General features: G+C 41.5%; 4 protein-coding genes and 2 pseudogenes across 18 annotated transcripts in view; 2 read left to right on the top strand and 4 right to left on the bottom strand.

Annotated features, from left to right (window-relative positions):
* Positions 1–4616: 4616 nt before the first annotated feature.
* LOC139908624 (flotillin-2a pseudogene) lies at positions 4617–7376 on the bottom strand (annotated as a pseudogene).
* Positions 7377–42527: 35151 nt separating this feature from the next.
* LOC139908625 (uncharacterized) lies at positions 42528–45080 on the bottom strand (annotated as a pseudogene).
* An 8845-nt stretch (positions 45081–53925) lies between these two features.
* cadpsa (Ca2+-dependent activator protein for secretion a) lies at positions 53926–211717 on the top strand. 15 transcript variants are annotated; one of them, XM_078283463.1, is made up of 32 exons: positions 53926–54294; positions 88316–88429; positions 92237–92569; positions 108289–108369; positions 109668–109901; positions 111705–111826; positions 120776–120887; positions 122046–122185; positions 125542–125608; positions 134702–134810; positions 135969–136147; positions 139658–139679; positions 144041–144177; positions 145755–145942; positions 153859–153960; positions 154064–154127; positions 154963–155090; positions 155154–155157; positions 155359–155386; positions 163310–163398; positions 165644–165652; positions 167315–167471; positions 170798–170939; positions 172324–172473; positions 174761–174916; positions 178726–178873; positions 182928–183002; positions 183217–183300; positions 184230–184262; positions 186050–186157; positions 207927–208031; positions 211541–211717. In XM_078283463.1, the coding sequence occupies exons 1-32, from the start codon at positions 53926–53928 to the stop codon at positions 211715–211717; spliced, it is 3966 nt and encodes a 1321-aa protein (XP_078139589.1). The 15 variants fall into 15 exon arrangements, with proteins under 15 accessions (XP_078139589.1, XP_078139585.1, XP_078139588.1 ...); XM_078283459.1 differs by lacking the exons at positions 139658–139679; positions 155154–155157; positions 155359–155386 and adding exons at positions 137993–138004; positions 159001–159069; positions 163542–163571 and having other exon boundaries at positions 135969–136181; positions 154963–155086; positions 163292–163398; XM_078283462.1 differs by lacking the exon at positions 139658–139679 and having other exon boundaries at positions 135969–136181.
* Positions 211718–226888: 15171 nt separating this feature from the next.
* Positions 226889–230987, top strand: fezf2 (FEZ family zinc finger 2). Its single transcript, XM_071914578.1, has 4 exons — positions 226889–227662; positions 228104–228238; positions 228415–228547; positions 230737–230987. The coding sequence occupies exons 1-4, from the start codon at positions 226889–226891 to the stop codon at positions 230985–230987; spliced, it is 1293 nt and encodes a 430-aa protein (XP_071770679.1).
* Positions 230988–240956: 9969 nt separating this feature from the next.
* Positions 240957–244569, bottom strand: cep15 (centrosomal protein 15). The gene is made up of 4 exons (XM_071914575.2): positions 244474–244569; positions 243639–243762; positions 242462–242530; positions 240957–242114 (listed from the first exon to the last, which is right to left on the bottom strand). Exons 1-4 carry the CDS (start codon positions 244560–244562, stop codon positions 241938–241940), a joined length of 459 nt encoding a protein of 152 aa, XP_071770676.1. The 5' UTR covers positions 244563–244569; the 3' UTR covers positions 240957–241937.
* A 7042-nt stretch (positions 244570–251611) lies between these two features.
* The window catches only part of LOC139923744 (receptor-type tyrosine-protein phosphatase gamma), a 316355-nt gene continuing 289423 nt past the window's right edge, over positions 251612–278543 (bottom strand). Inside the window, exons 18-31 of the mRNA XM_071914574.2 lie at positions 274981–275077; positions 274502–274584; positions 274195–274329; positions 273908–274042; positions 273067–273242; positions 269919–270054; positions 268575–268721; positions 261990–262083; positions 261023–261099; positions 260117–260245; positions 259780–259926; positions 258679–258821; positions 255273–255408; positions 251612–254623 (exon numbers count right to left, since the gene is read on the bottom strand). Of these exons, the coding sequence (XP_071770675.2) occupies positions 254474–254623; positions 255273–255408; positions 258679–258821; positions 259780–259926; positions 260117–260245; positions 261023–261099; positions 261990–262083; positions 268575–268721; positions 269919–270054; positions 273067–273242; positions 273908–274042; positions 274195–274329; positions 274502–274584; positions 274981–275077 (1785 nt within the window). The 3' untranslated portion in view covers positions 251612–254473. The remainder of the gene's footprint in view (positions 254624–255272; positions 255409–258678; positions 258822–259779; positions 259927–260116; positions 260246–261022; positions 261100–261989; positions 262084–268574; positions 268722–269918; positions 270055–273066; positions 273243–273907; positions 274043–274194; positions 274330–274501; positions 274585–274980; positions 275078–278543) is intronic.

Here is a 278543-nt window from a genome sequence, read left to right as displayed (position 1 = left end):
AACATTGCTCATTTGTGACAATCACATAGCGATAGTAATCGTAGTCAGCTAGCGAACAACGTTTCACTTCTCAAACGTGCAAGAACTTTCCTCTTCCACATGTGCAGGCAATAATAGTCCGCCGGCAATAATAGTCAGCCGGAAACACCGGCAATAATAGTCGGCCCGTTTCATTGTCAACATCCGTTGTTGCTCACTTCCGTTGTGGTTTTTGCATTTGTGTTGTGGCTTTTGCATTTGTGTTGTGATTTTTGCATTTGTGTTTTCTGTTAATGCACTTGTGTTTTTCGAATTTGCAAAGCGTTTTGGATATGCAGTTTGTTCGACACGTCTCGGCCACCGTACAAAAGGGCGGACACATTAAATACTGAAAAAAATTATTTAGTTGTGGATGCTTTTGTGTAATTTTGGGTTAAATATGTTTCCTGCATTTTTTTCTGACACTGAAAAATAAAAAAAACCTTTGCCATTTTGACTGGAAATTAAATAAATGAAAGGGTGGTCTCTGACTTTTGCACAGTACTATATAAATATAAAAACTATATGGTCTAAAGGTGGAGATAACCACACATACAAAAAGGGGCACAGAGGCCATCCATATACTATCAGTAATAAACACAGTAATCAATACAGACAGTACCAATACAAAATATAGGCTACCTAAAAGTGACAATTGAGGTGTCCACACACAGTTTGCAAAAGAAAAAATAAAGTCACGGAATACATGTGGACAAGAGCAGGTGAACACCAGGTATGGGTCACAAAGCAAGGCTGGGAAGATCAACTGACTTGACAAATGACTAGATCGAAATGGATATTTGGAAGGGTTCCAGCCCAAATTGGCAAATTCTCAAAAGTTTCAGTAGTGACTGAATGTTCTTATCATTTATATGTCAACTTTGGGATTACATTACAGTGAATGGTAAACACATGCAGGGGCCAGGAGGCCGGGACCTCCTTCTAGGGAGGCGACACTGTAAACCACTGAGGCACAAATACAAAGTGCCAATAGCATGTGTAGCAAATTCCAGAGATCTGATTTGGCACAAAATGCCTTTTTGTGTAAATCCTAGCCCCAATACAAGAGGATGCACAGGTGTTTTCTACCCAGGAAGTCTGACCTCACTGTGAGCATGCCCACAATATGACATGACTGACAAAACTTGGAAAAAGAATATGGCAGTTGAATAACCAGCTCATAAATGTGAGAACAACAGTTAGCATAGCTTACAGTTAACATTGCAGTCAGTGCTATTCTCTAACTTGCAACGTCACTAGTTAACGTCAGCACCTTCAGGTTAATGGTTGTATATTTTGTCTGGAGGTGCAGACAAACTTGAACCTTGAGGATACGGGGAATGCCCTCTGGGTTGACAACAACCGGCTGACTGGCCAATAGGAATGCATTCAGGCCTCAAAACATTGCAGCACATGTTGGTTTTATTTGGGGTTTTATTTTTAAAGTTCTGACCAGAAATCATATTTTTCAACCTATATCCTCATTTATTTTAGAATTATTTTATTTTATGTAGGATTATTATAAATGTCGGAGGCTGGAGTCCCAGAATCGGCGGATGACTGTAGTTTATTACCAATCTATAATCATGAGGCAACATACAAGTGCAACGGTCAGTCTCTCTCTCTCTGTCTGGATAAATCAGCTCTCCCACAGCAAGCAGTCAAAGCACCTGCCATACAGTGGCTAACTGGATCCTACAGTGGTTTGTATTACTTCAATAAGATAAAATAACTAAATAAAATACATGTTTTGTAAAAATATACATCTCTTTGAATATGAAAACAAAATCCAAACAATCTTTGAAATAAGAAAAAGCTACAGCATTAGAATAAATTACCATCATCCCTTTTTATACATATTGTATGAAACATAAAAAGATATAGTACTAACAAATTTCTTTTAGTAGGCTTCCCTCTAGTGGCTGAAAACAAAATGACATTGCCATGTGTTTACTTTGGCTACAAGCCCACAAAGTGCAATCACAACAGAAATAATAAACTGAAACAGAACAATAATTACCTGTAATCATGAGGCAACATACAAGTGCAATAGTCAGTCTCCCTCTCTCTGTCTGGATAAATCAGCTCTCCTGATCCAGGACCATTCAATACACACAACTTCACCACAGCAGGCATTCAAAGCGCAGCTGCGGATGAGTCAAATGTCCTCACGATATCAGTAGCACTGCGATTACATTTATTACATTTATTTAATTACACTACATATTAACACTATTAGACTTGTATGGGCCAATCTACTTAAATCCTCATATCAGTTGTGAAATAATGGTATTGGTGCACCTCTAGCACCTCTGCTAGGAGTTTTACTTTCTAGGTGAATACTAGTGGTTGTTGGGTGATGCAAGGTGGTCGCTAGGTGATATGAGTCCTTGTCAACCACTGCTCCCTCCAACAGCTTAATGCAAAAAGCAATGTCCTTTCAACACAATAACACTCTTGCTTAAGTTTCACATACCTTTAAATGACTGCGATTGAACAATTATCACACATTTCAGTCATAATAATCGATTTGATACGTTTTTACTGGCGTTGCTCACACACTTCCTTGTTTACTTGCTGCCGGCGGTCTTCTGCAATATCGTCCAACTGCAACGCCACACAACTGGGTTTTGACAAGGAACTCAGCAATAAAAAACTTTCTTAACGATGAAGCTGAAAATAGATGGACTGATGGTATTTACAGGAACACACACAGTCGTTTCACAATCTGACCGCTGACGGTAAATCTAAATTACACTGTAAACATGTTATGGCACTTCTTGGCCTAGAGTCTTTATATAGGGGCTGTCTGTCAGAGCTACGTGGAAAACAGATGCGGACAAGCGAGTGAGCAGAGGTTAAAAGAGGCACACTAAGTGATGAAGAATCAGCAGCATACAACCCACGACCAACTGGGGTCCCAGTGCATCAACATGAAAGTCCCAGGGATTAATCCAGAGAAGCTCTGCCCACTGGTTACAGCATTCCTGGACAAACTGACTCCAGAGCAGTGGAGGATGATGGCAGCTGGCAGAGTTGACTCTGCAATGGGGACTGCGCTGGCCAACATGTGCATGGAGATCATTCAGTTGGTCTCCACGTCTGCAAGTTCCTGCAAGTTGCAATGGCTTTGGCTTACAGCTACCTCAGGATCTACGACAACATTGTCCGGCTGACAGGGCAGACTATACCTTTACGAAGACTCAAGGATTTCCTCAGCATACCTGAGGAGTGGATCCATGTCCACCTTGGAAATTTTCTTCAGCAGTGTTTTGCTGATGCTCTAGAGGTCCAGGTAGGAGATCTGTGAACTCAGAGAAACCTGTTGTGTTTGTGAGTGGCAGCATCTCTTGCACCAGTGCTCTCCGTGAAATGGTGGTTCATGTTGCTGCCATATTGAAGAGATGCGTGGTTATAATAGAGAGCTGGTGCACACATCGGAAGGTTTGGCAGCCCGTAAGAAACATGGAGGAATTGGGATCAGATTGGGATCAGCTTTTTTACCACAGCCACCAAAGCTGTGAGTCACATTCTTGTCAAGCAGGCCAGTGGAAGTAGTGTGACTCTTTCAGAGGCCACATCTGCTGTGCTGCCATTCAGCACTTATTTGTGTGCTGATGCTGCAGCGTCTGACATTGTGAAAACAATTGTTCAAGACCTGCAGGCTGTTGCCCAGATTGATGCTTCGGGATCTGATGAGACAAAGACCGGAGACGAGAAAACGGGTAATAGAATTTTCCCATGTGCTACCCATTCATTAAGGTCGGTGGAGACTAAGTTGAAGGCTTTTTATGCCTCACAGTCCTCACCTTCTCAAGAAATTGCTCTTACTGGCCGCCAAAGATGTAAAAGCATTTTGCAAGTGATTACATCTGTCACATGGTGGAGGAACTAAAGAGCAAGTATCACATGCCACACTTGGGCCATAGAAATGCCTTTGTGATAGTTTTTTTTTTGTTTTTGAGGTGGTACAACATTTATTATAGGGCAGCACACAACACAGGATTATTTGAATGTCACATGAACACATGCCGAAAATGCCATGCTGCTGTATCAGTTTTCCAGTGACCAGCGTAACATGAGAAGCCGAGAGATAAATTCACAATATCATATTTATTGAGATTATAGATTATTTCCATGATGGAGGATAGATGTACATGTTTCAGATGCAGATATGAGTTAAAGCGTAGGTATACAATGTTTGGTCTTAAACCACATTCTACTCTCAAATGCCAATTGTAACAGAAAGCTGCCTCTACTCTGACAGGACAATCCAATCATTAAATCAGATTTGTTTTGGCAGAAGATATAGTGGCCAAAATAATGAATGAAATACTCAGAAGTCTTTGAAATGTTGCTACCACATTTATAACATCCAAATATTGAATTCTGTGCTCCCTTGTACATTTACAGTACAGCATGACACCGTTAGAATACCAAAAATGTAAAACAAAGGTAGAAAAAGGGAAAACACACACAAAGTGATGTACTAAGTTCACTAACTAAAAAGAACTAAAAGCAAAGGAACATACACACAGACTGGTCCTTTAGAGGTAAGGCACCAGGTTTTTTTTTTTTTAGAAAATGAAAAACCTCTTAAAAATATAAAAAACCTCTTGGTTGGTGTCAAGTGTTTCTGGTCGAAGGCAGTTGATATAAAGAGTGCATAATACAGAAGCATAAGGGGTTAGAGGCTGAAACTATTTCCATGCTTGAGGCAGACATATCAGAGGGGTCCAGAGTGCCGAGTCTCTGGCCTGATTCATCACATGGCCGTTTGGCACTGGGGGCCGGCCATCTTCTGGAGCAGAGGAATCTTAGTGAGATCCACCCCAGTCAGGGCGTTGACAGACACGGGGAGCTCCGCTAATAGATGGTTCACTTCTCCAGTCACAAGGCTGCCTTCTCCACTCAGGATGACGATCTCATTGGTCCTGGCCAGGGGTGCAGCTACCTTGCCTGCGATCTTGGGCAGAGCCTCGAGGACCAGGGCCGTCTGGGCTGCCTCCCCATACTGCTGGTAGGCTTTGGCTTTCACCCTCATCTTCTCAGCTTCTGCCTTCCCCACCGCTTCGATGGATCTGGCCTCTGCCTCACCAATGCAGCGGATCTTCTTGGCCTCTGCCTGTGCCGTCAACACTTTCTTGATCCTCTGTCCCTCAGCCAGCTGCTGCATCTGGTAGGCCTCGGCGGGCCTCTTGACGATGGCGATGAGCTCCTTCTCCATGCGGTCAGTCTCCTTCTCCTCAATGGCGATCTGCTTCTTCCTCTGCACCACCTCCATCTCGATCTCCTCCAGACAGATCTTCTGGTGCTCCTTGGCTGCCTGTAGCTAGCTGAGCCTCTGCTTTCCTTGTATTGACTTCCTGGTTGAAAGAAACTTTCTGCATCTCTAGCTCTCGTTTGGAGTCGGCCATCTTTGTGTCAACTCCTGAGCGTGGAGTACCTGAGCTCCCCAGTGAGCTCAGGTACTCCACTTAATCATACACGTCCTTGATGGTGAAGCTGAGGATCTCGATGCCCATGCGGCCGACATCAGGCGCTGCCACCTCCCGCACCAGGCTGGCAAACTTGTCTCTGTCCTGGTAGATCTGCTCCACGGTCAGCGTGCCGAGGATAGAGCGAAGGTGACCCTCGAGGGTCTGCAGGATGACACTCTTTATCTCCATGACAGACTTCCCTAGGAACTGTTCGCAGGCGTAACCCAGCAGCTCATTGTCTGTCATCACCTTCACCTGAGCCACCCCAGTGACATTAATAGCTACACGTTTGGTCCGACGGTGTGGCAGTGTCCCATTTTATCTACAGAAAAATCACGTATCCAAACCACCTGTGCGACACATACAAAACAACATTGGATTGGATACTTACAGTGGATTAGCTACCCGCGAAAAACTGAAGTCAGTGAGTGAGTAAGTGAAGAATGACAATGAGCGATTTACTGAGTTGTTAGACAAACAGCGAGGGGTAGTTAGGAGAAATGGCGACACTTAGTGAAGAAGACCGTGTGGCTGATTTATTAGAAATGCCTTTTTCAAGATTGCCTTTTCAGGGAAAGCTTGAAATTATTCAAAAAGGACAACCATCACCCGCATTGCCAGGATTGGTGCAAGCTAGCAAGAGCTGTCAGAGGCATTTTCAAATCAGCAGCTATGGTCGCTATCCGTGGCTAACTGGCAGCCCGTGCACCAACAGGCTGGGACTTTGCAGGGACTGTTTGCTTTTCAATCTGGATAAGGGGTCCTGGTCCAGCACGGGATTCAATAATTTGAGTTGCTTAACTAAAGCAGCTCTAAAACATCAGTCTACTCTGGGACACCTGTGTGCCACGGTGACTATGAAAACATTTGGAGAGACACGCGTTGACCTGCAGTTGAGTGAGCAACAGCGGAGAGAGACGGTCGCACACAACGAGAAGGTGAAACAGAACAGGGAGACTCTGAAACGGCTCATCCACACCGTTGTGTTTTTGGGGAAGCAAGAACTCAGGCATGCAAACTGGTTAGGGGTGAAAAAGGTGAGAAGGATGCGTGAGCAGAGAAAACCACAGACCCGGTAGGGGGGTCCGGGGGTATGCTCCCCCGTAGATTTTTTTTTGAAAAATAAGCTACTAAATGCTAATTTCTGATGACTTTTAGGATTACTCTGGTGCTGGTCACAAGCTAACAGAATTACAAGATTGAGCAAAATAAAGTACAAAGTATTAATTTATTAAGTGCAAATGTACCTTTACATATGATATGCTCACATTTACAAAGAAGAAAGAAGGGCAGCCCCACCAGGTACACAACTAATTACAATTATTTTCAAAATTATTACTCTCCATATCCGCTCTGTGCCAAAAACCATGTTAAAATGTGAAAAGAAAAATTACAAATATGAATATGAAAGAGTATCCTATGCTTTAGGACTGGTGGAGGGGACAGGGCTAGAGGGGTCTGTCCTTATTTTTTCTTCTTGGCCTGGACCAGTGTCTCAAGGGCCCGCTTTCGCTGTTTTGCCGTATGCCTCAGCCATGCCCTCTTCTCTTCTTCAGCCGTCTGCCTTTTGCTCTCCTGAGCGCTGCCAGATGGTTGGCAGCCATACTTGCTCTGCTGCCGTTGGCATTTGTCAGTGGTTCCTGCTGACCGGATGTTCTTACAGAGTGTGCGGTCCACCTCCCCGTACCTGACATCCTCCCTTTTGAAGAGCTCGACAGCTGTCTTCTCCCTGGACTGGAGGGTGTATTTGACTGTTTGGATGGCATTGAATGTTGAGATGTGCATGTTTCCGCTTCTGGGGTCGATGATCTCATTCATCAGGCTGAAAGATGACTCGACGCTGGGTCCATGAAAGATGGAGAGGGCACATTTGACCATTGCACTGAGGGCTGGGTACTTATCTCTCTTGTCAAAGACATGACCCCATCACTCCACCATGCTCTCTCCCTCCTTGAACCTGGCCAGGCACAGATCAACGTTGTACCGTATGATCTCTTGGTGGATGTCATTGCCAGCTGGTAAGAGGTGGCCCAGCATTCTACTCAACCTCTTCAGCTGGATGGTTGCCTGTGAGTGGCCTCTCAGAAGTGGGTCCAGAGCAGACAGGGCCCTCAGTGTCTGGCTGGCCAAGGGGAGCTTCTTCTGCATATAGCCAGCAGTAGTGGTGTAGGCTTTTCTCACCTTTTCCATGAATGGCTTCAGCAGCTGAAATATAGTACACCACAAAACTGACAATTACTACATGTTTTCTCAAAACAATGAGAAAAAAAGGTCAAGTATCAAATGTTATTAAATTGCAGGGTACTAACACCATGATTGGGATTCCTGGTCCTGAATGTGTCTGCTTCCTGTCCCACATACATCTCCCTGGCAGGCAGCAGCATGTCATCCTCCAGCACCATCTCTCCCAGAGCCCTGGGTGACACTTGAGTGATGTGTTCCCCTTTTAGGAAGCAAGCCAGGAAAGCCAGGAACAGCTCAAGCTGCTTGTCATGGAGTTTGTGCACCAATGTCTGGCTACCCTGTGTATGTAAAACAAACTGTTGTGAAATGGAAGAAACACCATTGGATACACAAGAGAAGTAAACAGTTGCAGTTAATGTCTAACACAAGAAAACACCCACCTGGAAAACCATGACGTATTCCTTCAGGATAGCCAATACACCCATGTAAACGCTGAGCTGTAGTAGCGTTGTAGTCCCCTCATGCCACATCTTTCGACAGAGCCTTTTCTTCCTGTCTTTGCCTTGCTGTGTCATGCCTGTGAAAAGAGAATCAGTAATATAAGTGTCAATAAGGTAAATATTGCTCATCATTGGTAACCATGATGCACATGACTCAATTCTATATAACTAGTGATCATCTTCACCTTTTCGGTTGAGGTCCTCATGTAGGGACCTGATTCTGGCTCTTGCCGTCTGATTGACATTGTACTGTGTATACATGATTCCCAGAGGCTCTCTATAAAGCTCCTGGTCTTCTGTGCTTAGATAGCCAAAATAGAGGATCTTGTACGCAGGCAGCATCGTGTATGTTGCCATGCTGGCATCATATGCTGACAGCCACCGATGGGGCACAAACCCCCTCTGAGGGCTGGAGGCAGGGATATTCAGAACCTGGCATACCTCCTTGAGGTACATCAGCTGACAAAAAAAAGAGAGACTATGAAATTATGTATTTCCTTACACTGCCCCTAAATGTTCTCTAATTTAAATGCCCAATCCTTGTTTTAGCACCCTCCTCTTTGGTACTGGTCCAGGTCCTCCCCACTAAAATTTGTTTAGGTTATGAGGACTATGTGACAGCGCAACTGTTTTTGAATGCCCTTGGACTGCTCTAAATGACAAACATTGGAGCAAAATTTAACATATTATTGCCAAAGAGGGTGCCATTTTCAGATTATGGATTGGGCTTTTAAGGTAGAACTGCACAGAAACAAAATAGATTTGTAATAAATTCAGTTTTCTGATGAATGAATGAAAATTATTCAAACTCATTCAAATTCATGCCATTTCTTTTTACCTGATCTGGACACCACTGATGGTCCGTCTGCAGATCGTTGAACAGCTGCTCAAGATAGTGGTCAAAGGGCTCTGCGAACTTCTTCGCCGCGTTGTGTATGTGGTGACACGAGTCTCCATCGATGTCGAGCAGGGTTGGACAGTGCTGTTTGTTCCTTATCTCGAGGCCAGTCTTGCTACCCCTCATGACAGAACAAGAATCCATCAGCATGCTTACCAGATGTTTCCATGGTATTTTATTTTGGTCGAAGAACTCGCAGAGCACCCTCTCCAAGGTGGCGGCGTTCACTTTCATGACCTCCAGGGACCCCAAATGCTCCACCATCACCTTCCTCAAGTCATCATGGTAGTAGCTGATGAACAGATCAGCGGGAGGATCTTCAAATCAAACCAAATGTAAAAATCAGGGTTTATTTGCCACATGCACAATAAACATTTTGACTGGACAAGAAAATGATTGCTTCTCTGCAATGTAATGTAAAATTATTAAAAGATTAAAACTAGAAGTTAGTGCAAATAGAACAGAGACAATAGAATAGATTACATGTATCTTGTAATTAAATATGAGACCAACCTTTTTGTTGTTGTTCGATGTACTCTCGTCCAAGTTTAAGGAAAAGGGAAATCTCCTCAGGTTGGAGAAGGTCCTTTCAGAGAAGGTCCGCCCCAGGCCATGGACCATCTTGCATGATGCCGCTGTTCTAGAAAGCTTTATTCCATGCAAAGCCACTTTGTCCAGAGCAAGATTTTGAGCAAGCTCCACGATTACTGGAGCAATGGCAAAGGGGAGGGAATGCTCTGCTAGCACTCCAAGAACCATGGCCTAGAACACAAATTATGAAATTAGTTAAAAGCAGGTAGTGTATTTTATGCCCAAGTAGTGATGCTGCTAGTGCTGAACTAATAGGCCTACACCTACACAGCAGGTCATAGACCGATGGTCTGGGCTCCCGCTGTACTGTGACTAGCAAATTGATTGGCTCCATTTCTATAGGCGCTTGCTGCCTTTTGTTGACAGTCGATGCACGCGCATCCAAACGCGCATCCACAGCATCAGATGTTCGTGCTCCATTGTCTTTCTATGGAAGTCGCTTTGAGTAGGCAGGCTCTCAACCCCCCCCCCCCCCCCAAAAAAAAATAAAAAATTTATTTCCCATCGGATCTGCATGAATCACGTAAGTGGCCTATTTTGGATTCAAAACGGCGAAGAAGCCTGAAGAACTATCATTTAGAGGACATGACGAGAGCAGAGAATTGGCAAACAGAGGAATTATTTGGAATTGTTGGACTACTTGGCTGAATATGACAGTGAGCTGAGATGCCACCTGGCAACATCAAAGGTGTTTACTGGTACATCTAGTAAAATACAAAACGACCTAATCAGTGCTGCTGCAGATGTGTTAAGGGATGCAATGAAGGAAGAGGTGAGGGACACACCATTTGTAGCTGTCACGGTTGATGAGACAACCGACGTTCATAACACAGCACAGATGTCATTCGTGTAACACCGGCAGCGGCACAAAGGAGAGATTCTTCAACTTTGAGGATGTCACTGTGGACAAGCGGGCAGAGGCTGTTGCAGCTCGCATTCTCGCCTTTTTTGCCAAGGTCGGATGCACTGCAAAAGTAGTTGCACAGTGTTACGATGGAGCTGCAGTGATGGCCTCAGGTTTACATGGAGTTCAAGCCAGGGTGAAGGAAGCAATCCCACAGGCATTATTCATTCATTGTTATGCGCACACACTGACTTTGGTCATGTCTCAAGGTGCTGCAAAGATTAGGGAATGCAAAATCTTTTTTTCCCATCTCAGTGGCCTGGCAGCGTTTTTCTCAAGATCACCGAAATGCACGCAACTATTGGATGAGATATGCCAGCGCCGACTACCCAGAGTTGCCCCAACGCGGTGGTTATATTTGTCTCGCTTGGTCAACACTGTGTATGAGAGGAGGGAAGAGCTACGAGAGGTCTTTGAGCACATTGTGGATCATCACAAGGACTTTGATGCAGACAGCATTCATTGCGCAGATGGATGTCACTCTTATCTCCAGCTTCGAGTTCCGTTTCCTTCTGGCCACCTTCAACTCCATCTTTGCACACTCTGACATGCTGTTTGACATTCTGCAGACGAAAGAATTGGACATGCAGTTCTGTCTGAAGAGGATTAGCAACTTCTGTGAAACCATTGAGAGGGAGAAGGGCAGTTTTCATGCCATCTACCAGGAAACAGTTGGCAAGGCCGGGGTACCCAGAGGGAGGCGGGCTGGGCGCAGAATGATGTGCGCACCCATTACCAGCAGCTACACAGTGGGATAATGGACAACCTGCACACACAGCCTGGAAGGAAGTTATGGGTGCCACTTCGACGTATCGCGTCTGAAGACGGAGCTTGGCGTAATACATGCCATGTCTGACTTTGAGGGACAGAGCACTGCTGACCTCCTCCACTTTCTCCAGCAGAAGGGACTGACAGAGTATGCCCCAGCTCCACCTTCTCACCTGCCTGGTCTTAACCATCCCTATGTCCACAGCCTCCATAGAGAGAACATTGTCAGCACTCAAGAGGATAAAAACATACACCAGGAACAGCACCAGACAGGCTTGTCTGTCAGCATTGGCCTTAATCTCAATTGAGAAAGGACTTCTCATGGAGTTGAAGTCAAAGGACAAACTGTATGACCCAGCAATTGAGCACTTTATTAAAAAGGACTGTAGGATGGACTTTATTTTCAAGTGATTTTCATTTGGTGAGTACCTGACATTTTTAAACAATCAGCTGATTGTCTCTATTCCGTGATCCCATCCTGAAATTATAGGGCCCCACCAAGGCTACTTTTGCTGTAGTCTAGTGTTCTAATGAGGCGAGTGTAAATCATTGCAATGTGTTTTTGAAAATTATTGACCTGGGGGGTACACTAAGAAGCTAGATTGTGGGGTTAGCGGGGTAACCTCAGGTTTAACCTGCTATTTCCAATATCACGAAGATGGCTCACTTTATAGCGGCGTGCATCACCATGGTAACTTAGGCTGCACAGCTAACCTGCTCCGGAGCAGGTTATGTTCAGGCTATCGGGTCCAAACATTGGAAAAGCCCATCTCCTCACCAATCAGATCTCTCGAAAATCCAGCACTTATTGCAAAAATGTAATTACAATGTAATACAAAACCAGATATGAACAGAAACATTGAACTCAAATGAATAAGACAAGTAGCCTAATAAAAAGAACTGTACTGGGGTAGGCTACTATTTAGGTTAAGAATGGGCAGGGCAACAGTGTTTAGAGACCAGCAGAACCATTTTGTTTTCCATGATGAATTACTGAGATATATAATTAATCTGTTAGCGTTTCCAGGCCATTTGCCCACTCTGGCTATAAAAGAGGGCTTCTATCAAATAGCTGGTAGGTTACTTAGTTGACTGTAGTTATCAATAATTCATTAAATTTACTGTTGCATATTTCTTCTAACAGCATATTTCTAACAGTGATTGAAGCAATAGATGTTATCATTCCATCCCCTCGGCCCTGGGGAATATGAGGCGTCTTTGTTAATAGAAAATCTTTTCACAGACTCAACATGACAACACAACATTGTATCAATGAAACATATAACCACTTTGTCTTAATGACGGAGCAGTAAATAAGCCTGTATGCATTTACACTATCTGCAGTCCTTTATAGCCTTGGCAGCAGCGTTACTTTTCGCTCTTGTAATGTTTTTGTATTGCTCATATTTCTTCATTTTAATAGTTTTGGAGAGAGGAATATCAATGATAGCACCCAGTCTTTCCCCACACCTCACACTTTTACCGCCTAAACCGTTGAAATTGTACTGTATATATATATAGGGTCTGTTTATAATCCCACGATTATTATAGTCTACTGCTTTTATTGTTTTTCTTAGTTTTGTGCTTATATTTTATGTCCTTTTGCCTGCTGAATCATATTGGCCTACTTTTGCTACCTCATTTCCTCGCTCAATAGTATGCCTACTGTGTTATCTTAAATCAGCTGATCTGGATCTGTCCATATGTGATTGGCTATTTGTTACAAACCCCTGTCGCTGTCATGTGAACGTGCTCATAGCTGAGTAGCAGAGTGAGTTGATAACCACATTGACGAGACCAGTTGTCTGGAATCGCCGTTGTTAGGTTTTGTGAAGCCAGCGCAAAGAAACCCTGACTATACTGAACCTTTGAGATATAGGGCTCTGGCTATTACTTTTATTGCTTCGTTTGATTGTCTTGTGCCATATGTGGTCCTACTGAAGGCCCAGGGTCCATGGTCACGGTTGGCTACTGCGACCAGGTGTCAGCTGCAATGGCTGAAATTGAGTATTTGTTCTCAAAAACTCTGACCGACTTGTCAGAAAGTTCAAAGGATAGCATTGACAGTTTGACACTGGTTTCCGAACCAGACAGTTGTGGATCTGGAAGTCTTGCAGAGTCCGTTCCTAATTTGGCTACACTATCTGCCACAACGACTTCTGAGTCGACAGTGACGTCAGAGATTAGCTCTATGGACAGATTCTTGGTTACTGCCCTGTTTTTGAGGCTGCTAACGTGCATCGCTAGCACTGGCCAGATATCATTGAGCCAAGTGGATAAAATGACCAAATGTCTGTCAGAGAAGTCACTGGCAGAAATAAATGGCACAATTAGTGTTACCAGCCCCAAGACTAGTGTTAACTACAGCTACATAACGTCATTCACATGACGTTATGTAGCTGGGCTTGGAGGTACACACACACACACACACACACACACACACACACACACACACACACACACACACACACACACATTATGAGCACAGATACACAGACAGACCTGGATGAAGTAAACTCCTAGACTAAGACAACTGTCGCACTGAAGAGTTTGACAGAAAGGGATATTGTAGTCTAAGGGTGTTTCAGTTTTGTCCTAAGTAAAAAACTCTTATGCAAATTTTGATACACATTATTGTGGGCTATATGCATCTTTGCATATATACATATGCAAAGATGCATCAGAACATTGGGTTTGTTCCATTTTAAAATAAAATGGTCATCAAAAACATCAGATCTGGCCCAGATCTGGCCCAAGTACAGCTATACCTCCGGCTCACATCCGGCAGTCCGATTCGGCTCAGTTTTGGCCTTGAATTACGGCGCGAGTCTGGGATGAGTGATGTGGCCCGAGTCCGGCCAGCCGGGGCAGGATATAGACCCTGGCTACAGTGAAGGCCTAGGCAGGGGTGCAGGAGGTCAGAGGGCGAGACAGAGTCTGAAGAGATGGGTTTTCAACCTTTGTCCGAAAATGGGAGTGACTCTGCAGTTCTGAGGTGGGAAGATTATTCCACCACTGGGGAACAGGAGCAAGAGGTGGGACAACTAGGAGCTAGTCAGAAGAGTCGGACCAGGCAGAGCGATGGAAGGGAGGGACAGACGACCAGTAGTGGCTGAGTGCAGGGCGCGGGCTGGAGTGTAGGGTTGAATGTTGACAGGAGACAGGATTTCCCAGGAAGAAGAGCAGCTCAGTCTTGTCTAGATTGAGCTTGAGATGGTGGGAGGACATCCATCTGGAGATATCAGCCAGGCATGCAGAGTTGCGTTCTTGATCCGATATATCACCAGTTTCAGTTCCAGAAAAGATGAATATAAAGAGATCATTATTAACAATGTAATACTATATATACATAGACTATATATATACATATACATACATATATATACACATACATACACACACACACACACACACGCGTACAGAAACTGCCACATTCTGAATTTATATAGAGAATACTTACCTCATTTGTGCTGGTCCAGTTTAGAAGAGGCTTCTCCTTAGAACCTGGTCTTCTCATGGCTGCCCAAGAAAAAAAGCATATGCGTGAGGATATTTATTAAGTCAAAGAACAGTTTGACTGAGAAATGCAGTATTCAAGCAGAGAATGAATAATCTCATTTACATCATGGAAAGACAAAATGTTTAGATAAAAATAGAGCAAAATACATCAGATGTTACATTACTTATCCATGATACAAGGCTATGCGATTGCTTTGAGAAAACATCATGAGTACATTTGTTTTTACTTTGAGATTACAGTTTTAAGGTCCAACCTGTAATTCTACTAGGCATGGGCCGGTATGAGATTTTGACGGTATGATAACCTTAGGCAAAAATACCACGTTTTCACGGTATTGCGGTATTGCGCACCTCTCAAATGTGTTATTGTAAAATCTCTGGGTAAAAAAAAAAAATCACACATTTTTTGCCATTGAACAATATGTAATTTATTTTTAAATAACATATAAAACATTTGGAACAATAGTAAATGTTGTATGTTAAGTTAACATAGTATAACATATAGAACAAAAATAATTGAATTATTTTCTGGAAAAAAAATACACTTCTAAATAAAATTAAAATAAATGCAGTCTCTTAAGTGAGCCTAAACCTGCAGCTCAACAAGGACATGCTCACTTTCTACACATTTGCTCACTTTCAGTCCAGGTTATGATGCAGAAATGTGAGCATGTTCACCTTTCCTGGATTAAGTTTGGAGCGGTGAGGTGAGAGGATGTGTCCACTGGAACTGAACACCCTCTCCGAGGGCACACTTGTGGCTGGGATGCAGAGAAATTTTCTTCCCACGTTGCCAAGGAGAGGCAACTCTTGAACATGAGCCTTCCACCATGCCAGTGGGTCAGCATCTATGGGAGGGAGAGACAAGTACAGTTTTACCTCCATTGTCACTCTTTCTTCTGGGGTATCTTCTCCTTCGAACCTTTGCTGTTTTGCTGATGTAATTTTTTTCAGCAAGCCAGACAGAGATTTGTCTTTCTTCTTTGTGGCAGCGGAAGGGGCGGTGGTGGTGGAAGTGCTGCTTCCTTGCTCTTGATCAGCAGCGGTGGCAGGTAATTCTCGAGGTGGCAGTGATGTGGTTTCTGCCAGGTTCACTGCTTCCTCTACAGTGGACCTGATGGTGTCATCCTTGTTTTGAGAAAAGTTGCCCTTGAAACGGGGATCAATGAAGCAGGCGATGTCAATCACCCTCTTGGCTTTCTCAGAGTAACGGTGTTGCAGCAGATCATCCCTCATTACCTTTTTCATTTGTTTTGTTAGGGCATCATCTTCCTCCTTCTCGTCCAGTAGGTCAGTGATGTGTTCCATAACAGGCTTCAAAGATGACAGTGTGGCCTTCAGAACCCAGTAGATCTGTGAAGTCGTTTAGAGGCCCCAGAAGTTGGCAGACCGTCTCTAAAGTGTGCACGTCACTGTCTTTTGGCATTAGATGCCATGAGCTTCTGTCTGCTGCGAGAACTGCACAACAAGCCTGCTGCTGTTCCAGAAATCTCTAAATCATTTTGAAAGTGGACCCCCATCTCGTCACTACGTCATGAATGAATGATTTTTCAGGAATGTTCAGGATTCCCTGCTTCTTCTTCAATTCTCTTTTTTTTCCAGCTGCGAGAGAATCCCTGTACAAGGTGCCTGCATGCTCGTACAGCTGAGTCAACTCTTTGAATTTTGAGAACTTTGGCTATAGCTAGATTAAGGTTGTGGCCAAAACAGCCAAGCCAAACACAGGGTAAGCCTTCAAAGGCTTTTTTCATGTTGGTTGCATTGTCTGTTGTGATGCTAGACAAACTTTCCTTTTTGATGCTCCACTCCTGGAGCATGTTCTCAAAGAATTCTATGATGTTGTCAGCTGTGTGGTCCTCTGGGAAAAAAACGTAAAAAACGAAAGAAAAAGGTTTCGAGGCAGAAGGATTTCAGTTCCCAATCTGGAGAGAGGAAATGCACTGTGAAGCTGATGTATGGTTCTCCACTACCACCACTGCTGGTCCACAGATCAGTAGTTGCAGAAAACCACACCCCTTCTGCCACTTGTTTCTGCACATGAGCCCTGACCTCTGTGTACATCTTCGGGATTGCATTCTTTGAAAATAATTTTCTTGATGGCACTCTGTAAAGAGGCACTGCCATCCTCATCAGTTTCAGAAACCCAGGTTTCTCTACAGCTTGAAAGGGCATCATGTCTTTGGCAATGAAATACGCCACATCATTGTTTAGGTCTTTAGTATGTTTTGATGTGGGTGCATAGGCCATTTGTTTCTCAAACGCCTGATACCCGCAGCCATAGCAGCCCTAAACAGGGTGACTCACTGAGGGAACTATGAGTCTTGTCTTTTTATGTTGTTTTTGCCCACCACTACTATGTGCTGCTGTGTTATACCCTGCGTATTGTGACTGCCTGGTATTGTTGTGTGATGATGTGTGGAAGGTGTATTGTTGGTTCTCCTTGTGATGCACAGTTACTGTCTGCTATTGTTGTGTGATGATGTGTGTAAAGTGTATTGGTTCTCCTTATGATGTACAGTTTTGTGGAAAAGAATTTCTCCCCGGGGACAACAAAACTAACTAACTAATTGTGGGCTGAGTCGGCTGACCTGCAGGTTTTGAAATGGATGCCCCTCTGCTGCTAGTGCTACTGCTACCCTAAAAAGAAGAAAAATAAAGACATGTTAATGCAGCCTACATCTGTAATGACAGTTAACTGTTGCAAAAATGTGTGTGCTTTGGTAATATATAGTACTATTCTTACTGGATTAAACATCAATTTAAACAATTTATTTCATCTAATTGATTTTATGTAAAAACACATAATAATAATAATAATGATAATAATATCAAATAAATGCTTATCTTTTGTAAAATGGGATGGACACAATATTGATTGTTTCAATGTTGATGTGCACGCACATACACACGTAAACACACACACTCGCTTTCTCTCTCTCTCTCTCACGCACACACACACACCTCATTTTCCACCGGCAGGTTCAAGGAGTCTTTCATGGTCATTATGTACATGTCTTCAGCGCAATACGTTTTGTTAAACGACCTGCTGGCTCTGTGGCATTTTGCTTTGAATTAATTCTGACAAAATTCAATGGTTTGCCCTGCGCAAGACGTTCGCTCAGTGAAGTAACGTTAGGGGGAAAAAAAACTGGCTGATGTTAGCTAGCTAATTAGCCATGTTATCTGCCTCGGTAGAGTATTTATTTCACTAATGTCAGCTAGCTAGCTAGGCACGGTAACTCCCTAGTCCCATGACCATGAAAGACTCGGTGATAAATGGTTTCTGTCCGATCCATGCTCAAGTTAATTTCAAGACAACGTTACCTTGAATTTGGCGAAGAGCGATGGGTGGTGCTCCCGTAGATGTGCAATCATGTTGGATGTATTGCCTCATCTGGCAGCCACTCTTCGCCAGCATGTTTTGCATGTTTGGTGACCTTCCTCCTCTAAGCCGTGGCCGTCTGTGTTTTTTCGATAACCGAAATATTCCCATACAGCCGATTTAGTCTTTTTCGACGGGGGGAAAAGTTCGGGGGGTTCACCTCCTTCGGCCATTATACGTTACACACGGGTTGTAAACACAGCTGACTGACTGCTGAGTGCTGACTGCTCGGTACCAACCGAGGGGAGGGCCGTGTTCCTCTGCAGTCTGCACGCGACCTGGGGGATTCCCTGCACTTTCTCTCTTTGAGAATAGTCATTTTAACTTGGGGGGAAAAAAACAGCTCATACCGTCAGAACGGTATGACGGGAAATATTAGTGGTTTTGGAACTGTGACTTTTTCAAACCGCGGTATACCTTGAAACCGGAAACCGGCCCATGCCTAAATTCTACTGCAAATGGGCAACCCCACCACCAAAATAAAATGGCAATGTAGACATATTTTCATTCTCTAACTTTAACTGTTAGTTGATTTCCTGAGCTTTTGATACAAGTTCTAACACTAGATAAAAGGGTAAATACAGGTATTTGTATTTACTGTACAACAAAAGGCTTCTTCACTGACAAATGAACAGCAGTATTGGCAGCCAGCTAACGTAGACTCACGGTGTTCCGGACATCACGGTATTCCGGACACTTGACCTTTTTACGCAAATTCTATAAATAAATACTTCCAGGTCATGGGCAATATATCTGTGTCATCCTTGTTTCCGCCTCTTTCGACTCTGACCAATCTCCACCTTCTAGGGGCAGTCATTTAGGAGAAATCAACGTGAGTTTCCAATGTGCATCTATGAAAGTTCAGAAAAGTGCGGGGGGAAGGGATTTACGGCAGGACGCTACAGGGTGGGGAGAGGCATACGTCCGCAAAGTACCAATTTTAAAACATGATCACCCACCAGCAAAATGACAGAAACGTTCTTAAGGTCTCATAGAATATTAGTTAGTTAGTAGAATATTAGTTAATATTAGTTACTTTTTGCAAATATTGACTTTTTGAAGGGATACACACATTTACAGAGGCACTTTGTCCGACGTGAATGTGAGCGTCAATGGCGTCACCACACCAACACTGAAACAACACCTCACTCTTAAAATGGCTTTTTTAAAGTTATTTCAACACATCTGTGTATCTGGTTAGGGACAGCACACATTTCTATTAACTTTTCAAGCCATAACGTTAACTTACTGTGTTACTAACAACACATATTGTGCCAATATTTGCCATGAAGTCAACATACTGTAATAAAAAAGGAGTCTAGAGTTAAAGGAACTCATTTTATTAACAAATAAACATACAGTAATGAACATATGAACATATAATGTAATATAATATAACATATATATATAACTTATATAACATATAATATAATATAATATGAACATATAACATGAACATAATGAACATGAACATAAACATTAATAATAAACATGAACAAAAATAAATAATAAATAAAATAATGATAACTGTGCTGGTCATTTCTCCTCTCTGCCCTGGTGTGTCCTGGCCTCTCTCTCCCCTGCTGTCAAAGGCAAAATAACAATGCTTAAAATCTGTATTGAAAAACACTTCACACAACATGTATAATGTTACATAAAATCCATAAATATCAGATTTAACAACAGTAAGTTACAGAAATGCTAACAAATTCAAAATTTGGATTCATGTCTTCTTTTGGTAGGGAAGAATGTCAGGGAAAAGGGAGAAATACAGCAGGGAGACTTTAGAAATGGCAGTAGCAGAAATCAAAGCAGGGGAAAGTATAAGGAAAGTCTCTAAAAAATACAGCATCCCCAAGTCTACACTTGCTGACCACAAACTGGGGAAGTTTGAGTGTGTTCCCCATCCAAATAGGGCTATCACCCAGGAGGAGGAAGAAGCCCTAGTCAATTATATCGTGTGGATGGCAGACCACGGATTTCCATTGACGAGAACCATCATTAAGTGCCTTGCCTTGGAAGTCATAAAGGACAGCAGCCAGAAGACTCAATCTGGAGAGGGGCCTCAGTGATAACTGATGGGCCCACTTTAAAGCCCACCACCCAGAGCTGACCACCCGGACACCGGACTCCCTTGATCGGGCCAGGGTCCTTGCTGCCACACCTGAGGCAATAGAGAGGTTTTTCAGCTTGTATGAGAACATCATTGAGAGTCACAGTCTCCATGACAAGCCTCACCTTATCTGGAACTGCGACGAGACTGGGTTTGGAGATAAGCCCAAGTCAAAGGAGGAGGTGATGTGCCAGAGAGGGAAGAGACATGTGTACCGTCAGCAGACAACCACCAGAGAGCACATTACTGTGCACTGTGCTGTCAGCTGGTACAAATGTCCCTCCCTTCATAATTTATCCCCGCTGCCTTCCCAGTGTAGCATATGCCTTGGATGGTCCAAGCAGCAGCCTGTATGGATATTCAGAGAAGGGTTACATGACAACCGAGCTCTTCACAAAATGGCTGGACCATTTTATTAAATATGCCCCTAAAGAACGCCCCTTGGTCCTAATAATGGACCAGCATGAAACGCACTGTGGCCGCCATGTCATTGACATTTGCAGAGCTAACCAAATTGAGATTCTGCTGCTCCCCCCACACACGACTCACATGCTTCAGCCGCTGGACATCAGCATAGTCAACCCCCCTGAAAGCTGTGTTCAGCACCCTGGCCAGTCGCATGGGCCTGGTGAGAGGAGACGTGGTTATTGGCAAGAAGCATTTCTCCTCAGTGCTGAAGCACGCCCACGAGAAGGCCGTCACAGCCGGAAACATAATGGTCGGCTTCAGGAAGGCAGGCATCTATCCTCTGTCAAGAGAGGCAGTGGACATGACACAGGTTAGGCTCTTTATTTTATTCCCTATAATTATTCCTATTAATTGTGTTATGCAACTTAAATCTAACTTAATGTGAAGAATACTAGTTTTTAACCTGAGCAATCTCTATCTAGATTGTAAAGCTCGTGCCCAGTGCAGCTGCTGTGCCCACCTCCTCTTCCTGCACTGATGCTCCCACCACCTCCGCTGCTCCAGAGGCCGTTTTCTCCTCCGCTGTGCCCACCTCCTCCACTGCACCAGCTGCTCCAGCTTCACTAACCTCCACCAGCTCCACTAACCACCTGCTCCACTCCGCTCCACCATCCCCAAACACACCCATCAGCTCCTTGTCACCTGCCAGTCCAGAGGAAACAAATACATCATGTTGTCCAACATGCAATAGGAGCAACAAAAACTATCTTGTTGAAACTGGCCTCATTCCACACTCACTCGCTAACATCCTAGTTACACCCACATTTGGTAATAAAGCGGGAGGGGTACGCTGGGGTTAGGGTACCGCTACAAGCCAGGGTCATCACTACAGATGAGTATGTTGCACATCTGGACAGGCATGAAGCAGAGGAGAAGGAAAAAGATGAACAGAAGAAAAAAAGGAAGGAGGAACAAGAGAAAAAGAGAGGAGAGAAGAAGGCCAGGCAAGAAAAGGCACAGAAAAAAGGCACCACTACAATGGACAATGGCAGTCACTGTGCCATCTGTAGAAGCATCACACCACCAGGGTCAGATGCAATAATTGATGAGTGGGTACAGTGTGAGCTCTGTGAGCTTTGGTTTCACCTGGTTTGTGTTGACCTTGATGATGTCCCTGATGGAGAGTGGCTACGTCACAAATGTAGTATCACTGTGTGAGAAAAAGAAAGAGGGCAACAGTTAAAAAGTTGTCTAGTTACACACACACACACACTAAATAGTTTACACACAAATATAAAATTACAGTATGATTAATTAACGTTATTTGATGAATTATTAGGTTTTCATGTTAAATGTAAATAGTTTACACACATATAAAATTACAGTACGATTAATTAACGTTATTCGATTAATTATTAGGTTTACATGTTAAATGATGTTCATTTGTTGTTTAAGTTATGCAGGGAAATGTTTACAATGTTTTACGATGTTTTAAATTGAATTAAATGTATCATTCTTCAAATTTACCAGAGTTGTATTTATTAATCCTCCACGTGGTTTTACATTTCAGTTACGCACAGCCATTTTGGACTCTGCCACGTCACTTCATATAAGCATTTATCGATTAAAAAAAATGTAGAAATGCTTAGAAATAATAAAAATACAATATCTGATAGTTATTCATCTAAAATGTGTGTTTTTATACTATTAGAAATGACTCCTTACCTGTCCGGAATACCGTGAGCAGAAAATTGCAGCCGTCCGGATCACCGTGAGACAAGTTTTTCAAAATTTCTCCCAAATGATTGGCCCAAAATGTGTCAATCAAACTTTGTAAATGACATTGTATATGTGTGCAACTTAATCATAAATTTGATCTGAAAGCTTGTCAGTTTCAAGTTGCCTGGCAGTGGGTGTTAGCGTATTTGTCTAACAGCTAGCTAGCTACATAGCTTTGAGCTTACCATCTTTCCTAACATGTTAAATGCTTAATGCAGTTGTAAATCAAGCCTCTTAGCTGCAATACATTCCCCCAAATGCTCACAAACAAGTTTGGATAGGGGTGGTGGTGTTTACTGAAGCCCGAATCAAACTGTTTAAGTATTAGCTAGCGGCGATCTCACGCCACAGTCGGGCCTAGTGCGGCGGCGAAGTCTCCCGCCACTGTCTGTCTTGTTTGGGCATGGATTTCTCCCCATGTTGTGGGATATTAAGCGACTAGTTTGGGTCTCTGTGTCTGTGTTTTTTGCTTAGTAGCGTATAGAGACAGTGCATAAAAAAGGCCACGCCCATCGTGGGGGAAACCGCTGCACCGCTCTCCATTGACCGTGTGTGTCTGAATGTACATCGTTGTCATTATTCCCCAAATTAAACATGCCTAAAAGCTGTTGTGTGGTGGGGTGCACAGCCGACAAACTTAAAAACCGTGAATTACAGTTTTTTGTGCTCCCGAGCAAAACAAGGGAGTCGTTAACAAGAAAAATGTGGATCCAGGCCACAAGGAGAGAGGAGCTGACAGTGGTACATGGTAGAAGAGGGGGGAAACTTTGGGACCTGAGACTAAGTACACTTATAATGTGGCCAGTATTTTGTCACTGGTCAGTAACTTATCTAGTTATATTCTTGTAAGATAACCTGTATGTTAAATGTGTTTAAAAGCTACCATGCTGTTCTAACATTAGGTTGCTACTAAGCTAACATTACTGAGCCAATTCCTCTCTATAGAACAGATGAGTTGTGTTGTTGTTCATGTGTGGGTTTCAGGATATTTTGCTCTGTATTGACTGCCATTCCAGCGTGTAAAAGTAATGAGAAATCTCACTGACTTGTTAGCTAACATAAGATAGTTAATTTAGCAACAATCCACTTTAATAACCAATGTCACATCAGCGTCGCTCAAACTTACAGTCTGAAAAGCATAGCTGTATTTAACATTTTTAAATATGAAGTGAAATTATTCAAGGTCAACTTACTATCTTACCTGGTGATTAAATTAAGTAGTGGTAAATGTGGAAGTATTTCACTTTGGCCACTGTGTGGGATCATTTATCCAACTTCATTGGAGTAATGAAAAAGGACATTGATGGAGGCCAATTAAGTTCATTTTTTCAATGTACATTTCCCTCTCTGTTGGAGGCAGCGTGCTGAAATAATTGTTTGACATACTTGCCTACTCGAAAACAGGAAAAACCTTGTCAGGCTGTCCGTATCTGAAAAGATTTCCTCCCGACCGCCGCTTTTGCCGGTTTGTTAACGATATTGTTTTCCCCCACGGTGGGCGTGGCTTTCGAAGTATGACACGCTCTGCAGTGTGTCTACAGTTGGAGGAGGCAATACGATGTTTAACACGCTTGCACAGTATATACACACTCCCCTCAATAAAACAGAGCAAATAATAAATCATGATGGCGATTGACAAAAATTTGTTTTATCATTGTAATCTGCGTTCAAACTCTTATCAAATATGGCCAAAATATGTGCTTGGGCCACATGGACATCTACTAGAAACATCAGGCAAGTGGAGTACTGGGTTGGAATATACATATTTTGCCTTTCCCAAGCCAGTTAAGTCATTGAGAAAATGTCAGCTGTGGATTCAGCTTTGTAGAAGACACTCACAGCTCAATAAGATCAACATGAGAAGAATCACATTTTTGATGACAGTTTTTTTTTTCTTTGTCATTTTCTGTTCTCACTATTAGTTGGTAGTAATAGTAATGTTTGTTCATCTTAGTTTACTGATATGGAGGACCAGATTAGTCATAATTATAAATAATAAATATGTCAGTGAAATAATTACATAAATAAATACAGAAATAGTTGTTGTTTAACACACGCAGTTATATTGTGTGCTTCTCAGGGTTAAGGAGACACGGTCCCTTTAAGAAAGTCTGGTTTTCTGAGTGACGTCAGCTCGACGTAGGGTTGTTGTGTTTTGGGCAGCGCGATGTAAATTGTCTTGCTCTGTGGATTTCAAATAAATGACACACGAGTTGGTGTAGTCAACGAGAGAAGTTGTCCGTCTCCACATTCCTGCCACTTCTACAACATCATATTATTTAATAATTTCATATTTTTCAAATGGCTTTTATTTTTAATTACACACTATTATTCAGAATTAAATTTTTCAAAGTGGTTCATTGCTCCTCTTTTTATTTCATGATGACACTTTTCATTTCATAATGTCACTTTTCATAATGTCTCAGCCATCTGTCAAAGTGAATAGGGCGGGAGCTATTTGCTGATGGGGTAATCCTTTGCAATCGATTATTTCTCCTGGCTCTGAGGATGGTCTTGCCCCATGGGCCAAATGACGTTAAAAAAGTCATAATATTACGTGAATAAAGCACTATGGACCTGCGACCGCGGGAGAGAAGAGGAGCCGTTCACTTCCCGACAGAATCCCAACAGCTGCCAACAGCTTCCAGCACTTAAGCTACTATCAGCTAACAGCTAATATGCTCTGGTAACTTTTAATCATTTTATCAGCGTTTAGACATTTGGTAAATGCAATTTTGAATCCCTGTAGTATTACGAAGGTGTAGTTAGCTACTAGGCCAACACAGGCTGTGTAACTTTTTTAATAGACCTTAGCATTAGCCTACTTGATATCGTAGGGAAATTGTTTGCTAACTCTAGCTATGTTTAGCATGCATTCCTACCTATTATTCCTACTATGGGTGTCAATTTTGGGTAATTTTTCTTGGCCCAACACCTGTCATCGACCCTCATTATTGACAGTTAACTAGGGAAATCATTAGGCTACTTCCTGGCTAGTATAATCCTACTGTTGTCAAAATCAGCTGTTTCTCAAGCAGCAGTCTCAGCTCCTCTCATCTACATGTATCGTGGACGCTTACACCGGCTTAGAGCGTAGTGTGTCTTTGAGAAAAAAAAATTCCTATCCAAATAGAACACAACTATTGTCAGAAAGCTCAGTTTTTCACTATCCCCTTTTTAACTATCCCTTTAAGTTAGGCCAGGTCGATAGAGAAACAGAGCAGGGACCCACTAGATTTAAAAAAAATAAAATTGGGTTGCATTTTAAGCCTGGCCTATAATAACATATTTATAATCCCTTATTAACCTATTTATATACTCAGTTATTATGCTTACGGTTGCTAAAACGTTTATACATCGTTATTATTGATGATTATTATTATTATGATTATTATTGATGAGGCTTATACTTTTTTTTTTTTTTTTTTTTACAATGAAACATTTAGCTTAACTTTAGCTTCAGGATGACACATAGGCCTACCTCAGTGAGATGACTGACCCTGGTGAGTGGCACACAGCTTGTCTATTCTGGGGGAGATGGAGGTTGTCAGGCAGAGCATCACATCATCCTCAGGCTGCAGTCTTGAACGGTATTTACTCTTCAGGTAGGTGAGGGAGGAGAATCCACTTTCACAAAGATAAGTTGTTGCAAAAGGCAAAAGGCTCACCATTGCCTTTGCTGTCAGCTGGTGGAAGGCTTTCTGGCAGTAGATCCAGAACTGGATGAGAGGCCTTGACTCATACACATTCCTGTGCGTACTGTCTGTGGATAGGTCGATCAGCTGATCTTCCTCAGAGGCTGTCAAGTTTGAGCCGTCCGATGCATTGTGTTTGAATGGAAACTGTATCCATGTCTTGTCCCTTCTCCAGGACTCAGCCTCAGAAAAGTATTTTTCAAATTGACTTTCGAGTGCCTCCAAGTGTCCAACAATTGCGCGTTTCACGTCAGGCGAGAGCACCGCAGAATCAGCCAACTCCTCCATTGACGGAAACATGGAAATGTTATCTCCCCTGATTCGCTCTCTCCATCTTTTTGTTTTCTTTAGAAAGCCTTCCATGTTGTCATATAGCTGAATGGCATGTGTATTGCGGCCTTGCATAGAACCGTTCAGTCTGTTCAACTCTGAGAAAACGTCCGCCAGATATGCCAGTTTAGTGACCCAGACATTGTCATTGAAATCCGCAGCCAGCTCCGCGCGGTTTTGACCAACTAAAAACTCGTGGATAGCTGTGCGTAACTCGAACACGCGTGCCAATACTGATCCGCGAGAAAGCCATCTGACCTCAGAATGGTTCACAACAGTGTCCATAACGTCAGCAAATTCAGCACTCATTTCTTTGGCAGCGAGAGATTCTCTGTGTAACATGCAATGAGTCCACAGAACTTGTGGGGCAACTTTTTTGACAAGTGCAATCAGTCCACTTTTTTGACCAGTCATAGCTCGCGCACCGTCAGTACAAATCGCAACACATTTTGCCCAGATTATGTCATTTTCTCTGAAAAAGTAATCAATCACTTTGCAAATTTCAGAACTTGTTGTGCGTTCAGGAAGCTTCTTACAAAACAAAAATTCCTCACACATTTCGTTTTGGTCAACAAACAATGCCAACAAATGCCAAGAGCTGTGTGTCTTTGGAAATGTCCACAGATTCATCCAACTGTAATGCAAACGCCTCCGCCAATTTTAGTTTCTTGATTAATTACACCCTCACATCAGATGCCATTTCACCAATTCGCCGAGCAATCATTGTGTCTGACAACGGGATAGTCTTCAGTTTATTTACATATTCATCATTCCCAAACATTGTCTTGCACATATCACTGGCCGCGTGCAATATCAAATCTTCTGCAATTGTGTATGTTTTTTTACATTGAGCAATGCGAAGAGCAACTTGATATGAGGCTTTCAGAACAAGCTCTCCAACTTTCGCTGATTTTCTCATCATTGTCTGTTGGCATTGGAGAGAGTTCAGACGAGCCTGAAAGTATTCCAGTGTTTTATCTTGCAAGTGGCCGTGATTCTTCTCCAAGTGTCGCTGCAGCTTTGATGGCTTCATGCTTTCGTTTGAGAGCGTCGCCGAACAAACAACACACACCGGCAATTCAATCCTTTCGGTTTCTTTGAAGGTAAATCCAAACTTTAGGTAGGTTTCTGAATATTTTCAGGACTTCTCTCTTTTGCGTTTACCCTCTGTCGCTGGGGCAGGTTCACCTGTGGTCTTGGACGAGGTGGAAGGAGTAACGGTAGGATCCCGAGCTCGAGGCCTAGTTACTGTTACAAAGTGATCCATTCTACTTCACATATTAACCTAGTAGTAGGCTAGTTATTAATTATTTTAGCACCGAACTGCGTTTTAGCCAACACTTAGCTTGCTAGCAAGCCAGCTATTTTTTTTCAATGGCGGTTGGTCACGTGTTAGGCTCTGCATCACGCACTGTGGTTGCATGGGAATCATTCATTTTGTAAATCGTTTTTGTCAAAAGTAGCTTATTATTGCCTATTAATGCTTGGAGTTTACTCAATATTATTATTTTTGTCTAAAATACATTTTTAAATTTTTCACATAAATTATTTTGACGAAAATTGGCAGGCCCCCTGCAGTACCTCCGCGGACTCCCTAGGGGTCGCGGACCCCCGGTTGAAGACCACTGAGTTAGGCTATTCATTTTGAGTTTATGTTGAATATAGCTATATGTTCTGATAATTTCAAGATTCACGAGAAGTGAGTGGGAGAGAGAGACTCTTTGTTTGGCACGTTTGGCGTGCTATAATTGCTTACTATTTTAATGTTATGTTGAATATGTCCTCTGATATTTTCAAGATTCACAATAGAATTACATAAGTTTGTGTGTGTGTGTGTGTGTGTGTGAGGAGAGAGAGACAGTGTGTGTGAGAGAGAAGATGGAAAGAACAGTCGTTATCGGATTGCACAAAAATGTAAAACAAAGGTAGAAAAAGGGAAAACACCCACAAAGTGATGTACTACGTTCACTAACTAAAAAGAACTAAAAGCAAAGGAACATACACACAGACTGGTCCTTTAGAGGTAAGGCACCAGGATTTTTTTTTTTTTAGAAAATGAAAAACCTCTTAAAAATATAAAAAACCTCTTGGTTGGTGTCAAGTGTTTCTGGTCGAAGGCAGTTGATATAAAGAGTGCATAATACAGAAGCATAAGGGGTTAGAGGCTGAAACTATTTCCATGCTTGAGGCAGACATATCAGAGGGGTCCAGAGTGCCGAGTCTCTGGCCTGATTCATCACATGGCCGTTTGGCACTGGGGGCCGGCCATCTTCTGGAGCAGAGGAATCTTAGTGAGATCCACCCCAGTCAGGGCGTTGACAGACACGGGGAGCTCCGCTAATAGATGGTTCACTTCTCCAGTCACAAGGCTGCCTTCTCCACTCAGGATGACGATCTCATTGGTCCTGGCCAGGGGTGCAGCTACCTTGCCTGCGATCTTGGGCAGAGCCTCGAGGACCAGGGCCGTCTGGGCTGCCTCCCCATACTGCTGGTAGGCTTTGGCTTTCAGCCTCATCTTCTCAGCTTCTGCCTTCCCCACCGCTCCAATGGATCTGGCCTCTGCCTCACCTATGCAGCGGCTCTTCTCGGCCTCTGCCTGTGCCGTCAACACTTTCTTGATCTTCTGTCCCTCAGCCAGCTGCTGCATCTGGTAGGCCTCGGCGGGCCTCTTGATGATGGCGATGAGCTCCTTCTCCGTGCGGTCGATCTTCTCAATGGCGATCTGCTTCTTCCTCTGCACCACCTCCATCTCGATCTCCTCCACACGGATCTCCTGGTACTCCTTGGCTGTCTGCAGCTAGCTGAGCCTCTGCTTTCCTTGTATTGACTTCCTGGTTGAAAGAAGTTTTCTGCATCTCTAGCTCTCGTTTGAAGTCGGCCATCTTTGTGTCGGCTTGGAACTTGACATCCATAATCTCTTTCTTACGCTCTGCTTCCCTGATGCCTGCGTCTCTCTCTGCCTCTGCCACTCCGATGGCACTCCGCCACAGCCGTCTGAGTTTTCCCCAGTGAGCGCAGGTACTCCACTTTATCATACACGTCCTTGATGGTGAAGCTGAGGATCTCGATGCCCATGCGGCCGACATCAGGCGCTGCCACCTCCCGCACCAGGCTGGCAAACTTGTCTCTGTCCTGGTAGATCTGCTCCACGGTCAGCATGCGGAGGATGGAGCGAAGGTGACCCTCGAGGGTCTGCAGGATGACACTCTTTATCTCCATGACAGACTTCCCTAGGAACTGTTCGCAGGCGTAACCCAGCAGTTCATTGTCTGTCATCACCTTCACCTGAGCCACCCCAGTGACCGTAATAGCTACATGTTTGGTCCGACGGTGTGGCAGTGTCCCATTTTATCTACAGAAAAAACACGTATCCAAACCACCTGTGCGACGCATACAAAACTACATTGATTCAAACATTGATTCTTGGTTACTGCCCTGCTTTTGAGGCTGCTAACGTGCATCGCTAGCACTGGCCAGATATCATTGAGCCAAGTGGATGAAATGACCAAACGTTTGTCAGAGAAGTCACTGGCAGAAATAAATGGCACAATTAGTGTTACCAGCCCCAAGACTAGTGTTAGAGCTAGGAGAACTAGGAGAGCTAAAAAAAAAAAAATTCATGTTGCAAAGAAAATGTACCCCTTGAAAACAGCGTGATCCCTGGAAGGTATTTAAAATGGCCGCTAAGTGTCTTTGTTGGTGTCAGTTCAGGAAGAGGATGTGTGCAGGCGTGTGCACAGTTATTTCTAGAACTCCAGTTTGCTTCTGATTGTTTTGGGTGAAAACAGTCTTAACATCCAACCCCACAATGCCACAACCAACTCCACTCTCCCCTTCAAGCTGGGTGTAAGTTAACTCACTATTGAACCCCAGATACACTATAAAATCCCTATAGGAATATTATAGGAATACCATTGGACATAAAAACCAGAAAGTACAATAAGGTGACCATAGACTCACCAGTGAGCACAAGATAGGCAGAGATTATGTTATACAGGGATATTTACAAGCAAGTTATTAAATGATCTTCATATAGCATTCAATATAAACATCAAATTAATGGCGATACCTTGGTATAATTACTGTAAACAAATGAGACCATGGTTGAGACAACTGGTAGCCTCTATCTCACACCAGTGGTATTGTTAGTGCTAGTTTTTCTCCAAATTAAGACTACATTTCCCATAAGCCCTGTTGCTTCCTGTCCCCCATCCCCCTCCCTGAAGAGGTTAAAGATGTTGGAAGTGATTTTTCCATCGGCCTTTCACTCCTTCCACCATCTGCCATTTTCAGAAACTGTGAAAGCTTTAGCTCTGTTTGCTCTGGGAGAACAGCGCCCTCTTCCTCGCACCTTTTTAAAGGTTGATATAAACACAGCCTATCCTGAATAAGAACGTAAGCGGCATATGAGCCAGTATCTGGAGTACTGTTAGCATTTAAATGGAACAGTGAAGATAACGTTGTTTTCTCTGTCTCCCTGTGTTCAGGATAAAGCATATTGTCTTTATATCATTTTTCTATTGTCTTTTATCTTTTTATCTTAATTTCAGCTTACTTTTATTTTATTTTAACCTTACTGTTTATTTTGGTTTTCATCTTACAATTTTCCCACTATTTACTTGTTGAATGTTGCTCTTTTCCACCTCTGTCCTCCTATCTGAATTTAATCCCTGTTTATTGTTTCATTGCTTTTTAAATTCAAATTTTGAGTATTCTCCTTTTATTTTGTCTGTTAAAGCACTTTGTAAACTCTGTTTTTAAAGGTGCTATATAAATAAAGTTATTATTATTGTTATTATTATTATTATTATTATTATTAATAAATGCAGCGGGTTGTGTCATTTGATCTGAGGTCTTCAGCATGCGTGCAAGTTCCAAGGGTGGGCCTTCACTGGATCCCCCAGGAGAGCCTATGTGTTTCAACATGAAGTCGGTGAGACTCACGACGAGAAGGAAGAAATCTGGGTGAGCCGGATAGTTACAGAGAGGGAAAGTGTCAGGAAGAAAACAGAGAAAGTACAGTTTGTTTTGGGACGGGTTGTCTTGCATTATGAAATACAAAACATGGGAATATTGCTAGATTTATATTGAAGTCTTACCAACATTATTCCATCGATTTTTGAAATAGAGCCGCCCCCGGGCCAGGAGTTTATCAGGCTTGAATATGCTTAAATTCAGTTGTTTCGTCTGTTCTGAGGTCTTCAGCATGCGTGCGAGTTCCGAGTTCACCGGATCCCCCAGGAGAGTTTATGTGTTTCAAGTACACGAGACTCATGACGAGAAGGGCTGGGCTCTTCCCTCTTCGCTACTGATGGAATCCTGGTTAGATTCTTTTCCTCTGCTTATTAATATATGGAGGTATATTTCCACCGAAACAAATCGTACGTAAACCCAAGATTGTGAAATGGTTAGATCGTAAAAAACAAATCTGAAAACCCAAAGTCAGTTCTGTAAATCTATAAACAGGATTGCAACTCCTGTTTTGAAAGTACGATCCTCAGTTTACGGTTACGAATCACCGTTTACGTCTGTATAGACAGACACGGATTGTGTTTCTCAACTCTGGAAACACAAGATTACGATTATTAGTTTTGGCAGGTATATTTCAGCCAAAAGAGAAACGTAACTCGTGAGGCGCTTTTAGCCCCCACCTTCGAGAAAAACTACAACAGGAAGTAGTTATTAAAAGTCTCATTTTTTCCATTGGTGAAGATGGCAGAACAACATGCAGAAAAAGCGCATTCCAAGAATTCCATGCAGTAAATTCCTGATATTTGAAGAATCCTGTCATGTTTTTTAAATAACTTATAGTTTGTTACGGTTTTTTTTTTTTTTTTTTTTTTTTACTGTTTTCATTTAATTGGACAGTTGTTTTTGTAGTTTTGCTCACTCAAGGGCTTTTGGTGATGTGCCTTATATTTATATATTAAATATTATTAAAAAAAAAAAAGTAATATGTCTCTGTTAACCTCTGTATCTATTGTATTTAACAAATAAATACACAGACACTAATTTGATTGTGTTGTTTATATTCAAAAGATAAAGTTTTGTAGTAGGCTATGGTGTTTTTTCCCTATGTAGACTACATTAGATTTGCTGTCAATGCAGACTGCTGATGCGGTCTGTTGGCGTCTTTGCTTGCTTGGCTGGCAAAGCCTATAGTTCACACATTAGCTGTGGGTGATCCCATCTCTCCATGGTCACCTTATGAATAATGATATTTTTCAATTTTAACTTTTATTTAGGCTACAAGAGCTAACTAGGCTTTAAAAACTGTTCCTGTTTCAATCAATAGTTTGGCAAATCCCCAATAAGGCCTATCAAGAAATGTGTGGAATAGCAGCATGCTTTGTCCTGCAATGAGTCAGTTTTTCATATGCCCCAGCTTACATCAATCTTCAGCCCCTTATGTTGATGCGTAGACTTGGTAGCCCTACATTTGACTATCATATGCCAAGGCCTATTCGCTGCATGGACACAGAAGCGCTGATTGACCTTAATATTAAATTATCAAAATGACAGATGGAGCTCACTATCTTATTCTAAGTGCCTCACTTAAACCAGAACTTTTATTTTGAAACTGTCACGGTGGAAACCACATTAAAAATGCATCACTTCCGGGTCAGAATTATGAAAACGCTTTCTACGTATAAATACTGTTTTATGAGTGAGGGCACAAACAGCCAAAAGTTGAACGTAAAAAAAGATTCTGTAAACGTATAAACAGAGATGCAAAATGAGAACTGAAGGCAGAAATAGTCATTCGTAGGTGTACTTAAAGGATAAGGCTGGTGTTTTTTAATGCATTGCTTACCGTCAACAAATCCTATGAAAATAACAAAATCTGCAATGATTTTGTTTTGCCAACAAGTCTCGTCCATGTAGCCGGTGCCCAATAAAGTCATGTCCCAGCAGCCATAGAACTTCATTGTTTTAAAAAAATGATTAAAAACACGTCAAAGAGCAGGGGTGGGTAGTAATGCATTACAAGTAACACACATGAGTAAAAAAGTCGTTTTTTTTTAAGGAAAGAGTACTTTTAGATCTTTTTTTTAAACTGTACTTCTACTCTTTACTGGAGTATATTTTTGAGCCAGTAATCTACTTTTTACTTCACTACATTTGCCATTTATACCTTCGTTCCAACTAGTCTGCTCTAAATGTGGGGATTGAGTGTAGGGGGGAGAGCGCGCGAGGAGCACCTCTACTGCAGATGCCAAGCTGCCAGCTGCCTGGAAGAAAAATAAGCACCACCTGTCTTTTGACCACGATGCGATGATGACCGAGCAAAACCCAGAACAAGAGGCAGCTTCCAACAAATGGGTATCCCCAAATGAAAAATGTGAATGGAAAGAAGTTTTCATTCTCTAGTTGATTGACTGAGGTCTTGGTACAGGGAGTAATACTACAGAACAGAAAATCTGAGTTTTAATTAATTGTATTCGGTATCTACTGCATTTTGGGGCTGTAATAGGTTTGGTTACTTTGATAATGTCTGTAAATACTAGAGTTAAACAGACTTATATTCTGTTTTATAAAGGACTAAGAAAGTTTCATCAACAAGTGCTGTTTTTTCATTATTTTGCACTGGCCCACACACCCTAAAAAATATTAAAATTTTAAGTAACTTGTACTTTTTTACTTTTACTTGAGTAGGTTTCTCAAATGGTAATTTTGACTTTTACTTGAGTCATTTTTTATGGGAGTAATTGTACTTTTACTTGAGTATAGATTTTCAGTACTCTATCCACCACTGTCAAAGAGCCATGCCGTTGCTCTGGACAGTATATTTCATCATTGCGATGCACCGGGCCAGCCGATTTTTTCGTCAAACAACTTAAAGGATAAGGCTGGTGTTTTTTACAGTAATGCATTGCTTACCGTCAACAAATCCTATGAAAATAACAAAATCAACAATGCGTTTGCTCTACTCAAGTTACTTTCTGTCTTCCCACGTACCATTTTAAGCCGTCAACCCGGAAGTCATTGGTTCCAGTTGTAAGCTAAAAACCTTGAAACACAGCTCACAAAGACATAGTTTCAATTTTAAAAATCGCTAACTGTTACCACGAAAAGTCAGGCTGTTGTAGTTATTACCAAATCAAATGGGAACAAATTCTTCATTACGCCGGGGACTATTTTCGGTGCTACGGAATAGGGGTGTCACGATTTCGATTCTAAATCGAAAATCAATCGAAATGAGCGTTTGATTTCGACCTTCGAAATCACAAGCAGGTTCGCGATTCTCCCAGTATTTTTTTTCTCTGCGTTAGCATTCGGCGTTTTTCTTCCACCATGTCATTGGCCCGGAATCTACCTTGGTTTTGTCATTCAGGTAATCCTGAATTTCATTGTTGGTATGAAAGTGATGACGTCTTGATGGAGCGCCGAGCGCCAAGCGAATGCAGATACATATGATCTTTTTTTTTTGTAACGACTTAAGTAATTTACTATAATAGTATAATACTATAATATTAGTGTAGCCTAATCTTTATCTGCAACTGTGCAGAAATACAGTATACATCATTGGTTTACGTAAACAGAATGAATAGACGTGCAAAAAAAAAAGCTGCGCAGTGCGCAGCATTCGAATGTTGATTTAAAATTCGAATGTCAACGTTATGAATGAAGCTTCGAAGCTTCAAACTATTTGGTACAGCCCTACAATCAGAAGAAGTCAGAGTGAACACACGCACATCTCTTTTCCAGGTGCTGAGTCGAAATAGTTCCTTCATGCAAATTCAAAAAGACTCGCAACAAGATTCGCTGCTTCAGTGCATTAAACAAATCACTGATTGAATGTGCCTGAATTTCCTCCAGCTAAACAAAGATAAAACTGAGATAATTGTCTTTGGTGCCTGTAAGGACAGGCTGAAAGTTAGTGCTCACTTTGAATCTCTCTCCTTGCACACAAAAAAACAGGCCAGAAACCAGTAGCGTAACGAGTCAGTGCCGGGCCCCAATGCAAGATGGTCAAAGCGGGCCCTGCCCTGCCCGTCACAATAACATAACGTAATGTCAGTAGCGAATGAAACAAGTGAAAGCACGCAGCTTTAAAACGACCAGCAACAGCGAAATGCACTGCACAGTTGATGCCTAAATGAGATGATTACTAGGAAAACAGACCCCCGTGCTATACTTGACAAAATCTGGTGTCAGAGCACCATAACGGATGAAAACATAATCGGTGACAGCGCACCTTGACACAGATGAAAACATAATCGGTGACAGCACACCTTGACACAGATGAAAACATAATTGGTGACAGCGCACCCGCACATTGACAATGTGTCAATGTGTCAAATGTGACATTTATTAGTCAAATAAATAATAAATAAGTTCTACTTACATCATAGGCGCACTCTCTGGGCTTTTCGCTGCGCGAAGTCGTCTATTAAACCCTTTAGATCCAGCTGGCAGGTACGGGCATTCTCGATTGATAGCGTGGCAAGTCCAGATACGGGTCTGTCCCATTGAGCTCCTCAGGTAAGATTTAATAAGCTTCAGTTTGGAAAAGGATCGTTCGGCAGATGCTACAGTCACTGGAATTGTTAAGAAAAGCAGTAAAATAGTACAGACTTCCCCAAAGCTTGCAGCGATGCAGTTGTTGTCTACGATCAACATCTTGGTTAGTTCTTGGATTGTTTTCACTAGATACTTTCTCTTAAACACCCACGGAATGACAGGAGTTGCGTCGGAAATGCCGAGGTTATGTCATCTTTGTAAATATGACATAACTTGCTTGCTTGCTCAAAAAGTTCATCATCTGTTGCAGTGCACAGTGTTTCAGGCTGTAGAAGTTTGAATGTGTCCACTGTTGTCCTCAAACCTGTGAATCTCTGTCAGCTGGGAGATCACTATGTCAAGACAGGCATTGAACACAGTCACGCGAAAATAGGACTCTGCGTCTGCTAAACGTTCATCTTGACAAAGTTCATCAAAATGCCCTTTCACCTTCCTCCGCCGAATATCCTTGAAGGTTTTGCTTACCCCCCATTTCTCTGAGAGGGCCTGCGCGGTCTGTTTGGCATCCTCGAACCGGTCTCGGAAGGCTTGCAGGTCTGCGATGGTGCTGTCCAGTAGCCTAACAGCTGTGGCCAGGTCTGCGTCTTTGGCTTGGAGAAGTTTGGACACAATGTTTGTGCGCTCCAAAATCTTGTTTTGGAGGACAACAAGGCAGATGAAGCTGAATTTTTCGATTGCACGTTTCAATGAAATAGCCCCGTCCACCTCATCTTTCTTTTTGCTTGTTAGTGAGATGTTTGTCAATGCCTTCAGCACGTCGGTGTAGCGGTATCTCAAAGCGGTCACTGCTTCATAACGCGATGACCATCGCGTAGGGCATAGTCTTTTTAAAGTGACATTGGGATTGACGTCGGAGTCAGACTGGGTTGTAGGCCTATTTGAGAGCATTGCCCATCTCTTTATGCTGTGCCCAAAGAACACATATATGCGCTCGACTGTGTCATAAAACTTCCTTGCCTCTTGCATCTTCACAGAATCATTAAGGATGAGGTTTAGGTTGTGAGAGGCACAGTGTACATATACAGCCGTCGGCTCCTTGGCAGCAATTCTTGCTTGTACTCCTGTGTATATGCCGCTCATGTTAGCGGCACCGTCGTACCCTTGACCTCTGCACTTTGATAGATCTAATCCGTTATCCTCTATAGATGCAATTAAATCCTTGGCAAGTTCACTGGCAGACGAATCCGACACCTCATGGAATCCAACGAATGACTCCTGGATTTTCACGTCACTGGCTACACCACGAGCGTCTCTCTCTATGGTGACATATCTGAAGATCTGACTCATTTGATCTACTTTAGTTATATCCTGGGTAGTGTCCATAATAACAGAAAAAAATGGGGCTGCTTATATTTCATCCAGAATTTCTTTTTGGACACGTTTTGCAAGGATGCTGATAAGCTCATTTTGTACTGATGGGCTTAGGTATTTCAATGAGCGAGCTGGGCGACTAATTAGATCTTTTAGGACTGGGTCGTATTTTGCCATCAGCTCAGTGATAGAGAGGAAATTACCACTGTTCGTTCGCCTAATATTTCCCGGTGTCCTCTGAATGGCATGTTGTTCGTAGCTAAAGTAAGTGTGACATTAATCAGACGGTCCAGTACCTGCCTCCAAAAGTTCGCTTCCTGAAGAATGTCCTCCTCCATTTCCTTGTCGATAGTTCTGTGCAAATGCCACTGGTCATATACCACACATGCAGTGGTATGTACAGAATACGTCTCATGCTGCTGAATTTTCATGGATAAATTACGCCAGTTTGTTTTCCACGTAGACTTCCCATCTAGCACTGAGCGATCTGCAAAAAGCCAACAGGTCTCGCAATCGGTCTTTGTCAGTTACGTGTGTGTATTATCTGTGACGTCACAGAGGCGCCATTTTGAAGGTATAGCTACAGTGAGCAGTACAGTCCAGGCCAGGCCAACGGGTCGGTCCAAGTCCACGTGAGCTGGTTTGAGGTGGTCCACCAAAACGTGCTCCGGCTTGCCGCCGACGTCCACCACGAAGTGCTTGTCCCCGGCCTCCAGGACGCGGAACGGGCCGTCGTAGGGAGGTTGCAGGGGCCCACGGTGGGCGTTGTGGCGGATGAAAACGTACCCTGCCGACTGCAGACTTGTGGGGATGTGAGACCGTGGGAGGCCGTGGTGCGAAGTGGGGAACGGTGCGAAAACACTGGCGTTGTCCTGGAGCGTGGCCCGTTGCTTTTAACACAATTCAACCCCATATTTTAACCAGCAGGCTTTTAGAACAATTTGACTTGAGTAACAATCTTGTGGGCTGGATCCTTGACTTTTTAATTAATAGGACACAAAGAGTGAGGGTAAATGGAATTCTGTCTGACCAAGTTTGCTCCTCAACTGGCTCCCCACAAGGATGTGTGCTTTCGCCCCTATTATTTATTCTCTACACAAATATGTGTCAGAGCAGGTGTGAAAATAGGACCATCTTAAAGTATGCAGATGACTCTGTTATTGTTAGTCGGCTCCAGGACAACGAGACCTGCCACGGCCCGGTCATCGACGACTTTGTCAAGTGGTGTGAGGAGTCCTATCTTCAATTAGACATATCTAAAACAAAAGACATGATAATTGATTTTAGAAGACATGCCCACACACATGAAGTCACCTCCATTAAGGGTCAGACAGTGGAATGTGTGCAATTTTACAAATATCTTGGGACAATTATTGACTCAAAACTGAACTTTGAAGAAAATTGTGAAGCCGTGTGCAAAAAGGGGCACCAGCGTTGGTTTTGTTTGAGGAAACTGTCCTTTTTCTACATCGATAAAACCATGATGACCTTATTCTACCGTGCTTTTATTGAATCGATTTTATCTTTTTCTTTGGTGTCATGGTTTGGAAACCTATCTTTAAAGAACAGAAACTCTCTGAATCAGATTGTTAAATGGTCTAGTAGGCTGATTGGTGAGTCACAGCTTAACCCAGCGTCCCTGTACACCTGACAGTTACAGCAGATAACTGACTCGATCTTAAATGACGACTCCCACCCTCTGCACAGTGAATTTCAGCTTCTTCCTTCTGGACGAAGGTTTACAGTCCCAAAGTGCAGAACAAAGCGGTATAAAAATAGCTTTGTTCCAGCAGCCATCACTCAGATTAACAAGTCGTAGCAACATTGCACAGATGATATAGAGGCAATGTTTATTTATTTATTTATTTTATCTTTTAGTTTTAGTGGTTTAGTGATGATTGGAATTTTGAGCCTACTTTTATTATGTTTGTCTACTGTTTGTGTTGTTTCTAAAATGTGTGTCAAGATGGATGACTCTACTGCAAACCAAATCTACCTACGGGTACAAATAAAGTAACCTGAACCTGAACCTGAACCTATGGATGAAGCAAAATTTAGCAAAGGATTTAACACTGTTGTAATGTTTTGTCCTCTGTCTACCTCTGTCTTGTCTACAGGTCTTGCACTCGCAATGCCCGAGTGACACGCCACGCAAGCCCTGGGCCATCATCAACTCATCAGGGGCTATATCCTCAGGCCACTGCACATGTATGGCTGGCATAGCGGAGACATGCACACATGTTGCAGCTATGCTGTTCAAGTTGGAGGCGGTAGTCAGATGCAGGGAGACAATAACAGTGACTGGTCAACCTGCATACTGGATGATACCAAGCAACATCACAAAGGTGGGAGCAGAGGCAGGACACAGAATAGACTTCACCTCTGCGAAAGCAAAAAGAAAGTCTCTTAATAGACTCCTGGATGGTGAGGTAGCAAGCATGCCTGCTCTAAGGACTTCATCAAACACCCGTAAGTTCGGCATTGCTACACAGGAGCAGTGGGCTTCATATTTTGCACAACTGCAGAAAGTATTGCCAAAAGCTGCAATTCTGTCAAATTTGCCAGGTTATTGTGATGCATTTGCAGACCCAGTGCAGCCGTTCTCAGCACCAGATTCGCTGCGCTGTCTACGTGATGACAAAATGGATGGCAGTGAACTGTCTGTCTTGCGCCTGCACTGCAAAACTTTGGCAAGTAAGGTAGACGTTTCACCTGAGCAGGCACACTTCATTGAAAGACAGACCAGAAAGCAGCACAAATCCTCGTCTTGGCATCACTTTCGCACTAGAAGGATAACTGCGTCGAATATGCATTCAGTCTTTGTGTCTGACATGGACAAGCAGTTTGTTACCCCAACAGCAGTGCTACAAACCAATGTACTGCTACTGCATGGGGAAGACAAAATGAGGAGAATGGGAGAACACAGTATAGAGTGCAGACTGAGAAACATCACTGTGACAGAGATGAGTTAGTGAGGCTTCATCATAAACCCAAAGTTTCCTCAGGTTGGGGCATCGCCAGACAGGATAGTGCAGTGCACCTGCTGTGGAAGAGGCTGCATCGAGATAAAGTGCCCATACAAGTACCGTGAGAGTACTGTTGAGGAGGCATGCAGCAGCTGTGACAGAAACTTCTGTTTGGAAGTAGTGGATGGAGAGCTGCAGCTAAAGAAGGGTAATCCGTACTACAAGCAAGTCCAGACGCAAATTTTTGTGGCTGATGCAGAGTACTGCGATTTTATTTTGTGGACTGTGAAAGACTGCGCTGTGTTGCGTGTTGCGCCTGACCCACTGCTCTGGAATGCTGTCTTGAAAAAGGCACAGAAATTTTTTGAGTGTGTGTGTCTCCCTGAACTCGTAAGCGGTTACTTCACTCAGGGTGCAAGACAGATGCCACTTCAAGAGATTTCTGTTCCAGCAGGGAATCAGAAAAGAACACACCAAACCTCTAACACAGTACCAAAGAAGTGCGGGAAGAGGAAAACAGCTGAGAAGTTGTGGTGCCTTGTCATGGACCAGAGAGCAAGGACGACATGGTAGCCTGTGACAACCAAAACTGTTGTGTGGTTCCATCTAAGTTGTGTGGGGCTACAGCATGCACCTGCCAAAGAAGACAGTTGGATCTGTTCTCGTTGTTCCACCCACTCCCAAGCAACTGCCTGATCAGTTCAGCCCCAGTTTGAATGGAAATACTATAAGAGCAGCAGATTCTGCATGCAGTTTAAGTTTATATTGTTACATAAGAAAACAAAGATTTCTGTCTAGTTTTTGCTTGAAACCGTATGTTAGAGCTTTATCCCATCCAAATTCATCAGATATGGCATTTGCAATCCCTTCAGCTCTGGATGACAGAGTGTGATCTTTATGGAAAACCATTTCTGTAAAATGCATTTTAAAATTGCCTTTAATTTTGCTTCGCTCATCTAAAGTAAGGGCTGTATTTGAACAGGCTCCTCATCCATTACTGAAATGCTTCAACTTTTATTGCAGCTCATTCTGCCACTCCAGTTGATGTCATCATTGTCAGATTTTAGTGTATCTGCTCACTGAAAATGAATGTGATTCACTCTAATATTTTGCAACTTCACTATTGAAATTGTCAATTTAAAGCCCAATTAGTTAGACACACCATGGTAAAACCTGAGTGTTCTGTCACTGTCCTGGAATTGTGGTGTGATGCATTAAACACAGTGAGGCCTACACCCACACACATGCACACACACAAAGCCAGCTGCAAAAAATAATCACATATTACTCAATCACACATATCAAAGTCACTTTTCTCAATAACACAATTTTATAACTGTACTTTTGTTCTTATCGTAAGCGACTTCAGCTAACATCACAACTAATTCTCATACACCGCCTACATTACCAGATAAGATGTGTGTATGCAGCCTCAGAGTGCACTGTATGTACTTTATGCATGTGTGTATCAGTGGATGTTGTTGTTGCAGTTGCAGATCAGGCTGAATTGCACATTACTGTTCTACTTTTGTCCAAGTTGCATTTTTTAAAAAGTTGTTTGTTCTAAAACATGGGATGTTAGAAAGGTGAATGACCTGAAAGGTTTTATTGTTTGTACTTAGTTCTTTGTCAGTATTTACTTGCATGTGCAGATAAAGTACAGATACTTGATAAATTGTACTTAATTACAGTACTTGATTACATGCACTTTGTTACTGTCCACCACTGATTTGCACACATAGTTTGCACTATTGTAAGTAGTTGTCAACATCTGACTTACACCACTACCATTAAACCTTACCCTGTGTGCACGACATTTGGTTTCCATACTTCATTTGGCTATCAAAGTGTTGATGACAAGGAAACAGTCAAGAACAACACATTTATGAAAAATGTCATTGTACATACTTTATTGTTCATGACAAGACTCTCTGAAAAATAAAAATGATACATTTTACTGGCAGTAGAGAGAGTTTAAGCTGTTTAAAACCATGTTTGTGTTCTGTGAAGTTAGATTTGCAATATACAGCAGCCACTGTTAATAAAAAAATATATACAATTTCATGTAGAAACAAGACCGGGTCAAATGCAGTTCTAAAATGCATAACAGAAGGAGAAGTGGCAAGCAGGATAAAGCATCAGCACACAATGTATTCTTAAACTGTAGTTGGACATTGGTTTGTTGCCGCACAACAGTGACAATCATATCCAAAAAAGTGGCTTCCTCACCACCACATGGAAGTATCATGTTGATGGGTATGGTTCCTGTTAAGATTTTATACTTCTGACAAACATTTCCGATGACCCTTTCAACGTGGATTCTTAGATGTGCTATTTTTCTAGTCTCCTCGACATCTCTTGCAGCTAGCTGACAGCGGCCTTTTGTAAAGGCTGGGAGTTTGACCTCTGCACACAACATGCCAACACTTTCCTGTATGTCAAAACCTCTATCAGCCAAGACAATGTCCCCTGGCAACAAATTGTCAAGAAAACCACTGTTCTGTGTTATATGTTTGTCACTTGTATGGCCACCCCACCCTTTTGATAGGAAACAAATAGATCCCTTGGGTGTAATACCTATCAAATACTTCATAGTGTGATTGTGCTTGTAGCTGGAAAACATTTGGGCACATGCTTTCAGATTGGATGGTTTCTCTGTGAAAATCTCAAAACAGTCAATAATCACTGCTACTCTGTGTCCAAAGGCCTCCACAAACTGGTGAGGCATAATTTTGTGCAAAGTGTCTCTATCTGGCCATACAATTGAACGCCTCAGGTTTGCATATAAAAATGACACAATTTCATTGAATGTTCTGTACACTGTCTTTGGGGAAACACCAAAGAGATGGGCTAGGTGTTGTGCAGGCAGATCCAATCTGAGGCGCATAATGGTTAACAGGAGCATTTGAAATGGAGTGAGAATTTTCCTTTGTTCTGACATGAGAGGCAGCAAAAAATGGAATAAGGCCATAAAGGTTCCCAGGTTTGGCAGACCTGTATAGTACTTTACTTTATCATCATCGTCTCCAAAAAAAATGTCAGACATCCTGCACTCATCGAGTTCATGAGAGAGTTCTGTTTTCTTCCAACAGGCGGTTTACTTCTGCACGCCTGAGCATGCACAAGTTACATTCAGTCTGTGCCACCTCCTGACTGGTGTCGTGTCCCCGCCCCCCCCCCCCCTCCTCAGTCAGTAGCTGACCACTTTCTCCACCCTCGTGTGCCCCCCCCCCCCCGCAGCTGACCACTTTCTCCAGCCTCGTGTGCCCCCCCCCCCCTCAGTCTGTAGCTGACCACTTTCTCCAGCCATTCACTTATGGCTCAGAAGCAGCATCTAAATATTGCACAATCTGTAATCAATAGAACATTATTTACTGATATCCAGCATTTAGCTTATAAATTGACAAACCACAGAATAATTATCAAAAAAGCGATCACTAAATAGAATAATAGAAATAGGAATATAAATGTTACATAAAATATCTAAATATTGCACATTCAACTAAAACATTTATTTGCTGATAACCAGCATTTAACTTTTGAACATTTTTTTTTTCACAAAGGCTGCCACTATAGGATAAAGTGCAGAACAAATAAAATCTTAAAATTACTCCAAACAACAGAAGCCTTACATAATACTTGCTTCCGACATCTCTACTTCTTCTCAACACTCATTGCGGTCTTTACAGATTTTTTGTCAAGAAAACCAGCATGTCAACCTTTGCTGGTTTCAGACATGAACGCTGACACGTGACTACATTGCCCCCAGCACTAAACACTCTCTCTGATGGCGAACTCGTGGCTGGTATGCACAGGAATTTGCGAGCCAGTTTGCTCAGCATCGGAAAGTTAACGTTGTGTACCTTCCACCAGGCCAGGGGATCTTCCTCTCCATCGATGGTAGGAGTCATCAGGTAGCTGTTCAGCTCAGCTTCCATGGCGTCCTCCAACTGCACAGCGGATGAAGCAGGGGGCACAGCGCTGCTCTTAAAGAAGCTGCCCAATGACTGCTTTCCCTTCTTCACAGTGGACGGCTCTGCCTCTGCTGCACTTTGAAGCACGGCGTCTGTGGTGCTGACACGAGCCCTCTTCTCCTGCAAAACACAGAGATGAGAGCTGTTAAGTTTTGCAATGTGATGTAATTTTGAGCAATTGGGCATTTTATGTAAACGTTTAAAAAATTGCCAATCAATGTAATCAAAATACAATAACTTATATTGCATGTGGCATCTTGTATTCACTAAACTGCACATAAAAACAAGGCAAGTTACCTTTCGTGCCACCTGTTCCATTTCAATCTTCACTCTTGCTCTGATGTCTGGGACATTCTCTGTACTTATGTAGTTAATCTTGAATCTTGGATCAAGGAATGAAGTGATGTCCAGAAGCTCCTGTGTGACTGGGTCGCTGTATTTATCCTCCATGTAGCCAAGGGCTCTTGACTTTATTGCCTTGGTAAGGTCTGTGTCCTCGTCATTTTCAGCCAGAGTTGATGTTCTCAGGAGATGCAGGACTGGCTTCAGGTATGACACGCTTACATACGCTTCACCAGAGAGGGCATCTGTAAACTCCTGGAGAGGACGCAGGGCGTTGTTGATTGATTCGAGGACCTCCGTGTCCTGCCAAGTGGGGACCAGGTGATGCGTCTTCCTGTCTTCAGACAGAACCTGAGACAAGGCCTTGCTCTGCTCCAACACCCTCCCAATCATCCTGCCTTGAGCCCCATCTTGTTGGACACTGTAATCAACAAGTGCTCCGGCAGATTTAACTCTTGCTGTGCCTCACTCAGCGCGGTCTTCTTTTTCCAACTGTGCGAGAAATGGACAACCAACTGTTTACAAAGTCCTGTTGCCCGATTTACTCTTGCGTCACCTTTCACAGCATTTTCTGAAAAAGAAAAAAAAAATCATGAACCAAAACATTAATTGTGTAGATACAGTATTGCATTTTTCAGACTGAAAATGTAATAACAATAACAATAATAATGATAAACTTTACTTGTATAGCACTTTTCTAGCAAGAGCACAAAGTGCTTCACAGAAAGGAATACAATCAACAACAATAAGTAAAACAAATAAATCGTAAAGCAGGTTATTATTAATAATAATTGTAATAATAATACATTAAATAATAATAATACTTAATATTTATAAAGAACTTATCATACAAACAATGCATCTCAAAGTGCTTTCAAACAATAATATCTAAAAGACAAAAACAACACTGAAGACAACAAGCAAACATAACTAAACACAGAGAGAGAGAGAGAGAGAGAGAGAGAGAGCTACGTTACACCTACACTTACCAATCGCAAGATGCAGCCTGTGGCCAAAACACTGAAGCCTGGTCCATTGATTTAGTTCCACAGCTTTGATAACGTTTGATCCATTATCAGTGGTGATGCACGTCTGGCCCTCTTCTTTCAGACACCAGCTGGACAAACACTCTCTTAGTCCATGGGCAATATTCTCTCCCGTGTGGTCAACAGGAAAGTATGCCGTTTGCACCCAGCGACTCTCCAACTGAAAGTCATCATTTATGAAGTGTACGGTGAGACTTAGGTACGGCTCGGTCGTCCTGCTTGACCACAAATCGGTTGTTGTGGCGTAATACTCCACATTTTTCAGCTCCGTCTCAACTTTTTTCCTACATTCCGCGTACAGTTCTGGGAGGGCAACTTGACTGAAGTATGTGCGGGATATCTTTTATCCAGCGTTCGGAGGAGTTTTTGAAACCCATCTTTGGTCACAGTGTTAACAGACACCATGTCTTTAGCGAGGTAGTGCGTTATGGCGTTCGTTACCTCACGGTGCCTTCATGAGCCCTTTTCATAAGGAGTAACAGTCGCAAACGACTCTGAAATACTAGTTTGTTTACTAGACTGGGCTAGAGCAGCACTACTTTCACTTGACTTTTTGGCTGTACACTCGTCATATAGCTGCCTGTGGTGCTTTTTCAAGTGCTGGTATAGGTTTGTGGTGTTGCCTCGTGATGTGGCGACTGTTCCACGGCAGGCCTTGCACAATACCTTCTTTTGTTGCACATCTGTCGTCTCAAACCCGAAATACTCCCATACCACAGAAGTGCTGCTTTTCTTCGGGACTAAATTGTCCAACGCTGCTTCTGGCTCAGCGGAGGCCATTTTTCCGCACCACGAATGTAACGTTTTCCTTGGGTTTCACGTGTTTGTTGTTGGTGGGCGTATACGCAGTTGCCTTGGGCCACTTCTGATTGGTGAGCATGACTGTCACACAAGGAGGATGGCATGAATGTAATGAGGATGGCAAGAAATTGTAAAACCATTGACACAACAGTTTAAACCCTGGGTCAGACGCGCTGCATAACGTATATCCTAAATCGCAGCCTTTGCGATTTGCTAATCGCATTGTTTCAAATCGCGATTTCGATTTGAAATCAATTAATCGTTCAGCCCTAGCCTGGTGGGCCCTCGTCTCAGCTGCTTGCAGTGTGTTTTTCCTTGGCTGCTCCCGCTTACTTCGTCTTGCAGAGCATGCAGTGTCTGTGTGTAATGTCTGTGTTGCCCAGATGTAGGGATGGTGCCCAGTCAGGGTCAGTCTCCATCATCTCGTATGCAGGTTGACCTGCAATGACATGAAAAGGTTTTTTTTGTAGCTAGCTACATAACATCGGACGATTCCATGACATTTTACAGTCTTAACAAGACCAGATTAACCAGTTTCTGCTGCCCTCCCTGGGTGTCTGTCGTTTACTAGCGTGGCTAATCCAAAACAATGCATGGATATAACGTTAACGCTAGCTACTTTAGAAGACAGAAAACCAGCACATTTAGTAACATTACTTAAACAACAAAAACTCTCTTACTTACCTTTATGAAAATGCCAAGAGCAAACAAACATGAACAGAGATATCTTGGCGAAAGTGACGTTTTTGCGTCTCACTGCTGCAACCCAGGCCATCCGACGCCTCTTTGTTATCTCCTCTACCTGCGGTCCATAGCCCTTTTTCCAGGTGGGAAACAAAAAATCTTGTCTTGTGGTCAACTTTTCTACCTTTTCCATCGTGGGACTTATTATTGCAGCTTTTCACACAACACGAGCGTACCATTTCACCAATAAAAGGAAGCGAACGCAAAGAAAATGTTCCGGGTTGACTGCATCAGAGCCTTGACCACAGAATACCTCAAAAATGGCGGTTAAACCCAAAATGCACTTCGGTTATCGCGAGTTTTACGTCATCTGTCAAAAACCGACCTACATCTAGCTTGGGTGAGTAGTAGGGGTGTCACGATTCTCCAAATCCACGATTCAATTTGACTTTCGATTTTAAGGTCACGATTCGATTCGATTTTCGATTTAAACTTTTTTTTTTTCCAGCACTGAGGCTATGCCTTTGTTAGACTATTGAGTCTTGATTTGTAAAGATCAACAGATCATTGGTTTTATGCCCTGACAACTGTCATTTACATTTTCAAATTCTTCTTTAACAAGATGGTATCAAGTGTGATATAACTGCCATATATTTTTTTGGGAATGTACCACACTAAAGCCATATGGTCAAATTTTTTCAAAGTTTTTCCATTTAAAAAAACACAACTTTCCCTTTAATTTGGTACCAAATACATGGCAAGGCGATTCAGGGCGTCTCCTTACTTCAGTGTCATTCACAGTATGACAACAAAACAGATCCTTCCTATCTTGGCTAACGATAAGCTTTCAAAATACATACAAAACCTCCAGCGCTTCAGCCCACACAGTAATAAGATCAGACAATAATAGTCGCCAAACAAATATGGAAAAAGTCGCCAAACTTATATGGATAAAAGTCGCTGCAACCCGGTCAGTCCTCCTACCGACTCTTTGGCGCACCGCCTCCCAGAAAACAGCGTCCGTCTCCGGCGGTGAGAGCAGGTAGGTCCCGCTGTTTAGTGAAGGTGATCTTGTGTCTTGTTTTATGGAGCAAGAACAAGCGATTTCGATCAAAAGACTTCAACTCACAATGTCTTCATAACTTTCCACTACACACGGCAAGGTTCTGTCTCACAGCACAATCTGACAGCTTCCAGAAGGTTTTAAAAGCGTGACGCTTAGCCGGCGAAGCAGGTGGAGGATGACTAAACCCGGGGAAAATCAAACGTCTCAGTGTCACCAGATATACAGTATTTTCCGGTTCCGGTTCATCGATGACAACTTTAAGTATATATGAAACAAAGCTGATAACTTGATTTTCAGTTTTTGGTACATTTTAAACGATACAGAAAATACTGTATATCTGGTGACACTGAGACGTTTGATTTTCCCCGGGTTTAGTCGTCCTCCACCGGTAACGTTAGATCTAAAAATGGCTTCACCGTCTAAGCGTCACGCTTTTAAAACCTTCTGGAAGCTGTCAGATTGTGCTGTGAGACAGAACCTGACCCGCCGTATGTAGTGGAAAGTTACGAAGACATTGTGAGTTGAAGTCTTTTGATTGAAATCGCTTGTTCTTGCTCCATAAAACAAGACACAAGATCACCTTCACTAAACAGCGGGACCTACCTGCTCTCACCGCCGGAGACAGGCGCTGTTTTCCGGGAGGCGGTGCGCCGAAGACTCGGTAGGAGGACTGACCGGGTTGCAGCGACTTTTATCCATATAAGTTTGGCGACTTTTTCCATATTTGTTTGGTGACTATTATTATCTGATTTTATTACTGTGTGGGCTGAAGCGCTGGAGGTTTTGTGTGTATTTTGAAAGCTTATCGTTAGCCAAGATAGGAAGGATCTGTTGTGTTGTCATACTGTGAATGACACTTAAGTAAGGAGACACCCTGAATCGCCTTGCCATGTATTTGGTACCAAATTAAAGGGAAAGTTGCGTTTTTTTAAATGGAAAAACTTTGAAAAAATTTGACCATATGGCCGTAGTGTGGTATATTCAAAAAAAATATGGCAGTTATATCACACTTGATACCATCTTTTTAAAGAAGAATTTGAAAATGTAAATGACAGTTGTCAGGGCATAAAACCAATGATCTGTTGATCTTTACAAATCAAGACTCGATAGTCTAACAATGGCATAGCCGTCAGTGCCGGAAAAAAAAAAGTTTAAATCGAAAATCGAATCGAATCGTGACCTTAAAATCGAAAGTCAAATCGAATCGTGGATTTGGAGAATCGTGACACCCCTAGTAATATAGAAATTTGCCATTGGGAACCTAGCATAGGGCTGCCTCCTGGTTACACTGTGTCTAATCACTTTCTATCTGATGTCTGTACGAGCGTGTCTGTGCCCAAATATGTCTGGGTTTTGTGCTGCTTCTGCACAGCTCTGTGTGTGTGTGTGCGGCTGGTTTTCTCCACCCTTTCTCAGATTCCTGTGCAGTCTTCTAGCTGTCAGCAGACTGGTACTGCCCCGGCTCTGATGGTCGTCGGTGCTGGCCTTAGTCCCATCCCTGATGCTGCTCCCACCTGGATGTTTCTCTCTCCATGTGTTCGTTGTCTTTGTCTGCACCTGTCTCTCCCCCCTTTCTCAGACTCCGGTGCAGTGCAATGGTCACCAGTGCTTGCCTTAGTCCCATCCCTGCTGCTGCTCCCACCCGACGTGCTCTGACTCCGTGTTCTGTGTGCAGCTGTCTTCTCTCCCCTTCCTCAGACTCCGGTCCAGTGTTCCACCTGCCAGTGGACAGGTGTTGCTCCGGCCTGGCGGTCGTCGGCGCCGGCCTTGGTCCTGCTCCCACCTAACGTGTCTCCCGTGTGTTCTGTTGCTGCTGTTTTCTCCCCTTCCTCTCTCCCCTTTTCAGACTCCGGTGCAGTGCAGTGGTCGTCGGTGCCGGCCTTGGTCCCATCCCTGATGCTGCTCCCACCTATCGTGTCTCTGACCCGGTGTGTTCCGTGTGCTGCTGTTTTCTCCCCTTCCTCTGTACGTGTGTGTGTGTCTGGATGTGTGTGTGTACGTGGCTTCCTCTCTCTCCTCTTCTCTGACTCCAGTGCAGTGTTCTACCTGGCAGTGACGGTTGCTGCCCTGGCTCTTCGTCGTCAGTGCTGGCCTTGCTCTTCCCTGCCGCTGTTCCCACCTGGACGCTGAATTACGACTGCTGCCCTCGTTTCACTGAATTTTTAGCGCTGACCTCAGCCCCCTCTCATCGCCGCATGCTGCCTCTCTTTCTTTTGGTCTCTCTCTGTTTTCTCCTGTCATTATTGTTGCCCATGACTCTGTCAATGTTTTGCCCGGCATCTATTGCACACTAAGCCGTCCCAGGGGGGGGATCCCTATTTGCCTCAGCCCGCCCAAGGTATCTTCCAAGTTTTCCTACTAAGGTTCTCTTGGGAGTTTTTCCTTGTGTGCATTAGGGTCTAAGGCTGGGGGTGTCGGTAGGTTAGGCTATGTAGAATAGGTAGATTGTTTGTCTTGCTAAAATCTGCTCTTGCCTACCTTGTGTTTTTCGCTATGTTTGTCCTACATAATTTTGTTCACCATTGATTGTGTTTAGTTAGATCTAGCTAGACACATTCTCTGTAAAGTCCTCTGAGACATGCTTGTGATAAAGGGCTATATAAATAAACAAACTTGAACTTACATCCTGGATACAAGCAGTATTTTGAGGGAAATCTCTGTGATACTTTATCACATATTAACGGTCCTCTCCAAGTATTCATATAGCACACACAGACCTCCCCTGTAAAACAAATCCAGTTTGAATAGTGCTTATTACACTGATCTGTGCTACTCTATAGCGCCTGAGGTTCTGGCCCAGAAACCCTACAGCAAAGCAGTGGACTGCTGGTCCATAGGGGTTAATCTTCCTACCTCATTACCTGCGGATTTACACCAACCCCTAGGAGGGCTCTTGTATTCAGAGGAACTACTCCATCTATGACTTTTCATGTCAATATCTCAGGATAAGTCGCCTTTGTTCTTTTGGAGTTTATACTATTTGAAATATATTTCTTATCTACCAAAAGGTTGGAATTTTTGAGTCAGTTGAAAACCCAGTCTGACATGGATTATGGATGATATTTGCACTTTTACAGTTGTAGTGGTGGTATTGATGGTGTCTGATATCAATATAATTTAGAGTTAGCTTCAATGAGAATTAAGAACAGGGCACCAGATGACAGACAGCATCAACAGGTCTCATCTGAAGGACTGAATTCTCGGCATGTTTGAATTTAAACCCACACAGTGAGCACAGGAGGTGACTTTATGCAAAATAATAATTAAAAAAAAATATATATAATTTATTACTAAACTAAAGCACGCTCAATAATCAGGTACATATAAGTGAATATGGTACAGTATATACAAGGGGTATACCTATGAATTGTGATGAATCTGGTAATAGGAATAGATGACCATGTGAATATACAATACTGATAATTAAACCAATATTTCAGCAGACACAATCATGGAAGATGAGCAACGGAAGACATGAATCAGCAACGATGGCAAGTATAACTATTTGGAAAACTTAGATGACTCTTTAAGTAACGGAATAGTTACTATATACCTACAAGGAGCCGTAATAAAGTGTGTGATGTGTGTGTGAAGTGTGAATGTAAGTGGAATAACTATGTGTGATGTATGATATGATGCCCAGCAGACAGTGATCAATACATACGACACCAGCAGAGGTCCGGAGGGAGATGAAGCATCTCAGACTTTCTGGCTTTTTGGGGATTAACAGAGACAGGGCTGAGTGTTGGAGTTTTATGGTTATTTACCAGGTCTATTCCTTGATACCAGCTCTTAGGGGTGGAAATGAGGTAATTTATGTTGAGGTCAGTGCCCTTTCCTTTCGATCTCACAGTCTTCCCCAACCATACTGATCTGTGATCAGGGAGGAGGCTCACACAAGATGCACAGGGCCTTTCCAGGTGTTAGATGACAGTGATGATGTGGGTGCAGTTACTACACAATGTTTTCAGCTTTTTAAGCTTTTAGGCTTGATAAATAATTGTGGCTTTATAATTTTTGAATGCAATGCCCATATTCTACCGTTCCACCGTTGATTTTGTCATTGAAAGAACATGGAGAAATCAAAATATTAATGTTGTGAAAAAATACATCATCGCCACAAATGTGCTGGAGGACTTTACCGAAATCTGTACTTGCTTTCTAGCAAGAGACTATAAAAAGTCTTCATACCCCTTGACTTTTTGCACATTTTCTTGTGCTACAAAATTAATTCACAATATGGAATTTTTGGTTGAGAATCTATGCAACGTAGGCTACTCCTTTCTGTCAAAGCAGAGTGGGAAAATTCCAATAACAGAAAAACTCTAGCTATATTGTCTCACTGGAAAAAATAACATAAATTATGCTGATGTTGGTTTGGCCCTGCTGTGGGTTGTGTTTACTCTTCATATTCTTGCAAGATTGTCCCTGTATGTTTATTCTTCATGTTTATTTTCCTATACATGGGTACCCATTTTTTTTATTTAACTATCATTTCTCTTGTTCTTATCTTGTGGAATTCAAATCACTGTGTGCCTTGACCACATCATGATGATGGCTGATTTGAGCTGAAACGTGACAGCCAGTAATAACCATCCAGGTTGCCAATGTAAAATAAAGATTTTTAACTTTTGCTATCACTACAGAGTGCCTAGGACCCTCTTTCTTTTTATTATTCATTCTTATTTTTAGTAGTAAGACATTTTGAATGCATTTTCTTTTCAAAATTGCTCTAATTTTAGTATTATTCCAGTATTATCCCTTCCATCCATCCTATTGTGGCTTTTAGTGTTTTTGCTACATACTAGAGCACAGCGTAGAATAGCTGTGTCACTTATAGATGCCATTTGATTCCATTTCCTGTGGTTTCAAAGAAAAAACAAACAATGGACCTCCAAGATGGCGCCAGCCGTAGTTGCTAAGAGATTTGGGATGCTACTGCAAGCATAAGGTGCAACATTTTATTTTTTCGGACCAACAGCGACGCTTTTATTTTGAAGGCAAAAACGTGATTCCGGTCTTCTGCTCTCTTAACTCTGCCTGCCTTTGCTTGACTCAGCTGGATATCATCAGGTGGCTGCACATCTATTGTCGCTGCAGCCGCATCAAACTGATCCCGGAGCAGCCAGTATCGCGTTTCAGCACCGCGGCCAGCTCCCGGCCCTGCCTCTTCCTCTTCCAGGGACACACGGCAACATTTCCTCCCGGCAGAGCTGCTGCTGGAGAGGCGACGGGGTTGCTGAACAATTCCACCCCATCTCCTCTTTCTCTCTCTCTCTCTCTCTGTGCGACCCCTCCCCCTTTAGATCTATTCTCCTGGTAAATCCCCCCTATGGTGACTGACTGGGAGAGTTGAAAGGCTTGCAAACCACGTAACCAACTAGACTCTACAACACTTTCTTTTCTCTTGCTGAGATTGACTCTTGCTGTCTGTGTGCAAACTGTTTTTTTTTTTGACAAGCATCTGTCGGAGCCCTCAGTCAGATTTTCGGTCTCCACCTCGAGTTTCCCTGGATCTTTTTTTTTTTTTGTGGGGGGGCTACTACATGGGTGGCTGGCACTGAATTTGATCGGCATCTTTTTTCTCTCTCCACTTTTCAGTTTTGTATCATTGCTTCCATAGTCTCCGTCCAAGCCCAGCATGTTGGACCCGTCTTCCAGCGAGGAGGAAGGGGATGAGATAGTGGAGGTGGAGCGCAGAGAGGTGGCGGCCCCGAAGAGCGGAGGAGCCCGGCTCTCACCCGGCCGAGCGGCCGACGGCCCCGGCGGCGGCGGCGGCGGCGGCGGCGGCGGCGGAGGGCTGCAGCCCCCGGGCCGAGGGAGCGGCGGCCGCCCCTCCAGCCCCAGCCCGTCGGTGGCCAGCGACAAGGAGAAAGAGGATCTGGAGAAGATGCAGAGAGAGGAGGAGGAGAGGAAAAAGAGACTCCAGCTGTATGTGTTTGTGATGCGCTGCATCGCGTATCCGTTCAATGCAAAGCAACCGACTGACATGGCCAGAAGGCAGCAGAAGGTAAGATCAGTGTGGAAAAGGGAGAAAACCCCCGAACAAACTCCAAAAGCTGTGAGATGTAAACGCATCTTTCACTCCCATAAGGCGCCGTCTAGATTCATCAACTGTTGCATCCACCAAGGGACTAGCAACGTCGACTTGAGCTCCCTTTTGGTTGAATATAGCATACAGGGAGGTAGCTAGTGGAGGGGAAAACCAGCTAAACTCAGCTGACCCACCTTAGTGGAGGGGAAAACCTGAGATAAACCTTTATAAAACACATCATAGTAACTAGATATAAGTTGAAGATAGGGTTTTTACACATAGGCCTACATTTCTGTTTTTCTGAAAAATATAATTGATTTTTGTTTACTTTGGTGGTTATGAGCCTTATGATGACCAGGTGAAATGGTGGAGGTGGTAGTTTACCCCCCTTTTCATTCACCACTACACAAAGCACCTCCTAGATGCATGGCAGCAACTGTTGCATCCATCAAGGGGCTGCACAAAAGCACAATGTCGACTTGAGATCCCCTTTTGGTTGAAAAAAATAAAAATTATATATATATATATATATATATATTTTTTTTTTTTTCTCACGCATGGCAACAGCTGATAGCAGTTGTTCTATTGCATACCTACCACACGAAAACTCAGCTGTTCCTGCAATAATGTCAAAAGCTCAACTGTGTTAGAAAAGGCTGCAAGGTCTCAGAAACAAAGAGGAGATGCTTTAACCTAAACCAAAGAGAGACAGGGTAGATGACAAAAAGAGAGGTTAAAGGACGACATGAAAGAGAGAAACTGTGTGTGTGTGTGTGTGAGAGAGAGAGAGAGAGAGAGTGCATGCGTATTCATGTTGTGGCCCACCCATTGTAGTAGCTCTTGCATAAGTGCATTGCCCCTGGGCATACAGGCATCAGTACTGTCCCCTCCTCCTACAAGACTCAAGCCAAGCTCCTACTAGAACATCCTATAGCACACAATAAAGAGCAGCTCTGTCTGGCCTCTATGCTGCTCAGTAGAGCCACTGAATGTCATCCTCTATCCTAGAGTGTTGTTTCATGATGGATCCGTGTTCAACGCTGGCCAAATCATCCATAGGCAAGGGCTATTTGAGTGGGGATTCATAGGTTGTGTTCTGATTATCAGATTTGTGCCTCATGAAGAAATGGGAATATCACTATTTAAAAACAGGTTATTCCTGTGGCCTATAGGGTTAGGCCAATAAATCGGTTTGCCAATATTATATCTGTAAAACCTGCCTCACCCTGCCTAACGGAGCTGCTAACCCACCTAAAATAATTTCATTAGTCTGGCTTTCAGTGGAGAGTTTTAGTGTCCCATGATGACCTAAATCAGGGCTATTTAATTACTTTAGGATGGGGGCCAGATTATTCAATTTTCAATTTCCAATTTCCATTCTTTAGCATACATATAAAAAAGCACCTTGAATTCTCTTTAGAGTACCAGTTTAGCAAAAAACAAAAACAAAATTATGCATTTAAGCAAGTAATGATGCATCCTGGATAGGCTATTAGTCATATTATTATGAATATAGAGATATACTCTGAGTGCATAATGTTTAAACAAATGCAATGAAGTTCAACCATAACAATAACATACATAACAATTTTAGTGAGTTTTAAGGGCGTTTTCATACTGTAATAGTCCTTTGAAGTCCAAACCAGAGTTCACTAGTTGTTGCATTGTATTGGTCTGGTTTGTTTCACACTGACTAATATTAAGCGGACCTATTGGACAGATATTTTGGTGGGAGTACAAAAAAATCAAACTAGAATAGCACTCAGAGGTATTTTCACATTATACGACTTGGAATTTGACAAGGTAATCCTCTGTGATGTGTCACACGTACTTCCGCTCTGGGGCAGCCACTAGGTTTTTGTCCAGCTAGTGAGATTTCAAGGCTTAAAATCTATATAATGATGGGTCAAATGACTGGGGAAAAGTATCGACAAAACAGAAGGACCCCCGTCAACAGTATGTCTGCATTAGGTGAGTGTATAGATGTTTGTTTTCGTAAAATATTGACTGACTGACCATTTTGCACTTGGAGAAAAAAACAGAAAAGAATAATGTTAATGACTCCACGACCAACTTAATGACTCCAAACAAGTTTTTGGTTCACACCCGTGTCCAAATGGAGTATTCGCACCTGTCAAAATGATTTGAATTTAGCCAAAAGTTTGTAAAGTCCGGACCAAACGATGTAGGTGTGAAAGCCACCTAAAACACATTCGAAACATACTTGCACTGAAATGGGCAAAAATAGATACATGAGGTTAGGCTCCGAAAAGTGGTGTCAAAGTGTGTTGTCTTGAAATGCCTCAAATTATACCCATTTTTCACAGAGATGCTGTCACTGCACAGTAAACACACAGTCTTTGTACCAACAGGCGCAAACAAATGTTTCTCTGTCCACTCACTGTTAAATTTTTCTATTTTTTTAGAGTAAAATGAATTTGAAATGACCAAAGGCCTGCATTTGGTCCGCCAATTGAATAGCCCTGGTCTCAGTGCTGCTTCACAAGATTTTCCACCTTGACAAGAATACAATTCTGAGGGAAACACTGAATACTTTTTTGGGGCATGAAAATTGTCAAATTTAAAGGTGCTACATGTAGCATTTTAACATCAATAAATCATTACCATATGAATTTTGAGACATTAGTATAATTACAAACAAACAAGACCATCAGTGAGAAGACTGACAGCCTCTCAGCCTCTATACTGCATTTTACATTGTGTGCCACTGGGTCAGATTTTTGCAGGTTTATGGGAATTACTGTCTTTATTTTGAGAAAAATTAGCACTAACATAACCGCTGGCGTGACATAGAGGCTTTCGGTTGTCTCCATCATGGTCTCATTTATTTACAATAATTATACCAAGGTATCACAATTAATTTGACAATGTTATATTGATGTTTAAAATGCTACACGTAGCACCTGTTACGATATTGAACATTGGCTATTATCAGCTTCAACCCAAAAAATGGGTATCGACCCAACCAATATGTGCACACATTCAACCAGAATCCAGAGAGTCATGCCCAATATGTCAATAGGAGATTGCCTTTGTGACTCATTGTGTTTGTTTGTGCTTTTACAACCAATTTTAGCTTAATTTGACTTTAGAGCCCTTGGATCTCAGCCAGAATATCTACTCTTTTCTGCAGAAAATCATGCTGGCAGACTGTCATAGTTACCTTCTGTGTGTTAAGTGATTATCAGTATATCCAGACATGGTGTGACATCCAGGAATAGGGGGCTGTAAAAATCTGTTTTAGGGCATAGGGCATTTTATATGAAGGCAGTATCCAATGATTACAGCCTCCTCATCTCCCACGGAAACCTCAATCAGACTTAACAAGAGCCCTCATTTCCATATTAATTCATGATTTTTATCAGCATAACGGAGATTCTGCTTTCTAAAGCATGAATTGCACTGAATAGAAAGCTGATGGAATATTGTTCCTGCATCTGCTAAAGTCCACACCGCTGAAGAAACCGCAGGCGGTGAAAATGTGTGCTGAAAATGACATGTCACCCTGACTTGTGATGCTACCATCAATGGAGAGAACAGGCAACCGCCATAAAGATAGATAGATCAGGTTGAGCTGTGACTGGCTGTGAACGGACTGCTGATCCTCTGTTAGAGGTCAGCAGTTTGTTCTGGCTAGTTATGTTGTTCTCTCATGGACCTTCACACATGGATAGGAAAGAGCCATGGCAAATAGGAGGGAATGGGAGGCTTCTTTAAACTGAAACACCCACATATCTAATGCTGCATTCATGTCATATGAAAGTAACCGTAGGACTGACTTGATGGTTAAAGGAAAAATCCACCCTCAGATAGAGCTCATCAATCTGTGATGTTCAGCACATTCCAGGAATAATTTTGTGATGAATTTACTTCTTCAGTGTACCCACTTTTCCTCAACCTGCCTCGTCTACTTCTACTCCACTTGATTTCCTACGTTTCCCAGAAAGCCCCCAGAGAAGAGGCGTGAAGTTGTTGCTTTCAATCAAGTGTATGACCATATGAATACAGCTAACAAAGACAACATCATTGCTGGTACCAACAGAACAGTTCGTTATTGCGATGTATCTTAGTTTGGAACAAAAAATGAGACACCTAAAAGTTTCAGTTTCTCTGAAACCAATTTCTCCATCTCCATCTCCCGCTCACGTCACGCTGTAAGCTTATTGGTTGTGCTTTGAAAGGTCAGCGGCAAATAGCTGTTTTTACCAGTGTTTTCGGGTGATATTTTCCTTTAAAAGCGGGTGTTTTTTTTCCTTTAAAAGCAACGACTTGAAAGTGTTCACAAGTTCCAACTCGCTTGAAGCCGTCAAACACCATGATTGTTTTCTGTAGACTCTGGTTGCTCCTTATTGACAGCAAGGTGTGTGGCGTTTCAAGAGTTATCACAAAATGAATTTTGTGAACAAAATCATCTAGTTGGTTTGATTTAGCTGAAATGAATCATTCCCTACACTTGACCACAGGTATTTCCTTGTTGGTGTTCAGGAAGTTGAGTGGAGTTTCCAAGTCATATTCATGACCTTAAAGCTGAGGTAAAAGGTATTTTCAAGTAGGAAGCGTCTATCTACCATTTTTCCTATAGGACATGAATGCAGCAATAGCACTATGCCAATGGAAGAATATATGAACGTCATGCTTAGATGGTTTAGGAAAGCCTTTGTGAAGCGGAGCAAAGGTTGCTTCAGTTGTTCGTCCTAGGGCAAAGTCATCCTCACATTTACTCCACATTTCACATAAAGGGCATCGGTGAAGGCAGAGATCACTCCGCCAATGTTCAGAAAAGGTGTTGTTTTCTTTGGTGTCAACATGTTATTTTGGTGTCGTCATGTTATGTTCACCGTCTTGTCCTCATGAGATTCTCCTCTTCCCTGGGGAGTGCATGATGAAAACCACCAGACAATTGGGTTTCATCTTTCAATTCCCTATCCTCATCAGGTGTGGAATGGTGCATGAACTGACATGAGGTAAAGGCTCTTGAATACGCATGTACATTATTATACATATACATAATATACCCCCTTATAATGTATGTAATTGAAACTGAATTCAAGCTATACATCTCAACATCATGCATATCCTCTTAGCTCAGTTTGTTAGTGTTGTGTTGTTTCTCTTGTCAAGTAGCTGCAATGTGAGCACATATATTTTTATTACATTTAATTTTATGACTAGCAACAGGAAGGGTTATTTTCTAGAATCTCCTATTTGGCAGAGGAGGAAGTGGACCAGCTCGACTCCTCAAGGGTTTGTTTATAAAAGCGCAGTGTTTGTCATGGCAAATCATATTGTCACTATTGACATCAGATTAAACAGTGGCAACGGTGTGTGTGGCCACATGTTTGTTCAGCGCCTATAACTGCACTTTAAAGTGGACATTGACCTTCAAAGCTCCAATCTGCTGCCACCCCACTGCTCATATACAGCATGTCAGTCATGACCAGTGTTGGGTGGTAATGTGCTACATTACTTTTCCCTGTAACGAGTAGTGCAATGAATTACGATTTTCAATTTCAAGTTCCCAATCAAAAAAAAGCTTTTCAGACAGGAGCTGAATTATCTAAACACAATGTCCCAGCCCCATCCTCTGATTTGTTTTCATCATAATTAGTTTTCCTTTCACACTGAGCTAGCTTAGATGAGGAATGGTAGAAAAGTTGTCTTTCTCTGGGTGGAGGTATTCCCACTTCTTCTGGTAAAAGGATGACAAGAACATTGGACTCATCATTCACTGGAGAGGAAACTGACTGATCCTAATTTTAGAAGGGAAGAGAGTAAAAAACGAGCAATATAACACATTACTGCTTCTAGGGAGTAATAAGCAACGGCATCACCACTTTTGAACAAAGTGATGAGAAGCAACTTTTTTGAGTAATAAGCCCAACATCTGTCTGTGTATGTGTGTGTGTGTGTATGTGTGTGTGTGAGAAAGACACATACACACAGAGGTAGACAGAGAATGAAAGTTTGATGTGACATTCTGTGTTTAGATCACACTCTCGAGCTCATACGCCTTCTTAAACACATTTGCCAGTCAGCTGGGAAGTGGGTGGCATTGCACTGGGCTAGAGATGCTGTGGGCTGAAATGAGAGAGAGCGATGGCTGTTCCTTCTTTGAAAGGTTTCTTTAATGTTCAGCCCTGTCTCGAGAAATCGTAGCAGATTGGAATTTTAGTTACAGAAGCGTTTCAGGCAGAGCTGCTCTGGAGGCAGAAATAATCTCATTGGTTGAGTTGAAAATAAGGCCCAGGTTGAAAATAACTGGAATGATCCTTTAAACTTCAATGGGCAGAGCCAAAGAACCACAAGTTAGCGACAAAACAATTTTAAACCATTGTTTAGAGAATTGATATGCTTGCTTAAATAACACTTATGAGAAACTGGCTATTCATACTGAGATTTGGCATTTATTGAGAATGTTCCAGTGTCATGACCAAGGGGATTGAATCAAAGAAACTACATCAGTATCTCAACTATCAGAAGCCAGCTCAGTCTTGGCCTTGCAGATGAGTGCTCATTTAATCATAATAGCTGTGCACTTAAAAGGCTCCTCTTGTTGAAATCCTCCTCTCATCCACTGAATTCACATGCAATATTTCTGCAGCATACATGTTCACACTGATGGCCACTGATTGAAGCTGGATTTAAGCTGCTGATATGACGCTTTCCACCTATGAGGAACAGGTCTGATCTTTTCATCTCTGTCTTAACAGGGAAAAAATCAGATTCTATGGGCTGCAGAAGAGATTCAAGTTTGCGGTGAATCCAGTCTTACACATTAAACCTGCAATAAGCGATATCAGACCTTATAACCAATCCTGAAACTAACGTGTGCTATGTGGAGATTTCATTGAGACATAATGATATAAACCAATATCCACACAGCAGTCAGCTGTGTTGCTGTTTTCACCTCTTTTCTAAAGCTTGTTGTCAAATTCCACTCTGGAACAGAGCTTCTCCCGCTCCATTCAGTAGCTTTTAATTTTTTTAAAACTAGCTTGTGTGCTCCCTCGCTGTTTGAAAGCAGCGCTCTCCCCCTCACATTCCTGCAAAACAACTTTGTAATGGCGGAATCGATGAAGCGAGAGAGTAAACTTGTTAAACTGGTAAACTTGCTACCTACCTCTTCACTTGTCATTGTGGGACATGTAACCTTCAGCGAGAGAAAGTTCTGGCAAAGCGAGACTTCTCCATAGGTATGTTTAGTTTAGCTATTAGCCTTTAATACTTTAGTACTTTGCTAGGTTTGTCCTTAGGGGCCTCCGTAGTCCAGTAGCTTTGCTGTGCTTTACTTACAAATGTGTTGCGGTTTCTGTCACCCTCTAGTGGTCAGAAAATCGCTTATTGCAGCTTTAACTCTACAAATCATGTTTGTAACAGCAGTCCAGTGGTGACGGATGAAAAGGATAGTAGGACATCTCTCATGTTTTGTGCCGTAAAGAGAAGTCCATCCTAAAACAGGATTCACTAGTGTTACTCCTAGGATTGTGAACAGTTCAGCTGAGAGTTTCTACCACTGGTAGATGCAGTACAAGGGAGGCAAGATGAGTTTTATCTCTAGATGACATTACAAATTTGACTCTTTGTTCTGAGGTTTCTAGCTTTTGGACAGACTGGTTGTTGTTATTAGGAATAAATGTGAATTCTGTTTTGGGATTACTTTTTCTGAAACATACGTCACATACCCTAATGAGGGATCATACGTTTAAAACACAAGGCAGTTTAAAGTCAGGTAATTTCTCATCCACTGCTTGGACAAAACAGCGATAGCGGCCTTCCAATATTTCATCATTAGCTCCAGCAGAGTTGTGTTGATCGGATACTCATATTTCACATTCTGTCTAACATCTCTTCTAATTATACATGAGCCCCGTGAGGTTTTTAGTTCAATATTAAATTTGTAAACTACCTTCAGTGGTGCTGATTGTCTGTATTGAGTGCTTTACAATACCAATTATGTAAGACACAGGCACATGACGGCGAAATGCTTTCTCTTTCTCTTTTGTGTTTTATTTACGTTTCTATTCTTTCCTAATCAGGCCTGGGGGGATTAGTGTGCCCAGGTGAGGCGCTCAACACACTAACACAATCAGGCCATCTGTCTGCTTGTTTTCTCCACCACAATAGGGGCTCTGATGAATCCAATCCAAAAGCCTCTCCTCCTCTTCCCTCTCCTCTGCTGCTCAACACCTCTTTTACTTCAATTCTCAGCAGTTTTCATTCTGCCTTTCTTCCAAATTAATATCGCCTTAAGCGCCAACAGCAATACATGTACAGGGATTCGCCTTGGTGGCATTGGTGCAGAGACATTTTGGTTACATTCACACTGCAGGCCTTTATGCTCAATTCCGAATTACTGCTCATATCTGATTTTTTTTTGGTACCAACATGAACTGACGGCGATGTTGAAAAGAGACACGTGCGCAGAGTAACAATACAAAGCAAAGCAAGACATCAGATCTGGTTATTGTTTTGAACACGTATCGTTTCGGATATGTACCTTCAAGTTTTGACTGAATCGAGGCATCTCCCTTCATACCAATCAAGTCGCTTTGTCTTTCTGTCCATTGTTCTATCTTGTTGTCCTCCGTGCTGGCTCAGCCAAACTGACAAAATCATGACCATTGTCTCAGGTGAATGACGTAAGATTCACTTATTGTCCTGGCAACGCTGACAAACTCCGATTTGTGTGTTCAAATATAAGTCACATGTATGTTGCATGCCTCGGGCCAAAATGGCCAAAATGACTTTTTGCTGTTCACACTGATAAGAAAACATCAGATCTGAGCCAGTGAGACACAACGAGACACAGCAATGGAAAAAAGCGAAATAGCCGACTCGATTGGTATTTGGTCCTCAATACAGTCAAAACTCAAAGGCGCACACGCGTGTTTTCTAGATCGCTGTCAGTTCATATTGGTATCAGGTATGGGCTGCATCTTAGAATAGATATGAAAGACATGAGCATCAATTCAGAATTGAGCATGGAGGCCTGCGGTGTGAACGTAGTGTTAAATCATACTGACACACATGGTACAGGACAACAGGACCCTATATTCAATATAGTATCCTATCCACAGTGCATTTCACTTTGCACATCTACATTCAACATGAAATGATCTACAGCTATGTCTGGCATACATTATGGTTGCAGCTGTAGAGGGAAGAGTAGCAAGTGACTAGAAGTGCATTGATTCAGTGTACTATGTGGAAGTTATACTGAACATAAGGTTAGTAGGAAACTTCATCTAATCTATATATCCATATATCAGCTAAAGACTTTATTGGTCCAACTCTAAATTCTTCTTCTCTACTCCCCCTCTGCCCTTCATCTCATGTCTTCCTCCTCTCCTCCGTCATCTCCATCGAATCCATTTTTCCCTCAATCTGCCCTTATCTCTTCCTCTTCATTCCTTTCCTCTGACCCTGTCTTACAATAACACTACATTTTCATATAGTGTTAAAAAACAATTTGGTAGGTAGGAGCATGAAATCAGTTAAATTACACTGCCTGTTTCTGCGATATGTGGCAAGCTGTAGTGTCAACTAGGTTTTCAACATTTTTTTTTTAATGATTCGAAGATGTGTTACTCAAGTCTCCAACTTCCTCCATGGTAAAACTAAAGCCATGCAGGGATAAGTATAAACTGAGATACCTTAGAGTACATTTACCTCCTTGTCACAGTTACTTTTGACAAGTGTGAAAGTGAAATCATGACCTGTTCTGAAACAAACAAGCGGGACCGGGTTTCCCATCAGTCTCGAAGCAATCATGCCGAGAATAACTGCAATAATAATAAACTGCAGTTTAATTACCTAATCTAAGAATCAAGACCAAAACATTGAAATCAATTTACCTCGCAGGGGAATAAAGTTTTAACGTTAACGCTTAACAGTGTTAGCTGAACGCTTTGCCTTCTCGTAAACCTCCTGCGATTAGCTCTTCATTTTGGGTGATTTGTGAAATGGTGAACATATTCATCTGCTGTTTGAACACCGTATTGCTCAGACTGAAAACACAGCCATATTTTGTTGTCTGTTACTTCCCTTGTGTGCCTTTGTCTATTCACAGGAACCCTAAAAGAATGTTGCATCATGAATCAAAACGGGACAGATATCGCTTGACAGCTGTCAGTGGCAAATCAAACGTGACAGCTATACAAACGGGACAGGGTTCGTTTGTACCCGCGGTTTCGGAACAGATTCTCAAAAGGACCCAGCCAGAAAGCGCCCTTGGTAATATAAGCCTGCGCTGGCGGGATGTGGATCGCTGCTCACATGGGGACTAAGGCAAAATTCATACTTCCCAGCGAAAATGGATGTCACAAAATAAAATAAAATTACAGTTGCGCTCTCCTCACTTCTCCAACCTTTGTTCTTGTGTTGGGCTGTCACCTTGTCCTTGCCCAATCACTAATAAATGGGTGAAGACAGTGGACATGTCACAAAAAAAGACATCAAACAAAAAAATATTAACCCCAAAAAGAATGTGAATGGACTTTCCCCCCAAACTATTTATTACATCTCTCAATATCAGTGTACCAGGCAGTTAAAGACAGGAAGCCTATTTCAATTAGGCCATCAAAGGGATATAGGAATACAGCACGTGTGTATTTGACTCTGTGTGTGTGTGTGTGAGTGTGCACGTGCGTGTATATGTTTGTGAGTGAGTGCTGAGTGTTGTAGAAGCAGTTCAATAGTGTCTGCATAATTCATGAGGACATCGTGTAGGGTGCTAATGATGAGGAAAGCCTAGTCAGTTGCCCTGCTGTGTTCCTGTATGAACACACACACACACACACACACACACACACACACACACACACACACACACACATGCTCCTATGTATGGTGGTCCTCTGCCACATCCACTTATAGAAACCAATGAGTACGGTATAATTAGGCTGGGTGGTGACTCATCATGCCAATCTAATCTGCTGAAGCTCTAATACAATTCCTAGGGCCACTGCAATAGTCCAAATCAGAATGTTTGTAAACAAACAGATTGGCTATACTTCCGGGTGGATAACTCGCACCTGTTGGCAGCGGAAATCGTTCGTTTTAAGCAGCGATAAATACGAGTCAACTAAACAAAACATTAGCAATTATGCCGAAATCGGGTTGTGTTTGGGGCTGTAATACCAAATATAGCTTGGTACATAATGGATTAGGTTTAGGCTTTTTCCGTTTTAAAGTAACCTAACGGAATCGGTGGATACAGATAATAGTTTACAGGCCGTCTGCATCTACAGAACTGGGGACATCACAAGCATGACAAGCCCATGGCCTTTTAGACAGTTGACCAGAACTTTGTCCAGAACCCCTCTTGGTGACTCGGACCAATACTAACATACAGTATTGAGAACATTGTGTCATGGCAGGGCTGGAAAGAGTACCACAACATCCTCCTCAAGTACAAGTGATGTTACTTTGCTGAAATCTTAATTAAGCAAAAGTATAATTACTGGTCTAAAACAGTTGGAGTCAAAATAAAACTAGCTAATTTCTAGTAAAAGTTAGTTACTTGACAAAAAACATAGAAAATAAGGTGAATCAACAAAGTAAAACATGAATCAACACAACTATTTACACATTTCTTCGCAGCTTCTTTCTTAGCTAACTAGCTGTAGCAAGGCTAACAAACTAGCTAGACAACAACCAGGCTAACACAGACCAGCAACTGGATGGATGACTTTTTGGTTAATGTTAACTAAACTTGAACATTTAATTCGTTAATTAGTTACCTTAGTGTCATCTCTATAAGCTTGAACAGGTTTGATGCAGATAAAATTTAGAATTGGCCAGTTTCTGAGGGCCAACAAAGTATAGGAATGTGCGATATTTCTGTCAAAACATAAGTAAAAGTAAAATTACTGACTTTAAAAAAAGTTGTACAATTGCTTCCAATCTTGGATGGTTAATAAGCCATGCATCCATTGAGTTCTGTATCTAGATGTGTATCTATGTAGTCTAGCATGTTATCATATTGAATCTCTCTGGGGTTTTATGTATAAATTGAATAAAAGTTTAAAGGGTTCCTTGCTATTCATTAGAGCCATAGCTCTGTTCTCCCTACTGTGCCAAATTGAGCCGAATTGAACTGAACTCTACTATTCCTTTATTGTCATGTGAAAACCTTGCAACTTTTGGTGATTTTCATGTTTTAACTTGAATGATTTCATGGTTCTCTATGGGTTGAGAAAATTATATGACCCTTGGTCTAATGAAACCCTTTTAAATTCCATTGGATCAACTCAAAAATGCATAGCCATCAAGCTGAAAACAAGTCTGTTTTTCTTTGTCCATTTTGGTGACACAAGGTTTTTACCTGACAGGAGTGATATACACAGGCCATTTGGATACTTAGAGGTGGGTATAGCTCACTTCCTAGCAATGCCACCCAGTATGCTCATAAATTCGCAGCCACATGTGTAGTCAACATGGCTAACCTTATGACCAGCTAATAAAATTTAAAATAGATCTTTAGATATGGCTCACTGATGATCCAAAAATATGTCATGTTGTTCAATAAAGAGACGATTCTATCAAGTAAAACATACATCATTTCAAATCTGTACTAATGTTGAGGCCACCCAAGTCAGTGTTTTAATTTAGACATTCACCATGGAGATGGCTATATTATTCAGGGTGACAGGGTGGCCTAGTGGTTTGATCCCCCCCAACAGTCATATCTCCTGTGGAAGTGTCTTTGAACAAGACACTGAATGCCTACCTGCTCATTCGCTCTGGATAAGCGTGTCAGCCAAAAGTAAAATATATTCAGTTTAAGTCTCATAAAATGAGTAATGCTATTGTCTCCATGTTTTGGCTTGCAACTTGGAGTTTTAGTCATACAAACATTTCTTGGAGGCAGAGCTGCTGTGGAGGCAGAAATAAATTCATTTTTTGAGCTAAATCTCAATGGGCAGAGCCAAAGAACCACAGATTTTTGGAGTGGAAGTTAGCTAACTGGCAAACTTGAATGGTAAAGAAGGAACTCTGGTCAAAATATAAGTGAAATATATAAATGGCAGTGGCTTTCATTCATTCATGACCATGGTATTTATAATGTAGGAATTTCAGCAGGCTACAGGCTATGACTACTTTGAACTTGGAAGGTCAACAAGGCTAACTAGCTAACCTAGATAGCTTAGTATGGCTATTTAACAATTAGTGGCAAGAGCACTAGGTTCCACACTGCTTATTTTTGCCTCAATCAGTGCCTAATACAAACTGGCTAAGTGTTCACGGTGGCTGTGGTCTCTTTCCTTGTCAGATTCACATTACTAATTGCTAGTAGTAAGGTTTGATGCTGACCCCTAATTGAGTGATAGCTGACTGCTAGCTTGGGAAGCCAACAATAGTGTTTAGAATGGGCTGGACCAGGCCAGCTATGTGTGAAAATGAACATTACACACAGCAAAAAATATCCATCTTAAAGGATAAGTTTGGCGATTTTGGGCCTATATATAATTTGTCTCACCTGTAATACTTGGACTCACAGACAATATTGGCTCCCGAGTCAGCTGTCAGTTGAAACAGCAACTCCTGTTGCTAGGCCTCTTGCTGCTAACAATGAGCCCACACAGGGTTTGTCAAAATAGCTCAAACAAGTGGAAAAAAAATCTGGTATTATATCAATACTAGTGGAGGGATCTGCATTATCTCAATATGTTGAAAATTCTTAAAACAGGGGAAACACTTAAAACATGCAAAATTATCTCACCCTAGTGGCAGATAATTTTTCCCACCTTTTTAACGAAAACAATTTTTGAACTCAATACTAGACTAAACGGTACGGGTACAGTGGCTCTTAAAAGCAACCCTATTTGTTGCTTTCAGTGACGGCACAGACCTCACCTGCAGCCATTTGGAGGTGGCCATTTTGCATCCTTCCTAGAAATCATTCCGCTTAATACCTTTGCAGATACAAAATGACACAACAGAAAGCAACCCAGCCTGCTCAGACATGACTCTGAAATCAGATGCTACCATCTCACATCATTTAGAAAGAAACAGAACAACTCAAAGGTGTCCAGATACTATTATAGACAAGATACACTCCTCCTATAGAAATAGATCTCAAACCCCTTGGGTTAATAGAATCTTAGACTGATGGTGGCGAGTCTAGAAAGCATAAGACTGACTGACACAGAGGCAGATTTTCGTGCTGTCTGTGCCTCTGTTTACTGATGGTTCCTTGGAGTAATCCCTGATCCGACAGTGGTAGATTAGTGAAATCTACTATCTAAATCTAAAGCTTCACAGACTGTCTACAACATTAGCAACTCAAAAAAAAAAAACTAATCACAAGAAGTTAATTTATTTCCAGAAGTACTGTATGAGTGAAGTAACCCAGACAGTATTTTGCAGAGGTCGCCTCTTGGCCAGCAAGGAAAAGGGAAAGTTTAACTTTTGGCAACATTGCTTGGCAGTAGCTGATCTTGTGCCGGTTATGAGTGGGTGATGTGTTCTGATGCTATCTGAATGCAGGGTCCTTCCACTTCCCAATCCTCACTTTACGAAGAGGTTTTTGACAAGTGTTTGAACGCTTTGGATGTTTAGTTTCACAGTAAAGACCTAAAACATATCCTGGTCACGTTTTGTCGTTTTACCATTTCTGTCTTTTGGAAGCATGTTTACAGACCAGTGTAGGTTAGCACAGGGGAGGAGACTCAGTTGTGTGTGTGTATTCATGTGTGTGTACGAGCCTTTGACACTGCCCTGTATTCATGAGAATACGTGAGAGTGTGTGTATATGTCGGCGTCTATATCTTTCTGTGTGTGCATGTGTGTGTGCATGTGTGTGAATACAAGCTCTTGCCCTGATGAGCATTTTCTCAATCCTTTGTTGGTTTGCTATGTGTAATCTGGGATTACCCATCCATTTGATGTTATGTCACTGCCAGAGAGCCTGCGCTCATTTCCCGCTATAGGAAGACAGGCAGGAGAGAGAGTTAATGTTAATGCTAATGTGCGTGAGCGCGTGCATGTGTGTGTGCACAAACACTTCACTGTATTCCCGATATGTAGGTCATTGTGTATGGCTGTGCTTTTATGTTGATGTAGTGAGTGCATTCACAAATTGTATCTATGAATCATTTAAGGTGAAATGAAGCTCACATACAAGCAAAGATACAGTAGTCTTTCTGTTGGTGACACTTCAGGTTTACACTGTAGTGGCTTACAATGAATTGACAAGGTTGACAACAGTTTTCAAGGATTTTTTTAAATATTATACACCACTGTAATGACTTGAATGTCTTTTAGTGACTATTATGCAGTGTTGGTGAAGCTTAGAAAATGTTGTTCACACTACTTTGTAAAAAAAAGTACAATTTCTACATCTGCAATGTAATACAAAATCACATGACTGCAAAACTATCACTAATTTGGATAGTAACAATAATTGTATTTTATTTGAAATAAAGTGCAGGAGTTTCGACTGTGTTTCTAATGGCCACTCTCTGACAGCTGCCTGCCAGAAACTAGAGTCCAAACCATATTAACCTGTCTGGCTTCCTCACAGTCTGTTGGATGTAATGTCCATCACTCCTACATTTACACTCAAATCTGGAACAAAACCCAAACAAACAACACAGAGGAAAGAGGAAGGAATGGTAACTTTCTTTTGTATGTAAGCTTAACGTTAATAAATATAAAGGTCTTTGTAGCATCTGACACGTTCTGTTTTTCATAGCCGAAACAGTTGGCAGTTGCAGTAGTTATTACATGTAGTGAAACTACTCCCCAACACTGCAATTATACCTCTGTAAATCTTGTACATCTTGGCTGCCAATTTGCCGGCTTTATAAAGTAGCTGTGAAAAAGAGGAAACCTTGGAAATGATGGCTCCAGGCAGCAAAAGCTAGATGTGATGGCCAAAGACACAGTTTGTCTTCCAGACTAATGTTGTCCTGTGGTGGTGGATAGGGAAGTTTGTGCAGGAACATCGTACTCATGTAGGAAGCTCATAGCATGGGTCTGCACCTCATGAACCTAAAGGTGCATTTTAAGGTAGCATTTTATATCTATAAATATGGGTACGTGAGGATGTCTGCGCTCTTTTAGTCAAGTCCAAACAAACAAATCATGGTCATGGTGATACAATTGTGATTTCTTTGTAAATGTACCGAAATCTGTGTATAGAGACTTGTACAGGCTTCCAATCTTCTCAGCGAGGGTCTTGTTTGTTTACGGCACTGTCTCAAAATTAATGATTAATTGATGTTAAAATGCTACATGTAGCCCCTTTAAGGATATACTCGCTGCCTTTGACGGGACCCACCCAGAAGTTCTGGTCATCAAAGTTGGGTAGAAGGTGAATCGGGGATGGCTTCAGTAATTTAGAATGGCTAAACACCTTGCAACACAGCAAGGAGTTTCTGTTCATTGGCAAGAGCTAAAACAAACAAGTTGACATCTGACTCATAAATGCATGTACAGTATATTGGGGCTGTGAATGCAAATGCAAAGATATCCCTTATTCAGGTCACACAGGAGAAAGAAGCACTGATGGGATAGAGAGGACAGCAAAAAGATGAGAATGGGGGAGATTTTCATCATGATCCTTATTAATCCCAGTTTTCATAAGCAATAAATTCCTCCACATTCATAAGCAATAAACTGACATCAAGCAAATTACACTGGACCATTCATTTGGATTTACTTTCGAGGGAAAATCCACCCTAAAACGGAATCCTGAAACAAGACATTCATATTCCCACGAGCCTGTGCAGTTCAGTCTAGATTTGTCATGAACAAGCGTCTACCAAAGACAACAGAGCCAGAACTTTATGGTTTCGTGAGAGGACAAATCATAGAGCTGCTTCACTAACAGTAAACAGGAGACCAAATCTGTGGCAGAGACAGTGAAATATAAGTGAGATGGAAGGAGATTATATGGGCACATGGGCACTTTTGGTTTATAACTGTTAACACTTCAGTCAAATAAAGCTAATGTAGATATTTTCAATTAATCCACAAAACCTTTTATTCATTGTCAATTGAGAAGCTTCGGGTTTTCTCTCTCAATGATCACAGATTGCAATCTTCTCTGGTTTCAAGCTTTGCACAGACCAATAAGAATGCCCCTTCAATGATTCATCATTCAACTCCAGTGGAGATTTGTCTACCTGATACTCTGATAACTGATATATTTTACACACTGTCTGACGAAAATGTATTTTCTTGAGAAGCTCATGTTTAATTAGAATCTAATTAAACATGAGCTTGGATCAATTTGAAATATGTAAATTAGTCACAATTAGTTCTTCTGTATTGACTTCACAGTTTACTACTGAGGCAGTATCTGATAATGGCAGGAACCTAGTTCCAAAGTGGGGGGGGGGGGGGGCAATAGGAACAGGCTCTGACCCCAACTGTCATTTCAAATGGGAGAATAACAAGGACTCCTGCATCCTGTGAGTGAAGAGTAAATGTTGGCTTATAGGGAGCCTAAATGAGTCATATTGTGGCATTAGACCATGTAATGCTTTGTAAGGTAGAGGTAGAACTTTATAATCAATGCATGTATTTACAGGGAGCCAGTGAAAACTGGGCTAATTTTTCTGGATTGCATGAGTATTTTGGCTGTGGAAGTTGTATACTTCTGAGTTTGGAGTTGGGAATAAGTGGAGAGTAGCGCATTACAGTAGTCCTTCTGGAGGAAATAAAGGCATGTATCATTTTTCTAGGTCAGTGAAGGAGGTGATTGTCAGAGTTGAGGTCTGGATGTTAGGTCATTTTCACACTTGGTACGTTTGCTTGAGTCCGAACCCGAGTTCGATTGTTCCCAAGCCCCCGGCATCGCTGGCCTGGTTTCACAGTGTTATAATTCTGCCAAATGGCGTTACGTTTGTGTAAAACATTCCTCATCAATGTGAGTCCGTCTGATGCACTTTATTGGTGAAAATGCCACAAATGAAGAACAATGTGCTCCTCGCGCACTTTGCATTGATTATGTTTATTTGGTGTCACTACCAAAATGTGCACAACAGCGAGCAACACTTGCGCCTGTTTGCCTCACATGCAGTCATGCTGCAGACGCGCAGAAGGCGAGCTGCGCGCACAAGGTTTTTAGCCCCACGACAGCAGGGTGGTATTGTCGGTTGCTCTCTTCACCACTTTATTGGTCGCATGTCCCACGGGGAGTTAGACTGCAGACTCTCAAGCGGGAGACCTGAGTATGTACCCTTTCAAGGGAGAAAATGCAATATTCTTGCATTTCTGTTTCACTGAGAGTAATCCACTCTAAAATGTACAGGTATAAATTGAAATGCAATATGAAATTGAACAACTGAAATATCAAATTGTACCAACGTATTCAGTTTGCTTGGCAAGATAGTTTTAATTTCCATTTTCCGGAAACTAAGAAAAAATATGTTTCTATACAAGATAAGAAAGCACTCAACCAGTGTGAATATTTGTAGATGATGTCACTTGGTTTATATAAAGTAGGTAGTGTTGGTATTCAGTAATTGAAATTTACACTTTCATCCACAAGTTGCACTCTTCTATCAATCAGAGTCAATGTACTGTTTTTGGGGCTTGGAGGCTCTTAGGGAATTCCAGGTGAAACTACACAAGGTTGCTGAAAGTGAAGAGGCATTTTGAGAAACACTTTATTGATAATTTGGCATTCTATTTTAAACATATGGCCATTGTTCAGTCCAAAAGTAATCATGCAGTTAATGTGTCAAAAAATAGATGAGTCAACAAGATCTAGGCCTATGTTTAAAATTGTGTTTACAGGCCCTATTGCTTCTCAATACAGTTTGACATCTCTCACAATGTTTTTTCATCTTGTGATTTTATAGAGAGGATAAAAACATGCATGTGGCCTTGAATGCTCACTGCTGACCAATGTAAGCTGTTGAAAAGAGGTAAGGCATGTGTGCCAGGTTTGAATAGCTTACATATAGTGGAAATACTGCAGTATAAATGCCCTTCAGACTGGTTATGAGCCCCTTTTATAACTCAGTGTTAGTAATGCCCGTTTAGAAACTCTACCAGGAATATTCCATGATCATCAATAGTATAAGAATGAGAACTGATGTAGAGCAATCACAGATCATTTGTGCCTCAGTGCTGTGCCGTGGTCTGAAGTCACAATGGAGGATGTCAAAGTGTTTGATTATAAAAACAACCATTCACATGAGCATTTCCATGCCTTTAGTTGACAGTGGAGAGGTAGAGAGGAAGAAAGAAAGGGCGAAAGAGAGGCAGAGAAACAGAGATATTGTGGCAAGAGATATTCGGCGGATAGCTGGTAAATAAAGCTCTGTGAAAATATAATCATTAAGCCTGAGGCACCGAGAGAAAGGGAAAAGACATTCTAAAGAGTCGGAGTGTTTAGGGAGAAATAAAGTGAGAGAGTGAGGGATGAAGGCATTAGGTGGTGAAAAAGTCTTGCATGATGGAAGTGGCCTGGCTGTACTGGTCCAGCAGGAGCTATAGTCTCTGGATGGCAGGAAAACCAGGGAAGAGCTATCCATCCCCAGCCTCATCGACTGCCGCAACCCTCCTGGGGGGGACAAACCAATTTAGCACATCTGGTTATACTTGGTGATTATAGATGCAAAGGAGGAAAAAAAGGCTTGAATCAAACATGGGAATTCACTGTTTGAACGCATTCACATGGAAAAGCAAAAAGAGACCTTATTAGACCTTAGTGTCCATGAAGTCCATTTTAAACCAGATAACTATAGGAAAATGTTGGATGAAATTCCTTATTATTATTTTTTTTTTTTGGTTTTTGCTTTGGAAAATTTAACAAATGAATAATCTGTCTGGATAATGGGATCTGTTCATGCGTGCAATGCTTGATGAAGATGAAAATAGCACAGTTTTGTGTTGTGCACCGCTGACCTGGTCTGAGCAGGCGGGTGGTGCAAGTGCAAATCCCTGTAATCCTTGACACCATAATTGCACGGCGCTGCTTGTTCACTACTGACACTCCTCCTACTGTGCCTCTCCTCCCACTTAGGCACAGTCAAGTTCATGCAGCAAGTCACCAAAAAACCAAACAGGCGCAGGTGAGAAAAAACAGACAAAAATGCCACTTCGCCGGCATAAAGCCCCGCCATCCACCGTCTGCATCACGAAAAAAAGCCAGAGATGTGTTGTCCATGAATAGACATGGATGTGTTGAAAATATATCATCCTTTTTTCAGAAGGCATACATACAATGGTTATATGGATATGGGTTTTTGAAGGCTGATTCCCATATCAGTTTTTTTGGATTGAAGCTGCCAGTGCTGATATTCAATATCTTCCCAAAATATGAATATATAAGTATTCAGTGTTTCCTCCAGAATTGTATTCTTGTCGGGGTGGAAAAGCCTCTGAAACAGCATTTAGACCATCATGGGACACTAAAACTCTCCACTGAAAGACAGATTAATGAAATAGTTTTAGATGGGTTAACCGCTCCTTAAGGCAGAGTGATGCAGGGTTCACTGCAGGTTTTACAGTTTTACTGTTTAAAATCCTCCCACACCACCACATTTCTCAATGCCATCTAATATAAAAATATGATAATAAAAACTAGCTGAGGTCAGGGAGGAACCTTTATCATATCAGAGGTGGCTGATCTGATTTTTAATAATATGCCAATATCGGACAGATATATTGGCAAAGTCAGAGTTATCTGATAAATGTAAATTTTCTCCTAAAATACTCACTGCCTCAGGCTCTGATCTCTCCAGCTAGTAAGCTAGATCCAGCTAGACCCCACCAGCTATATTGGCTGTAGCAGCAGGTTACTAGTAGATAGCATGCACTGGGAGAGGCATGGGACCATGGTAGAAAACACACACATGAATATGCACTGAGGCAAGCATCTGCTCCCACATTAACACACACACACACACACACACACACACACACACACACACACACACACACACACACACATGCGCGCGCGCACGCACACAGCAGTGCTATCTCAGTTTGCTAGCTCCCAGATGGCAGCCATAGCGACTGGTTGGCCCCCACTCACAGCAGACATTATCAGCTGACACACTTCACTGCTTTCTGTTTCTCTCTCTACCTCTCTCTGTCTCTCTCTCTGTCTGTTCGTCTAGCAGTTTGTAGTTGCAGTTGTACACACATTTCATGGAGGCAGAGCTGCTGTGGAGGCAGAAATCATTTTTTCAGAGGTTTTTCAGAGTGCAAATTAGCTAACTGGCTAACTTGAATGGCAAAGAAGAAACTCTGGTCAAAACAAATTAAAATACAAATGGAAATTACTTCTCATTTTTCACTCATTCATTATGTTTGAAGGTCAGCAGGCTAGCTAACTAGCTTACCTAGATAGCTATAGGCTAGTATGGCTGGTTGAACTTGGATGGTCAGGCTAGGCCAATGGGGGTTTAAGAGAAAGGCTATGGGGTAAATATAATTATAACCACTATTGCCACCATTGTGATTTTGAAAATCTTATAACTCGATTGTACAGAAATTGGGTCTAGGAAAAAGTCATGGAGGGTCTTTTTGAAATTTGTTTTTCAATTCTAAAATTCAAATCAGCCGTCAATTGTCCATGGCTTGGCCTTTCAAGCGTTAAAATCAACCATCAACAAACTGCAGCAGATATTGCTCGCTTTTCATAAGTAGACTTAATTGTAGTAGTATCAATAAAATTGCTCATTTGGATTTTTTTTTTTTACATTGGACTGCATCCATGGTGGAATCACTGCCAGCTTTGCTGCCTGTGTGGACACACTTCTGCAGTTCATGATGCAGAGTCGGATATATCGGAGCCTACAAAAAAATCCCATGTCCTACTTGTAATCACTACTATGAGGCTGACGTGAACTGTTCTTCCAGTCAGCAGCTCATATTTAAGGTAAATCCGGAATGACGTGAACGCGGAATTACTAGTAATTAGTTAGTAACCATAATTTAGTATGGTTAAATAGCATTTTTTCAGTTAGTAGCAGAGTGCTAGGCTTCATAATATTAGCTTCCTCCTCTCTTACCCCTTGTCTTTTCCACTAGGCTTCAGTCTAACGTAAAATTTCCAGAAAAACTTTGTTTCTTTAGCTCGACCCATTGAGATTTAACTCAGTCAATAAGATTATTTCTGCCTCCAGAGCAGCTCTGCCTCAGAGAAATGTTTCTCGAACTAAAACTACAATTTGTGTCTGTCTCTTTCTCTCTCTCTCCATCTTTCAAGCTGCCTGTCTGCCTCTCTACTTTTCTCTCTATCTGTATTTCTCTGTCTCTCTCTTGTCCTATTTCTCCCCATCTCTTCTTCACCTTGTGGGGCTACATGTTTTCTTCTTTTCCTTCCCTCCTCTCCTTTTTGTTTCTCTCTCTTCCCCGCTCATTTATCCAGGGATTGCTCCTGTCTTTCCTCTTCCTCTCTTCCTTTCTGCTGTCCCACCTTTTCTCTGTCATCTTCTCTCCAGAGGTACACAGCCAACAGAGCGCTACATTACAACAGATGCCTCTTAACACTCAAACCACGTTGCACAACTGAAGTGGAACGGCAGTGGAGATCCCAGGAGTGTCCGCCCTGTGGGGAACAAATGCATTTTGTTATAACAAAGTATCAACTTGTGCGCACAACATGCTATTGTGTGTGCGTACATAATTGCCTGCAAAGCGTTCCACGTGTGGACCTAATAAGTTATTATATAGCCTACAGCCAGTTCAACTGCACCAGACTCTTCTCTTGAGTCGTAATGTTGGAGAGCTTCAAGTGTTGACGATATACTTTAGTATAGATATACTTTATAACGTCTTCAATATCCCTCCAGTCTGCATACTGAAGACAGTGAGCCCATTAGCTCTCAATATCTTTGTCAATTTCTACTTACTGACAATAACAATAACGCCTTGCATCGCAGTGTTGTCAACAGGCAGTACCTTGATAACTAAAACTTGATTGATGAATCTCTATCTATTACACCTTATTAAAAACTTGATTCAACTGAATGCAATCAACTCAATTCAGCTAATTACTCTGCTAGCAGCTAGCTTGAAAGGTTGGCTAACGGTTAAGTTTAGGCAAGTAAAATTACTTTGGTTAAGTTTAGGCAAGTAAAACAACATTGGTTCATTTAGGCAAGTAAAACAAGTTTGGTTAAGGTTTGGGTTAAGGTTATGGTTAAGTTTAGGTAACTAAAACAACTTGGTTAAGGTTTGGGTTATGGTTATGGTTAGGGTTAGGCAACTAAAACAACTTGGTTAAAGTTAGGCAAAGGGCTTGGTAATGGTTAAATAAGAAAAACGTTCAGTGGATGCAACCATTCTCCAAGCATTGTTTTTTAGATGTTTATTCCTGTAGTCTGTCAAGTAAAAGTTGTAAAGAAGCTTTACAGCTGTAAGCAACTTCTCATCCGTTTTGCACTTGCTAGTCAGAAATGATATTACACGGGTAGGGAAACAAGGAAGCCGATGACATGAAGGTAAGCTGTGGCTGACAACCTAGTTGACCGTCCACACATTGACCGTGTTTCCCAGGCCGCTCAGCTCTATAAGAAATGAATGGATTTAATCTGTTGATTGTGTTGGTCACAGGGTGAAAACGGGGTTATGTCAAGTGGGAAATTATATTTTACAACTGCCTGAATAAGGTTCAGAATTCTTCAAAAATGTTTGGGCTTTCTATTCATTCCAATGGAAGACATTTTTTCACTCTCAAATTGATTGGCTCAGCTATTTATCAATTAACTAACAGTATATTACAGCCAAGTGTAATGTTAAATGTATTTTGATGTTGCGTCGTTTACATTTGCATCTTTTGTGAGCACAGGAACAAAATTGACTTGTTCTTAGAGTTATGGTGTGATCAGAATTATACATTATTTTCCATCAACAAGTCTTACTATCTGTCTACCATCCAAAAATCTGTGTCATCTTGTGCTTGGGACATGGCATTTTGATTGACATCTTTTACCAACATGTATAACATCTCCCGAGTTCTGTCAGTTCATTCTTTCAGTAGATAAGCAATTTAAGAATTATATATAATACATGTTCTCAGCAAATTACAGCAAGAATCCGCTTGACTGCTATCATATTTCATCACGGCTTCTATTTTTTTATTTTTTATTGCCGCCTTCCTTAACACTGTGTAATAGGACACCATTGTTAAGCATTCAGCTAACACAGTCACGAACACAGTGAGAACCCCCACTCACCTCGCAACACGCCTGTCCATATTTTCTTATTTATCAGAGCCGATGGTTGTGAATTGAGCTCTGATTTCTTTTTTTGTCGGGTCTGTAAGTGTGAAAACATGGACCAGAGAAAGAGTCAGGAAGAGAAAGACGCAGACAAAGACACGCATGTGAAAAGATCTAGTCCCAGAGACCCATATGGGAAGATTTTACGTGTTGATATAGTATTGAACTGTCTACACTGTATGTGGGACGATAATAGTGGTGAGAGTGAAACCCAGGATTACAATAGTCACTGTTGCACATGCTGTAATTGGGATAATTTGTTGTGAATTAAGTTACACACACTCACCAATACTCATAATTCACTACAGGTAACTTCTGCCTACGTGACTGGACCCATGTACAAATACACACACTGTATCAGCTAATATTGGCTTGTGGAAAGAGAAATATTGGTGTCAGTGCTGGGCTCTGGCCAGCTGGCAAAGAGAAACACTTCTTCCAGGGAATCTTCTGTTCAGTGCCAGAGATGATTAGATTGATGCCTGTGTAGTGTGAGCGAGATAGAATTTCAGAATGAGCTGTCTCATTGATTCTTCTCATTTTAGCTGGGATGTGATTGTTTGAGGTGGGTGAAACCTTATATCTTAAAGCTGCACTATAGGGAACTGAGCACTTTAGTGGCCCCAAGTGGTAGATAGCGATAATTGTTTGAATTTTTGAAAGTTTGGTAAGACAGGTGTATTTTTTTAAATTTTTGAATCTTGCCAAGTGCCGCTTTAAAGTGATAATTTGGAAAAATCCTCATTGTTTTTCTTTTGTCTCCGTCTTTGTTGCTCAGCCTCATTGCTGTGGTGTTTCTGCACTGCACTTCCTGGAGATCACCTGTCAATCAAACAGTGTGTCCAGTACTGTGACGTCTTTTTCCTTGGATTTTCTGTTGATGCAGTTTTCTGTAGGTGGCGCTCTTTTCTTTGTATGTTCAGCCATGTTGGCTATCTCTGCTCATGCTAGCTACCCAGTTCTTCTATTTATTCCAAGCAAACCAGAAACTTGAAGTCACTTTCTCTCTTTCTGCAGAGAAAGTGACTTCAAGCTACCAGACTCCGGGTGTTTAGAACAGACAATGTAGATAGAGAGTAGAGTATCAAAATAGAGAGTATCAAAGTTGATATGAAATTGTTACAAAGTTTTACTTTAAAAGATTAGTAAACATAAATAAATGTATTCATGCCTTAATTAAGTGTTAGTTCAATGTTAGTTCATGCATTAACTAACAGTTAAAACAACCTTAATATAAAGAAATCTGAATTAAGATTTGGATTTGGAGTGTATCAGTAATGTAGATGCACATAGATTCTCTCAGATCCAGTTGGTGCCGATATTCCTATACAATACCAACATAGCATCATTTACATCTTGGTAGTCATTGTGTGATGAGCTCAGTCAGTCAATTTGAGACAGAAAAAATGTCTCGACTCCACTAAAGTATAGTACATATAAATAAGGGCAGTAGACACACACATGCACGAACACACACACACACACACACACACACACACACACACACACACACACACACACACACACACACACACACACACATGATTTGCTCAGCTTTGGTCATGTGGCTGAAAAGAGGAGATTTCAGGATGTGCACTGGGGTAAACTATGACATACTGTACCCTGCATCTGATTGGTACGTCATCTGTTAAATGCATCCCCCTCCGGTGCCATCCTCCTTTCATCCCTTCATCCTCCCTCCATCCCTCCCCCTGTCCTCCCCTTCTCCGTCCTCCTCCCTCCCATCCTCTCGTCCTGGCTCTTCATATCCTCTGTTTCCTCTCAAGTGCAGCAACTACGTGAACATAATCAGCAAAATATCCATTATTGCTGCAATTTCCAAACATTTAGCAGATATGTGTTAAGAAACATATTTCATCTGCAAAGTAGATCACAATGAGTGACTTTTGAAGAGCTGCTAAGAGATTTGTACAATTCTGCTTCAACTGAGAAAATAAAAAAAATCACTTGTTTTTATCCTTCACAGGAGAGAAGATCATCTTGTTTGGACTGCTGCAACTCTTTCTGTTCCTGCCTCAGGCAAAATCACTCTCAAAGACTTCAGCTCATTCAAAACACAACATCTAGGATTTTAACTGATGCCAAATAATATATTATTATATTATAATATATTACCAGTTAAATTTCGAGTTTATTTTAAGGTTTTACTTCTTAAAGCATACTTTATTTTGCCACTGAATGTTTCCCTGCTTGTGATCTTTATTTTACTATTCCTCGTTTTTCTGACTGTGTGTCATTTTTTACTTAAATTCTACTACTACTTAAAGTAGTAGTGGCAGCATGGGCGTAGGAAGCAGTTGGCCATTGCGGGGGACAGATTTGACTACTGGGGTCCAGGGGCATGCTCTGCAGGAGGAACATTTTTCAAAAAACAGCTCTGCAATACTCATTTCTAGTAACTTTTAAAAAGGCTATCTGAAAATAAAGAAAGAATGACTCAGGTGCTAAGTGACAGATCAGGCTTTATGTGTTGGTTACAGCAGGCTTTCAGCCAATCTATCTAGTTTCGCCTGTTTCTAATTAATAATAATACAATAACAATAATAATAATTTCCGTCTTCGAATTACAGTGTTTTATGTAGTTGTATTTTCCTTCCAACTAACTGCACGGATATTATCTGGTTTCTAGTCATTTAGTTTTTGCGGTGCACTGGTCCTTTTTAAGAGCCAAGTGTGTTTTTTCTCCAAGCCCTGCTACAACATTGACTGGCTTTAGCTTGAAAAGATGTTAATTATAAAGTACATACAAAAAGCCAACACAGTACCTGTTCCATTACGGTAGGATAATGAGCCATGCAAAGAAACATTTCAGACAAGATGCAAGCCATCCAATATGGTGAAGAATTAAGTTTAAGTTTAGCTGCAAAACAACTAGGCCTAACCTACCTTGCCATTTTAAAAATCAGCACAGATGAAAATATAGTGCTGTAATAATATCAGAGAAAGATTACATACTTAGGCTACAAACATACAGGACACTGAGGCAAATAGACAAAGTATTGTCTTTACATAACTGACGGACAGATGTCTGTGCTTTTTGGAAGCAGTGGCAACAAAGCTATTGACCTTTTGTTGTTGACAGTCATGAAAACTAGCTTTATATAACTTTTTACACATTTATTCCTCCTTGGCGCAATTACATACGTTTCATTTGCTGCACATCCTCTTTTTTTCTTTTCTCTCTCTATCGGCACCTGACCAGTGGTGTTGATTGGACATCTTGCCGTTTGATTACCATTAATTTCTTCATTATTATTGACACTTTAACGGCCCTGTGCTCCACTGACTGCTCTGCTCCATCAGATCAAGTGAAGAGGCATCAATCTGCTCACAATATAAATGTATTTATTTTTTATACACAGTTAATATCATTCCATTGTCGTTTTGCCCACAAAGGCCTGCATCAGAATGTAAGCCATTATATTCTCTACAATCTGCTTTTGCATCAGTGGAATGATTTTAATATTGCAGAAAGGAATACGTAATTACAAGATATTTAATTTAGGGCCAGAGTGACACCTCTTCACATGATCTATGCAGCTTTGTTTTTGGCTGCAGTTTGGAGCGCTGTCTTGGCTGCTGTCTGCTCCTCACCGATATAAAGCCCCATCAAGTCTATTTCTTGTGGCGCACTTTTTTCATATGGAGATACTTCATTCAACTTCATTCCACATTGCACGAAGTCAAAGGCTTTTCAAAATAAAAGTCCTGCAGTTGATTTTTCAATGTGGAGGCAAAATAACACAATGTCGTGGTATTTTTTGAGGGGGACATTTTAAACATCTTTTAATATTGGAGGGGACATGTCCCCCTGTCCCCCGTGCTTCCTACGCCCATGAGTGGCAGCACTAGTATTGTGCACTAGTGTTTTATATTTTGCTTTAGTCTCAGACACTGAGACTTTCCTACATTGTTTCTCTTTGTTTGAGCAAGGAAAAGGTGATCTTTCTTCTCATCTCTCTGTCTCCTGCCTGCATGAACAACCACTTGACACCCAACACACCGGAGGCTCTTTCGTGTGTATGTGTGTGTGTGTGTGTGTGTGTGTGTGTGTGTGTGTGTGTGTGTGTGCAGGACTTTATTGGACAGCGTGCTGTGATGCATCCAGTTTAGTAGAGGGCAGACAGGTGTATGCAGATGCCTTGTCTCTATTAGCTGTGTGCTCTCTTGGTATGGCTGCTTCTGCCCTCCAGTGATTATCCCAAAAACTATCAACGTTTCGAAATAACGGGCACATCCCAAACACCTAAAATCAAGCATTTATTCTTAGAAGCCAAAATTCTATTCTTAAAAGACAACAATGGCTTTTCTTGTGAATTAGAATGAACTTGATACTGATAACCTTTGAAACAGACTGCTGCAGACAAAAACCTTTTGTCAGTAGCCTACTAGTTTTTTTTATTTTTTTTATAGAAATCTTGTTTAAATCTCACAACTCCTGCACTATTTTTGAAGCTTAGTTGTTTTTTTGTGAAGTTCTGTAGCGTCAGGTGAATTTAGAGACTTCACAGCCATAACCAAGTTCATCTTTTGGCTGGTGGTTAGTGTTAATTTGAGTCTGAAACCCAATAAATGGGGGAAATAATTAAACGAAAGGATAAGATATGAGACCTTTTTTTTTGGTCTTATCTGGTTTTAATTATCTTTTTTTTTTTTTTTTTTATAATTCAAATGAAATTCAGTTATGTGCATTCATTTTAACAGTGCATTAATTTAATCCTAACAAGATAAATAATGCTTTGAAGCGCATTTACTACCTGTGTAGTTATGCAGTATATGGCTTGTAAACATGCTTTCCTATTTAAAATCCATAGTCTGTTGAAGTTCAACATACTGGATCAAAGAGCTTGATCATTACTGACCCACTATCTACTCACCAACTGTACATATTTCCATCTGACCTCTTGTTTAATGATATTAAGATTAATGGTGGATAAAAGTACAGTACACAACTAGCCCGTGTGTAGTTCTGAACTGTGAACTTTGACCCCCATTAAGGAAGCTGTAATCTCATAGTGTTTCCTCTGCTGCAGTGGCCATGGTAACAGTAACCAGGGCAGCGGAGGGGTGCTGACCAATGGGTCTGGAGACTTCTAGCAGGGAGGGAGGGTCTTACTGGCCTGCAGAGCAGGAAGGTCATTTCGGCATACTGGTACTGTGTCTTTCCCTGCAGGTGTACAATACAAGTAGAAGGACTAGCTTGAAGTGTTTCTGCTGCCACTTGACCATGATTCAAAATGAGTTATACATTATTGAGTGACTTATTAATGTGGAAAACATAAACAATACAAAGCATACAGGCATCTGAATCTCATGTTAGTATGTTGTTTTCCACTGTATATACTGTATGTACATTTTGACAGAAGCGGTGTGGGTCTCTATTGGCTTACACATGCATTGCTGATGCACTGGTGTGAAACAACATGTTGGATACCCTGAAAGTAATCAATGCAACCAGCTTCTAGAAATGATTGCTCAACATCTACTCAACAGTCTATTATCACTGACCACAACAGGTTTCATTTCAACTTTTTGGGGGTTAGGAGGCACATTCTTGCTCTTACTAAACATCACATTTACAAAGGTATTCACTACAGTCAATTCAATCATCTAGAAATGTTGAACAGGCATCAAAGAACTCATTTAACATAGTCCATGAAGGATGCTGTGTGGCTCTAATATTAATTAATATGAAAGGCCCATGTCACTAGATGGAACATGGATTATAGGATTGCAGCAGGAGGACCTTTCTATCTGCCATCAGTTTCAGCCCACTATCATTACAATTTTTCAAGCTTTTCTTTGCAAATTTCCCACATGAAGTAAACACAAAGAAGGAACAGAACATCACAAAAATCAATGAAGCCATCAAATCACCATAAAACTATATCATTTTACCAAAATGTTTTGATAAATAGGAAATGAAAAATTACCTGTTTTGGATTATCCAAATGAAACTTACTTAGATGACTAGAATGAATATTTAGTGTGAATGAAAGAATTTCCTACAAGATATTCCAGATATATTAAGTTGAGCATATGTATTGCTAACGGTTAATAATACTAAACTAATAAATTCCAACCTTCCAACACACTAACCAGTAACAGATAGTGTAGATATAGTTTAGCTAGTTAGTCCAGTTTTACTCAATAGCAATAGAAATATGCCATCTCCATTATTTTGGGTATATATGCTGGACAAACTTATCTATCATTTTGCCATAAGTTACAACTGTTCTACATGCATTCTGATTGATATTTACACATTATCAGTATGTTTTGAAATCTTTTTTTTGCAATGTTAGCTAGCTAGAACAATACATCTAGCTAACACTCATTTGTTATTGACTAAAAGCAGTGATTTTGTGCTAAGTTCTGCTTAAAAAATTATAATGTGGGCAGTGGTGGCCTAAAGTAGTGATATAGTGAAAAAAAATATATATATATATTTGTGGCTTGCAACAGTAAGATAAAGGCCAAGGCTTGTAATTTGTATAAACCCTTGGTGCCTTACAGTGCAAATCAACAAGTCCTTTCTCAACAGGTTATATACTCTTTATCTTTGGTGTCTGTTGGAAATGTATATGGATTTTTATATTTACTTATATGATTTCTGGTATGGACATTATTGATATGAATTGATGTGAACTCACTTGATATGAATGTTGTTGTTGTCGGGTGAAAACCTTGTAACTCCAGTTTTGATTTTAACTTCACTTGAAGGATTGCATGCTCCTCTATGGGCTGAGAAAGATCTACGACCCTTGGGTTTATGAAACAATTTCAAAACCTATTGGATAATGTGAAAAATGCATGGTCAAACTAGGCTGTTTTTCTTAGTTCCTGAAGAGTTGATATTTTGGATTACATTAAATGCCTGAATTTCTGACCAGGCATGCATGGCACATGCCATCGGGGGCCCGAAAGATTCGGAGTCCTGCGTCTGTGTTCAATGCATTTTGCAACATCTCACTAATTTCAATTTAAATGTGCATCCAGGCAGGACCCTGACACACACTTATCTGCCTGAGGCCCCTAGCCGTAGGCCACAATTTAGAATGATTATGGGGCCCATGTCACAGCCTGTATTGACATGGGGGTCCTAAACACGATCTCTACTGGTACAGAGGCCCTAGCCACAATTATTAAACTGCGACCTATTGATTGTATGTTTATGAGCAATGCATTTATCCAACTAAAATACAGAGCACTAATTATATACTGGTGAGGCAGGGTCTATGTAGAGACATAATCAAACCTTTTCAGTAAATTTCAACGTTTAACAAAGGTAAACAAAGGGTTAGTATTAGTAACAAACCGGCTAGTATCTTGAGTTAGGCTGTGTGGGTGTGTACTGCGGGGAGGGGGGCCCAATAGGACGTGTGTGCCCAGTGGCCCTGTGGTTGGTTAATCCGGCCCTACCCAGATACAAACTTAATATAAACTCCAGATTTTTCTCACTCCTCTCTCCTACATGCTTTGGCAAGATTTTGTTATCCTGAATCAGTGCAATCCTCACCGAGAATTTCTCTTTCAAGTGGTCCAAAATAGACACTTTGTTTCACCGTTCCCCTTACTACCATCTCTGTATCTGTACATTCATTTGTGTGTAGCAGCAACAGATACCAATCACATTTGTCCACACAAGATGTGTCAAACTTGCCTGAACAACTAAAACAAAATCTTGTTAAGGCAAAACAACTTAGACAGGAACAATTCAACCACTGCCTAATACTGGAGTTGTTTCACTTGATGTGAAAAGGCAAAAGATCTCAAGGTTTCTAGATCAGCCCTTGGCCAGTACTCTGCCATCCTTGATAAATGTTGGCTTATAGTGTCATCGATTTCTGACACCAGTAGCTTGTGCTAAAAATGTCAACTCCCTCACACCAACTGTACACTGATGAGATTCAGACTACTACTAATCTACTTTGATCCCGCAATTCTCAATATTAAGTGTGGATCCATGGATGATCTAGTTAAATTGATTGTCTATCTTGATTCTTAGTTACTATGAGGATGATTTTAGTTTTTTTTTGCACTCATGATATGCTGCTCTAGACAACAGCAGTGGTTAAATGCCAAATTTGAATGTTCATTTTCATTTAGACCATCCTCCTACAGCAGTGTTGCACATTCTGCTATAGAGCATTTGGACACACACACACCAAGCAAATAAACAATAGAAACAGGTTTAAGAGATGACTAGAAACATCAGTGAAGTTGGTATATCAGATGGGGATTTTCCTTTGTCCCTGTTTGCTTATTTAAGGTTTGCAAACAGAAAGCGGCTGAATAAAAAGGGCGGAAAGAATCACAACATCACATCGAAGCTGGTAATTACATTAAGGGACTGACTTATTGGAGGGCTATGACTGGGGTCCGCAATGACTAACTTAATTATGTGTGTGCAGTGGATGTTGGTGGAAAATAGTAGGTTTAGAGCAAAGGTCCTGCTGGAATAATTTGGCCCATAAGGAGAATGGGTAAACCACTCTCCAGCATTTTATTTGTTTGCCATGTAATTGTCCGTGAAAATCCAATATACAGGGAATAGAGCAGAGTGTAACAGCATAAGATGAACTGGGATCAGAACCAGAGTTGATTTCAGTCCTCTAACAAGAGAACTGCGCTGCGGTTCGTTAGGAGTGAGAACATACTAACCAACTACAGGAAACCACCCCAAATGCAAGGGATTATGGGTAGAAGGAGACGGATGCAGTTCCTCATGCTCGGAAAGCCTAGCATAACAAAATGAAGTCTGGACTGATGCTCATATATAGCTATTTCTTCATGTGTTCTTTTACATGTTAACCATTTAGCTGGCACTCTTATCGAGAGCAAATTACAATGCAACAGTAGAATAAGAATCAATTCCTAGATTCATGTTGCAAGCAACCAAACATAAGGAGTGCAAAGGTCAGGGTCTTAGTGTCTTGCAGCAACTGATAATGTAATAACTTGTTAAAATTTAATAAATTGTCCCTCTGAATGGGTTGAAAATAAAACCTGTTATTAATTGTGTACAAAAATTACTACATTAACTGCCGTTTATTACTTCATAAGGGGTGTAACATCTTTTTAACTGATGTAATATTAATACTGACTACTAATGTAATGCTAAGAGTAATAACAATGTAATAACATGAGTTGTTACATTAATAGTCAATATTATTATCACATCATCATTTAAAAAGATGTTCCACCCCCTTTGTTGATTAATGTGATAACGAGATGTGATTTATGTGGGTGTTGTGACATTTTTGAGCCATTTTTGTTATGTTAAGTTATTGCATTATCCGACTGTTATCACATTATCAGTTGCTACATGCCCCCACGTTTCTGTGATTGTAGAATGATCATGTAAGAGAGAAGAAGAAGTAGGAAAAGAGGTAGAATAAGAACTAGTGGGGATTTTTTGTTTTCATATAGAAAAGTCCTTTCATATATTGCTCTTGTTCCCCTCCTCCAATGGCCTTCCTGTCTGCCAACTATTGCATCCTCTCCTACCATACATCTGATAGAATAGACATGACATTTTGCAATCAGTCGTGGCTTGGAACATTTCTGCATGTGGCAGAAAATGTCAGCTGTTACTTGGTCGTTTAAACTCAATGCCAACGTAATGGAATTGGTGCGGTTTAAGCAGTAAACTCAAGATGTAATACACCATCCCATCCCATCAGCTGTGGAGAAAGAGAAGAAAAAGCACTGTGTTTGAGATGTGAGCGCTGACACCTGTCTCTTCCTCTCTCCCTCAGATCAGTAAGCAGCAGCTCCAGACAGTGAAGGAGCGTTTCCAGGCTTTCCTCAATGGAGAAACTCAGATCGTAGCTGATGAGGCCTTCATCAACGCAGTCCAGAGCTACTATGAGGTGAGAGCTCGGGGTGTACATTAGGGGTACACCAATATTTTGGTTGTACAATGCCAGTATGGGCCTTTAATTAAAAATGAGATCTGGTTCAGTCAGTGTTTGATTAGTTCAATATTTATTGTAGAATTGATCAGTACTACACTGATTGTCCATGGGAAGCCCTTAACCTGAACTGATTCTATTGCAACATTTGGATCAGATTCCACACACATATGCATGAATTAGTATTAGTATCTTCGGTTTCAATGTCTCCCATGGTATAAATGCAGATAAATGCAGTGGTTAAAGAAACTATCCTTCAATGAAATAACCTAGCTTCAAGCCATAGACTATAAAAGCCCTATGTGTTGCTGACACTGACCTCTGACCTCCCTGTGGAGGGGGGTGGGTGGGGTGGGGGGTGGGGCAGTCAAGAGAAAAGACTATTTCTCTAAGGGATCTATAAAGTACCACATGATTATTCTGTAAGTGAAGTTGTAAGAAAGGTCTGCAACATTCATGTAATTTCAGATGCCAGATGTTTCCGTTTTTTGCATGCCGTTAACTTCTCCACGCTGAGTCTAACATGAATCCGTCCTGGCAGGAAAACGAGTAATGGGACAAAAAAGTATCTCGACCTCAGCGGAGATGACTTGTCTTCGGCCTGATAAATGATGTGGAACGTGCGCTGTCTCCTCGGGGCAGTGTTAATAATGTGCTCCCACATGGCCACGATTCAGCTGGTTTGATCCACCCCAGAATAGAACTGGGAAATAAATGTGATGCGCAGGCAGAAGCCATGCATAGGGAGCAGGCTAACCTGTATAGCCAGAGTCCTCTCTCTGTCACTCTCAACACTTTAGAGAATGGAAAAATGTCTTGGAGAACTGACTTGTGTCTCTTTTTCCCTCAAGCTCCTCATATACAATTTTACATTTACATTTTACGCATTTAGCTGATGTTCATGTCGTTCATGGCACTGGATATACAGTATACACTCAACTCAGTAGCACCATATGGACTGAATGAGGAGCTCAATCTCTCCTGTTTTCTGTGAACAATATCCTAATATAACTATCAATGATTACAGTTTTAACTTTTATGGTTATGTTTTTGCTGTAAATATTTTTCTGTTTTACTATTAAGATGTAAGATATATATTCCTTGGCAGATTTGATGATGATGTGTGACTATGTTATTGACCAATGAGAGGTCCCCTCCCATCCTCTAGAGCCTATGACAGGCTCACTTCTTTGGATAGGGCTATTTAAACCTCCTGTGCTAGTACCATTACTGTTTAACTCTGAGGAAGACTGGATGATTATAAGGGGTGGGAGGGGTTCCAACTATAGGGGAGGAGTTTTTAGATGGCCTGTAAAAAAAACATTGAGTTGACTACAGGGGACAACAACACATCAAATGGGCAATGAAAAGATTAGTTCATAGTTCATAAATATGTTGACCTACTGAGATTAAAGTGAAAATCCTACATCAGATTCGAAAAGTTGTGTATTGCAGCTTTAAGTCAAAATAAATGGATGAGACTGGCACTGCCTTGTCAGTCAATGTGGCAGCACAGCCAACCCAAATGAGAATGGTGTGATATGTAACACCCAGATGAAGCTGGTCGCACGGGTTATCCAATTCAATTAAAACCTACCGCTCTCAGCACGGCTGTAGCTGCTGGCGAAATGGAGCGAGGCAGAGAGAAAGATAGAGAGACAGACAAAGAGAGAGAGAAGAGAACAACAGACGACGGGTCAGAGAGAGCTCGGCAACAGACAATGTTAGCAGAGTTTGGGTGATGTGAATTTACAACTCATCAATCACACACTTGTATACACTCTGCCCTCCATCACTCAGCTTCACTCCACCCCGATAATGTTTGTAATTGGAATTCAGCCTTGTTTCTCTGGAAAAACAACAGAAGTTAATGTAGAGGAGAGCTGTCAGGAAAGCCCAGTGTTTCATTAATAGTAATAGAGAACATACAGTACAGATTGTTTCTCCCTCCTAAAGGCTTCTATTAACAATTGAATGAGTGAACAAAATATGTTAAGTCAGGGTTGCATGTATGCATCATTTGAAGAGGGGTTTATTTGGGATTTGGGCCAGAGACTTATGTAGGAGGGGACAACTTCTGCCAATGCTGTTGCAATTCCCTCGGGTCCAATAGAGGTCATAGATTACTTAACAGCCCTTTAATGGAAAAGTTAATGGAAAAGTTAATTGGGTTACTTTCTCCAAAGTGGTTAGGGTTGTGAGTGATGGTCCAGACAAGCTGAGAGCATGAACTCACGCTTGGATGCTGGAAGGTACCATATTATTTCATGTGAGCGGAAAGGTTTCACTGTTTTCCTATTATTTCAAATATTATGAGGAGGTGTTACATACAATACTTTAGTTTGATAATGCCCAAATTCGCCCTGTCATCACCTTGTGATTCCAATGATAAGTGAATTAAATGGGTAATACATTAATCTAGGCCTTATTTTGAGCAATGGTGTTATATAACCCGGGATGTTTATCCACATTTATATTTGGGGGAATAGAGTTGACCCACTGTCTCCACAATCTTTAGGATGTAAATTCATAGTATAGCCTTCAAAAGTAGGGCAGAGCAGGGCATGTTGTCACACTTTTTACTCATTGGTGTATTTCTCAGTAGTGCCTTACTGCTGAGATACAATATATATATTTTCTAGCTAGATTAAGGTCTTCACTAAAAAATGGCATTTTTACATTTTGAATCATTTACTGGAAGAAAAGGTTATTACTGATGACAACTTGTGACAACTGTGTGACAACCATGTCAGGGCATACTGTCACATAGACAAGTGTGCTGTGTTTGTGCACACAATTCAATTTCCTCTGAAGTACTGTAATAATAACATGAAAAACATACTCTTGTATTGACATATGTCAACACAAGAGCATGTCAACATGTATTGACAACATACTTTACTTCACTCACAATGTATCATTATTTTGATTCCTTTATAAGAAAAAAATGAGAAGAAAAACACTAAGATTTTCATTAGTTACTTTCAGGTATACATATTGCTTTTATGTCAGAGTATTTTGACTTAGACTGTTGTATTCATTCGACATAGGTAACCTCTTATTAAGAAAGTAAACATTTTTGTAATTGGACTTTTGGATCTAAAATATTTAGTTTCAGAAATAAAGTCACTGAGACAAGTTACCCACGTGACAACTTGGCCTGTATACATTTTAGTATACATTTTCATATACATTATAAAATACTCACTGTATTATTAAATACTTTTCCTGTTTCCAGGTACATTGTAGGTCATGGCTGGAAATTTGATGATTAAGATGATTAAGATGATTAAGTTAAAATTTAGATAAATAAGAAAACAGCCAAAGATTTTCCGAAAATCAACAAGGGTACACATTCCCCACATTCAACAACTTGGGTACACAGATCTGAAAATAAAATTCCATACCTTTTCCAGAATGCATACTGATAGTTTCCAGCTAACAACATCGCACACCATGGTACAGATGACAGATCGAGGTCTGGCCCCCAGCTACATAGCAGACCTTTCAACCTTATGCACTGCAGCACAGCCTGAGGTCCTCTGGCAGGGTGATCAGCTGGTAACTAAAGGTGACCGAGCCTTTGCCGTCAGAGCTCCGAAGCTTTGGAACGCCCTGCCAGATAAGCTCAGGCTAGCCAGTTCAGTATCATCTTTTAAATCACTTCCCAAAGCACACTTGTACAGGAAAGCGTTTTTATGATGTTCTTTAATCCTGTCTGTCTCCTTCTATTTTGACACAAATATTTGAATCCATTGACCTCAGGTGTTCCTGAAAAGCGACCGCGTGTGCCGGATGGTGCAGAGCGGCGGCTGCTCGGCCAGCGATTCGCGGGAGGTCTTCAAGAAGCACATAGAGAAGCGAGTGCGCAGCCTGCCGGAGATAGACGGCCTGAGCAAAGAGACGGTGCTGAGCTCCTGGATGGCCAAGTTCGACACCATCTACCGAGGCGAAGAGGATCCCAGGAAGCACCAGCAGAGAATGACGGCCAGCGCCGCCTCGGAACTCATCCTCAGCAAGGACCAGCTCTATGAGATGTTCCAGCAGATCCTGGGCATCAAGAAGTTCGAGCACCAACTCCTCTATAACGCCTGCCAGGTCAGTTCCTCACTATAGTATATGCAACGTATGTCCCTTTGCAGTTTGGGCATGTGTGTGTGATGCGTGTTGGTATAACTTTCTACTGTCCTTAGGTTAGTCAAAAATGCTTTCGGGCAGTTTACCTTAACGAGACCCACTGGAGGGCAAGCAGCAGCTGTGGTTGTAGTTGGACCTGTAGTTGGACTGAGCTGAAGGTCAGAGGCGAGGTACACACAGAAAAATAAAGGTGCGCAGTGGAACCAAAAATGGTTCTTCGGAGTGATGCCATAGAAGAACCAAGGTTATTTAAAGAACCATTTCTCCACTCCTTTGTCCATCTGCTCTTGTATAGCCTCATTTGCAATTGCACAATATATACTATGGAGGGGTTTGGTTATTTTACACATTTATGCCATCACCTACCATCCAATAACTAAGGATTAAGAACCTAGTAGTAGTAGTAAAGAACCATATATGGTTTTAGGGATATCTTAGGGATATTTAAAAGGTTCTTGAAAGGTTCTTTGTGGAACCAGAAATGGTTCTTCTATGGCATTCAAGAACCAAAGACCCATTTTCAGTTCCAGTTCACACCTTTATTTTTCTGTGCGCTGTCTGTCCCAGCTCCTACCTCTCGGGACCCCCTCAAGGCTCTTAGGCGAATGTCCCACGCTGTATGAAGTTTTCACTTAAAAAATGCTCAACAAATTAGAGTATTCAAAGCAAGTCCACTTAGGCTGTTGCAGGGTTACAAAGGGCAGGCAGAAAAATGACTACGTCCCGACTAGCCTCTTGTTACAATTTGTCAATGGGGAATGAAACTATCTCCCTCAAGTGTGAGTGAGCGAGGGTGTGATGGAATATCGCGTCAGTGGGCGGGAGCGGGGTTAAAAAAACAGTCCTGTGCAAACCTCTACCACAGAGTTTATATAGTACAATATGTACTACTGTTGAAGCAAAAGAAGCCCAGTTCATCTCCAAGTCAACTCAGCAAGTCCAATTTCTTCACGTGCAGAATAGAACATTAGGAGGAGAAGGATTAGATGTCTGTAGAAGATCGCTTCAGGTTCTATGGAATGTTGGATCACAGGAAAGGTGACGCTTTTCAGTGTGTGACTGTGCCTTCCATGACAAAAGAGAGAGTAGCAATCTGTGGGGGAGGAACAATAAGACAAGTTTCTATACATAGATGATTCGCTGTGAAAGCCAGGTATTACATCGGCTGCAAAATGTGGTGCTGGATGGAAAATTAGTTATTACAATATATACAGTGTGATGATAATAATAGGGCATGGGATGGATAGCTTGGATGACTGGTTAAAGTGAAAGGAGGAGGTGGGTGAGGGAAGAGAGAGGTTGATGGAGTAATAATGGTGTCCAGCTAAAGGCCAGTTGAATGGGAAGTGGTGAGCGGAGCTTGGAGATGGGCCTAGGTAATCAGCCAGCCCTTTGTCAGTGCTCCATCCACCATTGTTAACCTTGTGGGTGGGTTGATGCCTCCTTTTTTCCTTTCTTTTCTCTTTTTTCCCTGCAGCAATGGCTAAGGCTTTGCATTGCTTCAAAAATCCCAACATTTTTGGTCACCAAGTTTCTTAGCATCTGCAAAAATTGGATCATGAACAATATTGTGTGCTAGTATTTGTCATATATGTTGAACTGATTTTGATAACGTCCCTTTTTGGCCTCTCTTAAAGATTTTTATGTAAAAACACGTGTGTTATGAACACCTGTCTAAATCACAACATGTGGCTGCAACAGAGAAGAGCGTCTCATCCCTACTAATTGAGATGCCATTGCCCTATTTACCCAAATTAAATTCTGGTGTCTGGTATGATCAGCGGGAAATATTCTCGGCACACTGGAAGTGATGATTCAAAATGTAGTGAAATCCAAAAGTGTCTCCTAATGTCTCCTAAAGAAGAAATTGTGCAGTTTAATGACATCATTCTACATGATTTCTGGGTAATGAAGTCCTTCAAACTTTCAAAAAAGTCAAACTGTTGTCTCTGGCTGCCACCAGGGGGCGCCAAAATGCGAAGTTGCCAAGTGCAGCGTTAATTTAAAAAATCTGTAATTGATGACTGCCTATACATGTGAACATACCATGGATTAAGGTTGTAGGGATACCTGTATTATTTTAGAATGAGGGATTGTCTGTACAAAGTCAATGTTGTCTTTTATGCATTCTGGCCAAATTATATTAACAATGGCACTCCTATATTGCTTAAGTCATTGCCACAGCTCTGTCTTTTCCTGAGAAAGCATGGGGGCATCCCTTTCCCTGTAACAGCAGGTCCATGCAACCGCAGACTCCCAGATGCTTTGTCAAAAGATGCTCTACTCCACCAAAACTTGCTTGTCAAACTGCTTCCCTGACAGAACTGTAGAAAAAAGAGAGTGGAGGCTTCTCCTCTTTGCTCCCCTTGTCATGTGCAATTGCCATTTCCGGAGTAACCACTCTGAATTAATGAGCTGTAAGCTGAGAAATCTGCTACTGTCTGTTGTAATAGAGGAGTGGAAGGAGAAGTGGGGGAAGGGATAATGTGAGGTCTTGTTTGCTATGGCTTGGCTGTTGCTCTCCATTTGTGATGCTGCTTTGCAATTAATGAGTTCCTGTTTTGATGTCTGCCGTTTTCATTTGATATGTCTGCTATGTCTGCTACTGTCGAGATCCATCCAACAGCTGCACAGTGTCCCTGCTGGGCAGCCACCAATGCAAAGTCTTATTTCCATTACTGTAAGGGAGCAGTAGTATTCCTTCTTCTATTAATCCTGCAAAGTCTTTGTGTGTATCTGCTTTGTCACTGAATTAATTGGCAACAACTGTACACCTTGTCTAAATTGGCTTGTTGGACCACCATACCCCACACATACTCTGTGGAAAAGCTTTGCATAACATATTGCTTTAAAGGAGAAATCCACACAGCTATTGGTGATGTGCCTTGCATTCCTCGGGCAATTTTGTTGTTTGGTGGTGTATTTTTCTTATTCCCTTGGATAACAAATGTGGACAACGTAACGTCAAGTTGAGATATTTCCAGCGCAGCTACAGTGGAGTTTGGTAGCAGAAAATGTTTAAGCTATCTAACATCTACGGTAAACGTCACGTTTTGGTGTCAGTCCCTCAGAAAATGAGCGAGGGCTTCTTTCTAGACTCACCATTTTGCACCAAGAGACGTTCAACAATCATACAGGGAGAAATCCATCGTAGAAGAGGAGAGAGACCGATTTCTCAACCTACACTAGTCTCAATAGACTAGAATGCAATGCAGCTACAAGACATGTTGTTGATGTTTTTAGTAAGGGGCGTGTCCGCCATCATAGACACACCCAGTGTTCACAAACTAGTTGTCTAGCTAGCTATAATTAAATGCCCATACACCCACCTTCCACTGAAAGCAACAGTAGAGGTAGACATGAAAAAAATAACTCCTGGAATCCACTGAACATCACAAATTCACCGTAACTAACAGCGTAAGAGTATCCAAAGATGGATTTTTAAAAAAAATTAATATCTGTGTAACAACATATGTTCCTGTGAGTTCAGGCAGGATGTACAGTCATGATAATAAGTTGGTCTATTTTGGCTGAATTGTATTCAACATGCTCGCTTAGATTTGTGCCTTTAATACCAAATAGAAGTATATTAATATGTATTGCAATAAATGGTCTTAATGACAGGAGTGTTTCCTAACTGAATGAGTCATTTGTTTTCCTGTTCTCACTGCTGAAACTAAATATTGACTAGGTGCAAGAGATGCGCTCTGTTGTTTTCGAGACCTAATACTCCTTGGCTAATTAGGGGCGATCATAATCCAACAATACCAACTAATGAAGAATGAAGGCATATGGTTACTCTAAAATGCCCTCATTTGGACTAGAGATGGCCATGATTTTTGAGCTTAGCAAGGGCTGCTGTCCACCAGAGACACGCAAAAAATTAAACTGAGCTGAATTCTATGTAAAGCCCTTACAAATGCATGAATAACTACTCACAGATGGCTCGCTGAGTTGTACCAACAATGACACGACGCTAAATAACTACACATATTTTTACATGCGTCTAACACATGCACGCCATTTGAAAAGGCTTACATTCCAAATACGCAGCATATGAGGTAATCCTTTAATCCACATTGCCAGCATGGAAATCCCTCCCCTAAATGAGATGTTGAAACATCCTTTTGCCACCCAAGCTTAAGTCTTGGCTTTGATGCCAATAGACTAATGCAGTGTGTGTAACCTGCAGATGACCCCAGTTTAAACCAGTTAGTCATAGAGCAGGTTAAGGCAATGTTCAGCTGGAATAGGTCTTGTCTGTTGCCGTCATCTTCTCCCACCTATATGGCTCTGGTCAGATGCTTTTGAAGCAGAGCCAAGCAGAGAGCTCCCCCTCCCATCGCATTTCATAGCAAGATGTTGCTGCCCTCATTAGGCGAGCGACTGTTGTCTGGCCCACGCAGTGAAAGAACGAGCCAGAGAATTAATGCTGAACATCTCTATTGCTAAACCCAAGTGACATGCAAACACAGCCTATCAAAGTTTACGTGTGCTTGCCTATCGATATTTGAATTTATATGTGCACATGCATGCATGTGCGTGGTGTTTATGTGGGTGTGCACATGCATGCATGTTGAAGCTGTGTCGGACGTGCCATTAGCTGCACAGTAAGCGCCTCAGAGGAGCAAATGAGATGATTGTGTTTTAACAGACTACACACATAATAAAAACACCGCTGGGGTCAGAAAGCGAAGCCCATCTCTTTTGATGAATGTGCCTTAGGCAGTAATGATGGCTTGAGCCAGGAGACAAATTGAATTGCAGGCCATAGCAGCGGATATGTGCGCTTAGTGAGGGAAGAACAGAGTGGGTGTTCTTCCTTTTTATCAGATGGGTTTTAGCCATTACTGCTGTGGTGGAGTCAGCAGCCAAGTGTTCCTCCACTGAAAGCCTCTAATTGGTCCGAATAGACTGGAGACAACACAAAGCATGGCTACCGCGACCATGTTGTTCTCCATTACTCCACTAAGCAGCTGTTTTTTACACACACTAGTTAGTCAGCTAGATCCACACTGAAGTTGGAGACAGGAATACGTGTGAACTTTTACACATTTAATTTAGGCCAAGATGCAGTTGCGAAGGCTTGAAACTTTTGCCTTCCATTTTCCACAATATTTTCCACTATCTGAGTTGCAGTTGCAAAGGTCTGAACCCCGCCATTGTCCACAGCATTCTCCACTATCTGGGCCAATCCTTAGCTTCTCTCATTGGCTGACTTGCTGTGCAAATTCTCTCCCGCCTGATTGGATATTCATGAAAGGTAAACAACAAAGGGCAGGACATGTACTACATTTAATAATCACAAACAAGGACAAGCACAGTCTGCTGTGAAACCCTTCAATTCTTTGTGCATACATTTGCACTGATTACACAAATGGCAGAGATGGGGCCAAATAACGTGCAATTGTGCATCATCAAAGACACCGTTGCTATCGTGGTCAAAACAGAGACCTTGAACGCTTTGAAGTACATCTCCACGGTTAAGCTCTGTGTTTGGCCTTGTGTGTGTGTGTGTGCGTGCACATGCATGTGTGTTTTGTTGGTTGTTTCAGGTATCCACATTGTAGCGCCGTGTTTCGTTGATCATGTACTTGTACGTGCGTGTGCATTTGAGTCTGTTCCTATGTACCTTCAACTCTTTTGTGAAACCTTTCTATGGGTGGGCACATATGCACACACACACACATACACACACACACACACACAGTCCCCAGTGCCCTTTATCCTCTCGTATGTGGTCGTCATGGTGACTGTACACACAGGCAGCCCTCCTCCTCCCTCCTCCTTCCCTGCCATGCCAACAATGTCCCCTTGTCAGAATTAAGGGCAAGTGATTGCTTTTCTTTTAATCACATATTAGGGGTTTGGCCTGTTAATCCATCCAGAGGAGATAGCAACTTGTTTAAACCAATGGAGAGAGAAGAGGAGAGGAAGGGGAGGGGAGGATAGGAAGCATGACAGGGTTAGGAAACAGTGGGCACCATGGAAGGAAAGATAAGGACACTGAAGAGGAGAGAGGATGAGGAGGTGACAGGAGAGCAATAAGGCAGTTATTAATCTAACAAAATGTGACCATATCAGTATAATTGGGATGTAGTGGAGGATAAACACAGTTCACCCACATTTTATATTTGTTACATACTATAAATCTTTATGAGATACATTCATAGTATACATCATTGTAAGGAGAATCAATCTGATGTAGTCTTTTCAGGATCTGAAGTGTCTTGAAACTCCAGTGGGTGGGGAGTTTTTGTTCCAAAATGGGCGAGAAAGTGAATTTTGAAAGCCAGAAATCTTAGCAGCTGCCCAAGTAATCGTTGAGTCATTGATATCAACCTATCAACCCCCACAGATATATTATGCTCATTTTGTGCTATGGGACAGTAAAAATCATACTTATCGCACCTTTAACAAGTGTTTATCACAGATGCTAGCATAAGGTGACCAGATTTTTTGGAGCAAATCCAGGGACATTTGTGGTTCAGCTGGAATTTTATCATTAGTATTACTAGAGGAGGTCTGGTAAGTGGTAACATGATTTTTACTGGAGTGATTCATTGATTTCAGTCCTGTTCCCGATCAACTTTATATAAAGCTTTAGCAGCGTTGTCATCAAGTTGATCGAGTTAGTATAAGCAAATAACCTATACTGTTTTTCAGTGAACTCCCACATCCTTTGCCAATTCTAGTACTGTCCGGATCGATGTATATACATATTTGTATTATGGATCGTTCGTTAAAATCAATCAATGTCAATGTAACGGTACTAAATTACATTGCCAACGTTGTCATGCGATACTAATCCTGTCCGGACAGGGCTATGTTCATTCTGGATGGGCTAAAATTCATGAGGTAAAAATGACCAATCACCAGACATCCTCTGGTAATACTAATGCTGTCCAGAGAGGGGGAAACCCAGGGACAGCACCAAATCCAGGGACTCTTGCCTAAACTAGCATGATACATTAAAAGTTAATTTACTAGTATAGTAAGAATAGTCACTTATTGTTGCTGTTGCACCCCACCACTCTCTCCAACACAATGGTTAGAAAACAAGCACGGAATGGGGTGACGCAATGTCGATGGGGGCCGCAATTCCATCAAGCAACCCATTCATTCTCGCTCTGCTCTTGTTTGCCACAATCCATACCTGTAGATTAAAGAGTGAACAAACTGGTGGCACTGCACTGAAATATTTAGGTTGGCAAAGATGTGTGTGTGTGTGTGTATGTGTGTGTGTGTGTGTGCTTCAAAAAAGACTGTCGAGGAGCCAATCGGGAGACCTGTAGTCATGACAACGGGCTCAGACAGTCTTGTGTTTACCTAAGCAGAAACTCCTCCAAGCCAGAGTTCCTCAGCAGAGGAACCTTGCTCAGCTCATTGACCCAAACACTCCGCCTGTCCCCATGCATGTCACTCCAGGCACAATGTCCTCACACGTCTCTCAACCTTCACTAAACCCTGGGTCGCCTAAATAAGTCTTCACTAAATCCTGCCTCAACACTAAACCAACCTCCACTCAACCCAACCCCAACTACTACCCTAACCCTAAACCCTGCAACCTCCACTTAGCCCTACGTTAACCAACCAAACCTCCACTTAACCCTAGCTCAACCAAAACATCCTTCACTAAACCCTTCCTCAGCTAAAGAAACCTCACTAAACCCTTCTTTAATTAATGAAACCCTTGCTAAACCCGTCCTAACTAAAGAAATCCTTCACTAAACCCCTCCTCAACTAAAGAAACCCTCACTAAACTCCATCTCAACTAATAAAACCCTCATTAAACCCCACCTTAACTAGTAAAACCCTCACTAGACCCTATCTTAATTAAATAAACTTTCACTTAACCTGACCTTAACTAATGAAACCCTCACTAAACCCCATCTTAACTAATAAAACCCTAATTAAAAAGTTCCTTAACTAATGAAACTCTCACTGAACCCCACCTGAACTAATTAAACCCATACTAAACCTTCTCCAAACTTCATTCCAAACTTTCACTTAACCCTACCTCATACCATTGAAGATATTTTCTTCCACTTCCTACCTACTAACATGATTCTACCAGCCTGCCCTCGTTACATGAATCACCAAAAGATGTCTTCTGATGCATTTTAATAGCTTTAACACATACTTGATTGCGGTGATAAAAGCCAGTTTCCATTTGATATGATTGGGTTTATCATGGCCAACACTGCAATTGCAGCAGTGGAAGTGCATGAAGAGGAAGAGATTTTCTCAGCTGTTCTGACACATCTGACACACACACACACACACACTACACACAGGCGTGGACAAGGTGTTGAATATGTAAAGCTTAATTAACATGTTGGTTTTGATTGGCTGTCATCCGAATAAACGTTGCGTACGCACAAAAAAGTTGCGTACGCTGGTTTTTGCGCACATGTCCGGATATATAAAAGTAAACTTGTAGTAGTGAAACTCTCCAAATGTTTCAAAATCACATTCTCACTCAATTCACCGTGCTCTGTCTATGAAGTGGTCTATGAAAATCCAGAATTATTTCCGCCGATACACCATAATAGTTTGGTTATTTATGTGGATAATGTTTAACACTAGAAAGGCCAATGCCCATCTGACGATGTTATTTTCAATTTTAAGTTCCTCCAACACTGAAATGCAATTTTTTCCTCCTTCCAGAACTTGTCCAAAATATGAGAGCTTTAAATAACTGTGTTTTTGTAATTCTAAAAAAAGCCACTTAGGAAATAGATACAGGCACTTTGCATAAAAACCCTCTATACCGCCGCATTGGTATGTGTGAATGCGCGTCTCTCTCCTCCGACTGACCCATTGAGACAGACAGCACAATGGAAGACCTAGTGAAACTAATTTCCCACAGATGATGACAGCAGATCCTACTCACTATGCCCAAACCAAGATCGCCAGTAAACTGGACAGTTGTCTTTGTTTATGCGACATGGACACGTTAACGCACATCAGGGACTGTGCAGTTGCCGAGGCGCGCAGAGATCCATCTCTCCAGGGAAGAAAAGGTTTTCTGGTGCATTTAAACCTGGATTTGATGCATTTTGTGCTCCATCCGGTTACAATCTGATCACCCAGGAAGCATTTTAATGCCAGGTGGAAAGGGGGGTCACAGAGAAGTAGACAGGCAATGCTGAATACTTCCACATCATCTCCTTGAGGTTATCTCAGGCAAAGCAGAGCCTGCAGCTTTGAGGATAAAAGTCCAGGCTCAAGTTGTTTGATGGAGACTTTGATGGCAATGAAATTCATTATGTTTCAATCCTTTAATTTCCGTGGGGAAAAAAAACAAGGAAAAAAAACATACTGTGTGCCTTTAATCCGAGACACTAAGCATACTGACGTGTGTGTGTGTGTGTTTTTCTATGCTCCTTTCTATATGGATATCAGCGGGAGAACATAAGCTACAGTGCAGCATGGGAGTGCATGCACAGTATGGTTGGCACGCTTTTTGATGTGTACATTCTCTAGTGAATATCACAGTTTGTGTGTGTGTGTGTGTGTGTGTGTGCGCGCCCCCTGTCAGAGCCAGTCTGCCTGGGAGACGACAGTAATTCAAACGTGCTCCTTGGTCGGTGGTAGCAGCAGGGGTGGGTGTTCAGGCAAGATGTTAATGCAGCCAGTGGGAGAAAATCAATGGTGAGGACAGAGAGGGGTAAGAGGGTGAGAGAGGGAGAGGGAGAAAAAATTACATTAGTCTGTCTGTATCGACTTTCTGTACCTACCTGTTCACTTTTCTACTCATCTATCTGCTTCTCTACATGCATATGTCTTGGTTACCTACCTACTTACCTGCCTAATTAGTAACTACCTGCCTGGACACCTCATGCACATACAGTATATGGAATTCCAATAAAGCAGATAATTTCCTGTATAAAATGCAGTTTGATCCAAGGCAAAATAAGGAAAGAGATTTAAAGGAAAAATCAGCCCAACATGTCTTGTGGCTGCATTGCATTCTGGTCTATTGAGGCTACTGTGGGTGGAGACCGAGACATTGGCCTCTCTCCTCTTCTACGATGGATTTCTCCCTGTATGATTGTTGAACGTCTCTTGGTGCAAAATGGCAGCTCTAGAAAGAAGCCCTCGCTCTTTGATTCAGAGGGACTGACACCAAAAGAGAGAAACAAGTTACACAAAACAAAAATGATGACAATGGGACAGTTGGCACATTTCAACCCTAACCCACAAAAATAGAAATGTCTGTTTACATGTTCTGTATCCTAATCTTCTCATCACATTTTTTGCATTCAGTCCATGTCTTGAGCTCTAAATGATATTTAAGTGCTTAGTTTTCTTTCTCAGATTAATCTCTGTATAACACAGGCACATCAGCTTCTATTCCAAATGCAGATTATGAAAATAGACCATTGCAATAGGGATCATGCTAACATTAACCTAAGGTAAGTAAATGAGAAACATTAGCAACATAGGCTAACATTATTTCCCAAGGTAAGTAAATGGAAACATTAGCAACATAGGCTAATCTGCAGTAGCAAATGCAATTTTAAATGTAACCTTCTGAAACATATTATAAACTTACTTCTTTCAAGTATTATTACATGTGAATATTCTTAAGAAACAGGAGAAACATTTATAAATGTAAGTCAACTGATACTAAGAATGACTAGTCACCATTTTAACAACACTCTTCTGTCTGGAAATATCTGACGTCTAAGTTTGGCCACTTATCCATGAGAATAAGAAAAATACAGCAAACAACAAAATGGACCCAGGAATGTAATCCAATAGCTGGTTTTAACAGAATTTTAATGTTTTAATGTGGATTTCTCCTTTAATCTGGCATTTTCTTTGTGCAGCACATGGTTACACAAATGCATAGGCACAGGTGTATATGTTGATACGGACACACGTGCACACACACGGATTCTCTCGCACCATGGTGATTACTGCCCTCATTCCCCATCAGCAGCAGCTAAAATTGCTTTATCGACTGCAGTGAAAGCGAGTCTCTGCTGGTTTGGATATGAGCTTGGCTTCAGTGGCTGGACTTGTGCTCCGTCTCTGCTGTGCGCTATAGTCACACATCACATCAGCATGGGCTAAATGGGACTGATGGGTATTGCTTACTCCAGTCAGTGCACATCCAATGCACTGTTCAGTTATACATTTGCACTATCCATGTTATGGGGATGATTGGTGGTGGTCATACCTGTTTTGTGTGGCTGTTGCTTCTGCACAAACTTTCAGTGTGTGTGGTGTTGCCGAGTAAAATATAAACTTTACTGTTATTTAGAACAGTGATTCTCAACCATTTTCATATCAAGGACCCCTAATTTAGTACATATTTGGGCCACGGACCCCGATTTGATGAGATTTTGTCTCTCGAACCCAAATCTGAGAATATTTGTATTGTTAGATATGATTTTGTCCAGAATTCAATGACTATCTGTATTGTAGGTAGAGAGATAACAGTGAAACTATGATCAACACAGTCATTCTTCTACATTCTTTAATTGTGTTAACTTCTAGTGAATTAAATAATGGGGACCCCCTGGAACCCCCTCAAGGTCCCCGGAACCCACGTTGAGAACCACTGATTTAGAACTTGCTTATTACCCTGTAAAGTATCGTGTGCACTCCTTCTCTCTCACAGGTTTTGGTATATTGCCAAAGGCCTTTTATTCTGAAGGGCTACGTGAACTGTGCATGCAGCAACATAGAATCAACGCCATCAATCATATTAAGTAATTATTCAGTAATGATTGCCCCACATACTATATTAATGTAGTACTGGTATGCAAATTATTACTTGTTGTCACCAGAAATTACATGCCATTTATCTGAGAAATGACACATTGTAATTACAAATAGTTACTCATTATTACCAGAAATTACCATTTACTTTCTGATAATTTTGTGGCAATTACACAGTTATTATCCTCTAATTTCTGTACCGAAATTAACATCCAGATTGGACAAGCTTTCCAGGTGGTATTAAAAAGTATTAAATTGGCTTTTTGAAACCTGCAGATACCCTGAATTACCTTTTCTGTCAGACATTTTCTTAATCTGACGTATGTTGCCTTGTGCCTTATGTAATGGCGGTATTTTGTGCGACATAGTTCTATTTTGATCATTTTAAAATGTGAAGCACTTTTGTATTGTAATACTTGCTGCTGCCTGCCCCCTCCTTCCGATGTAAGCTGTTGGATGGCTGTTCCAAGGAATGCCTCATTGTCCCATAGGGGGGCAGATGGGAGAGGAAGCGTGGGCAGAGAGGGCCGTTTGGACCAGGGCAAAGAAACAGCCTGCTGCAGGAGGAAGCCAGGAACAGGTTTAGCTAAGGGACAACCTATGGTGAACAATATGCAAGAACACAAACTCCTATTACCTTATGTAACCTGGATAAAAGTATTCTATCTGTTCTTACAAGGTCTGTTATATTGTACTTCATTGTATTGTATTGTATTCTGTGTGTGTGTGCGCACTACTTTTAGACTAGCTTGATAAACGTAAACTAGACAGCTTGATGAGCTGCCAATAAGTGCTAATTAAAGCTCTTTGTGATGACTTTTTATGGTAAAACATTCACTTTTAATTGCTATTAGTGTTTGAGTTGGCCTTTCCAAGCTTCTATGAAACCATCATCCTAACATGAGACTCTGGAACAGCCAATTCTGAGCGCCTTTGTACTGGATATATAAGAATGGTGTGATGTTTCAAATGGGCCACGCCCACAAAGTGCGATACAAGTGATATGCCCCACTCTAACTCTATGGGCAAAACAAAAAATCAACATTATCTGTGGTTACTTTTTCTGTGTTCTGATAATTTATGTGAAATGTATATGGTGTAAATAATTTATCATTATATTTTCACAGTTATCAAAGAACTGCATTATCATTAAACTTAAAAAAATATATAAAGTTTAGCCTATTTTCTGGAAGTCACAAAATGCTAACAAGCTAGCAAGCTTCCGTTCAAGAGAGGAGTCATGTTAGCATTTTGAGACTTCAAGAAAAAACATTTTAATGATCATGCTGTTGTTTGACAGCCGTGAAAAAGTAACATAAATTATTATAACACAGATTAAACCACCGCAGAAAATGTCGTTTTACTGTTTTGCTCATAGAAACTGAATAGGGTTTCACACTTGTACCGCACTTAAGCCCTGTCCACATGTATATGGATATTTATGAAAACGCATTGTTTCCTTCCAATCAAATGCCATTATTTCCTATGGAAGGGCACGGAAAGAGTCGAAAATAGTTCAACTTGAGTAGATAAGATCCGTGCTCACTTCTCACAAGAGGACAACTCTGTGCTACTTTGGTTGCCTGGCAACAAACTGAGCGCTTCTGCCACTTTTTTCAAAAGCGAGGCGGATGGTAAGCAAGTAAGCAAGGTTGACTTGTAAACATGTTGACTTGTAAACACGTAATCAAACCTAACAGTACTGACTACACGTACGACAGTGGTTTATCCCAAGCATTTTACGGTATTGAGTGTTTTTGAATACAAACAGTTTGATCCCAAGCAGCCTACAATGTCACAAGTGTTCAGTAAGCACACCCTTGTTTGTCTGACGTCTGACAAGTCTGACGAGTCTGACGAGTGCAGATTCGAATTCTGACCAAAGTAGCCGCTGATGTGCCAAGGCATCACATAGAGCTTTAACAAAAATCCCAAAATGCCTTGTAATATATGACTGCAAATAATTCTGAAGTCAAGAATATCACCTTGAGTCAAAACTGCATTTCTTACCTTTATACTTTTGCACTTTTTTAACTTTTGTGGTTCGAGAAACCTCTGCCGAAAAACTGCCGTTGACGCTCCCACAATCGAGTTCGAAAAAAAGTTTGGAGCGGAGTTTGGAGCACTGGGCTTCTTGAGTGACGTTCGGGCCGTTGAAAGCAATTGGTGCGTTTGAAAATACGCACATCTGTTGCTCCGTGCCTTTCTAGCTTTACAGTTTTGTCAGTCCTCACTTCTTCTCGGGTTTAGGATTTAGATTAGAATCAGGATTGTCTTTAGGTTAGGTTAAGGGTTAAAGTTAAGATTACAGGTTAGGAAATGAAAGTGCTCGGTGAAGTACAGTAACGTAAACTTACGCGTGCGTGTGTGTGTGCGTGCGTGCGTGTGTGTATGTGTGTCCAGGCCAGTGCTGGGGACCGGAAGGGACACATTCCTTCCTGCTCGTCTCCAGATGGCAAAGCACCGCACCCCACCACACGCACACACACACACACACACACACACACACACACACACACACACACAGAGTTGAGTGACAACACAACATTAGTCTGCTCCAGCCCCTTGTTAATCAGCAGGCCAGGCTGCAGAGGGAGTATTGATCCTGCAGCCCGGGGGAGAGCGGCTGATGAATTCCACATGGTTATCAGATTGATTCCTGCTCCCGGTATCACTGTCCTGTGGCAGCAGCAAGGTCTCTCTTGGCCAACTGGAAACGGAACGTATTGACAGATGGTCGCAATAATACCCCCGAGGGCATTCGTTACTGTGATTATGGGTACAGCGGGCCTGTAGTGGAGGGTAAAACCTGCCCAAACTCAGCCAAACCCACCTTTTTAGGCTCATAGAAATCTTTATGATGTAATTCATAGTAAAAAAAGCAAGTCACTTACACTCAGAACTGCTGCGTAGACCACAACAGAAGACAGATACTACTCAAAAAACAGGTTGCATATTCCCTCTTTACATTCTTTTATTCATTCAGGAGAGAAGAAGATAAGACAGACGGCCTTCATGAGAGTTTTTGAGTGCGGATCATAGTGTCGGTCCTGGTTGTACATTCATAGTATAAATCATTGTATCAAGTAGCTACTTAGTTATAGTTATATGACGATTGGGTCTTGTAAGGGGAAAATGCTGCACTATGCATGATTTTTATATGAAAATACACCTGTCTTATCAGCCTAAATCACAAAGTGATGCATCCCAAAAAATAAGGCAAATCAACGGCATCCACTAATTGCTGCAGAATTGCCTATTAATGCATTCGTTGTCTCTACTTGCTTATTCCTATTCAGGGTCATTGGGGTCTGGAGTCTATGAAGGCAGGGAAACAGTCCATCACAGGGCTAACACATATAGGCAGACATTCACATTCATTCCTATGGGCAATTTGGAGTCTTTACTTTTCTGTACTGGTTTGTACAAAACGTGGGTCTAGAAAAAGTCAAGGAGGGACAGTTTGAAAGCTGAGATCATTCTAAATTCAGTTGTAAAATTCAAAACAGTAGTCAATCGACGGTGGCTTGGCCTTTCTAGTGTTATTTTACAAATAACTGGCTGGCTCCAACTGTGATGCAGCGAGGTACGAGATGCAGCTGGAGACTATTATAGAGGGAATTGTACAGTGTAACGTGTGTTAGTGCAAGTCTATGGAGTGTGTATGTGGATCACAAGCTAATTAATTTCAAGGTAATGTGCAGTATGTAAGTTTGAATGTATATCAAATTAAACTGTGTCATCCTGGTAATTTGTGTCATTTTTAGGTTTTCTGCATTGTTAGAATGTCTTTCTTATGGTTAAAAATACATAATACATATTGTGGCAGTTCTGTTTGAGAAGTGCAATGCAATAGGAGTGTAATAGGAGTGTCTTGGTCTGCGTTGTGTGAGTACAATGTGTGTATGTGTGTATGTACTGACCTGGAGTGTGTGTTTCCCCAGCTTGACAACCCTGATGAGCAGGCTGCCCAGATCAGAAGAGAGCTGGATGGACGACTGCAGATGGCTGATCAGATCGCTAGGGTAAAGGACGATGGATGGATGGATGGATGGATGGATGGATGGATGGATGAATGGATGGATGGATGGATGGCAGGGTTCCCACAGTGGCCCTGATGCAAAATTCCATGACTTTTTCTTGACTTTCCATATCGATTCAAAGATGTTCTATGACCTGAAAATGTTCTTCTTTCCTGGTTTGTGAATGTTTTTCAGTCTGGTTTCCACTCCAGTTTGGCTGAATCCATCTAATGCAATAAATGTATGAAACAAGTCGGAAAATACATTCTGCTGTACTCCTGTAAAGTGACTCATTCCCTGATATTCCCTGATTCCCCCAAAGAATTGATGAAGTTGCCTGACTTTCCCTCTCTAAATTCCATGATATTCCAGACATTCCATGACCACTGGGAACCCCGGATAGATAGATGGATGGATGGATGGATGATGAGCAGTTTTAATCTCATCATGAAATGAATGACTAAAATCTGCGTTCGTAAAGGCCAAAGACTACGAGGAGTAAAAATTCGGTCCCATGACAATACTGACGGAAATATGATGGAAATAAAAACAAAAAACAGTTTTCCAGTTTTTCAAAGTTGTTCTGCCCATTGTACCACATCATAGTGATCCAGCTCTTTCCCTCCAGCGTTTGGAGAAATTTAATTTCAGTGTTTGAAGGTATTTTGATACAGTACAGCACGGTCACATGATGTTTTTATTACCTGGACTTAAAACCTAATGTTTCTGACATTGTCACAAAAAAAATGACTGTTTCAGTCGAGTGTACAGTTCAGAAACAGAAAAACAGGAAAATGCTTAGATTTTGTAAATGTACTAAAAGAGTGGTGATATTCTTTCTATTCTGAGGTTGAACTGTTGAAGTGGCCGTATTTTTGTTGACTATAATGTAATTATTATAGCTGACTAAATCATTGGCCAGTTTAATCAGTAAATAGTCAGTAAATATACCATGACTAAAATCTGACTACATGTAAAGGCTATTTTCATCAAAAGATCAAGACTATGACTAAATTTAAAAATGAATATAAACACTTATGATAGGGAATGGACAAACTGTGGATGGGTTGACCATGGGTTGATTGACAAGCTTATTTGTTATTCCATTTTTATATACAGTATATTTCTCAGATACTAAATTGACTAAAAAGACAATAAAGTCCTTTTTTTTTTAACCCTTTTAAACCATATTGGTTTAAAATATATATACCTTTCCCAGATCACCATCACTGGACTTCTGGTTAAGGTAACGTTTGACTTTCAGTGGATCACATTGATTGACTTCCCATTTCCGTCAACAGGGCGGGAAGTTCCCCAGGTTTGTGTCCAAAGAGATGGAGGCCATGTACATCGAGGAGCTGCGATCTTCTGTCAACCTGCTGATGGCCAACCTGGAGAGCATGCCGGTCTCCAAGGGAGGAGAGTTCAAGCTGCAGAAGCTGAAACGAGGCCACAACACCTCCATCATGGACATGGGCCAGGAGGACGAGAACACGCTGTCCAAGTCCGACGTGGTGCTGTCCTTCACCCTGGAGGTTGGTGACTTTTTGGATGTTTTAGCTTCAGTTTAACTCCCAGCAAAGCCTGAGAGGAATGATGGGAAAGAGAGAGGTGGGGGGGACAACCATCATGAGGCAGCTTCAAACCTATATGGCAGTATGACCCCTTTCCTACCTATCAGTACACTGCATCCTGGGTGATTGGCTTGTAATTGGATAGAGCGATAATGCATCAAAAGTCCTGGTTCAAACGCAGCCAAGATGGATTTAAGATTCACCCAAATCATCTCCACCTCCAAGTAATAATCTACAACATTTTCATATTCATTAATATCATTTTGTCATTGTCTATCTGATTGATATAACACTACAGTGATTGAACCTATATGCAGTTCGTGAAAGCTTTTCGATTGTCTGTTCTAAACACCCGGTGTCTGGTAGCTCTTTCCTGGGAAACATCCTCTGCCGCACAGGAAGTGATGCGTTTTATGTTTCCGGTTTGTTTGGAATAAAGAAGAAACTTTAAAGAAGAACTGGGTAGTTAGCATGAGCAGTGATAGCCACCATGGCTGAACAGACAAAGAAAAGAGCGCCACCTACAGAAACTCAATCTGCATCAACAGAAAATCCAAGGGAAAAGACGTCTCAGTACTGGACACACTGTTTGATTGACAGGTGATCTCTGGGAAGAGCAGTGCAGAAACACCACAGCAGTGAGGCTGAGCAACAAAGATGGAGCCTCCACCGCAGCCATATTAACATATTTCACACTGTTTTTCCTCCCGAACCACGGAGGGCTCCTGCGGCCAGCATCTGGAGCTGGTAATGAGATGAGGTGTCTACCAGGCTCTCTACTGACTGACAGAGTTTTTGAAGCTTAACCTTAATTGGGCACGGGCAGGTCCGTCTCTTTACCCATAAGGATAAGGAAAGAGAGTGCCAACCCCACCGCATTGTATTCCTACCGCTCAAATGATAAATTACCTGTCCGACTCCGCTGTCTCCCGCTTCTGCAGGTCTTTTTCCTCCACAAGGATCTGTGAAGGACAATACCGCTTATTTCTCTGCCTCCCTGCTGTAGGTTTCTAAGTAGCTTCCAGGAAAGATGTGCCACTCCTCACCAAAGTGGAACAGAATAGAAATACCACCACAAATACCAAAATAGAATGTTTTACCACAAATAATCTAGGACACAACTGTTGATTAAAAAGAAGAGATGTAGATTCATGTGGATGTGTTGGTTTGCATTACCGTGACTTAAAGATGTGTTGCATTTTAGCATCAATAAATCATAACCACTCTCATTTTGAGACATTAGTATAATAACCGTAAACAAACAAGACCATCACCGAGAAGCCTGTCAGCCTCTATCAGCCTCTACTCTGCATCCTCCATTGTTTCTCCACCTGGTGGCTCTGGAGGGAAATCTGCTGGATCGCTTTACGGCACAAAACAGGAAGAGGTTCTGTTCTTCCAGAGCAAATGGTGCTAAAGCTTTCAGAGTTTCTGGCAGCAGATGGTAGAAGGAGGGAAAGGAAGATGGAACAATCACTTCCAACATGTTGATCCTCTTCAGGGAGGGGGGAGGGGAACCAGGAAGCAATGGGGCTTATGGGAAATGTAGTCTTAATTTTGACAAACACTAGCACTAACAATACCACTGGTGTGAGATAGAGGCGGCTAATTGTACCATGGTCTCATTTGTTTACTGTAATTATATTATTATATATAAGGCAGCACAATGAATTTATATGAATATGAATATTTTTCTTTCCCCCCTCTCTTGCTCTGTCTGTGTGTGTGTGTGTGTGTGTGTGTGTGTGTGTGTGTGTGTGTCAGGTGGTGATAGTGGAGGTTCAGGGGCTGAAGTCATTGGCTCCTAACAGGATTGTTTACTGCACCATGGAGGTGGAGGGCGGACACAAGCTCCAGACAGACCAAGCCGAGGCCTCGAAGCCCACGTACGCTAGCGCACACACACACACACACACACTTATGTGCACACACTGGAAAACAAAGCCTCCGTCAGCATGAACACACAGGGACTCGCTTATGAGTCAGTGATGCAAGAGATCACACTTTCTTTTGTGGACCTATGACACACCGCCTTGGCACACACACACACACACACACACACACACACACACACACACACACACACACACACACACACACACACACACGCACACACTCACAATATATGCATTATATGCATTCTGCGTATCCCTAATGGTGTTCCAGGCAACACTCACATCCCACTTCCAGGTTAGCCACTCATTCCCATCTGAATTGCCTCACTTCCCCCCCCCCCCCTCGCCCTCAAGCTATTTTGTGGTAGAAGTATGTGACGGGAAAATGGCCGACCTGGGAGACTAGGAGCGGTCACGGTGATAGCCTCATGAATCTAGTAGTGAAATACTGGTTTTCTCAGTCAACTTGCCTGGTTAAATACTGTAGAAACTAAAAATTCTAGCCTGGCATTGTCTTTTTGCAGAGATGAGGGTTGGCTGATTGTGCCACCAAATGGACACTCCTAAAAACACAACAGCCTCTTGAGAATTTGGCGTCTTCGGAGGAAAGCGAGAGAGCTCATTCACCATCGAAAACGTGCATTTGCAGGCCTTGTGCAATGTTCCATACAGTCTAATCTTTGGCTGTGATGGTTTTAGTAGCACACTTAAGGGAAATTCTAGCATTCACACAACTGATAGATAGGGATAGGATGTAATAAAGAAAAGTTCAGTGACAACAAAGTCAGACTGTGCAGAATCATGTTTATTTCTGAGCCACAAATTTTTCTAACAATGGCATTGGCTTGCTAGAATGTATTTGTATGAATGTATTTTCTCTATGATGGAGAGCTTGTGAAATTGTGATGGTCAAGCCGTCTCATTTGTGATTACTACAGCAGAATAAAATGGCCCACGATACGTATTTTGTATTGCGATATATTGAATTTCGATATATATCGTCCCATCCCCACTGATAAAATAAGTTTGAACATATTTATGGATCTCTGCAGGAAGGTCAGACGGCAGGGTCAGCTGCAGAACAGCGTCCCTGGAGCTGGTAGGGATTTAGTACCTTGGTCGAGGAGTATATTTTGTTGTGAGTCTGTTCTGAAGTAGGAGGCTTGAATGAACATGAACCACACTTAACCTTGAAGAATTGTTTGTTAGGCAGACAGGAAAGAGGTGCGAAGGGATGGGTGACAAAGTAGCATAAGCCGGATTCCAACCCCTGAAGAAAACACACAGTGGATATCAAAAGTCTATACACCCTTTCAAACATTCTAGTTTTTATTGCCTTGAGGTCTAAAATGAAAACCCATCACTTTCATTTGGATATCGTAACAAGCATAATCAAGGTGAAAACAAAAGGCTACTCATCTATTAAAAATGGAAAACCTTGGTTGCAAAAGCGTGCATGCACACCCTTCAATTAATATTTAGTAGGAGCAGCTTTTGCTTTGTTAATAACAGTTAAGTCTGTAAATTCTCTACAAATGATTTCTAGGTTAGAATTCCTGGCTGATCTGGTCTATCCTGACCAGAGAACCAGATAAAAAAAACCAGCTCTGATTTAATGGGTTTTAATTTCAGGCCTCAAGGCAATAAAAAGTCAAACATTTGAAAGGGCGTGTTGACTTTTGATATCCACTGTAGATCATGCATATGCAATAGTTTGCTCTACCACAGGGCCAGCTTTGGTAACAGTTTTACTTGTTTCATTTCTTCATCTTCTTCACCCTGTACATTGCTAGCTAGTAGTTGCATGTTAAGATTAATATTAGGTGCTTTAATTGCTAAATGAGCCTGCTGGCTAGTTAGCTAGCTAACAGTTTGTTCAGGTTAACTCAGCGGTTTCTTCTCAAGCTACAACTCACAAGTGTTTTGCTAGTAGTTGAATATTAAAGGATAAGGCTGGTGTTTTTTAATGCATTTCTTACCGTCAACAAATCCTATGAAAAATTACAAAATCAACAATGCATTTGCTCTCCTCCTGTTACTTTCTGACTTCCCACGTACAGTTTTTAGCCGTCATTGGCTCCAATTGTAAGGTAAAAACCTTGAAATACAGCTCACAAAGACAGAGTTTAAATTTTAAAAATCGCTAACTGTTACCATGAAAAGTCAGACTGTTGTAGTTCTTACCAAATCAAATTCAAATGGGAACAAATTCTTCATTACGCCGGGGACTATTTTCGGTGCTATGGAACTACTTTCCTGAGATCGCAAACGTGTTTACAGCCGGCTTATTAAGTTGTTTGAGGAAAAAGTCGGCTAGCCCGGTGCATCGTGATGATGAAATATGTTGCCCAGAGCAACGGCATGGCTCTTTGACGTGTTTATAATCCTTTTTTAAAACAATGGAGTTCTATGGCTGCTGGGACATGGCTTCATTGGGCACCGGCTACATGGACGAGACTTGTTGGCAAAACAAAATCATTGCTGATAAAGCTAAACCTACATTTGGAAACAAATCCACCTTATCACACTATTCACTTTTACTGAGAATGTTACTGAATGGATCTACAGCCACACCACAACAAGCTTTTTCAGATCTATCTCTTTTTCGAGCTTGTTTGTTAGAAATGTAGACATTATCTGTGCACAGCTAATTCTCCAAAGGACCTCCATGTGACACAACCGTAAAGCCTCCTTACTCCTCTCCTCCCAGCTTGACGTCGTCGTTTTTTTTTTTTTTGCTGCCCGCTCTCTGTCTCTGTTGGTCGTCCATTTTTCTTTACTTTCTGTTTCCCCTCATTAGTGGAGGATGTGAGTAATTTCTGAGGTGCACGGGATATTAAATTGTAGATTGTGCAGAAGCACACGCCTCCCATTATCAACACAGCAAACAAGGAAACATGTGGGAGTACTGTACATGAAAAGACACCGCGGCTGCCTATCTAACATAACAGATGTTTGTTCATAAGCTTATTGCTCACATACACACACAGACACACACACATGCAACCACGCACACACCTATTCCTAACCTTAAACTAGAGCTAACCGTAATATAGTTCAAAATGTAAAAGCTTGTCAAGGCAGGAGAGAGAGAGAGAGAGAGAGGGAGAGAGAGAGAGAGAGAAAGAGGAGGTATTGGAGCACAGACACACAGTCATACAAATGGAGCAGATTTTTTTTATTATATAGTAGTCATTTATTTTCATTATTATTTTATTCAGTTGTATACTTTGAACTGAAAATGAATTGAGAAGGAGAGAGAGAATGGAATGTGTGTGTGTGTGTGTGTGTGTGTTCATGCCTAGGTTACATATACTGTTGTGGAGTGCAGCCCATCCTCCGATCCCAATATCAGCTTATTACTTTCTGATTTCTATCCTTTTCTCCTCCCTCCACACACACACACACACACACACCCTGAGAGAGCGAGCATGTGTTTTTATGTACATTTATATTCATTGCTCACATTTTTTTTCTTGATCTTGTAAACCCCTTATTCACTGTTTTAGGGAAGTTCTCTTTCCAGGGAGGTCAAAGGTCAGGCACTGGACCTGGTAGTGGAGCTGATTCAGTGTCTTTAACCACTAGTCCGCCCTGTTAACCTCATTTAACCCTTCACACACACACACACACACACACACACACACCTACACACACACACACACACACACACACACACACACACACACACACACACACACACACACACAATCCGATAAGAATGCACACATGCTGCCATCTGCAGGACAAACATAGAACATTAGATAGAACTTTAGCATTCATATTATTGGACTCTTAAAGTCACAAAGTTTATGCCTTCCCCTATCCTCATAAAACGTTGATCAGTTTGATGCTACTTTGATGCTGCTCTGCAAATAAAAAGACGGGCTAACTGAGTTCAGGTGGGTTTACCCTCCACTGCAGCCCGGGATAAATGTCAATTCTTCACACTATGAAACCAAACCCCTTAATTTTATCCCTGAAATGCCCTTAAAAAAGTAAGGTTAGTATCATGGGTTTATAAGGGATTTATTCATGGGTTGGTTCTAGGGCTGGGTATCGGTACTCGATACCTTTAAGGTATCGACCGAAATAACCCAGTACCAAGTAGTATCGAAACTTCTCCAGTCAAACGATACCTGCATTCGATACTTTTTGTACACAGATCTAGAAAAAAATTACTATTTGTATGGTTTTGCTCGCAGCCAATCACCAGAAGCGTTCTTCGATTTAATGCGATGTGTGATTGGCCCACTACCGCAGCAGCTACAACCCATACAGTCTGTGGTGGTGAAGTCGAGCGCGGTGTGTGTGACGGAGTTAGCAGTTCAGCGTGCCGAGATGCCGCCAAAACGTAAAAAAAAGGTATCGAATGAAGTACTCTATTGGTATCGGTATCACTTTAAGGGTACTGGTATTGGTACTGGTATCGTAATTTTTGAAACGATACCCAGCCCTAGTTGGTTCACAGAGACTCTAGTAATCTAGTAATTAACTCAAAAATTAAGGGGCGTTTAAGGAGGTTTTGATGGGATCTCTTCCATTAATAACTCCCTTAATTAATTTTAAGGGGATTTTGCATGAATTAAGGGGTGAATTAACGTAAATGAATGAAAATGTAAAGTTATTTGCACTGCTGGCAGACAAAGTTTGACTGAAAACCTGTACACAGCCACACTGTGATGATGAAAAAATGTCAACAATTTTCTCACTGAATCATAATTGTGTGTGTGTGTGTGTGTGTGTGTGTTTGGTACACATGCTTGCATTTGTTTGACTGGGTCTGAGTCAACAAATGAGCCAGCATCGCACTGACTCTGGCATCACGCATGTTCATTTGAAAGCAAGCCTCGACTCTTACTGGAGCAAAAATAGAACACCAGGAATATAAAAGCAGATTTCTTCTACCATTCAAATGGCTGTAAAATATTTGCAGCTTTTGCCGACTCGGCCTTTAAACACTACCACTCCACACTGGGAGAGCTACAATGGAGATGATGAGTGATTCATAAAATGACTCACGGCTACACTGAGCCTGGAAGCAAAAAAAAACAACGTTTAACACTTCTTCTATTCCTGTAATCTTGGATAGTTTCGTCTGGTCTTGCCAAGACTCTGTTTTTATAGAGAACATCCTACACAGGTTACTGTTAAACTGCCAGATTGACGGTACAGAGTATCGTGTTTTCTATCAACTGTAGTCTGGGATTGCAGTGCATCGCAATTTTTTTCCAAATGTGTGATTCTCCAAAATGAGCTCTACTCCTGAGGGCTGCATGAGTAATAACTACTGTGTGTGTGTGTGTGCCTTTGGGCACACACACACTAAATAATAAATACTTAGTATTTATTGGAGAGATCAAGATTATATTCAATAAATGTAATGTCCATGTTAACATGTTTGGTCTGGTATTCAGTCTTAAAAGGTCATTTTTCTTAAAACAAGTGAATAAATCAGCCAAAGGGGTGAGATTGTTGTTTCTTATTTACAATGCAAATCAATTTGCATTATAGCCTTTGTTCAACCAAGGGAAACTGCGTTGGAAGAATTTTTCACTAGCAAAGCAAGAGTTTGAGACTCTAGACTAAAGCACTAGACTAAATGACTTGTCAAAGATAGACATTTTTTTCCCCCGGTGCAATATATTATCCTCTGGTGCTCTTCCTTGACTTCTTGGCATGACAGTGTATCTCTGAGGCTTCAGATGGCTGAATACGTAGACAAATCTTTGAATCATATTCCTGCTACAGAGCTTCAAGATAAGACATGGGTGACTAGTGCTTGTTTCTTCCTACTAATTTCCCCATTGAGTTCAGTCGAAAAATTCGAAGTTTCTGTCTTTCTTGAAGCTCTTTAGTATCCTGCATCCTGACTAATAGCCAGTGCCACCAAACTTGGTAAACTGTTTGCATGCTGGGTGGCGTGCCAAGTCCAAAAAGCCAAAAAGCCTAAATATTCCATAATATTTTTATCAATTTCATCTTATCAAACTTGTCTTCATTGTCTTGACAACTGTCATGTCTGTCTGACTTATAATTATGTTAGAAGCCCAAATAACAAAAGGCTAAATTAGAAAAAGTTTAAGAATGACAGGGGTCGCACATCATGTCTCTACCCTGACTGACTTCACCCTAATAAAAATAGATATTTGTATGAATGCAACGAAACATGATTTTTAAGATAAACATGATTGACTTGTTTATGTTTGTAATGAGATGCCCCGTATTGTTGCGGGTCAAATTGACCTGTTGCAATTTTTTAACAAACTGGAAAAGTAGATATTTCTTTCAGTTGAATACCCTCTCTGCTTACCTCAGTTACTGTAATGGACGTAAAAAGGAAAAAAAAACCCCAGAGATAATCTTTGTATCAGTTTGACCCAATTATGTTCAGTATTTCTTTAACTAAATCTGTCACCACACACACACACACACACACACACAACCATTACCATTAGTTATCCATTACAAATGAATGGACAAAACATTTCTGGAACCTTTATGATGTCGGGATTACCTTGTGACTAGCAGCTCTACAGCAGAACATTCTTGCTTGTAGTCCATTCTGGGATTTGTAGTTCCTCTGAGGTGGAGATATTGTCAGGTCCAGCAGAGAGCACAGTGACTTTTGTTCCCTCACAACATTCAGGTTGATGCAGGACGGGGACAGATCCTTCAGCAGCGGCCTCAATCTGTGCACAAGAGCTGACCGTTTCCCTCTTGATGATAACAGGACACTGTTCTTCCTCCTTCTCCAAGTCCTGGAGGAACAGCATCAGTTGAGAATCAGCTCTGACGATTGGCTCCCATTCATCAAGATGATCTTGAGTAGGGGCATGGTGTGGAGCAGGCAGCCATAAATGTAGAACTTGCTGATGAGGAATCATAGCTGTGCTTTTCACCAAGTTCCTCCTCCTCCAGGAGGACAGAGAGGAACTGCATCAGGTGAGAATCAGTGCTGCTGACAACAGGTTCCCATTGTCAAGCTGGTCCAGAGTCTACAAATCTAGAGAGATGTGATGAAGCGTAAAGGAGCTCCTCACCAAATCCCTCCTTCTCCAAGTCAAAGTGGGATTTGACCAGTGGCTCCCACTCATCCAGGCAGCCCAGAGTGGATCCACAGGGTGAGCAGCAGTCAGCCACAAATCCAGATGTGTCACCTGGGGGAGCATAGAGGTATCTGTTTCCAACTGCCTCCAGGTGGAAGTCATCGTCAAAACCAATGGGGGAGTGCTGAAGCAGCCTCAATCTCTCAATGATTTTGAAGTCATCAGTCATTTGAGCCTCGTGGGATGGCGCCTCAACAAGGCGGAGCAGGTTGGATTGAGCCTCAACCTGCTGGAGGAAGAAGGAGCAGGTATTGCTCCTTCTTCAAGACTTTTGCAAACATGCAGTTGATGTTTTCATGGTGATCGTCATTAAGGGCATTGAGTCGAGCGACCATTTGCACTGATGCTGAAAGAAATGCAATGGCAATATTTTAATGAAATGCTTCATCATAGCTTCATCTTATGCCTTTCATCATAGTTTTGTTTCAACAGCCAATCTAACTGTGAATTTACAATGTAAATACAACTAAGGAAGTACTAGACACAAATGTAAATTCTTCAACACAACTAGTCTATCCTGACTGTCTGTCTCTTGTTTGTCTGTTCAGCAAATTTTTTTAATCTGTACTAATCTTTTTATGTTAAATAATAAAATTAAAAATACATATGGCTTACCAGGATGGAAATCGCTCTCTATGCACCATTCTCTATATTTTATATTATTATTGTACCTTTACATACAAATGCTAAGTGATTTGAATTCATTGCCTGCTGGTTTTATTTACCAAGCCTACAACTGATGTCTAACTGTGTCTTATGTTAGAGTTCACTATTAACCTATTATGTGAAAATATTACATTGTAGACGGTCCAGACTGAGGCACTGCCACATAGCCACAAGTAGAGCCAGGAAGTATGTAGACTTTTGGGCCCATTTTCATCTTTCATTAAATTCCCAAATACAGATGGAAGGTGCATCAATGTTCTCTCTACAAGGAAACAAGGAAACAGTGTTCACCATTAAAGCTGCACAAGGCAACTTCACACTTTGGCGGCCCCAAGTGGCAGCAAGTGATATGTGTTTGAAATTTGGAAAGTTTGAAGGACTTCATTACCCAGAAATCAGACTTTAATCTGATTTTTACATAAAATAAAAACTTGCCTAGTTTCATTTTACTTCTAAATGGAAGTTTTATCAGTTATCTAGACCATCTCATGTTGCTTATGGGAACAAATGAATTCCTACCAGCACAATCATTTGAAAGTGCGTGACTTTTGCCTTTTTCTGCTGTCTTCATAAAAAGTAAGAAAAGAGGATAAAATGTGTCTCTACTAGGGATGAACTTTCATGATCAGAAAGAGGGAAATCCTAAATGGCAAATCACACCTTGACACACTCAAGCACACAAACAAGGACACACAATAATTCTAACTCCTTGACTAGAAATTTCAAGATCAGGAAGACCTTGGCTCGCACACACACACACACACACACCGAAGTATTTACACACTTACAATAAAGGACACACACTCATCAAGCTCATTGCTCTCTTCCCCGTAATGTACATGTGTGTATGTCTGTGTAAGTGTGTGGGGATAGACTCCAGTGCACACACACACACACACACACACACACTAGCAAACATACAGCATGAATGTATGATGTGTGTACATACCTGAAACAACCAACTATAAATTGAATACACACACACACACACACACACACACACACACACACACACACACACGTAGACAACCACCATGACTTACCTAAGACATTGCTCTCTTTCTTGGCTGTATGGTTGTTCTTGTCTGTTGGGGTGTGTTTCCGTGTGTGTGTGCGTGTGTGTGTGTTTGCGTGTGCGTGTGTGTGTGTGTGTGTGTGTGTGTAGTTGGGGTACCCAGGGTGACTTCACCACCACCCAGCCGTTACCTGCCGTCAAGGTGAAGCTGTTCACTGAGAGCACTGGAGTGTTGGCTTTGGAAGACAAGGAGTTGGGACGGGTAAGAAATACTCAGTTTGAGTTTCTTTTCTTTGTCTGTTCAGCCATGGTGGCTATCGCTGCTCATGCTATCTACCCAGTTCTTCTTCTATGTATTCCAAACAAATTGGAAACGTAAAACGCATCACTTCTTGTGCAGCAGACAATTTTTCCCAGGAAAGAGCTACCAGACTCCGGCTGTTTAGAACAGACAATTTAAAAGCTTTCATGAACTGGATAAAGGTTGAATCATTATTGTGTTATATCAGTCAGTGATGGAGTAGCAAAACAGACATTTATTTATATGCAGATTATTACTTTAAGCAGTAGTTAATTAAGTAATTTACTACTGCTTAAAGTAATAATCTGCAATAATTGTAAAAATCTACTTAAGTAAGAATAAAAAGTAGCTCAATTAAAATCTACTCAGAATAAAAGTTATCGTGTTTACAAAACTAAATATTATTTCACATGAGTTTTCCCATGCAATGCAAAAAGGATGAGGAATTAATTCATTTTTAATTGAAATATACTGTATATAATGTATAATGAAGTGCATAGTCAGTAAAGCCAGATTACTCTTCTCTTCTCTGTTGAGTGAAAGTAAAAGTAAAATGACTGACTTCAAAAAAATACTCAAAAGATTACAAGCAGACAAAAAAGCTGCAGTAACGAGAATAAATGTCATTTGTTACTTCCACCCTTGCATGCTTATGCAAAAGGATTAATGCATTTTATTCATAATGATTGATCAGATTTCAAAGAGCAGTAATCATAATCATTATATCCCCGAAATGAGTTTCGGGGATATTATGGATTCACCCCACCCGCCGCCGCGTCCACCGAATCTTTTAAAATTTGGTATGGACATTGATGACTCCTAGAGGAAGAACTCTATTGATTTTGATGTTTTTAGTATCGGCACGAAATATCAGTTATTCGCAATTTCAATCCAAAAATCCTAAATCCCCCGCAAAAATAAAAAAAATGTAAGTATCCACCTTCAAAAAAACATGTTGGTCGAACCTTAAATTCTATTTCACATTGATGTTAGATGAACACATACTTAGAACATATGTATATAACTTATACATATACTTATAACAATATCATTTATGTATCAATACAGCGTTTGTGCAATTCTGCATCTGCTTCCATATGTTTGTGTGGCTGCTCCCAGGTGGTGTTACACCCGACCCCCAACAGTCCCAAGCAGTCTGAGCTGCACAAGATGACAGTGTCTAAAGGCTGCCCAGACAGCGACCTCAGGATGAAACTGGCCATCCGCATGGACAAACCACAGAACATGAAGCATTGTGGGTAAGTGACAACACCTCTGTCTGTCAGCCAAAGGGGAATCCCTCTGGAGGTGGTACCTTGGGTTGTGTCTCTTCCTCCATGATAAAACCCCCAAATCAGTGATTCTCTGTGATCTGTTGCTCCGGTAGAGGAGACTGGAGAATTTTTTTTTTTTCTTTCTCCATTCACTGCCATTGTATGGAGGAACAGTCTGGAAATCACTTCTAGCACATAAAGGAATGCCGACAAAGCAGATTCTGACGATATATATATATATATATATATATATATATAAAAAGTCATGCTGCTGAATTGTTTTTAAGTAAATCTCTTTCTTTATGTTTATTAAACCTTTCAGAAAAGTGTAACATCAAAAACCGGTCAGAGGAAACCTCTGCTGATGGAACAAAGGAAATAATCTGTTTACCAATAACTGTAAATAGGCGAAAAAAGGTGGGAGACAGGACTTTGACAAAGCAGATTCTGCCGATATATATAAAAACCGAGTCTCTGTTTTTTTCGATGATGGATAAACCCCCGCTCTCATCAAGAACGTCAACCGTTGATATGAACATCAACTCCACTAACTAACTGTGACTGAACCAGCCCCGCACCCCCCCGCTACCCCTCCATCCAGGATCACACAACACATAATGATCCCCATTAGTCTAATTGTCAGTGATACAAAATAAATAAACAAATGCAACATGCTCGGTTGTCCGGCAATGTTTTACACACACACACATATACACACACACACACACACACTGCTTTCTGTCTGTAGCTGTGAGGAGCTGCTTCTTCCTTCCTTGCTCCCCTCCATATGCTTTCTGTTGGGGGGGGGGGGGGGGGGGGGGGGGCCTTGGAGGAGGCTGCTGGGTTCCCCTTTAAGATGCCCGCGCTGGCTCCGTATGCTGCGTTGCCGGTACCAACCCCTGCCTAATGAGCTGGCAGGGCCCTTATCTGTCGGCCCCGTTGGCGCCGGGTTATTCGGAGCGACAGGCGGGGAGCAGGACCAGGGGCAAAGGCAGACCGAGGCAGGCAGAGGCAGGCAGAGCGGGGTCACCCACAGCTAGAGCCCGGGAGCAGGGGAGGCGGATCGAACCGGGGTCCTCACCCTCAGATGTTCTTTTACAACAAAAGCCCTCTCCTTCTCTGTTGAAGAATTAGTATAAACTGATTAATAAAGCAAGTAATCAATAATTCAAGGACAGGAGAGGAGAGAAGAAAGATTTTTTCAGTGCAAAGGCAAGGAGTGGATAGGGGCTTGAAAGTGTAACAGTTGGGGTACTATGTGTGAGTTTCACATGTCCTTGACTTCCTGATAAGATTCAAGATTCAAGGTTCCAGATTTGATTTATCGGTCTCCGTAGAGAAATTTGTCTTGGACCATAGTGTGCATTTCATTGCACACTACATTAAGCGACATGTTAGACTCACACATAGGCGCCTGTATCACATACATTAGGCTTCAGCAGTTACACTGCATATCACTCAAACAAAAAAAAAACAAAAAATCCTATAAAGCCTCATCTAAGTGCATCATATGCAGTTCCCAACATACATAAAGACAGGGACAGAACACAAAGATCTGCTAAACAAGTTGCTTTTCCACTCTGCAAATAGATACACACGAAAGAAAGAATGATATACTTAATGCATCTGAATGATTAAAGCTTCATTTCTTCCACATTCTCCTTCATGTTTTCACACCAAATACAACAGAAAACTCAAGACAAAGGAGCCATACCTCAAGAGCACAAGACAAAAAAAAGGACAAAAAAAAACCCCTCAAGGACCACCAGGGGTCCTTGAGGGGGTTCCAGGGGGTCCCCAGCAAATTAGAGAATGTAGAAGAATGAATGTTTTGATCATAGTTTCACTGTTATCTCTCTACCTACAATACAGATTGTCATGGAATTCTGGACAAAATTGTAATAATAATGTGGACTAAATTAGGGTCCTTGATATGAAAAAGGTTGAGAATCACTGACTTAGTGTATCTGAACAAGGGGTCTTCTTTTTTGAATATGCATTTCATACCTCTGCATATATTTCATGTTTTGGTACAGCATATTTTCATATTGCTCATATTAGTTTGTTCATTGTTTTCTCTTTGACTGCAAGATCTGTGATTCCCAAACTTAGTTTACTGTCACTATAATTAAATTCACTAGAAATGATCCCAGTTATAGAGTGTATAAGAATGACGGTCTCACGCTCACCACTATTGTCTCCTCACTTGCAGTGTAGACAGCTCTACAATTCAATAGTAAACCAACAACAACTAAAACCTTCCCATATGGAGGTCCATGGGACAAAATCTGATCAAATGGAGGTCTGTCGGGTCTAATTACTGTGGATTTGAGATTCAGAACCATCAAAATGTCTGAGAAACCCTCTTCTAGACCAGTGGTTCTCAACCCTTTTCATTTCAAGGACCCCTAATTTAGTCCACATTAGAGCCACGGACCCCCATTTGATGAGAATTTGTCCCTTATACCCAAATCTGAGAATATTTTTTATTGTTAGATATGATTTAGTTCAGAATTCCATGACTATTTGTATTGTAGGTAGAGAGATAACAGAGAAACTATGACTATCATAGTCATTCTTGATTGTGTTAACTTCTTGTAAATTAAATAATGAGGTTTAACGATTCATCATTTTGCTCACATTGGAACCCACTCAAGGACCCCTGGTGGTCCTCGGACCCCACGTTGAGAACCACTGTTCTAGACGACACAGACTACTGTGAACTACAAGAAGTAGAAACAGAATTGCACTTTCTATTAGAATGCCCAAAATACGAAAATATACAAAAAATGTACTTCCCAAAATGTTTTCCTAATTTCCTAATTTCTGTTCCCTCCCAAACTCAAACTCCCAGTGGTTCTTGGGGAGGAGGAGAAAACAATGACAGATATGTTTCATTGTGTTATAACCTCAGGGATGATAATTTGACTCAACTCATCCACCACCGATGTGTAGCACCCACCTGGGTGATGCACGGCAGCCAGTTTGCGCCAGATATATATAAATAGGTATACGTATATTTTGTATATAATTGTTTTAATCTGTAATTCATATATTTCCTATAATCCCTATATTCATCTTGTACCTTATTTTATCCTGTACTATAGCAATATGCTTTGGCAACACTCAATACTACTTGATTCCTGCCGGTAAAGCTTTTTCTGAATCTGAATGTGAATCTGAAAGGCTGCAGTAACCTCATGTCAACAGCAGAGGTCAGGAGATGCCTTGCTCTACTCTGTCTGACCCTCTATCAAACTTCAGTCATATCACTCATGGCAGTGTAGAAAGGAAAAACAAATGCTCAGTGTTTGCCTGAATCCATGTTTCTTGTCACGCAGGTACCTGTGGGCTATTGGCAAAAATGTGTGGAAAAGATGGAAGAAGCGATTTTTTGTGCTCGTCCAGGTAAGCACAGAGACAAGGCGGCCATGTTGAATAGCATGTATAGTATTGTGAGTAGAACACAAGCATCATGTTAGTGCTAGACTCAAGCCTAGTGTGTGTGGGTGACCTGAAGTGCATTGCAAATACATGCACTGTTATGACATTATACTCAGACATTTACCTGCGTTGTAACACATTACACCCTGCATTGCATTGTGTGCATTATAGCATATTATATATAATGCTATGAGTATAATGATTATAATGCACTGTCCTTAGTTTACTGTTTGCCTGTAGATCTTCTTTCAGCAGAGGATGAGCAGCGGCATCACTGAAGGATTTACGTTGCTACTTTGCCTGGCATGAGGGGGAATTTGGTTGAAAATAACTGGCGGTCACAGTGACTTTGACAGCTGCAAGCCTTAGTGTGCTATGTAGTTCATCTAAAGAGTAGCTATATGATGCCAGCACACTCAGGGGCGTCACTTCACTAAACCCTAAGGTATGGCAAAGTCCAGCTTATATAGAAAAAACACTAAAACACAAAAAAAACACTCTGATTTTATAAATGCTACTTAAAAGAAAAAATTAAAAAAAAAAAAAAAAAAAAATAATTAAAAAAAAAAATTAAAATTAAAAGGCTTAGCTGATGAAGACTGTGATATACAGTTGGTTTCACTACTGTTGACAAAATGCACTTATTGCAAGTCGCTTCGGACAAAAGTGTCTGCTAAATGACGTAATGTAATGTAATGTAACTGACAAGATATTATTATTTATTCAAAAGATAAATTATTAGATGTTGGAACTGACTAGATCTTATTATTTGGTCAATATGATAAATTATTAGACGTAGAGACTGACAAGATCTTATTATTTGGCCAACATGATAAATGATCAAACGTAGAGACTGACAAGATATTATTATTTGGCCAATATGATAAATTATCAGTTGGTCAGGGTGATAACTATTTTAGGTTTGGCTTCCAAATACATTTCTGGCGCTCTTCACTTGACCTCTGCTCTCCATTAGAGCTGCAAAAACCAACCAAAGACCAAATCTGGACCCCGCTCAAGACGAAGAGCACGGCGAAGCGCCGAAAACCTCACTGCAGCCAACAGGCGGGAAAGAGAGATACAGACCAAGCTGTCTTCCCTCGGCTGTCAGAGGAAATGATGGAGAGGCCAAGCAGGCTTTTGTCAGGAGTTGGGGGGTGGGGGTGGGGGGGGGGGGTAGCAGCCATTTTCTGGTGGCTCGGCATTGGGAGGCGGGTAGGCGGGCGCCTGTCTCTTGTGCGTCGGGGAGGATATGTCTCAGAGCTACAAGTTGACAGGGGATTGACAAAGCCGAGTGAACACTAGCTGGCCTAACACTCGCAGCTAGAAAAGCCCGAGCGCCGCCAACTTGAAGCCTCTCACTCGCTCCCAGCTATACATATAGCAAGTGACAAATACCGGTCAATAGACTGCACTCGTGCGTGTGTGTGTGTGTTTGTTTGTCTCGAGGAGGAAAGACACAATGTGATTATTGCTGTGTGTGTGTGTGTGTTTTTGTAGAGAGAACACAGTGGTGCATGGTAGGGCGAACTGTGCATGTCTCTGTGTGTAATTTCTCTGTGTCTTTTTGTCTTTTTTTCTTTTCTTTGCACTCTGTTTGTTTTGCTTATGTCAAGTCTCGTGTAAGTATCCACTGTTGGCATTTGCTGGCCACGTCCGTCTTTATCACCACACACTCTCGCTTACATCTATTTGCCTTTTCTTTTTCTTTTTAAAAAAAAACAAAAAACACGTCAAACTCATCGCTTTAGATTGGCTCCTTTTTTTTGGAATGATATGGGTAAAAGCGAGGGCAAATAGATGTAAGACCTTCACACTCACAAACCTCCAGATGCTGGATTTGCCAGTGCTTGAATTGAAAAAAAAAAAAAAAAAAAATCGTAGTAGTTATTACATCGTGGATCATCAGTTTTCAAATTTGAAAATGTCACATCAATTTAAATGGCTTTCCATGACATTGGGTGCATTTTGTGCTTTTACAGCCCACATCTAGCCCTCAATATTATTGTTTCCTAATTGTTTCCCATATAATAGTTTCCTAAATTTCACAGAGGGAGGTATTATGGGCTATTTCTCTGATTGAGGAAACGCATCAGAAGGGCAGCAGTTGTATGTAATAGGACCTTTAAGGCTGCTACAGTGTATCATACAGCATACCTGCTCACTTCCAACACTGGCATTTCTATAAACATCTAAAATCATTTTCTGCATTTTTTAAATCCCCTTTCTGTTGGCCACATTATACCACCATTTTGTATTTCGCTAGTTTAAACCCATATTTACCACCAAGCATTGCCACTTTTTGAATTAATCACTTAATTCACCCCATCATCTTTTGATTTTGTTCAGTTCTTTACATTCAACATCTCCTGCCATGCAATTCACACACACATGTGCGTACCCTGTGTAATGTGTGTCAAAGTGTGACTGAAGCAGTTCATATCTGTGGTTTCAAGGTTTTCAATTTGGTCTGTTGACTGAATTGAAAGAGATGCCAACGCTTTTTTTTTCTTCTGTGATTTCAGTCTACTTTCAAATCTAGTAGAGCTGCTGCTAGTGTGATTGGCTCTTCATTTGAAACAATGATGATCTTATTGCATTTTTGAAATCCCAATACTGGACACAACTGCGAGTTTCATGCATTAATATTGAGGGCGAGCTATGAAATTCGCTTAAATGTACATGATATCGTAAGTGAAGGTGCATGAGTTTTCCAGATTTAGAGCCAGCATTGAAAGAAATATGAGCTGTTAATAAAGTGAAGTGCTAATAAGGAGCATCGGTTGTAAGCTGCACACTTTGGTAAAAGGAGGAGGTGATTATTTATGATTGAAGGGAATAAAGGGAGATGAGATGGATATTGAAGTGTTCACGTGAGACATACCAACAGCTCAAATGAACCATTCTTCATTCAAACGGATGGTGCGGTTTGTAATGAAGAGGAAACATGTTTGACTTAAAAACCTGTGAATCTTTAGAAAGTATGCTTTCACAAAAGTAGCCTGTGTCGAAGGATTATGCCGACTTTTTGGGAGCTCATTGGTCAGCTCACCATATATGTGATGAGAGGATTGGTACCAAACTCATCTCTGTGTCTCTTCACTAATCTTCATCATGAGTGAAGTTCATTACAAATCAACAGCATAAAAACTGCCAAACTTCTCGCGTGAAGAGAGATCTTCCACCATTGAAAGTTCATTCTTTTTGTCATATTTTATGGCTTGTTTAAGGGATTTTACCAAATCCCTTAAACAAGCCTGACAGGTTTAGATGCCTGTCATTGAAATGAACTAACCATCCAGCCTTCTCTACGAACCAGTAATCCCTTAAAATACCCTTACATTTACATTAATTCACCCCTTTTTTCAAGCAAAATCCCCTTAAAATGATTTAACCACCTTAAACAGCCCTGCTTACTTTCTTAATTAATAACCTGTAAACCTGCATAAAAGGCATGAAAAATCCCTTAATTTCTAGTGTCTCCATGAACCAACCCATGAATAAATCCCTTAAAAACCCATGATACTAACCTTACTTTTTTAAAGCTATGTTATTTTTAATGGATAATTAATGTTTATGTAATGAGAAATTGACCAATGAGCCAAACTCCCAAAAAAGTCAGACTAGTCCTTTAAACTCATATAGAGTTGTTATTACATGTTTTAATCATGTGACCACAAAGCACACGTAGAACTGTTGGATGCTAAAGGAACCTTTGATGGAAGTTCAAACTTTTACAACCCGATCATATATTAAGAACAAGTGATTTTTTTTTTGTAAGGGTCAAGAGAGAAGACAGTAGTCCAGTCTAGCAGGATTTCATACCATTTCTGATACCGCAATTTTTTGGATTGAAATGGCCAATAGCTGATATTTTATGCCGATATTCAATATCTTAAAATTAGATTTTCATGCCAAAAAAAAAAAAAAACAATCCAGGGTTTCAGTGTTTCTGCCAGAATCGTATTCTTGTCAGGGTGGAAAAGCCTCTGAAACAGCATTTAGATCATCATGGGACACCATTGAATAACAATAATAACCCTAACCCTTATTATCAATTCAGGTTAAGGGCTTCCCATAGACAACCAGTGACCAACTGCATCATATCCACTGCCCAGTTCTCCTCCTTTTCCTCCATCGTCCATCTTCTACCTCCATTCCCCTCCTTCTCTCATCTCCTCTCTCCTCCTCTCTACCTTTTCTCTTTCTTATCAACTCCATTTCTCCCTCTCGTCCTCCGCCTCCTCCCCTTCCTTTCCCTTGCGTCCCTTCCTGTCGATTTTCTCTTGTCCCGTCCTCCCTCCTTCCTCGTCCTCTCTTCTTCCCCTCCTCTCTGTCCTCGTCTCCCCTCCTCACCCCTTCCTCCTCCTCCTCCTCTTCTCCTCCGTTCATCCTCAGTTCTTTCAGAGTACAGTCGGTTGCGGCCTTGCTCGCCCCTCCCTCTGCAGCATTAGGACAGATTGGAGATCTGCTAAAGCTCTGCATGTTTATGGTGCACAGTAAAGCCGAATCCCTCATCTGACAACATCTGTCTTTCAATTCAGTTCAGTTCAGTTCAGTTCAGTTCAGTTCAGTAGGTCAGTTCAATTCAATTCAATTCAATTCAGTTCAGTTCAGTTGTTCAGTTCAGTTCAGTAGTTCAATTCAATTCAATTCAATTCATTTCAGTTCAGTTGTTCAGTTCAGTTCAGTAGTTCAATTCAATTCAATTCATTTCATTTCAGTTCAGTTGTTCAGTTCAGTTCAGTAGTTCAATTCAATTAATTTCAATTCAGTTCAGTAGTTCAGTTCAATTCAGTTCAGTAATTCAATTCAATTCAATTCAGTTCAGTTCAGTTCAGTTCAGTAGTTTAGTTCAGTTCAGTTCAATTCAGTTCAGTTCAGTTCAGTTCAGTTCAGTAGTTTAGTTCAATTCAGTTCAGTTCAATTCAGTTCAGTTCAGTTCAGTAGTTTAGTTCAATTCAGTTCAGTTCAGTTCAGTTCAGTTCAGTTCAGTAGGTCAGTTCAATTCAATTAAATTCAATTCATTTCAGTTCAGTTGTTCAGTTCAGTTCAGTAGTTCAGTTCAATTCAGTTCACTTCAGTTCACTTCACGTCAGTAGTTCAGTTCACTTCAGTTCAATAATTCAGTTCAATTCAATTCAATTCAATTCAGTTCAGTAGTTCAGTTCAATTCAATTCAGTTCAAGTCAAGTCAATTCAATTCAGTTCAAGTCAAGTCAATTCAATTCAGTTCAGTAGTTCAGTTCAATTCAATTCAATTCACTAGTGCAGAAAATGTAGATTTTCAAAAACCAACAAGCACCAGTTACTACATTCAAACCCCATTGAGATCATAAATCATTTGGTTTGATAACGAATATCCATAATTACTATAAATTATTTAGTTCGAAAATATGTTCTATACAATAGCAACTAATCACCAATATATATAATAACTAACTACTCATAACAGTTACTTAAGAACAGTTTGAAAACATGTACTATTCAATATTACATAATGACCAATATCTATAATAACTATCAATTGTTTCGCTCGAAAACTTACTATACAATTGTACATAATCATCAATATCTTGAAGAATGATTAATTAGTAGTTTGAAAACATGTATTATACAATAGTACTGTGCATTATCACCATAATCTATAATAACAATATAGATATAATAAATCTGCCTATCTGTGTTTCTCCCTTCTTCTATATCAGTATTGTTTTCTATCTGTCTCTAGTTGTGAGAAGCGGCTTGTCTGTCTCTCTCTCTCATCTTTAAATGCAATAATTCAATAAAATCTGGTGTGCACAGCTTTTTAGATATTACTATCAATAGACACAGTAATCAACTATTCAGAACGGTCAACTAAAGAAACTCAAACACAATATCTGTGAAATACAAAACCAGATGTGTGTGAATGTGATCAGGGCGTTCCTGAAAAAGAGAGCATTGCTCTCAGTGAAACTCCCCCTGAATAAATAAAGGTGAAAAAAAAAAAGAAAAAAGATACATGAATTATATTTAGATTTTCCTCATTTTCCTTTATTCCACATTAAAATATGAAAATCTGCAGTGTTTTCATCTTAAATAGAATTACTACTTTTCTGTGTCTAGCAGTATGGGAATGTAGGAATCTTGTTAGAAATCTAAATTCTAGTAAATTATAGTCTATTAAGTACAACAGACCAGAGCTGTTTCCGTTATTGCAGACTGATAGTGATACTGATATACTTGATACTTGATATACTTGATAGTGATAGATACTTGATATGTACTTTGTCCCATTCCGTCTGATTGTTTGTTTGTCTGTTAGCAGGATATCTCAAAAAGTTATCACTGGATTTGGACAAAACTTTGTGGAAAGATTAGTCATGGGGACCAAGTGATAAACACACACCGATGTTTGTTTCAGACTGCACACGCCACATCCAGCAAATCATCTGCTGTATTTCTGTCCATGTGTTTCCTGTAATGATGTGGACATTAACAACCGCAGCCTCCTTATCTCTCTCTCTCTCTCTCTCTCTCTCTCTCTCTCTCTCTCCTGTGCTGATTGACAGCTGCAAACTTCAGCAGAGAGATGGTGGAGGAAAGAGAGAGAGAGAGAGATTGGTAGACAGTGGGAGAGAGGAAACTGTGTGTGTGTGTGTGTGTGTGTGTGTGTGTGTGTGTGTGTGTGGGCGGGCGGCGGGGGGAGTCGGGAGATAGTCGGTAGTTTCGACTCTGATTTGACTGTATAGCGTCCTGGAGGCCAGGGAGCTGCTGGAGAGTCGGTCAGGTTCCCTCCGTCCCTCGAGTCAGCCTCAGGTCTCATCAGTGCTGTGGTTGGGAATCTCATATGTCACACACACACACACACACACCAAGAAATATACACACACACGCACGCACACACTGCAGCTGCAGCTAGAGTGAGAGCTGCCACTTGCAGCAGCGGAGGTGGCGACAGCGGTGGATTGGCCGGGGCTGGTGATGCGTGACGACAGCGTGGCATGACTGGCAGCTAGCAGCAGGCCGGCTGCAGCTAGCAACACAGTGTCACTACAGCTCCTGTTACCAACACAGGGAGCGGAGACAAGACCACAGCCTCCACCCCTCAACTAGGGTTACACTGATATATATTGGCCTTTTATTAAAGAGTAACTAAACCCCAAACCCAAACCTGTGGTGAAGCCTGACATCTAATGCTGAAAAGTAGGGTACTGAACTGGCCTTCTGCTATTGGCCAGGTGATGTCACCACCTGTTGTACTAGAAGGAGACATCACCTGGCACCAAAGACCAGCCAATAGCAGAAGGCCAGTGCAGTACCCTACTTTTCACCATTAGGTGTCAGGCTTCATCACAGATTTGGGTTGGGGTTTTGTTACTCTTCAACAATTGGAGGTCAGCCAGTCAGAATCGTCCACCTCTGATATGACGGATATGATGCAGTTTGATTGATTACACATTTATTGTAGACAATCGGGTCGGATTTGGAGGGAAATCTGCTGGATTGCTTTACGGCACAAAACAGGAAGAGGTTCTGTTCTTCCAGAGCAAACAGAGCTAAAGCTTTCAGAGTTTCTAGCAGCAGATGGTGGAAGGAGGGAAAGGAAGATGGAAAAATCACTTCCAACATGTAGATCCTCTTCAGTAAAGGAGCGATGGGGTTTATGGGAAATGCGGTATTCATTTTGAGAAGCGCAAAATGCTACGTGTAATATTCAATATAACATATATAAATATAAAACTCATATCAGTCGAACCCAGAGACATACACACACACACGCACACGCACACACACACACACACACACACACACACACACACACACACACACACGCATACATACAAGCACACATTTCTCATCTGCCATGTGTTCATCCACTCTTCCCCTTTGTTGACTGGTTCTTTCATTCCCATTAGCATTGACATTAGAGTTTGCATAAATAGAGGTGGCCGTCAATTCAAACACATACACACACACACACACACACACACACACATAGCCTCTCTACTCATTATTGCTGGTCATGAACACACATTTTCACTGCTATTATCATTGCTATATTCAGCAATGGCTCTTAAGTGGCTCTCAAGTTAACCCCCCAATTCAGTCACTTCTTTCAGTTCATTATAATGTGATTATCATACTACACACACACACACACACACAAACACACAATCAGAGATTCACTAAGAGTAACACAGCTGTCACTTACATACACTCTCCTTACTCACTCACACACACATACACACACACACACACACACACACACACACACGCACATACACCCTCAGATTTGTGTTCCCATATGTCTTGCAAGTGTCTGGTTACGCTCATCTAGTGTTTGGCCCGTTGGCTTGTCTGTGTGTGTGTGTATGTGTGTGTGTGTGTGTATAATAGTTCCTGCTCTATCCTAAACGGTGCTTTTAGCATGTTTTTATATAATTAGCATACCCAAACAGCACTTAATTCAAATAATGATAATCAAATAATTTGTACAATTAGAAAAACGAATAAAACCAAACAGTCAAACAAGTCAATGGATGTTTGAGTTGGGTTGAATTAAATCAAGCGTGACATAATTTTTTGGTCCAAATAAGGGCTTCTGGATCCCGCTCCCTTTCAGTCTAACGTGAAACAGGGGCCTTTGATTCACAAATGCACATTCAACACTTTGCAAGCCAATTTTAGATATAAGAATGTGTATTACAAAAAATATATATATTAAACATATTTGTAAAAGATGTTATTTATCTACAAACTATGAGGTGTTTTTGCAAAGGTGAAAACATTTATTGACAAATATTTATGCATTTGTGAATATCATTTTGCATTTATTTAAATGACAGGTTACAAACTACAAATTGAGAGGTGTTTTTTGTGGATAGTAAGACATTTGTGTTCTGTTTTTTACTTACGGATCATGGTACACACATTTGTGGATTATACTTTTTTATTGGTTTTGACTGACTTGAGATCATGACAAACATTTCATTTTGGGGTGAACTATTCCTTTAAATCATTGTCTGAAATGCCTGCATAATGAACGATGCCCTCTCTCTGTGATTGGTGCAGGTGAGCCAATACACCTTTGCCATGTGCAGCTACAGAGAGAAGAAGGCCGAGCCTGTGGAGCTCCTCCAATTGGACGGCTACACTGTGGACTACACTGACCCCCAGCCAGGTAACAATAGCCAATCACAGCATACCTTTCTGGTGGATTACAACAACAACAAAAAAAAATCAAAACATTGAAAAATTCAAGATGATTACCTTTAAGCTGCTATTTATTGCAACAAAAATGATCATTTGCCACCAGGATTTTGAGTTTTTTTTCCGGATTACTGTGGCTTGAAATGCTTGATTTTGCAGTGGCTTTTCTCAAAAAAGATTTTGAAGATTTTTTATGTGTGTTTTTTGCAATAAAATTGCCTGGAATGGGTGAAAATTGCAAAAAAGAATTGCGATTTAAAAACAAAACAAAACGCTTTTCTCTACCTCTCCTCTCACTCACACACACGCTTGTATCTCTCTCTCTCTCTCTCTCTCTCTATCTCACCATCTTACCCAACTTCTTACCATCGGACTATTTTCTTTCTCTCTCTCTCACTCACTCACGCAGTCTGTCACACACAGACACTTGCCCGTATCTCTCTCTCTCTCTGATTTTCATGACACTACCAAGAACCTGATAAATTTAATCTAACACCCACATTTGTTCTTTCACCGCTTGCTATGGACTTGCAAGGCCTCTGTCACGGTGATTTGCCTCCTCTGTTCAGATGTTTCAGCCATTCTCCGGTGCGCTTCGTGGCTGTCAATTGCCGACTTTAGTTTGTGTTCCACCACAATGGGGTCCAAAACGGTTTAGTAGAAATTTTTGTTGGTAAATGAGAAATGTTTGTGTTTGGCATCTCCACATACTCAGACCCAGACACAAGGAAATAAGTTTGGTGATGTGTAGTTCGACGTGACTTTTGCGGGGATTGGTTGAATTTGCGTTAATTACGGCGAGGGAGTGATTTGTCAATGAAAACAGGTTCTGCTGCTATAGTGCATCAATTTTAGAGATTCACACCCATAAATAATTAATGTAATAATAAATTAGTAAATGGAACATACACTGTGGAATAGGAATAGGTAAGTGGAACAATTGTAATTGTTAATGTATATCCCTGTATGTTATTGAGTGTTTGACTGAATTGTGTTTGCTTTCCTGTCATTTTTATGAATGTTTTTTTTTGTTCTCAGGCCTCTCTTTAAAAAACGGATCTTGATCTTAATGAGACTACCTTCTTCTTCTTCTTCTTCTTCTTCTCCTCTCCCTCCTCCAACCCCTCAGGTCTGGACGGCGGTCGGACATTCTTCAACGCTGTGAAGGAAGGCGACACTGTGATCTTCGCCAGCGACGATGAGCAGGACCGGATCCTGTGGGTGCAGGCCATGTACCGGGCTACGGGCCAGTCGCATAAGCCGGTGCCTCCCACCCAGGTCCAGAAGCTCAACTCCAGGGGGGGGACAGCGCCGCAGCTCGACGCACCAATATCCCAGTTCTGTATGTTTTCAACTCTCAAAAGTCTCACTTGTCCTTTAGGTTTCATGCTACAGAGAAACTTCTCCCCAAACAGGCTGCTGCCCATTTCATTGCCTTCAATTGTTTTCTTGCTAACTTGACGATCCGACACAAGTTCATGCATTTTAGTTGGTCTCATCGTCTCTTTTGTGAGAGAGATATTGGTGCCTGCCTTTGTAAAGTAGCCAGTTTAAAACAGTTCAATTAAAGCTGCACTGGGCAACTTCACACATTGGTGGCTCCAAGTGGCAGAGAGAGTCTTTGAAAACTGTTTTAACTTAGTATTCAGGTTTTCCTTCCAAAGACTACACCAGGTGATTTCACTGATTAATTCCTTCTCTCTTCTCTACAGAAATAGTGCACTATATAGTGTGTCACCATTTTGTACTAGTGTCCAAATTCTCAACGGTTAATTTGATTCACTATATAGTCCACTAAAAAATACCCACAATGTACTGTAAATTGTAGTGAACAGACGATGTACCCTACAATTTCTCGTGTATACCACAATGCAATGTGATCGTGTCTTACAGAAGAAGAGTTGCTAGCTAGTCGCTAGCTAGTGAGCTAGCTAACGTTCGCTCACGAGCTTATTGTTTGCCAAAACAAAACAGCTTGCTACCATTAAGAGACAACACCTTAGTGAACAAAACCACGCTTGCACATGATTAGAATTTCAACAATTTATTTGTAATGTAATGTTCAAAACTTCCTAAAATCGATACCTGAGTACATTCCAACCCGCTGTCATGATGCCTGGTTTGTTTATGAGATGCTGGACGCGTCACATGAATATCCGGCGCATTTTTTGAAGCAATGATGTAGTGTCCGAAACTTTGTGCGGTCGTTGCCCATATAGCTCACTAGGCTATATGACAAACACTGCATAGGGAACAGTGAGTGAGTGAACGAGTCAACCATTCCGAACGCAGCTCCGGTGTAGCCTTTGCTTTATACTAAATGGACGAGAGAGGCAAAAGATCCAACATCGGGGGGTGCAGCTGCTCACTGCTGTTTAGGAGACACTTTTGGGTTTCACTTTTGAGTTTTGATTTGTCACGTCCTGTGAGGCGGAAAAGAGTTCTGGGCCATATGACCGTACCCGACAGCAGACTTGAATTTAGGCAAATAGGGCGAATCTACAGCGTCTCAATTAGGGGATATGGGACGCTCTTCTCTGTTGCAGCCCCACTTCATGATTTAGGCTGATAGGATAGTGCATTTTTACATACAAAATCTTGCCTAGTGCAGCTTTAAATTGAAATAGTTTTCATTTGTATATTTAATCTCTCATGATCGGTCTACAGACCTTGGCTTGAGTTTAGGACTGCTGTCTGTCATCACATTCTGTATTAAGCAAGCAATTGACAAGTTCAAATCAGTTTTCTTTCTTCTAAGATTAGCTATTTTACCACTTCCTGTTTCTCACATGATTTATTTCTTTGGTCAAAGCCTCTCGCTCTCCCTTTTCTTGCTTTTTGTCTCTTACTGTACAGTGTTTCCTATAATAGCTTTCACATATCACTTTTCAGGATGTTTTTCTTCTTCTTCCACGTCTCTTTCCTGGTCACGTCCATGTTTTACGCTGTCGCTGTTTTCCGTTCTCCACCTCTTCCACTGTGCTGCTTTGCTCTTTGTCTCTGTTGTAGACCTGCTGTAGCGTTAAAGTGTTTGGTGGCTCTGCTGTGTGTCTTTATGTTTCTCTGTTTGTTCCTTCTTCCTCTCTTCTTCCTCTTCTTCTTCTTCTTCTTCTTCTTCTTCTTCTTCTAACCCCCGACCCTGCTATCTTGTAGCTGGACTGAAGGGTAAGTGCTCTCCTCCCCTTTCTTTCTCTTTCCTCCTTTTTTTGTCCATCGCTCTTCCTCTTTTTAAAATCTTTCTGTCTGCCTAGTTGTTTTTTTTCTGTTTTTTTTCCATTAGGACTGGGATACTCACCTATGTCTTTATGATTTAGGATGCATGCAATTGTGTTTCTGTCTGCATATTTGCCATCTGTCCAGCAGGGATTTGGTAGGTTCACATACCAGTGATGGATCAGCCCTCTTTTAAGGTTTCACACTACTTTGATTTACCTGCGCTGGCCTATTCGCAGGGGATAAGAAGGATGATTCGTCCATACATCCCACAGTAGCATTCTGTCTTGCGTTTGCAGTTTGCTGCCTGTCCCGTGAGTCTGATAATTTTGCCACCAATTCACCAGAACTTATCTGTAGCTTATGAAATGCACAAGCTTCATGCCACAGCAAAACTGACTCAACAATATATGCAAGCACACGCACACCCGCGCACCTAAAAGAAATTACTTTGTAAAAACGCTTCCTACAGACAGTGTGTAACCTGCATGTCTGTAAGTGAATTTATCGAGTGAGCTGTTTTTGACACAACCACTGGAGTCCCACTGTGTCCCAGCAGCTGGTAATTACCAAGTTAAAAGTGCCAGGCCATGAATAATACAGTGTGGTTGCCGCACAATTATTTCGGGAAGCAATCAGTCAAAATGTTACCAAATAACTACTTGCCAGTTCACACCTGGATCGGTGCAATGAATAATGTAACATGACAAACAAGCCCCCGTCCTCCCCGTCCCCCATCAAAATAAACGAAATTAAAATGAAGGTGAAATTGTTTCTGCGGTATCTCTCATCATCACAGTTTACCAGTATGTTTTTTTTCGGTTACTTGGGTGGCATTTCCGAATGAGATTGATTTGATTTCCTGCTGTCCCAATTCCTTTTTTTTGTGAGAAAATATGTTGGCAAATATGCACCTTGAGTAATGTGAATGCTAATGACAAAGGACGTGATGTCATGGCACTTCCTGGCCTCCCCATGTTTATCATGTTGTGTAGAAAAGCTGGAATTAATACTAATTTACTAAACACTGTAACCGACGGTAACACCTATCCCTACTAGTCACCTCTCTTTCCCGCTCTTTCTCCGGATGCCTCTCTAGAATTTTAAGCAGGTTGATTTTGTCATGATGATGAAATCACTGTCATATATCACTTTAGTACAGGGGAACACATTGGGCACTTGCTGTTTGCTTTTGCGATAAACATGCATATTTTTTTTAATAATCAGTGCAGAGATGATGGAGGACGATGAATAGCCCTGACACAAAAGTAGTTTATCTTGTCTTTAAAGGACCCAATAAACTACTAATGTCTATGTGTTAGGTAAAGATTAATGCATAATATACTGTATCTGTGTTACCTATACTGAAGTGGGAGCATTTTACTTTTCTTGCGTCATTAAGTGAGAACAATCCTGCTCTTATTGGCTCCACTGTATAAAAAGCTCCCCACTTACATTGTGAATGCATTACTCGCCTCTGCCTTAATCCACTAATGGTTCAGCTGCTGCAGTGGATCCATCTGGTACACATGTTATGCTACACTACAAACTGTAACTGTTATAACCTGCAGATGACATACTTGAGTGTGGGGTGGTCACTTCTAGATTTATCCTGCAGCTAAATTGTGTGTGTGTGTGTGTGTGTGTGTGTATGTGGCATGGGACGATATATCGAAATTCAATATATCGCAATACAAAAATGTGACGATTCGTATCGTAGGGCAAAAAAAAAATGAATCGCGATATTAGCTCCATTTTATTCTGCTGCAGTAATCACAAATGAGACAGTTTGACCATCACAATTTCACAAGCTCTCCATCCAAATTATATATACATATATATATATATGTATATATAATTTTAAAATTGTTGTTTACATTCTAGCAAGCCACAAGATTTGTGGCTCAGAAGTAAACATAATTCTGCACAATCAGACTCATTGAAATTTTATTTATCACATCATATTGTGGTTGTATTGAATCCTGAACCCCATATCACGTAGCAAATTGTATTATGAGATAAGCATATCGTCCCATCCCTAGTGTGTGTGTGTGTGTGTGTGTGTTTTGTAGCTCTATCCTGAAAGATGAGGAAAACCCTCCAAAGTGAAGACATTTTAGCTGGTCCTCACTTCTCCAAAGGGGTTAGTTTGGGATTTGGGTTTAGGATTGAACTGAAATTAGGATTAGGTTTAGGTTAAGGTAAAGGTTAGGCATGTAGTGGTGAGGGTTAAGTCAGGGTTAGGGGTTAGGAAAATAATCTAGTCATTGGAGGTCCTCACAAGTATAGTAATACAAAGATGTATGTGGTGTGATGTTTGTGTGTTTGATGGTCAGTCCATCCCCAAAAAAACAACAACAAAAAAACGCAGAAAAAAAAAAAAGCAAGCCACGTGCTAAATAGCCTCAAATGCTTTGTGACCACCATCACCACCAGCACCACCAGCACCGCCGCTGCCTCGGCTGGATCTATAAATGAGTAGCAGCCGTCAATCATTGTCAGGGCCGTCCTTCCCCAGCCCAGACGGACGGGGGTGACTAGTGTCACTGCATGTTACTGTCCAGCCCTCCCGCCTTCACTCCCACTCACTCACGTCAAACAGACCTGACAGGCCACCAGCTACAGACCAAAGGGGCACCGCAATGTCACCTTTTTAGATTTGGGGGGACTTGTTGGGGGGACACCATCGGCATCCGGCATCCCGCTCTTTGTTCCTTTGTTGATTGACAGCTGGGATGCCTTCGTTCGGCGGCGAAGAGCAACGTTGGCTGACAAATCTCATGATTGCCGCGTAGCTCGGTGTAACCTTCATTCACATTTGTCGCAGGTTTGTTCTGTCGGACGGGACAGACTCTGTCCACAACCCACCACCCTCACCCCAGATCAGATATCTTGGTCTCTATAGACATCTTTTAATCACTAAAATGATGTTTTAGACAAAGATACGGCCCATTTTTGTGGACTTTGGCAAGACACAGTCACTTCCATGATTTTGGACAGTAGAGGCTTTGCAGTTACGTCACCAATCTCTTAGCAAAACCGATGGAGGTCCAGTGGAGAACTGGCTGTGGGGGAATAATGGCTAAATATAAAAGAACTGCAAGAAACAGAGAGATAGGCCTAGTAGAAAATGATTGTTGCGGGGTGGGTAGGTCAGTTCATTAATGTTATAAATGCAAGTGAATAGTCTAGGAAGATTTACTGTGACACAGTAAACTGTCTTGTCTTTAGCCCTAGTAGGCTGCTCCAAAACTAGTTGTAGCTTGAGAAGAGTCCGCTCGCCTGAACAAACTTGGTTTTTAGTTTTGTTAGTTAGCTAACTAGCCAATGTTGATGTTAACGTGTGACTACTAGCCACTGCTAACGCTAGTTTCTACAAGATACATTAGCTAGTGTGCAAATCGTGTGTTTACAACAAGACAGTGATGGTTAGCTGACCAGATACTATGGTTAGCTAGCTAACGGCTGACATTAAACACAAAATTAATCAGGTGTATCAGTGTTGAAATGAAGTTAACCATGTATTTTCAATTCTGAGACGGGCAAGTTGTGAGTTTAGAAACACAACCAGCTGTTCTCAGCCACTGAGCCTTACGGGGGAATGTCCACTAGGAGGGAAATTCACAGGCAAAGTGATGCTACCCATTCATTTGAAGGAGAGAAATTTTGGAGGATTGTGGGTAGGTGCTCATGATGCAAGGTGCTCATGATGGAAGGTAACTCCAGTGACATACCTGCTCTCACCCACACCCAGCTCTCTGACATATTTCTATGTGGGCACTCACCCTAAATAAGGCATAGCTATATTAGATATTGTGTATTGGTAAATGGACAATAAAGAATCACAATACACAATGACAATTTAGATCTATAAGCATTAGTTATAGGGTTTGACCAACGTGGGTTTTTCGATGTTGATTCTAATATTAATATATTCTAATAGTAAATATACATTCAATATTTAACCAAACAAACTGCATCACATCCACCATATCAGAGGTGGGTGATTTTTTTAATATGTTTTTTTATGTTATATAGGTCTAAGCTTAGGTGGTTATTAAGGTATTGACATGTAAATCCATGGAAGTGCAGACAGAACAGAGCAGGTGTACCCCCTATGTACCCCAGCAGTGGCTGGTTGAGAGTAGCACCAGCCCCCCCTCCGCACCCCCTCAGTAAGAATGACGGTCTGGGGATTAGCAACAAGCCAACTTGCTCAGCCATTCCCTCCTAGCACCCTGATGTCAGGATTACTGCCTAAGCGTAGCCCACTAACTGGGAAAGCAAGTGAAAATTTGTTGTCAAATTTTATTCAAAGCCCCCTATTTTGGGGACAATGGAGATTAGCGGGGGGCTCCCACGGCAGGGCCACGGCCCAGGCTTGTTCTGAGATGGTCGGGGCAGCGATTAATTAGGGGCCACCCCGGGGGGTCGTGGCCACAGGCTCTATAGTGAAGTGCTGTGGGGTTGGGCAGGGGAGGGTAGGGTTATTGGGGGGTACCGGGGGATTGGGGGTGGTGCTGGGGGTAATGGAGTGTGGGCTCTTTGGTTACTCTTGAGTTGCAGGTTTGCCTTAAACTAGTAGGTGGCATGAGACAGTCCCACTGGCTATCATGGCGGTGTGAAATACAATTTTATAAGGCAGAATTTGGGATAAAATATGTAATTTTAGTCTTCTCTCTGACCTCTCGTTGCTGGGCTCAATCAGCCATCAGTGTTTTCACACCAACTTCATGATGTTATATAAATTAAAGGCGCAGAATGTAAAATTTTTGCTTCCCAATAGCAGATTTCTGGCTTTCAAAACTCATTTTCTGGCCCGTAGTTTGTTTTTGAACAAGCTTCCCCAACTATTTTCAACAGCTTCAACACAATCCCAAAGTGTTGTTAATAAGTCTTGTTAATAAGTTGCCTTATTAAGGAGGAGAAATAGATAGATTTGTGTATTATCCCTGACGTCATGGTGGTAATGGTATGGTGTCAGCCCAGTGAATTTCCCTATAGGAAAGGCTCTGCATGAACATAATGTAGCACTAATCATAATATAGCACTAACCTTTAACCTCTAGAGCAGTAGTCACCTCCTGAAAGCTGCCTGTCTAACTCACACTGCCCCATCCACCTTTGCTTTGACCCTGGCCAGAGGGATCCTATTGAGTCAAAACTGGAAACTTAAGTAAATTGTCTCTTTTGTGATACAAAAATAAGCAGAATAATTACAGTCCCTATAGCAACTCGCGTAATAACTATACATATCTAATAAAACATATCTAAAAAAAAAACAGTAATAAAGTGTCCATAATGTAGTAAAGTGCTGGACACGTAATGTAATAACGTACTGGCAGACAACGTAATAAGTAATTGCGTGTAATGTTGGGTTATTACATTATGAAATGAGCTGCAATTTCTTGGTAACACGTAATTGAACAAGACAAAAATCATACTATCAGTGGGTACAATTTTCGATTTTTTCCATCAGCTGTTCAGATGATAGAGTGATGTTTCATTAACACTGAAACCTATGAACAGTTGATAAAAGTTTTCCAAGACAGGTACAGCACCCATTAAAAATCATGATTCAGCGTGCAAACGTGCAGCTCTCCTCATAATGTAATAGCCAGCATACCACACTTCATATAATCATATAACATAATTATATTATCTGTCAAAAATGTCTGTAGCACTTTACTACATTATGTGCACTTTATTAAGTCATTATTTTTTATATATTTCTTTAATTACCTTATGCACAGTTATTACATCGTGAATTGGTTTGGTCCCATTCAGTTCGCAAGACTGACTAGTCATAAATGCAAAATTAATTTATGCAGATGATAAGGAGTTTTGATTGAATAGTTATACCTGCCAGGGTGAGTAATACTTTTTCCTTTGCCACCCCTGACTCTGTTCTGTTCTCTCTCTCTCTCTCTCTCTCTCTCTCTCTCTCTCTCTCTCTCTCTGTTGGACGCATCTATGTCTCTCTATCCAGACGCTGACCGAGCCCAGAAGCATGGCATGGACGAGTTTATTTCAGCCAACCCCTGTAACTTTGACCACGCCTCGCTGTTTGAGCTGGTACAGCGCCTCACCTTGGACCACAGGCTAAATGACTCCTACTCCTGTCTGGTGAGGAAAGGCCTAAAGCAATAACGCCCAGATGACCCTGATGAAGGTCCCATGTATATGTATACCAACCATCTCCAAGGACCAGGTTTAAAAGTAATCTAGTGTTAGATCATGCTTTAAGTCCTTTGATACAGTTCAATGGGAAGTTATGTTATGTTGTTATGCTGTCCTTGTAAAAATCAACTGTAGATACACATGTACATATAGATATGCATTTACACATATATATACACAGTATATATACGCAGTACATATCCATTTGAGTTCATGGACAGTAAATATTGGCTGCCCTGGATATCTGTAGTTGTCATTTTATTGTAATGTAATCATTTCCAAATCAACTCATTTGTGAGGTTCTACTGTATGCTGGATACAGTGTATTGAATGACGAAAAAGGAGAGAGAGAGAGAGAGAGAGAGAGAGAGGGATATGAGTGGAAACAGAGGGATGGAAGCGATTGAAATATAGAGAAATATAGAGAGAATGTATGCACACACGCATACACACATTAACACATACACACTCAAACGCACACACACACACATATATGCATACATATACATACTATAATACATACTATAAGAATGACAAGCACAGTCAGGGGTGGCAGGGGAAAAATAATATTACTCACCCTGGCAGGTATTCAATCAAAACTTCTTATCATCTGCATGAATTAATTTTGACTCCATGTAAAAAACAGAAAACATGCAAAATACTATAATATATAAATATAAATTGTGCAAAACATTAGCAGGTCTACAGAAGGCCATACATACTATATATGTACAGAAAGTGTCTAAGTGTGCAGACATGTAAAAAACACTATTCCCCTTATCAAATATGTTCAATTTACAGCTACAAATGACTTTTGTACAAAACATGCAGATTTGTATATGTGCATTACTAGCTGTTCACTTACAGAACTTGGATGGATAAAACGGCCCTTCCACTGTTTGCCATGGTAATTTGGCTGGTAAACCATAAAATGGTGACTATGACATTTTAAGGGTTAGTTGCTATGGTGACAAAGCAAGTCTGGGCATTCAGGCCGTAAAGTGTCACACTTACATGGGAACTGTGCAGATGAGTCTGTTGCACAAGTGCTTAGCAAATTGTCAAAACTCAATAGAAAGCTGACATTAGCGACAAGGCTAACATAGCATTGTCAAAGATTGTGCTTCCCTCTCTTGCTCTCAAAATCAGTATATTAGCAAACCTAGCTGGTAAGCATCATCAACTTTAGCCCCTTAAATGATATAAACTAACATATCTTAGCCTACCTTTAGTGGAGAAGAAAAGTTGGCATTCGTTAACATCAAACAGCTAACGGACATCGGCTGAAACAGATTAACTCAACTATAACCACTTCCACTAACTGCCAAAACTTTTGTCCGACTTTTGTCCAACAGCAGCAGCTGGTAAAAGAGCTCCACCTAGTGAAGGCATGTGTGACAACTCAATTCAGCTGCAAAGCCAGTTTTCCACTGCTTTGGTTCTTGCTGCAAAACCTCACGCCTCAGTGTTCACTTCATCAGAAGTTGTCACCGAGTAGCAGGGTGTGTGTGTATGTCCCACAGGGTTGGTTCAGTCCCGGTCAGGTGTTTGTCATGGACGAGTATTGTGCGCGCAACGGTGTTCGCGGCTGCCATCGCCATCTGTGCTACCTGAGCGATCTGCTGGAGAGGGCGGAGAACGGCGCCATGATCGACCCCACCCTGCTGCACTACAGCTTCGCCTTCTGTGCCTCCCACGTCCACGGAAACAGGTACGGTATGACACGGGGGAATCCAACCCCCGACTAGCCTTGGGTCCCTTCTCTTTCCCCCGTAGGTACAAATGCTTGACCGCTGCTAGCTTTGGTTCCTGTGTGGAGAACAAGTTTCACTACGGTAGAAAATGTCAGAAATTGTTTTTTATAGAGTAACTAAACCCCACACCCAAACCTGGTAAAGCCTGACATCTAATGCTAAAAAGTAGGGTACTGAGCTGGCCATCTGCTATTGGCTGGTCATTGGTGCCAGGTGATGTCACCACCTGTTGTACTCTATAGAAGGTGACATCACCTGGCGCCAAAGACCAGCCAATAGCAGATGGCAATTTCAGTACCCTACTTTTCACCATTAGATGTCAGGCTTCACCACAGATTTGGGTTTGGGGTTTAGTTACTCTTTAATGTATCTAGAGTGACAATTCAGTCAATAAACAAAAAAAGAACAGAAAACCCCATCCATATTGGGAGAAATGTTTACTCCCTTCCCATCCCTCCTTCCCAACCCACCAAACGTATCCTCCAACCTCCAGGAAAAGTGTTTTTTTTTTTTATGGCTTTCTATATTATTAGCATATACACGTTCATGTGAACATTTATACATTTTCACACTTGAGCAAATACTACGTACATAAGGTAGACAGGCTAATAATGGTACCATTGAAATCCATGGTTGTCTTCATTAAGAGGCCAGGCGGCCCGGGCAAAATGTCAAAAATTCTTTGACATCAATGAGACCATGAACCACTTTTTTCTAAAAGGGAATACTTGATAGAAAAATTTGTTTTTTGAAGGGCAATAGAAATTGCAACAGCACACATGTTACATAGAAATCCCGGAATAATTTGTTCCATCCTCATTCCATCTGTGCTTATTCTGTCTTTCCTCCATTGATTTCAATTGCTTTTTCTGTTAGTCATCCACTGCAGTCTTGAACATTTGTTGTTTTTGAAAATTTACTTTGTCATGTTTTCTTTTGGTGTACTTTTCTTTTAATCTATTGGTTTTCACTTTGCATGTTGTTTGCATGCTCACTCTTCCTGTTTCTTTTGTGTGTTTTTTTCTCTTTTTACCTCTTCACCTTGTTTACTCTCACAAAATTTCCTTCCCCTGTTCCCCAAAACCATACACTTCCACGCAACTAAAACTAGCCAGCGTGTGTCCGAGTTGCTAAACTGGCCGGTATCTGAGGCCGAACTCGAAAGAGCTCTTTACCCCTGTGCCCCCGAGCCTTCTACCCCCACTGCTAAGAAGGAACTCAAAATCATTGAGTTCATGAAGAAAAAGGACTTCTGGTCCCCAAATTCCTCTGGAGCCAGAAGGTAAGTCATTTCATAGTCTATGGCGGGGACGGGCAATCATGTGCAATGGAGAGCCAAGAGTATGCAGGGGTAGAGTCCAGTTAGGGCCGGACTTGGAAAAACCTGATAAGTATGGGCTGACTTCGAACCAAAATGTTAGCCTAAATTGTTCGTGCCTTAGATCTACTGAAGCTGATCAAAGAAATATATCCTCATCCCTTTTCTGCTTTGCCGTAAGCAATGCCATAAAAAAAGTTGTCTGATGACATCAGTGGCAATAATGAAGACCCTCATATAAAATGTACATATAAAGAAAAAACTCCATGATTTGTATTTTATTATTTTGCTCATACTTGCAGTTTATTAAAAATCTAATATAGGTATGCACAACATTACAGATCAGTCACCCCTTGTAGCCTACTTGAGACAAAAATGATATTTGCTTTACAGCTACAGATAACGATAGCAATAGAGGAAGGCCATCAAAATCTGTCTGAAATGCGTCATCATTTCAGGACATCCTCAGCCGCCTTTGTCATTTGTAGAATTAACTGTCAGGTTTAGCTGTCTTTTGTCAGACTTAGATGGAGTTTGTCAGATTAAATGAGTCAGGCTTAGCAATCTTTTGACAGATATACAGTAGGTGGACTTGAGTCAGGTTTAGCTGTCTTTTGTCACACTTAGATGGAGTTGCATCAGGTTTAGCTTTGTCAGACTTCGATGGAGTTCGTCAAATTTAGATGGACTTGCATCAGGTTTAGCCGTCTTTTGTCCGACTTTGATGGAGTTGTATCAGGGTTAGTTTATGCAGGGTTATTTTGTCTCCATCTTTAGTGCTAAGCGCTCAACGCTGTGGTGTTTTTGTAAATTTGTCTTTATTGTGTCATTGCTGCGGTGTTTTTTTTTTGGCATCATGCATCACGTCCTGTGCGCAAAAGGATTTTTCTCCTCGGGAAGGACCTACCAGACACTGGACAACAACTGTAAAAGCTTTCATGAACTGCATATAGGTTGAATCACTACTGTGAATCACTACACAGACATTTACAGTATTTATATGAAAATGACACAGACTACTACTTTAAATTTTGTTTGAGAAGAAGAGTTTTCATGTAATTGGCAATCAAGTGATGTAATTTCCTGAAGTTTTTATGGGGGAGTGTTATGGTATGTGCACTGTTATCTAAGTTGCAGTATTTACCTCCTGTCTAATCTGTTATGATGTACACAGACATCAGATCTGTCAGCATCACAGTTGGCCGTCTCCGGATGAAGCATAACAAAGATAGACGAGGGCCACTCCAGTGCTGAGGGCAAAGGTCAGGGAGGGCTGTCTGTCAGTCTGCCCCCCCCCCCCCCCCCCCAACAATCCCCCCTACCCTCCCCATCCAACCATCCACCCATCCTTCCCTCCGTCCTGCTGACAGACAGTGATGGGGCTGACTGAGGACTGAGGACTGTTCTGATCAGCCTGGACAGATGGACAGCAGTAGCTCCAAGACAGAGAGAGAGAGAGAGAGAGAGAGAGGTAAAGAGGGAGAGAGAGAGAGAGAGAGAGAGAGAGAGAGAGAGAGAGAGAGAGAGGGAGGGAGAGAGAGAAAGAGAAAGAGAGGGATGTGGGTGGAGGCAGAGGGATGGAAGAGAAATAAGATGGGAAGAGGGTTTGATTGAAATCTAGAGAGAGAAATATAGAGAGGATGTACACACACTCACACACACATTAACACACACACACGCACAGAGGAGCCCGGCTTTGCCAGTCCAGCCGTTTGCGCCTGGAGGTCAAGGCATGACAGGTTGACAGGTCGTCATGTGTGACGGGCGAGTATCTCTGCTGCCAACGCCACTGTGCCCCCCGCCCCCCCCCCACACACACACACCCCTGCCCCCACATGCAAACACACACACGCATACACACACCGTCACACACCATCCCTCCTGTCCCACATCTCTCACCAGCCTGCCCTGCTGCCCTGTACGTACCCCATCCATGCACGCACGCACACACATACACACACATATATACCGTCCACCCCCACCCCCGCCTCCTAATAGCCTGCTGGCCTGGAGGCGTTGATGCACTAAGTTAGAGTCGGTAGCCTGGTCGTCTGGTAAAGCGTCAGGACTTGACTTCTGTCCAGCTCGTCGTCGACTCGCTTTGGATTGAGTTTCAAAAAAAAAAAAAAGAGAAAGCAGCTCATAGCAGCCAGAAGTGTTTTGTTATGACATTTTTACAAAGGCAATGAGCTCACTCTTGATGCTGATAAAGATTTACAATTAAAAACCGACACATTTCTAAAATTTAAGCGAAGGCCCTGATGTAGGCAATTACAGACAAAACATGTTTTTTTTTTTTGTTTCAATTGATTTATTTCTATTTTAATTTCAATGAGTAGCTAGATTATTTCATTCCTTTGCTCCTTTTTGATTTGTGCACCTTAGAGGAGCTGCAAGGTTGTGACAATTTCTTTGCCCTATGAAATTTTCATAACCAGTGGGTTGATGGCTTTTTCAATTTACCAGGCACTTTTTAGTTTTATCTAAATTCCGGCATCAGAGTCTATAAAACACAAATTGATACAAAATCATAATTTTACAGATTGAAGGCTGAAAGTTAATTTGGTAACTACAGTTGATATGGTTATAGGACGAGCTGTTGTTGCAAGTATAAGAAACTAAAAGATTGTATGATATCCTAATTTACAAAGGGGTGCAAGTTTAGTTCTCACTAGTTGAAAAAGTTTAAAAGTTATCAGTCTGAGATTGAGCTTGAGTCATTTTTAACACTAAAGTGACCATTTTTGAAAACTTCTGCCAAAAGTACAACAGCCACACATACAGTAGTGAGCCATTCTTTTTCTGGCCAACATAATATGTCATGGCTTTTAAATTAATTAATACTAATATCAAACTGCATATATGGCAATCAGGGCAAAATCAAGGCAAACAACCACCAAATATAAACACAAATCAATTGTATTTCCAGAAAAGAATTAATTCCTTACAAGATCCTATCTTTATTGAACTTACGTCAGTATTATACTTTTTGCTATGATGTATGCAATGAATTTGCCTCATGACAAGATTCATGTCCGCTCAAAAGAGTTGATAAAAATATCCTCCAAATAAAACTGAGTGTAAAAGTGTAAAAGAGTGATATATGTTACAAGCATACAGACAGTGAATGGGTGCACTCTGTGCCTGTGTAATGAAATGTCAATATGATTTAAATTTCAAAATGTTTTTAATTTATGGTTGGGAGTCTCAAGGTTGAATGTTTGAAGAGGGAGCAAAAATTAGCGAAGATCAAAAAGTCAGATCAACATGCAACCAATGCTTTCTAATTTAACTGATTTAATTCTGGAAATATTTTTGGGTTAAATATTCTGGAAATCAAAATGTATAAATACAGTATGTGTAATTAAAATAATAAATTGTGGCTGCACATGTGAAAGTTTGAATTCTGGTGAAAGCTGTGTTTTTGGCTGAATTTTCTGCACAGAATCAATATGTGGCAATATATACAGGAGATTTTATAAGTGAGTGACTTTTGAGCATACGCCAGTGTAATGGAACTGATTTGAAAATTTCAACAAGTCATTCCGTTACTTAGCAGGGTGTCAGTCAGAAACATGGAGCTGGACGGTTTCCCCGCTGTATGCTGTTGCGTCGCCTACGCTGATGACGCTGCGATATAAATGGAAGTATGATCGCGTTGCGCGCTTGCTGTCACTGACGGCTCATTTGCTTGTCGTGGTCGTCGTAGCTGAGAGGTCATCAGGTCAACCAAACATTAGGAAGCTGCCAAGGAACAGAGCAGGACTGGAAAAGAAGCCCTGCAGGACTCAATTAGTGTGAAATTCCCTTCTTTTCTTTTTTTTTTGTCAAATTGTCAAAATTCTGTAGACATTTTCACACATGCATTAATACAATCCCCTCTCCCATTTTCTGTCTCCCACACATACTGATAGTTATGTAACTCTATTCTGCTAATAACATGGTAAATGGTAAACAGCTTTTAGGTGCATCTGTGTTTACTCTCCACTGCATATCCCTGCATACAACACTAGCAATTACAGATTTGCAAACAGGCACACACACACTTACATACGCACGCACTCTGGTAAAGGCAAGGGCATCATCAGTGAATCAAACTAATTTCTGTGAATGACAAGCGGGCCAAATTGCATAATGCAAAAATACAGTAACATCAAGTGTTTCATTTCAAAACACTTTATATCCAATTTGGGAAAAAACAAAATTGCTACCTGAATTTCTTTTTGTTAAAATTTTTTCAAATCTTGTTTTGGAATGAAAGCCTTCATACTACTATACTTCATACTCCTATACTACAGCTATGCTCAGTTGCAATTCACTTGTTAACACATGCAATTGAGACATTTCAACAAAATTCTAATTATATATATTATCAAGGCATTATTGTGCATGTATTTTGAAGCAGGTTTGAAAATGTAGACTTATGACATTTCTCCAATTTTCTGACTCACACACTTATATCAATACATACATCACTAGCAATTACAGCTTTACAAACAGGCGTGTTTGTGTGTGATTGTGTGTGTGTGTGTGTGTGTGTGCGAGGCCGATCTCCTTATCGTTTGTGACACGGTCGGGTCTGGGTGGAGTGTGAGCAGAGTGCATGTGACAGAGGAGGCGCTGGACTGGTGGCTGTGACAGGATGTTGAGAAACAAGAGACGTGACACACACACACACACACACACTCTCTTTCTCTCTCTTTTTCTCTCTCTCTCCCTCTCTCTCTAGCACCCCCCCCCCCCCCCCCCTTGACATGTCATCTCAGCGAAGGACAGTGAGAAAGTGGGGGGAGTGGGGGGGTAAGCTTTTTTGCTACACCACATACACACACACACACACACACACACACACTCTACGCTGCTCCATAAGTGGTGTGGTCGTGTGTGTGTGTGTGTGTGCTGTTGGGGGTAGAAGGGTACCAATTTGCTCAGCATCACCAGTCATCTCATCCAGACTCCCCTCCGCTTTCATGGACATTTGAACAGACACTGTGTCAGTGTTGTCTCATAGCCACCTGTAAGCCTTTACTATTGGATATATTGGAACAGAAGGGCACACCAGAGGACGTGACTACAGGATCTGCCTTCACAACACCTATCAGAAGTGCTTGTGCTTGTAGATTGGTAGCTTTTATCTTGCCAGCAGTTAACAGCCGATATTTATTCATCCCTGTGGGGAAATTGGATACAGCAAACAGAAACTGAATAAAAACACAGCAAATGGGTTGTAAACTGCACAAGGACAGACAACATACTGAGACAAACAAAAAAAGAAAACAATATGAAAATGTAGCAAAAATGTGAAATATGCAGTATGAGTGAAGGGAAAGTGAAACTAAAAATATCAGGATATATATTTTGGCTTAGTAATATAGACCTGACGTGTATATGAAAGGAAATATTGAAATATGCCTCTAACACACATTGCACTATGTATGTCCATAAAACAGGTATTGGTATGTATCATATACTTCAGGTATAAAAGTATTTGAAAGTTTGACTTTTACTTAAGTTCCTTTTTAGGTACTAATGATTGAAATGAGACGGAGAAGTGTGACAGCTTATTTTATTTGAGCTGGCCCTGGATGTGAGGTAGAATGTATGATAAGACTGGCATCCTTTCAATCCATTATGTAACTAAAGACCATCAAGGATCCTACTGTAGATCAGGACTCTTACTCTGAAAGAATAAACCCCTGGGAATAAAGTCCTGGGACCAAGGCTAGCACTAGCTGTGCTAGCCTACTACAGTAGATTTACTGCATTTAATATATTTATTATATATTATAATATTTTAGTGTTGACGTGCTTGTGCTTTACTTGAGTACTTGAGTTCATTTTTAGTGATGTTTCTCCACCTCATTCCAAAGCACATATCCTAGTTTTTGTTCCTCAGCATTTATCAAACATTTATCAAAAATATATGATGATAAAAGTTTTCGATTCCAAAGTAGCCAACTTTCAGGAATAAAGGACTCAGAGAAAGCCTAACTAAACCACTGATGCATTGATTTCTAGCACTGAAGTAGACCATTAAGGTCTGAACAACATGTGGGGTTGATGTAGGCTTTTTATTAACGCCCTCCACCTCTGATATGATGGATATGATGCGGTTTGACTGATTACATATTTATTGTAGAACTGATCAACACTACACTGTTTTTCTAGGGGAAGCCCTTAACCTGAATTGATGAGACACTTTGATCAGATTCTACACAAGTATGCATGGATATGATTTACTGTTTTCTTATGTTCATATTCAAATGGAGAGTTTTAGTGTCCCATGATGGTCTGAATGCTGTTTCAGGGGCTCTGACAAGAATATAATTCTGGGGGAAACACTGAATACTTGTAATATTTGGGGAATTTTTTGGCATAAAAATGGTCAAATTTAAAGATAATCATAAGTACTTTCAACAACAAATACTCCCATACTTCTATTTTTGTGGTATTTTTTAATGTAGGACACTGTTGCCAGAAATCTATCGGGGATTTTTCACTGTTACCTCAGCAAGGGTTTGTGTGTCTCTTCCACCGCTGCTGTTTGGCTTTCAGGCCCGACGGCATCGGCACAGTGACGGTGGAGGAGAAGGAGCGCTTCGAGGAGATCAAGGAGAGGCTCCGGGTACTTCTGGAAAACCAGATCACACACTTCAGGTAAGTGCGGCGTACACCAACTGCCTACCAACTGATCTGACCAACTGGTGCCAAACTGGCCTGCTGAGGGCTCATGGGAAAATCCACTCTGTCGCCTCCACAGGTACTGCTTCCCATTCGGACGCCCGGAAGGAGCGCTGAAGGCAACTCTGTCCCTGCTTGAAAGGGTAGGTCATTTTTACTGCCAAACAAATGAATGCAAGTTAAAGCCATAATCTGTGAGATCCTTGTTTTTTTTTATTTTGTCTCCATCTTTGGTGCTCAGCGCTTATTGCTGTGGTGTTTCTACATTGCACTTCCCAGAGATCACCTGTCAATCAAACATTGTCTGTGACGTCTTTTTCCTTGGATTTTCTGTGGATGCAGTTTGAGGCTATCGCTGCTCATGCTAACTACCCAGTTCTTCTTCTGTTTATAACTGTAAATGTAAAACGCATCACTTCCTGTGCGTCAGGGGATTTTTCCCGGGAAACAGCTACCAGACACCGGCTGCTTAGAACAGACAATGTAAAAGCTTTCATGAACCGGATATAGGTTGAATCACTGTTTTTTGTTAATGTCACTGTCCATGCTTAATTCATGTTAGTAAACCCATTAGTTAACATTATTAACAAACATGTGTAACATTAATTAATGCAACTGTTCATGTGCATTTAACATGAACTAATCTTTGTTATTCATGTTTAATTCATGTTAGTAAATACATTAGTTAACATTAGATAATGAACACTTAATGTAAAGTGTTACCGAAATCTCTTTTACAGCCTTTCCACATGCTATACAGTAACCTTTTTTTAAGTGAAAGAGAAAGAAATGTCAATATATTTTAAGTGTTATTTTAAGTGTTTGCACACTGGCTGCAAAACAATACGTGTGATATTTGTTGAAAAGTGAGTTTATGAACACTTAACGTAAAATGTCACCGAGATTTCTGTGTCTTGCCATGATGAGTTAAGTTCACACGGAAAAGGAGAACCGTTGTTGTCGTGTCTCTCCTGTAAGGTGCTGATGAAAGATATCGTCACCCCGGTTCCACAAGAGGAAGTCAAGACTGTGATCCGTAAATGTCTGGAGCAGGCGGCTCTAGTCAACTACCAACGCCTGTCAGAGTACGCCAAACTAGAAGGTGAGTTACTACTACAAACACATGACTGACTGTTAATATGTCAGTGTTTTACCAGTCGAGGTGGGAGTGCAGTTACACCTGCCTATCACATGGATTGAAATGTAAAAGATTAGTCTGAATGCATTTTATGCTGTGATCCCTAGGGGGGTGGGAGGGTGTGTGTGTGTGTGTGTGTGTGTGTCCTCAGGATAGAAGATTTTACTGTCTGCTGCCCCCCACAGGTGAATAGGTAGTATCAAATAACCATTGGAAGAAGGTGGGGTGGTATGAAGGCAAAGGAAAGGACATCAGTGAATCAAGGTGCAACAGTAAAGATCAGGGATTCTCAACCTTTTTCATATCAAGAACCCCTAATTTAGTCCACATTAGAGCCACAGATCCCCATTTGATGAGGTTTTGTCTCTCAGACCCAAATCTGAGAATATTTTTATTATTAGATTTAATAGATTTTGTCCAGAATCCCATGACTATCTGTATTGTAGGTAGAGAGATAACAGTGATCAAAACAGTCATTCTTCTACATTCTCTAATTGTGTTAACTTCTTGTAAATTAAATAATGGTGAAGTTTAACAATCCATCAATTTGCTGGGGACCCCCTGGAACCTCCTCAAGGACCCCTGGTGGTCCCCGCACCCCACATTGAGAACCACTGGTATAGATACTAGTGGTTACTGGTTCATACCTGCACATACTCAACTTCAGGGTTTTCAAGCTTCTATAGAAACCCAATTGCATAATGTAAAGATATAATATCAAGTATTTCTTTCCAGAACACTACACTATAAATAGTGTTTAGATAGAATCATTATATACTATATTTCCACTTTGGAAAAAAATTGCCTCGCAAAATTCATCACTCACTGTTGTTGTTGATGAATGTATCATCACAAATAGAACTGTTTTGTCAGCCAAGGTGTTAAAATGACACAGAACTCTACTAGTAACCCACAGTGTGCTTTACTTTCATGCCAGCAATCATTTTGTCAGAGTAGACATCGCTTTTATCAAATGGCAGATATCTTGTTTTTGGAATGAAAGCCTTTGTATATTATAATATCTATGTTAACACATGCAATTTAAGCCATTTTGACTGCAAACGATAATGTTCACAGCATTATTGTGCATGCGATTTTAAGCAAGATTAAACATTTCGTCTTTCATTTTTTTCTGTTTTTGTCTTTTTTTTAAAATCTTGATGACGTTAGAACAATTAGAGCCTTTGTTCTCTGGTTTCTAACTTCTTTATGTTTACAAATATTGATTAAAGATATTACAGTATGTGAATTCATAAATTCATTGGTGCTACGGCCTTTTAATGAGTCCAAACCTCCTCCATTCCCACAAAGTTTGATGCAGTTCTATTACAGTTTCAGTTTGATAACCGAGTCGTTTTGAAACACCACAGTGGGTTTTCGATGGTTTGATAAATGACAAATGGGCATCCTGATCCAACTAAAAAAACAAATATCACTTGTTCCAGCATACTGTAACAATACTTTAATTTCAAGACAGATTGAAGCAGATATGACTTGGCATGATAGAGTAGGTGCTGCTATTCCCACTGTTTCTCTAACCTACAGATTTTCTCCACAGCTGCAGGAAAAGCCTCTCGTCAAGGATTGCTCATATGTACAAATGTACCTCATGAAATGATAGCTATTGTTTTGTATTGTAAGTGACAAATGCAGTGTTTGATGTACCTCACCTCCAGCCTGTTTCCTTAGTGTACAGTAAGTAAAAATGCATTCAATTCCCCACAATTCCTTACGCTGACCTCGTCCACCGTGCCTCAGCTTCTCTCTCTAGCCGAGTCCTGAACTTGCCTCTATCTCCCACTTTGGTCTGCCTGGTAGTTGGAGTGACGCTGTTTCCTCTCCTCCCTCCTCCTCCCTCCGTTCCCTCGTTCTCAGATAATCTCCATTCTCCTCTCACTGCCTCTCCTCTCTTTTCCTTGTCTATTGGCTTCGCTGCTTCTCTTCAGCCGCTGTTTGGAAACAGGAAGGCCAATAAACAAGGCATGATGGGATTGCCCCTTGTGGCAATTCTGTGTTTTTTTTTTTCTGTTGCATGGTTCCAGGTTTTCTTTAGCAGGCATCATGGACATTCTGTAGTCTCAAAGTTGAGCACAATGTAAATTTGGCCACTGACTTGAAGACAGAATCTTGTCCTTAAATGATTTTAGAATGATATCCTTCGCATTTGAATACATCCTTATAAGCTTGTAACACCGATGTCTGTAAAGAAATACCATCACCACACTGAAGACACTAAGGAAGACAAACCTTAGTATCTCAGTTGGGGTTGTTAATTCTCCCCAAATCCCCTTTTTCCTCATATTGATTTGTTTCTTGACTGTGGGAAAAACTCAGATGTTTCAGATTTTACCACTGCTTGGCATAACGAATGGTTAATCCAAAGTAGACAACCCATCAAACCCTTACACCCCAGACACACATGCTTGGATACACCCTTTGCCCATCTCTCGCATTAATGGAGGGGATGCCTTTCCGCTCGCTCACTCTTTCCACTTCTGCGTATCTCAGCCAACAATCCCCACCCAGCGTCACAGCCAGACACACGGCCTGGGAACTGTAAACTCTAGGGTTAGACCGATATATTGGTTTGCCGATATTGGTCTGTCAGTGTCGTCCACCTCCGATATGATGGATACCATGCAGTTTAATTAGATAGTTATTGTATAACCAATCAAAACTACAGTGTCTGTCTATGGGAAGCCTGTAAAGGTGCTATGTGTGGCTTTATAACATCAATAAATCATTACCACATTAATTTTGAGACATTAGTATAATTACTCTAAACAAACGAGCCCATCACTGAGACGATTATTAGTCTCTACTCTGCATTTTACACTGTGCGCCAATGGGTCAGATTTGGAGGGAAATCTGCTGGATTGCTTTACAGCACAATGGGAAAACAACGGGCTTTATGGGAAATGTAGTCTTAATTTTGAGAAACAATAGCACTAACAATACCACTGCAGTGAGATAGAGGCTTCCAATCGTCTCCACCATGCTCTCATTGGTTTACAGTAATTACACCAATGTATCATTATTAATTTGCTAATGATATGCTGAGGTTTAAAAATGATTTATGTAGCACCTTTGATGCAACATTTTGATCAGATTTCACACAAATATGCAGACATATGTTATTACTATTATTTTTGGTGGTTATATTTTTTTGTTTTAGTGTTCCATAGATAAGAATGGCATGACGTTTCAAATGGGCCACACCCACAAAATACAGCACAAGAGATATGCCCCGCTCAATTTCTATGGGCAAAACAAAAAAATCTGTTTCTGTGGTTGCTTTTTCTGAGTTCTAATAATTGATATGAAATGCATATGGTGTAAATAATTTGTCTGTCAAACAACAGCATGATCATTATAATTTAACTATCTGGAAGTCGCAAAATGCTAACAAGCTAGCAAACTTCCGTTCAAGAGAGGAGTCGTGTTTGCATTTTGAGACTTCAAGAAAAAAACAATTTAATGATCCTGCTGTTGTTCGACAACCGTGAAAAAGTAACGACAAATTATTTACACCATCAATTATTAGAACTCAGAAAAAGCAACCACAGAAATTGAACAGGATTTCACACTTGTACCGCACTTTATAGGCGTGGATGTTTTTTGCTGCGTCATCGCCATTCTAATCTTTGGTCTAAAAGCTGTCCATGGTGGAATTTTTTGTTTTGTGTTTTGGAATGAAAATGATACAATTTTAAGATATTGAATATCAGCACAAAACATCATCTATCGGCAGATTCGGGCAGAAAATAGCGGTATCGGCCTAGAAAAACTCATATCGGTCAAACCCTAGTAAACTCTCTGCTCCTCCTCTCTGACCCTGGCCTTTTGCATGCCTCGGTATCCTCCCTCTCTCTCTGTAGGGAAAAAGAGAGAGATGTATGAGCATCCTGTCTTCTGCTTGGCGTCTCAAGTGATGGATTTAACCATTCGTGAGTACCTTCCTCATTCCCCACCCTCGCCCTCCACCTCTCCACCCTTTTTTTTTTCCTCTTATAACCCCTATGCACGCCAACCACCACAAGCTACCTCATATTTCCTGGTTTCTTCATCCCTCAAGTGCTTTTGGTCTGTTTTTAATCTGTTGTTTCTGTCCGTGAACGCCACCTGTTACAGTTTCTGGATAAGGTTTGGTTTCAGTTTAGGTCTTATCCACTGAAAACATCCATGTCTAATCTTTATGTCGGCTTGTTTTCTGTCCTGCCCCAACCCCCTTTCTCTGTTTGTCTGTGACTTGAATGCATTTTTACTTTGCTTCTGTGTAAATCCTCTTCAGTGTGTAAGATCATGGTACACGATTAAGAAGCACCATTCAAATAGGGCATCCACATCCGACAGTAACTCCAAAGGGTATTTTATTGACTTTTAGATATTTCCAGTGAAACATCTTTGGACCCGGTTGGTTTTGGCCAGCTGTAAAAGCAACGTTTGCGAGTGCTCATTGTCCACATGTCTGTCTGCAAATGAAACCATCAAAAGATGATCTGCTATTGACATATTTGTAAATTATTTTAACAGGCTTTTGCTGTGTTTTTCCAGATTTGTCCATATTGGATTTTATGTTGAAGTCAAGACGCCTTGTTTTTCATATTGCTCTGTTTTTTGCTCCCAATATCCAGTCTCCTATATCTCAAAATGTGCCACAACAGGAGTACTTTTGCTCAAGGGTTCCAGATGAAAGTTGAATGGGTGGCTATCGAGTGGCCTTTACTCCTATTACCGACTCCTGCCTTCCCTTATCTCCTATGCTACTTGTATTGAATTTCCTCTCTCTTCTCTCTCACTTTCTTCCTGACACATTCCCCTTTCTCTCCTCCTCCCTCTCCATCCTTGCAACCGATTTTCTTACTCGCTTAGCGGAGAAAACTCAGAAAAAACTGAAGGATCCAGGTGACGTTGTACTGTATGTCTAACCTCTCCTATTAGCTCATTCCTGACTAGAACATCCCCAGCCTACCTAAAACCATAGCACCATAACCTACAGTATCACAACCTCCCTGATACATTGCCGAGCAATGTCTAAGGAGCATGACCGGGAATGTTGCAGGAACGTTGTGACGGCATTATGCTTCCCACCCTGTAGTTTCTCCACTGCACTGAATTCTTGGGATGGAGATGTAGCCTTTCCTGATATTGGTGGACCCCAAGTAGTTCTCCCATCAGTTTGCCAATGGTCCTCTGCTGAATTGTCTTAAATGCTGAAGCTATCAAAAAATATGTGTCTGCAAAGTTCGCTAAAGCGGGGGTGTCAGTTGATTAAACTAGTCCCTGGACCTAATATTGTTTGCAAACAAAACTTCCAAACCTGCTTATATAAATAGACAAAATTTCCGGGGACAAAGTGGAGCAATGACTGACGACTGACAAGATGTTATTTGGTTAATGTGATAAATTATTAGACGTAGGTCACCAAACTATCAGCTTAGAGGGAACATTGGTCCTGAATGCTCCCTGATGTGATTTTTTCGTAAATATGGCTTCCAAATAGGTTTCTCTTGATCTTTGCTCTCCATTCTAGTGATATAAAAACTAATAGATTACATTTGGACTCAGTGAGAGTGCCACACCTTGTCCTACCCAATTGACACCCACACTCTAAAGACAGAGAAACGGACGGACAACTGACAAAACAAGAAAGGACAGAAGGAGTGAGCTGATGAGCAACAAAGATGGAGAAAGCAATTTTAAGATGATTCACACAATGCCATTGGAAATCACTAATAAGTAACCCATTACAGAGAGAGTGCTGCTTTGTTGCAAGCGTCCCGCCACTATGGTACATGTAAGAGAACACTGCTTGCATGCAGTTGGTATTTCAAATATTGCAATCAAGGCAATGACTTCCTCTGTAAGAAATGCATGAAAAACCTTCCATGTGTGTTTGAAAATTGTGCATTTCATCTCAAGGTGACTTGTTTCAGTACTAAGAAGAATCCTCAATGAATGTCTACCAATTCTGACATCATACTAGCTTGACACAATGTAAGGTAACTCCAAGTTTTATATAAAAATACACCCGCCTTATCAGCCTAAATCACAAAGTGGGGCCGCAACAGAGAGGAGCGTCCCATCGCCACTAATGGAGACTCTGTAGATTTGCCCAAATTATTTTCAGGTGTTAGGTGTGGTCACTGATGGGAAATCGCCTCGACAAAGAGAAAGTGACGAAAGAGTGAAATACAAAAGTGGCTCCTAAACAACAGCGAAGGAACATAAAAAGTTGGACTCACCAGTGATGGCTGAACCTGCTGCTTAAAGATTTTTTCACCATCTCCTCCCCACCAGCCACTAAGAAGAAATTGACATAATTTAATGTCATCACATTACATGATTTCTGTTGTAATAAAGTTCTTAAAACTTTCAAAAATGTAAACAAAGTGCCAAAGTGTGAAGTTACCTAGTGCAGCTTTAAAGATAACAGCCATCACCATCAAACCTGACCTCTCATTACTGAGGTAAAACATGTATGAGGCTGTCAACTCACTTTCTTGATAAAGTCAGTTAAAACTTCACAAAGTAATTCATACAAAACAGTCAAACATGTGTAGCTTGTAGAAAACGATTGTTCTTTGGCATCCCAAACTCTGACATAATACCCCTTCCTTGACAGGCATTACTAGATCCTAACAATCCCCCCTTTGAACCAGCAAAGAAGTCCCATTCTTTAGAAGCTCCCAGCCATGTTAAAAGACTGGAGCATTGCTTAAGCTCCAGCAGTTGCAGCAGCAGTGCTCACCCTTTGGCCCACTATTCTGTCCACAACCACCACTGGGCCGCAAGTGCTCTGCCAGTAGGTGGACTTCACACAGTCCTGGCTCTGGACATGGTCAATTCAACTCCTACAAAGCACAACTGTGTGTGTGTGTACGCGTGTGCGTGTGTGCATTATGCTGTAAAGTGCGTACTGTTAAAATGTGAATAACCAAGGCTGAGGAAAAATCACCAAAATTGCACCATTACTAGTGCATATTTTTATATTTACACACACACACACACACACACACACACACACACACACACACACACACATACACACACACACACACAAACCTGTTTGAACCATTTTTGTTTAACCATATAGCATGTTGACCATTACAGGCATGCTATACTCAACATTATTTTAATAAATCATGTTTTTTTTAACCTACTGTATACCATTCAATGTGCAATAAAATAACAGGACTCGCGTCACTGAACACGCCAAAGGACATAGTATGGAAGTTACATTTAAATTCATTGTGGTGCTTTTTTAGTCTCAATACAAAGTGAGATGCAATTTCACCTCCAAAATCAACCAACTTTAAAACTGAATGACCCCCATCTTGGTCACAGCAGTTCCACCAGAAAGACAAACATAGTCCGACGGCAGGCACCCCATGAGACGCAGACACTAGTCGTGTAACAGTCACATTTGCAACAATCAGCCAAGGTGTGGATGTGGGACACCTGTAGGCAAATGCCATGGAGATCTGCACAACATAATCACCACATTACTGCATGATGAGTGTCCAGCGTACCTGTTGTTTACATCCCCTTTACTTTGACTCATTACGCCCATGTTTTCTCTGGATGGCGTCATTACTGTGCTGGGAAAGCAATGGCAGAGTGACAACGATGTGACTCATTCTCTACATGCCACAGGCCATCACTAGTTCCAGCTGTCCGACAGTGCTTTCAACACTTACAGGGATAGTTTGCCTTAAAACTACTGATAGAAAAAAATAAGTTTAACAATATGTTGTAAAAGTGAAATTATAACGAGTTTGTATTTCATGACTGTATTTTTAATGCATCTCTATGACATTTGAGATTGATCACAGTAATTGAGACTGACACTATAGACACGACCAGGATAATTTTTGAGGCAGCTTTTAAGTCGAACATTTGATTAGTGAGTTAGTTATTTCTTTAGCTCAAGTATTAGGGAACATGCATGTTTTATTATTTTTATACGACCTCAATATCAAAACGACACACAGTCCAGGAAAACTCAAGGTGATGACATAATCATCTAATTAAATTGCATCTATTTAAATTGCATGCCTACAGTAGCAATTATGTACTAGAGCCTTTGTTTAATGAAGAATACATACTGATCAGACACTGGTGTGATTTTAAGGCTGCCCACACTGACCTTTCACCTTTGTGCTCCAGAGAATGTAGGGCGGTTAGTCACCCCTGCCAAAAAACTGGAGGACACCATTCGCCTGGCTGAGCTGGTGATTGAGGTGCTTCAACAGAATGAGGAGCACCATGCTGAGGTCAGTGTGCCAGTATACATGTGTTCCCCTGTGCAAAACTGACTCACACACACCAAAAATTCTCTTCAAAATGCTTGGTCAAGGCAAAAAATGACAAACACCTCTGGAGAATCTACAGTATTTTTGGCTCTTATATTAAACAGGCTTCAGGCTCAAGCAGTGGAAATCAGTCGGTACAGTATTGATCTCCTCTTCCATATCTCACCAGTGCATGTTGGCGTGTGGCTGTAGGCCTATAGGTGGCTTCCAGGTGAACATATTGGAGGTCCTCAGCTCTTGGCAATAGTGGGTGTAAACAAGACATGATTCATTTCTGTACTGTTTTTGACTGAGAACTAATAAATCACATCTCATCCATTTTGTGTGTAGATAATGTTAGCTTATTAGCTAGCTAACCATCTGGTCAGCTATCACGTCTATATGTCTTATTGTAAACACATCTGATTTGCACAGTAGCTAACATATCTAGTAGAAGCTAGTGTAAGTAGTATAGCGGCTAGTATTTGCATGCTAACATTAACGTCATTTGCTTTGCTAAGCAACAGGGCAGTTTGGGATGTTTTGCAAGCCATTGTCAGGGCGCATTTCCGTGGCTTTGTCCAAAGACGATTGTCGTTTGTCTCGTCGCTAATTGAAATCAGCACTAATTGTGCGGGAGTGTCTGCGCGATTACTTGATTTGCACACTTTCTTTAGTGAATTGAACATTGAGACAGCGCAGATTGTGTTCGCAATTGCAAAAAATGGTGCTCAGCAGTCATTATCCATTCTTTGTGAATTCATCCCTCTGAGTTGAAGCTTCAGAAAAGTCAGCTTAACCTGAACGAACAGTTGGTTTTTGGCGTTGCTAGCAAGGTAACTAGATAGCAAGCTTTTTTACTGTAACAAAGCAACCAATGTTGTTAATGATAACATTCAATTAGCTAACTACTAATGTTAGCTTCTACTAGATATGTTAGCTAGTGTCCAAATCAGTTAACAACAGTGATGGTTGGCTGACGAGATACAATAATCAGCTAGCTAACAAGCTGACATCTAAACACAAAACCAATCAGATGTATCAGTGGTGATACTAGTCAAAAACAACACAGAAATTAACCATTTCTATTCCATATTGCTGAGCTGGTCAAGATACAAGTTTAGAAATACAATCAGCCATTCACAGCCATTGTTGCCAAGAGCTTAGGACCTACACTATGGCTGCCAGAGGGTGGATTACATCACTTGAAAAGCCGCTATAGGACATTGAATTAGGGAGTGACTTCAGGTGTCAAGAGGCCACATGGTCAAACCCTCTTGGACACAGTGAACTGTCACTCAACAGTTGTATCATTTCACACTGTTTTGCATGAACAAGGGTGATAATCAATAAATCAAATAAATCAATCAATCACTATGCATAGATTGAGTATGGTTTATTGACTGAAAAATAACTTTGGGAAGCCTCTGTGTAGATGCCCCATCAAATATGTTCCCCTGATTCTACAGTGATCCTTGAACCAGCTCCTCATTATCAGAATTGCAGTTGGTGGTTTTTCACAAAAATTTTAAAATCTTTTTTTTTTAAATCATCAGTGGGCTATCTGCAAGGGTTCTCCCAAATAGTGTTAAGTCTAAGAAGATAAACTGAACAAAGTTAATTTTTGCCTCCTCCTTACTGGGAGTCGTAAGGTTTCATATACACTCAGCTCCCAAGTGGAAGGAAAATCCCTCACCAGTGACCACCCACTGCTTTGAATCAATCCTGTTGCATAAAGGGCTTCCCTTATCCGTCATATCATCACAGTTGGTCCTTCCTGTAGAGTGGGCTGTCCCTGCCAGGAAGTACAAGGTGTAAAGAGTAGTGTGGAGGTGCCATTCTGATTCACAGTTCCATCCTCATATCACGTCCTCCTTGCAATGCCAATGCAGCTTTTCAGTCTATCTGGCAAACTGTTGGAAATGAATGTTGAGCTAAACGCATCATGAAGGCACAGTCAAAAGTGATGAAATGATGAAGAAAATTGAAAACTGAAATTGAAAAAAGAAAACGTTGAGATTTTAGAATTTTCTTTCAATTTAAGGTTTTCTCCATGGATTGTATCTTTTTTTCCCCCCTTTAAATGCTATGTTTTTCAGTCCTTGTCAGATAATTTTTCTGTCAGTAAGTAATGAGGTTTAATATTTGACCAAAGTAAAATTAACTTACACCCTCTCTGCTTTTTATTTCAATTGTTTATTTGGTTTGCGGGGAAATATTTGAACAGGGAAAAGAGGTATGTGGTTATTCAACTGATTTTTAGCGGCATATGCCCTGTCTTCCTCCCCTTTAAGTCCTGTGCATGTACCTGATGATATGCCTATTGTTGTAGAGGGTCATTAATCTTTCCCTTCTCAACAATGCCCCAGCACCCCTTTCAACTTATGGTCATACTGATAATCAAGTGCTTGTGGCAATGTTTGTTAACTTCTGAGCTAGCAACAGTGTCGCCTTTGGTGATGAGGCACTCCTTGACAAGCACTTAGGCAGTGTCTCTTTGTGTTGAACTCATTAACCTGCCCAACACCCTACTGTATACCTACAGCATCATCCCTGTATACCCTGATCTGTGCACCTGTGTTGAACTGTCTGAACTGGCCCTGGTCCCATGTATGATCTAGTCTACCAAGTCTAGTAAGCTTGAGGAAGGTGTTGTGAAGGGGAAGGAGAAATGTCTGTCACCTCCCCAAACAAACCCATTCCTCTCCATTGGATCACCCAAGACACACAATGGAGAAAATGCTAAGCATGCTTTTTGTGATCAGGGATAAAGCGATCACTGTCGTTGCATTTCAATAAAATGCATTCCAGTGCTCCCAAATGATGAGCACAACAGTAGACCAGCCTAACCAGCACTAGACCCCAACCATGACAGTATGAAAGAATTGGCCTTTGTTCCATTTTTGTTTCAATCAATTCACAACATGCAGTAAACAGAATCAGACCTCAAATATGACAGTGATAACTACAGACCACGGCCGGTGCAGTCTCTGAATTGATTGAAGTGCAAAAACTGGGACTTGATAGGAATTATAGTAGCAACAGCCTTCAGCTAAATCAGAATTATTATTCAAGGTCACAAGCTTTTTTTTTTTTTAGAGTTTTCACTTATGTGATTCTGATGCTGGTTATTGCTCATGCTACTTGCCAACTATCCCATATCCCAACTAACTGATGCCAAAAGCTCCCATGGCACACAAGTGCATGAACCCCCCCACCCCCCAACCCCTCGCCACCTAAGCCCATGGGTACATTCACATTGCAGCATTGACGGCTCGATGTGAATGAGCAAACACCATGGGTCCTCAGGGGTCCCCCTCGAGAGGCCATGGAAAGAGTGGAGGTGCATGGGGGAAAGCGAATGTTTTTGATGTGCATGAGAGCAGCCTGGTCCCTAACAGTCACTCCACTGCATCTATTTGATGGGGAGATATCAGTGCGGCACAGCTCGCGCCTTTTTTATATGATTGACTCGGTGAAGGAGCTACGGGTGAGTGTTTAAGTAGCTCCCCGCCATGCTCGTCAAGGAGCTGCTGCTGTTCCCTCTGTGGGCCAACAGAAAAGCGTGTGATTCTCCGTGCTCGAGCGCTGTGTTTTTCCGCTTCAAGTTGTGAAGAGTCCCCTCCGGAGATCACCCAGTGAAGTTGTTGAAGCGACAACTTGATTTCATATTGTGAAAAGCGCGCGAGAGAGAGCCAAGAGCCTCGCTCTAGATCAGTGGAGTTACATTCTTCCCTTTTCCCAACCTTTTTACTGAATGAGAATCAAACTGTTAGAGTACATGCGTACAGAGGTGCTTGTTGGGGGGGGAATTCAAACGTACCCTCTCTTTGTCTAATTCGTCCCCTCTTTCTTTCACTCTCTCCCTCTCCCTCTGTCCTCCTCTCTACGTCCAAAGGCCTTCGCATGGTGGTCGGACCTTATGGTGGAGCATGCCGAGACCTTCTTGTCTCTCTACTCTGTGGACATGGATGCCGCTCTAGAGGTCCAGCCACCCGACAGCTGGGACAGCTTCCCCCTCTTCCAGCTGCTCAATGACTTCCTGAGGATCGACTGTGAGTGGGGAGCTATTATAAGGAAACATGTTCAGCACTCAGCATGGGGCTTGAAGCAGTTGTACATGCCTGGCATTGGTCTAGCAGGACCTGTAGAGGCACATGGTCTTGGACTAGATCTCTCGCACTATAGCTGGCAAAGAGAAAAACTAGGGATGTAGTGGAGCGTGAAACCCACTTAAACTCAGTTTACCCACCTTTTTGAGTTGACATGAATCTTCATAACATAATTTCATAATACACATCATAAAGAAAAAATAGGCATAAATTAAAGGTGCAAAGCACTAACAATGCCAGTAGAGATAGAGGCTACCAATCATCTCCACCATGGGTGCAATTGTTTATGGTAATTATACCAAGGCATCACAATTCATTTTACAATGATATATTGATATTTCAAAATGCTATATATAGCACTGCTAATGCTTTTCTGAAAATATAAGTATTAAATATAATAATTATACACTTTTTTTTTTACCCACTACATCACTGAGAGTAACAGTTCAGCTCCAAATCTAAAAGACTAAAATGCAACGTTGGCAAAGGTTATTATGTTTTTTGCTGAGTGTTTGCTGAGATGGACATTTAGCTTATTGCAGAAAACAAGAGGCTGATGTGATACAAATGTAACTGAAACGGACTCAAAAACCATCAACATAGTGTTGAAAATCAGCATTATAATAGGAAAGCCTATTTTTAAGCAGGATCACACATCAGTCCTCTGATCTTGGGCAGTTTAGTCTTGATTTGTGAACATGAACAAAGCCTGTCCAAAAGCTAAAAGCAAGAGAGCCAAGATATACGGTTAAAAAACTGCTCCACTGACCGTGAATAGGAAACCAACCTCATGCACATTGTGACACAGTATCATGGTTTATTTCCAAGCAACATGGGTACATTTCCTGACTCACAGCTGTTAGCACTGCTGTGAAATGGAGCTCATTTTGGTGTAAGAGCTCACAGTAAAAATAGTATGTGCTCACCATCAGAGGAAGAGCCGAATTCTGATAAAGGGTTTTGTGCTTAAAACATCAAGTCATCAAAGAACATCCTATAGAAAGAAAGAAAATTGAAGTCCAAGGACTACTTGACAAACATGTATTGACATGAATAGGGAAATATGCTTGCTCCCCAAAGCTGTTGCACACTGGGATGTGTCTGTGTGAAAAGGGCCAGGAGCATATTATCAAAGACCTTGGTGAGCCCCGAACAGGTTTCACTGTGGTTGCTGCAGGCCAGCCATCTCTCTAATGAACTGCATGCAGTTGCCTAAGGAGTGCTGGGGAGCTGTCCGCGGTCCTGTAAAGGATACACTCCACCATCCACAATGTAGAATCTGCAGGGCGCTAATTGTCCCTGGGGAATGCTTCCCTTTTGAGCTTGTCAGTCGGGAGTCAAGGAGAAGACAGACTGCGGTCCACTCATTCACCAGCTGAACAGAGACGATTGCAAATAGCTTGTTATGCTCACTTGTTAGTGATGTCAAATTGGCCACCTTTTCATTTTCTGCAACTGTCAACTGTGTGAAAGTGGCAAATTAAGTGCATAGCAATGGACATAGCTACACCAGCCACCAGTTAACAGAAGAAAGGTGTTGTTTCTGGCAGGTGAACTGAGCAAATCATACAGTAACTATAAAAATCTCCCCCTTTGACTTTTTGCACATTTTCTTGTGCTACAAAATTAATTCTGAATACATTTTTTTTTGTGATTGTTAGTGCAGAATCTGAGCAAAGTGCTCTTTTCTATCAAAATGGATTACATCCATTGAAAATTATGAAATCCCAAAAGCATAAAATTCTATTTTGCAGAAGCATTTGCCACCTTTACTCGCTTGGGCTAAATTGTCTCACTAGAAAAACAATTGCTCAACATTTCAGCACATATATTATTCATATTTCATCTTTAGGTTATACTAAGACATTTTGAAATCATTTTCTTTTCAAAATTGATTGCTCTAATTTTACATTTCTTGCTAGCATGTATTATCTCAAGTCCCAATCCATCCATAATATGGTTTTAGGGTGTTGCTTCATGATACTTGAGCACAGTGTGGAATAGCTGTGTCAATAATAGATGTCAGAAATAAACTAATAATAATAATAAACTAATAATAAACTAGAAATAATCATCCCTCCATCACTAAACATAAAAGTAGAAACTTTGCACTCTTCAGAAGTATTTTTCCTGTCCAATTTCTTCATTGACCTCCACAGTAAAATTAGATAAGAGAAAGTGCGTCGATAGTTCTCTGATCTACATACTGTATATGCAACAAGAAATGTAATCACACACAATGTTAATACAAAGGCTGGACATGCTCAACATGCCAGTGTGCCATCTTTTCCATTCCAAATGATTGTTCACAATCCAAGTTCAATCCACATGTATTCCATTGCATGCATAAAACACAACAAACATCATCCCCCCACCCCGCCCCGCCCCCTTGCCGCTCGCAAAGCATGACAAGCGCACACTTTAATAAACCCATATCGACGGGGCATCTTTTCCACAGAAGGTCATCTGCTCTGTTGCCCCACAGCGGTGCACTTATGTAGCAGTAAATAGCCTTAGCACCAGACAGGCGCCAAAGTCGGACGCCATTCGAGGAGTTAATGAGGTCCAAAGCAGTGGTGGCTGGGACGCGGCGAGCCCTGCGAACACACTCCTGGACACACACATCCAAGTGGACAGCAGCCGCTCAAGTGGCTAATTGGGAGAGTGGCAATCAGGGAACACAACAAACATTGCACCTACTGTGTATCATCGACCTTGACTCCCATGCCAACATGCTCACACACACACTCACGCACACACACACACACACATGCGCACACAAACACACACATGCTCAGAGGGGGAGAGAAAAACAAAGAGAGAGAGGGAGAGGAAAAGCAGACACACTGCGTGGAGCCGTGAGGCATCACATTAGCACACACTGGCCTCCATTTTATCTCCTGTGGTCTTTGTCAGTGTTGCCTTTTTACCAGTTGGGAGCCGGCGGAGATTGGAGGAAATGTGTGTGACGGCTCGTATTTAGAAACACCCCGAGATACCAACCTTTTGTCAGAAAGCTGGAAAAATGGATGCGCTGTGTCATACCTGCTAATGAAGAGCCAGTGTCGGCTTTCCCTGACACTATTCATTATCACCCTTTAGGATGAGCTGCTGCACCTACCAAATCAGCTTGATTTGTGTGTGTGTTAATGCTAACTGTTACTGCTTTTGTCATTTATTAGCTTCCATTAAGTTCGGCCACTGCAAACAAAATCTCGTAACAGTTGATGTAGACCAATTGGCCATAAGTCTTGCATTTCCTATTCCAGATAACCTGTGCAATGGGAAGTTCCACAAACATCTGCAGGACCTCTACGCCCCCCTGGTGGTGCGGTACGTGGATCTGATGGAGTCCTCCATCGCACAGTCTATCCACAGGGGCTTTGAAAGGGAATCCTGGGAGCCTGTCAAGTAAGGACGCATGACCTATCCCCACCTATCTCCATAGCGTTGTGTTTCGAGGAATATGCCATTTTCACTAGCCCCTGCATCCTTCCTCCAAGCCATACTAGCAACACAAATCAGAGTAAGATGAGATTTACATGTCTAGATTATGCCACATGATGCACATTTTTCTGTAGCAGTTGCCAAAACGAAAATACTGGATCTTTCTGCAATAGCTGTGAAATAAAAGCACTAGGCCCTACAGAGTTGGACTGCAAAATCTGTTTAAACAAGTAGTTTGTAAGCTTGTAAACATTGAAATTACTCCCTAATATATCATGAATGGTGAAGAGTCAATAGTTGAAGCTCATATGTGTTCAATATTCATCAGAGAAGAACATTTTGCTCTGCTACAGCATTTTGAAAGTTGATACCAAAGTGAATTTAAAAAAAATGACAATAAGCTTGTTTCTCTCCCAGCTGTAATGTTGTTTAACCAGAAGATAAATCAGTTATTAGCTAGCAACAATGCTGAAGACAACCAAAAAGGTCCTAGAAAAACAGTACAAATGGATTTGGATTTTCTTAATTGTTGACAAAAAAAAAAAAAGGGGAAAAAAGGGAAGAAAAGATGGTTTCAATAAATTTCAATATCACATAATCAAAAATATTAGGGAAAATCCAAACATGCATTGTAACTGTTATCCTGCCACCTCTTATTCAAGTACAAAAATACAAACTTCTTACACAAACACATATGATAATTACACATAGGCTTTCCCTTCTACGTTTATTTTAGCATGTGACAAACCATCAGAGGGATTTTGTAGAAAATATAAGGTTTGAAATGTTGACCCCTGTGTAACACGTCTGGGTGCATGTGGAAATAGCAATGAACCAATTAGCCTTTGCTTGTCCAATAATTACCCATTTTGCTACTGGCTTGACGTAAGAACACAATTTTCTTCCAAGCAGGACTGAAACAATGAGTCAGTAATCTCCTCTTTCTGTCTGTTTGACACTGCATTGTGTTTGTTGTTTTTATACATCTGGTACTGCTGAAAAGACTGACTGTGGCAGGGATGTAATTTGCCATATGTTCACCCCGGCCCCCAGAGTCCATATGCTCACTTCTCCAGTACTTTTCGAGTACTGTGCTGTAATTCCCCTCTAGTAAAAACATTGCCAGAACAATGTCAATTTAAACTTTTGTGCCATTGCCAAAATCTACTACATTTATTTATGTTTTTACTATTTTTCTTTAACTGATTGTATATCACCGTTGTTAATACTTCCTCCTTTCTCCCGTTTATGCATTCAACTTGATTTTCTCTGGAGGCCACAGGTTATTGCTTTAACACAGTTTGACATAGAATCTCTTTCTTCTGCTTTCTGTGTTTCTTCTCCACAGGAGTATAACAAGTACTCTGCCCAATGTCAACCTACCAAATGTCAACCTCCAAATGCCCAAAGTACCAAATCTCACAGTGCCAAGTGTTAACCTCCCACAAATGCCCAGCTTTTCTACACCCAACTGGATGGCAGCTATTTATGACTCAGAGTGTGTATTTGTATCGTAGAGCCTGAGACATGCACACATGTCCTTGGCATGAACGTGGCATCTAATTCATATTACCCCAAAGAATGAAAATTTGAATTTATGAGGGATGCTACATTATGCCTTTTGGCAGCTCTGGTAATACTTTCTATGATTAGGCCTACCACATCTATAGTGCATTAAAGGCTCTCATAAGGAATTAAAATTCACTTAATTCACTTTTGACCATGCTTATTAGAACATATTATGCTTAAAATGTTATCTCTCAGATTTTGTCCCACTGAGATTAAAATGTTGCCTGGACAACCTCTGATGGATAACTAGTTATAAACATTGATATGATGCTTATTCTTATAATTCATTATAAGTTATGTCATTATCTATAATGAACATTAAGTGTTCTTATAAGCATGGTCATAAGGAATTATGAGTGCATAATAATTCCTTATGATTGCCCTTATAATGCATTATAGACATGGTAGTCATACAAAGTGTCAGCAAAGTTTGTTTTTGAATAGATAAGGATACAATTTCACATTTCAGTTAACGTCAATGTTGATTAAAAGTAATGGCAGGTATTCAGTGCCTGCTGCAGTATTTAGAACCTTAATTATATATGCCTTATTACTTGGTATGTCTGATTTGAGCGAGTGTTTTTATATTAATATGTATGTGTACATGTTGTGAGAGTGCGCCAAGGTAATGGCCAAGCTATGTTTAGGAGCAGTAATTGAACGCACTCTGCACAGCTCAAGATACACTTGACACATCATCCAAGCTACTATCAAAATCTAAGTGAAACATCGTCTGCACCGACAACAGGGTTAAAAGGTGTAAAAACCCCTTCCTACCCAGCATGCATGCTGCATCCTGCAGAGTGTGACCCTGTCGTGACAATTCATGCATTCCTATTCCCTCGCCTGGGATCTTGAGGATATGCAGCCGACTCTCAAGTTTTTCATAGCAAAAACATGATGAGAGCTGCACTTCCACTGTCACATTCTACTTTGTAATTAATTCACTTCCCTTCCAAGGAAAGATGCCAACAGAAACGGTAGACTTGTTTAATTTGCAACGTGGCCCAAGATCAGGTGGTAACGCTCAAGGCTCAACATCTAAAGTGAATATTGGAGAACTTACATAGAGCCGGCAGTCTATTGCCAGGCCTTTGCACCAATTGAAAGCCATGTTCATGCCAACGTCGCAGCATGAGGCAAGTCGATAGAGTAGGCAGTGTTTTTAAAAAAATGGAGGCCCGGCAATGGCGCTCCATTTTCACTCCCACCGCATGTATTTGTACTACAGAGCAGAAAGATGCAAAAACATGACTTGGAAATGCAAAGCAAACCAAACAGCAACCCAAAAAAAATAAAATCCGCATTCAAAATCTTTTACAGATTATACTGATTTGCCACAAAGCGAGTTTTTATGGTTTGTTATGAACTTGTATCTTTCCATATCTACCTTTCCCATTGCCCTCCCTCCAGTCACCCCCTGTGGAGGGGCAGACTGGCCTGGGTCTCTCTCTCCTTGGGGGTCCAGATGGGTGAGGAGGGTCCCTTGTGTCTGGATGTTCCTTGGACTATGGTTGTGTCTGCAGGAATTGGGATTACAGTACAAGTAATCCCAGTCCCAGCAGCCCTCCACTTTACCCCAACTTCTAACCCCTTTTTCCTCTTCACACCAATAATCCACTAATAATTTAAAACTAACAGTCTGTCAGTCTTTTTCTTGTACCTGTTAGTTTTTATGCAAGGATATTATCTTGATTTTTTCTGACCCAATGCATTGTCCTGTACCAGTCATTACTCAACATAGTGTATGCATAGTGTATGCTAAGGTGCATGGAGCCTACTATAACTCAACATAGTGTATGCTAAAGTGTTAGCATACAGCTCCGGAGCCAACAATCTACCGGGGACACGTGGATGATTTTGATGTTTATGTTCTCATCAACAGGACAATCTCTCAAAAAGTGTATTCCTTTAACAATCAACCTGGAGTGTGCATGAACTCTCACTCTCCCAAAATAACCATCGAAGTCTTCAATGAAATTCCAAAATGGATGAAATTTCAAATTTAGTCAAGCGCACCTCAGTTAGAAACTACTTGGTCATTCATGAAAATGGTAAGAAAGATAATGACAGTAAACCCCATAACATTCAATCCTGAGACCTAGACTTTCCTCTTAGCCTGTTTTCCTTGGTATGCCTTTCTAACCCCAGTGTCTTCCTATAGAGCTCTTGTCTTTGAATGCTGAACTCTGACCTATGACCTTTGGCCCCTCCAGTAATGGCTCAGGGACGTCAGAAGATCTCTTCTGGAAGTTGGACGCTCTGCAGACCTTCATCAGAGATCTCCACTGGCCAGAGGAGGAGTTCGGCAAACACCTGGAGAGCCGACTCAAGCTGATGTCCAGTGACATGATTGAATCCTGTGTAAAACGGTAAGATACTATAAATAATATATAATATAGAGGTTTGGATTGCTAGCCAATGGTCATACTTAAATTTGATATGCAGCATTGGGCGGTAATGTCTTACAGTAATATTATTACTTTTCTCAGTGATAAGTAGTGTAACAAATTACTACAACTTTAGTAGTAAGTGTTAAGTAAGAGAGTTAAGAGTGTTATTGTTCATTTTCATCATTATACAAAACACACAATAGACAAGGTAATACAAAAGACAACACTGCATAACAAAACAGAAATAAAGATAACATGGGGGGGGGGGGGGGGATTGCAAGGGTGACACCCAGAGCCCGCAACAGCATTCGACAGGCTTTTCTTTCTTATACATTCTTTATACAAGCCTTCTCAAGCGGAGGCAGGTACCTGAGATATAGAAAGTGGTCACAGAATAAGCAAGGGTTTTACTACAGGCCACACAAAGCAAGAGAAAAAAAAAAAAAAAAAAAAAAACAAATGAGAGGAGAAGGGAAAGAGGGGTTATGTTACTTAACAAGTCTTAATTGCTAGGGTGAATGTAATCAGTTACTATTTACTATATGGTCAAACAAGGAACTTGCGGACCGTGTCCCAGTGGTCCTCCAGGCCCTTGTCAAAGTCTTTTAACAGGCAGGCTGCCCGTTCCATATTCAGCAAGTCCAGGTATTCCTCCAGCCACGAATCCCTAGAGAAGCAGGCTGGCTTACGTTCCTTCCAGTTTAAAAGAATTAGTCTTTTAGTAGACAAGCAACCCAATGTCCAGAGCCGGTCAACAGTGACTTCAACACTATTGACTGGTTTTAGGCCCAGCAGGCATGCTATGGGACATACAGGGAAATTAACATTAAAAAACTCTGACATTAGGGATGTAACCTCTAACCAGAGTGTTTTAACAGCTGGACAGTCCCAAAGCAGGTGGAGTAATGAACCTCGATTGCCACAATTGTGCCAGCATAAACCTTGGTGTTTGTCGTCCATCTTGGATAATCTAACAGGGGTAATATATGCTCTGCTCAGAATCTTGTATTGTATAATCCTAAATCTCACACATTTAGAAGAGCTCAAAGCCGACCTCCAAATTGTATTCCACTGAGAAGCAGTCATGGATATATTAAGGTCATGCTCCCAAGCCAGCTGGACAGAAGAATATGCATTAGGGGCAGCCCTAAACATTAAGCTATAAATATTTGAGACCACACCTCTTGACGAGGTTTCCTTCTTAAAAAGCTGATCCCACTCCGAGCATGAGGCAGGCACAGCTCCCTCTTTACATTTCCTATTTATAACAGACGATAGTTGTGCATATGTTAAAAAGAAAGAATCTAAAAGGCTAAACTGATTTTTAAGTTGTTGAAATGGTAAGATTTTATCGCTAAAGATCTGTCCGACTGTTGTAATGCCAAGCCTCTGCCAAGCTTTGTTACTTAAAGTACATCCTCCAGCTGAAAGGATGGGGTTACACCAGATGGGACAGGATGGAAGAGAAAGCCCCTTGATGCTAAATCTCCTGTGTAGCTGCTTCACAATAGAGCATGAAAACCTAATAATAGTGTTGTCCAATAGAGGTGGTGGTCTTGGACAGTACCACAATGATGCCAAGGATATTTTATTATTTCCAGATATGATGCGCTTCTCCAGCCATTCCCAGCTGCCTACCAGAGAGTCGGGCTTGTAGGCCCAAGTCAGTGGATACTTTGCATTGTATGAAAGATAATACTGAAATACATCTGGGACTCCTAGACCACCCCTGGATCTGGGTATAATTAATTTCTTGTAAGCGATTCTGGGCTTTTTGTTATTCCAAAGGAATCGAATAAAAAGGGATTTGATGTCTCTGAACCAGTTTTGAGATTAAGAGGAATAGATGCAATGATATGAGTAAGTCTTGTAGAACATTCATTTTCAATATTTCTGCTCTACCCCATAGAGACAGTGGTAAGGCTATCCATCTGTTGATGTCATCCTTGATGGACTGGAGGATGCCAGGGCCATTAAGGCTGAAGATTTTAGTAATAGGAGATATGATGTTGATTCCCAAATACTTCATTCCATTTGTTTTCCAAATAAAAGGGGTGCCCATTAGATCAGATTTAAATGAGTGAGAGTTAAGTGGCATTGCCTCACTCTTGTTCCAATTGATCTTGTATCCAGAAAAACTGCCAAATAAATTAACCAAATTAAGAACTGCGGGTATAGAGGATGCTGGCTTGCTTAAGGTGAGCAAAATATCATCAGCATACATATTCAATTTAAAATCGTGTCCATGGAAGTTCACACCGTGTATGTCACCACTAGAGCGGATTGCACATGCTAATGGTTCGAGGGCGACGATGAAGAGTAGGGGGCTGACTGGACAACCCTGCCTAACGCCTCGTTGTATAGAGAAGGGTTTTGAGACTAATCCATTAGTTCTAACAGAGGAAAATGGGGCACTATAAAGAGCTTTTACCCAGCTAATGAACTTGGGACCAAAACCAAATTTTTTAAACGTATAAAATAAATAGGGCCATTCTATCTGGTCAAAGGCTTTTTCAGCATCTAATGATGCTGCAATGACTGGAGACTTACTGGAACTAGCTTCTAGCATAATCTGGAAAACCTTCCGCATATTATTCGAGGACAGACGACCTGGGATGAAACCTACTTGGTCTAGATGCACTATGGATGGGACCACCTTCTCCAAACGGAGTGCCAGGATCTTAGCCAGGATCTTATAATCACAATTTAACAAACTTAAAGGACGATGGTTACAAATTGCTACAACTTACTATATCAGTTACCCATCAAAAAATAAGTTGTTACTACTTGTCACCCTTTCTAAATATCTGATTGAAGTTGAATTATCCAAAAACTATATCCCACCACCATCCCCTGATTCATTTTCTTCATAATTACGCATCGTCCTCTCACACTGAGCTGTTTAGATGAGGACATATTAGAGAAGCTGACTCTCTCTGGGTGGAAGTATTCCCACTACTTCGACTTTATTCAGTAAAAGGACGACGAGACCATTGAACGTCAACACTGTTTGGTTTCACACATTCACAAGAGAGGAAACTGACTCATCCTGATATTTAGAAAGAAAGGGAAGACAGGATGCAGTCACCAATTTTGGTGGTGTCACGGAAATGTAATGCAACAAGTGGAAGTGAATTACTGTTCCAAGGAAGTAACAAGTATAAATACCCAACACTATTGATATGTATACTAACATGCACATTCATCAGAAACCAACAACATGGCAAACAGAACACAGTTGATAGTATAAAACACAGAACTTGAATGGATAAAACGGTCATTCCCATTCAAATCAACGTTCCAGGATGGTCGGAGCGGCGGCTATTTTTATGTGAACCGTTGAGCTAGCAGCTGTATAAAAGGAGCTTCTCCATCTCCTTGCTGCCATGAATTGCTAACATGCTAATGTTGACTAGAAGAGCTAGCAAGAGAAGTAACATTTTTGATAAAGCTACGTTAACCTTCTTGCTAACGTTAGCTTTCAGTTGAGATTTGACAGTTTGCTAAGCACTCGTGCAACACATCTGCACAGTTCTAAAGCAAGTGACACACTTCACGGCCTTAATGCCCAGACTTGCATTGTCATCATAGCAACTAACCCTAAAATCTCATAATCGACATTTTACGCTGTACTAGTCAAATGACCAAGGCAAACAGAGGAATACATTTTCTATCCATTGAAGTTCTGTGGTATGGACATATCCAGCAACTGACCCAACAGAAACACTTTACTTTAGACTTTACCAGACCTATGTTCCTCTCCTGTCTTGTCATGTCCTTCTCTAAAGGACGCGGGCAGCTTTCGAGGCCAAGCTTCAGAAGAGCAGCCGGGCCACCGACTTCCGCGTGCCGCAGTCTATCTGCACCATGTTCAATGTAATGGTGGACGCCAAGGCCCAGTCAGCCAAGCTGTGTGCCATGGAGCTGGGTCAGGAGGTAGGACACGTCTTTTCCTTAACATTACAATAAAAGTGCTCAGTTGACTGCAACAGTAAGTGCAACCAGGGTCCAAAATTACCACCCGCCAAGTACCAAATGCCAGTAGAACTTGTCTTTGACATTGGCCGGGAACTTCTTTTGAACGCCTCTGTTATATACAGTTTTTGATGTTTGCCTGTTCTCAAACTTTGTCCCTGCTGCCCACCGTACACTCCCTCTAACTGTGAGCCAATCAAATCAAAGCAAAACAATGGGTCTGTATTAAACAGGCTCCTGATTGGCTGCCTGTTACGCCGCTCTACATAAACCTCTTATCCTTTTAGTGAATTTGCAGGAAGGAGGTTTCACACAGTACCTAATTCTACACATGAAATAGCATTGAAAATCAATAGGGTGACATATTCCTATGAAAAATTTATATTTATTATTTTGGTCACTATAAATTATTATTGGCAGTTAATTTTTTTAGTAAACCAAAAAGTAAATTTCAGACACTGAGTGCAATGGTCAAAAATGTTAAAGATGCACTGCAATGAAAAATTAACCTTTTTTTTGCTCATTCAAACTACATACCATACTCCTATTTGACAATTTATACCAAAAAATTACAATACAATTATTTTCTTGTATTTTTATATTAAAATCTTATTCCTTTTTACTTTCTAGAAAGCAGAAAATCTGAAGTGTTGACTTCATCGTGTACCAGGAGGTGTACATAAAAATTGCTCAATGCAAAAAACTACAAAGAAGTGGGCTTGAAGTATCATGAAGAATATTTTAATATTTGGTCAATGTGATAAATGAATAGACATAGGGACTGCCAAGATATTATTATATGGTCAATGTGATAAATTATTAGATCACCAAGGTCATTGGTGCTAACTGTTTTCTGTTTTTTTTTTACCTGCCATTATATCATACAAATGTTTCCTTATATACATCTGATAGTATATACAATTTCTGTTCAACAATGACTGACCTCTAGTCAGAAGTGCTTATACTCACCCACATGCATTCAAGTTATTCAATATACTGTATTTTGATGATTCATTTTGTGAACATCAACACAGATGATGGTGCCAAAGTCTCACATTTTGATTATTTGCTTCTACTTGAATATAGCTTTCTTTCTTTCTTTCTTTCTTTCTCTCTCACTTGTGTAGCATTCACATCATTTTATCATTACCGTGTCTCCTCTATCTTTCCCTTTTTTCCTTTGCTTTTTTCTCTCTCTCTCTCTCTCTCTCTCTCTCTCTCTCTTGTGAAAGTTTGTTAGAGACTGGGTAAGTGTGGCTAAAAATTCAATTGAAATCTCACCCCCAGTTCCCAAATGTATAATTAGTTGTCAGTTTTCCCTCTCTGTCTCCCTGCACTTGAATTGTTTTGTATTTCATTAGCATATGTGTAGATAGTATTGAATATACATGGGGCAGAAGTGAGAGATCTCATATTCGCGGAATCTCGAAACTGATACCAATTACTGAAGTTGAATTAATTACCGCCAAATCCTTCACTGTTCTGTTGGCGCTGCAAGCCTGAACAAAAGGATTCAATACAGTAATACTGACTCAGATGCCCCAGGCAGAATGAATCACGCAAGGCCTTTACTGTTCTCTACTTTACCCATTAGATAATAACAACATGTATTTAGAGAAGAGGAAGTGAGAGATGTCTGCGCTGTAAGGACAGCTCCTATAATTTGTCCCAGGTGTGTGGGTTCAAAAATAATATGAAAAACAGAAACCAGTAAGAACTCACGCTGATTAAAAACAACGAAATCCAAAAGAGGCAAGAGTCCCAAGAGTCTCTCTCTCTCTCTCTCCTCTCTCCCTCCCTCTCTCTCTCTCTCTCTCTCTCTCTCTCTCTCTCTCTCTCTCTGTCTCTCTCTCTCTCTCTCGCTGAGCTAAAGTCAAAGTGATGCAGCAGTCTGGCTCATAGTGTCTTTATAGCTGTGTCCTGCAATGGCATATTCACAGTAAAGGTTTTAAAGATGTAATGAAAATAAAAAGATGAAAGCCGCACACTCTTGCTCCAATGCATCATCTTTAATTATCGAACACCGACGTTTCGGCTTGCGCCTTTTTCAAGCTCAGTAAATATCTGGGCGTGAAGTTATTCTTTCATAGGCAAACACACTTGGTAGTAATTAACGCTTCCCTGTTTGTGCAATTATAGAACACATTTCAAAAGACACAGGTATTAATTAGCATGAAGAAAACACTATACAAGGAACAAACAATATTGTGGCAAATAGAAGTACAAAGGATAATTAACAGTGGAACAATATAGACATAATTGAAATAACAGACTATGTAGGTTATACCTTGCATATTATGGCAAAAGATTATCATGAAGATATTAGAATTACACATTTGCATGGAAATAAATGCAAAAATACATGTAACATACGTAAACATTATTATTTCAGATGAGAAAGACTATAAAGACGATGCATTGAAGCAAGAGTGTGCAGCTCTCAGTGTGCAAAAACTAAAACAAAGCACAAACGGAACATGTTTTGGCAATATTGACACGCAATATCTGGGACATCTATCCGTAGATCTTATTATGCTTGTACCATTTTTTTGTGGTAGATTGTATAGAAGCATCCAGTCATGTAAGGTAAAGTGAACTAGTGCGTTATAATAATAATTATAATAATGAGTAATGTGTTGTTCTAACATCCATGTGTTTGCCTGTTCACACCCTAACCTCTTTTTTCCTAACTCTCTAATCGTTAGATACTTATATTACTGAAATCCTTACATATTTAGTACTAGGGTTAGACCGATATATGGGGCCAATAATGGCCTTTTCTTAAAAAGTGGGATATGGTCCAGTCAGTGTTGATGCACTGGTTGTCTATGGAAAGCCCTTAACCTCAACTGACTCTAATGTGACATTTCGATCAGATTCCACACAAGTATGCATGAATATTTCAATCTAAAAGTTCAGTATTTCAAAGTTCAGTATTTCAGTAATGGCAACCCATATCGGTCAAACCCTACTTAAAGGTACTATGTGTAGCATTTTTAATCATCAGCATGTCATTGTCAAATGAATTGCAGTACCTTGGTATAATGACTGTGAGACCATGGTAGTGACAATTGTTAATCTTTATTTCATGTCAGTGGTTTTGTTAGTGCTTATATTTCTCAAAATGAAGACCACATTTCCCATCCGTTGTTTCCCCTTGCAAAGAGAATGTTGCTACCTCTGGCTGCATTTGTTTTCCCTGTGCTTGACTGAAGAGGATAAACACGTTGGAAGGGATTTCACCTGTTTTGTGCTGTAAAGCAATCCAGCAGATTTCCCTCCAAATCCGACCCGGTGGCACACAATGTAAAATACAGTGTAGAGGCTGTCAGTCTTCTCAGCAGTGGTCTTGTTTACTGTAATTATACAAATGTCTCAAAATGAAGGTGGTCATGATTTATTGACGTTAAAATTCTACATGTAGCACCTTTAACCTTTAACCCTTTTACCAGACTGACGCTATGATAGCCACTGGTGTAAATACCAAGCAATCTTGGGAATTTCAAATAAATTAACCCTTCTAACTTCAAACCCCTTAACCCCCTAACACCTTAAGGGGAACATAGGGCATTTTCAACTCTTCTCATGTTATTTGAACGCCTGTAGTTCAGTACAGCCGTACAGTACGTGTGCATATTCAACGCGTAAGCAACTCACTTCCATAGTGAGAAACTTAACAGTTTCCTTTAACATATTATTAAGGGAATATTCATATAATTACAATCAGGGAACTGAGCTGCTGTAGTGCCAAGAAATGAGAGAAGTCACTGTGCAGGTTTTCCAGGTAATTTTCTGCAGAAATGGTTCAGATCAGCTTAATTGTGCAAATTACAGCTCAAATTACTTAATTGAAGGTCATTTATTTGAGGACTTTTAAGCAAATTTTGACACAGTACTACAGCAAAAGAATAATGTATTAAAAAGTGAAATAAGTAAAAAATGCCCAATGTTCCCCTTTAATGTGGAGTTACTAGGTGTGGATGAGTGTAACAAATGTTTTTTTCTTTCTTTCCAGAGACAATACCACTCCCAAATTGACAATCTCATCGAGGAGACAGTGAAGGAGATGATCACCCTGCTGGTAGCAAAGGTAAAACATTACACAGCATACATACAGTATATTTACATTTATTAGAAATGACATTTACTGATTGACTTCAAGCACTGTGCTATCTTTAGTAAGTTCAATTTGGTAGCAAAACTGAACCTGGTGATCAACAGATGCACTCTTATATTGGATGGAAATGATTGATCTTGCTGATTATACACTTTTACTTTCTCTCTTCCTTCCCATCTCTCCTCAGTTTGTGGTCATTCTAGAGAGCGTCCTAGCCAAGCTCTCCAGATACGACGAGGGCACGCTCTTCTCATCCTTCCTATCTTTCACAGTAAGTAACGCACAAACACATACGTCAGCCAACTATCTACATATGAATGTTGGATTTCCTCATAGTTAAAGGAAAAATCCACCCTGAAACACTTTAACTAATTGTTAAAAAACGGGTATTGGCAATGTTCCTTGCATTCTGTTGTTTGGTGGTTTATTTTTCTTATTCCTGTGGATAACTGGCCAAACGTAGACAACGTGACGTTGCATAGAGATATTTCCAGCAGCTACAATGGAGTTTGCTAGCAGAAAATGTTTCTTCTGAGGGACTGATGCTAAAAGAGCAAGAGCCGCCATTTTGCACAGCCAATAGCCCAATAGCCTCGGTCACTAATCACTAACTGCAGTAGAAGTAGACGAGGCAGGTTGAAGGAAAGTGAGTGCACCAAAAAAGTAAATTACAACACTAGCTAGCTAGCAGTGTTGTTGCTGCCATGTTCTTGCTAGATGTTTCTCAGCAACTGCACTGCAGAAATAAAAGTACTGCTATTAGATGAATTTGCAGGTCTATTAATATAGAAACTGAGTCATTGTAACATCAAGATTTCATGGTTTTATTTTAATGACGGCTCAGCCACGCCGTATTGCAAATTCATATTCACTCTCCTTTTTAATTTAAGTTAATTTCAGACCATTTTTTCACGTTAGTTTTCAGATGATTTGACCTTCTTTTTTGAAGTCTTCCTTAGCACCAAATAGCTTAACACCTCAGTCGGTTTCTGCAGCGTAACAAAAGAGAGCTTATTGAATTTGTGAGTGCACTTTTACAGTTTTAGAGCACCGCATGAGTCACTGTTGCCAGTTCAGCAGGCGATAAACTTCCGGCTACACTACAGTCTCTCTATACAGCTTTTGTTCCGGAAAGTGGAGCCGCAGCTGGAGCCCTAACTCTTACTTTTTTTTTTCACCCAATCTCTCCTTTATTCCAAGGTGAAAGCTGCCTCAAAGTACGTGGACGTACCTGTAAGTGAGAGTTACTTATTACGCTGTGGCCCTATGTGTGAGTGTGTGTGTGTGTTTTGTGAGCGCACAAATATTTGACCACGCTTTCATCAGTTGAATCATTATCCAGATGGTATTCATTTTCATTTTCTACCCCAAATGTCCATTCATATGCATGTGGCCAGATACTGCCAGCCAGTCATGCCATGCCTAGCTCTCCACACAGTATACATTGTGAGTCCATGTTGTACGACACAAGCCCACTCTGCCGTCGGGGTGGGGGGTGGGGTTAAACATTGCATCAAACAGCACCTCGGATCTGCATTAGACTACTTCGCTGCCAACACTTCGGCCCTACCAACATGCCACTTTTCAAATTAATGCCTTGTCAGTGAATCTGACAAGGCACTGCGTATGTTGGCAGGGGGTCACAGTCTCTAGCCCAGGACGTTAATTGTGTCCTTAATGTACAAAAATTGGAGTTTCATTGGGAAAAAAACACTCATTTGCACATTGGGAGCGTCACAGTAGATGTGTTAACTAAGTTCGGTTAGTAGCGGTTAGCGACGAGGGCTTTGTCTGACCTTGTCTGCAGGCTACTGTAGGGAAACCAGAAATGAAAAATACAAGTCAGGAGAGAAGCAGAGATGGAGAGTCAAGAGTGGACCAAAAGGTTCAAAGAGCGAGGTATTTTATCATGAAGATGGCATGTGATGTAAGGAGGGCAAGAGAGAGAAATAAGGTGTTATTTGCAAATGTATTGTCCTCAATGAATATTTTACATGTCAAAATGGCAGGCCTCCTAACAATCTGCTCTCCCCCCCAAAACCAAGCGCGTGGCTCCAACACCCCTGTTCACTTTGCACATGCCCAGACTGTGAGGCTTGGTTCCCGGCCAAGCGTAAATCTCTCCGACAGAAAGACGACTGAAAACGATTGCCCCATAGCCTCAAGTCTGCATACCCTTGCAAATGAAACACCTCTTGGGAGATGGGGACCGCAAACCTCTCTTTTCTGCAAATGATATAACTGACAATTTTGGAAACGCATCTTGTTTTGAATGTTCATGTAACTGACTTGCATGGAAGTGTAAAATACCCTTGTTATGAAGGACGGCTTATGTTGCAAAGCCTGTTTGCTTTGTAGATCAGTGCACTGAATTAAATTCCTGTCAGTGGCTACAGTTTCTTACTGACCTAATGTATCTCTAACCACAGGTGAAAATGGTGATTTTGGCTGGATTGGTCAATTTTTTAACTACTGTAGTTACAAATCAGTCATCAAAAACAACTATAAATAAATAGTTTACATGTTTTATACCAAGTACACCAAGCATAACATTAGCTAAAAATAGGTTTGTCAAAATATGACATACTGCTTCTTTTTCAGAGGCTATTTTAATGTCTGGTATGGGGTAAAAAATGGCAAAAAATCAGACATGTTTCCCATGTACACACTGTAGTATTTTTTAAATAATTAAGCAAAAAAACATTATTTTACAAATCCCTTTTTTACAAATTCCCAGCAATTTAGTTATTAATCAGAATAAAATGCAAAAATAGCCTCATCCACTATGAAAAAAGTGTTATAACTGATATGTAAATGTGCACTTTTTAGTGCATATGTTAATGGAAAAATAATAAAAGTCATAGTACAAAGAGTGTTAAGTGTTTGTATTTATGTCCATATTCAACATGTAAAGCTTCATTCTGATAGGATGAAAGGGAAATAGTTTTCCTGTTCCTTGAATTAACTCTTCTCTCTCTCTTTTGTTCCTCACTTCTCTCTCTCTCTCCTGTGTCTTGCAGAAGCCTGGGATGGACGTGGCTGATGGTTATGTGACGTTTGTTCGCCACTCCCAGGACATGCTGAGGGAGAAGGTCAATGAGGAGGTGTACATAGAGAGATTATTTGATGTAAGTAAGCCATGGTGCCTCCTCCTCCATGAAAGGGAGGCTCAGCGATGAGGAAAAAATTATAGCCCAAGTTAAAGCAATATTCCACTTAGTTTTAACATGGGGGTTATTCAGCGCTTGACCGCCATGAAAACCAGAATAGAAACTAATCACCAAGATCAGATGCAGCTGGACGAGTTTGTAGTGTTCAGATTTTAACTTACCATTCATTTGAATGAGGCCTGAAAACTGACATTTAACACGTTGGTGAACAGATTCAACAACAGATCCTGCTTTTAAGACAACAAAGCAGTCCTGGGTCCGTCGTCATTTTGCATTTCTATTCTTGGTTTACACTAAAATTAGTATTTAAAAATAAAAGTAGATCCAGTCTCCCAAACAGGAACTATCTCTCCTAAATGGTATCCCTCGACTATGTTCTCTTCTATCAATAAAAATGCTATTTGGCGAAATTATGTTCTAAAGCGTTGGACCCACAGTCAAGTGAAAATCACAGCAGCAGGATCTGTTGTTGAATCTGTTCACCAACATGTTAAATTTAAGTTTTCAGGCTATTTTCAGGCCTCATTCAAATGAATGGGAAGAAATCTGAATGCTACAAACTCGTCCAGCTGCATCTGATCTTGGTGATTAGTTTATATTCTGGTTTTCATGGCGGTCAAGTGCCAAATAACCCCCATGTTAAAACTAAGTGGAATATTGCTTTAAGCTTATCAATATGGTGTACTGTGGGCCAAAGTCAAACGACTACATTCATATCATTTTCTTAGCTGTTTCTGCCCAAAACTGCGGTATGTAGACCAGATTTCATAACTGACTGAAATTCCTTCAATTGATCTGTTTGCGTTAATCTGAATGAAGTGCAAGATAGTCTACGACTTTACTTTTCAGACAACTAATTGCTTTCGAGGCTTGTGAGCCAGATGATCTTGCGAGTTGGTCACAGTGTGATACGTGGCTTTGCTTTCCCCTCCAACCATTTCAATTGGCGGTGTTGCCTTTTTGATACAATCACTCGTCAAGCCAGTCACTGTACTGCGTGTATGAAAGTTACGAACACCAAATTAAGAATGCCTTGAACAAAACTTTCTTTAAAGGTGCAATAAATAAGATTTTACCGCCTCATAACACAAAATGACCATAATATATCTGCAAGGGGTTCAGGTTCAAGTTTATAGTACATATATACAGTATATATTTAAGTACAATGTCACAGAGTTGTCTCAGTAGACTTTATAAAATGATGACATATCAAGAATAAAAAGTGACTAAAACATAGTAACAGAATGTACATAGAATAAATAAAAAAAAAACAGTAAGGTAAACAATCAAACACATAATAAAACCAGGGAAATCAAAATCAAACCATCAAATCATCTCTGGAATGAACACATGGCCAGTTTAGGGCTGCTGATTGATTGCCATTACTTGGTCAGGTGCTGAGATTTCTCACTTTCATAACTCACCTCCTGTTTTGGAGCGGCATCACAAGGCATTTCATTCTCAAGACAAAAAAAGCAAATGACAAAGCAGTATTATCATTCCAGTACTGACAGGTAGCATTGTGATATATTACCTCCTCACTGTTGGATTTCTGCTCTAATTAACTATCTTACTCCTCTCTACTGTGACAATGTGACTGTAAGTTGTGAGGTCGATAAGAGACAGATTACTTAATGCACCTTGCAGCTACTGAGGCCAATAGATCCTCCTGTAGCTCTTTCCTATCTTATAGCTAGTGATGACATTTGCAAACTTCTCAGGCAGATTCCTACTGTTTTTTAGTCTGTTTTTTGTTTTCGTGTCACTTCATTTCATTTCGTTTGACAAAATATAAAAATGCAAAGCACCGATGTGCAGTGCATCTAAATGATTGTCAAGGATGGCACATTAAAGTCACAGACTATTGTAAATAAAATTTAGTGGCAAGTAAGTGACAGCAAGTTATCACATATTTTTAATTTTTTTTTTTTATAAATTACCAAAATAAGCATAACATTTTGCGAAGCTATGACTGTATCGACACACCTAACACTCTTCTCCTCCACCGCTGACAAACTGTGATCAACTTGAGCTGTGATCAACTCGCAAGACAGCCTCATCAGATTATTCGCTTCCACTATTAAAAGGGAAACAATCGCTAAATCACGAAGCCCCGCTGCTGAGCCTCCTGTTAAGTCAAACTTGGAGGGTCGCTCCCCAAAATGTGATAAAACAATCGCTGCAGTGGGATAAGTCGCATCTTCTCAGCTTCTCTCTGAGCTCTTCTCTCCTTGCCACAGCTGTCTGCGGATCCATCCCTTCACGCTGGGTATCTGCTTCTCTGCTGAAAGCTGCTGTTTTATGGTCTTTTGTCTCGTCGTGTTTGCTTGGAAATGTGTGCCGATCTTGAAGAGGGATTATCATAAGCAGTGTTCTCTCTTTCTGAGTCGGCAAACAAGAGTTAATCAATTGAAAAGGGGCACAAAAGATCTCTTTGTAAAGATGGCTTAGCACCACATTTACAACCCCCCCACTCCCCACCCTGTAGCCTGTACAGATTTTCGTTTTCAGGACACACGAGCGTTGCTGTCCCCCCCGCATGAACTGATTTTAAAAGGGGCATTAAAATTCCCAAGGCCAAAGGTTAGAGAGTTGTGGGTTACCCAGAGGTCAGTGAAATGGCAAGATCAGCGCATTAAAGATCACAGAGGCCAATTTGACGACAAGGTGATTTCCTTTTGGGGTGGAATATTGTCTTATTATTCAGCTCTCATCATTTATGCATTTTGTGTGAGTCGTTCCGGGTGTATGTTGGATTTGTGAGGGGGAGTGTTATGAAGTTGGAGAAAAGATGATTTCTTTTCCTGTTTACCTCCTTTGAGCTTAAAGACAGGCAGGCTCTGAAAAAGACTAACCATTTCACACTGAAACAAATTAAACTACTAATTAACCTTTAAAAATATGACTTTGTCAAAATGAAATTGCTTTGAAACATCCAAATCATACACGATATATCGTCCCATCCCTAGCCGATACCCATAGTTTTTTGGTTGAAGCTGCTGATAGCTGATACGTATATTGTGCAAATTTCAGTATCTTTCAATTTGACCATCTTCATGCTAAGTATTCAGTGTTTTCCTCAGAATTGTATTCTTGTCAGGGTGGAAAGGCCTGACAGCATTTAGACCATGAGACACTAAAACTCTCCACTGAAACCCAGGATAATACTATTACTGCTACTGCTACTTCTACTACTATTACTACTACTACTACTACTACTACTACTACTACTACTACTACTACTACCACTAATACTACTAATACTACTACTACTACTAATAAATATATCTGATCAAAATGTCTCATTAGAACAAATTCAGGTTAAGGGCTTCCCATAGACAACCAGTATAGTATTGATCAATTCTACAATACATTCTGTATGTAATCAATCAAAGTCAATCATATTCATCATCATATCTGAGGTGTACAACACTGATTGGCCGATATACTATTTATAAGGATATTAACCAATAGTTTGAACTGTGGCTTTTTCATCTTTGTGCGCACTTTTGGAACATTCTTTAGATCATTTTGGATGTGAAGCTGAAAATGAGGGCTTGGCTCTTGTAAATCTTTCTTTAAGGAGATACCGATCCACACCAGGAGGGCCTTTTACCTAACGATCATTGTAATGAAGGCTTAATTAAGGGATAGAGAGAGAAAACTAAGACATGGAGAGAGGCAGAGAGCAGAGAACACTGACTTCAAGCCTAGCCAGGGACCGGATCCAGGTTGTGTAATCCTCTGCAATCGGCCTTACCAACTGTCACTTCTTCTCCTCCGTCTTCTTCGTGCGTGTTTTGTGACTGAGCCCTCTGCAGGCCTAACGGCGGAGGCGTTGCATGCGGCCGCATCTATCCGTCCGCGCCGCCGTGTCTGTCAGAGCCCGGAGGTGCGACCCGTCTCCTGTCCTCTCCCTCTCGGCCTGCCCTGACGCGGGGCGACAGAGGAGTGTCCACCGCTGGATCGTTTGGTGTTTCTCGCTGCTTCTTTGACCCGCTGCTTTGCCATGTATCCTCTCCTTCCCATCCAGAAGAGCATTTCTGCCACCCGGGCCTCTCTCTCTCCTCGTTGTCATTCCCTATCTGTTCTCCCCGCGGCGTCACCGAGGCCGACGAAGGTGTCTGCTCTCTGCAACTCTGCTCTGTTGTGCTTTTCTTGTCACCGCCCCCCCCCCCCCTCTTTTTTCTCTCTTTCTTTCTCTCTCTTGTTGTCTCTTTATCCGGCTAAGGCTCCCGGATGGAAGATTAGTAGTTGACTCTAAGCATAAAGCACAGCGGTTTGTTTTTTGTTTTCGTGTTTCTTTCGCATGTGCCATTTGTTCTGATCGTTTCATTTAGCGCAGTCGTTCTCAGCCACGCGCCACGGAGGGCTGAGAGTCTGCTGGTTTTCATTCCCAACCGAACATTATAGCAGCTCATTTCACTGATGGCCTCCTCCGCTGGTGGAATGTGTGTTGATGCTGTAGAGGCGCCGTCGTTGGAATGAAGACCTGCAGACTCTTGGGCCTTGATGGCTACATTTTTGTCCAACTGTCAAGTTAATTTTACAGAAAACTTTTGAAATGTCACAAAAAATAAAATGAATAAAATGTGAATTAGATGCAGTAAGAGTTCTTTAAATTCTTTAAAGAATTTATTAGTATGGTTGTTATTGTTCTTTAGTGTCAGCTAATGTTGGTATATTTCATGCTTTCTGAAGACCAAAACAAAGAAGTGCGCTTGATGCTATTCTAATGTCCCAACTAATGGTCATACAACCACAATGGAGTCTTATACATGTTAGAAACAACATGTATGATATTCTAATGTACTAACTAACTGTAATATTCTAATGGTTGTACAGCCATGATGGAGTCTTATACATGTTAGAAACAACATGTGTGACATTTTAATGTACCAATTAATGGTCATACAACCACAGTGGTGAAATTTTATCGAATTTTGCTATTCATCTTTTCTAATTGGATACATCATAATTCACAAAAAATACTTGGATTGATCCCAGCACGTGGCACCTGGTTGAGGACCAGTGATTTAGTAAGCATTTTTCAACTATTTTACACTTGTAGTGTTTGCCATTCTTGCTTTCCTGGTTTCTTTCCTCGTCTTTTCTGCATTGCCATTCTGTCAGTTTCCAAAGTGAACTTATCTCGCATGTGGAGTTTGTTTTAGCACGTTCGCTGGCTGTAGGATTTTGTATCAAATAATCTTGCTGTGTGCATCTCCTATCAGGGCCGTTCTCCTGGGAAGACACACTCTCTACTCCCCTCTGCACACTCCCTGACGCCACCCCACCCCTCACCCAACAGCATACGTTCACACCAAGCATGTATGGAGCAGTATGTTTGAATTCTGGAGCGTTTCCTCCTTTAGTTTGGTTCGTTTGGCCAGGTGAGAGCGATGCCATTCGAACTCAGGTGGCACCAAATACACCGAGACCCCTGAAAATGTGAGTCTCAGTCCTCTAACAAGAGAACTGCAGTGCGGTTTGTTAATCCAACCAACTAAAGGAAAACAGCCCCAAAATGCAAGGGGTTATGGGTATATAAGGAGACGGATGTTCACATCTGATAATCATGTGACTTTTGTTTACAAGTCGTGGTTCCTTTGTAATTGGACAGTGTGAACCTAAACAAACCAAAGTCAAATTGTCTGCTGTGGTTTGGACCAAAGAAACCCAACCGCATCTGTGATCGCACACTAAAATTATGGGCTGATAAATGTTTATGAATGTAAGAGTATCTCTTGTGGTCTTCTCATCTATACGTTTTGTGAATATGTCAGACCAGAACTGCTACTTTGCTGCAGTTTTACATTGGTTGCCAACTGACAAATGAACCACAGATCAGGGGTTCCCAAAGGTTTTTCCTATCAAGGACCCTCAATTTGATATGATTTTGATATGAAGTCCCCATTTTCCTTGTTAGATATGACTTGACATAGAATTATACAGCCCAACTGATTAGTATAGTGTAATCTATAATAACTAGTGAGAGGAATAAAAGTGAAATTAAAGTATTCCCTTTTTTGCTGGGACCCCTGGAGGTCCCCGGACCCCAGTTTGGGAACAAAGTCTTATATATGAAGTCGTGCAGATCAGCATTCTAACAAGCACATGTGCAAACAAACTTCTCAACTGGTAGAAACACCAGAGAAGGTAAATTACAGCAAATGTTGTTCAGGAACCCCCACATTTAGAGTGTTACAGGCCACCAAAGCAGATTCCCCTTAAGAGGAGAGGCGTGTGTGTGTGTGTGTGTGTGTGTGTGTGTGTGTGTGTGTGTGTGTGTGTGTGTGTGTTGCGGGGGGGTGCATCCCTTTAAAACAAGGTCAGGATTGACTCCCCCTAATCTTTGCTTTGTTAGGTTCTCCCTCCCCTCCCCTGGTGGGCCAGTGACTTCATTTATTTATCTGTTTTGTCCTTTTCGCCTCACAGGGATTACAACCTGTGTCCCATACACGCTGACAATGGGACAGCTTGTTACACAGAAATATCGATTTATTTGGCTAAAGTCCTCCTCAGTCTACTTCCCAAAATGACATTCCAACAGAAATAACAGTTTTAGACATGGTTTTGGATAGTAAGCACTGAAAAAATTCCACTTTCAATGCGAAAAGTGTAATTATTAACAAAGTGCTTGGAAAACAATTGTCATATAAAATCTCTTTACCACATGATTAGACCAGAAATGCATTTTCTGATGTATGGTGACCTGTCGTAACACATTTTTTAATGTCGGGTGACAAGATTAAAGTCTTAAAATCTTTCAATGGGCCATAATGTGGAATTGAAGAACTCCATACAAATCCCATGATGGTTGATTGTAAAGAGATTACACTTCAAATCACATCAACGCATCACGTCCTCTGACATGTCCCATTTCACACATCTGAAGATGACCAGCAAACCTTTTCTCTCTTTTCAGCTCTTCGTGACCCGTGTTAATTCGTCACACGTTCAGGCTTGGTTACAGCCATTTAAATAGAATAGAATAGAATAGAATAGAATAGAATAGAATAGAAAGGAGATGAGTGTGACCCTGCTTAATAAAGCTGAAGGTTAACGGTCCAAGGACTAGGTCCATCCAAAGTCCATGGAGACACTTTGCATGTTCCTCAAAGTAGTTTTGTATGTGTTTGGCTTTGGGACACAACGTCTCATTTTAATTGGGGTTATGACATGGATTTTTCCCCAAGAGCTGCCTTCTCATATCAGCCACAATAAGAAGATTACGGCACTATGGCCCCTTCATTTCTAAATATGTGTCAACACTTAGGATTTGACGTCTAGAGTGACACCAGACAGGCCCATATGTGGTCTAATATTGATAATGTTAAACAAACAACAGCGTCTCAAGGAACAAATTATGATTTGAGACATATTAAGAAGGGCTAATACCCACAGATTGGCGGGTAGGGGGGCTTGTCGGAACAAGACATTTTTAATTGATATTTGACCCGTTTCTCTGAACAAACGGCTCAGTGTGGCAGTTGTTTCTCCATAAGCGCAAAAGGCGTTGTTTTTTGCGAGTTTAAATCGGATTTACTTCATGCCATTTATACTCGGCGCAATCCTGACCAATCCAATCACGGCATCTCTTTAATATTATCTTTTCTGGTGTTGTGAAAATTGCAGCGGAGACAGGTGTGTGTGTGTGTGTGTAGGTGTGTGGCATTATTCAACAGTAATGATTAATCTTACACGGAAAGCCCAGAAGTACAGATGGCTTTTGCGATGTGCTGCGAAGTTGTTTTTTATTTTTCTGACCTGCGGCCGCCTCGGGGGGGGGGGGGGGGGGCGAACGTGTTCAAAAAATGAGACGAAACTCCTCGTTTGACAGCTTGTTAGGGGACCGGGGGCTGGGGGGAATCAGTTTGTGTTTGTGTGTGTGTGTGTGACGGGAATAGGGAAAAATTAATTTGGTTCCCCCACCCCCCCGTCCTGCCTGGTTGGGTTCTTGAAAGAGCGGCTGAAGAGGCTTGGATTAAAACAGATGTGCTTAAATGCAGACAGATACTGGGGGAGCTGACGGACTTAGCGCGGGGCCAGCCTGGGGATCATTGATTAAAAAAAAAAAAAAGCCATTTCTTTAGCCTGAGCCAAATCCAGCCCGGCACTGATACGCCGTGGCCTCCTCCCTGCCCCATAACACCCCCCACCCACCCGCCCGCAAGCAACAGTGCCAGGCGGCCAGGTTGAGAGAAAGCGGGGGGAAAGGGGAGCACAGAGAGGAAGAGGAGGAGGAGGAGGAGGAAGAGGAGGAGGATACTGGTGTGGTGCCCATGAGTCTTGGAGCTGCCCCCACCCCCCTTGACCCCCACCCCACCCTCCTGGGGCTGGGGTTGCAGATACAGGGATTACACGGGTCAATTATACACTTAATCTGCCTTCGCCTGGTTGGGGGGGGGGATTAGGAGCGCGGCTCATTGATTGATTTGAAGTATTTCCGTTGACCTTGGGTAGTTATCAGATTCGCAAGCCGCGGACGAGATTGCACTTCTTGTGTGTGACGAAAGTTAAAGCGGTTTTAATCGCCACCGCTACCGCTGCTGCTGCTGCTGCTGCTGCTCCTCCCGGCCTCCGCTCGGCTCCGCTTACCAACCGCGGGACGGCTGGCAGGGCGGAGGGAGGGCAACGGGTCGGATTGAGCTGGAGATTGGGGGATTGAGATTGTTGTTGCCGCTGGCGTACTTTGGTCAAGTCGCAGTGGGTCGGCGGGGTAGGGTGGGGTGGGGTGGGGTTTGGATGGAGGGGGGGACGCAGTGGTGACGGAGAATGCCACCGGACTAGCGGGCCGACGGAGCGACCTGTCATACCACTTGGCTGTCCGGGGGGGGGGGGGTTGCGCTTTACCACTTTGCCGGCTCCGGTCACGAACCGCCAGCCCCACCGCCGCGCCAAGTGAACAGTTTAATCAACTCTGAGCTCGTGCGGCACGCAAACTTAACTCCCTCAGCTTCAGCGACGAGACGCCTCGCTCCGTTCAAATGAGTCCTGTAGAATGAGGGAAGATGATAGATGTGCGACTACGTGGTTTTTGATGAAGCTTCACCGTGTAAAATTGTGATTCAATAGTATGTATTGGAAATGAAAGGACAGAAATTGAACGTAGATTCGATGAAATTGGGTTGTTTCAATCACAAATAATAGGATACAGCAAAGAAAAAATAGGAATGGAGCAAGTGGTGGGTACCAAACACGACACAACCAACAATTTCACCACTAGAATGTATTAAAATAAAAATGTATGACTGGAAAAATAGGAAAAGGATAGGAATTTATTTTAGCTTCAGTTTAGGAACTTTTCTTAAAATAGACATTTTGTGATTATGTGTGTACCTACGGTGTTTTCTCATTTCATTTTTGCGTGTTCCCGAGACTTTTGTTTCTTTTTGATACCCATTCCTTTTAATTATATCAGCAAAAAGACAAACATTTTGGTTAACGGCTCATTTTGCAACTGCAATTTCTCTCCAAATTGTTTCGCTGCCTGGGATCGGCCCATCCAGATCAGTTTGCCGCTTCGAAAGACGACGACCAGATGCATTTCACCCAACATCCACGCCAATATGAGTGAAACACTGCATCAGTGTCCTCTTCTTGTTTTTCATGCCAGCGAGTAATCTCTTTAGGTTGAAGTAAAGCAACTGTAAACGGATTACACAACCAATAGGGAGGAAAATAATAGTTGTAGGTCACGATAATAAAAACAAAAAAGGCCAACCGAGCGGGATAGGTACGATTGACTGTGTGACTGTTCAAAACAAGCTCTGAAAAGGTTTCACTTCCGTTTAATGAAGTCTGTAAGCAGCTTAGAGTCCTTAATAATTACTGAGAGAGAGCATTTTGTTTCCCTGCTTCGTTTCTTCGGGGCTAAATCCTCTATGAGCATTCCCAAAGGCTGTGTTGCTGGGAGGAACCGGCTAAGGACACTAAAGCCGTGATCATCCCGAGAGGAGGGAAATAGAAGTTTAATGGAGACTTCCCCTTTGTCAGGTTCCACTGTTTATTGACGAGGCCGGCAGGGCGAATTGATCGGGGACACACATGTCATCTCTCTGGTCTCTATCACCCCCTTCCCTTTACAAACCCCCTTCCATCCCTCTTTCCCTCCGCCTGGTAAAAAGGGAGGTACGGTGGCATTTGTTTGATTAACTTGTCTGACAAAAGTGACAGCTGCTCACGGGTGTATATGGATGAGTGGCCCAGCGCCGCTCCCTCTTTGTACATCTGTCAGAGCCGGGGCAGGGCGAGCGGGGTGAAAAGAGACAAATTGGACCCAAAAAGCAGCCCATTCACCTTCCCCAGACCCCCCTCCGGCCCTCCGCCCCTCCATCCCATTCAGGTGCTCGGCGGGACCCTCAAGTGCTTGCTGGCTTATTCCATTTTCGCTCCCCCTATAGAGTTCCCCCGAGCCCACAAGTGTTTTAGCCCTCTTTTTCCTTCCCTCAATCCACCCCTAAGCGGCTCTTTGTGAGCAGAATGGCTCACTTTTCTCAGGGCCCGGAGCTGGCGGCTTTTTTTTTTTTTTTTTTCCACCGCAGAGCTTTTCTGTCGCTCTTTGTGTGTTTACTCAATGACTGGTCGCTGACCGTAATTCCAACTGTTTAGTTCCTCACAACACGCCCCCCCCCCCCCCCCCCCCCTCCTCCCCGTGCCCCGCAACCCCCACGTATACACCCACCCCTTCCCCCAAAACCCTATAATAAAGTTGCTCCTTATTTAGACTCTCTTGTCCGTTGAACTGACACTTGCGAGTGGAAGGAGACGGGCGTTTTGTAAGAGACCCAGATTGCCGGCCTGAAAAGAAACTCGGACCCGACATAAATATTTACCTTGTTCCTGTGACGCTACACTAAAGGTTGATGGCCGGCCCGTTCCTCAGCGGCCCTTCCTAACCAGCTGTCTGACGAATGCCCTAGCAGTTGCGTTACCCACTGAGCCCGTTTCCTTGTCCGTCCCGGCTGTGCTCAAGGCCGTGGTCAATGGGTCGGCCGTAGCCCGCCTTTGTGTCGGCGGCACAATCGGAACAGTTTGAATCCCCGCGAGCTCGCTGAGCCTGAAACTTTATTTCAGTTACACATTCACAGCCCTGTGCTCCCTCCTCCACCCCCAACTTGCCCTCGATGAGAAGAAAAGACAGCAGAGGGAGGGAGAGAGAGAGAGAGAGAGAGAGAGAGAGAGACTCAGAGGATGACAACATCCAGTACAAGACACTGAGCACCATCAGCCTCTTGTGAAAAGCCCTTTTTCCTCAGGGTCAGCTTAAGTCCCGCTGTTGGGTGACAAGGTGAGCAAGGAGTTTAGAAGGGAGGGGAGTCTTCTGGTGGTGTTGGTGTTGGGTTTGGTGGGGGGGGGGGGGGGCGGGGGGGGGGGTCAACCTACCAGTGTGAGTTACTATGGTAATTGAGTGTCGTCATCAGTGGCCCCTCTCCGCTGAGCCGGTGAGGAGCACTAGAATAGGCCAGCGGTGGGCTCTGAAAAGCAGAGCAGGTAGGATTAGACAGGCTCTTTGTCGTAAGTGCATAATGTCTTGCAGTCAGATTTAAAGACCCCCCCCCCCCCCCACACACACACACACACACACCCAGCACCCCCCAATTGCCCAAAGGGCGTCTAATTTAGCTGCCCCGAGTTGCGCCTGGGCTGGGGTTGGTTGGGGGGTGGGGGGTGGAGGATGGTTTTGTTTCCTTATTTGTATCATTGTGTGTCTGTGTGTGTGCGTGTGTGCATGTGCATATATGGGATATGCAAGCATGTGTGTTTGCGTGTATGTATTCGTGCATGTGCATATGTAGCAGAGGGGGTCTGTGTGTGTAACAGTGTAAGCGTGTATTTTTGTGTGTTTGTGTGTGTGTGTGTGTGTGTGTGTGTGTGCTGGTGAAAACGGAAAAGTAGAGTTGTTTTATGGCACTCGGCGGCCTTCCTTCTCCTTCACAAGGAAGCCTGTCGCTTGGCATTAGTGTCGCCGCGGCAACAATCATCATTCCATGCCTCCTGCTAATTGCAGACACAGCTGGGTCTCAGCAGGACGCGCACACACACACACACACACACACACACACACACACAGCTTACATACATGGCCTTAGTGTAGCAATGACAATACACACAGACTTCTAATCTCTTCTGCGTAGAGAGTAGAAGCTCAGACATTCACACCAAGTGGTCAGTTGAATCGTCATGACTAGTAAAAATGTGTGGCAATTAGGGATGTCAGTTTCGGTTAATTTTGCTTTCGATAGGCCGACACCCATTAACCGGTAACTAACCGGTTAATTTTTAAGAAAAAACGCAAAATGACGTGAAATACAAGAAAGTGGCGCTTTCCTTTTAGTCCGGCGCGCCATTGACTCAACTAGTGCAGTGCCCGTTCGCCCCGCTGCTACACAGAGCGCTGTTCGCTTGTTTATTCAAAGTTTATTAATATTGAACGTGTCGCGTGTCCAAATTGCACCAAATCCGACACTGCACGTCCTTGATCCCCAGGAATACACCCGCCAAGTGTGAAGTAGATCGGACGAATGGTTCTCGAGATATGCGAAGAACTCACACACTCACTCAGACTCACAGACAGACAGAGATTCCTTGCTTTAGTAGATAGATGAGCTTTGGCGCCGCATTTCAAAGCGCTGTCCATTTGCTGTAATTTGCATATAAATATCTGCACTTGTTATGCACGCCGTGGCGTAGCCCGCTTTAATATTAAGTGCTGACTCCGCCCACCCGGGCCAGTTTCGGCGTACGCTGGTAGTGTCTGGGAAGCGCATCAGACCTCTCTGGATTAGACAAGCAAGTAGAGAAAACCGGCATCAGCCGTACCAATTTATTGCCAAATGCTTTGAGATTCAACACTTTAACATTGCTTCCCATGGTCAGAAAAAGTCGCCAGAATTGTCGCTAGTCGCTTTTGAGAAGTAAAGTTGCCGGGGGGGTCTGAAAAGTCACTAAGTCTAGCGACAAAGTCAATGGTTTACCGATTAATGGTTAACCATTGACATCCCTAGCGGCAATCCAAAAATTCTGATTTGATTTTTTACATTTATTTACACGTGTAATTATTTGAACTGTAAATGAAGGCGTTTGACAGCACTTGAACTTTGTTACCCGTACCTTTGAGCAGTGCTGGAGTCAAGACCACCTTAGTCGATTCCGAGTCAATTCCAAGAGCATGTCCAGTCGAGTTTGTGTCAAGACCAGGTCTAAAGGCAGTCGAGACAAGTCAAGACAGAGACCGAAGCAAATCGAGTGCTATTCAAGACCAAGACCAAAATAGGCAAAAAAATGGTATACTTGGTGGTAAATGGTGTCTTTCCGTATATGCGTTTCTTGGATGAACAGGATGAACAGAGATGTAGATCTATTTATAGGAACTCTGTACCGTACCCTTCAACATCCAGCTGGGGAGAAACTAAACATTGATAAAGTTACCCATTTTTTATATTTTTAAATAGGTGTGAAAAAGTCAAGCAAGTCGACCACGACTGAGTCAAAACAGGACTGAGACTGAAACGAGTCCAAGACGTCCAAAAAACGTTCGAGACTGGACTCATGTAGTACAACCCTGCTGATGAGAATGAGGCAGGAAGGAGTTCATCAAGTTTTAATTGGGCAGTTATCTAGGCTACTATTCAATTGCGTGATGTCAGCTATGTTGGCTAAGTCAGCTGTGTCACAACATATGTACCATCTAGTCCCGATTTCGCAACTCAGTGCCCGACTCGAGGGGATGTTCAAGTGGTACTTCCTGGTGGGAAAGTTGTATATCTGATATTCCCAACATCACATGAATGCACAGTTTGCCCAGGTACATCCATGTACTTCAGTCTGTTGCTGCTTCAGCCGCCTCCGTTCGCAAGGAGTTGGGATTAGTGAGGTTCTACTGTAGATCCAAAGCCATTAGCATGCTAATAGGGCGGTTTACCAGTCCGCTACTCTCTGAGCATGCAAGCTAATTTGGTTGACTACAGGCAAACACAATCAGGGACATCAACAATCTGTGCACCCGAAGTCCCCCTCCTTTTCTGTCGCTTTCCCTCACACACACACACACACACACGCACACACACACACACACACACACACACACACACACTCAAAAGCAGTGGCAGAGGCAGAAAGAGGCAGAGTCCCAGGTTGCTTGTAATCCCTGTGTACCCCCTGTGGCTGGGCCCCTCCTCAGCTCCAACATTCCTGGCTCTCAGCAGCACAAAAGGCTCTGAGCAGCCCCACAAAGGAGGGCCTCCGACCCAACAAGTTGGTTGGCTTTTTTGGGGTGCGTGTGTGTGTGTGTGCATGTGATTTTGTGTGTATATACTGTATTGTAACTCTGCGTAATGTTAAATGTCTGTGTGTGTGATGCTGTGAGGAGAGCGAGAGCGTTGGTGGTTTACATGTTGGTTTGGGACTGGTGTATACGTATAATAGATATTTGATTAGATGAAACTCAAAAGTAGTAATCCTCGAGTCCCTCTTTCTTATTACATTTGCCTCCATCTTTAGTACTCAGCGCTCATTGCTGTGGTGTTTCTGAGCGTCCAGACAGTGTTAAGAACAGCTAATGTAAAAGCTTTCATGAACTGACTTGAATCACTGTTTTGTTATATCAATCAGAGATAAAGAGTAGCAAAATGGACTTTCATTAATATGAAAATATTGCAGATTATTCCTTTAAAGCACAATTCCAAAATAAATCTTTCAACCAATGCCTAACTTTCACTGCAGTTACAGTAACACCTGTCAATCGTCAATAGTCCATAAAATAACCCAGAAATTAAAGCTAGATTTTATATAATTCGTTTTTGGTTCAAAATATTTACATTGAAAAACAACTAAGATAAAGAGAAAATAGCAAATATCTCAGACCGTGATAAAAGCACTGGGAAACGATTTATAGTGGTATAAAACATTAAGGGAAAGCAGGAAATGAGCAAAAATTCCAATCACCCTGGAATTATCCTTTAATGAATTATCCCAGTGGGGAAATCGGGTTAAAGAAGAAATCGTGCTAACACTTTACTGAAGTGGTGCTTATAAGGCAATATAAGCATCATAAGCACATCATAAATGCATTGTGAATGCGGGATAATTATTGGAATCATAGCATTATATAATAATGTGCAAAATATGGGGTTGAATACTTTATGGGGCAACTGTATAGTTAATGACATGTTGATGTTTGATGATTGTATTGTAAGAAAAAATGATCAATGCTTGTAATGCATAACAATGCACTTCAAGTGAAGTAATAGCAAAATTGTCTACTGACAGATGTAACGGCTCTGGTGGGACTCGAAGCCACAACCTTTATGTTGTTTGCCCTGCAAATCTAAAAGGCCAATGCCCTTTCCACTGCACTGCAGAGCTACAAGTACACAGAAAAGCACTGTAAGCAAATATATGCAAAAGGGTTGTGAAAGAGGTGAGTAGGTGGATGGGGAGGGGGAGAAGGAGAGGTGTGCCGATTTTTTTGCACCAAATCCTGCTGGTGGTGGGCCCCCCTGCCAGGCGCCACGGCTTCCTGGAACATGTGAGGACTCGGGTGTGAACGCCAGCTTCGAGGCGAGGTTTGTGTGTGTGGCAGTGGGTGGGGAGGTTGGGGGGGGGGGGTTGATTTGGTGGGTGTGGTGGTGGGGTGCGTTGGTGTCAGAAGGGGGCAGGAGGTCGCTCTGTCTCCTAGCTCTCACTCCAAGGGGGATGGACCGGCAGATGTATGTGTGTGTGTGTGTGTGTTGTGCTGCAGGGTGTGCATATCGCTTGTGTATAGGTAGGGGTTCATCAGCATGTAGCTGGGGGATTGGTGAAGACACACACAAAATACACACAAACGCACACACATATAACCCAGTTCAAGCCATTGAAGCCCTTCCTTCAGCTGGAACTCGTTAGAATGTCACAGATTTGATCCCTGTCGGGTTATGGCATTATGTATTCAGAGCCATATTACGCTTGTTTTGGCTGTCAGCAAGTGCTAGCCCCCTGCTGATCCCCATGCAGCCTAAAAAAGAGAGCTGGGGTGAATTCGTCTGTTCTGATGATTGCTTTTGTTAGTTTCTGCCAAGAGGAACAAAGCGAGAGGGGCCATCACTGTTCATTTGACAAGCTTGGCAAGCTTCAAAGTGGCTTTCAACTTTACCATTAGGCTAACATGTGGATCCTACCACGTCATAATTCTGCCCTGAAGGATTATCACCTATTCTGGGGCTGAAGTGAAACTATGGCTTTTGGATACGACTATTTTGGAGTAGAGGGAGTTGGTTGGTCGCGTGTGAGAGAAGGTGAAGAGATTGCTCCAGAAATGGTGTAAAGAGAACCATTTGGAGAGGAAGAGGGATAAGAAGATGGTGAAAGAAACAACCGGCTTTTCTAGTTGGGATGAAGATGGCACATGATGTGAAAGTTGGTAACGTGAGCAAAGGACCTTACAAGTATACAAACGGAAGAGACTCATTTAGAGGTCGTAAATGTACAGCATGGGCTGTAGTGAATGAAGGACAGAACAGATACAAGGATGAAATCATGTGAAGTGATAGAACAATGTTAAAAATAATGTAGCGGCAAGCGGCATTTTGCAGGGTCCGAGCACAATTTGAAAAGACAGACAAAACATTACAGAAGGTAGACAAGTTGTGAAGATTGGACACGCAGTCTATTAGTTATGGATAATTTTGTGTTGCCTGTGATTGCTGTCAGGTTTATCATTTCATTGCAACCACATTGTTGAAGTTATTCACAATGGCAAAACTTTCTATTGGAAAATATGCCCCTTGTTCTTGATGACTAGGAACTTCAGAAAGGACAAGCCTGGATTTGAACCCACAACCTTCAGGCTGATACTTTACCAACTGAGCCAAACACCTGTTACACTTATACTGAGGAGAAACTAACTAAAGGGAGAAGTATTGTGATACTGCAGCCTATGTTTGACAGTGCTAACCTCTTTATAGAACTTTGTAGTGCTCTCCATTAACAAATAAATCAATACTAAATCACATGGGCCAGAAAACTGCTGCTGCACTGCTCTCTATGGGTTGAAACTTCTGGCCACACCCCAATCAGTGATGCCAAATCAGGTAACGTTATTTTGCCATTGACAGATGATGTCAAACACCTGCTTTGAGTTTTATGTGATTCAGTGTTGATTTACTTTTCATGAAACTTCATAAGGATCACAACATGTCAGGAACTTCAACTCACAATCTTGTGCGCCAAAGACCTGAGCTTAACCGCTCTGCCAACTTGCACTTTGGTGTTCAAAGTGGGGAAACAAGTGATAGGGACAAGTGATAGGTCATAGATGAATTCCAACCCATATTGAAAGCCTCCGAAAGAATATTATAACTGTATTAGTGCCCGACATTAATCAATTTACACATGGCTTTACAGACATCAGCTTGAGAGTACAGACATCATTTGTCTCTAGTTTGATGAAGATTGATCAAACTATCTTGAACATCACATTGTCAATTTATCAAACAATTTGCAGCTGCACATTTCAATCTACCATACACTCAGTTTTAAAAATATCATTAAAATTTTTGGGCTATTTACTAATTAAGGTAAGATGATTTCAAAAATCCTGTTGTTTTGTTTCTGTAACATACGGTTTAGGAGGACAAAGCTGTGGGATCACAGTCAGGTTTTGCTGTAAACAGAATCGGGGGTAGGTACCAGTGTACGAAAGATTTATCTCACTTCAGCCGACGTGTCCTGAAAATTTCAGCTCTCTAGGACATACAGCTGATTTTTTATGAACTTTTGAATATATGACTTTAATATCTGTGAAGATTTGGTTATTATGCAATAAGTCACGACCACTTTCATCAATCATGACCAAATTTCATGGATCGACTTGGACATCATCCTAGAATGTGTGTACAAGTCAATTATGAGATATAAACTTTTTGCATTTGTAGTGCCCACTAGTGGTAGAGCTGAAAATTATTTTGTGGGTGTGTTCAAGCAACACTGCTCAACATGTGTTTCAAATTTTGGCTTGATTAGATGAATGGTCAACGAGTTATGGCCAATTTTGTGTTAGGACGTGTTTCGTTAAAAGTTTATTGGTCCATAAAAGCCAAACCATTTGACCTATCAATAACAAATATAACTTTTAAAGAGGACAGTCCCAAGATTGTGCACAACACGTTTGTTAGTTATCTAACCATAATATCTGGTCAACTGTCTTGTTAATATATCTGATTTTCACGCTTGCTAACATTACATGGCTAGTAGCTAGTACTGGCTAATCTGTTAATATTAACATCAGTTGCTTTGCTAGATTAGCATTGCTGACTAGTTAGCTAGCTAAGAACGCCAAAAACAACTCAAGCTGAAAATCTGGAGTGCACTGGAGTAGAGACTAGGGCTCAAATAGTTAGGACTAAAGGGGCCCACCCAACAAAATCTGGATGAAAAGTCACTGAAAAGATGTTTTAGCTGACATTCCGTCCACATCCAGTTTTGGGCGAAAGTGAGCCGAGGTTTTGGTCTTTATTGTAGCAAAATGTGGGCCTGGACCAACCGGGACCAACCTACCTGAAACTGCCCACAAAGTAACGTCCTTCCGATGTCACGGCTACGTTCTGAGTGGGGAAGGAGCTAGTGCTAAAAATGCTAGGGCTGAAGGGAGTAGGGCTGTAGGAGATAGGGCTTAAGATGGCACTCACATTAAACTAAATTTGGAAACAAATCTTTGTTCATTGTTACTTATAACATTACTGAATGGACCTATGCCCACTCAATTCAGATATCTATCTTTTTCAAACCCAGTTCTTATATATTTAGCCATTATTTGCACATAGCCAATTTTCCAATGGAGCCAAGATAGCGCCAGCTGTGGCTGTGAGGAGATTTGTGACAAAGCTGCTCTATATAAAAAGTAAACCAAAGCAGGACACAAAATGGCCGCTGCAAAATGGCTACAGATGGGAGCTGTGACATCTTGCAAAGTATAAAGAAAAAGAGAAGGGGAAGAGGAGGCGATGGAAAGAGGGAGAGCAGCCAGTCAGTCGATCAGTCACTCCAGGCCTGGCCTCTCGGCAGGGGGTTGTGCTCGGGGCGAGATCACAGGCCTGCTGCCACGCCGAAGCCTTCACAGGCACACAGCGACAGATAGGAAGCTGCTGGCACCAGGTCGCCTCACTGATTCACCCCGGCACTGCCTCGGCTCAGCCATCTTCTCTTTCACCCGCGTTCCACTCACAGAGCTTGACCTACATGCAGACCTCTCCTCTTCTTCTTCCTCTTCTCACGGCCTCACCTTTCTGAGGCAGTTGATGGTCTTAAACTGAGCACTGAGCGAGTTTTGGTGTTTGGTCTGGCTACCCCTCGTGTCAAATTTGACAAATACTGAAGAATGCTGTTGTGCTCTGATGACTCAGTGTTAGTGCAGGTGCAGGGAATCATTTTCAGATGAAGTAAAATGTCAAAGGCATATTGCGCATGTTCATCTGTAGCACTGATAGCTCCAGTCCCGCAGAACTGTTGCTAGCATGCAGCTGAAACGTTTGCTCCTGCAGCCCTTTTTCCTTTTTCTTGTGGTTTTGCACTTGCACCTATAAGTTTGTCACTATTAGCAATAAATGTGATTGTTTTAGCTGGATTCTTGTCAAGGCCATCACTAGTGGAGCTTTTATCCAGTCATTGTGATAATAAGTTGTTTACTTTCAAGGATAAAAGTCTAGCTCGTGCAACTTTAAAATTACTCCTAGGCATCTCATCCCCCCCCCCCCCCCACCCCCCTACACACACACACACACTTCTACCCCCTTCCTCCTCCTCTGTCTTCCCATTCTTCTCCAGTCCCCCCCCCCCATCCTTTCTGCTCTGACCCTGACTGTTGAAAGTCAGTCGGCTTCTATTAGTATCAGCCTGCTCTCATCATTATCCATCAATTAGACTGGCAACGGCACTGGGCCCACAGAGAAACATCTGCAGCCTCTCGGCTTAGCTTCTGCATGGCTGTGGAGAAGGTACTCTGAGTTCACAGTGCCTTGCAGAGGTTGGTGTTTGGAGCAGATTTGTCTAAATAGAGCGCTGGGAAATTTCAAGGTTGAAGCCTGTTACACCACTGTAACTGATAGTAACGGGTCCCTAGAATGGAATGCTGAGGAACGCCACAGTCTACTTAACTTTTACTAAACAACACACAGAGCTTCAGGAATTCAATACAGTCTGGTTTTTTCACTCTTTATTGTGAATAGTATTTTATTACGGGTCGAGAAATGTACAGTAAACAAACATGGCAGTCCTAAACCAGGCAAAATTCAGTGAAACTTTGAACTCAAATGGGGTTTCTCTGATTAGCAATAACAAGAGAGATTAGATATTACAAAGGTGTGGTTGAAAAAACAATAAAAAATAAAAGCTGTTATGATAATAACAAGAATAATAATAATAATGATGACAACAACTACAATAATAATAATACAACTCTATATATTATATGTAACCTAAAGAATATAAAAAGGGGATATATAAAAAAAATGTTTTTTAACGCAGTAGATTGAAATATCAGATTCCCAAGTCCCAAGATCTTAATAATCAAGGCTCAGGGATTGAACAATTACAGTGACAGTAAAGCTGCTGTGTTTTTAGGGGTGGCTCTATGCAGTTTTGTAGTTGACAGTACCAGAATATCTGATTATGTTATCCCCTGAAGCTTCACGTCATGTCTGTAATTTGGAGATGTACAGACAGCAGACCAGCAGCATTGAACTCAATCCACAGAGTCTCCCGGTGTGAAAACAAAAGTGAAACTTAACATTCCATAGTCAGTAACGGGGATTTGCAGACAGTAACTCGTCTTCGCTGCCCTACAAACTTTAATGGTAGGTGTCTTGGCGTCTTGTGGTATTTAAGTAACGTTAGTGGAATTAGGTAATTTAACCATGTCGCAGTGCTTCAGTGCAGAGAATTGAACACACGCACCGTGGGTCTGTACAAGATCTGTGCTTGTTAGGATCGCATCGCTTACTTCCATTAAAACACTCAAGAGGAGATGCATATACATAATCCTAAGAGAGAGAATGCGTGAGCCAAAGTCACCCAACTGAAGCAGCTTGGGACATATTGGTAAACTGACACCTAAAAGATTAGTCATGCAGCCTTTTACAAATGCCCATAGGTCTGCACCAAAGGGTCCATGCACCATGTTCTTTATTCTTTATTAGGATCCCCATTAGCTGATGCCTCAGTGGGGTCCACACTCAAGACTTAAATAGCTCCTAAGCCTATGGGTCAATCTGCTTGGAGCCCACATGACAAGAGTAGAAAATGTTTTCTTGAGCTCGGGTCCCAGGGCGAGGGGCAAAAGATTTCATCAGTTCAGTCCCTGAATTGAAGCAATTGAAGCTTGCTTGATGAGGCCTTACTACCGACATGACATGAACATCTTCCTGCAGATGACTGTTTGTCAGCTTGGTCCCTCTGGCTTTTCCCTCAGCAATCTACCAGGGAACTCAATGTTATGATGATCAAATTCCTTCCTGCCAAGTACACCAAGAGCAAAGTTCATGTATTACAGAGAAACATGCTTCAGAGTTCTGGATCAGTAGTGTTTTGAGTATTGAAATGTTGCTCTTTGATGTCTGTGTTCTGAAGTTAACAAACTGTGATTGCATTTCACCAAATATCAGATGATGATTAATCTCTGTATGTCTGTGTGTGTGTGTGCTTGCAAACTTGGACTGCATGTGTGCATGTGTGTGTTTGCATATCGCAGCAATGGTACACCAGCACTATGAACCTCCTAGGAACATGGCTGACTGACCGTATGGACCTACAGCTCCACCTCTATCAGCTGAAGATCCTCATCAGGATTGTAAAGGTGAGGACGGAGGAAACTCCTCAAAAATGTTAATATTATATATAAAAATAAAAAAAAAGGCTCTTAAATGATCCCATAATGAGATGTACTTTTATGCAAGGAGTCATTTTGTCTAAATATCTCATTTAGGAAGAAAACACTTTCAACATGGTATCCAATTCCAAGGATCCTTTTTAGGAGAATCAACTTAACACAGAATCCATGAAACCTGCGTGAGAGCCAATTTTTATTGAAAATAAAAGTGCTCTCATTTTCCATTGTTTTATCTGGGAGATGAATGCTTTGTTTTGAGTTCAGTGACTAAACAGCTGTATTTTATAAACTATGAAGCATTTGAGCAACTTTGAGGAATCACTCTTGATATTGGGAAGAAAATATCTAATATCTCAGTTACTGCTACTACTTTCAGTCTAATTTATGTGATGTTTGTGGATGCCATTTTTACCAACCATATCAATTGGATGTACAAATGTAATGCACCAACACTACCTAGATCCATCATGACACATTTAAATCAACACTGGTAACCCAACAGAGGAGTGTCTCTTTTACTCTGGTTCTCCTCTTTTTAGGGATAAAACCATGTATACATTTTTTTTTTTTTTTTCTTCCTGTATAATGTATTTTATATTAAGTTCACAGGTGTTTGTTTGCATCAAAGTACATACTGCTACTCTACATACAAGTGGAATAATCAAATATTTGCCATAAAAGGGAACAGGCTACAAACTCTTAATTTTTTTTTTTTTATTGAACATTTTAACGACTCCCTTGATTTACTGTTCTGGTGTGTAAAAACTGTTCATTATAGCGCCCAGCAATCAACTGCTTCAAAACCAAAAACTGTTGTAGATGACTGATGTCAGTGTGATACAGGGTAGTTTCTAGAAAATGGCTGGTATTTTTCCATGTGAAATTACTTTGTGGATTTCACCAAAATTCAATGAGTAAAACGGACAGATGCAGTTTTAATTTTGGTATTATTGTGTTTCTGCTCTGTGTAGAGAATCCCTCAGAGGCGCATTGCATAAAGCCAAATAAGATAAGATGAAACTTTCATGTTCTCTGTGGGGAAAATGGGTTGTTGCAGCAAACCTAAATGAATAAATGAATAATAAAAAATTGAAATGAATCCACTAGCGCCATAGAAAGGTGCTGAAAAAGCTCAAAAAAAGTGAGAAACGCGAGGAAAATCAATACCACATGTAATCAAGATTGAGTACTGAGTTGAAGAAAAAGTAAAAAGAACAATAGTTGAGTGTGAGAACTGCTGCAACAGCTGTGCTGTCTTCTGCACTTCTGGATCATTTGTATCTATTATCATTGCTATCATTATCCCTCCACTTGTTTAACAGTACAGTTAGGTGAAATGGTGCATCAAATCCCTCCTTGCTAGATCTCACTGAGGCTACGTTACCACCAGTACATGAAAACATCACTACCAAGCAAAGGTGTGTTTTTTTTGTTTATTGCTACTACTCTGTTTCGTGTCTTAGACGCATCCCGATCAGAGACAACAGGGAGCGTCTCCAGCTCTGCAGCCTTCCCAGGAAGTCTCTGTCTTCCGGCTAGCTGTTCACGCTGTATCTTGCAGCCAGCCGGGCTCTGAGCTGGTCGATGCGCTCCTGGACCTCCTTGGTTAAAGGGTTATTTGGGCCCAGCTGGGATTTGTAATCTACAGAAGCAAAAATGAGCAGCACTGAGACATCAACAGTTCTAGGCTGTGTTCAATGTATTGGCCTATAATAAGATTTAAATCACCATTATCCCTGTAAAGAACAGAAATATTCAGAGGAGGGAGCAAGTCCTGTCACAAGTATGATCAAGTCATCAAGTTTATTTCTACTGCATGTCAGCGAGGTAACAGTTTATGTATGAGCAGAATAAGGCTCTTTGAATAATTAACTACCCTCACATCTATGTGAGTACATCATATTTCCTTATGATACTTTTGAGAAAACACAATTGATGTGTTGTCCTAAAAAGTTGATTTGTTAAATAGTTTCACTGCTGACTGGATTTAATTGGCTATTTCATCTGTTAAAATAGGCACATAGAAATTCTTGCAACGACTGTTTAAGTTAAATAGGTTTTATAAGGTAATTACTTAAGATTACTTCTTTTATAAGAGGTAATCTACATTACATCTTGTATCTACTACATCTACATTTTAAATTAGTTTTAACAAATCATTTTTATTTGTATAGATGCAGAGTTATGTTCAGTTTAAATACAGTCCAAAATGAATCTTTATATATACGTATATTTGCAATTAGCATGCCAGCTGAGAGAAAAGCATATTATTGGCTAGAGTTTGTATACAAATACACAAAGCACAAACAAATAAAACATACATATTTGTGAACTTGCTTCTTCTGTATCAACTCTTTAATAATCTAAGTTGATGTTTTGTTAGAAGGGTTAGTATTGGTGCTAATGGTGCCAGAGGTTTTCTGCAGCAGTTCATCACTGGTGAGCTGACAGCTGTACAGATCTCAGAGAGACTGCAGTAAATATATTCATTTTCCAATAGACTTCTGCCTTGAACCTAAATGAATAGGAAATGTGACCTATTTTGCTTTAGTTGGACGCAAAGCTAGGTGATGATATTACAGCATGATGATGATGAGACAGTGGGAGCAGTGACAGGTGACAGGTCACCTCAGTACACTGTTACATCTGTTTCTGCTCATTCATTTGTTCATAGCATACACATACACACATACACATGGCTTCTGTAGATCAATGGCAACATGATTAGAGTTAACCTACTGTGGGATCTGTTTCATCCAAAATTGAATCTGTGCTGAACTTATACTGTTGGATATCAATTTGTTCAGTGCATTCCAGGCACTGAACTTTTCCATTTCCACAACTTGTCTTGTGGCTGCGTTGCATTCTGGACTATTGAGGCTACTGTCCGTGGAGAAATTGTCTCTTCTACAGCGATTTCCCCCTGTAGGACTGTTGCATGTTGGTGCAAAATGGTGGCTCTAGAAAGAAGCTGACACCAAAACCTGAGTTGATGTTTTAGACAGCTGAAAAAGGTTCTGCTATCAAACTCCATTGTAGCTTTGGTCAGTTACCTGAGGGAATACGAAAAATACACCACCAAACAACAAAATGGCCCCAGAAATACAAGGTACATCACCAATAGCTGTTTTTAACCATGTTAAAGTGTTTGAAGGAGGATTTTTCCTTTAAAACTGATGTGTGTAAAGATGTATAAAGGAGCAGAGACCATTCAAACCCCAAAAAAACCCAAACCAAAATCAATCAAAACCATGACAAGCCATAGTAATATGTGCTGTATGATGTTTGCTAGAACTTGCATTGACTTGAAATGCATTAGGATTGCAGGTCAGCCCTGCAATGTTCAAAGCTCCCTCCCTGATCAGTATAAAGGTGTCAGGATGAAACACCCTCTTCCTCACAACACCTGTACCACGATCCTGTCTTAAATGCCAACTCTGTCCAACCCTGTTGTTTCTGATTTCTTTATTCTTTAGAAAAAGTATCGTGACTTCCGGCTCCAGGGGGTGCTGGACTCCACTTTGAACAGTAAGATGTACGAGACGGTGAGAAACCGGCTGACTCTGGAAGAAGCCACTGCCTCGGTTAGGGAAGGAGGGATGCAAGGCATATCCATGAAGGACAGCGACGAAGAGGACGACCATGACAACTAGATCAAAGGGCTGTGCTACACTGGCCTGATTTGGTAACTGAAAACTAGACCGATAGAAAAGCTTTTCAGAGGGTGAGCGGTATGCGGCCTGAGAACCCATGCAGCCTTTCCGCGCAGGCAAAATTATGTTTGGCGCAATCAACAAAATTGATTGGCCAAACATGACCCAACTTGTTCGTTCTCCCCATCATTTGCTATTTTTTGGTTCCCACAGTAGTTCCACATCTCTGTAATAACTGATAGATGAGACGGGACAAAATAGAGTGGACTGAAATGCATTTTGTGTGTAGAAAATACTTCCAAACATCTATCCTGTCAAATTTCTCCATTTCAAAATTCCCTGTGTAAGCTAGTCCAACTTTAGAGGCCAATAGCTGTACTTCACTACACCAAGTCACTTTCCTTGTATGTGCAAACATACTCTGACTTCTGATTCTGATTCTGATTCTGATTCTGATTCATATTGGCTTATTTCTAAAAGACATGACCTTATTCAATCATATATTGTGTGATTTCTATTGAGATACAATATATGAGCCTGAAATGGAAGCAACAAAAGCAATCATAATGTTAACTACCTTGCACAAACGAATACCTTGTTGAACCATATGAACGTGATACACAAGCAGACTAGTTTGCGATGGGTTGGGACGTCCCGAAACAGCCAGAAGGGACGACTATGGACAGGAGCGTGTTTGAGACTGTTCACCTCTCACTGAAATTACGAACGCTTACCATGCAAAGCGGCCTTAAAAAACGAAAAAAAAAAAAAAGTCATGCAGATGACTGCATCCTCACAGAGTTAACCCTTTTGAAGGAATGAACAATGTAATGTTGTGCGACCCAACATGTCAAGAGTCTTTATATAGGAGCCTTGCCATTGTTTTGCCTCCAAGAGTTTTCTTTCGTATTTTTTCATGTTGGCTTGCCCTGAGAAGTGCTGTGATACCCTTTACGTATGGAGTACCCACCTTGCTTTGTGCAGCAGAAAGGAAATGTGAAGCATGACAGTGATCCAGGCCAGTATAGTATGGTTCCAGGAGAGAGGGTGAAATTGGTACTGGTGTCTGTTTTTAGCCTGCCAACCAATGCATGTACCAACTGTCTTTACCCATAAAGAAACGGCAGTTAGAATGAATGGTTACATATTATATCTAAGATCAATCTCACAGTCCTAAAAAAGCTAGAGTTAAAACAATGAAAACTATAACAATGTTGGTGTTCTATGGTAAGAGTTTCCGATTTTCCGAAATTTCAGATTTTCCTAACTCCACTCCTGAATGTTCTTAAGCAATATGGATAACCATTTAGTTCGCAATGTCAAATAAGAGTTTATGAGTAAGGTTATGAATGTGTCCATGTGCAATGCTAAAAAAGCGTCTTTAAATGTGCAGTGAATACAGCTATGGTACATTGTCGTAAGGGGCGTGAAAATGACCTCATATTACTTTCTTTGTAATGGGTTTGCACATCTCATTCCTAACAGGCACAGAAAAGAATTCTATTGAAATTTGCTTCATTAGCTTTCCTACATGGAAGTTTCCAAATAATAGCTTATCAGCTCCAAACCGTCTTGATGTGATGTGACATGATGTGCCAGTAGATTGACTCTTTTGCAGATTTGTGCAAAAATGGGCAGAACAAAATGTGCTTGTAGATTCCCTAAAAAGAAACCAAGGAGGACTCTGACACAGATTAGAAATCCAATAGAGGACTACTGATGTAAAAAAAAAAAAGACATTTATTTACATATGGTGACAAAAAAGAGCAAAAACTAAAAAAGTACACAAAGAAAATGTCCTTGTTGGTTTCTTTTAGGCTAGGATTTCTGAACCCATGTACTTGAGACAAACCTCCTAAATCATAAACATCTCTCACTTGCTTTTGTGTAGAAAGTTTACATCTTGATAATGACCTCTCCCCTGCGGAGCCCGGCAGTGGCAGTCCTGTAGGGAGAAACAAGTATTAACTTAAAACATGCACTCCATCCAGTTGCATAAAAAGTGTGCAAATAGATATGAAATGTCCATGTAATAAATTAATATATACCGTAGAACCAACGCAACTGCACCAACCCCTTTTCTGAGACTTGGTGTTGGAGAGCGTGCTGACCAATACTCTACTACACAACTACTGCATACTGACAATGCTTTTTGTCAGTTTTTTATTAATAACAACACCTTGCATGGCAGCGTTGTCAGTAGGTAATGCCTTGATAACTCATTCTCTGAGTATTTACCTGAAGTAACATTTAATCAACCAATCTATCCATTATACCTCTTTCGACTAAATATATCTTTATTCAACAAAATATCAGGCTAATTAAACACACAAATCAGTGCAATCACGTAAATGAATGGCCAGTGAAATTTAGTCAAGGAGCTAAATTGAGGACACACTTCAAAAAACATGTTTACATTTCACTTGCAGGCATGTATTACTTAATTTGTTTGCACAAATTAAGAAATTGTGTGCACAAATTAAGAAATTGTGTGCACAAAATAATGAAAATGAGGGAACAATATGTATCTTGTGCAATCGAATTAAACGAAACGAGGGAACGGTATCTTCTGCACTCAAACAAAATGAGAAATCAAACAGAGCGAGGGAACGAGATATATATGTATATATATATATATATATATATAAATATATATCTCATGTGTGTTTGAATTAAACAAAACGAAGGAACCATATATATCTTGCGCGCTCAAATTAAAGAAAACAAGGGAACAATATATATCTTGTCCGTTCAAATTAGTCAAAAGACAGACACGGTTCCCTCAGAGGGTGAGTGTGATGCGTGTGCCCTTTACAAAGAAAGTGATACCCTCTTGCTCATCTGAGGGTGAGTGTCAAACTGCCTGAAGGTAAATCCATCCCCGACAACACAAATTGCATCTCTGAGTTGAAATACACACTAAAACTGCCTATGGTCCCACTTCTTTAGATGTTGTTACTTTGTATCCCACACCAGCCCCAGACCCCTTTGACATTTTCCCTTCCTAGGTGAACATTTTTTTTTTTTTAAATAAATGAGTTAGCAACGCAATACATACCCCTAGTTTAATTGTTTTATCTCAATTATATATTTATGGATCTGTTTTCAACCTTTTGTCACATTTTATTTTATTTTTTACATATGTTCTATTTTAGTTAAAATAGCATTTAAATAATAGAGTTTATTCATTTACTTTCTTGTATGTGCCCTATACTTCATTCCAGGATGTATGATGGGTTTTTTTTCCACATTTTTATAATGGATAATGGGGAAGTGAAGTCTGCCTGTCTCTCTCCCTCTGTCACTGTTGTTTTATATACTGTATTCCTTAGAGTTGTATGTTGCCCTGTGTGCAAGTACTGCATGTCCCAGGTATCCATTCACCCAAAGTGTTTTTGTTCCCTGTGTAAAGTTACTGGTGGAGTCATCATGCTTCTGCCTTCTAGGAGAACCCACTCGGGCCACGAAAATTCAAATAAAGGTGAATGACAAATGTGGAAAGCACCTGTCTTTGTGTTTTTGTGGCGCTTGTTGTTGTTGCTATGACTTCAGATGCTGTTGAGTTCCAGTTACTTGGTAAAACATGGACAATTGTGCCCAGAGGACTTAACCACTTAAAGTGGACAGAGACGGTCTGTCACCAGACTGCAAAAAATACATATTTTTAATCCATGGCCCTGACCTCCTGCCCTCCCTTATAGCAGCATTTTCTTAAGAATGAGAGTCTGAGATTAATGTCGTGGATTAAGGCATCACTCATCTTGAGAGTTTATATTACCGTCCAGAAGGAGATTGAAAGAATCGCCAGAGATCAAATCAAGAATGGCCAAAAACAAATCAAGAGACCAAGATGGAAGATATGACTAAAGTCAGGCGGATTAGATATAATATAGACACAAATTAAAAGAAGATGGGATATCTTTTAATTATGTTATAGAAGGCAAAAAAAACAAATCCTTCTTAGAAGAATGGGAGAAAAACAAGATTTTGGACTAGCCTGGTGGAAATGAGGTGACTCAAAACAAATAATATTAATAAGAAAAACACATTCTTTTTCTCCCTCTGTGTGAGCTCGACAAAGATGAGCTTCAGTCGTATTTAATTCTTGGACCAAAAACTTTTTTCTAACAGCACATGAATCACACCAGACTTTGGGTGACCAGTAGATAAATCAGCAATATCGTTTCATTATTTAGCCTCAAACAATTTCTGCCACTTCATGTGAAGCCGTTGCAAAACAGCAGATTTTCTTTTCCACAGAGAAGAAGAAATGCCACAGGACAATGTTAATACGGTTCTGAGAATTCACCAGCAGTCTTTTAGATGTGGAGGTGACGGTTTCAATAATATCCCATAAATAGATCTATGTCTTTTAGACCAGCAATCGTTATGTTGAGTAGTCATACTTTTTGTACATAAATATTGCGATTAGGAAGACAACTCTTACATCATGGTATCCAGTAGCTGAAGGATTACCTGTGACTGAGTTTAAATGCATGTGAACAGATGAAAGTTCTTCTACCTATTTCAGACTTTCAGGCTTTTCTTTGGATATTATTCAGTCGGTGCCCAGGGAATATCGCAGGCACAGTTGTTAAATTAAATCATTTTTTCCCTCAGATATACAGTAATTCATCCTCAGACATGAGGGCTGCTGACAGTGTTGGTGGTTGTGGTGCAGAAACAAGGAGACAGTGAAGAAGAGAGAGGCCCTTTGAGGTAATGTGGTAACTATGGGACTTTATGTGCCCCTGACCTAATTGTCTCAACAGAGGCCCTTGCTCCACATCCTGCATATGAGAATAATCAACAGCGGACGCACAAAGTACCCTGCCTATTTTAACATCCAATCTACGATGCCAGTGAGCCGCCTCGGAATATCATCCATTTAATTTCCCCGTAAACCCAGACGCGATGGGGCGGTTTTGCACGCGCGAGAGAGAGGACACCGAGACGGATTAATGGGCCCGGAGATTTATGCCGGCACGATCTGAGCTGCTTTGGCTTTTAAGCTCCAATCAAGCGGGGAAATGGGAAAATGATAACTGTATCCAAATAAAAGAATCTCCAATTGACCATCACAGTCGGAGCTGGCCCTTAAGTCATAGCGGCGGCGCGTCGACGCCGCCCGGGAGTCCCGCAGTAATGCGGATGTGAGAACGCGCCGTTCCGACACATCGAGTCAAATCAAGCACGTCCCTGACATGATACGTGTGGATAATGACAACAGGAAAATGGGAAAGATGAAGAGGAAAATCAGCCAATATGGAGACCTTCGAGCTGCCAAATGAATTGGTCTCCGCTTTGTTGTGAGCAGGCAATTCATTAGAGCGCGTATCACGGTGTCGTCGAGGTAAACAGCACAACAGGCCCGCAACCCGGACTGCAGTTGCTGCAGTGAAGGTGGCTATTTTTGTATCGCCGCTTTTGCGTGCCAGAAGTGTCAAAAATTGCCTGCCCATTTGAGAGGGCAGGTAGATGTCAGATCCTTTTAATAAAGGCGGCCCCCAAAGCCTCTTATGTTTTCCTGCCCCACCAAAACCTTCTTATCTTAGCCTTAAGAAGGGACAAGCCCGCTGATTAATTTTAGATCTTTTCCATGAAAAGAGAGTAGCTTACAGTTTAAAGCAATCTCACACACAATGTTCAAGCAAGACACTGTATTATACCCCGGGGATGAATATTACACAGGACTGTTTGTCCCGTTTCATGGTCGTACAGTCGAGCCCATATGGGGATCAACAGTATCACTGCCGCTAACTGGGACTGCTGAGGCCGCTGTTATTATGAGATGGATGTCAGGAGTTAATCCCCTCACACACACACACACACACACACACACACACACACACAGAGAGACAAATATGATTCTGCACACCTCTTTTCAGCAGATGTTTACCCCTTCAAAGTCCCTTTTTTTCAATAGCTTCAGCTCAAGTCGTGAAATGAATTATTAAAAATTCAGGACAATGGATCTTCAGCTTGAGATAGATTTGAATGAGCCCGGACAAGCATGCATCATCTGCATATTCTCTGCCAGGTAGAGAGAGCTATGACCTGATCGTCATTTCTTTGCAGCCGACGTCTTTGCATTCGAATCCTTTGGAATTCAATTCAATGAATGCGCCTGTCAGTCCGGTGTGACATGCTGCTGCACCGGCTCTGACTGGTGGCCTTCATGCACTGATGCACCGAGGTCTTCCTGCCTTCACCTGACTCACTGCGGAGCCAAAGGCTGCACACACACACACACACACACACACACACACACACACACACATACACACACCTGAATCATTAGAATTTTAGGAAAGGCAGAAGAAATACTGTAGAGTTGGCCCAATCATTCCTCCACTGATGCATAACAGTAAAAAATGGGTCAAAACAAAGTCCCCCATGGCATGCATATTTATAGCATTTCTTAAATGGCCAAACACTGGCATCTTTATATACATACGAAACCATTCCGGCTGCCAAATTAATGTCAGAAAAAGATGTCGGTTTTCAGTGGTATAAAAATGATGGGTCTCTTAACAAATGTTTTTACAGAGAGTATTGCTGGTGCTATTAAAAACAGCAGCGAGTCTTAGGAAATATTTAGCTTGTTTGTTGCATTTTTTTGGCCCATAACTTATCATTCAACATCCCAGACATACACAAATATACATAAGAGGCTGCTAAAGTCAACTGTAATGTCAATAACTTCATGTGAATAATTCAATAACTGTAATCTAAAGACAACCAAGCACTCAAAGGGCACGTTTTTGAACACACCTGCATCATTTTCAGTTATTTTCCTCCAAACCATACTCCTAAAACCTTAGGAACCTATAGTATAGTATAGAACCTATAGTTTGGAGGAGATTGAAAATGTGATGTGGTGTGTTTTTAGGCTCCCCTGGACTTTCCGAGTTATACAGTCTCAACTTGGGCCATGCTGCGCATTCCGTCAATGTGAAAATAACCCTTGAAACAAATGCTATCTAGGTGTACGGGCTCCTCATCCTCACCATCTTCTTCAAGAGCAAACAGAGCAAGAACTTTCTCTTGTCCAGTGGTTCTCAATCCCTCAGTCCCTGGACTGATTATCAATATGTGTTCTTGTGCGTTCTTGTGTCCTCCATGATGTGTTTTACGTAACATCTAACCGGCGAAGCACGATTCCAAAACAAAAGAATGACAGGATGGAGGACGGATAGAAACCCCGGAAGTTTCCTTGCCAACCTCAAAATATCGAGGATGCATCGGATGGAGTCTTGACCGACGAGAATGACTTGAAATCCCCAAGATTCATTGCGACAACGGCGAGCAGCGCTGTAGTCTACAGTACAGAGCCGGTTAACAGGTGGGAAAGTTAACAGCTGTGTGTCTTAATTAATCAGCACGACACGTGAAGCACACAGTCCATCTCAAACTGTAAGGAAGCTTCTCTTTGCTGACTTTGATGAGAAGATCATTCTCCTCAAGACGACTTGGGAAGAACGTTCTCCGCAAGGACACAAGTATCGACTTGGCGTTCTTGGATTTGATAATCAGCCCTGGACTAGTCCTCGGGGCCCAGGTACTTAATACTTTGAGCTCTTGTAAGCAGGAGAAAAAAGCTCCTATCTGATCATGGCCTAATGGTGAAAAAACTTCACCAGGGTCACAGAAACGCATGTGGTAAATCAGTCCGACCGCATACTCATCTTGTCACATTTGACATCTAATCTTGCGTGGCACCTTTAAAGTTGCCAGGCGGCCCTGGATGTTCAGTTCTTTGTCTCTGGGTCCCATTCAAACTCAACATCGCCGCTTTGGAGGGGCATCAAAGGCGGGCCAGTTGTCCCCCGCCTTCCCAAGCCATGGGCCCGTTCCACTAACTACACAGGGGAAGCCCGGCACTTGGAGAAGGGGTCAGAAAAATAGATGTGAGGAGGGATGTTTGGGGAGAATAAAAAAAAAAGGGGGTTGGAGTGTAAAAGTAGCCCCGGGGGGATGAATGTTGGAAGGAGAGAGGAGAGGGGAGAGGGGAGGGGGGGGTTCTAAATGTGTGCCAAAAAGGCTACTGAGGAAATGGTAGATTGAATTGAAATGAGGGGCAGGTTGCTCAAGTGGGTGCTCTATACAGCCGCCGTCTGTTATCTCCACACACTAAACAAAAGAGAGTCTGCAGAAAACACAATCAGGCAATATGTCACAGGTATGTGTGTGTGTGTGTGTGTGTGTGTGTGTGTGTGTGTGTGTGTGTGTGTTCACTCTTGTACTTCTATCCTTGTGAGAGCCGGTTTGAGTTTTAGACCTTTGGAGTGAGGACATTTTTGTGAAATTAGGTCATTTTGGCTTCACTTGTCTCCACTTCTTCAAGGGTTTAAGGGGATATTTTCGGATTAGGCCTTGGGTTTAGGGTTAAGATTAGAATTAGGTTTAGGTTAAAATTAGATTAAGGTTAGGGTTAATGTTACACTGCCTGACCATCACTGTTCCATTCACCATCTTGTTATCAATATTCTTTCTGGGGTTTTAGTATTTTTTATTTATATTTTTGTTTATTTGACATTATTTCTAGTGTTTACTATGCACATTGTGGGGCCAGGGGTACAGAATTGTAAAAGAAATGTGAGCATTTTTATTTATGGTTTCGTAATGGTTCCATGATTTCTGAATACAAATTGGGGTAATGGTTAAGGTTAAAGAATGAATGCTGTCAACTGAAAGTTCCTCGCAAGTATAGCAAGACAAACGTGTGTGTGTGTGTGTGTGTGTGTGTGTGTATGTGTGTGTGTGTATCTGTCCGCGGCGGGTGAGGAGAGGCGAGGCGACAGGCCACATGGCAGCAGGGTGAGTATGCAGGAGGGCCAGGTGAAGGCCAGAAGACGTGACAGGCTGAGAAAACTCCCGAGAGCTTCGGGACGGAAACTCGGGCTGACAAAAAGACTCACGCAGGAATCCATTAAAACAGCCAGTTCTGCTGGTCCTAGCACAAACACGCCACATTGCCTTGACAGACCGTGTTTTCCTCTTTGTTGGCATCCCTCGCCCCCAAACTTTTTTGTTTTTCTTTGAGAACAGAAGAGAAGAGTAAGCATACGTGGAGTACCGAGCGCCAACTTCATTTTCACGGGCAGTTCGTGTTGTCACATTCCGAGAATTCTGTCTTCGATACCAGGTTTAATATCTGAAAGAGCGATACTATCAAACGATAAACACCCTCAAGTAATGTCACAGAACAAGGGTCAATGAGATTACTTGACTTGGGCACACTTGTATCAGCTCTTCCACAGGGGTTTTGACGTCGGTTGAGTGTCCGTCTTTGTCAGTGAAATAGTTCCATATTTGGCTCCTGGCACGAGTTTCTCAACTACCTTAGGTGGACAGTTCAGTTGAAGACGTGGTGGACTGTTTCATGCTGACTGACGCTCTGTCTATTCCAATGCACCTTTTTCTTTGTACCTATTCCAATGTACCCGCCCTCTAGAGGTGACGCTGAAATGGAATTTTGAGCCTGGTCAGCCGAAATTTCATGAAATGAGCACGATGTCTTAAAATGCAAATAAAGTGAGTTTCCCACTTCCCGATTAACGTTTATTAACGTAACCTTTTCATGTGATGAACAGGTGAAAATGGTGCATCCAATCTGTGCTATTGTCACATAATCCACATGCCCGCCTGTTTATCAAATTGAGCAGGCATTCGCCACCTACGGCAAAACATCCACTTCTGTCAACCGCAAAAAACAAAGATACATGGTTCTCATTAGTTATGGAATTCCTGGAATAGGATCCACGGAATCCACGGAATTTAAAGAGGTGTATTCCAGACAGGGAAAGTCAGGGAGTTTGATACATTCTCTGGGGAAGTCGGGAATATCAGGGAATTTTACAATGCGTCACTTTACAGGAATATAGCAGAATGTATTTTCCAACTTGTTTCACACATTAATTGCATTTGATGGTTTTCAGCCCAACTGGAGTGGAGACCAAATTGAAAGAAAACATGAACATGTTTAGGTCATGTAAACACTCTGACTTAGTTATGGAAAGTCATGGAATTTTACATCAGGGCCACGGTGGGAACCCTGAAGATAGGATAATCAATGGCGATATCTCTAGTCCCTTTATTTTAACATGCATTTTTCCTGCATTATGATGCAGGCCTAAACTTGTCCCCCGCTCCAAATGGTACGTTCCATGCTTACGAACTCCTAAAAAGCCATCCTGTGCCTGAATGTATAAAATGAGACTGTATGCAACATTGGCAAGATCAAATGAACACATTCTGTGGGAGAATTCCCTCCCTTGTCACACATTCCCATCTCAATTCCTCAGGTTTAACGTCAGTGAAAGTTGTCACCATGAGTAGAAAGTGTGAGGACAACTGTCTGTGATTTCCTATACTGAGATGTGCTAGGCTATTGTTAGGCACATTATCAGCCCACTATTTTATCATAGGGTTGAGATGGAAGCCTGGAAAAAATTGCCGCCTCCCTCCATTGGCACTTTAAAGTCCAACCTATGGAGGTTGTCATTTGACTATGGAATGATTTGGTGTTTGTCGAGGTTTGAAATGTGCAGCTGTTATCAGAAAATAGTCTTTTACATTATATATCTAGAACATACACAGACACACACACACACACACACAGACAGTGATCTGACAATATCTTTGTGTCGTAAGAAACAATACAATCAATGCTGCAATAACTTTGTATTTAACTTAATACATAACGTAACATAATGCAATATATTTGTACTTTTGATGAATTCATATTTCATCATTTGGAAGTGCCTCATTTCTATATAGACACTGTCAGCATTCATTCATTCATTTTCTTTACCCATTTAATCCATTTCAGGATATAAATAAATATCCATTTTGCTACTCTCCATTGTCAATACAATAGTGATTCAACCTATAGCCAGTTCATGAAAGCTTTTACATTCACTGTCCTAAACACCTATGAGGGGGAAGATGCATTTTATGTTTACACAAGTCAAGAAAAAGGCTTTTCCACACCTTTAATGGTGATAGGCGCACAGGAAAAATCAAGTCACTGTGACAACAACTCCCGCGCACTATCTATACTTGCAATACTTTATTTCAGTGCCATGTTTCAGTCACAAGACCTTCATCTGGCCTACATAGTGATTCATCTGTCTGAGCGTCACCTTCAAGGCCAGCAGACCACAGGTTGGGAATCACTGTGCATGATAAACCTTAGGAAACGTAACCACAAAAGGAGGCACTTTGTATTTGGGGGAGACCGGGATATGTTGTCACACTTTTTATTCATTGGTGTATTTCTCAGCACTGTCTTGCTATTACAATATATATTTTTCTAGCTAGATTAAGGTCTTCTCTAAAAAATGGCATTTTTACATTTTGAATAATTTACTGGAAGCAAAAATTATTACTGATGAAATACCACTTGACAACTTGTGACAACTTACCCCATGTCAGGGCATGTTGTCACACATGACGGGGTATGTCGTCACATAGACAAGTGTGCTGTGTTTGTGCACTCAATTCCATTTCCTCTGAAGTATATATACAATAATAACATGAAAAACATACTCTTATATTGAAAACAACATACTTCATCTCAGTAATCACCCACCACACACCAGGTAAAATAACCCCTCCCTCACCTATCCTGGGATGCACAGGCAAACATAAATTCTGATACAATTTCTAACAGTATGATATATTAACGTACATGTAATATATACACATTTATAATGTGTATATAAAAAAATGAGAGGAAAAACACAAAGATTTTTTACTTATTTACTTCAGAGTATTTTGACTTAGACTGTTGTATTCAACATAACCTCTTATTAAGAAAGTAAACATTTGTGTAATTGGACTTTTGGCTCTAAAATATTTAGTTTCAGAAATAAAGTTACCGAGACAACTTACCCATGTGACAACTAGACCCGCTCTCCCCTACCTTTATACACTCTCAGTACCTTTTGTACATTTCATCACAGGTCATAGTGTTATATGGTAGCTGGTGATTGGCAGAACAAGAAACCAATGTTTGCTGTCAACAGACTAACATAGGAATTCTGGGAAAATATTTTTGCACAGCTATCAGCTGTAGGAACCTTGTAGGTAATTTGGAGGAACTGGGGGCTCGATGAAAAAGTTAAATTTCACCCAAAATAAAGCATGTTAGGCTTTTTTCATGAAGAGTCAGTCCTATTTTAAGTAAAGGTGTTATTATCAATAAAACAAAAGCAGGATTAAAACACTCCAACCTCACTGGGAGAGACTGCAGGTCTAAAATAGGCTTTCATCCTGGTTTAAATGGATCACTGCCAACCTCAGTGAATGGAGACTCTTGATTTACACCAAGCGAATGAAAGAAACCTAGCATCGCCTCCCAATTTTGTGTATAAAAATGTTGCTGTATAACGGCAAGAAAAGCCACAGAAAATTAAATATGAAAAACAAGAGAAACATGCAAAACTGTGAATCAGAAAAATGCCACAGCCTTCCAATATTTCCATCCCTCGCATGCCTGCAGGCAAGAAGCAAGAGTCCCTTAAATCAATGCTTGAGCTAATTGCTGTGAATAGAGGGGCCCGGGTTTCAGCAATAGGATCAATGTTTATTGTGTGGACGAGCCGGCAATTGTGCCTGAATAAACTCAAATTAGAGTATTTTGCCATTTACATATGAGTGGCATGGAGACAACTGGCATTAATCCTTCCATGCTGAGCTGCAGGTGTAAAACAAGGGAGCAGATCTAACCGGGTAGAGAACGTTTTTAAGGTTTTCAACAGGAAAACCTGTGTTAGGCCTGCAGCAAGCCTGGCTTAGTATGGTACTGGGCCTATAGGCCTTTAGTAGACTAACCATCACATTACTGTATCTATTATATACACTACCAGTCAAAAGTTTGGACCCACATGATTGAATGTACTATGTTTTTCATTATCCAAAAGCCATTTTGATCTAAAGGCTTCTGCTTAAATGCTTGAAATGTATTTCTTAGACAAATATAAATAGTGAAGTTGATCCTATGTATGAATTTCTTTCCAAAGCCTTTGCCTTTCCATCAAGGCAAAGGGCGGCTACTTTAAAGAATCTAAAATATAAGATAGTTTTGATTTGTTTAACACTTTTTTGGTCGCTGCATAATTACATTTGTGTTATTTCATAGTTTTGATGTCTTTACTGTTATTCTAAAATGTGGAGAAAAAAAAAACTAAAAATAAAGAAAAATGTGTGTCCAAACTTTTGACTGGTAGTGTATATCCTCAATAATAATAAAGAGCAAAGAAAAGGGGATGACTTACTTCGTATTCAAGGAGGAAAAACCCCTAAACTCAAAATGTATCCATCTTTTAGTCATATGGCATAAATTCAGAATATACATCATAGTAAGTATATCAAACCGATGTAAGTTTTATGAAGATAGTGTCTTTTAAGGGAGGGAGAGCATAAATTAATGCTTTTCTGAAAATATAATTGTTGTTTTGTCCAATTGGTGTGATGCCTTGCAATGCTCAGCAACTGCAAGCCATAGTTTACCCTCCTGTTTATTTACCCACTATGCATACACTGGTTTGAAGACAAATGAAGTCGCCTTGTTGTTGTGTGGGTGAACTTGTAAAGTTCCCCCTGCATTTAGACCCCCTTTTCTCCTCATAATTTGATAGAGTCCCCAGGTAAAATGGTCTGCAAACACATGAATTCAAGATGGCCCTTGTGGAAAAGAGAGGAGAGGCTGCCCGGTCATTGTAACGCACACACAACACTGTGGATTCCAGCAAACTTCTTGTATGCCTCTTTAGAAAGGGCTCTCTTTTCATTTGTCCTTATATACCTCTGGCCAAGCTAAGTCTTTTCTTTTTCTTCCCCCTTTAATCCGTCCCTCTATTTCAGAAAAAAAACACACAAAACCAGGTTCACGCAGTGCTTTAGTGGCTAAAAGTGAAAGAGCTTGTGTTTTTTTTTTTTTTTTTTTTTTTTCCTGCGCTGAGCTGAGCCTTGAATCCCTCTGGAAAATTGCTTCTTGTGAATAGGCGAAAGAGGAACAACGTTTAATAGGATCCAAGGGAGGCTCTGCTCTTAAACAGGTGGAAATTGGACGTTCTCGATTTATAAAAATAGTAAGTATATAAGCCCGCATGGAAAAAAAGCGATCCCATCTCCGAGGATTAGCAACTTTCAATTGAAAATTGAGTCTTGCCCAAACCGAAAAAAAACCCCAAGATCATTGTGTTGTTAGCCAAATTAAACTTGTTAAAAAAAAAGAAAAAATGAAAGCGCATAGACAGGCTAAATTTACTGATTTGTTTTAGCTTACAGCTCTTCCAATAGCTGCTTATAATAATAATAATAATAATAATAATAATAATAATAGAAAAATAACTTTATTGCTATTGTTATTAGGCTATTATTATGATTAATGAAATCACGACGGGTAATTAAATAATAATAACAATACTACTAATAATAATAACAATACTAATAATAACAACAATAATAATACTAATAATAATAGCGATAATAATAACAATAATAATGCCAGAGCCTCCCCCGACACCGCTCGGCCACCCCCCTCTTATAAATAAATCCATATACACACATATACAGTATATATGTGAGGGTGCGCAGGTTGGTGACGGCGCCTCCCTGTCACCCAGTTAAGAGTTCGGGTCCCCGCTGATGTCAGGAGACAGTGATCCGCACTGAGGAGGGCGGTCGCTGCCAACATGTGACAGAGAGCAGTCGGCTGGTTTCTCCAGAGCCGTCTGACCACTAAGAGGTAAACTTCAACACTGACTCAAGTTTCGCTCTCACATTCTCCAGGGGCTCTGAACAGGAACCAACATTTTTTGTCTTTTTTTTCTTCTTCTTCTTCTTCTTCTTCGTCTTCTTGTTCTTCTTCTCCCTAACGAGCTCTGTAATGTCCTGTTAATTCTGTGTGCACTAGTTAATGAGCATTAATCCATCACCCCTGGATGCTATTGTTGCAGGGGGGATGGCCATTTGAATGCAAATGCGTGACACTGTGACAGCAAGGTGCTTATTAAACTGATGTGTCCTCCTGTCTTTTCTGCTGGAAGCTCAGGCAACGAGGACGGGGCGGCTGGAGCGGGTCGGTCTCCAGAGCTGCTCACACCAAGTTCGCTCTGCTGAAAAAAAAACTAAAAACAACAACAACAACAACAACAACAAATGGCAAGTTCTGCCCCTCTGGAGACGGTGATGTCCTGCGGTAGGACCGGGCCGTCCGCGGCTCCAAAGACCCTGGCCTTCTCCATAGACCGGATCATGTCCAAAAGCTCGGAGCCGAAGGGGAGCCCGGACGTGCGGCGGGGAGCGGACGGGTCGGAGGGGAAGAAGCTGCTGGGTCTCTGCTCCCCGATCCCCTGCATGATCCCCCTGCAGCCCTTCAGCTACGACCTGCAAGCCAAGGCGCTGATGAACTACTCCGAGCTGTGGAGAGCCAGTTTCCGAGGGACGTTTTGCGGCTCTGCGGCCGCGCCGTGCAAAGGGAACTGCGGCGTGTGCGGCAAAGCGGAGCCGGGCTTGAAGCAGCCGCTGCTGCCGGGGAGCAGGGTGGTGAAACCGCAGGTGATCCACCAGGCCGTGGCCGTGCCCACCGGCGGCTCCCTGTACTATCTCAACTACCTGGACTCTGCGTACCAGCAGTCGGAGCTGCTGGCCGGACACTGGTTCTCCAGCCCGCAGGCCCAGGCCTCCCTGTCGGCTCACCACAGACTCTTACTGCTGGAGAATGCCAAACTGGCCGGGGTGGGCGCCGACAAGCTGCCCACCCCTCAGTACCCGCACAAGGAGCATCTGCCCGGCCAGCTGGACCAGATCGTGAAGGAGAACCACGGCCTGAGCTCGGAGAAAAACGGCGTCAAAGCGCACAGCAAGCTCAACAACAGCAGCAGCGCGGCAGACGGGAAGCCCAAAAACTTCACGTGTGAAGTGTGTGGAAAGGTAGGCTTATAAAAACAACACGTCTTCTGTGCTTGTGTGAGTCTGTGCGCTATTACGAGGCTTTGCGTAAAGTGTGTTTTTGCGCACAATGGCACGACATAAGCATTTGTGTCCAGTTTCTTGCGCGTAATTTCAGTGGGATTTGATAAGACAAACTGAGGAAGAAAGGCCAACAACGCAAAAAACAAAAAAATATGCAGAGAAATATTTTAAATAACAATGTGGAGCTCTACCTGGAAGTTCATTGAAACGAAAATTTCCAAAAAGAAAAAAAAATAGAGGAAATATCAGTCTCCAGATTAAATATCTATTATCCAAATTGGATCAGCTTTACGCACGCTGACTTCTGAGTGAAACAACTTTTCACCGTAAAGCCTCTGGCAATTATTATTATTGTTATTATTATTCATATTTTTTTGGGGGGGGTGTTATTTTCCGCAGGTTTTCAACGCCCATTACAATCTGACCAGACACATGCCGGTGCACACCGGGGCCAGGCCCTTCGTGTGTAAAGTGTGCGGGAAAGGATTCCGGCAGGCTAGCACGCTTTGCAGACACAAAATCATCCACACGCAGGTGAGACATGACACACGCACACGCACACACACACACACACACACACGCACACACACACACACACACACACACACACACACACACACACACACACACCAGCATCGACAACATTCCTAGACGTGTGCTTTTTTCTTTTTGGTGGAATAAACTCGTTGGTTTTTTTTTCTTTACGCAAGGAAAAACCCCATAAATGCAACCAGTGCGGCAAGGCGTTCAACAGGAGCTCGACGCTAAACACTCACATACGGATCCACGCCGGCTACAAACCTTTCGTCTGTGAATTCTGTGGGAAAGGCTTCCACCAGAAAGGTATGTCACCATCATGACAACTGTAGGCCTAATAGTACATGCTGGGAATGATGCTTGTTTTGGAGGTTGAAAGGTTTTTTTTTTTCATTTGCCAGTTATCTGTTGAATTCTTCTTTGGCCTTGCCGTTGGCTTCCTAACGAAAAACATTTAAAAATCGCTAATATTCATAGAATATTCCTATAGGGGCATATAATGTGTCTGTGGTGAGTTTATAGTGAGCTTGTCGCACTTCATGGTATTTTCAATCTCCTATGGTATCGCTATAATATTCCTATAATATTCCTATAGGGACTTATAGTGTGTCTGTGTTATTCAATAGTGAGTTTCTAGTGACCTTATTGCACTTCAGTCTCCTATGATATCACTCTAATATTCCTATAATATTACTATACGGATTTATAGTGTGTCTGTGGTGCTTATAGTGACTATAAAGGTCTTTTTAAATCTCATTTTATGTAGCCTATAGGCCTAGTTAAGCCTATAGTTTTGTTGTGATAGTTCTATAGTATCCTTCTAAAATTCACTATAGGATTACTATAGGTTTTTCCGCTTTATGGCTATTAAATAAGCTAATATTTTGGAGCATGCGACATTGCTGTTTCTTGGATATTGTTATTATAAGGCGCACTTGGGACTGATGAAATGGAAAATGTAAATTGTTGCAGGCCTACTGAATGACATATAACCTTGCTCAATATGTGTATTCATTCCATTGGGTAGAGCAGATTACTGCTGCTATTTGGCAAAAAATGTGCAGGGAATTTCTTTGGATGGCGACTGCTTTTACTCTATATATATTATTTTCTGTTTTTGGCTGCAACCGTGCAAAGCTTAGTCTCTTAGTTCAGCGTTTCCTCCAGAATTGTATTCATATCAGGGTGGAAAAGCGTCTGAAACAGCATTTAGACCATCATGGGACACTAAAACTCTCCACTGAAACCCATGATAATAAACACATTAAATGGCAAGGGACACTCTCATGTAACTGTGGAGTTTTACAGACTGGATGCAAGACAAATTCCCTACAATGCCATTTTCCTCCTATGAAGGAATCCTCAGAGTTTGGGATTCAGCAGCCACTATAATAAACATATGCCGTTGCTCTATGTTATCTATGACAGTAGTGAAAGAGAAAATAATTGCGGGCCCGCCGATGAGCTTGAAGCGACCAATGGAAATAGGACATGTCACTTTACACTCACTAATTCTCCCCGCAAGACGGCAGGATTCGCTCCGGGTCAGCGGGCAGACCTCGGCGGAGTTGGGAATCAGAGTTTTTTTTGAGCTGTTGCTGCGTGTGATTCTGACCAAGTTTGACAACTTCTTGACTTCGACACACAAAACTCTGATTAATGAAGGCTGGGGCAGGAGCGCGGAGGAGCGGAGGGATTTTTTTTCGGGGGGGGGGGGGGGGGGGGTTACGACGATAACTTCGCCGTGAACCTCTGACCTTGGTGGACAAAAAAAAAATAAAAAAATAGGAGGTCTCTTTTATGTTCACTTTCTTATAAGATGCTCCCCCCCCCCCCCCCCACTTCACACAACACAGCACAGTGTCATGCTTTCCACCTCTTCTCTGCAAAAAAAAAACAAAGTCCATATTTTCATATTTTATTCAATCTTACATTTTTTTCTGCCAATGGGGTGAGATTCTTTCACTCGATTCCAATGTAGTTTTCTTGAATGAAATGTCATTTTCTTGATACTAGCAGAACGATTCTGGTATTCTGCCTGAAAAAAGTCAAACTGCATTGGAAACAAGTGAAATAATCTCAGCTATAGCCCAAGATTATTTCACTTGTTTCAAGAAAATTTAGGATTTTTTTTGGATTCAGTACAAATTAAAATGCCTTGCTATGTATTTATTTCTGCAGACTCATGTTGTCTATGAGGGAAGATGTGTTTTTTCTTCTCCTACAAGCATGTGTGTATTTAATTTTATGATATATGAATTTAAGCTGCTGTTTGTTTTCATGCAAATTTTTATTTCTACAGATGCTGACAAATTATGATGTTATATTATGTGATATGGTATCCAGTGATATCTTCTCTTATTTCCACTCATTTACATTGACAAGATTTATGTTATGCTATATTATCCTCACTCATGGCACAATAAAGCCCATGCTATGTTCACGTGATATCTATCCTTCCTCTCATGCTTTTATCGATGCTTCCCTCCTATCAGGGAACTACAAGAACCACAAGCTGACGCACAGCGGGGAGAAGCAGTACAAGTGCTCCATCTGCAACAAGGCCTTCCACCAGATCTACAACCTGACCTTCCACATGCACACGCACAACGACAAGAAGCCCTTCACCTGCGGGACGTGCGGCAAGGGCTTCTGCCGCAACTTCGACCTGAAGAAGCACATCAGGAAGCTGCACGACAGCGTCTCGTCCGCGGCCACCGAGGCCTCCAGAGACCTGCAGAGTTGAGCCACATCGTCTGTTTTTTTTGTTTTTTTTTCCAGGCCTTTGGAGGTGTTTTTTTTTTCTTGAGGGGGGTGGGGGGTTACAAGCCCCATCCCACTTGGACCATGGGGGCTGCAAAAAAAAAGACTGGGTGATTTTCCACCTCGTTTTGGAGCCAAGTGAACAGTTTTTTTTTTAAACATATATTGGTCCAAAAACAAGGTGAGAATTGTCCACTGAAATTGGACACAATCCCTCACGAAAAACAACTATAGTAAGTCCCTATAGGAATATTATAGGAATCTTATAGTGATACCATAGGAGATAAACAGTAGGTACAATAAGGTCACTATAAACTCAATATCTGGTACCACAAACATACTACAACTATAAATTCCTATAAGGAATATTATAGGAATATTATGGTGATTTTTCGTTAGGGGTAGTATAGGCGACATCCTCCCTGCATTGCCAGTTAAAAAAAATATTGCCTTTAAACAAGCATGCGACTAGGCTACTATAACCTACCGGGGAGAAATAAACAATCTATCTCCATGATGTGTGAAAATGGAATTGTAAATAATAGGCTATGGAAATAAAATGTTATTTAAAATGTTACACTTTTTTTTGTGAGGGGAGGGGGCGCATTTTCATGTCGTGTATTTCACAGAAATTGTTAATGTGAATAAATAAGTTATAACTTATACTGAAAACTGAATGTTTGGACGAGGTTGTTTCCATTTTTTGAACGCATTTGAAAATAAAAACTGAATACCCATAATATGATGCTGTTGATGAAAACTTGTATTGATTAATTTAGCAATAATTCAACCAATGTGTTAGGTGTGTAATTTAGCCGAATGAGCTCCTCTGCTGCGTTTCATGCATCTTTGACGACTTTGGGCCTCCGAAATGACATATGAGCATAATATTGTTTATTTATTTATTAATTTTAATCAATTGTTTCTATTAGGTTATAGCATAAACGCACATAAATAGGCTATTTAAAATGTGAGCTGAGATGAATCTGCAGAACAGGATCTGTTAGGGCTTCAAATGTGTCTCACTGTCAAAATGAAGCCCATCTCCAAGATTTCATATGTTGTAGTTATTACTGTGGAAGCATCAGCCTGGGCAACTTTTCTTTCTTTTTCTTTCAGTGTGAAGTGTTAGTAAAACCACAGTAGACCCAGTCTGGCTCTACTGTATGTTCTGCAGCCACTTTTGCTTCACCATTTATTGACAGACACGATCCTAATAATGCAGCATTACACTTGACTTCTGCGTAATGGCACAAATGATCAGAGATAACATGGGCCCTTGAAAGCGAATTACATTAATGAGCTAAACGGCCCCGGGGGGGTGGGGCGGGTGTAGGGGGTTTCTGGACGCATCCGGCCTCCGTTCATCAGAATAGGAGATAATGGAGCACTTGGGCCGCAGCTCCTCATCTGGCCTGCTTTAATCGACTGCAAGTTATTCTCCACACGGCTCCTGGAACAATATTATCCCTGCACACATTCTGATGAGAGACGGATCCGTGCTCCCAAATGTCGCTCTTTCTATTACCAGCCAATTAGCGCTCAGCCGCAGCAGCCGGGCCTCGGGAAGCCTGGCAGGACTAATATTGCCAGATGAATGCCCTGCTCACCTATTTCATCACTCTCCGCCATTCAAACGTGGGCAGACTACACAAAAAAGAGAGATAGAAATTTGAAGGAAATGGTCTGTAGCCTGGCCTAGGGGAGACCGGGGCATGTTGTCACACTTTTTACTCACTGGTGTATTTCTCAGCGCTGTCTTACTACTGAGATACAATATATATTTTTATAGCTAGATCAAGGTCTTCTCTAAATAATGGCATTTTTACATTTTGAATAATTTACTGGAAGCAAAAGTTATTATTGATGAAATACCACTTGACAACTTGTGAGAGCTTACCCCACATCAGGGCATGTTGTCACATAGACAAGTGTGCTGTGTTTGTGCACTCAATTCCATTTCCTTTGAAGTATAAATATTATAATAACATGAAAATCATACTCTTATATTGAAAACGGCATGCTTCATCTCAGAAATCGACACCCACCACACACCAGGTAATAACCCGTCCCTCCCTCACCTATCCTAGGATGCTCAAACACAAATTCTGATACAATTTCTAACAGTATGATATATGAATGTAGGCTACATGTAATATATACATAATTTGATGTTTTATTATGTAAAATGGCTTCTTAGTCGCTTAGTCAAAACAGTAATAATAGTAATCTGCCTATAAAATCTGTGGTACAAGCCAAAGGTTTGTGGGTTCAAGTACCAAAATGTGAACATGAAGATATTTCTAACCAAACTCTCATTACTATTTGGATAGTTATGACAACATGCCCCGAAATCAATGTGACAACATGCCCCAACCATTCCTGACAAAGGTCCCTTCCCTGAGCACAGAGCTTCACTAAACCATTCAGATTTATTATAAGGTTATAGCTGACCCTTGCTTTGTGTCACAATGTATAATGTATAATATAAAAGAAAAAAAGAAAAACACTAAGATTTTCATTATTTTTCAGGTATCAAATTTGTTCTTATGTTAGAGTGTTTTGAGTTAGACTGATGTATTCAACATAGGTAACCTCTTATTAAGAAATTCAAAATTTGTGTAATTGGACTTTGGCTTTAAAATGTTTAGTTTCAGAAATAAAGCCACTGAGACAACTTACCCATGTGACAACTAGCCCCGCTCTCCCCTACTAAAGGGCTAAAGGATTGTGCCAGCTAGACGAAGTTGGGTTTTCTATTTATTTATTTATTTTTAAAATACCAGGTAGCCTAGGTTGCAGTGAAAATAGACATCTCAGTTTTCATGGTGATACTGGTAATTAAAATTATAACTTTGTTATAAAGCCTTGACCAAGTAAAAAATCATCATTATTATAAACCATCATCACACATTCCCATACATCAGCTACAACTAAAAATCTGCACGAGGCTCTGTCTCTGCGTGTCTCTCTCTCTCTGTGTGTGTGTGTGTGTGTGTGTGAGCGCGCGAGTGTGCGCGCGCGAAGTTACAACTCAATCTACATTGAATTTCAGTATCATTTATCCACATTTTAGGGAGGGGCAAAGATCTAGGCTACACCAATAGTTGCACAAGTAGCGGGTTTCAGTTTCATTCAAAGCAATGTGTGTGTGTCTGTCTGTCTGTGTGTGTGTGTGTGTGTGTGTGTGTGCTCGTGGTGAAAACCACATCTGACTGCGACACATGAGGCCGTGCCTAAAGGCTGTAGGACAAAACAACAATGTCGGGCCAGTAAACAACCTAAAGGCAGCAGGTTGCCCTTTTCTCTGCACTTTTCTGCACCTCTCCCACATCTGAGCAACCACTTCGGCATCCACAAACATCTTAATTGACGAAGGGAGCTTTAATTAAGGCGCGCCCGCGGAGGAGATTATACCGGGAGGAGCGGGAGCGCGCTAATCAGCTGTCAACAACCGAGGACATCTCCGCCGCCGGGATCACCGGGGACTGGTGCAATTTACGGGCCACAAAGGGGCTCGTTTGAGACAGGAAGAAAAGAAACAGGCGGACTTTTGTCTGGCCAATTCAATTGATTATAAATGGGAGATTAGCGGGAAGCTCCAGCATCTCGTAAGTGCCAATCGAGGAGGAGGGAGAGAAAAGGACCAATTAAGTCTACCAAATGTTAACTTACATCAGTTTCGCCTCAGTTTAGCCCACATGAAATTCCAATTAAAGTGTCCCGCACTAGCATTTTTCTTTTGTCGCGGGGTGTGGTGGTGGTGGGGGGAAGAACGCAATTTCTGTCGCTGCTGGAGAAGCGCAGGGTGAACCTACGCCCCCCCCCACGGACCCTCGTTAAGGAAGCATTGGCCCTTGGCACAATGAGCCTTCAGGATGCATTGTGAAATACTAAGGGGTTAATGAGCAGCGGCTTCACTTCAACTCTTTGGCTCCATTCCTGGTTAAAAGAGATGCGGCTGAAAGGACGGAATCGGCCAGAATGGAGTTTTGAAATGTTCAAAAATGTTGTTCAAAAGCAGAAAATGAAGTAATGTTGCCTGTCTCATCGAGAATTATTAGTCAAACAGACAAGAGAGCACCACGCCATGCGGCCGACTGTCTCCGTGTTTGTTGAGGAAAGCAATGCCATTGACATGCTATGTTTTAAAAACATACCAGAAGCACTGAATGGGCTGCATGCAGGCTAAGCACTGAGGAATCTGGGCTGCCATGCATGGAAATGAGCCACTCAAAAAGCAGGCACACATAGATATTCAAATGGAGCAGCCGTGGCATTCAGCTCACCTAATTGAGACCCTTTTACAAAGTCAACCCGAGGTTTTTTTTTTTTCACCCAAAACCCTAATCAGACTGTCTTCAAGACACACGGAGCAGCTCGTCCCTGGGATGTGCCTTGGCATGTCAAGGGCACGTTGGCTGGGAGAAGGTGCTTTGTGGCTGGGAGGGGAGTGGTGGGCGCTGCGTGGGCCGCTGCTGGGAACCGAGCAGGGAGGGATCTCTCATCACTGATCTGCTGTCAGCCTCCGCTCTCTGACCTCCATCCATCCATCCATCCCTCCCTCCGTCCGTCCGTCGGCCTGCAGCTCAAGGGCGAGGGGCCGAGGGGAAACTCTGTCGCCTGCTCTCCTATACCCTCCATGTCTTGACGGAGAGGAAAGTGGAGGTGGAGGAGGAGACCGATCTAGAGACCTTGACCCCCACCCCCACCACATAAGTAAATGTCATATAAGGTTTGACCGAAGGCCAGCAATATTTCTGGATTCTATTTGACCATGATCATGCCAAAACTTGCAAGTATTCAGTGTTGCCCTGAGAATTTTATTCTCGTCAGGGTGGAAAAGCCTCTGAAACAGCATGCAGACCATCATGGGACACTAAAACTATCTATATTAGTGTATGCATACTCAATAAATATGTAATCAAACTGCATATCAATCATATCAGAGGTGGATGACACTGACTGGACCATATCCAACTTTTAATAGAACAACAACATTGGCCCCATATATCAGTCTAACCCTAATTGTCATGTAAAAAAACACAAAGATGCCCACATCTTTGGACATATGACCAAATAAACACATGGTGCAACAGCATTCACAAGCAAATGGATATAATTATTTGCCCAACAAATTACAAGTGAATTAATTTGGTACTCGGTCTCCAAACCAATGAGTTGAGTCATTTTCTCCATCATAGCCTAGCTGCGTTGAGCCCTTTTCTAGTGGTATTAAACCAGTGTCTCATTGTTGGGGAGGATCAGTTGATTTGGGGATGTCCGGTGCCACTGCTAATCCTTTTGACCCGACTTGGCCCTGCTGGGAAACGTCCACTTCTGCTTTGCTTAGGCCACAGTGTTAATGATGTACCACTCTGCAAGCTCACACAATTAGACCACCTTAGAATGAATGAAACCCTACAAGCTGCTAGACGCTGGGATCACTAAACAATCAGCATTCACTGGATTTTAAATTATTAAGGCGCTGCAACTTAAAGATATAAGTTTCTTGTCTTGAAATTGGAGCAGACAGAGATTGCACTGAATTGTTAGGTGGAAGGCTCATTAGTTGTTCTAATGCAGTAAAACGCACTGAATAAACTGAAGACGATAAGTTCATGTAACTCGGTGGAGTGCAGTTCTGAGATATTGAGCATCAAAGATTTGATACCCCAGCTAGCAAAACTGTTATGTACTTTCTATCTTTTTAAATATTTAACCCCAAAAGGTTCTTAAAAATAACACCACACAAGCATAAAGTGACATTCAAAGATCATGAATATGTGGATAATAATAATTTAAAAAAAGTCAGAACCTTAGAATTTCCAGCTCACAAAATGTCCAATCATGCTGACAAATGTTTATCAATTGAATCCACTAATTGATGAGCTGCATTCCAGTCTAATTTATTCTTTAATGAGGAAGTTTTTAGTAGGTAGGGATTGAACGGGATACTAATTGTCATCATGGTTATCATTATTTAAATTTTTAGCAGAAATACACTTAAGAAGTTTATTCAAACAAGAAGGAAGGGTTTCCAGAGAGGTAACTCAAATGCAATGCATGCTGGGAAGTATACTAATATGCTGACGATGTTTCTTACTCAACTTTCATATGATCAGTTTAGTGAACGCTTGGTAAGATGTTCTGTCAGCTCATGAAGTCGACACCGAGTTACTGATTTAAGATCAGTTTGTGTCACTACAAGTTTTTACAGTGCATGTGCAGCAGAAAACACTAAACAGAATAGAGTGATTACCAGTAAGGATTGAGTGCTTTTCTTAAGCAAGAAACCGATTCAAATGTTTGATTTGAACAGCTTCTGTGATGGTACACTGATTGATGTGTGATCAAGGACTTGATTAAGAATCAAACACAACACACAGGTGCTGTGTGCGGATTCTTGCCGCGGAGGAATCGATAGCAACAAAAGGCGCAAGTGTACAGACACAAGAATCATACGCATCCTTGCAGTTGCCCACTTAATCAGCCAGTCGATATGAATAAGCGCCGCACATTCTGACTTACCATGCGAGGGGAGAAAAAGACATCCGTGGAAGCACAATCAATACAGTGACTGAAGTGTAATTCAGCAAGCACAAAGCCCCCACTGGGCTTCCTCTAAGCGCGGTGCACCTACTATATTAAATCCGGGCTTGGCAAGAATTTTCACATTAACTCCGAAAGCCGTTTCTGTTTAAGTGCACTAAATTTCAAAAGGTGTAGCGCCAAAAGCATTTCTTTGGGAAGGGCGCTATAGGAGAGCCCAGTGAAGTGCACTGAGGTATGTGATTATATTGACACAAGCAAACCCCGGGACCATTAAAGAGGAAATGTTATACTTAAGCCTGTGCGGTCGACGGGGGAGCGGCGCAAAGCTACCTTAAGGCCAGTGTTGCTTCCTTTTAGTGTACAACGTGAAGCCTTCTATTTAATGTGAGACAACATGACAACAGAGGAGGCCTCTGCGAAGGCAAAGACAAAGAGCTGGCAGCCCAGGCACTTAAGTAGAGGTGACACGGCATGATCAAAGCAGAGACGCGGGATTTTACGACTGCGCGCTGGGTCGGAGGGAAGCCTCAAACAGCGCCACCAGGCATGAGTTCAACGGTCCAGTTTTGATTTGTGAAAGGTGAAATGCAGCCACTGTGCAATTGAATCTGAGGGATAACAAATCTAAAACGCCAAAATACACGCACAATTTTAAAATGGTGTAATCAGTCATTTAAAATGCAGATGCAGTTTATAGGCGACGAATCTGTGATCTCTAGGTTCAAACGAATGCGACGGATCCAAAAAGTGAAATAGCAGGCTACAAAAAACGCAGCGCGTCAAAACATTCTCCTTCTTTCCATTCTATTTTTCCTCCCCTTTAACAGCCCCCACTACACCCGGAGCATATCACTGAATGAAATGCACCATGCAATTACCCATTATCCGATCAATTGGAGTCGACAGTTAACCATTTACCGGGCTTTGGGCTCGGCCAATTATCTGTCAAGGCTCTCAGTGGGCTCTCAGTAACCGGGCCGCATTGCGTAATCGTACGCTATCGCTCCAAATGCATGCGCCACTAGATGTGGAGGAGGGTTGGAGCTCGTCTGCGGGGTCGTCGTTGTTGTTGTAGGAAGCTGGCGGGGCGAACCGAGGGGTCTGGTGACTGACAACGCCGGCGACTCTGGCTCCTCCACCTCGGGGGGCCTCGGCCATTAGAGTACATAATGCAAGGCTAGTCATTTGGAAGGGTTCCAGATCGCGCTCTTCACACAACCCCCTTTTAGATAATTTGCGACCTCACGTCCCCCCCCCCACCCCTACCTCCCACCCGTCCCATCCTCTCACCCGTGACTGCACGCACACCCTAGTACCCCCCCTCCTCCTCACACACCCCTTTGAAACCCTGCCCTTGACCTCACAGCACTTGCCCCCCGTACCGCTCCTTCGCCCACCAGTACCCCACTTCAACACCCTCCCACTACCTCGCCCCCCCTGTCAGTCCAGACTGGTCCAGCCACAGTCAGTCAGTGGTGCCCGGTGGCTAGTTGACCCCGGGGGCCGGCAGCGGGGGCCCCAGCTGAGGAGCCGGGGCAGCTGCCAACCACGGCCGCTTCAACCACGGCCGTCCGGATGATTGCGTTTGTCAAGCCGCCACTCCGCGTCAGCCCGGCGCAGGTTTGATCACCACAATTAGGCTAGAGCAGAGGGGGGATGCCATCTCTCTGGTGCGGGGAGAGGAGGTACAACTTGGTGTGTGTGTGTGGGGGGGGGGGTTGGTTGGGGGAATCCCTATCTGCCCTGACGGTCAGGAAGCAGGTGGAAAGGCTCGGCGTGGTTTAGGAAGCAGCGAGATGTCTTCGGTCCTGCGCGTTACAGCCTGAACCCCATCCACCTTCTCATTACTCCCACTGTCACCGCGGCCCATGTCCCAGCGCTGTATATCCAAGCAGAAGTTCAAATGATATCAGCTGAGGAAAATGCGGGACGTGTTGTGACCCTAACGTAACCCCATGAATGGAAGCAGTCACACCGCATAGGCTCCATTTTCAAATAGCAGCTGACAGAACAGAGGCCAGGACTTTAGAGTGCAGTTTACACACCACTTTAAGCAGTTTGGCTGCTTAATTATTGATATCAGAAAAGGATATAATACATTATAACACATTTTAAATTGCTTTACATGACTGTGAAGCACAATGTAGTAATTTCCAAGGGTAGACCAAAATGCTGGGACAATATTGGCTTTTTATTAAATGTATGTATTGTATGTATATGGTCCAGTTAGTGTCGTTCACCTCAGATATAGGTTTCTCCTTGACCACAGCTACATAGAAACAGTCTGGAAAACCTGAAATGACATTTTATGTTTTTTTCACATTTTATTTATCAATTTCATTGTTCAATTATGTGATTTGGGGGTCAGGGGTGTGCTAACCCTAAAATAATTTCATTAGTCTGGGTTTCAATAGAGAGTTATAGTGTCCCATGATGGTTTAAATGCTGTTTCAGAGGCCTTTCCACCCTGACAGGAATTTTTGGCATAAAAATAGTCAAATTTTAGATATTGAATATCGGCTATCGGCGATTTCAGTCTAAAATATCATTATTGGCCTTCCAAAACCCATATCAGTCGTACTCTGGTAATTTCATAAAGTAACACCGCCCTTTGCTTTCTGTTGGGAAATGAAAGTAACTGAAAATGCCTTGAACCTCATGCAAACTATTGAAAAAAATGTATTTAAAAATTCTAATTCAGATTCATTCAATTCTAAATTTAAAAAATTCAATTGGTACTTGCTCATAGAAATACATTATATCATATTCTGATGTAGCTGTAATGTGCTTTATAAGGCATTATGCGCAACACTTTAAGTCACCTTTTTATCCCTTAATCTCTCAAAAACACTCCAATTATATCAACCCCCCCAACCCCCCCTCTTCTTGTGCAGTGTTTTTATGCAAGGCCTACAGGACCTGCAGATGTGAATGGGTCACTGGATGCACATTTCTATGGAGCATTATGAGCATATGGCAACTGGTTGACCCCAGGCTATCCTTGGAAAAAGGGACAATACAAAAGCAATTTCAGCGGACACAGCCGCTCGAGGAGACGGGACAAGTCTGTTAGGGCCGGGGCACAGAGAGTGGGTGGACATATTCCTGAGAAACACACGCCAATAAGTAATTTTAACCTCCCTAATGCATTAAATATACAGCATGTTCGAGTGCACGCCAGAACACAATAACAAGCTAATAGGCTTTTGAAATGAGCAGAATTGAAAAAGAACAGCCCAAAGAAATTTGTAAAAGAACGCGTGATAAACGTAATTATGCAAAGAAGTTAGGCTATACGACAGAGACAGAAAAACAAAAAAGACAGTTTGAGAATTTTATTAGTCAACAGTCAATTCACTTGAAAATGTGAACTGAAGTATGATAAAAGATAGTGGTAATATTATTACAATACTGAGTTTTTTGTATACCGTTGAAATGAACATGATTCTTCCAGCGATCATGAGCAACAATACCTGCTTGCAAATATATAAATACAAATAAATGTATGTGTGGACAGTTACTGACCCAAGGATTTAAATACAGCATTTCTCATGGAACAGCTTTTCTTTCTTCATAATCTATGACACTGGCTCCCTCTTGTGGTTTACAATACACCACACACACACACACACACACACACACACACACGCACACACGTAGTGAAAAGTATCTATACAATAATAGGCCTATGGGTGAACAACCAAATATTCATTCAAACTTTATATTTTTCCGCTTCTTAATTTTGTGAAATGCTTAAACATATGCAGACTTACCTTCTGTATTGCCTAATGATGAAAAATATAATGGATATATCTTTTACTAAATGTTTTGGTTCCTGCCTGATTCAGTTCTGTGTCACTGTCCAAGTTCACCAATATAAGGTTAATTGTTACAAAACAATCATAATACAGGACAAACCATTAAAGCAAAAACTGTCATATATAGCATACAGTCAAAATTATTAGGATATTGTTTTATGCTCTTGTGCCCACAGCCTTAGCTGATAGTTTGATGACTTGCTATTGAACTGCTATTGATTTGCTTCACCTGTTACTGATTAGACTCCTATAAATAACCTTGCATAGCCACTCAGAATCACCCTGACGAAGGCATTAGTGCCAAAACGTTGGTCCTCATTAAAAAACAGCAAGGAGGTAAAGAGACTTTTCTTTTCCAATTTGTCCCCAGAAATGTATTGGATATAAACAGGTTTGGACGTTTTAGTGGCAAGTGATAGTAGATGCAGGGACTTTACTTAGGTTAGGGTTTAGCAGATTGACGCCTCTTGGTATCTGTCCTTGGCAACATCTAGAACTGGAACGGCCAGGTCTACAGTGGCACCATCAGCATCACCGTACGTTCTCCACCACCCACTGAGCTAGTTAGCAGGCCTGGGCTTCGGGCGAGGAGGCAGGCCCTGGTCTCGGGCCGGGCTGGACCTCTGCTTGGCTCTCCTGGGTGGTTGGCCCGGGGCGTCAGTAGGGTGGGGGCCCTTGCCGAGGAGGAAGTGCTCCCACGCTGGGATGGCCTCTTCCACAGACGCCCAGTACCTCGTCTAAAAATAGAGAAACGACAGAGGCTTTGCAGTTGCGTCCGTGCAGCCAGGTCTGGCTCCATCATGGAGAATTAGCTGTTAGTTAATAATGTCTAAATATATAACAACCAGGCTAAAAAAAAAGAGAGATAGCTGAAAAAGATTGTTGCGATGTGAGAGTAGGTTAATTCAGGTAGATTTGTTTCTACATCAGTCCCTGTTAGACAGCTAGAATGAAAACCAGCAGTACTCAGTCAATCAAGTTGAAAGATTAAAAACAAAATTGATCTGAGAGGAGATCTTGTGATGCAAGGTACATTCACAATCACAAGTTTTATTTTATCCCAGAGAAGCCGAATGTTCCTTACCTCCAGTGCCAGGACATCTGGGTGGGGCAGCCGTCTTTTTCTGAGACGCTCTTCTAGCTTCTGTAAATCCTGTCGCGGCAGAGAGCAGATCGTGTCACCTACACATCGTTTGCTATGAGACTCTTGGCCCTACAGTGTCGTCAAATCACTTTATTACTTCTTCAATCAAATGTGTTATTAAGTTATGCCTTGAATAGACGAATCACGATTTTATGACAGCAAAAGAGGTAACTTTTTGTTAGTTTGTTGAAGCCTGAAATGTGTCCTCTGTTTATTGGCTTTGTTATCTAGGATGGATCCAGTATCTAGAATCTTTTGACACCATAACAGCCCATACATGTCCACTACATACATCAGATGTACTGTATTGTAGAGGTAATGTATTGGTAACAGATTTGAAAGTAGAACACCACTCAGTTTCTGTGTATACAGTATGAACATGAACAACTCCCAAAGCTAGAACAAGAGAGCCGCTGAATGTTTGAGTTTTAACGTCAGAACTCCACAAACTTTCCTTGTTACATGCCATGTTGATATGTTAGTTTCATGGTTTATGACACTGAAAAACAGTTGTTCGTGTGCATACATAAACAGCTGTAAATATCAAAACTATGCACCAGAGAAGTCCATATGTACAAGATAATTCTTTGTTTTTGTCATATTCCCCAGAAGATGTAGTCTAAGACATAGAGATCTACTAAAGTTTCACTTTTAAACTCTATGTCAAGTGTTATGCCACTTTGAAGAATGGGTGACTGAGGAATTTGAAAGAATGACCTAACTTAATGTGTGTGTTAATTGAATTCAAAAATTGCTTCTAATGCTGCCTTCAATGTCTCCTTGTAAGCTCCTACTTTGGAGTCATAAATACAACTTCACATGAATTGAAATGCTTTTGGTTGAAAATAATAACAAAATGGCATCTGTAACAAATGAGAAAATGTGCATCAGCCATGTAATTGATGTTTTCATTGATCTATTAGATAAACGTTGTTGAATATTTTATTGCAAATGTTATTGCAGTGGTTCTCAAACCTGAGTGCTAATGATTTTCTATCCTACCAGCTAGTTAATTGCATTCACCTGGCGACCCAGGTGTAAATCTGTCCCTGATTAAAACAGTTAAATTCACGAGCTTAGGGGGAGACCTTGAAAGCAGCATAAGAACAGCCGTTACCTCCAGCAGTCTGGCATTCCTCTCCCGGGCGGCCTGGGACTCCTTTATCCGCTGCTTCCTCTGGCTCTTCAGCTGTTCTCTTCGGCTCTCCATCTGCCTCAGGAGCTCTGCTCTCTTTTCTAAACTAATGTTACACACAGTAGGATCAGACAAAGTCAAAAAAGTAGCGCGAGCCCCGAAACGTTCCGTTCTCTTGTATTTCGAGTACCGCACACCAAATTTCATTCAAAAATCTGGCAATTGAATGTGTCCTTGCTTATTGACAAACATGCACACCTGGTAGAAGATTACTTAACATCTTTGACGAATCGTTATGAACGACTCTTTAATTCGGCATACATCTAATCTACACCGAGCAGCACATAATCCAATATAATTTTGACTTTTAGAATTGGTTCGTGTTTTTCATCCTACACAGAAATGCACCGAGGACCCTTTGGGAATCTTTAGTCGTACAGCAGGAACGTTACAGTAAGCAGTGTGAACCAATTCCAAAAGTTGTAAAAATTAAAATTACAATAAAAGTATGGGTTGCTTGATGCATCGAGTGCCCGCCGAAATCAAGAATGGACCCCAATCATTGGTAAACGGTCTTACGTTATGTTCTACCACGTCGGTAACGTTACCTATGCCGATAAGCAATGCAACATTATACTGCCAGAGTTTGGCTCCCCGTTCTCTTCGTGAGAGAAGGCACTAGCTAGTTATGTTGTGACAGGAGAGACGTGGCTCGCAGTGGACTATCCCTGGGAGGAAGACGGATCCATTCAACCACAGTGACAGTTAACGATCGAATTTGATGAGAAGTAGCCAAAATTAAAGACGCTAAACTCACATTTCCTCATGTTCCTTGATTAATTCAACTTCATCAGTGAGAGCGGACATTATGGTCAGAAAACAGCTCCTTCCTCTGCGCTGCTGCATCAAGTGCGCCACAATGCGACCGGAACTTCAGAGATTTTCGCCTTCGAAATAAAAGCATAACACTTGTTGCTTATTATTAGAAGACCTAAAGAGAAAAAGCATTCCTAAAAATATGTCAGTGGATTCATTTCAGTCATCCAGGTAGTAAGATGTAATAAGGTCAACCAGACACAGGTGTGCTCAATCAGCCTCTGAGTCTCTGAGCTCTCATAACTAGAAGGAGTAACCATTGCTCTGTTTGCTCTTCCACCTGTCCAGCCTTGTCTTCCCTTTGTTCTTTTGAGTGTGTTTAAAGTGAGTAATGTATTGGGTGTATTGCTTAATCTTTAGATTATTGATATATTATTCCGTGCCTTATTAGTATGTGAGAATATTATGTGTTTGTATATATGATTCATGGCCAATTCCAGTGCTTACCTGGAATATTGTTTGTGTGTTTGTGCATCAGTTTAACTCTGTTCAATGCAAGATTTATAGTCTGTTCAATGCAAGATTCATAGAGTAACTGAGAATTTGAGTTAAACTTATTTGTGTTAAGTTGAGCAAATATATTGAATTGTTTGTCATATGGAAACCTCTGTTTGTATAATTTATACAGAACCCACTGCTTGACGAAGTTACAGGGAATGTACAAGCTGGAATACATTTCCATTTAATGATGGAGCAGTCTTTAGCAGCAGAAAAGATGACCAGACAGGTAACTGGCAGTTTGTGCCCTCTTAACTGGAGCTCAGAGGCATCTGGTGGCATGAGATCTTTGGCAATAAGTCGCTGGAGCTTTGCTTTCTGTTCATTACTGAAGAAAAAAAATGCAACATAATTATGTTTTGTTGAAATGATTTTATTTTGAAAGTTATAATCGGACGTTTTCATTCTTATTCTGGTTATTTTAACACTCCTCTTCCTCCGTGGCGTCAGCAACCATAGCAACGAGGAAACGTGACAGCTGTCGCCCCCTGCTGGCTCTATTTTACAAATTTGACAAAAACATTTCCTGAATTGGTATACAAATGTACAATCAATAACTTAAGAGTGCTTTTTAGTAGGAAATGCAATTTCTGTCATGTTTAACTCTTAGTAACAAATTTTTTATTCAATTTTTTTTTAGTCAAAGTCAAGCCTTTTTATAGTATTAAAGGTAAAGTGCAGTCTTTACACATGGTGTGAATACATCATGCGGTCAATCTGTTCCATTATCCTTAAAGTGGAGAACTGTGGTCCTCTACAACTCAACAGGCTTTAGTTATAGCTAAGAACGTCTCAAATGGTTTATGTAAGGTGTCCTTGCGTATCATGAAAAGCTCTCTTAAAATGTATTATTTTATTGTATGTAATGTATTATAATTATTCCCTATATGAATATTATAGTGATTTTTCAAGTTTCAAATCGAGAATATAGTTGATCTAAAGAGTGAAAATAGCCAAAGAATCATGTATTTAATGAAGCTGACTGGCAAATGCTGGTTGAATATCTTAAACACCATCACTTCTTGCTTTTAATTTATTGTAAATAACTTAATAACCTAGTAACCTAACAAACAAAACCAAAGCCATTTATAATCATCCAATAGCAGTGAATTGGACAACCTAAACAGTTCTATTAAAGGAATTCAAATTGTCCTATTTACAGTATATTCATATGTGATTAAAGATGTTTAATGAAGATATTGTTAAAAGTGGATTTGCTAGTTGTATTAATTTGGAGAAACATCAGCAACAATACCTACTAAAACATACAGAGTGATTTCCACCTTGGTAAGCCACATGTATTTTTAATTTTATTGTTCAACATAAAAAGCTTGCTGAAGAGGTAAACAAGAGACAGCCCAGGATAGACTAGTTGTGTTGAAGGATTTACATTTGTGTCCAGTTCTTCCATAGTTGTATTTACATTGTAAATTCACAGTGAGACTGGCTGTTGAAACAAAACTATGATGAAAGGCATAAGATTAAGCTGTGATGAAGCATGTTGACCTTGAATGAAGCTACATCAGGTGGCCTCATGGTTATTTGTTTCATTAAGATGTTGCCATTGCATTTCTTTCAGCATCAGTGCAAATGGTCGCTCAACTCAATGCCCTTAATGACGATCACCATGAAAACATCAACTACATGGTTGCAAAAGTCCTGAAGAAGGAGCAATACCTTTATGCTGAAGCCTCTACTTTCTCTGGAGTGACTCCTGAGCTCGACTGTGCCCTGTCACCTCAGTCTGCTGTAAGAAATGCTGGAGCATCCATCCACCCAGTTCAGGATGTTGAGGCTCAGTCTAACCTGCTCCGCCTTGTTGAGGCGCCATCCCACGAGGCTCAAATGACTGATGACTTCAAAATCATTGAGAGATTGAGGCTGCTTCAGCACTCCCCCATTGGTTTTGACGATGACTTGACACGCTGCCTGGATGAGTGGGAGCTACTGGTCAAATCCCCCTTTGACTTGGAGAAGGAGGGATTTGGTGAGGAGCTCCTCTACGCTTCATCACATCTCTCTAGATTTGTGCTTGACTGCTCCCCACAGCATGGGCCGACTCTGGACCATCTGGACAAATGGGAACCTGTTGTCAACAGCACTGATTCTCACCTGATGCAGTTCCTCTCAGTCCTCCTGGAGGAGGAACTTGGTGAAAAGCACATGAATGCTTCCTCATCAGCAAGTTCTACATTTATAGCTGCCTGCACTCCACACCATGGGTTTACTCAAAACCATCTTGATGAATGGGAGCCAATCGTCAGAGCTGATTCTCAACTGATGCTGTTCCCCTAGGACTTAGAGAAGGAGGAAGAACAATGTCCTTTTATCATCAAGAGGGAAACGGTCAGCTCTTGTGCACAGATTGAGGCCGCTGCTGAAAGATCTGTCACCGTCCTGCATCAACCTGAATGTTGTGAGGGAACAAAAGTCACTGTGCTCTCTGCTGGACCTGTCAGGGAGTTACTAGGAGACTGGACCCAAATGCAATGACCGGTGGAGAGAGAACTAGATAGAGGCAAGAGCTTTAATAGCAGAACTTAGGCAGAAGTACAAAAACAAAGCAGGCAATCCAAAAAGGCAAAAACTAAAACGGACAAAAAAAACACTAACCCTAACCAGAAAACAAAGACTCCAAACCTGGCAGAAGGTCTAAGCAGACCAACAGCACTGGTGACAAGGCAGGTACAACAGGGAACAGAACAGGTAATACGGGGGAACACAACAGACGAACTGGCAACCACTCCATGGAACACAGACTATTAATACACACACAGACTAACGGAGAACGAGGAACAGCTGGTAGGAGGGGAATGAGTCCGGGAGCTGATTGGCTGGAAGCTGGCAGGTGACGGAGGGAACAAAGTAACGGGGCTAATGGGCTGATGGAAGACAGGTGTGTGTAGCAGGAGGAGGGAAAGTCCGAGGACATCTGGTGGCTGGCAGGAGGATGGCAGGACTGGGGAGTGAAAGGAGTGGTTGACCAGGACACAGGGGCAGACAGGGGCAGATCATGGCAGACACAAGGGCTAGGGCTGAGAGGGGCAGATCATGGCAGACAGGGGCAGACAGGGGCCGACTGGGGCAGATCATGACAGGACCTGACAATATCTCCACCTCAGAGGAGGCTCTCCCTGTCTCTCTTGCTGAATACACCCTGATTCACCTGCTTAAGGAAGGATCAACCAACCTGCTTCAGGAGTCCCAGGCTCCAGCCATCCAGGTTGAGGTCAAAGCTCCACCAAGCCTGATCCAGGAGGCAACCAGCACCCTGCACCAGGAGGCCGAGGCTAAAACCAGCCTACCTCAGGAGGCTGAAGCTTCACGTTCATCCACTCTTCTCCATGTGTGTGAGGCTGTTGTTCACATCAAGGCGTCTAGCAGTCTGTTCCATGAGACCAAGGACACAAACGATTTGTCCTGTCTGACCCTGGAAAAGACACCTCCATCCGTCCAGCTGGTGGACCCTACAGGATATATTCCAGCATTTTCCAGAGGAAGAAGAAGAAATCTGCTGATGTAAGTTGCAGTTTCAGTCTTTATGCTTGCAGTTAAATCATTTCAGTTAACCTAAAATCATATTGTATCCAATGCAAAATCATTTATTAGCCAAAGTTTAAATGTTACTTCCTAATTCTTCTTAGGCTGACAACACTCCTGTCAACTTCCTATCCACTTGAACCTATTCAACTGAATCATATTATTCAAATACATTTGTTTGCACACTACTGTTAGTGTCTTTGCACATTTCTTCAAAACACACCTTTTATTCATGCAGTTATGAGTAACCTGTAGCCTAAAGCAGTGAAAGTGTCCTGAAATTAGGAAATTTATGTTGGGCATTAGAGATGTTTTCCTGGGCATCTCATTATAAATGTCAAAGAGTCAATCATGTTATCTTAATTAATCATTGCACTTCTATCAGTAAAGTATCAAAAATATTGTTGTTGAAAGACTTGCTATGTTGTGTTGACCTCCAGATTGTTGCTAGGCCATTTGCAATAGAGTGAAGGTTTATGTGCACAGAACATGTTTTTTTAATTAATGGTATAAGGTGGTATGAAGAGCAAAAACAAATGGACACATTATATGGCTCATATTTAATGTGTTTGGTTAAGTGAAATCCATCAGCTGATGTCCTCTCCAGGGATTCATCATCCTGAACGGTTAAGTTCACCTGTCAGACCACTTTTTTGAATCCACCCCAGCCTGGATAACTGCTGATCATCACATATGACTGCAAACAATTCAGAACAAAGCGATAGAAATGAACCACAGACTCCCATTCTCCACCAGGAACCACTCCATCCCTAATATTGGAATTTAAACTGGGTTAGAGAATGTCCATTGATTCTATGTGGTTGGTTAGAACCATAGTGAGTGCAATCGTCCATGGTGAGGTGAAGTGGCCGTTGGTGAGGAAAGGAGGTGAAGAGGTTACAGAGGTGATGGAGGTTAGTCATAGGTGCGTGTTTGATCTCTGTTGTGTCAGTGGTGTTTGCTCCAGACTCTTTATCTTATTTCAGGTGAGTTTGGTGTCATGAGGGCAGAGGTCACCAAGATACACTCACTGTAGGTGGTGAGTGTATCTTCACAGTTTTCTAGTTCCTCGTATTTGAGTACAATACCATTGTGGTTGGTGGGTTTGCAATTAATATAAGTGTGTTTTGTATGAACACCTTCGATTATCAGGGTGTGACTGCAGTTGGAGCTGGTCATTTTGGGGTTGGTTGGTTTTGGGGTGTACACAAAAGCCTTATAAAACCAGAGAAAATCTAAAAGTTTTACACATATTTTATTTCTCTTTGTTTTGACTGATAACTGAGGGAACGTTCACATGCATTTTTTTGATCTTTAAAAAAACATTCCCATGCTTTAGGGCCATAACACAAGACGTGCAGTTATGTCACCTGAACATTTTCTGCCAATGAGGTCCTGCCACAGCTCTTTGAAAGACTGTTTTGGAGACTAATTAACTTTTTATTGTGTTTTTTTCATTATTGACTAACTGTTATGTGTCACTTGCTGATGTTCTGAAGTGTAAACTTGGGTAACGCTTTCAATTACAATCATTTTTGGTAGGTTTAAATTGCTGGGGTCAATTTGACCCCAAACACAAAAGATGTGTTTTAACATAATAGGAGGGTTAAGTGCTGAGACCAAGGGCATCCTGGTGGCTCAGTTAACTAAGGTACATACCATGTATCTGCAACATCCTGGGATTGAATCCATCTAGTGACCATTGTTGCATGCCATCCTCCTCTCTCTATTCCATTTTCCTGTCTTGGCACTGTAAAACGGTCCAATAAAGCAAAAGATGCTCTGGAAAGCAATGTTTCATTTATGTTTGTTTATGCCATTGGGAGACATGTGTCTTGGTCCACTGTGCCCTCTCACACCCTGAGTCCGCCTCTCCATCCATAAGCATGGGTAGAAAATGGCACAAGCCCCTACCTGCCCCTTGAGACTCAAGATCTTCTCAGTTTTTAAGCTTAAACAGTCAGCTGGTGTTAGCAGGTTGCTGTAAGTCAGAGATTGCTGATGATTCTTATCCCTGCTTCATATCCAATTCTTACCTTTGGTAGAATATTATTGAATTTTTAAGAAAATGTTACACACCTCTTTCCACAAGACCAATAAGACGACTTTGACTACTTTTACATCAACGTACACATACCTTTGAGGCAGTAATAAAGTAGACAAAAAGGTATAGGTGAAGTATATTTTCAGAAAAGCATAAATTGATGATTGTTTTCCATATAATATCCCATCCTTGTATAACGTTGTAAAGATTTATGTCAGCCTAAAAAGGAGGGTAAACTCTATTCTGCAAATGAGGTATGGTTTACCCTCCACTGCACCCCTGGTCCTCCCTCTACCAGTTTGCATAAAAATGCATTTACGACCAAAACTACTTGAAGAGTGTGCGACAAGTCTGATTTATGACTTCTGAAGATGGAAATAGGATTTCAGCAAGAGCACTTGAAAGTATTAGTTGTTGTTATTAATATTATTATTAGGAATTCTGCATTATTTTCCTAAAGTATCCCCTTAGATATGATACGTACTAACTTGTATGTACAAACTTAGGCTTTGGCCAACACTAACTGCATTTTTTTTTTTACATGTTGGAAATCCTACTCTGTGGTGTCCCTGAAAGGCAACATGGAAAAAAAAAGTGTCAGCCTACACCTAAGGTTATCTCATACATATGAGATACTAACCTCAGGGCTTCCGTACTACACAGTGAATGCTCACAGCTATAGACTGAACTGTCTCAGGTCACTGAAGGAATTCCCCCGTTTGTCCCATACAATGAGATTAGCAAAATAGTGAGATAACAAAGACCTGAATGATTTTATGAAGCCCACAAATGATCAAAAAAGTAATTATATGTTATATTTTTGGTGTCCATAGTGCAGTGTCTGTGCTCAGATTTTCTGGTGATATGGCTCAACAACATTTCCACACAAGTTGTATTCTTCAACCTGCAAGTAAATCCTTAACAATCCAGTACAGAGAAAAGTGCAAACATCACCACACCAATGAGTTCAGCAAATTACATCAAAACCCATATTTTATTTTATGTATAGCAATACCATTTACATATTAAATAACACTATAATAGAATGCTTTGATATAGCTTTCAACGAAACAAAAACATTTTTTCCTTCTTTTTTTGTCTTATTTTATGTTACAAAAGAGGAAGGAACAGCCACCTTTCCAAAATGGGTCAATGGGAGGAAATTATTCAGTGACTTACAAGAGAGCTATTCTATTGCACACCTCTGACAACAGAATTGTAGCCTCCAAAGGATGAAAACCAGAAGAAAAAAAAAGATAAACTGAGGGAATAACATTGTAATATCACAATCACTGCCTGAAAGTCAATGGAGGGCGTGAAGCTGGAAACTGGAATGTGATGACAACCACAAGCTCAACACACAGAGACCCGGTTTCCACATGTTCCACCACAAAAGCAACGCCATGAGGGGAGTTGAAATGAAAGAGAGAGAGAGACAGAGAGAGAAAATAGCTTCATATGAAAATATAAAATTCTATGATTATATATCAGCAACGTCAGTGTCGGACGAAAACCTTGCAAGTGTGTCGTTTGCAAAAGTAAACACAGGTGAAATAACGGTGAAAATTTCAGACGCCGCAATAAAAAAAAAAAATCAAAAGGATTCAGATGAAACATTTCCTCCGACACGGTGAAAACATACAAAGTTTCCAGAGAAGGGTTGGGTTACAGAAGCAACAAAATATGTACATTTCATATTGACAGTACAGCTGTGTCTGCATTTGAAAGGCAACGCAAAACACTTTTCATTAGGAGAGTGATTGAGATCGGTGGGAAGTGAGGACAGAAAATGGCAGACTGATCATCTTGAGGCAAAGAAACAGTGTGTTTATTTCACCATGAACTGTAAAAAAAAAAATGCCTTCGGTGACAGAAAACAGAGAAATGTCTGTTTCTGTTTCCACAAATGTTAGAGTTTGTTAATTCATGGGGCGCCTTTCTAAAAAGGAAAACAGATAGAGAGACTTTGTTACATCTTTCCTCTTTAAGATGCTTTTCTATCCTATCAATTCATTCAGTATACCCTTTTATACATCTCTTTAAGCCAAATGGTGCTGTATTACAATAATTGCAAGTGCCTGAAGGCACTGATATACTGAAAACACCAGTTGTCACAGCAAGAGTTGCTCAAAAGACAATCCATTCGGGAAAGAAAGAACCATGAGGAGAAAAGCTTGCCATCTTTTCTGGATGAAAGGAGTCAAGTCTTTGGTAAAAGTTAAAAAATTCAAACTGCATTTGCCCCCCCACTAATTCGCTATTTGACACGTGTCTGTTCCCGATGTCATTGTGCTGTGTGAAAACACTTTAACATTTTCATTCAAATGCAAACTACAAGTGCTCATTTCACGCCATCGATCACAGAGGTACAGAACATCATCAGAATCGAGAATTAAATTAGAACATCTGCACATTTCAAAGAAATGTTAATGTGTGTGTGTGTGTGTGTGTGGGGGGGTGCTGCGACTCAAACAGGAAAAATGTAAAATTACTTTCAGACTGTAGAAGCACAGTAAATCTGTCCTTGCTTAGGCCACAAACCAGCAAAACCGTCTCTGGAGGAAGAGGAGCGTTGATGCAAATTCAAGCAAAAGAGTGGAAGCGGAGACTATGTACACAAGGCCTTGGGAGGTTGGAGCAAATGGTCGCACCTCTGTCAGAATGAGCTATGACTGAAAACAACCTTCAAAAATGTGGATTTTCAAACAGGCAGGGAATGGCAAGTCGTTGCATCGGCTATTGTAGCACGTCGGATGGTAAAATCTCTTCCGGTGTTTGTGTGTGTGGCGAACATGTGCCTAGGTATGTGTGTGTTGCACGAGTTTGGATGACTTAGCAGCATACAAGAAAGTACAGGACCGAGGGAGTCCGCTTCCAGATGGCTGTGGATTGGCTGTGAGTTGAGTGATAAACTATCGGATGCTGTGGAAATCAACTGGCCTGAGGCGGGAGGCCACAAAGAACATGTACAAAAATCACAACGTTATTATGATAAGGATATATTTATATATGTATACATACAGTATTTCCATATATTAAAAAGCATAATAATATGAATCATACAAAGAAATAATAAAAGTTCACAGTAGCAGTTGTTACACCACCTTAGGTATTCTAACATGGGTGTGAATGGCTAATAAGAGGGATAGTGAAAAAAAAAAAAACAAGCTAAGAAAAAAAAAATTCCCGAAAATAAATAAAATAAGCGCTACTTGTCTGTGGCAATAGGATCCAAGATCTCGGTTCTTGTGATAAATGAGTGGTATATGAGTAATATAGATGAGCAAAGCAGAGAAGTCGCTGAGCTGAAGTTGAACAGCATGTGTTACTGAGGCGGATAGGAGGAGTTCTTGCCTTCCTCTGTCCACTGTCTTAAATCAACCAGTAGGTGGCAGGCAGAACAATGTTCTTCATAGAAGCAGTTGGTTTAAGGGCCAAAGCCATGGAATGTCAAAAAATCAGAGCTTGAATGGAGGAAAGCCAAGTGAGTCAGCTTTAGTATAGGCAGTAACACTGACATTATATAGTGCAAACAAGAAAAGACAGAAAAGTGTTTCTCGTTGCTGACGCCGTCGTGAAACTTAAAAACGCAGGTGCAAACCCTTCAGTAGGAGAACATTAAGACATAAAATGGCGAAAAAAATAAATATCAAAAACTTTTTATCAGTGTAAAAAAGTAATCAGGTTATTCGTCTTAACCAAGAGTCTGGCAAAAAAGGCCTCAAAAAGTCTTGTCCACAATAGTTCCTTGACGTTTTACAAAGTTAAGTGCCTCCCTTCTCAGCTCGGGGACCATGTAGGGCGGTTGGACCCGTGGGACCCCCCCCCTCCCTGGCTCCGGCCCTGAAGGGCGCTGAACTCAGACCAGCGACTCCATGCTCTCCGCCTGGTCCGACTGGTCGGACATGGACGCCATGGTCCCGTTTATGTCCCTGGCCAGAAGACCCGAGCCATTCTCCTTGGTGCTGACCAGGCTCAGCAGAGCTTTGTAAAGGTACTGGTACTGGTCCTGTGGATGGGTTCAGAGAGATGGAGGGAGGGAGAACGAGAGAGAGAAGGATGAGAGGTAAGAACAATACATGAACCATAAAACCACTCACTCAATCCTGCGATGACACTCCCAAAATTAGCTTGCCGACTTAAGACATTAGATCTTCTGCCTCTCTTGTCCTTTTGGTTTCCTTTGGTATAAAGCATCACAGACATATGTGCAGTTTACTGATGTCACATTACAGGATTTCTGGGTATTGAACTTCAAAATTTTCAGTTGCCTCTCGCTGCCATTTGGAGCCACCAACGTGTGAAATTGCCTAGTGCGGCTTAAAGACAGATGATCAAAAAATGGGTTTGTGTTTTCTCAGAATTGCATGATCGTCTTTTATCGTCATAATGAATGTCTATACTGTAAATGCCCCCAACTCTTTTTGATGTGGAAAGTACAATGTGTAATTTCAGGTATCATGTCCCTCTACTGCTGGTTGCTCTCTCTCATTTTAAGAGCGATAAGAACAGCTAGAAGGGAGTTGTCGTTGGTAAACTGATGATACACGTGATGGCTTAAGAACAAGAAGAGGTATCCTGTAACAAGAGATGTCACAGAGTACAATATATTTCTGGGATTGCTGGTTATCGCCTAACTTGCAGTTTGACTGACTCACAATGTCTGTGAAGACCCCGGGCCTCATGAGGTTGATCATCTTGGCCACTTGATAGACGTCGACAGCACTCTCGCTCTCCAGCTGCTGTGACAGGGTGGTGAGGGCACATAACATGCCGGCTGACACCGCTCCCAACCTGGCAACCACACAAGGTTTGAGGTTAGCATTGAGCTCAGAAGTTACGTCAGAAATCTTCAACATATACCACAGACCTCATTCAGTATTTCTCAATTGGTGTGGGATGCAGGGGGCATGTGACACGGCAGAGGTAAAAATAAAGCAGAACCAATTTTGGTTGTCAACACCAATAGCAGCAGGCTGAACATGGACGGGAGTTGAAATAAATGGCTCAGTATGTCTTCTGTTTGTCTTAGCTAAGAAATACTCATTGTACTCATTGTAAATATGAAATTCTCAAAATGGAAAAAGGTTGAGAACTGCTGCCCTACTTCAAGAATTAACCTTGTGGAGATACATTGTGAAGCTATCTATGATACTTGGAAGCAGACTTAGTGGGTTCAAAAGATAATTGTGAGAGGAAGTGACAGTCTTTGTTAGCCTGAATGATTCCCATCAATGAATTTTGATTTCTTTCTTTCTACTTAATTAAAGTTAAAGTCTCCTCCCTCTGGTTAGGCTGCAGGGTCAGTCAGCTGGTGCAGCTCCCCTGGAGCAGGTAGGCGTTAAGTATCTTGCTCAAGGGTACGTCGTTAGTTATGGCCACTCAGGGGATCAAACTCTGACCCTCTGATTGGAGGACGACCTCACTAACCACTAGGCCAGGGATAGGCAGCCATGTACCATGGAGGGCCAAGAGTAAGGTTTTCATTCCAACCAACGACTACACAAGGTAATTTCACTGATTAGTTCCTCCTCTCTGGTTACATAGTAGGTTTTGCGCTGTGTAATTGTTTTGAGAAATCTGTAATGGCACAAAGCAACCTTTGAAAATAAGCATGAGGCTATTAGAATCAATCAAGAAGCTCTAACCAAGGAAATTAGTCTACTGGAACGCATTCAACTTAACTTAATGCAAGGAAAAGATACAAAATATCTTGTCCATTGGACATTGTCTTTTAGGTGATTAGATCGCTTCTAGGCAGTTGTGGCCAATCATGCCATGGAGGACCAAGTGTATGCAGGTTTCCATTCCAACCAAAGATTATAGCAGGTGATTTCACTGATTAATTCCTCCTGTCTGCTTGAGGTTGTGTTTGGAATAAAAACTTGCAGACTCTGGGCATACCCCCTGCATACGTTCCATGGTACATGGTTGCCTATCCCTACACTAGGCCGTCCAGCCACCCAATCAAGGTGCTATAAAAACAAAAGGTCCCATTTCTTCTCTCAGGATTTTCAGCACAATTTCACACACTAGAAAGAGTATAACTGGCACTGTACTTTAAATTTTGTGTGCATCAGATTTGTGAAAGGGCTAATAATAGGCCTAGAGCCATTTCTAAATTAAAATATGCCAACAACAACTTGCCACCTGTCATTGGATGTTTTGATAGCGACATGTGTTTCACCAGTGGCAATAAAACCCCTAACACCTCCTTTCTGTTTTGGACAAAATCCAGAGACCGGATCAAATTCACACACTGCACTTCAAAATTCAGGCTCTGGATTGCCTCCTCTTGTAGACCTACACTCCTCAGTGCTTGGGATGTCCTGACAGTGGCTCAGTATGGGAGCAGAAGACCCTCACAGATCAGGAATGCCACCTCTGAGACCAAAGATTTATTAGCAAGTGAATCCACCTGGGGAACGACAGCCCCGCCTGGTCCGAGGCTCCTCAGAGAATGCGGGGTCGCTTTCACAATGTAAAGGGTCTCCTCTTCCATTAGCAGCCCTGTCAACAGCGCTGGAGAAACAGCGGCTAACAACCATGCCTCGCTGAATAATGAGCATGCAGACAATTAGGACGGACGTCTAACTGACAATCTCTTAGGTGCCTGCAAGCTGGCTGTACCATAGCAACCAGATGAAGTGCTCAATTAGTCACTTTCTTCTTGAGGATGCGACAAGCAATCTTCATTATTCTAATGAATAAACATGAGCAAAGCTGGTGAATTAGAGTGTCGTTCAAAAACGCTAATGTGTGTCAATTCTAAAGACACCTTCATTATCTCTAATTGGGCATTTTGCTAGGGTACCTGCCGGGAGGGGGGTTGTCACTTGTTGGAATGAAGATGACAGACTCTTTGCTGTGTTAGTAAGCAATAGATATATTCAGGGCAGTCAGATATTTGCAGGATACATAACTATGCTGCCAGTCTCACTTTATGCCTGTTAGTGTTATAAAGTTATTATTTGTCATCATTTTATAGTCTGTTCACAGCAGAGACAGCCAAATATACAGTATGTCAACTTGAGTAACATTGCAACCAGCTACAAAAATACAAAACAGATGTTCATCAACGGTCTAAAAGTACTTGGTTTGGATAGGGACATCTTGATTTTTTTGTTTGCTTTTCCATGTGTATCCATAAATAGGGAAATGTTACAAGTAATGCTCCTGCAGGCTGTGTCTGCAGGAGTTTGAACTATAATCTACAATCAAGATCACTGCAGTAAAACATTGTAAAAACGCAGAGTTGTCCTCAGCAGCCTGCAAGATATTACAATCAATAAAAGAGGATTTTCTTTTTTATATGGAAATGGAATCCGTTCTGTTAAATACATTGTACTATGTAATATAATTATACAGTGAAGAGGTCAAACTTTTCTAACTGGGCTTTGGATTCAACCACCAGTTGACTAAATTATAACTTTTCCTACCCATACTGTATATCCATTTACTTCACAGTATACGACAGATGGTTGATCATACAATATGATCACAATACCATGACTAAAAGTGTTACGCCGGATTTAAAATATAATGTTTTTCACATTATTTGCGACCCGGTCACATTTCCTTGTCTTGTGTAAATATTAACATTGGCCTCAAATTGCTAAGTTATATCTGTTTCTGGAGATTCAGGCTGAATTAGGATGATTTGGTATCTCTGAATGGGTTTCTGAATGAATTAAATTGAAAGTCGGCGAGGCTCTTGTGCTAATATTAGTAGAAGACTGTAGCGAAGATAGTTTAGCTAGTTTAACAGTACAAGAACAACCAATTCTGTCAGTGTCAAACTTCATTGCTTGACTCACCCAAAGGATCATGTGTAAATAAACATAGAGCATAGTTGATATATCAAATAGCCACAGTAAGCGGCTCCACACTATCATTTCGCACAATGTCACGATTTATCATAATAATGGACCTACAGTACAGCATGATCTATCAAAATTTGCCGTTTCCATTCAGCTTTTCTAATTCGATACATCATAATTTGCAATAAATACTTGGATGGAGACTGCGCTAGTGACGTGGTGCCAGATTAAAAGAGTGACTGACTCATCGTGGACGATGGTTGGTCCGTCGCGGGTCGCGGCCTCCTCCTTGATGACATTGATGAGCTCGAAGGTGCTGCTGATGGGTGCGTCAGGGTTTGGCCACTTGGGGCACTGAAAGTGACGCACCTCCAATACATAGTCATCCTAGAAGCCAGACAGAGAGAGAGAGAGAGAGAGACAGACAGTAAGAGAGACAGAGACAGAGGTTACTTGTAGTGAAGTGTACTTGTGGTTTATGGCACTTATTTTGAACCCTGGAGTTGTTGTTGTTGTGCAGTTTGTTTGTTCACGACAGCGATCGCACCTGGGTTTGGACCAAAACAGTCAGATTGAGATCTGGTCGAGAGAGCGGTTTCTTGTTACATTTCCAATAGGGCTGCAAAGAATATTTAAAAAATCCAAAGACATTGTTTTATCGAAAAAACATTTCCATTTCGGAATAATCTTGACATTCTCATTTGCCACTAAGAGAAAGAATGGCCTCCATGGATGTATTAACACTGCGATAGATTTGACATACTCTGGAGCAGGAGACGGAGGAGTGGTAGTGGAGGGAGGGTAGAGGGGGGCGAAGTGCGATAGTCTTCCTGTTCTTCTTCAGACTTACCTGTCATAACAAACCAATCAACTTAGATTGCTATGGTAAGAGCCCTAGACTGCAAGTCTAGAGTGCAATGAACCTGCATTCTATTGTTCTACCACTTGAGTGTGCCAATGCACTCATATTCAATAAATGCAGTTAAATTCATTCAACATACTGTATATGTCTATTTGAATTATTTTTTATTATTGTTAATAATAAAATAAAAATATACTGTATGTATTTTTACATTTGAATACTTTTGGTTTCTTGGGCATCATATTTAGTTGACAGATTACACTGTATGGAACTTTTGGATTGGCATTTTGATTTTTTTTATACATTCTGTCACACTCCAGTGTTCAATAATATAGTGTTCTCTTGATTATGCATCATTCAATCAATGTAAGCTTCGAATGATTGTTCGAAAATGAAAATAATCAATATCTCTCTCTCTCTCTCTCTCTCTCTCTCTCTCTCTCTCTCACACACACACACACATACACACACACACACACTAACCTGTGTGGCCTCCAGGATGAAGTCGTGGATGCTGATCTGCTCTTCGTTGGACAGACAGAGTCGATCTTTACTGATGAGAGTGACAGTGAAGGCCTCACAGTTCATAGCCTCCTCCCGACTGGGCCAGTACACAAACTCATCCTCCGCCTGAATGAGCATAGAGACAATTTTAGTGTTGTTTTATATGAACTGAGTTGAGTTGTACAAGAAACTGGAGGAAATGTATGTCAGCATTGCAAAAAAAGACATTCATATTATCTTCTACATGCATGGCACATAAATACTTTTTCCATTAAATATATAGAAATGTATGTGTGTGTGTGTGTGTGTTGCTCACCAGTCCATGGTTGGCCGGCAGCATGACGATGATCTGTGCGTTGTGGTCCCAGATCATTCTCCAGAAGTCTTTTGTGGTGTGGGGCAGAGGATGCTGGGTAATGATGAACTCGTTGCTCCGGTAGTAACCCTGCCCAATCAAAAAAACAACAACAGGTGAACAGGGGAAATTATACAGCTTGACATTCATGCCTGAACCCAGATTACACCAGACTGACTTTTGCACTTTTAATGGCTTAGACTTGGGCTTGGCTTGGGCTCAAAACATAACCAGTTAGAAAATCATTTGAGAATCATGGGATTTAGTTGGGTTTAGAGGCAATGATCAACCGGGGACACGTGGATGATTGTGGTGTCTATGTTCTCTAAGCCAGTGGTTCTCAACGTGGGGTCCGGGGACCACCTGGGGTCCTTGAGTCCCCAGTGAATTGATGTTAAACTTCACCATTATTTCATTGACAAGAAGTGAACACAATTAGAGAATGTAGAAGACTGTTTTGATCATAGTTTCACTGTTATCTCTCTACCTATAATACAGATAGTCATGGAATTCTAGACAAAATCATATCTGACAATATAATATTCTCAGATTTTGGTCCGAGAGACAAAATCTCATCAAATGGGGGTCCGTGGCCCTAATGTGGACTAAATTAGCGGTCCTGGATATGCATGACATACATGACATAGTATAAACTGTATATGATGTAGTATGTACAGTATATGACATGTACTGTATATGATGCTATGTAAAGCCCTTTGCTTTGCTTGTGGTCTATATAAATAAACAAGACTAGACTAGACTAAACCACACTGCTGCTGTTGAGTGTATTTCGACCTGACGTGACCCTGAGTGAACGCATGAGGAAGGGGCGGATCAATGATTGACAGAAGACGCGGAAGTGCTGACCATGATGTAAGAGGCGTTGATGTAATCGGTGCCTTTAATGCCGGGCAGAGGCGCCAGGCCCACCCTCGCTCGCTCCGCTGCTCAGAGACAGAAAGACAAGGGAAAAGAGAGAGAGAGAGAGAGAACAATCATTGAATTAACTTATCGGAAGCAACCAATCACACTGACAAGCCACCAGCTGCATGCTGTTATTGGCTGAAGGGGAGACAGTTCTTAGTACTTCCTTGCCGGAGATTCAGAGAACTGCAGAATGGGCAGTGACCATCGACATGTTATGTAACAGCTGAAGAAGAGGGAGAATGTTTGAACTGTGATAGGAGATGAGAAATCCTGTAAACAATAGAGTACTCTATAATTTTCATGCTAAAATATTACAAGGATTCAGTGTTTCCCCCCCAAATTGTATTCTTGTCAGGGTGGAAAACCTCTGAAACAGCTTTTAGACCATCATGGGACACTAAAACTCTCCATTGACACCTAGACTAATTATATTATTTTAGTGTTAGCAGCTCTTTAAGGCAGGATGACCCACCACACCTATTCAGTGGCTGGGAAACTCTGATACATTGCCTTTAAATGTAGAATTAATAAAAAAAAAAAAAAAAAAATCTTTAATGCACTTTAATGAAGAAATGTCCAACAAAATACAATTCCATGTTAATATCACATATGTAAATATATTGTAACAAATATATATATTGGTCTATCCCTAGCCTACAATACAGAAATACTCTTTTCCTCACTTGCTTTGTTTATTAATTCATTCTGTATATACTTATTTTCTACAATGCACATACTGTAAACTGAGAGACAATGTATTACTTGACTAATTTCAATGGTAACTCAAACCTGTATTGTTTGTTGCAGCTGTTTTCGCTATGAGTTAATCGTTTCTGTTGTTTGGTTATTGCTGCTGGAGGCAATTCCATTTTAAATGTAATAAGTGTTAAATCAATGCAAGACTTACATGGCACCACTGAGGAATTTCGATTTTTCTCTTTGTTGCACTCCTTCTGAGCATTGAAGCATTCCACGAATCTGGCATTGCACTGTGTTACCAACTAAAACATAAAAGGGGATGAGAGGAGATGGGGGCGGGGGGGGGGGGGGGGGGAGAGAGAGAAAGAGTTACATTTGATGATAGACCAATTCATCACAACTGGGAAATGCTGGGAAATTGTATTATTTTGGAAATTTGCATTGATGAAGACATGAATTCCTAGTGAAAACAAACACTTGTCACATATAGTATTGGCTGCGTGTGTGTGTGTATGTGTGTCTGTGTATGTGCGTGTGTGTGTGGGGGTGTGTGGGGGGGTGTGTGTGGGTGGGTGAGTGTGTGAAGGTGTGTGGGTAACACCGTTTATAACACCAGTTTATATCACATTCATAATAACTGAACCAAAGTGTGGAAAAAAAAGCAAAGATTTATATGATTTACATTAATTTATGGAATGAGAAGCCCTCCCCGGCAAATGGCATTTTAACTGAAAAACATGCCTTACACCTGTCAGTGTTACCTGTTTGAGTTGAACTGAATTGTGCTTGTGTTTTTGCATTTCCTTGTGCATAAACACACTAGCCTCAGATGCTGAAAAGGAAAGCTGTATACTAAAGAAAAAAACCTCCAGCTTAAGTATAACACAGAGTTTGCCCTCCAAATACAAGGGCTGCACTTCATGGTACAAATCACAAAAAGCTCAGAACAACACACCACACCTCCCCGGTAAAAGAAGCTGGGAAACAAAAGACATATTCTTCGGCAACAGTGGCAGCAAACAATGACTAAATTCAAATCCTGTCGCGAAGGCATAAATGCATTACCCAGACAAAGAAGGCCATTGTTTTGCACACACACTCAATCTCATCTGGACCTTGGAGTGTGTGATGACGAGAGCCAATTAGGATCCCCGCGTGTTATCAAAGCCCCCACCCCCTCCAATCCTTGAATTTAAGACCAATTTAAAACACAACATGAAGAAACAAAGCTGGAAAAAACCTGCCTATTTCTGATTGAACATAGCCAAGGAAAAGTTGTGAAACTATAAATGGGCAGAATAAGAAAAAGGCCACCTGGAAATTAGTTAAGGGACAAAGAAACCTACATGGATGGAAAACTTGCATGGTGAAAATAATAAGACCTCGAATAACTAGTACCTTTTATATAATTTAAAGACTTTTTCTGTCACTGTAGCTACGGCAGCACTGAATACCATTGTCAAAAAGGGCATTTAAGAAAGAGAGAAACGACGTGACATCTCGGCTGCGATGCAGATGTAAAGTCTTGAGCTTGCACAAGATTTACCCCAAAACCCTTCAAAAGTTATTATATCTTAGTTATTCTTATCCAACTTTGCGACCCAACTCTACTATGACTTCCACGCCTACCAAAAGTGGTCAAAAGAGAGAACTGGAATTATCGCCAGCAAAGAAAAAACCCAGAGATAACACCACAATATCCAGAGACGACCTTGATGCTGCCATTTTGAGTGGAGTTAGCCAGGCACTCAAGGAGCAACAACGAATTTTCGATGCCTCGGTGGCCCTGGCCGTTAAAGAAGCCCTGGAATCTGTTCTTATGCCCCAACTTACTTCTTTAAAAGACGAGATCTCATCTGCTAATGAGGCCATACGAAAATTAGCGACAGATCTAGAACATCATGCTAGCAGAGGGCAGAGGACCCAAGCCACTGTGGATTCTCTTCAAGCAACAGTTCGTTCCAATAAACATGACCTGAATGATGCGACCAATAAACTGGCCAGTCTACAGAACAGTCTGATTGAAATGCAGGACCGAAGCCGAAGAAACAACCTCAGACTAATCAACCTTCCTGAATCAGTCGAGGGCTCCGATCCTGTGGGCTACCTGCAGACCAACCTCCCTAAGTGGATACTGTCTTTGGCAGGCCGCATTATCGAGATTGACCGCTGTCACCGCTTGTACGACAGCAAGCCCAGAGACCATTCTCAAAAACCCCGCACCGTCATCTTCCGTCTGCTAAGATATTCGGATAGACAAACTATTCTGAAAGGAGCGCATAAAGCTCACCCTGTCAAGCATGGCCAAGCCACTCTCTACTTTTTCCCGGACTACAGCCCCCCCACTGCTGCAAAGAGAAGGGAATTCACCCAGTGATCAAAAAGCTCCAGGCCGCTGGGCTCCAGCCTTTCCTTATGTACCCTGCAACCCTCAAGGTGGAACATAGAGGCTCTCCACTAACCTTCAACTCCCCGGCCGGCGTGGAGAACCTCTTGCAGTCACTGGATGTCAGTGCATCGGGAGGCCCAGCATCTGTAACCCGCCGCTCTACTGTTGAGACCCAAGCTCCCGGAGTGACCGTAACTTCCAGTCTTGCACCACTCATGGACATGTAACGTTAGCTCATGCTTTTGAGTCCTATAACAAATCTGCCAATGTCGATAAGAATGTTTCTGCAAGGACTCGTATATCTTTGTTTATCTACTTTATAGGTTATCTTTAAGGTAGGGTATTTTGCTACATTTGGAATTTAATGTGTTATCAAAGACCTGGATAGGTGCTAATCGCTATTAGCTTTGTTAGTGTTTTGGGGGGTCTTGCAGCGAGTTGTGTGATCTGCATTGCTGCTGATAATGCCACGGATCTACGTAGGTTTATGTTTTGCAAAGCCTGTAGGAGCGATCTGTGTCATCGCGGCTTGCAGTTCTTTGTATATAGTTTCCCCACTCTTCCCCCCCTTACTTTATTTTGGCAGACGGTACTTTCCTTGTTTGATAACATACATGACAGGTATAAGGGTAGTGAAGGAAAATAAGATGGTTTCGCACTCAACTTACATTATTAAGATTAAGAACAGGGAGTCAATAACTTTTGGTATGCCTTTACTGTATAACGCTTTTAGTTCACTGCATAATGGATGATCTCTCCGTAATATCGTGGAATGTAAAGGGGTTAAACTCCCCAGTTAAAAGAACTAGATGTCTGGAATTTCTCCACCGTAAAACAGTCTCACTAGCTATTATTCAGGAGACACATTTAAAAAACTTGGATGTTCTTCGCTTTCAAAACAGGCGTTATAAAATTCTAACTCATTCCTGTGCCTCTAATAAAACGAAAGGAGTACTTATTTTGGCAAAAAGGAATCTTCAGATAATTATTCATTACACTTTCAATGATGACCAGGGCCATTTTACTTTGGCTGTTGTCACTATATGCCAGGTCAGATTAGTAGTAGCCTCAATTTATGCACCTAACAATTTTGATCCAGATTTCTTACTCATGGTACGCGATAAACTGTTAGGGATGCCTGAATCTAATTTGCTTGTTGCAGGGGATTTTAATTGTACTATAAATGACATCGACAGAACTTCCTCTACCACTGATGTGCAATCCTCTTCAGCCCTTAAGAGCTTCATGTCGGACCTAAACCTTGTAGATATTTGGCGACTTCATAACGAAAGAAATAGAAACTATACTTTTTTTTCCAATAGACACAAATCATTTTCTCGCATTGACAATATATTTTTAAGCCAATCTCTAGTCTATTTAGCTCAACCAGATATTTTGCCTATTTTACTGTCGGATCACGCTCCTGTTATTTGCTATATACACCTTAAGGATATGCCCAAAAAGGCCACAAGATGGCGATTCAATGATTCTTTATTGTTAAATACCAGATTTGTAACCCAAATACATGAAAAACTGATTGAATTCATTGAGGCCAATAAAGACCAATGTAAAAACCCACAGATTCTATGGGAAACCACCAAATGTTTTATAAGGGGCTTCTGCATCTCCTTTTCATCTCATTTGAATAATGTAAGGAACAAGAGGTTTGAGGAATTGGAGTCAAATATCAAAATCCTGGAATCACCCCTTACACTGGAGGAACTAAGTACCGCACTTAAATCTCTTAACAAAGGCAAATCCCCAGGATTGGATGGTTTGCCACCAGAGTTGCTTTTACTACTTTGCGGATGATATACTCTTGTTTTTATCCAATGTTGAATCCTCAGTCCCTCAAGTCTTACAGCTATTTGATAAGTTTGGACATCTCTCAGGTTATAAGATAAATTGGGATAAGTCTATTTTGATACTACTCAACAATACAGCAAAAGTTGTTAATATCCCCCCATGTATTCCGACTAAAGATTCTTTTATTTATCTAGGCATTCACATACACTCAACGATTACAAGGATTGTGAAAGAAAATTTTGTTAAGGTCTTACAAAATATTCAGACCGACATCCAAAGATGGAATGGGTTGCCAATATCTCTTCAAGGTAGAGTGAATATAGTAAAAATGAACATTTTACCCCGGGTTAACTTTTTATTTTTCATGATTCCTTTATTGCCTCCTCCCAATTACTACAAAGACATCCATTCATTAATCTCTAAATTTATTTGGAGCGGTAAACGCCCAAGAATAAAACTAGCTACATTACAGCGAACCAAACTACATGATGGCCTTGCCCTACCAAATTTCCAGTTTTATCATTGGGCATTCCAAATAAGAGCTTTACACATTTGGGCAGATCCCCAATCTAAAGTACCTTGGAGATGTATAGAAGACGCAATCTATGGTAAAGCCCCATAGATTGCAAGATTTACTTTTTACCGGACTTGGTCAGACCAATCATCACCTAAAACTAGGTAGTATTGGTGGCAAGCCGTTTCAAAATCCATTATCGTCCTCTCAGGGCATCAATACGTTTGGGGACATGTATGGTGTCCTAAGTTCATTTCAGAACCTCCAAATTTCATTCAATCTTCCTGCTTCATCATATTTTGTCTATCTACAGCTCTGCTCTCAGAGCATATGATGTGCCGTGGGACCGTCCACCAACAGTCCACTCAATGTTAGAGTGGGTAAAACCATCTGAATGTTTACGAGGCAGAGTCTCTTTTATTTATGATGCTTTATTACATAATTCTGCTCAAGGTTTATCCATAGAAAAGCTATGGGACAGGGAACTTTCGACATTTAATCAAGATCTGGATTGGGATACAATCTGGTTTAATCTATCTCAAACTTCTAAGAATTTAGCTCATCAGCTGATCCACTACAAAACTATCCACAGAGCATATGCAACTCCATATAGAAAATTCAAAATGAATCGAATTCCTAGCTATAATTGCAATATCTGTAATGCCCTACCTGGTACATTTATCGACATGTTTTGGGAATGCCCCAAAATTGCAGATCTGTGGACTTTTGTGGTGGATTAACTGTCTAAATTGCTTGATATCAATGTCCCAAGAACACCACACTTTTGTTTATTAAACGATGACTCTGACCTTGGATATACTATGATCCAACGGAAAATGTTGATGGCAGGTTTCACGGCATCTAAGAAAGCTATTTTACAGCTATGGATCAGTCCTCAGCTATCACCTCAAAGGTTCTGGATAAATTATTTAGACGACATTGTAAATATGGAATATAATACGGCCAGATTAAATAAGGCCAAGAAGTCCACTTTACAAATGTGGGAGAAATTCCTTTGTAGAATCCGAGATGATGTGATATGTTGATATTGTAGGCTATATATGTAATGTATATATAATTTTTTGTTGTCGTTGAGTGTTTTTTTTTTTTTCTTTTTTTCTTTTTTTCATTTCATTTATCTACTACCATCTATGTATTTGTTTAGATATGGGTATTTTCATAGTTGTATGTATACATGTATATATATATATGTATATGTGAATGTAATATTTCACTGCTCCATTATACCCAGATATGGACTCAATACTTTACACCTCAAACATATAAATGCTTTGTTGGTAACCTCCCCCCTCCCCCCCCATGTTTTTGTGAAAATCAATAAAAAGTTGATCACAAAAAAAAGAAACAGAGGAACGGCTTCTTCCACTACACCTCTCACTGTTTTAATTCCTTCTCTAGGCCTTTATTTGTCTGCCTGCAAGGGAGACCAGGAGAGAGAGAGAAAGCTTGCTGGGTGGTTCTCACAGAAAAACATGAAAGAAGGAATTGTGACAGAGAGGAGAGGAAGAGAAGGAGAAGGGTCAAAAAATGTGAGTAAGAAAAAGAGGGTGTATTAAAGAGAGAAAACAAAGACAGAGCGACTGAGACTGAAAATAATTTCAGATGGTTATATGACTAATGTTTGTGCAAATGACTTAGATTGAAAGTGATGAGATTTGTTCCAGCAGACGACTGAATTTAAATTCTGTTTTCTGAATTTGTATGGAATGATTTAATTTATTGAAGCTGAAACTGATTATAGAAATCAAACTCATGATGCTCTTACCAAGTTTTTATCCTATTAAAACCATATTGCATTGAAAAGTTTTCTTTAAGATATTAAATTGATACTGGACTCTTGATTTGTTCTGACTTGACTTGGTGTTCTACATTTTTTCTTTAGACTTGATATTAATGACATGGACTTGACTTGGACTTGACTTGGTAATCTACATTTAGACTTGGGACTTGACTTGAGACTTGTGCCTCAAGACTTGAGACTGACTTGGGACTCGAGCGAAGTTGACTTGGCCACACCTCTGCTACAATATGAAATGGAAACTGAATCCCACTAGTCCCCTCACCTTAAACTGTTTGTCCAGGCGTGTCCGGCCACTGTGTCCTGGTGTCAGGATGCTGTTGACGTAGCTGTGAAGCTGGCCGGCCGCTACCTCTGTCTCCTTCCCCAAAATGGCCTCCATCAAGGCATCGTGGATGAAGATGTACTGCTCCTGGATCAGACAACCGACAGGCGAGAGACAACAAGGACAACGTCAACCGCCGGTACACATGAAGAAGTACACATGTACTGTATGCTCACACACACACACACAGTTCGAATTTTGAAGGCCGATACCGGAATTTTTGGGATTGAAGCTGATAGACGATATTTTGTGCTGATATTCAATGTCTTTAAATTTTATGATTTTCATGCCAATATATCTCAGAATTGTTTTCTTGTCAGGATGGAAAAGCCTCTGAAATGGCATTGAGACCATTGGACACAAAAACTGTCCATTGAAACCCAGGATACTACAATAAATATGTAATCAATCAAATTGCATCATATCCATCATATCAGTGGTGGACGACACTGACTGGACCAGATCTGTTTTTTAATATAAGGCCAGTATCATCAAAACGATATATCGGTCTAACCCTAACACACACACACACACACACACTGAACATGCACCTGCCATTCTTCTGAAAAGATGCAATATGCAGTTTGGCTTGAAACAAAAAGATAATAACACTAGTGCCAAAAGTCGGTGGAATGGGCTGAATGCCCTGTGAGTTATTTCCACAGAAAAAAGGGACTGAACAGAATTCAATAGAGCTGCAGAACAGAGATAAGCTAAATAGAAGGAGCTGCCGCCAGGGAAGACAATCAGCGAACTTGCTAAAACTCTACGGGGAAAATTATTGAAGTTATTAGTTATTACAATGCCTTGTTCACAAAATAGTAGGGTGGGATTTTTGACATTTTTGATTCCAAAAATGATCCATGTGTCCCCGGTAGATCGTTTGCTCTGGTGCTCCATGCTAACAGCAGAGCCTCCTAGAATCAGCCGCTTGTGGGCGAATCACATGCGTTTTGATGGGATAGCATTATGTATAAAACACAGGTAAGAGTCCTTTTTATTATTATTCTCTGCCATGCATCAACATCAACAGAGGACAATCGTTGCTGTTGCTGCAGCAGTTTATCTACGAAGATCCCGCCATGTTTGCAGTGATTATTAGCTTCTCCTCCACGATGAGAATGTGGAACTAGGAACTAATATTTGGCAATATTGGTGTCCATCGCCATCTCATAACGGCTAAGTTAGCCAACTGGACAATCTCACAAAAACTTGGTGTATACCTTTAATGTGTGTGCATGTGTACACACACTCAAACACAGACACACGCACACACACACACACCTCAGTCTGGACTAGGTAGTTACGCTGGGTGCGGATGTGTTTGAGGAAGCCGAGTACGTTGACTGTGGTCTTGTCTTCGATCTGCCGCAGCATGCTGTCGATGACAATGTACGTCCCTGTCCGACCCACTCCAGCACTGCAACACAAAGCACCAACACACTGAGACAGACAGCAGGACAAACGATTGAAACTCCTAAAAGAAATGGGTAATCTATGGGACATAATGCATTTTAAACATGCGATAAGACAGGTGGACTTTTGCATGAGCATCAGCAGCTTTGAAGGCAAGGCCGTTAAAATGTGTGAACACGCCAAATGTTCATTCATTTGTGGTCCGTTTTGTGATCCAATTGATTCCCACTGAAAAGAGAGCTGAGTCCTCTTGTCAGTCCACTTACATTGTGAACACAAAGAGGACTGAGTTCATATGCAGCAGGTTCACTTTTTGGTTCAAAAGGACTGAGTTCGGTTCCTTTAAAAAGAACTATATGTGAAAACACCCTATTTCTTTTGGCTATGGGAACCACCTAATAACAGTTAAGGTTTATCAATAGGAACAAACACCGCGGCTATTAAACTCTTGTGGATTTTATTGCAGACTGAGTAAGAAGCTGTCTTTGCTTTGTTTAGTCAAGATTTAAAATAGGTCTGGCCCCATGAAACTGCTGGTTTGATAGTAGGTTAGTGTCTTCTGGGGAGCTTTTACAGAAGACATTACCTTGTTCTCTCTTTTATGTGACTTGACTGTATTCTCACTTTGTATGTTGTTGGTTTGCAACTTTTCTGCTTGTCTTGATGCTGCTTTCTTGGCCAGGTCTCTCACTGGGACTCATTCATTCATTTTCCACACCTGCTTATTACTGGGAAAAGAGTTTTAGAAGAAGTACAGCCAAAAGCACTCCTTCATCCCATGTTGCTAGCTAAACTGAGTTTGCATGCTAGAAAAAACATAGCCAGGGGGTGGGGGGAATAATTCCAATGGTTAGCAAAATTTCATTGGATGAAATTTTTGTATCCGCCCCCGAGTGCAGGATGAGTCATTAACAGAAATGTGCTGTGTATTGGAAAGATACGGCCTGTTCATTTTGATTTTGATAATTTATAGAAATCAACATTTTTTTTGTCAAGTCCAGCAACATCGACAAAAAGGTTAAAAGTTATTTTACATTTCATGGGGTCTTTAAATGCAATAATTGAATTTTTATGTACTATTATGAACATTTGCTGACAATATTATAATACGTGTATAATATAAATATACAATATATAAGTCCCCATAAAATGAACTCCCATTATTTTTACTTCCTGGAAAACAAAGTATCTTTCATGGTGACCTCATGCTGCACCAATAGGCATAAATACAAATTTCTAATCAATAAAACCATCAGATTTTTTAACAATCCCGCCCGTCCACACCCCTCCCATCAAATAAAATTGCCTTTCTCTGCTTGACTCAATCCATTGGTTTAGACTTTTGAATGATTCCTCACTGCAGTATGTCCCGCCCCAACATCCTGTTTCAACAGGAAATGCATCAAATCCAGGAAGTAAAGATGCCATTTCATGGGGTCTTTAATGAAAAAGCCATTTGACATTTCATTTTCAAAGACATGCCCCACTCTATGGTTAACAAACTTCAAATGTTAATAGAGATTAAAATAAACATTTTAAAAAAGGAATTACAGTATTGTAATTCACATTCTAATAAAAGTCTATCCTTCACACCTACCAAGACAAACCTGCATGTGTGCACTCTCTCTCACACACACACACACACACACACACACACACCCACCAACGTGACCTCCACTCATTTTAAGGTTCTGAGTTGAGTTAATGAGGCAAAGGAGGGACATTAAAGCAGCAGGGTGTGTGTGTGTGTGTGTGTGTGTATGTGTGTGTGCGTGTGTGTGTGTGCCTCTGTGTGGTCTTTTGCTTGAATAATGAGCAAGTAGACGTCTGTGAGTATGCCGGTAAAAATGGTAGTAATGAGCGAGGCTGAGTGGTGTGCGGTGTGTCTGCAGCCGCAGCAACGAGGCGGTGTGACAAGTTATTATCGAACATTGCAGCACAGATGATAGCAGAGAGCCTCATACTCATTCCCCTGGGGGCTACACTCAATGGAAAATTACCGATAATTTCCCTGCCTGGCTTACTGTAAAATGCCCTTAAGTACAAGCTGGCAACTGCGACTGGCTTCAGTAGTAAAAGTAGGCTATATAATTAACTTTCAAAAGTATAAAGGTATGTGTTTAGTTATCAGGTAGAAGTTGCTTTGTGCTATGTTTTATTAGAAATAATGGAGGGGGGAATTGTATCTATACAAATATGTCAGGCCAAAAGTGCAGTTTGCAAGTCATATTCTCATACAAGACATATTAGAATCGCAAAAAATTGTTTATTCTTTACAAACCTATGAAGGATGAACTTGCTTGGTACTTGGTAAGCAATTTAATCCTACAGTTTGTGAAAAACTGCAGAATTTTAACCAGATTCAGCTCAGCGTGGTATCCTGCATAAAATTAACAAGATTCAGATGAGCGTGTCGGAAAATTAGTCTGGACCTGCATGACATGGTTAATTAGTCCGCCCTGAGGGCGAGAACACGCTAAATATATCGGGGCAATGTTGTGATGCACTCTCTGTGAACTTTCACAGTTTGGGAGGCAAACATGAGGTAAAGCCTTCACTGAAGTTTGCAGAGTGAGAGAAATATCCTAGCAGAGCTTCTCATGCCCATCACAACTTAAATAGTATACTATTTTTGGGTAGTTCCATCTCTGGATAATGCATTTTAGCCCATGACAATGTGAAATGGTCCACTAATGTCACAGCTTGTAAAATGCTCAAGAAAAGAGGAATGTCCAGACGCACAAAATATGTTAAAATACTTATTTAATGCACAGCAGCGGACAAAGAACACTGCTGTGTTTCCCAACGCTGGTGAGAACCAAGGGCTGAAATACGTAAATTTTTGTCTGTGTATGCGCTAGAAGTGCTTTTTAATGTCAGGTGTAAATATAATCGAGCTAACTCATATCTAGACCTAGTCCAGATGCAAGATGCATGTTAATGCCTAGTATAAAGGGGGCCAGAGTGATCCAGGAGGCTGGGTTCAGGTGAAGCTAAAGCAGTAGAGAGGCGTTACCTGCAGTGGACAAGCATGGGTCCCATGTCGTGTGTCTGGGCAGCTGAGGACCTGCGGACAAAGGTGAGGACGGGTAGGGTGTACTCTGGGACACCCATGTCTGGCCACTGGGTGTAATGGTACTGGAGCACCGTCCGTTCACTCTGGGCCCGTGCCTTAGGGTTACCCTTCCCACCCTGTATGGAAGGAAGGAGAGGGAAGAGATGTTGGTTGGTTTGATTAAAGAGGAGAACATTTGGGGAGCACCAAGAGAGAGGGGGATGAAGAAAGCACAATTACGTCAATTCATGAAACCCTAAGCTATGGTAAAGTCCGTCCCTTATCCACAAAACCTCTGGGAAAAAAACAAGTGGGGCAATGACTGATGACTGAAAAGATATTATTTGGCTGATGTGATAAATTATTACATGTGGAGACTGACAAGATGTTAATATTTGCTTAATGTGATAAATTATTAGTCGTAGGTCACCAAAGCATCAGCGTAAAGGGAACATTGGTCTTGAATGTGATATTTTTTTAGATTTGGCTTTTAAATTTCTGTTAAGTTTTGCTTGATCTTTGCTCTTTATTATAATGATAAAAACTAAAAAATCAAATTGAATGAATGAATTAATTCATCAAAATCAAAAGGCATGGAGAGTGTTACACCTTGCCACACTCATTTAACTCAATCGACCCATGGTGCAATTTGAAACCAGATCATTTAAAGGCATACAATCACATCGTCTGCAAAGCATCGTAAATATTCTGACTGGACTCCCTCTTCCGTGCACATCCACAAGGACGCCAGAGTTCCTTCCTATCCAAGCAGGAAGTCCAGGTCCCTCCCTTCCTGTCTCACCTTTTTAACTTTGGTGTTGCGCAGGGTGAAGCGGCGGACAGTGTAGCACGCGTGCACTTTGGTGCTTTTCAGTGTGACCACCATGTTGCCGTACTCTTCACTGTTCTCTGTTGGCCAGTACTGGTCACATTTTCTCTGTAGGACACACAAACACGCAAAGTTCGTAATAACATAATAACACAACATGTAATAACATCTGTGATAACATCATGTATGCATCACACTTTGTGAAATTTGGAAATGTGATTCCATTTGCAACTGCATTTGCGTTAAGTGTCGGCACATACCCGGCCTTTCTCCACTAAATTGGTGATCATGACGATAATGCCGGCGTTTTGCTCCCACACCATCCGCCAAAAGTCCTCAAAGGTGGACTTGAGAGGTCCCTGGGCTGCAATGTAGGCTTTAGGCTTATTATAACCCTGATGGACGAAAGAGAGGGGAAGGGAGATACAGATGTGTTTGGCATTTATGCACCAGAAAAAACAAAAAGCAGAGGTTTGGCAATCATCTCAAAAACTAAAAGTCTCTGAAACACACACACATACAGACACAGATCAATAGATGAACGGATGTGTAAGAGGAACCACTCACATCCACATAGTTGGCATTGATATAGTCGGTGTGTTTGGAGTCCTTCCCAGCCAGCGGCCTCAGCTTCACCCTGCTGTGGTCATCTGAGGAGGGAACACAGGCTGATGAAGTACTGAATCTACGCCACTACCACTGACAGCTGGCCTTTGCCATTCGAGAGCTAACCCTAATTCCCGAACCCTAACCCGAACCCTAGCCCAGTGACCTATGGACCAAGACTGAAGTAGCTGGATTGACGCCCCTTAATGGAGAAAGAGCTTATTCCTAGAACAGAACAACACCTACTAGGGCTAGTGCCAGAGTTGGTGTTATTCCTAGAAAAGAACAACACCAACTCTGGCACTAGCCCTAGTAATCCTGACCCTACAGCCAGCCAGCCAGCGAGCCAACTGGCCAGCCAGTCAACCAGCCATATATTACAAAGTGTATACTTCAGAGTGTGTACTTCAGAATGTGTGGTCCAGGTGTTGTGTACTCACAGGCCATTATGTTGATGTATCTGTTCTTGTGCTTGTTGTCAGGGTGGTTGGAGTGCTCTGATGTGATCTTCATGTCTGCAGTGCAGCGTTGTACCTCCTGGGGAAGGACACACACACACACACACACATACACACACACACACACCTTGGTCATTCTTCAATGTCTGTAGACTTATCAAACAGTTTGTACATTTCCAGTTGTGCCTGGAAAAATGACTGTACGTGTTCAGCTGCTCCAGGCTCATTCACTTGACGTAACTGAATACTTACTGTCCAGATTGTTGGATTTGGTTACACCTTGAGAAAAACGTTAAAGCTCTAAGCCTAACCCTAGTAACCCTAGTCACCCTAACCATCAGCCAGCAAGACAGCCAAGCAGCCAGCCAAATGGGGCTGCAACAGAGAAGAGCGGCTCATCCCCCCTAATTGAGATGCTGTAGAGTCGCCCTTTTTGCCCAAATGAAATTCTGGTGTCAGGTATGGTCACTTCTTTGCACATAGGAAGTACCGAATTGAAGTGAAATCCAAAAATGTCTCCTAAACAGCAGAGTGCGAATGCTCAGTCCAGAGAAAGCTGGACTCACCAACGTTAGATCTTTTGCCTCTCTCGTCTCTTTGGTTTCCTTTGGTATAAAGCATCACAGACCGGCCAGGTTGGGAAACATGAGCATGTAGTGTGCACTTTACTGACATGTTACAGGATTTTTCTGGGTACTGAAGTTCAAACAGTTACCTTTTGCTACCATTTGGAGCCGCCAAAATGCAAAGTTGCCTAGTGCAGAAGTAACTAATTGGTAATGGAGAGAAAACCAGTGTCCATTCTGAACCCTGAATATTGCTTGCTCTTCATAGGTGGAGTTCATTGTATTAGTGTGTGTATTAGTGCCATGTGTTGACACACTTCCGCAATTCATCATTTTTCCAGTCAGCAGCTCATATTTCCGGTAAATTTGATATGACATGAATGCAGCATATGACACAAAGCCATTTATTTACAAAAGACGGAAACAAAAAGGAGAGGACATAGCAGAGGGACAGTGAGATGGTTGGAGTTTCAGGTTTTGTTAAGAACATTTAGCTACATTTTATACATTGGCTTTCTTTCTGTCGTGTCAAGTGGTATCATCAAACATGTTTGCATGTTGTCACGTGACTCATTAACGAGAGACAAAATTTTGCCTTTGTTGTTCTGTTCTGTTTTACTTCCACCATGGGTTGTTATCAGAACTCTTTAACAGTCTACTTCCCCTACACAAAAGCCGCTACCCTAATTATACCTGTTAGGGATGTTTCCAACTTCCTCAGCCTCTCCATTCTCTCTCTTTTTCTTTCTCTGTGGCCACAGCGAGTGTGCCTTCTGCCACAGCTTGTGCTCAGATAAACTACACCCCTTGTTTGGCATATTCATTTATTTTCTTGACCTGGGGGTATAAATCATAGTATAACATGCTCTTGGAAAATAACAACTATACTGAAATGACTACAGCGTGAGTTATGGGCAAATTTAGACTGAAAATCAACTACAGGATTCACCCTGGAGATGTTTTGTTGTGTACTTCCAATATTTTTTTTTCATAATTAGTCTTCTGTGTGAGCCTTACTTCCATGGCTGTTGCTTACAGTCCTAAAAATGACAGAGAGCGATTCCTCGGCCTAGCAGCCCGTGGATGTGTGTCAATGTTTAATGTCTCGTTCCTGCCAAGCAAACAGCTGTTGGCTGCTTGCTCAGCGCGGCCGACAGGGAAAGGAGGCGCTGCATTTGGCTCTGACCCCTCCGCCTCTTCCTCTAGAGCTTTACAAACTGGCCGCCTTGTTTTAGCACTATTAAACATGGCTTCATCATACTAATTGGGATGGGGATTTATTTCGGGCATAGCCGGAGTGTTCATGGGGCCCTTGGTGGGATGGGGTGGGGGGGTTTATGGTGTGTGCGGGCAGATCGGGTTGCAGGTATGATGGGAAGAGAGAGGGGACGGGGCTGGAACTGAAGTCACACTTTGGCTATGAGACAGACAGATGATGCGATCACCAGATGGCACCCAAACAGACACGTATGCACACTATCGCAGACACTTAAATCCAAACACATGCGTGCACACACAGGCATCGACACTTGCGCACTCGTGCATGCACACACACTTATCGTTTCTGTTCTATGTTTGAACAGGACTGATGCCGTGAGACAAATTTGCTCCTTACGTCATGATGAAATGAATATAACTCTGGACCTGACCCGCGATCCTGAATCGGTACATCTCCTCTGAGAGGGTTTTTAGCTTTGACCTCTGATCTGCATGCAGCAGCCACTCCAGCCACCATTTCCTCTCTTTAACACTTACTGCCCTTAAAACACACAGCGCTCAGCCATCTAAATCCATCCCAGACAAAATGCTCATCCCAACCTCTCTTCACTTTTGGTATTTATCTGACTCTCTCATCCAGAGTGACTTACAATGGGTGCAACAGTAGAATAAGAACACGCTTCACACCAAGCATGTTTGGAGCGGTTTATTTGAACATTTCTTCCCTTAGTTTGGTTCGTTTGGCCAGGTGAGAAAGTGTTATTAACTGGTATGAACACCAGAGAAGGTAAATTACAGCAAAGTGCACAGACGAGTCCATCATGCTTAGCTAAAGTTACAGGAACTGCAATCCGATTTGTTTTGACTCTCCCCCGCCACCAAAATCTCTAACCTGGTGGGATGGCAGGTTACCAAAACTCTGTCCAATAAATAATCTACTTGAGAGTCCATGTGACTTTTGTTCACAAGCCCTGGTTCACTTGTAATTGGGCAATGTGAACCTAAGCGAACCAAATAGCCATCTGAAAGGCTTTCCAGTTGCCTTGGCTTCCCCGACTCCATTCTGGGAAAAGGAGGAGGAACTGGGCCAGGAGGGATGGTGGGGACGAAGCAGGGGGTTCATTTAATTTGAGAGGACAAGAGGGCCCCCTTCGGAAAGCACTTCCCAGCATCCATCGAGCCAAGAACAGGGCCTGGGAGGGGGAGGGGGGCACGTCGGTGGTGTGTGTTTAGTTTGTTTACTAGTGTGCGCTCAGATGTGTGTGTGTAGTGTGTGTAAGCGTTCTGTTGTCATGATTAGGTAACTCATTCAAAAGGTCTAGCTCACCCCCCCTCCGCGCCACCTTCTTCTAGGAAGAGCGACAAGGAATTCAGAGAGGTTGAAGAGAGGAGGAAACAAGACGAGAGAGGGCCAAGAGAAGGAGGAAGTAGGGGAAAAAAAGAACTTTTCACAGACCGCAAACACAGAGGGAACTTTGGTCCGTGTGATGAAACGAACAAGGATTTTAATAGAGCTAAATCATCCACGCTTGAACCTTGACTCTCACTCTTTCTCTGAGATAACCTGTCATTTAGCGAGCATCCTTTTTTCTCTTCATTATCTCTTGCCGTCTCTACTTTCAACCTGCATCATTTTGTTGGTTTTGGGTGTGAAAAATACATATATACAATACATTTTTTCTGAATTTTAGTAACCTTCTATATTTGAGATAGGTATGGTTTGAACATAATGATGCATTTAAAAACCTATAATGTTATGAG

The sequence above is a fragment of the Centroberyx gerrardi genome, chromosome 5 (assembly GCF_048128805.1).
Source record: "Centroberyx gerrardi isolate f3 chromosome 5, fCenGer3.hap1.cur.20231027, whole genome shotgun sequence".
In the NCBI taxonomy this organism is placed as follows: domain Eukaryota; kingdom Metazoa; phylum Chordata; class Actinopteri; order Beryciformes; family Berycidae; genus Centroberyx; species Centroberyx gerrardi.
Note: the sequence above shows the minus strand (reverse complement) of the source record. Positions and strands in the feature narration are given on the sequence as shown.

Coding starts and splice junctions, on each gene's coding strand:
- cadpsa (XM_078283459.1), top strand. CDS start 53,926: ATGTTGGACCCGTCTTCCAGCGAGGAGGAAGGGGATGAGATAGTGGAG. Junction 183,301..184,229: donor CATCCTTCCTATCTTTCACA/GTAAGTAACGCA, acceptor CTTTATTCCAAG/GTGAAAGCTGCCTCAAAGTA. Junction 184,263..186,049: donor CAAAGTACGTGGACGTACCT/GTAAGTGAGAGT, acceptor TGTGTCTTGCAG/AAGCCTGGGATGGACGTGGC.
- fezf2 (XM_071914578.1), top strand. CDS start 226,889: ATGGCAAGTTCTGCCCCTCTGGAGACGGTGATGTCCTGCGGTAGGACC. Junction 227,663..228,103: donor CGTGTGAAGTGTGTGGAAAG/GTAGGCTTATAA, acceptor TATTTTCCGCAG/GTTTTCAACGCCCATTACAA. Junction 228,239..228,414: donor ACAAAATCATCCACACGCAG/GTGAGACATGAC, acceptor TCTTTACGCAAG/GAAAAACCCCATAAATGCAA.
- cep15 (XM_071914575.2), bottom strand. CDS start 244,562: ATGCAGCAGCGCAGAGGAAGGAGCTGTTTTCTGACCATAATGTCCGCT. Junction 242,531..243,638: donor GGAATGCCAGACTGCTGGAG/GTAACGGCTGTT, acceptor CTGCCGCGACAG/GATTTACAGAAGCTAGAAGA. Junction 242,115..242,461: donor CAGATGTCCTGGCACTGGAG/GTAAGGAACATT, acceptor CTCTATTTTTAG/ACGAGGTACTGGGCGTCTGT.